A 288,358-nucleotide genomic window follows, 5' to 3' on the forward strand; every position below is an offset into this window, starting at 1 on the left:
GCATTTATACCGATATTCTTTTCAATTCTTCAGTAGCACAAGGTAAGTATATATATTACATTTTTATCTTCTTTGAAGATGGTGTTCATCTCCATCAAGTAATTCGCATGTGTAGCCTCTAATAGATGACTTCTATAAAGAGAAATTATACAACTAAAAATTAATCATTTATTGTTCATTATATTTTATATTACACTTGAAATGAAATGAAAATATGCCAACAAACTGTACCAAAGTCAAAAAATAGCAATATATACTCGTATCCTCTGTAAAGAAACACGAATCCTTTATCTTCAGAAAAAGATGGGGTGTACGACCAGGATCTGTTATAGTAGGACCGAGATCTTTCCTGTAACTGATTAACACTCCCACCCGTATACCATTTCACCTCTTGCGCGTTTGATTGCACTTTACGAGTTCAAGTGTTAATTTTGGCCATCGTATATATGAATCGTGCTGAGTCATATCTGCGCACATGAGTGAACATGTTGCTCCCCAACCTATTTCTTCGTGATAACTTTGTATTCGTGATTTTCGCTGAAGCGTTTGACTGTGGGTGGTTAGACTGTGAGCTGCTAATGGCTGCACGAGACCGCTAATGTTCAGTACTTGCTTCGATAGCCTGTCTGTGGTCGTGCTAGAAGAATCAAGCGAACCAAGGGGCTCCCTTTTTCTAGTAACAAAAGTATGCATCTAACAGGGAGTGACACCAAGGTCAAAAACTTGTAGTTTTATTGAAATGTAGAAGTAGTTCTATAAAACCTACAGTAAGATGTGCTGACATTCTAATTATGCTTATCTATCATAATGAGGTCCAGATGGTAAAAGAATAGATTATTTCGCGTAGGTTTCCCATGGTGTGTAATGATATGCTCGCTTGAGGTGGTTGACTTCGGATGCGGTCGAAAGCCTTCAGTGCATTTCGGCGTACAAAACCATCAGCTGTAGGAGAGTGTGAGTCTTGTTTGGCTACTTACCCTATAACTCAGCATCGCTTCCATAATTGTCGAGTCAGTCTTGCTATTTCTTTAGTTGTTCAAGAAGCCATGGTGGATTCAATAGAACCCCTCTATGAATACAGGTTCCGTCATTGGCGAATATCACCGATGATTAACTTTCTTTCAATTTTACTCAAAGTTTGAAAAGGAAAATCGTTGGAACTTTTGTTTTATTTCAATGAGTTTCGGGTTGTAGCTCCAGCATCAAACATGGAAGTGTTTATTTTTTATTACATTGATTGATTATGAAGCTCGATGCTCGAATCAGAGAATATAATAAATGTCTTGGATATTCAGGGCCACCACTTGTTTTACGGGAACGAATAAGTGATGATCGTCTTCGACCATATATTGTTTTCAACACAGGTGCCATAGGAGCCTGAAGTAACATGTTCGGGCTGTGTCTGCAGAAATACGAAAGAAATTATGAATTAATAAGCAACGAGGCAACGCGCGATTTTGTATTGCCACAATTCAAGAAAGATCCGGTTAATCTGTGCTCGCAAAGGCGTCTCCAACGGTTTCCTGTATTGCTCTTTGTGGTATTGGCAGTAGAACTAGAACTGCATGTTTAATTCAGTATTTCGCGATCAGAAGCATTTTTATATAGCGTCTTGTGCTAGCACGTAAAATCAGAATGTGAAGAAACCAGAAAGGAACGCTTTTCCCAACGATGGTTGAGTGTACGAATAAAAATTAACGAGGGACGTGAATAATACCACTGCTTTTACTTACAAAGCAAGCGCGTGTACTCTGGCTAAAGAACACTCCAGTATCAAAGCAAGCATTACATCTTTCTCGCCCCTTTTATAGACCGGTTGCTACCTGCTCGAAGCGGACTATTAGGTATAAAAGCCCACTCTACAGTGAGCCAAAGCAGAAGCATCTGCTCCTCCATCCCACTAGGACCACCACCATGGTAAGTCGCCGCACAACTTTTTAATGACATACGAAAACCTCGACCAACATCCCTGCATCAGGCAGGACGTCCGGCTACACAAAAGAGGTGCGCATACCATTCTAAAGCCCTGATGCTGTAAAAGTGCGCAGCGCAGAAAAAAAAATTTCTCGCTCACATATAGAAACCGCTAAGTCACTAATTCACTCATCTTATCACCAACAACAAAAGGTGTCATTTAAGTGTAAGTACAGCTGCGCGAACTTATTACCTAGTGCATTGTTACCAATGCATTGTCGTCAATGCACTGGTTACCAAGAGCATTTTTTTACTGAACGCCAAAAAAGAAGGACTAAGGAATAAATGTAGATTACTGGAAGGATCTCTAGCAATACAATACTCTCAGGCTCCGACTATTCAAATCCACATGCACATTGTAGTGTTTAGCTTCATTCAATTCTAAACAACAGAAACGATGTGTTTACTTTTTCATTCAGCTCCGTGCCTGCATTGTCCTCGCCTTGGCCACCTGTGCCTTTGGTCACCCACCCAGCAGCTACACCCTCGCCAGTAACCTCGGTTATGGACTTGGCTATGGCAACCTCGGCTATGCTGGCCTTGGCTACGGTGGCCTTGGGCTCTCCCATTATGGCCTTTCCCATGGAGTTGGTTACTCCGGCCTGACGGGCTATGGCGTTGGTTACGGATACGGATACGCCCCAGCCGCTAGCTACGCCGTCGCTGCTCCAGCTGTTACCCGCACCGTTTCCACCTACCACGCAGCTCCAACCGTGACCGCTGTCCACGCCGCCCCAGCTGTGACTGCTGTCCATGCTGCTCCAGCCGTCACCGCTGTCCACGCCGCCCCAGCTGTCGCCACCTATGCCGCTGCCCCAGCTGTCACCCGAGTGGTCCAGTCCACTCCTCTTGTCCAGACCTATGCTGCCGCCCCAGCTGTTACCAGGGTGGTCCAGTCCGCTCCTCTTGTCCAGACCTACGCTGCTGCCCCAGCTGTTACCAGGGTGGTCCAGTCCGCTCCTCTTGTCCAGACCTACGCTGCTGCCCCAGCTGTTACCAGGGTGGTCCAGTCCGCTCCTCTTGTCCAGACCTACGCTGCTGCCCCAGCCCTGACCGCTGTCCACGCTGCTCCAGCTGTTGCTACCGTTTCCCACGCTGCCCCAGCCGTTGCTTCTTACGGCGTTGCCCACTCTGCCCCAGCAGTCGCTACCTACAGCGTTGCTCACGCTGCCCCAGCGGTCGCTACCTACGGTGTGGCTCACGCCGCTCCAGCCTACTACGGCTACGGTGTTGGCTCTCTCGGCTATGGTGCCGGCAGCTACGGCTACGGCCACGGTCTCCTCGGCTATGGCCTGAACTACGGCTATGGTCTTGGCTCCCCTCTGAGCTACGCCACCCTCCTCCGCAAGAAGAAGTGTAAGTTGTACTTCCTACTAGGCAGTTGATTTTGTTATAGCATTGCCGGGTTATATGCATGTGCAGCACTAATGATACCCTTCCCTTTCTCTCTCACTGCAGAAATTTACGTCTTCCTGACCCTCGGATCGCATTGAATGCGACAGCCAACGGAGCAGTTTGTTTAGAGATTTCAATCAAGTCTATTGATTGTCGTCACAATAAACAGTTTCGTCAAAAATTGGTTGGCTATATATAAGACTCTCAAGCATCAACTTCTTCTTACCTGAAGCCAGAAAAGAAAATCAGCCTTCAAATGTGACTTATCATGAAGGCTTCACTGTACGTATAGATTATATTTCTAAAATGGGAGTATATGTATATGCGGCTTTTAAGAACGTACACGTGGCGTGTCATCACAACCACATGCTAAAGGATAGTATTTTGCTAAATATATTATACTATATTTATGGAAAACTTTTACTAGCACAACAGCAGCGTGAAGCTATGCTTACCTGCGTCGCCAAACGCAAGACAGTAGGAGTTTTTTTTAGAAGCTTAGGACGTACAATTCGCAGTTATGACTTGATAGTATACTTGCTTAAGTTGTCGTGCTGTGGAAAGTAGGTATAGCATTGCACTAATGTGCTCAAGGTCCTTGGTGCGAATATTGTCCCAGCCGCTACATTTGTGATGCTGTCAGTTAAGCCGGATTCAAGAAATAGATTTTGAATGCCCTTTGAGCTTCACTTGCTGAAGTGCAGCACATTTGAAAAGCCCACTGAGGATTAAAAAAACACAGCCTTATAAACGACCAGCTGACCTCCTTGGCGCAGTGTTTGCTTGTTTCGCGCTTGTTTACTCTAGTTACTAACTTCAACAGTCAGCCTGAGCGGCCATAGAGCTGTTCAACAATGCGACTTGCTGATCAGACCTCTTGAGTAGCAGAGTCCCACAAAGCTGACGATCCCTAGCTGACGCAATAGAAACTTCACCTAGCAACGTTCCACGCACTAACTCATTCGTGTAGAGCAAGCTTAGCTGTAAGTTTGGAGGAATTATAGGAGCCTGTGATGCCAAAGGAGATAAAAAGAACTGATACATATACTGTGTCATTCTAGTTGACAATATGGCGTCATGACGTTGTTGAAATACCCAAGATTTCGTCTTCTTCTTAAATTGACATCAGTTTGCTTCACCATCGTGCTTTTTCACTCGCATCGATATTGCAGCATACATAGCCGCTTGCTGATCTCATGAACACGAAAGGCTGAATGAGGGTAATCAACGCTTGTTATTTTTTTGTTGCTTACACCGTGAGGTACAGGCAATGGGTTGCTCTCACGCAAGATCAGATAATCAGATCCATCAATATACTCCTTATTGTTTCTTGAATAAATTCACTATGAGTATTCTTGTAGGACTCGCAGTATGAGAATTATTACCAAATTCATTTACCTAGATATCTTAAATTTGAGAGTTGAGAAAACTGATACTTGTTTGGGTGAAGAAAACATTTTTGAGAGGGCGTGGAGGTGTTCTTAATCTTCTGCTGTTGTTTTTTCAAGGGCATACGTTACTTACTGAAACATCTGGTATGACGTCCTCACTCGTTCAGATTTGTCCGCAATATTTATGAGTTAATGAGAGTAAGACATGATGAAAGAGAGCACATTTGCTGCATGCGTTTCCACTCGCATGTGTAGTACCTCCAGGAACAGGTGTAGAACAAGAAACAATCACCGTGGTATCTCAGTGATTATGATATTCCCCCGTTGACCTCCAAGTGGCGAGTTTGATCTCGGCTGCGGCAGTCGTGTTCACAGAAATAAGTTCAAATTAAAGTACCCCAGTTGGTGAAAACTAATCGTTAAGTCCTCCTCTACGGCATGCATCGTAATCAAATCGCGGTTTTAGCCTACAAAAAGCCAGAATTATTTTTTTTCAAGAAATTTCATAGGTGAAAAGTGACCGTGTACGCGTGCACTACCCGCCAACAAGTATTGATCCCGTAGTTATTAGAATAATTGACTAATGGTTGCGTGCACATGCCAAATTTAGTCCATAGATGTGAGTTGATAATAATAATAATAATAATAATAATAATAATAATAATAATAATAATAGTAACATTTATTTGCACAAACATATGAACCCCTCGGTGAAGTGCGTGGCTAGACAGGAGTTGCTGGAATAGGTGTTGCTGCCGCAGCACCTATTCGTTTGTTTTATAATTGGTTTCATGCCGTTATATCAATTGGTGGTGCAGGCTCCCCCCCCCCCCCCCCAATTATTTTTAGGTTTCTTTTTAGACATAAGGGAAACAGAAAGGCAGTTGTCAAAGTACTGTCCTGTTACAGTTATCCACGTGCGTGAAGGAAGGCAGCTATTTAGGGTCATTGTGCATAAACCATGCGGGGTTTGTCTGTTCTCCATATTGCCAGGAGACAGCGAATGGGCTGCTACTGTCGGTCGGACGAAGACGACGGCGACCAAGTGGCCAGAGGCGCGCGACAGCCTTGCATCCGTCACCGCTGCTTGTAGCTGTTGTAACCTTGCATAAAGTTATAATTTGTAAATAAACGTTATTCCCGTGACAATATTGTCCACCGTGCAGCCGTTCGGTCTTTATAATACAGCTTCAATGTAGACTAGCAGATACCGAACGCCCAAAAAAAGACACAAAGAATGATAGTATGAGTGCGACTATTAGATTGTAGTTATGAACCAATCATCTTCGATACACTTGTCTTAGCGAAGCCATCCGTCATAGGTAAATTCTCAAGGCAGTCGTGTAGGAACGTTCCGCTGCAATATCTGGGATGCCGCCAAACTTTTGCTTCGAGCAAAACACCGCCGATAGTGCTCGTAATAACTGAAGCAATAACGGCTTGAAAATTCTATAGGGGCTGATGGGCAGTATTTAGTAAACGCTTCAATGCGTCATGGTTGCTATGACTTGGATAATAGGCGTTATATTGAACACTAGAGAGAAAAATGGGCAGATTCCACTTACACGGTGACGCAGTGATGCACAATGCATAACATTTACAATTATTGACTCTATGTATTGTCGCGAAGAACGTACGCTGCGGCCGACCTTGAGGAATCCCGAAACGGGTTTGAACGAGTGTGTGCACGTGTATAGCGCGGTCGTTCCACGCGCGGCTGTATCGGAGGTGGAAAGGCTCATTAGGCGGGGCCAAATTTGTTGTTCACGGTCTATTGTCGCGACCATGTCTGCGTGGTCCCCAAAACTATGGCCCCTATTGGAGCACGACGGCTTGCCTGATTGGCTAGAATTGGCGATTGGTGCAGAGGCTTGCGTCTCCCACGGGTCCGCGGGCCCCGTGAATGCTGTAGAAACACATTTAAAGAAGGGGTTTTGGGTCATTTTGAGAGAGCAAGGACACAGCAGCCCACGGCGCCACTTCACCACGGGAGACCAGGCCGGTCAGGCAGGCCGTCGACGATCGGTATGACATCGTTTCATGTATAATATGTGTGTGTACAGTTTTAAGGTGCCAAGTTAAACGCCAAGTTAAATAAATCTACTTTCTTCAAATTTTACTCCGAGTTGTCGTCGTACCTGCCGATCTGCACCTGCCGCTGCCAGAGCTAATCCCCCTTCATCGTCGTCTCCCTGGTGAGTGATGCGTCCGAAAACTAACTGCTGCGTCACTTCGCTACAGTATGTTTGCGTATATGACTCTAACGGTAGAATATCCGGTTATGAGCTAAAAGATTATGGTTCTAATCTCACCTCTGTAAAAAGTTTATTTTTTGAAGGTTTCGCAGAGGTGCGAAGAATGTGCTGCATTAAAAGTTACATGCCTATACCTGCCCCATCACTGATTGGTGTTCGCGCAACCGACAAAAAATACGGTGTTAGCGTGCAGCGTGATACAGCGCGCGAGCGTTAGTGTAGCTACATCAGTACACCTCGTCATCTCCACGCTGGACGCTCACGGCCACACAATTTTTATAACAATTCCTTTCGCTCGATTCTGCCTTACTCTTGTCCTCCACCATTGAGGCTGGCTGGTCCAGTTGATAACGCGGGCGGAGCGTCAATTACACGCGAAAAGCGCTAAAACGGATGTCACCGGAACAGTCACCGCTACAACATTACGGCCCAGATACTCCCTCTGCTAATTCCTATGGGCGATAACCATTTTTAAGTAACACTACATTGTCCATGTCTTACTGTAACCCTCAAGTTTTGACTCTGTCTTCAGCTATAGCAAAACCGCCTGGTATCCACGGGAAGGATGATCTCTCGCAGACCTTTCCACGGCTACAATTCTAGTCAGCAGATCCCCTGGTCTAGGTTATACACCGGTGCCACGCAGCAGCTTAAATACATAGCAGCTGCGCACCGTCCTGAACTGCCGAGTAAAAGAAAACAATGTACCGCACGAGGGACACCATATGTTGATCTTCAATGTCGACGGTTAGCCAAACTATGCTTCTATATACATCGACCGGGGTACACGCAACATGGGACTTTATTCAAACGCGTTCTTTATCGCCACAGCTATACATTCGTGCCACGCGACTGTAGGCAACAATTTAACAGTTGCAATTAATACAGACGCTTTACCGGTTCGCCTAGTTGATGCATTTCTTATTTGGATGAACATTCGCCTCAGAAGAATTAAAGTGCGGGCCAGACATTCAAGCCAGGACTGCACGGCTCTCCAGTGTATGAGTAGTCGCCTGCTTCCTCTGTCCATGTCACTTTACTCTATCATATCTCCCCAAATATTTCATGAGTGAACGCGTACAGCGACCCAGCCTCGCAGATTTCTAGTTGCACATCCAGCATCATAGTGCACCCAGAGTAACCCAAGGGAAAGAAGAAAATCCTTTAAACGCTTCTTTGCTACTTTGTTCCGTCCATGTTAAAGGCACATGCGAAGTCGTCACTCGCGATCTTATTGTCAGCCTGCTGAGGTGGCCGATATTTTGTGATGTCAACAGCTGCGCGTACAGAGCATCCTGTTTACACGTTGAGGACAGCAAAAAGTCTAAGAAAACGCGCCGCCCAGAAGAATGCAATTAATAAGAATAGCCACTTTGTTCTCCTAGCCGACATACTAAGTTTTATACAGCTGATTGTCAGGCTCCTTAGTCGTGAGAGCAAGCACGAAACAGAGCCAAATGTTCAGTGCCCGCCAAAGGCGTCTAGGGGCCTGCGGAAAACATCCGCAAGTACGTGCGCGGCTCAAGACAGCTGTGGCTTCCACACCGTCCAGGGTGCTATGCAGGATGCGCCGAGTTTCTCGTTCGCCCGAGTTTTACCCTAGTTTGCTCGATGGTAGTCAGTGAATGGAGATAGCAAGGAACGTGCAATAACATCAGGCAAAAAGAAATGTCGAGATAAAGCCGCGTATGACAACATGAGCGCACCCTGCGCCGCACAGTGCTTCCGCGCTTCAAGCACAGAGGACTGCGCAACAAAACGTGCCAGCGCGGCGTATTGTTATCAACGTATTATCGCAATTTAGCAATACCGTCACTGTCCCGCTGTTTATCTGTACACTTGCCGTGAGCCGCTTGCCACGCCTTTCTCGGGCACGTCAAGGGCATGCTTCCTCTTTCGAGCATCATCTTTCTATCCTGCATCGAATGCGAACAGGGGCACATGCGGTGCGTTCTTGCAACTACACTTTCCCACAAGCGAATACATTGAAATACAGTAAATAAAATAACAAACATTTTATTTCTTAAAGTATCGGATTTTGGTTTTGAATGCTATAAATTTGTGATGACAAACGGACATCGAGTGAATTATTAAATTTTGCACTTTTTTGCCGCGAGTTGTGACAGTGAGGCGAAAGATTACAAGTCGACAACAGTTCTGCGTGTTGCCGATGCTGCTGCATGTCCAAGTTTATACGGCTGATAAAGCTAATATCATTACTCCGTATAGCTCTCTACAAGTTTGCTATCGCAATTGATGCTTCGCCTTTCAGGTGAAACTGCGACAACTTTTTTATCAAAACTTCTCTCTTACTAATTATTTTACAGGGAATACCCACTTTGATTAAATTTGATGATGACACATGTTTCGACGCATAAACTCCCGTAGCGTACAAATAAACATATTGTTAAAAATCAAATAGTGGGGCTTTACGTACAAAAACTATGATCTGCTTTGAGGCACGCCGTACTGTGGGACTCCAGATTTTTTGACCACCTTCGATTTTTCATGTGCACCCAATGCAGGCTACACGGTCGTTTTTGCATTTCGCCCCCAATCGAAGGTCAGCGGCCACGGCCGGCATTTGATCGCGCGACCTGGTGTTAGCAGGGAAACGCCAGAGCCACTAAGGAACCATGGCGGGTAAGCATGTTCTTGCTGTAGTTATTTTTATGCTTCAATGAACAAAGCAGTGTTTTGTTAAAACATAAGTGGAAAAACTCTGCGTTCTTACAGTAAATTTGACAGCCGTATCTCGAAACTAGTGTCATCTTAAAGTTTCGTTTCAAGTCGATATTCCATACACTTTCACCAGCTACACTTCGTAGATTGCAATATCCTAAACTATTTAATTAAATGCCTAATGAGTGAAATTCTGTAATGAATTGGTTACGCCTTTCTATTTCTGGTACAAATATTGTCCGGTTCGTTGCAAAATCAAGCTCAAAGATGAGAACTGTGCTACCTGCTCAAGCAATTTATTTTTCGAAATTTCCGTCCAAACCGAAAAAGCACCCGGTAAAAGCGGCTTTCATAGGTCTTTATATCTGTTCAATGAAATAGTTAATGGTACTCACAACGATCGTTTGTTTTACAAAAATACACGGAGCACACAGAACGACCATACAGAAAGTTCGGTTTATGCATTTCTGCCGATATGATTTTCACTTCTTCAGTGGCATTACGTAAGTGTATATAATTTTCATCTTCTTTGAAGATGGTGTTCTCTTCAAGTAATTCGCATGTGACTTTCATAAAGAGAAATTACACAACTAGAAACGAATCAGTTCTTGTTCATAATATGTACCATTATACCTAACATGAATTAAATTACGCCAGTGAAAACTACGAAAGGCCACAAATAGCACTATATATTCTAGGTAAGAAAACACGAACACTTTATCTTCAGAAAAAGGTAGGGGTGTACGGCCAGGATCTGTTATAGTAGGACCGAGAACTTTCCTGTAAGTGATTAAGAGCCACATCCATATTTAATTTCATTTCTGACGTGTTTTATTGTACTTTACGGATTGATATGCTACTTTTGGTCATCGTTTATGCGTACACGTACGAGTACATATGAATCCTATTTAGTGGTCTCTGTTGACATGAGCGAACGGGTCGTTCCCCAAACTGTTTTTACTCAACCACTGTCTATCCCTGATTTCCGCTGAATCGTTTGACTGTGGGCGGTATGGCTGTGAGCTGCTGATGGCTGCATGAGCCCGTAATATTCAGTACTTGATTTGATAGCCTGTTGTGGACGTGCTAGAAAAATCAAGCGAACCAATGGGCACCTTTTTTTAGTAACAACAGTATGAAGCTAACAAAGAGTGGTGCCAAGGTCAAATTACTTGCAGTTTTATTTAAATATCGAAGTATTTCTGTAAAACCTAAAGTAAAATGTGCTGACATTGGAATTTACCTACCTATAATGATGAGGTTCAGATGTTAAAAGAATAGATGATTTCGTGTGGGCTTTCCATAGTGTCATGACATTCTCGTTGGAGTGGTTGACTTCGGAAGCGGTCGAAAACATGCAGTTCATTTCAGCTTTAAAAGCACTTTAGCTGTAGAAGGGCGTCAGTGTTGTTCGGCTACTTACCCTATAACTCAACAACGCTTCCATAATAGTCTCGTCAGTCTTGCTATTTCATTGGTTGATCAAGAAGCCATGGTGGATTCAATAGCACCACTCTATGAATACAGGTTCTGTCATTGGCGAATAACACGGATATTCAACTTTCTTTCTATTTTCCTCAAAATCACAAAAGAGATGGGTGGAACTTTTGTTTTATTTCAATGAGTGTGAGGTTGTAGCTCCAGTATCACACATGGAAGTGTTTCTCTTTTCTTACTTTAATTGATTATTAATCTCGATGCTCGAATCAATACGCACGCAGCAAAGAATATAATAAATGTCTTGGATATTCAGGGCCACCACTTGTTTTTACGGGAACGAATAAGTGATGATCGTCTTCGACCATATATTGTTTTCGACATACCAGAGGCGCCTGAAGTAACATGCGCAATACTAGGTTCTCGCCGTGTCTGCAGAAATAAAAAAGGATAATAAAATAATAAGCAACGAAACAACGCACAATTTTGTACAGCCACAACTTAAGAGACATCCGGTTAATCTGTGCTCGCAAAGGCGTCTCCATCGTTCGTCTTGCTCTTTATGGTATTCGCAGTAGAACTAGAACTGCATGTTTAATTGAGTATTTCGCGATCAGAGGCATTTTTAGGCGGCGTCTTGTGCGAGCACGTAAAAGCAGCATGTGAAAAAAAAAGACAGGACAGCTTTTCCCACCGATGGTACATTATACGAATAAAAATTAAATAATACCACTGCTTTTACTTACAAAGCAAGCGCGTGTACTCTTGCAACAGATTACTCAAGTATCAAAGCAAGCATTACATCTTTCTCGCCCCTTGTATAGACCGGTTGCTACCTGCTCGAAGCCGACTATTAGGTATAAAAGCCCACTCGACAGTGAGCCAAAGCAGAAGCATCTGCTCCTCCATCCCACTAGGACCACCACCATGGTAAGTCGCCGCACAACTTTTCAATGACATACGAAAACCTCCACCAACTTCCCTGCATCAGGCAGGACCTCCGGCTACACAAAAGAGCTGAGCATACCAATCTAAAACCCTGATGCTGTAAAAGTGCGTAGCACAGAAAAACATTTTCTTGCTCACATAGAAACCACTAAGTTTCTAATTCACTCACCTTGCTATCGTATCACCAACAACAAAAATCATCATTTAAATGTAACTACAGATGCGCGAACTTAACAATAGTGTGTTCTCAATGCATTGGATACCAAGCGCTTTTTACTGAACGGCAAAGAAAGGACTAAGAAATAAAGGTAGAGTACTGGAAGGATTTCTAGCAATACAATTCTCTCAGCCTCCGATGATTCAAATTCACATGCACATTGTAGTATTTAGCTTCATTCAATTCTAAACAACAGAAACAATGTGTTTACTTTTTCATTCAGCTCCGTGCCTGCATTGTCCTCGCCTTGGCCACCTGTGCCTTTGGTCACCCACCCAGCAGCTACACCCTCGCCAGTAACCTCGGTTACGGACTCGGCTATGGCAACCTCGGCTATGCTGGCCTTGGCTACGGTGGCCTTGGGCTCTCCCATTATGGCCTTTCCCATGGAGTTGGCTACTCCGGCCTGACCGGCTATGGTGTTGGTTACGGATACGGATACGCCCCAGCCGCTAGCTACGCCGTCGCTGCCCCAGCTGTTAGCCGCACCGTTTCCACCTACCACGCTGCTCCAGCCGTGACCGCTGTCCATGCCGCCCCAGCTGTCGCCACCTACGCTGCCGCCCCAGCCGTGACCAGCGTTGTACGCTCTGCTCAAGTCGTTGCTGCTGCGCCAGCTGTCACCAGAGTGGTCCAGTCCGCTCCAGCTGTCACCTACGCTGCTGCTCCAGCTGTCACCAGGGTGGTCCAGTCCGCTCCAGCTGTCACCTACGCTGCCGCCCCAGCTGTCACCAGGGTGGTCCAGTCCGCTCCTCTTGTGCAGACCTACGCTGCTGCCCCAGCTGTTACCAGGGTGGTCCAGTCCGCTCCTCTTGTCCAGACCTACGCTGCTGCCCCAGCTGTCACCAGGGTGGTCCAGTCCGCTCCTCTCGTCCAGACCTACGCGGCTGCCCCAGCCGTGGCTGCTGTTCACGCTGCCCCAGCCGTGACCGCTGTCCACGCTGCCCCAGCTGTTGCCACCGTTACTCACGCTGCCCCAGCCGTTTCTACTTACAGCGTTGCCCACGCTGCTCCTGCCGTCGCTACCTATGGCGTTGCCCACGCTGCCCCAGCCGTCGCTACCTACAGCGTTGCCCATGCTGCCCCAGCCGTCGCTACCTACGGTGTTGCCCATGCTGCACCAGTTCACTACGGCTATGGCGTTGGTTCCCTGGGCTACGGTACCGGTCACTACGGCTACGGCCACGGTCTCCTCGGCTACGGCCTGAACTACGGCTACGGTCTAGGCTCTCCTCTGAGCTACGCTACCCTCCTCCGCAAGAAGAAGTGTAAGTTGTACTTTCTTCTCGGCAGGTAATTTTGTTGTAGCGTTCTCGTGGCAGATCCATGTGCAACACTAATGATGCCCTCTTCTTTCTTTCTCACTGCAGAAACTTACGTCTTCCTGCCCCTCGGATCACAGTAAATGCGTCAATCTACGGAGCAGTTTGTTTAGAGGTTTCAATCAAGTGTATTGATTGTTGTCAGAATAAACAGTTTCGTCCAAAATTGGTTGGCCATTTATAAGCCTCTGGAGCATCAATTTCTTTTACCTGAAGCCAGACAAGAAAATCAAGCGTAAAATGTTACTTATCATGAAGGCTTCACTGTATCTATAGATTATATTTTCATATGCGGCTATATGCGGCTTTTGAAATCGTACACGCGGCGTGTCATCACATCCAGACGCTAAAGAATGGTATTCTGCTTAATGCGAGATACCATTTATGGAAAACTTGTACTAACAGGAAAGCAGCTTAAAGCTACTTCCCTCCGTCGTCTAACGCAAGACAGCAGAAGCTTTCTTTTACAAGCTTGGGATGTACTCAAGATCCTAGTTGCGAATAGTTGTCCGAGCCGCTACCCTGTGTGTCATGCTGTCTCTTGAGCCTGATTCAACAAAATATTCAAGAAAATACTCAAATCCACTGCTGCTATTACAAGCCATATATTGTGCAGCATATTTTGTCAGCCACTTTCGGAAGGCAGGATGCCAGAGGACTGGAAAACAGCGAAGGTAACCCCACTATTCAAATCAGGTGAACGTTGTGTTCCATCAAATTACCATCCCGTTTCGCGTACATGCATTACCTGCAAAATTCTCGAGCACATTATTTACTCCAACATTGCCAATCACCTGGAAAGTAATCGTTTATTGTTTAAGAATCAACACGGCTGCCAACCAGGTTTGTCTTGCGATACTCAGCTTTTAGAATTTATCACCAACCTCCAATTAGACTCTTTGTTTCAAACTGACGTCATATACATAGATTTCTCTAAACCCTTCGACCGAGTTTCACGCAAACGCCTAATAAATCAACTCTGTTGTCTCAATCTCGATCCCTTAACCCTCTCATGCATTAAATCTTTTTTATCTGATCGTTTACAATTCACAGTGATCGTTGGTCATCACTCAGCTATGACTCCCGTAAATTCTGCAGTCCCTCAGGGATAAGTACTTCGCCCTCTAGTCTTTTTAATTTACGTAAATGACTTGACCTCGGGAGTTTCATCACTTGTTTGACTTCGCATGAGGACTGTTTCCTGTACCGCCACATAAATGCCACTAAAAACCACGTACTACTGCACAGCGATCTCTGTTTCATAGAAAAGTGGTGCTCGCGCAGGTTGATGCAGACTAAAGCTTCTAAATGTAAAGTCATGCGAGTATCCCGCAAGCAGTCTAACTCTGAATACCACTACTCGTTAAATTCAACGAACCTAATACATGTAGACAAATACAAGTACTTTGCATGGCATCCTAATCAGTAGCAACTTAACGAGGTCTGAACACGTTACGCAACTTATGACACAACTTGTGAACAATGTTATCTTTGTGCCCACCCTCAATCCGCCAAATACCATATGTAACTTTCGTTCGCACTAAACTTGAATATGCTGCATCCATTCGGAGTCTTCATCAAAGCTACCTTATTAGGTAACTGGAAACCGTGCAATATCGTGCTGCTCGCTTCATAACGTCCAACTACAACTACCATTTGAGCATCAAAATTATTAGGGAGTCGCTAGAACTGTGATCTCTAGACGTCAGACGCAAACTATCTCGACTCTGCTTATTTCATAAATTGTATTACTGCTTCCCGAACTTGCATAGCTCCTTACTAATTAATACCTCCCGTCCGCTATTCTCGCCGCCTATTCAACTCTATGAGCATCCAACGACCTTTTTGGTGGCACCACCGCATTTAACAAATCATTTCTTCGTGTAGCCATCGAGGAATGGAACAACTTTACCGAATTGATCGTTGCAGAGCGCGACCCACTAAAATTCAAATAACTAATACCAAACCACTTTAACAGCGAAGCTCTTCTAGCTAACCGTAAAAGTGGCGCCTGCTGTCGCAAAACCTCGCCGAGCTATGACGTCACTGCGTTGCCTGGCAGCATCCTCGCGAAACGGCGTGCGCCTCGCCTCCTCTCCGTGCCGTGCACATGTTGCCTTGACATGGGACGTTAAGGAGAGGGAAGGAGAGCAGGCGCGCCGTGCCTGCAATTCTCGGGAGACGGAAAGAAAACATGAGAGCGAGATATAGCGAGAAACAAATTGTAGCAGCACCAACGAGGGAAAGGGCAGAGCTGCTGCCGACGCCGCCCGCGTTGCCTAGCTGCGCATGCGCCAAAGCAGGAGCAATGACGTCACCTCGCGTTGCCAAGTAACCGCCGACGCAGGTGCGCGCTCGCTTCGCCCGACAGAGACACGGCTCCTGCTTGCCTGCCTGCGTTTGTGGCATACCAGGAACGCTGTCGCTCGTAGGCGCCGAGGCGTGCAGCGCTAGTCACGCGAAATGTCGCGAAAGGGAAGGTACCTCCGAAAATGATCGCTCGAGAATATCTTCTCTAGATGCGTAGTTAAGTTAAACAAACTTAAGACCTAGCAGCAACCAAGTTAATACCTAGCAGTAGCAGCCAGTAAGTCTTGAGGATTGACACTTTTGCTGTGCCTAAGCTTTGCACGACCGAGTGCAAAGCTCGCCCACTATGTTTTTGCTCATATTCTCTTTAATACTCCGCCCACGCATTTGCACCCCTTTCTATATGTGTATGTGACTTTTATGTATGTTTATAATTATTGTTTCTTGTTAAGCATTTAGGTAATAAGTAGGTTACTTTTCGAGCATTCTGCATACGTACATTTTCTGTCATATCACTCCCACGCGAATTGTAATTTCGCTTCACGCTCGTCATCCTTTTGTTGTTTGTTTTTTTTACTGCTGTACCCCCCCCCCTTTATTTAATGCCCCTCAAGGGCCCTTTCAGGGCCTAATACATGGTGTTGATGATAAAAAATTATTGCATGGGATGAAAGTTGGTGCTACTAGTATGATGCTCACACGAAGCGTCAAAGTGCTGAATGCCGGAGTCATGGATCACCAGCCTCGAAAAAAGTCAAACGACAACCTTCGAGAACAACGACAATGTCGATCCCATTCTTTGATAGCAAAGGATTGGTTCACCATAAATATGTTCCTCCAGGTCAAACAGTGAACCAAACTCTTTACATCGATGTCTTGAAAGGTTTGCGAGAAGCAAATCAACGTCGCTGCCGTGATATGTGGCATTCTCAAGACGGGTTCTTACTGCATGACAAGGCAAGACTCCATACTGATTTGTCTGTCAACGAGTAAATGGCCAGACATTCTCTTATTGCCATCCCACGTCCGCCATATTCGTCCGATCTCTCACCGTGTGTTTTTTTTCTTGTCTCCGCGACTGAAAAGACGACTGAAAGGAAAGCTTCATCAAGATATCGCAGACATCCAACGGGCTGTGGCAAATGAGCTTACAAGCATCGCAGTTACAGATTTCCCTCCTTGCTTCCAAGACCTCCAGAAACGTTGGTAATTGTGTACAGATAGCCAAGGGGACTACTTTGATAGGAGCTAGGATCAATACTTGGTATGTGCAATTTTATATTTTTACGACCTTTGTCCTGGAACTTTTCTGGCAAAGATAATATCCTTTCTCTATGATATTATGTGTGCATGCTGTAAAATTCGATCTACTTATCTGTCTTATCGTACTGTCATGTTCGACTTAGCAACCGCATAACTTTTATTTGTCTAGGGAAGTAATTCACGAGAAAAGTTTTTCATGATATATCATGCGGCTTGAGTAGAACAGCCAAAGGAGACTTTACTGAGCTTCGCATCTGATGCCGGTTGCTGTAACCATTTAAAAATGTCATTAGCACGAGATCTAACTTCTGCAGGAGAAGTGGCTCCTATTATGTGCAATAAATGCTGGTACCATTTTTATACAGCCTTTAAATTACACATTACACAACTTTTGCCTTTCCTTGGACGACATGAGCCAGATAGCCATCATTTTCAACGGGAAAAGGTTGCTGTGATTTATGCAACACTGGCTAATGCATTAACCTCCTCCGATATTCTGGGCTTGACGTGACCTGCACAATCAACTTACGCTTTCTGCCGGGATGTCACCCTTGAAATCCGACCTCCATGCATTTATGAAAGGCGCTGGAATGTGTTTTTCTACGCCTAGCTCGCACATCCTGATCAGTAATGGTTGCTGTTAAGAAGGTTGCTGTCCTATAAAGTATTCCAGGTTTCACAATTGCTACCAGCGCATGCAGTTAGCTAAAGTATGGCCTTCGAGAATACCTTATGTTTCCTAAAGAGAGAAATCGCTGGGGTGAAAATTGCGATGTGATTAGCCTACATAACTTCTTGCTTCGGAAACGTGCATCGGTCAGGTGTTTTTTTTTCTTTCTTTTGTGATTTTGCAACTGGAACATTCCGATCAAAAATGGGAAACACCTTTTCTATAGCAGACCAGCTTTAATTTCGCTGGGAGCGAAAAAAAGGCATGTAGGTGAAAAGAAAAGCACGGTGAAAATGTGCTTGGCAATGCGAAAAAGCAGCCGTCTAAATGATTAAAGCATTAAGATGTAAAATCGTAGGTCTTTGCTTTTTCCACAGGAGCCAAAAAAAAAGAGCTACTGGCCGCTAGAACAGCTGGTTCTACGTGCCTCGAATGTGCCCTCGCAGGCATCACGTAGTGCTTAGCCAGCGTTATTACAACTCTGACTGTCCGCAGCATAAAGTATCTTTGCGTGTGTAAAGTGAACGCCGTCAAAATTCGAATACATAAACATTCATTGCATCCAAATAAAGAAGCTCGTACTTGGACACAACTTCCTGGCACATATAGGTGACGTCCAGTTTTGCAAAATAACACTTAATTACAACCATGTCAACAACCGTGACACCAAAAAGAGTATTCGGCGTATCGCGTGAGCTCTCGAACTGTTGCAGCCACCGCACAAATCGGGGTCACTCGTGCGACCTACCCCCATGCGACGCATTCATCTAAGCTGTTGGCGAAACAACCAACTTCTGAATCATCCACCTGTAGCCACTGACACAATTGAAGTGATAGCAATATGAACTGTCTACTTCAACGTATAAATTTGCGTAGGCCCACGTACACCCGGTGCGCTCGGAGTTCCGATTAAGCCGACCAATCTTCCGAGTTCATCCAGATGTTGAGCCACTCTTACATACTGCGAAACAGAGGGTGAAGCTGCGAAAGCGAGAATAAGTGCGCATGTGAGAGTTCTGTGAATGGGAAATACGGCCCGTACCGAATGTAATGCTGGTAGCATGTAATACCATCAAAACAGGAGTACTGGTGAAATGAACGGAACGAAGAGCAGAGAAAGATACGAAGCCAGTGCATTGAGTTGCGGCTAGAAAATTGGCACTGGTGGCTGGGCAGCACAGAGCGCACTCCTCGCCTCCAAAAACCTAAGCGGGCGAGCAGTTACCACCAGGAGAACGGCAGGCAAGGAGAAAATCCACATTATCGCCGAGAGAAGCGCAATGACAATGGTGATTAGGGGGCCACAGGTCCCCGAGCAACACAAGTTGTACTGTTGACCAGTCCGTGCAAATTATATTGGATCTGTAAAATGGCGAGAAATACTTCGCCGGTGCAGAAAGTGATGAACGCATACAACAATTTGAATGTCGCTTTTGCGTATCTTATGTTATACCCCGTATGTTTGAAATTTGGCATTTTACTGTGGTTGTACGTACAAGGTCATACCAGGTTTGGTGCGTCTGTTCGTTCATCTATTGCATTACTCCGTCCTTGCGGCCACCTTTTCGCTTGGTATCACAAATAAAAATGTGGTGGAGTCTAATCAGGGTGTCACAGCTTGTACAGCGAAGCAAGATCAGCTCGTTGACAGAGGCGGAAATATCGCGTCATGCATGTATGTGTGCTTTCTGCCTAAAATGGGATAATTATTCAATCAATGAGGCTTTATTACTAAATAATATATACATGCACACATGGAAAATGAACATACAGAAAAAGTTCCTGCAGGGTCGAAGACCGATGTGGGATCTCCTCTACAACGCATGACAAGAACACTAAAAAATATATTGCTGTATTTAGAACATGTGCGACACTATAAATACAGTGTAATATTTAGGTAATTTGCGAAAAATGAGAGAGAGATGAACCTAAAAAAATGAAGAAGCGCAAAACACAACGAAGGAAAATTAAACAAATATTACAATGAAAGAGCAAATGAAAGTATGTCAGATTTCGGAATTTTCTGAGAGACATATTATGACTGCGTAGTAGTAACGAAGCATTGCATGAAAAGCTGCTGAACCTTATAGTTTTCGCCGTCTGATTTTCAACGCGCTGTAAACGAGTGTAATGGATTTGGTACGTATTGCCTCATGATCAAATACACCAACTGATACTTCTGTGAACGAATGCATATCCACGCGCTATGAGAATTGATTTAAGTGAAGCTTTTATTGGTGCTTGTGAGTAACTGTGTCGCGTATTAGCGACCATTTGCAGTTGATGCCAGACTACCTAAAATGGACGTTTCCACTGGGAACCACCTAGCTCAACATAAACATGTTACGTTCGATCATGCACGTGACTCGCCTGACGACGAAGGAATGAAAGCGATGGAACGGATGCGCTTGCAGGGTGATGACGGTGTGATGAATACGCAACGACGACGGTGAAATGATGTCGAAGGCATGAGGAGAACGCGTCATTACGCTAAAAATCACTACAATAAGATAATCACTATAGAACTGTCATGCTTTTACGACTATGACATTGCGACGATAGCGCGAGGACAATGGCGTGACGACCTTGAGATGACCACAGTAGAATGGCGACTATGGTGCGATCGCGATGGTGTGACGACGACTGCGTGAACACCGTGGCATGACGACACTCGAGTGACGGCGACGGTATAACGTCGGCTGCGCGCCTACTATAGGATGGCGACGCTATTGTGGCGATGGCGGTTTGACGACAATGGTGTGGCGCCGACTGGATGGTGACCATGACAACGAAAACGACGGCATGAAAACGACCGCATGTTGTTGGCGCTCTCGTCCGTGCTCATATACATCCCTTGCCGCCGCGAGCCGCCTCAATTCATGCTTGTATCCTGCGCGTGTTTGCACTATAGCGGTACCGGCCAAACGGGTGGATCTAATTTGAACTGGATCTAGGATTTGTTTGCACTACGTACGGTACTACGGGGGCAGCTTTAATCGTGCTTTATTCTTCATTTGTTAACACTACTTATGGCACCGGCAAATCAGCATGCCTTAATTTGCACTATATCTAATGTTTGTTTAGGCTATGCCTGTTACTGGCCAATCCTGCCACCTTATTTCGCACTATAACCGTCGTGCTTTTGCATCTCAGGTACACTGCGCTGCCTTAATTCGCATTTTATCCGGTGTTTCTCTGGACCAACTCCGGTAGCGGCCAATCGTGCAAACTGTAGCCAGCACCGAGCAGCGATGAGATTGGTACGACGACGAAGGCGTAATGACTGCATTACTTTCAGAATGACCCACGCATTCGGCAAGCGCGCCCTCGATTTACAATGTATCCGGTCTTCGTTTGCATTATGACCGTTCCCGGCCAATCGCCAAAGACTGTGGCCAGGAGCAAACAGGGTTGACCATGGTACGACGACGGCATGATGACCACGTTACTTTCAGTATGACACATGTATTTTGCTAGAGATAATCAGCGAGACAACAGCCAGCAGCAGCAGCAGCAGAGGTAAATCCGAAGGAAGTCGCAACAGAAGTTTCGCTTTAATAAATGGTCATCGGGGCATAAGTAGTAAAAAGGAGCCAGCCTTTATTCGAATCCGGATATCATAAGCCACTCTTCTATGAATAAGTTAATATCTTTGTCAAATCTGAAGCCCTTATCTAGTTCTACACCAATGAACTTAGTTTGATCAGAATTATTGGTAATTTCGATGCCTCGATTCATACCGATGGGCTATTGCAGAAAATGTTTGAGGCAAGGAAAAATTGTTTTAGCGACAATACTTCTACTAAAATTGCACTGTCCCCGGCTTACACCATTAGTAGTATCCTGTGTTAAATTTCAACGTAAATATTCCATGTCTTTGTCAGAACAATGAACAGTACTGTCATCAGAACACAGCACACATTGTGAATGTTGAAGGAACTGCAATTGGTTATTTATATATATAAAAAACAAAAGCGGATCAAGCATTGAATCTCGCGGGTCACCAGTATTAATAATTTACGGTCGGGAGGTAATTTCGAAAATACAAACAACCTGCTCTCGACTAAGCAAATAGGCGCTTATTAGTTGTAAATCTGAAATTCTGATACCAATAACATTCAGTTTTGAATATAAAATATTATTACGATAGCATCGAAAGATGTTGAAGAGATGTTGAAGATCTTAAATAATTCTTTCAAAATTACAAAGATCCATAAAAAATGACAACCCTTCCCCTATCGGAAAATGGTGGTAAGCGAAGCTTGTCGTGTGTTTCTTCGGTGTTCCTCGGAGCACATTGCACTGACGAGTACCCCGTTGTGCTCGAACTACAACCGATCACACGCACTGCAATTGGCTCCAAATTTCCGGTTGAGAAACTCACGTTGAAACCTGGCCGTCGCACAGGGGAAGTTGGAGCTAGCGTCGCCGAGGCGTGCACCATCGTTGTGGGGTTCCTGGAGGGCAAGACGACGCTGACGTTTGGCCTCAACATCGCGCTCCCGCAACTCGGGGTCCGCGGCTCTTGGCTGATGTTTCGCCTGGGCTTCGGAATTGAGCCCTCACGCTAGAATCGGCGCGTCCACGACGAGCCCTTTCCCGAGCAAGTTCGCAGCGCCGAAAGTGCAGCATGTTATTGCACGGTCTAGGCAACACCATTAATCAGCAAAATGGCTGCTACGGGACGTGTGCCTTAACGCAAGCACAAGGCCCCCATTTAGTAAGCCAGAGCTGTGCAGCAGTCGTGGCTTCAGGGAAGCGTGCTCCTCTCGCACCTCGAAGGCCCGGGATGCATTCTCATGCACCCAGAGCGACATGTACCAAATTCTGGTTTCAAAGACAGAAATTTAATTTTTGTTTACAGGAACCTCCCTAAGAAAGGTGATGACAATCTGACCGTTTTTTGCGGGGTCGGCCATTTTTCGTCATTGAGCAATTTCGCCAAGGTCACTGCCAGGGCACCGCCAACACAGACGAAAGGGTTGTGGCCTTAATTTTGGACCAATTCTGTAGTCAACTGCTGTTCGTATTTTATCTTTTAAGGTACTTAGAGCTAAATGAGTGGAAAATCCTCTCCTGAAAGCTTTCTCCTGAAAACGAAAGCCTCTTCTGAATCTTTGATAGCTAACTCAGCAACCTTATTGGTAATGCTTCCTCTATCTGCTGTGCTAAAAATGATAAAATGACGATGGGATGATAGGAAAATAGTTTGAGGGATCATATATATCACCTTTTTTGAAAACTTGTCAGACTCTGGCACCAGTTGGGCCACCGTTGTCATCTCGCATTGTCTGCATGGCATTAAAATATTCCGTTTCTATCATGAGCGACAAGAATACACGCAGTGAAATTTTCATTCTTGCACTGATGCATGAGCAGGGAATTTTGAGGGTAGACTCACCATTTCCTTGTAGGAAGTGTAGTGCATGTAAATATAAAGCCTCCAGGAAGGTAGATATCGGTGCATAGTCTAGATTAGGTTGCGTTATTATCATCCAAGTAATGTGTAAGTTCACAAAAAAAAGTTAAACGCCAAATCAACAGAAGCTCAGCGCGTCGAACACGTTAGTGGGATTGTTACACAAAAGCGCAGTACCAAAGATTTTTACAAAGTCTTATGTAGCACTAGTGAACATTCGAACAACAGAACAATGGAACATATGCTTGTAGGTTGTCAGTGCATTGTCATTGCTATGCCATCTTGACCATTTGTTCTGGTGAGAATGCTTGCAGGGCTATGATCTCCACTAATATACTTTTCTCGTGTGTGTGCTTCAAGGAACCGTATCAGCGGAAATGAAGCACAGACAGCAAGGCTTAGTTGGGAGAAGCAGTTTATTTCGCAGTAACAGTCCATACACTGAATTGATGTCTTGAAAACTGTTTCTCCATTGCTCTGTACATTGGGTCCAGCCAGATGGCCTAAAACAAGAGAATTTCTGGAAGAGAAAAACGTGAACGTTAGTTAGAAAGTTGAGTTCAAGAGTTGCGTTACCATTGAAAAGAATAGAAAAGGAAAGAAAAACTTACACTTCTTCTTGCGGAGGAGGGTGGAGTAGCTGAGAGGAGAGCCAAGGCCGTAGCCATAGTTCAGGCCGTAGCCAAGGAGACCGTGGCCGTAACCGTAGCTGCCGACACCGTAGCCGAGGGAACCAACACCGTAGCCGTAGTAGGCTGGGGCAGCGTGAGCAACACCGTAGGTAGCAACGGCTGGGGCAGCGTGGGCAACATGGGCAACACCGTAGGTGGCGACGGCTGGAGCAGCGTGGGCCACATGGGCAACACCGTAGGTGGCGACGGCTGGGGCAGCGTGGGCTACGGTGGCAACAGCTGGGGCAGCGTGGACAGTGGTCACGGCTGGGGCAGCGTGGACAGCGGTCACGGCTGGGGCAGCGGCGTAGCTGGCGACAACTGGAGCGGACTGGACAACCTTGGTGACAGCTGGTGCAGCGTAGGTAGCGACACGAGTGACAGCTGGGGCAGCAGCGTAGGTCTGGACAAGAGGAGCGGACTGGACAACCTTGGTCACGGCGGGGGCAGCATAGGTCTGGACCACTGGAGCGGCCTGGACCACCCTGGTGACAGCTGGGGCGGCATAGGTCTGGACCACTGGAGTGGACTGAACCACCCTGGTGACAGCTGGGGCAGCAGCAACGACCTGAGCAGAGCGGACAACGCTGGTCACGGCTGGGGCGGCAGCGTAGGTGGCAACAGCTGGAGCGGCGTGAACAGTGGTCACGGCTGGGGCAGCGTGAACAGCGGTCACAGCTGGAGCAGCGTGGTAGGTAGAAACGGTGCGGGTAACAGCTGGGGCAGCAACGGCGTAGCTAGCGGCTGGGGCGTATCCGTATCCGTAACCAACACCATAGCCAGTCAGGCCGGAGTAGCCGACTCCATGGGACAGGCCGTAATGGGAAAGACCAAGGCCACCATATCCGAGACCGGCATAGCCGAGGCTTCCGTAGCCAAGGCCGTAACCAAGGTTGCTGGCGAGGGTGTAACCTCCGGCAACGTGACCAGCAAAGGCGCTGGTGGCCAGGGCGAGGACGATGCAGGCACGCAGCTGAAAGACGAATAAATTTTTAATATATAAATTTTATATGTTCTGCATATAAAAAATGCTGCTAACTACACCACAGCAGTGCGCATAAGTGTTCTTCTTGATGTTGCCTCACTGATTATTGCATTTTTAATTGATTCTTCATTATTGGACTGCATGGTAGCTCCGTTTGTAGTCTTCAGTTTTAAAGAACTCATTGCAAACCATGCAGTCAGAAGATACTGAGTAGCGAGTTTCTACAGTGCAACTAAACGTTGTTACAGCCTTAGCCACTTTCGCTTTTTCTTGCAAAAAGCAAGAATAAGCTTGAGGCCATTTTTGCGTGATATATTATTGAACTGTTAGCAGTTCCTACACGAGAGCGGACAGTTAATTGGTCACTTACCATGGTGGTGGTCCTAGTCCGATGGAGGAGAAGAAGCTTCTAATTTGGGTCTGTGAGGAGCGGCCTTTTATACCCCATTGTTGGCTTCCAGAAGAAGTCAGAAGCCGGGCTTTACGAGTGGCGAGGGAATCTCATTTCAATTCATTATTAGCCTGTACCACCGAAACACCGCGCTCCTGCATTAAGTAAATGCTGTGCTATGCTTCATGTTCGTTATTCTTTTTTCGTACTATAGCACAAGAGAAAAAAATTATTCTTTTGTTTTTCTTGCATACCGGTTTTACATTCCAATGCAAGGCTTCAAAATTTTGGGTGTGTCTGTACTCAATTAAGCATTCAGTACAAATTCTACTTTGAATACAGTGAAGAGCGGTGAAGAGGAAAAGTAGGATGCTTTCATGAGCACAGCATAACCGGATGCCTCTTGAGCTGCAGCCGAACGAACAGGTGCGATGCTTATCTTTTATTATTTGACCTATTTCGACAGGTACGGCGAGAAAATTAGTATTGCGACCGTCACTTTTTTGCAACTCCTGCGTCTTTTCGCGAGAACAAGAAATGGGTGGAGGAACGTTAGCTCTTTTGCTGCTTAGCGAAAGAAAACAGCCACTGATACTGTGCGAAACATTCTCGGTATTTTCTGCTCAATGCGGCATGGTTCAATCGTCTCACTCCTGCAATGCGAGAGAGCGAAAAAAACAAGGCAATTGAATTTCAAGCAATATTTTAGTACGATAGCAATTATATGGACCCTCCAAGCGAATTCTCGCCAACGCCGGGGGGTTCTGCACACATTTAGGAATGTGTATGTGATATGCTTATGCATGCCACATATGCGGGCTATATTACTGCACCATTCAATCACTAAAGTTGCTAAAACCAGGTCTTACGTTCATGACTAACTTATTCCTCAATGTTTTGAGAATTGCAGCTCACAAGCAAATGTCATGAAATGTAACATTCACAACTCATGCATTTTGTCCGAAATCTTTTCAGACTATTAAATACTAAAAGCGCAAATTATATTACTGCTCATACCTGAACGTGATGCAATTATACTGGCGTGGCTCTGAAGATGCGCTTGTGCGATGTCATTACAGGCCCTAAATGGCGTGTTAAAGCTTTGAAGAGTGCCAGAAAGTTTGGCGTGCCCTCCTATGTAGCGTCCGCGTAAGTCGGACCCGCGTATAGTTAGAACCAAGCCCCTAGCCAGGAGGTGTCTAGCCCTCCCCCCCCCCTTCCCCCCCCCCGTATTTTTGATGGGACGGGGCTCCAGCAGCGCTCGCGACACCCACTGCGCAAAGCCACTTGTCAAGAACTGCTCACAATGTGCAAGACTAAGCAGATCTTTCCGGGCCCAGTCTTACGGCACTGAGTACATCGGCCGACCGTCTCTTCCTTCTTGGCTCCGAGTAAGTTTTTTTTTGTATTAATGAAATCTATTGAGACGAATCGTCCAATATATGATTAGGAAGATTCAGCTCAAAACGAAGAATGCAAAGCTATTATCAAAATAGTAGTTAAAAAGTCACATAATTTACATACTGCGATTTTTAACGAAAATAATTACTGAAACATAAGTGCTTTCCTCAATTAGTCAAAGATTTCAGCAAGTACCCCCCCCCCCCCTTCTGAAAAAACTTGCTGGCTATGGGCCTGGTTAGAACGCCGTCCTGGAAGTTTATGCGCAATGCTAAACCTATCTATCGCGCTCAGTGCATATGGCATGCATTCGCGGAATTAAGCCCAGGTTATATAGGAGTAAATTAAACCCTCTCATTGTTACTGGCTAACCTCCCTGTTTTTCCTCCTATTCCGCATTCCTCTGATTGTTTACTTTCCAGCATATAAACTCCGCTGCAAAGAGGCAATGGATTCAAGCGCGCAATAATAAATATTTTTCGAGACCTTGATGCCATGAATTCCCTCTTTTCTTCTCCTGGCGAAGCAATAGTGATATATTACCTAAACAGCTTGTCACGGTGGCTCATTCACCTACGGGCGGAGGTAGGTGCCAGTAAGTTAACTAAAAATAAAGAAATTGGGATCCCTGTGGAGGTGGGAATGGTAATTTGGCTGTAAGAAAATTTGCTATAATATTATCCCATGATTGAATTGCAGTAATTGAATTTCCAAGGCTCTCGCGAATTCGTGTAACGCCAGGAGGCGTTCATTATATGGCACCAGTGCTCCTGGGAGAAAGACAATGAAACCGGAAACAGGACATGTGCTGGTTTCTCAAGTAATCTCTTATTCGGGAACATGTCAGCATACCACAAATGAGAATGGGGTGAATAAATATATAGAAGTCTAACCGGTGTTTCATCGGGTGTCGTCGACAACAACTGTGTGAATGACACGAGCGTTTCGCGAAACCTTGAGAGCACATTTAAAGTGGCCGTAAACCACATTCTATCGAAGTGGAGAAGGGCATTGTAAGTTAAAATAGGCCATTTCGGAAATACTATCCCGCAAAAAAGTTCTTCAATGCGTTCACGGAAGCGGAGTTATTGGCAATCAAACACCCCCTTCGCGGTGCTTCCGCTCCTTCTTCAATGCCTTGCACGGCGAAGGCTGCGGCTGAGCGGGGCGTGCCCAGAACTGAACGTCGCCGTGGCGCGCACTTTAAATTTATTAGTGGCACGAGCACCCAGTGACACTCCCGTTTATTGCGCAGCAACTTCCGGTTTGCCACAGAGGTGGGACGAAATTAAAAAAGAATCATATAAAAATAAAAACAGGTAGGTATCGATGGTTCTACTTATGGTTGGTGATAGATATGACATCATAGCACATGTTTAGTGCAGTAAAGAGATAATTAAGTATCAGGTATAATTAGAAACAATTAAGGAAAATCTAATTGCCCTACACGGCAGCACGCAATCGTACACTTTAGATACCCACCGCATCAGTACAGGTTCCCGTGAAACTCCAAGACCAGAAGTGACGTCATCAGTGAGGTCACAATTAAAGCAGGGGTACCCGCTCATTACTTATTAAAATAAAAACATGCTAATTAGTGCTACACACCACCTGACACAGAGTGAACGCCTGCCTAACACAGCGGAGGGGTGACGTCACTCCCTCCTCTTTCGCTTCTCCTCTCCCTTCGCGCACCTGCGCCGTCACTAGTGGACGGCGTAAGCTGCGCTTCGTGCGCCGTCCACTAGAGGGCTACGCGTTGCGTCCTCTTCTCGACCTCATCCGCGCCTTCATGCAATCCGGCGCTATCACGTCTGTAGGTTGTGGCTAAGTCGTACTTTAAGACTGCTTTTTTTTTGTTTTCCGCCCTACACCAGGGTACACCAACATCAATGTCGAGCGCGACTAGCAGACATCTAAGTCAATTGACGCAAGACAAAAACCGTCATTAAATAACGCGCGTAGGTTCGAGCGCCCTCCAAGAGGACAACGGCGTATTAGTGAAAACAACAAAGACGAAGACATTATGGCACGTGCGTTCGCCGCACCCACTGGGATATATGTGACCTTTGTCAAAAGAAGAGGAAGTGAAGCGCCACTCCAGAAAAAGGCTTCTTGATGTCCTGCTTGGAACGCTACAGTTATTTAATTTATTTACTTGCCGGGCACAAGTTATCCCCCAATAAATAAGTATCTTATAAGTCCTTGAATCATTCATTACAATTCTGGTGGAGGTGCTGGGTATGATTCCCAGCCCAATTCGGAGTTGAAGAAAGCAGCCCGGAGCCACGCCAACTCGGACCCAACTGAGCTCACGCCTGTCCATCAGCGCACGAGCCGTCGCCTACGTGGTGAGTGACCCGAGTTTTCTCTTTTGCCGGAGCCAACTAGTCTAACAGCAGCAGCCAGTACCGAAATGACATCCCAGACCGCCTCAACCCGCGTCGTCGTTGATCAGCCGATGACGCCTAAGCCTTTCCACGGCGACACTTTTGAAGACGCCGAGGACTGGTTAGAAGTCTTTGAGCGTGTGGCGGACTACACTGGATGGAACGAAGACTGGAAGCGCCGCAACGTTTACTTCGCGTTGCAAGACTCTGCACGAATGTGGTTTGAAAACCATGAAGCTGCCCTCCGGTCGTGGGATGACTTCCCACGGGAGCTGCTGGCTACGTATTCGAGATCAGACCGAAGGGAAAGAGCTGAAGCCACTTTGCAAGCAAGAAGCCAACGAAATAACGAAAGCGTGGTAATGTATGTCGAAGATATGTCCCGCTTATTTCGCCGGGCCGATCCGAGCATGAGCGATGACAAGAAGCTTCGGCATCTGATGCGCGGTGTGAAACAGGAACTTTTTGCCGGTTTAGTTCGAAGCCCTATACGCACCGTTGCCGAATTCCGCGCCGAGGCGACAACTATGGAAAGAACACTCCAACAGCGAGCGAGGCTCTACAACCGCGATATGAATGTCGCATCTGTGCACGCCATATCAACGGTGTTCGGGAATGGCGTCGATGTATTACGAGAACTCGTAAGGTCTGTGGTTCGAGAAGAGCTCCAGAGGCAACAGCTGAACAATGGCCCTACAGCGGTCTCTTCATTGGCAGAAGTGGTTCGTGAAGAAGTGAGACAAGCAGTCCGCGAACAGCACACAGAAGCACAGCCACAAGCGTCACCAATGGTACGGCCGACAGTATCTTACGCCGAGGTACTCAGAGGAACGCCTGGACGTACTTTCGCCACGGCACCCACGCATGTACCCCTACCTCAGTTCACGCCGCCTCCGCCTGAGACGAGATTGCGGAAGGCTGACATATGGTGCACTCCTGACAGAATCCCACGGTGCTACCACTGCGGCGAAGCTGGTCATCTCTATCGGATGTGCGAGTACCGCAGAGCGGGACTTCGGGGTTTTTCCGTAAACGCTCCTTGCCCAAGAAACGGTGAACGCCCTTTTGAAATCCTGGAGTATTTGTCAACGCGCCAAAGACCTCATACTTCACAACAACATCAACCTCGGTCAACAGTACCACTGCGCTGTCGATCACCAAGCCCGCATCCATCCTGAAGCTCCCTGAGGCGAAGTTCCCAAAGCCCGAGTCGGGAAAACTAATACCGGCAACCTGTGGAGGTAAGGCCGCTGTCGACGCAAGAACAGAGCCTCCAGTGCTGACTCCGAAATGTAACGACAGACGCGAGAGCAGTTGCGGAAACAGTTACGTTACTTCCGATTTGTGTGTGGTTGTAGACGGCTACGAAATTACTGCTTTAATAGACACAGGTGCAGACCATTCAGTTATGAGTAAAGAACTTGCCAGAAGACTGAAGAAAGTGCTGACTCCTTGGAGAGGACCGCAAATTCGAACAGCGGGAGGACACCTTATCGACCCGGTGGGCAGGTGCACTTCTAGAATTGGAATACGTGGCTTCACATACGTCGCTACTTTCATTGTCATGTCAGAATGCTCGAGGAATTTAATTATTGGAATGAACTTTTTGCAGGCGAACGGTGCAGTAATAAACTTACACGAATCTTGTGTGCCGTTCTCAACCAAGCACGCCATCGCTACGTTCGAGTGTGAAGAACAATTTGATGCGCTCCAGATTATAGACGACGACGTCACGATACCCCCAAGATCCAGCATAGCTGTCGCCGTAAGAAGCAGCGTATTCAGCGACTATGAAGGAATAGCATGTTATTCGCATACTTCTCATACTTCTTCTGCTTCGCATACTACTCAGGGTTTCCTGACGGGAAGATGGTGTAATCTTTTTTTGGGCCGTGCTTAGCGTGTGCATTGCAAACGCGACGTCCATCACGTACACTTGCATTCCGAGTACGACACATGTTCAGGGCAAGGCGAAAACGAAAAGTGTCTGATCGGCGCACCCAGCGTACGCGGCTTATATGTGTTCTGTGTATGTGGTTCGTTTCCGCGACGTGGTAAACGCCAGTCCTTTACAACTTTCAGAAGTGATGACACGATCAGTAGCGATAAGCTTTAGTGCCTCGTTATCGTTGCCGTTCCTCGTGTGCTATGCTACGTGTGAGCCGTTTCACCGGCTGCGATGCGCCGTGATGACCGCAACGTTCAAGCTATGTTCTTGCTGTTACGAAGTGTGTTCGTAGCATACAAACCGTGATATACATGTGTGATGTGTCGCAGTGGTACTAGTCGTAAAAGTACTCATTTTATGCGATGTGCGTGCGCTCAGAAAAGAACTGTGCATAAGTGCTGCCGATAGTGTTTTCTTATGTATTACCCCGACAGACAAGCCCTATCACACCGACCTTTTCTGCTTCGCATAGTTATGGTTTGTTTCTGAAGTTGTTACTGTACTTTTGAAAATGCTTCTATCAGTGAGGGGAATTTAGGGAACATCTTAAAAGTTAGATAACTTCAAAACACAGCGTTGTCGGGAAAGTGGACACACGTGAGAGCAGTGACGTGAGGAAAGCTAATTTCGGGTAGCCTTGATTCTTATCATGTGGACATTGGTGTAAATAGCAGGAATTACTATATTTCACGAAGTAAATAGCTTCATATTTTGTGATGCAAGCAGCTTGCGCATACAAGAATCCTAACTTCTTGGTTTTTTGCTGGTGACCAAGCACAGAGTCTGTCTGTGCAGACACCAGTGACACGGTACATGGATATATTATAGGTAAGAACTGGACGCTTCCTTCCGAAAGCAATCTACATGTATATATAAACAAGTAAGACTGAACAACCGTATGGTGATATATGATATCCTGCTAGCAGCCAGCAGAATCACATGATAGAAATGTTGCCAGCAGTTCTTTCTCACTGGCTAGTCAAGGCCACATTCCTAATGCAGGCAGAGTAAGCTGAAAGAAAGTGTGCCGTTACTTTGTAGATCCATCCTAGTTCATTTTGTGGTCCGTGTCACCAGTTTTGGCACGAGCTTTCAGTTTATTGCTACCATTATTTATAACTAGTGCCAGCATAATCTGCGTGGCAAGTGCTTTCGGTTCTACCTTGTTGATTTCTGCCAACCGTCGATGCCGAATAGTGTGCTATAAAACTGACTTGTACTTGCACAGTATGCCCATTAAGTGTTTTTCCGGTGCTCTTTCATCTAACTCTAAGCGTATTGCTACCAACCATTCGTGGGTGTAGGATATCAGACGCTTCATGTGGCCATCTCATTGATTTTTAATTTGCACAGGCCGTGGTTCCACTCATTAACCAAACCGTCTTCAGCTGCGCTGCCAGATTATGGAAAGAGGCGCCACGTCACGTGTAATTTTTTAGCATGTTCATGGCCACGGTGCATTCTGCTTGAGAATTTAGCTGCTATCACAGTTTAAAGGATGCCTATTGGCCTTTATGATAATTTTCGGAATTCAAATTCTCACAAGTATACCAGCATTAGTTATGGGATCGAAGTTACGTGGACGAACTGCTGGCAAAGTTTTCAAGCGACTCTGCCGGCTGAATATCTTCTCATAATATTACAATATATCGTAATAGTTACATATGTCAGGACACACAGCGCTAGCCATCAAATGTGAACACACCTGAGAGCACTAATGTCATGAAATAAAATTTCGGGCAGCCTTAATTTTTATCATGTGGACATCGGTGCGAAGTGTTTACTGTGCCAATTTCTGGAACAAAGATTGGTCCAAGGGTACGTTACGCTATATACTGTGGCACAGGTGCGGTAGCAGATTTATGGCCTACCGAATAAAGGAGAATCCATATGGAGCATCCACTAGGAGGTTTGACATGCCACCTGCGTCAGCAGAGCGAATAATTTTGATTCAGTCAGCTGCAACGCGAAAGAAAATGAAAGCGCGTAATTCCTGAACTCCAAATGTCATTTGTTCTTTATCACTTGGATAGGTACAATGCTATATATAGTCCCATTCCAGAGGTACTACAATCGAACTGTTCTCATGGGGTCCAAAGGCACAAAGGGCAAACTCAGTCGTAGAGTGTAGTAATGACCAAAAAAGAGAAGTTCATTTGCGTGTGGATACAACACAGGCACAAAGGACCAATACTGTGCCTTTTGCAGGAATGAAGATTGCTTTTTGTATACGCTGGACCTCCCAAAATACGGCAGGCTTTCGTCGTCGTCATCATGTAACTAAGTTGCATCCACTGCAGGTAGAAGGCCTCTCCCAGCTATCTCGAATTATACCTGCCTTGCTTCAGGTGACTTCATTGCATGCCTGCCAATTTCCAAATTTCGTCATACCACTGAATCCTCTGACGTCCTTGACTCTGTCTCTTTTCTTGACGTCTATTATGTTGGTCTATAGACAACCAGCAATCTCCTTTGCGCTTGGCATGACCTGTTCACCTACAATGTGAAATGGAATATAACTACAACTGGTTTTTGTAGCGAGGTATAACAGGCTCCGAGATCGAAATGCAGCTTGCAAATTTTTAGGAGCAGAGGTCTATCGGGCTCATGGAGCCAGTAGTTACTATAAAAGCCCAAAGCAATATCAAATAGTGTATGAATTGAATTGAATTCTGGGCTTTGACATGCCAAACCACTATGGCCAAAATTAAACCTCCCGAATAATTTGGGCCACGAGCCCCCAACAAACGGGGCGCGGGCGTTTCTAAATTTCGCTCACACAGAAATCCGGCCACATCATTCTTAGCAGCGCCACACCACAGCCGCTAAGCCACCACGGTGGGTTAAATAGAACGTCAGACTTGTTTAACTGGGGAGATTTAGAAATAGTTCACCCAAACGTCATCGCATATGAAAAATCCTACGCCCTGTGTTCTTTTGTATGCCCGGTGGTTCGCGCCTTCTGACTTAGGGTGCGCAAAACCTAAAACTACCTATTCTGTTGGGTGATGTAGTTACGTACGATCAATTCGCTTTTGATTCCCGGTGACACCATGAGTACGGCTACGATGCCACACATCATAAAGCCTGCGAAACTGGCCCAGAACAGGGCACCCCGCTTTGCAATACGCGCAATGAACCAGTTTACAATGACAAAACTGTGAAGTGCATCTGCATATCTTCATTGGTTTTCATCAAGTGCCTCCCGATGGCTTTCTGTACTCAATAGAATATAACATCGAATTGCTTCAAACGCATTCAAGTGAAGTAACTTGGTGTACTTGACGTACACAAATGTGTACACTTTTGTGCTATTAAAATAGCGCTACAAAGTTGGCTCGTGTCATTTAGAATATACTCCAGAATGTTGACAAGTTGAAACAAAATTTTCACTTATCGTATGCTCATGGGATACGAAGGGTTGACCCTTTTTATTCTAGCTGTAACATATTTTGCCATAAGGAAGGGCTGTACCACAACTTCTGTACAGTACCTGAGGCAGCAGCATTTTATTTAGCCTTTGTCATCGCCTATTAGAGTGGTCTTGTTGCTTATACCATCTAAACAACTGAAAGTTTTGTGTTTAGTATACCATAATTGAAATAATGAAAACAGATACCCTAATTTGTACACTAGTGAGATGAATTCCACTGGTCATCATTCTGTCACGTGTTATTCTTCAGTCCTGCATGGTGACTGCATTTGGTCTCATGAATTCTAGGCTCTTGCTCACTTGAGCCTTTCGATCAAGTGAAATCTCCCTCTTCTACAGTCAATTTAGCGGAAAGCCACCACTGAACCGATGGAACTAGGAGCAATTCCAGCACGCTATTGGCCAATCACATTGTTTCCGGAAGCTGTGTGTGATAAACCACTTTAGCTACACCAATAATCGACAGCTCAACTCACATGTACTTAAGTCGCTGACAGAGGCAGGCGAAGATGCTGCACTTATGCAATCGTCACTCATCCCTTGAAATGGGAATGACCCAAACCTTCATGAGCATATCGGTTCACAAGCATGCGACAGCACAAGTGGGAACTACGCGTTAGGCTAGTGCCACAGTTTCAGCTGGTTTGTCATGATGCTCTTGTCTGCAGGGTGCTTGTTTATATTTATTGGGCTTTCTGCTTTGTGAATTCAAAACTTTAATAACGTTTACATCACTAATGAAGGCACAGCCCACATACCACAACTGAAGGAGATATCTGTACATGTAGAGCAAAGAGAACTTATAAGTAAAAAAATATGCAGGTAAAATTATGTCGAAAAAAGTTTTTTTTCAAATGAGGAGGCATACCACCGGCAATACATGCACATTCAGAACATGCAATAAGTACCATGTGTGGAAAATGGAGACATGTGACGCCGAAAACCTGGTTGCCTTTTGAATATTTACAAAGAAATATTCCAGTCCAGACTTTTGTCTTCTGTGTCGGGGTGTGCAATATCAAAGGATAGGTGCAAAACGGGTGTTGTATGTCGCAGTCCAATATGAATGTGCTACTCAAGTTGCACCAAACATATCTATCAATGTGCAAAGCATTCGACCAGTAACCATTAGACCAGTAACCATATGTACGGAGGGCACATGAGAAATAGTTTGCACTGATCATTCTGAGCTCTAAATAAGATATGCACGCTGTTTTTAGCTACAGGGAGCTCATATATATATATATATATATATATATATATATATTGAAAGACGGAAGACGACCAGGACAGGCAGCACTGGCAGACCCGTTTATTCCACCGGCACGGCCGAGGCTCAAACACGAAGAAGAAGAGAAACAGGGATGATGATGGCTATATACAAATGAGAACGATGAAGTACGTGAAATGTGCTTACACTAATTTCCCCCCCTCGTGGAAGCAGCCAGCCTGGCCGCAATCTAAAGATCGGCTGAACGGGGAATAAAGTGCTTCATGCGGGAGACGTGAACAATTTCTGCACTACGACGACGGCGGTCCTCGACGGAGTGAAGCGGAGTGACTAGATAGTTCACTGCGGAAGTTTGTTTTAGGACTGTGTAGGGCCCAATGTACCGGTGAAGGAATTTCTCGCAAGGTCCAGGGGTTCGAACCGGCATCCATAGGAGGACTTGGTCTCCAGGATGGAAGGCGATGTCGCGGCGTTTACTGTCGCAGCGACGTTTTCTTTCTTCTTGGGTAGCGGCGGTGTTGCGACGAGCAATTTCGCGGCAATGCGCGAGTCGAGCTGCAAACTCTTCTGGGAGGGAGGTGTTAGGCGAAGCAGGAGAGAAAGAGAATTCGGAGTCGAAGACGGAGGAGGCAGATCGTCCATACACCAGGAAGAAAGGGCTGTAACCGGTAGTTCGTTGTGTCGCAGTATTATAAGCGAATGTAACACAGGGAAGGATGTTGTCCCAGTTTGTGTGGTCAGGACGTAAGTACATAGAAATCATGTCAGAGAGCGTTCGGTGGAAGCGTTCAGTAAGGCCGTTGGTTTGCGGGTGATATGTAGAAGTGGTTTTATGCTTCGTATTAGTCTGCCGCAAGACTTCTTCGAGGACGTGGGACATGAAGGCTTTGCCATGATCGGACAAAAGAACGCGAGGAGCACCATGGCGCAAGACTGGATTGCAGGAAAAAGTCAGCAACCTCAGAAGCAGCACCAGATCGAAGAGGCGCAGTCTCGGCGTATCTTGTTAAGTGGTCTACCGCTGTGACGATCCAGCGGTGACCGGAGGGCGTCAACGGCAAGGGACCGTATAAGTCAATTCCAACGCACTCGAAAGGTTCGGTCGGACATGGCAGAGGCTGAAGAAAACCGGCAGGCGGGGATGTGGAGCGTTTGCGGTGCTGACACAACGCACATGAGGCAACGTATTTGGCTACCGTTGTGGACAATCCAGGCCAGAAGCAGCGGGTCTTGATACGGTCGTATGTCTTGAGGAAGCCTAAGTGGCCGGCGGCAACGTCATCATGAAATGCTTTTAAAACTCGAAGACGAAGGCAGCGAGGTATGACTGGGACCCACTTGTTACCCGTAGGATGATAAATATAACGATGAAGCACCCCATCTTGAAGGCGAAATTGCTGAAGCTGGCGTCGCAAGCGGCTGTTGGGTGGTTTAGTTAGGCCGCGAAGGCGATCAATGAGAGTTCGACAGTAGGAGTCTGCTTGCTGAAGGGAAGCTAAATCGGAGCGTGAAGAAAGCTGAGCTTGATCCAGTGACATTAGCGTGAGCTGGTGGGCGGCAGGCGTAGCGTCAGAGTAACGTGGTAGAGACGGGGAGTGCGCACGATCGATAGAAGGCGAAAGCGGGCATCGAGACAGTGCGTCTGCATCATGATGACAATTGCCAGATCGGTACGTTATCGTGAAATCATATTCTTGTAAGCGCAGTATCCAGCGTCCCAGGCGTCCTGACATGTTCTTCATAGATGACAGCCAACACAGAGCATGATGGTCGGTTACGATGGTGAAGTGGCGACCATAGAGATACGGGTGAAACTTCTGAATGGACCAAACAATAGCCAGGCATTCCTGCTCTGTGATCGTGTAGTTCCGTTCAGATGGCGAGAGGGTCCGGCTAGCATACGCCACAACCCGCTCTTTAGACGCGGGACCCCGTTGCAGGAGCACTGCTCCGATGCCTTGCGCACTTGCGTCAGTGTGGAGTATAGTGGGTGCCCTCTCATCAAAATGGCGAAGCACCGGTCCGGAAGTGAGATGTTTCTTAAGGGCTTGAAATGCCGACTCACAGTCTTCGGACCATGTGAAAGAGGCGCCGGTGACCAGGAGCTTATGTAGAGGAGCTGCTATTGTAGCAAAATTGCGTATAAAACGGCGAAAGTAAGACGCCAGGCCGAGAAAGCTGCGCAGTGTTTTTTTGATTTGATGGGCAAGGGAATTGAAGCACAGCAGCAATCTTCTCAGGGTCAGGTTGGACGCCGTCTTTTGAAACGACGTGACCCAGCACTTTGATGCTTCTGCTGGCGAATGTGCACTTTTTAGTATTAATCTGGAGACCAGCATCTGAAAGGCATTGGAGGACTTCGTCTAATCTCTGTAGGTGTTGGCTGAAGCTGGAAGAAAAAATAACGATGTCATCCAGATAACAGAGGCAGGTCTTCCACTTAAGGCCACGAAGAACAGTGTCGATCATACGCTCAAACGTGGCTGGAGCGTTGCACAGGCCAAATGGCATTACATTAAATTCATAAAGTCCGTCCGGCGTGGCGAAAGCAGTTTTCTCTTTGTCAGCCTCGTTCATGGGAATTTGCCAATATCCCGATCGCAGATCAAGGCTGGAAAAATATACCGCTCCTTGTAGTGTATCTAAGGCGTCGTCAATTCGAGGCATGGGATACACATCCTTGCGTGTAATCTTATTGAGCGCTCGATAATCAACGCAAAAGCGAACGGAACCATCCTTTTTCTTCACCAGAACGACAGGAGACGCCCAGGAACTGGATGAAGGTCGTATAATATGTCGTGCTAGCATGTCATCAACTTGTTCTTCAATGATCTTCCGTTCCGACTGCGAAACACGATATGGGCGACGGCGTATAATTGCAGAACCGTCGGTTTCGATGCGGTGTGCAGCTACGGAAGTCTGGCCCAATGCGGTGGCACAGCTATCAAAGCAGGATTTGTGGTTAGCCAAAAGGGCGAGTAACGCATCCGACTGGGCAGCGGTTAGGTCAGAACCAATTAGGGCTCGGAGAGAAGAAGAAGCCAAACCTGAGGTTGGTACTGGTGACGAAGAAGGGGAAAGCGCTGCGACAGAGATCAGTGGCGGGTCGGTGAAGGTTGCCACGGTCATCCCTTTGGGCAGCAATACAGGATCTGGGGTTGTGTTGCAGGCGTACAGTAGAGCTCGGCCACATGAAAACCGGACGAGACAAGGGGCGACTAGAATTCCTCGTGAAGTGCAGCGTGAAGAGGGGGTAACCGGTGCGTCTCCATCGGTTAGCTGGCCGGATGTGACAGCTACAATGTGTTCGTGACCAGGGTGCAGGACGTAATCTGCAGCGACAGCCAAGTTCAAGATGAAGGCTGACGACTCCAAAATAGGTGCATCCGTGGTATCTGTGATGTGGACGACTTTCTCCCTACATGATATAACAGCGGAGGCAGAATGCAGGAAGTCCCAACCGAGAATAAGTTCATGGATGCACGCGGGTAGCACAATCATCTCAATGTGGTGACGAATGCCGTCGATCAAAACACGAGCCGTACATTGTCCGTCGGGGTGAATGGGTACGTTATTAGCGCCGCGTAAAACGGGTCCAAGATAAGGCGTTCTGACTTTACGGAGCCGTGAGCACAAATCACTACGCAGAACGGAAACAGCGGCACCAGTATCGACGAGAGCTTGCACAGGAACACCTTCGAGAGTTACAGATAGCATATTGGCCGGGCGACAAGGAGGTATTTCCGAAGTTCGACAGGACGCAGTTTTCCCTCCAAAAACTGCAATCCTTAGTTTTCCGAGTGTTGGTCAGCAAGGCGGGAGATGGGGCGAAGCGGTGATGCAGAGCGGCGGTAGGGAGAAGGAGAACGTCGTCTAGCCGAACGGGAGCCCTGAGGCAGACGTGGAGACGCTGGAGGAGATGGAGAACGACGCTGCGTAAAAGCGGACGGGCCTGGGTAGTAAGCGTCGTGTCGTCGGTTCTCGTCTCGCTCGAAATCGGCATAGCCTCGGCTTACATCCAGCTGGCGGCGACGGCAGTAACGCGATATGTGGCCCCGTATACCGCAGTAAAAGCAGACCGGACGAGGTGGACGCCACGGAGTATACGAAGGTGCAGCAGGTGCTCGGGCGCCCATAGAGGTCAAATGGCCGCAGGTGAGGTCAGGAGGCCCAGAAGGGACAGTAGCAGGTGGCATTGCAGCGACTTCCGCGTATGTGGGCATCGGGAACGCTGCTGGGGCAACCGACGTCGTCGGTGTCGTGATGGCTGCCAACTCCTCCTTCACAAGGTTGCGCAAGTCGAACGTTGGCGATGGGGCGGGAACAACAGTGGATCGCCGCTGTTGCTGCTCCTGAAGTTCTTCGCGAATAATAGAGCGGATAAGAGCACGTAAATCAGAATGAGGTGGCATTGGAAGGTCGCTGTCACGGTGAAGACGGAGGGCCTGAAGCTCGTCCAAGCGCTGGCACGTCGATGTAATATCTTGAACCGAGGTAGGATTTTGGACAGCTAAGGCGTTGAATGCGATGGAACCAATGCCTTTAAGAATATGGCGAATGCGTTCGGCTTCCGTCATTCCAACGTTGGCGCGGCGGCGTAGAGCCAGGACATCTTCGATGTACGATGTATATGACTCTTGCGGAAGTTGAACACGCGCAGCGAGCTTCTGTTTGGCGACTTCTGAACGGCCAGATGAAGACGCGAAAATTTGCCGCAAGCTGGTAGTAAACGCTGACCAGTCGGTGAAGTCAGTTTCGTGGTTAAAATACCACGTCTTCGCAACGTGGGTCAGATAGAACGCGATGGTAGTCAACTTCTGTCTATCGGTCCACCCATTGGCCGAACTCACGCGGTTGTAGTTGTCGAGCCAGTCGTCGACGTCTTCCCCGCGGAGACCCGCAAAGACTGGTGGATCACGATGAGGGGTGGTAATGGTGCACGATGTCAGTGCAGCCGATGTCGTAGGAGCAGGAGCGTCAGGGGTAGCGATAGTGCCGGCGGCCGACGCAGGGGTGGTCATAGCTGTGGGGGTGGCCGGGCGCAGGCGGCGACCGGAACGTAGCTCCAGGTAGGGCAGGAACGCAGGAGGACGTCGGGATCTTGACGCACCTCCACCACTTTGAAAGACGGAAGACGACCAGGACAGGCAGCACTGGCAGACCCGTTTATTCCACCGGCACGGCCGAGGCTCAAACACGAAGAAGAAGAGAAACAGGGATGATGATGGCTATATACAAATGAGAACGATGAAGTACGTGAAATGTGCTTACAATATATATATATATATATATATATATATATATATATATATATATATATTATTTCAGCTGCAGCACGAAGAGCTGATTTGTATACAACTGGAGTGTTATGTTGCGTTTCGTGGTGTCTAAGCTGACTTAGAACAGTTTCGAATTTACATATTTACTCCAATGTTTATAGCTAAAGCCACAAAGAAAACCACAGAAAACTACATGCATTGTGACTGGGGGGTCATTTGTTTTCTCTCCTTCCTATCCATCGATAGTCTTGCCCTATAAATGTAAAATGTCACACTACCAACCAAAGCAGAGCATCCATCCTTACATTTCAAAGGCTTTTTAATGCTAGATAGTTTTGCTTACAAGCATATTCTGACAACAAATGTGCACCACCTTCATTTCAGAGTGATATAAAGGGTTGTTTCTGCATAGCCACGATGTTCTAGCACACCGGCAGGAATACAGCTGTGCCTGGTGGCACCGTATAGATCACGCGTAACAGTGAACAAGTAGTAAAGAAAGTTGCTGAAACAAGGTGACAAATATGTAGGAGGATTATATTATCTGAGCCACATGCAAAGTTGCTTTCTATATACTGAATTACCACAGCTTTGATTTGTCAGTTTATTTTACTCCTCACACACAGCGTTGCAATAATTAATGAAAGGTTATTTGTGATGTGATGTACGGATTTGAAAATAACTTGTGAATTCATACCCAATTTGCCACTATGCATGTTTTCTAGCGAAAACATTTTACGTTTAGCACGGAGGCTCAGCCACTGTAGCCTCTACTACAAATTTCTATAATCTATGTCCCAGTGCCCATGAGGGTAGCATTTATTTCGCTATTGGAGTAGTGACTAGATAATAGAGCACACAAATCTTGCGGTTTTACGCAGAACACATTGCGCACTAGTCACAATGCTGAAGCCGAGGAACTGTATGTTGGTTTGTTATGAAAATAAAGAATGGCAACAAATAGTTCGTCATTTTTTGTGTTGCCCTGTCTTGAGCCAGGTCAGCATTTATTTCATTTCATTGCCATACGCATGTTAAAGCAGTTACTACTTAAGAAAGACCAACACTACCACTAACTACATAAAACGTTTCACACAACGTGAGGTCACCGAACTCACTGCGCCGCTTCGTCACTTGATAATCTTAGTTTGCTTTCAGATAAAATACACGTACTGGCCAGCGGTTTATGTTATGCTATGCCGTTTTTTTAGTAAAATATGTGTGTGCATTAGCTAACTAGGTTGTTACTACCTAAACATCACGCCGCCCATGCCCACCTCACTCAAATAACCTGAGTAGAGTTTACAATAGTTCTCTGCTCATGTGCATCCTGTACGAGGTTATTTTTTATAGGAAAAAATAATCGAGATAGAACACTCATGTATGATGCTGACAACATCAAACAATGTCAAGTCGATCATGCTTGTTTGCTGCCATGGCTCAGAGAGCGAGCATGCTTGTCATCGCATGGCCTAATTTTTGTGCACATTGGTCATGTGTCGTATACTTTGCTTAAATGCTGAATTAGGTATGTCTAAGTAGTAAAGGGGCCACAGATTTGCCACCCAGGTCAGTAGAAAAGAATTTAACTATTTCACTCGAAATAAGTTCTCTGATCAGCAATATAAATTATTTGCTTTTATATAAATATTCTCCTTGAAAACATCTCATGAGCATATATCTGCATAAGGCGACTATCTTACACACATATTGCTTTTATGCCAGTCATGATCACACTACTTAACCTTCACTTCTCTGCTGCATCATTCTCTGCTGTCACTTCTCTGATGCACGTCATGTTTACACGCGGCAAGAACTTCATTCACGGCAGAGCGCATATTTTATTTTACTGGTTGAATTAAGGTTTTATTTTCTTTGGAAAGTTTACAAGGCAGGAAGCATTAAATTTCTAAAAGGCATGTTTCATACCGCACTTCGTCATTGGGGGTTTTATATATGTAAACAAAAAAGGAAAAGGCATTTCGTTCATCAAAGTGTTTTAAAATTGGCCGAGTAAAAAAAGCATGAACAAACAAATACAAGCAAATCAGGAAGTTGTACTCGAAGCCTCGCACGCATGCTCAGTGTAAAGAGGGGTGACTTGTCGACCTACGCAGCTGCATTCCGCGACAGTTGTGCGTGTGTTGCGCGCTCTCGCAAGCTGTCACTAGAACAACTACAGAAACTTTGCCATCGCGCCAAACACAACCGAACGGGGATGGGATGAACACAGCCGAGTGAAGTGGATATATGGGGATTCTCGGACGAATCACTTTCGGCGATACGATCAACTTCGCGTGAGTAGAACGCGGTGCGTCTGATGATTTGAGAGGTTTTGCTAAACCAACCAATGCAGCGCGCACTGAAATTTATCGTCCGAGAATATGTCCCAAGTTGCAATATGATGCGATGCAATGCATTTTTAAAAGATGGCGCCGATAAGACGACTGTGCAGTGTTTCGAACAAGAGTGATAACGCCAATGCAGCACATGCGGTTGCAGAAGAGAATATCACGTTTTCGTCGTGACGCGGGAACTTGAACTCACACCTACAAACATATGCGAGTGTTGTCTGCTTTTAAATATACTTGCCAACCCTTAACAACTCTGCTCCGCCGAATGCTTGCCAACTGTCAACAGACCGCGTCGTCCATACCGAATTTTACGACGCGATACGCCATGCGGGCGTCCATCCCGGTCCTCACCCGCGTGGACGCAGGTGGAGTGGGCAAGCGGATGACGCTAGTATAGCCCCTTAAGCTCTACGGCGGGTCTTGAGGCAAGAAATGGCTAGGCATACTTGAAGAGCCATCTCGATTGTAATGAGGCAAATAGTCGATGGAAAGGGTCTATACCCACAAAGGCAGAGCTCATGTACAACCATTAAAATAAATTGAACTCTTGGGTTTTACGTGCCATCATAACGATCTGATTCTGAGGCACACCGTAGCGGAATGACCAGAATAATTTTTACCACTTGGTGTTCTTTCGCGTGCACACATGAGCGTTCTTGCAGTTTTCCCCAACAAAATGCGTCCGCTCGACAAAGGTAGAACCAGTTGCCTCTAGATCAGCGGCGCAACGCGATAGGCACTGGGCTACCCCGGAAACATTACCAGTAACCAAGTGTGTGTTAACATAATTGCCATTATGAAAAGAGCGCCAGATATTTTCCAATGCGAGAAGGCGAAGATTTACAGAGCTCACTATGCGAAATGTGTAGTCATGGAAACATTTATTGAGGATGCTGACTTGAAAACCGTAGCACATTAAATGCTTCTTCCTTCGTGCTTTCTCCAGCGGTTTATATTAGGTTTACATCAGCTTTAGCTCGAACCAAAATAATACAAGACAGTCAATACATAGTAGCATTGCTGACAACCTTTCTTCATTTTTTCAACAAATCTTAATTCCATAGTAGTCACCACGCCGTGTGCACAGTACAAACTTCTCGTTTCTCTTCCTTCTAAGACATTTGCCTTGTCAACTCAAGACTATTCCAATATATAGAATTTCAGAACCACATAACGAAACAGAGGCGTTACAAACGCATGTCATCACCGCCTGTGTTGAATAAAACAAGCCTCCAGGAATTATCATCCTCCAGCGTCATTACTCAAGTTATCAAGCATCCTTACTCAAGCTTTGTCATTGCTAGCATCACCAAGCGCACACATGTGCAAGTCATAACGCGATAGCGTTAAAGGCCCCATGTCGCAGAAAATCCGGTGTCGGTGGTGGCGCCGGCGTCCGCGACCAAGAAAAGCATCCCGAACCACCCCGACCATGCAGGCCCTCCGCGTGGCGCAGACGCATTAGTGAATGGAATTTCTCCAAGTAAGATGCATCAGACAAATCGTAAAGTACGACATAACCACAACCTACCGACGTGATAGCATGGGATTGTAATTTGAATATGCGAGAAAGCATATATCTCTTAACCGGAAACTCAAACTCAAACCCTTTTCCAGCATTTCTACCATTTATACAGAATCGCGCCCGGTTGGTCCCTTGCAAGAACACCATTCAAGTGGCGCTCGCGTCCTCGGCAGCCGCGCGCGGAGGCGACATGGGAGAAAAAGAAAGCTGCATTTGCCAGGAAGCCCGACAAGCGGTCATGGATCTTTGAATGCTATCGCGTTCCAATCTTAAAGGCGGAGCTTAAGCGTCCTCCAATTTTTTACACCGTATTTATTAGCATGAATGCTGAGCATATGATATTCATAATAGATAATGCATTTAGGAAAGCGACGCATTGCAATCGCGGACACGATACCGTTTTGTGTGAACTCAAACTGTTTTATTGACTGGATCAAGGCTCTGTACGCGAATGTTTATATTCTTTTGAGTGCCTTATCATTCCGCCGTGTCAGTTCTGCCATCACATAGGTGGAATAAGTTTACTGAATGACCATGCCGACAACCCGGGTAACGAAGCAGCTCCCCTTGCCGCCCAAGCAGCAGATAACAGGGAGGTGGGATCGCTCGACCCCGATGCCCTCTTGAACACATCCTCACCTATCAGGAATTCACCCAATTCAACAAGGATTCGTGCAGAGCGTATACGTTCCCGAGCCCGATTTTCTCCAGGGAGCAGGCCCTGCTAAGGTCGATCCGTGCGAAGCCCCAAAACGTTGGCTGAAATTTCCAAGCAATAGTTCAAACCTAACTGCAGGCACTGCAAAGCACTTACTGCAGACCAAGATCAAATACTTTGGGGGTGCCCATCCAACCCCCCGCCAAGGACGATTCTTCGCCAAGCCCTTAGCTCGAGGCCTGGGAGCCCGCGACCAAGACAGATGACCCAAAATGCCAAGACATGCTGGCAGAGTGGGCTAACCACGTCGCAGCCACATGACCTCCACGCTAGCTCCTCTGCCAAGGTCTCACCTACTAATTTACGCCTCCAATAAATTTTACTTCTCTCTCTATTGAATGAATGCTTGTAGAAACTTTTTCATGCTAAACAATTCGTCCTGTTACTAGGTCATGGGCAGAACAGACTGTGCTGAGCTTCGCATCTGCGGCACTATAACGTAAACCTATTCCAAACTGTTTCTAATCAATTTCAGGAATCAGCCCTCCACGATAGGTCAAAGGTTTTCCGGGCTGTCATAGATTCGCTTGTCTGTCACGCGACATCACAAGAACCGCGAAAGCTCCCCATCTGATATGACGTGGTGCACTGGTTTTTCACGATTGGACCAAGCAGAAGAAAAATTATTATTTATGATTTGTCGCCTTTTTTTACCATTAGCCATCCACTATTACTTTTATGTCACGTGAAGTCAGATAAACGCTATAACTCACCGCGTCCAAGGGGCGTGCCCGCATTAAAGATGCTTCATTATGCCGAACAGAACATTTTCTTTTTTTTTCGATTAGCAAGACACTGCATAAGAATGGATAGTTGGGCGAGTTGGTAAGGTAACATATTCTTGGCTCCGTCCGTGTCTTCTTCGCGCTTATATCAAGAATAGCAAGACACTACCGCGTACCGCAACGAATAGGAGGCGTCAGCCCATTCATGCCTCTGGCACAGCCTACTCGGGCCTGCTGTGGAGAACAGCCTTATTTGCGCATAATAAAATTTTACGTGGCAATATAACGTTGTTCAGCCAGTTCGGCATTTATACAACATCGTTCTACCAACTCTTCTTCACTGACGATTCGGTTTAGCGCCGTTTTCAAGCTTTCGGTGCACGCCTCTGCGATTTTCGACCAGCCGCCGCAAGCTAAGCCAGGGAAAGCGGGCCAATTCCAAGCCGGCACCAGCGTCCACATCGGCTTGTCTACTTTCACTGCGCTAGGCCGGTCCCAAAGAGATCCTCTCCGTTAATGTCGGTGCCTCGTCTCTTGTCCGCCAATTAGAATAAAAGAACTTTCAATGTAGACAATGGTATTCGCTTTGAAATAAAGCAACAGTGACCTCCTATAAACGAGGACAGGAGTTTGATTAGATGGTTCAAACAACGCTACGGGTCACTGCCGGATGGTTACGTCGGTGGTTACGTAAATTTGAGGTTTAGAGAGTTGAATAAAAAGATATTGTAATAATTTTACGTTATAGGTCCCTCATCCATTTTTACTGTATCGACATAAGAATGTCGTTAGGATGAACCATAGCCTCCTATATACTTTCTGTGCCCGCGCAATCACTCCGGGAGCGCCGTTCAACCTGCTCTCCTGACCTCCTCGCAGGTCGCCCACTAGGGGCGCTGCTACCCCAGAATAGTTCGCTAGCCGCCGTGCATGGTTAAAGGCGGGAAAAATTGCGTGTGCGCGTCTCCATTAGTCTCAAATTGAGACAATATTAATTTGCCTCGCCTGCCGACGGTTCGCTGGTTTGCTGGGAGATCACCTTTCTGCAGCAGTCCACGGCTGGAAAAAAAAAAAAAAAACTTGCCTTCTGCCTTGGATTGACGCGGTGAGCTGCGGCAGGGTATTGAAGGACTGTGGCTGTGGTGACACTGTTGGTTCCGTATTGAGGATGTCTAGCAGCAGCGTAAATGAGAGCCTTCTGGCCGAAAAGAAGACATTGTGGTCACGAGTGAGTTGTGCTACTTTAAATGGCTTGATAGGGCGCTTTGCGAGTTGACACCCAGTAGTATGGCGTATTGTTGTGGACCTGGATGCACCTCGTACATTAAGAAAAGGTCCCGAGCATCTCATTTAATGAAATTCCAAGCGATGAAGAACTTCCATAGAAGTGGCTCCAAGTTGGAATGTGTCAAACGTGGAATGCGTCAGATACTTGCTGAGAGAGATGCACTTTCGATTTGTTCTGACTAGAAAGCTCTCCTCTGACGCCAATGAATCCTTTTTTGGGTGGTTGAGGAGGTCAGCTGGAAGTAACGATCAGACAGACTCAGGGGCAGTTTTGTTCGGAACAGAAAAGTCTCTGAAGACAGGCATTGCGTCAACATCGACAAACAGCAACGTGATGGACACGGAAGATAGCACATGCTCGTCGCTACGCCGGCAACTGAGCGTAAGTACTACGCCAGAACCATCCAGAAATTTCCCGAAGAGGCGACAGCAGCGCTGTTCAACCACATTACCCGGCGCAAGGAAGCGTTTCGTTCGCCAGAATGTGCAGCACTAGCGATGGTTGGCGGATACCTATCGAGAGCTGTTAAGCTGTCATTGAACGGGTGTCTTGCAAAGAATGCCTCAGTTTGTTGACAAAGCCCAAGCCCTCGGCGCCATCAGATTCTCTGATTAGGCTTCAAGACAGAAGCCGTCTACTGTATCGGTCAGACGAACTCGTAGTTGTGCTGAACTCTCTGCGCAAGTAGGTTGAAGTAGTGCTCGCTAAGCTAAGAAATTTTACGCAGCCGCTGAGGGAGACTGCCGTGAATGCTGCTCAAGTGCTGCGAGAGCGTGAACTATTGAATTGTTCAGTGCCTGAGCACCACGAGAAGCTGTTTGAGATCATGGTGACAAAGTTCTTCCGCCCTCTATTCACTAATTTTGCGCTGAAGATAACAGACAAGAACGAAATCGCAAAAGTTTTTCACAGAAGCCCCTTTCACGAAAGCTCCACAAACCTTAAATCCAAATGATGGCAATAAAAGCTTTTGTTGTGCAGTTATTAGAGCCGACATTATTTTTTTTTCGACACTGACATAGAAAACATATGTAATAATAAGCAGAAGGAAAATGAAGCTTCATACTAGTACAGATAAGAGCTGTGGTTTTCCTTTTATCGTTCTTTTCTTTTGGAAGAAGCAATGCGCGGCGGCCTGTACGCTTCTGTGTCGGCGTTAAACGCCCGGAGATGTTGTAAAACAATAGAATCGGCACCGGTAAAAAAAATTGCGTGATATATAGTTATGCTACAGCGCACGCCGCCGTAGACTGTCCTGTATTTCTATTCTGGGGTAGCACCGCCAACTGGTGGTGAGTGACGGAACTATGCGCGACGACCGGTTCCCTGCGTTCTCGGCGCCGATGGGCAGGCATGAAGTACATAGGAGGCTATGGATGAACATAACATGTCGAATGTACTTGCGTTAAATGTGCATCAAATGCTTCCACCCTTTGTAATGCGAAACCATTATTAGGCGACTCACCAACTAAATATGTCCGTCGGCCTGTCTGTTCGTCCGTATCGTGCAACGCGATGTGCTCCATAAAGAAGAAAAGAAAACAGGATAATTTTGAAGCGAAAAACGCTCGCGGTGGTGAGCTTGGAACCTACGACCTAATGCTCAGAAGCCGGTGTCGTGCGTACTGGCACAAACACCAACCTTTTTGATTTCGTTATGTTTATTACATTAACATGTAACCCAATAAAACATTCACCAACTGTGCATCGTAATACTATGGCGGGCCCAATGACATTCGCACACAGAAAAAGCACTGTTAAATTGATGGAAAGACAGGTTCCACTTTAGAAGGGCGGTAAGGATAAGCACCTCACCAAAATGTGGCGCCAGTTCGATTGAATATCAAGTCCATCATAAGCGCGTTTTAGGTGCACAGTCATCTGGTGAAACTCACCGTTTTCGGTACAACCTGTTCGGCGTTGCGGTACATCATTCGCGCTTTCCAGAAACTATGCATTCCCATGCAAAAAAAAAGCATGTCGTAAGCTACATTATCATCAAGGGTCGGCAGCAGGTATCGCACAATATGAGGGTTGATTTCAAAGTCTTTCGTTAGAGTGCTTTGGAGGACATCCCGAAATAGGATGGCGTCTTTGCAACCAATGAAACGATGTTGATTAGACTAAAATTACCAGAAGACACAGCGATACCCTTTTTCTGTAGCCTTGCTTTTGCCGGTAACGTTGCACTATGAAGTTTCTAAAATAATGTTTTGCAGCGATTGGATATATACATTTTACGAACTCGCTTTAGCACATCGTGGCTTGGCCATACGATCTATAGTAATCAGTAACATGGAGGCGGTAATAGCATTAGGTATTGCAAGTTATTCATTGTGCCAGGCTCTCCATCCAACGCTTTCATCGAAGTTGTGCAACTTTCGTATATGGTCTTCAACATTTCAGCCCATGTGGCGAGAAAATATTTTTAGGCCAATTAGTGAGCGTGGGATGGGCTATGACCGAATCCCATATTTCAGTCACTCACGCAAGTCGCACTTCTCAGTGCCTTATGGTTGCCTTATTTAGTTGTTTCTTCAATTTTTGCTTCAGGTTTATGCTTTTGGAGGTTCATGCAAGAGGTCTACTTGCCGGTTCATTTCCTGACAGTCGTATTTCCACCGAATACTTGTACTCTGTGTAACGTGAAACGTTACGCAAAGATTTACTGCCCATGCTAAACACCCACGCCTGCAGACGGTGAATATAACTGAATCATATTAATGTGTTGTGCCGGCGGCACAAAAGAAATTATCAAAAGAGAATAGTTTCTTTGAAGGCTTTGTTGAAAAATTTGGTGATGGTGTAATAACAGCAATCTCTAGGACCACATGTAGATCTCACTTAGACCCTTGTAGACATCAGCAAAATTCCGGTTTCGCCAAAATTTAATGCCAAACTCGTCTAATGCCCGATGCGTAATGGGCCTTCCGTGACCGACCGAAATGCCACCGATTTCTGAGCGCTCATGCGCTTCGCGTCGCGCAGCACCGACAGATAAGCAGCCAGTAAGTTTATAAGGATGATAAGGAAGGATGAGGGGTTATATTGGTCTCATCCCGGTTGACATTGGTTCGACACGGACGGATGAGGTGCTAAAGAGCTTTTATAATGGCCGAAGCTATTCTGATAATGAATGATAAGGGTTGATAAATGACTGGAAAACGGCACGAGTAACACCCATTAAAAAAAAAAACGTGATAAATTGGCTGTTTGCAATTACAGACTTGTTTGAAATACGTTCGCATGCTCAAAGTTGATAGAACATGTACGTGCAGACGAAATAAGATTGTTTTTAGGCAATAAAGGTACAGCTGCAGCGGAAAAGGGTTAGCACAAGTGGCCTATGACCGGAGCAGGGAAACTGCAGTACGCGGTGCGCTTCTCGTGCACACTGGTATCTAAGGCGCCAAATGATTCATTTTTCAAAAAGGTGGTGCTTGGCACTCTCATTTTCGGCGTACTAGGAAACAACAGAGTCGCGTGCCGCAATTTATCTGCTCGGGTGATCGCTCACTTGTGCTAATCTTTATCCGCTGCAGCTACATTATTTACTTGTCCTTTTCAGCTTGGATTTAGACAATGTAAATCCACCACTAATCAATTATTAACTACTATTCATATCTTTCCTTGCTGTTAACCACGCTGGGCACATATATGTATGATTTCTAGATTTCAGGAAAGCCTTTGACAAAGTGTCGCATGGGAAACTTCTCTTAAGCTTGAATCCATAAGTATTCCACAATATATCGTGAAATGGGTAGAGACATATCTAAGGAATAGGAAACAATTCGTAGGATTTGATTTGATTTGATTGGATTTGATTTAATTGTCTTTCCAAGAAAGAAAGGAACAGCCACAAAAAGCTACTGCAATTAGTAGCTTGACGGGGTGACAGCCCCGTTAGAATTACAGCAACGGACAGTGCGTAGGACAAAAAATATATAAGAAATGAATAAGATCGGAGAAAAAGGATACATACACACGAATAAATATACATGCTGGTAGAAGATTGTTAAGCATTAGGATTAACAGGAACCTGATGGAAACAGTTTTAGCTACATTAAACAAATTATGAAATGAGGAAACACAGAGAAACAGAGAGAACATTGGAAGGATTGGTGCAAATACACAGTCGAATGAAATCAAGTAATGTTATAGAATACTTACAAGAACAAGTCACGAAGCTCTTGCCATGTTATGTTTGCAATTTCAACACCATTCTTTTGTTGTTGTAACCGGTTCAACAGTGCGCTTCTGACACGCTTCCTGTTACCTCAGCTGCATAACAGGAGAGTGTTTTGGGGCTTTTCAAAACACAAATCGCTTCAAAAACGATTAGTCTTTTCGCATATGATTGTACTCTTTACAAAGAAGTAATGTGTGATGAAGGCCACAAGGCATTGCAGGATTCCCTGTTTTCAGTTGAACGGTGGTACCGAGAATGAGATATGGAAATAAATGTTAATAACAATGTGGTTTTAAGGATTACATGCAAAAAACAGTGGAGTGCTTTTACCTACAACTTTAATAGTTACGCAATTACCGAGGTAAGCAAATATAAGTATTTAGGTGCCATTCTTACCAGTAACCACTCCTGGTCAACAGACGTAAAAGAAGTTTGTTCTTCAGCTTTCACAAAGTGGTGCTTCTTAAGGAGAAAACTAAGCAAGGTATCTAGTAAATTTAAGTTGTTGGCGTACTACATTTACATCAGGACTAAGTTGGCATATGCGTCAGCAATTTAGCATCCCCACACTAAAGAAAGCACAGTACTTGGAACGATGCACCGACTGCCATACCAGGGTTTAGGGATGTGCTTGAGCTTCCAGGGCGGCGTTCTAAATATACGCGGGTCCGACTTACGCGGACGCGACATAGGCGGTTACGCCAAAATTTCTGGATTTAAGCTTTATCACGTCCTGTAGGACCTGTGTTGAGATCGCACAAGCGCCACTACACATCCTGCAATGAGCCAAACCAGTGGAATTGCATCAAATTCAGCTTTCAGCACTAATATTGTTTTGAACTTTTAATATTTACAAAATATTTACTATTTAGGATAAAATGAATGAGCTGTGAATGTTATCTTTCATGACATATGTTTGTGGGCTGCTATTCTCAATATATTGAGCAATAATTTAATCAAGAACGTGAGATCTGGTATGAGCAACTTTGGTGATTGAATAGTGTATAGCAGTATATATCCCGAATATACGGTATGCACGAGCATGTAACGTAATACAATTAAAGATTGGCGGAGCCCCACGGAGAAGGTGAAAATTCGGTTGGAGTGACCCAAGGAGGTTTAAAACCTCCTTGGAGTGACCATATAATTGCTAATGCAAGAAAATATGGTTCCAAATTTTATTCCATTATTCGCGATGTCTCGCAACAGCCCGATTATACCGCATGACACTTTTATTCTTTGTATTTCATTCAACTCATCAAAAAGAAACGCTTCAACTGTGCCACATTGAGCATAAAATAGAGAGAACGTCTCGCCCAATCTGAATGGCTGTTCGCTAAACAGCAAAAGAGCTAACGTTCCTCCACCCATTTCTTGTCCTCGCAACAAGCCCTAGACTTGCCTCTGAGCGATGGCTGCAATACTAATTTCTCGCCGTACCCGTCGAAATAGGTCTAACAATAAAAAAGATAAGCATCGCACGTCTTCGTTCAGGCGCAGTTTAGGAGGCCTCCAGTTATGCTGGGCTCATGAAAGCATCCTACTTTTCCTCTATGCTGCGGTTCATGGTATTCAGAGTAGAATTTGTACTGAATATCTTATTAGGTGCTTACCTACCCAAAAGAATTGTTTAAATCTATCCTAGCATGCCCGCGCAACACCAGTGTGGAAAAGAAACAAAAGAGTAGCTTTTACATGTGTACTATAGCACGAAAAAAAAAAGAATAACGCACGTGAGGAATAGCAGAGCGTCTACTTTATGCGAGGTGTTGTCTTGGTGCGTATTATTAAAGAATGAAAATCAGATTCCCTCGCCACTCGAAAAGCCCGGCTTCTCACTTCTTGTCGAAGCCAACAATCGGGTATAAAAGGCTGCTCCTCACAGACCCAAATCAGAAGCTTCTTCTCCTCCATCGGACTAGGGCCACCACCATGGTATGTCAGCGATGAACTATTCAATCTCGCGGGGAAACTGTTAACAGTTCAAGAATTTCTCATGCAAAAATGGTCTCCTTCTTATCCTTGCTTTTTTTTTGCAAGATTAAGTGAAAGTGGCTAAGGCTGTTACAACCATTTAGTTGAAATGTAGAGACTCACTAATCAGTATCTTCCGACAGCATTGCTTGTAAGGAGTTCTTTAAATGCAGGTCACAAACGAACCCACCAGTCCAATAAACAAGCATCAATTAAAAATGCAATAATACGTGAGGCAACGACCAGACCAACACTTATTCTCACTTTTGTGGTGTAGTTAGCAGCACTTTTTTTATATGCCGAAAATGTTTTTTTCTTCTCTCAGCTGCGTGCCTGCATCGTCCTCGCCCTGGCCACCAGTGCCTTTGCTGGTCACGTTGCCGGAGGTTACACCCTCGCCAGCAACCTCGGTTACGGCCTTGGCTACGGAAGCCTCGGCTATGCTGGTCTCGGTTATGGTGGCCTTGGTCTTTCCCACTACGGCCTGTCCCATGGAGTCGGCTACTCCGGCCTGACTGGCTATGGTGTTGGTTACGGATACGGATACGCCCCAGCCGCTAGCTACGCCGTTGCTGCCCCAGCGGTCACCCGCACTGTTTCCACCTACCACGCTGCTCCAGCTGTGACCGCTGTTCACGCTGCCCCAGCCGTGACCGCTGTCCACGCCGCTCCAGCTGTTGCCACCTACGCTGCCGCCCCAGCCGTGACCAGTGTTGTCCAATCTGCTCACGTCGTTGCTGCTGCCCCAGCTGTCGCCACCTACGCCGCTGCCCCAGCTGTCACCAAGGTGGTGCAGACCGCTCCAGCTGTCACCTACGCTGCCGCCCCAGCTGTCACCAGGGTGGTCCAGTCCGCTCCATTGGTCCACACCTATGCTGCCCCCGCAGTGACCAAGGTTGTCCAGTCCACTCCTCTTGTCCAGACCTACGCTGCCGCCCCAGCTGTCACTCGTGTCACTACCTACGCTGCCCCAGCTGTCACCAAGGTTGTCCAGTCCGCGCCAGTTGTCGCCAGCTACGCCGCTGCCCCAGCCGTGACCGCTGTACACGCTGCCCCAGCCGTGACCACTGTCCACGCTGCTCCAGCTGTTGCCACCTATGGCGTTGCCCATGTGGCCCACGCTGCCCCAGCCGTCGCCACCTACGGTGTTGCCCACGCTGCCCCAGCCGTTGCTACATACGGTGTTGCTCACGCTGCCCCAGCCTACTACGGCTACGGTGTTGGCTCCCTCGGCTACGGTGCCGGCAGCTACGGTTACGGCCACGGTCTCCTCGGCTACGGCCTGAACTACGGCTACGGTCTTGGCTCTCCTCTCAGCTACTCCACCCTCCTCCGCAAGAAGAAGTGTAAGTTGTGCTTTCTTTTCAATTCTCTTTAATTGCCACGCCACTCTTGAACTCTCTTTTCTCACTAACGTTCACTTTTTGTTCTTTTTGCAGAAATTCTCTTGTTCTAGACCATCTGACTGAATCCAATGTACAGAGCAATGGAGAAGCAGTTTTCAAGGCATCAATTCAGTGTACGAATTGTTATTGCGGAATAAACTGCTTGCGCCAACTAAGCCTCACGGTCTGCACTTCCGCTGATACGGCTTCTTGATGCACTCACGCAAGAAAAGAATATCATGGATATCACAGGCCTGCAAGCCATCTCAGCTGAGCAAGCGTTCACGATGGCATAGCAATGACAACGCACTGACAATTTCCAAGCATACGGTCCCCTTCTTCTGCTGTTCGAATATTTATTATTGGAACAGCGACTTCTTAAGATCCCCATGGTGCTGCGTTTTTGTATAACCAGCCCGCCAACGTAGTGCGCAACGCTCTGAGCTTCTCTTGATTTCGACTTCCATTTTTATTATATTTACTTGCAGAATGCTTGGATGATAATAGCGCAACCTAAATTAAACTGCGCCCAAAATCCTCATTGCTGGAGGCTTAATGTTTACATGCACTGCGCTTCCTAAAAGCAAATGGTTAGTCTACGCTCAAAATTCACTCTCATGCATACAGCGCATGTATGAAAATTTACTGCCGGTAACGTTGTCGTTCACGATAGAATCGGAAGTTTTTTTTTTTGTGCCACGAAGACAATACGGGAGGAGAACTAGTGCGCAACTGGTGCCGAAAGTCATGCAGCTTCCACGAAGTCGGCGGATTCAAAAATTTCTTCCGATGCTCGTGTAACCACAGCACACTTCGCTCCGTCTATTTCTGTCAGCCATCGCACGCATTGATGAGGCCTGAAAGGGTACCCCGCCTTACTGCCTTCGATGACTCTCTCTTTGGCTGTTGGGTAACTCTAGTAAAAACCACAAGAACGAGATAAATAAACCGTTTCTCACGCAGCTATCGCTTGGGCGTCGCGTCCTCGCTTCGAGCAAGCGTCACGGTTGCCGTGAAGAGATCCCACGCCACCCGCCTCAGACCAGCGAATGAGAGGCAAGCAGGCGCGCGGATGACAAAAATAAATGTCGCAGTTTCGCCCGAAAGGCGAAGCATCGATTGCGATAGCAAATTGGTACGCAACTACACGAACCAAAGATAACAGTTTTACCGGTCGTATGAACGTGTAAACATTCGCTTAGTAACTAAAGTTCCAAGCATGGTGCAGCGCCTGCACAGGTACACAAGAAAACATCTCGCTCGATGAGCACGGAAACTCGCTGGCAAAACGCTGGAGTTAGGAGGCGCGGCAGCAGCAGAGAGCGAATAGACCTTAGTGCCGTCTTTCGCTTCAACTAAACGTCGAAAGCACAGCGCATACCTTGCTACCGGCCCTAGTTGCACTTTGTCCACGTCGCAGATCACTTTCAATATACGGCGCCCGCGCGGCCGCCGCCGGAGTAAAACGTCCCCTCCCCTTATCCTCGGTAAACCCCCCACCCCCCCGCGCCTCGCGCGCAACAGCAGAAGGGCGGGCCCCGCACACTCTCGAGTTCACCAAACGGCCACAGAGGGCGAACAAATCGACCGCGCGACGCTGCTGATAAAACAAGCGTAGTACATCCACTCGAAAATGTGCTTACGTGAGTGCAATAGCTCCCTCGAGAGGCGGCGTAATAAGCCTAATTTTAACCTGCAAACGTTCTCCCACATTTATCAAAACGTTTTTATGTTATGACCAAGAGTACAAAATTATTGTTCCTAATTATGCATTGTACTCTTGAGTAGTAACTGTGTTGTTTTCTTGCCATTATAAACGCGAAATAACGTTCAGCCTCATCTACCTCCCACGTGACCTATATGGCCTGGATTTGAAATCATTACCGGTTCGTGTACATGGCAGACGCGGATTCGATGGTTCATTCACTTAAGCTGGTTGCTTATCTTGTGCTAAAACCCCTTTATTGCGCTTTGATACCTAGCAGTATTTAACTTGGGGTGAAGTGACGTGTTCGCGAGCGGAAATGCAAGAGCCATGCAGAACCCATCTCCATCGAAACCGGAGCCTGATTCCGCAAAGACTGTGGATGGCAATACCGGTGAGTCGTTTAACATCGCTGCCTGGATCGTTATGTAATATTCGTCTCCTTAACTCACTTGCGGAGACAAGTTAACAAAGTAGATCCTCTATTACATATGGGCAGTCAGGACCCTCCGTTGCTGTTTCCGAAATAAATCTTTAGTTGCGAGGCCGTCGTTATAAACACACAATCCGAAAGAAAGAGAGCGGTATCGGAATGCGCGTCACATTTTCATCTCGTTGTAGCCGTGGCCGTAGGCGACTGAGCGCCCTTACCAATCTATATACCTTTTTTTCGGGTCCGCCGGTAACTTCTTTCATCCACAAAACCGAATAAGCCTTTGGTAAATTGTAGTGAAAGTACTAAATTTAGTGTAGTAAACAGCTGCAGGCGTGATAATTTACCCATATTTCGTACTTGGATCCAAATATTCCTGTAGTTCAGTTTGATTTACCTTAGAGCATTTATTTTTCCAGTAATGAAGCCGTGCATCACGTTCGCTGAAAAAAAGTGCACCAGTTCTACTAGCTTCATATCTTTCATGCATTTGCTTGTGGAACCAGCAGTGATCTCTTCAAGTGTATAAATAAGCGCACAGATACTCTCATTTGTGTTCCTAATAATACTTAAGCTGTTGACACGCATTTAGTTAGGCAGACATAAATATTATGGACAGCAGCAATGCTTATTTATTAGGATGGTGTACATTTGCATATGTTCTGCAGCCAGAAATCATTAAAATATATATGTCACACCCTTTTGCATTTCATATTGCAAGATCGTGCTTTTTAAATTTCTGACGCAGTCAAAATTTCTATTCCAGACATGCAGTAAAGAGGACGGCACCAGTGTGAAGCAACGCATTCCACACACTAAAGAGAAGCCACTGCCTGCTACAACAAGGCTATTGTGTGGACTTAGGCTGCTACTACAAGGTAAACAACAACAGGTTCAGAAATAAATATGTTTGATATATGCTGTATTGGCTTGCTAGTCTTGAGATACAGGTCATTTGTTTGTAGCAGATAATATGAAGGTTTGTTCATATTTATGGTTCAGCATAATTGGTTAAAACATAAAAGAAAACACTACATGAGTTTGGCTAATATGTGTTGCATCTCATGTGTTACTGTTCTGCCCCAACAGAGTCTGCACCAAGCACATCTAAGTCTTCATCACAGGAGCCCCTATCTGCACCAACAGGAAAGGGCTGGAGCCGAATTTGCAAGGCTTTTACGCCACAAAGCAGCGGATGCAGAAGTATCTGGCTGAGATAGCAATTCTACGGAGGACTGTGTCAAGACTGAAAAGAGCCTCAGCCATCATTCGCCCAGCACGCATATTGGCCGAGTCATCCAGGTACCTCAAGACTCTCCAGAAATTCTTCGGGTTCAGATACAGCTGCAACCTTTGAACAAGCACGGACGACGCTGGTCAAAAGAGTACCATCAGTTTACCATTCCTTAATGAGCTTCCTGGTCCTGCTAAATTTCATTTGTGAAAAGCATACATTTTTTTTCTACAAATGCAAGTTTTTTCATTCCCCATTCTTCTTAGAGATTTTTCTTCTTCCTCATCCAAACATAAAAGTCAACCGACTTTTTGCGCATACTTAATACCATTCACTGTATAGTAGCATACCATAACTATAGCAGTATTTCCTAGTGTACATTGTCATACGCCATTCCTCTCCTGAAATGGCCGACGCGGCATCGGCATGTGTCTTGTATTAACCATTGCACCATGTGCTATGCAGCATTTGAGTTTTGGTAATGTTCTTGGCCTTCAGTGCTTGAAGAGCAGAATAACTTTTCTTGAATACAACCTTTCTCATACCGATATTTAATTCCTAATTAAGCATTGCTCTTCTTGCGGGATAGCCTGAGTTATTGCACAAGCTACACTGAAGTGATTGATTGCAGAGCCTGGTTTCGCTGCTGTCCCACTTGGTCGTGGTCGTCGTGTTACGTTTCTAGGATGTGGGGGCCTGGTCAATTGCATTGGGAAGCAGTCTCTCGAGGTAAGTACCTGCTCTTGCAGTCCACACAGCGACATGCACCCCCAATTTACACGCACCGAGATTGGTGCTCCCCCTTCCGTCCTTTCATGCTGTAGCCGTGGGCAAATTGTGCTCTTGTTCTTCTTCGGTCGCAATTTCGCGTCAATATAGACCAGCATACGTGCTTACACGGTCCAACGTGTATATAATTGATCGCCACTGGGGTGGAATGGCCCGCAAATGTGGCTGCCGAAAGTGATGCCCACGAAACCTTCTTGTCCATATTCATACAAATTGGGGCACCAAGTGTGAGCCACACATTATCGGCCCCCGAAAGAAAGGAAACATGCTGGCTGGAAAAGAGTTAACGCTAAAATTCTGGCTAGTCTATGTCGCTGTGTTGGCTGCGGCAGCAGATGCCTGCGTCAGCCGATTGCTTCGCAATGCAAGTTGCTTATATTCAACGGTGACTGTCAGTGCCAACAGGTGGGACACGTCGCATAATCTGTTTGCGCTGCGTGTTTTCGCTCGTTACCAGACCACCACGTGCGACGAGCAAGCACTATGCCCGTAGTCGGGCAGCTGAATGTGCCCTAAGCGACCCGTGCACATGAACGCTCACTGTTGCCATATGGATCTTAGCCAAAGTATAATGTATTGTCTGAACCCTATGCACTGATTTATTGTAAAGTCTCATTTCGCTGTTATCTCACTTGGTTAGGTCATCGTGTTACGTTTCTCTGATGTGACGGACTGGTCAGTTGCATTGGGAAGCAGTCTCAAGGTAAGCAATCATTCCTGCATTCCGCACAGTGACATGGACTCCCAATTTTCAAGCACCGTGACTGGTTCTCCCCGTTCCGTCCTTTCCTGCTGCAGTCGTGGGCAAATTGTGCACGTGGCCTTCATCGGCCGCGCTTTGGCGTGAACGTAGACTAGAATACGTGCTTACATGGTCCGACGTGTGGGAAGTTGATAGCCACTTTTGTGGAAACGCTCGCAAAAGTGGCTGTCGAAGGTGATGCCCACGAAATCAACCATGTTCATATTGAAGTATAGAGGGTCACCAAGTGTAAGCGACACATTAGCGGCCCCCGAGAGAACAAAAAAGAAACGTGCACATTGGAACGGAGGTAACGCTAAATTGCCGGGTAATCCATGTCGCTGTGTTGGCTGCGGCAGCAGATGCCTGCGTCACCCAATTGAATTTGCTCATCTTCAGTGGCGACTGCCAGTGTAAGCAAGTGCGACACTTTGTCCAATCTGCTTGCGCTGCTGGTTGTCGCTTGTTACAAGCAGGTGAGCCGTTTACGAGCTCGCGTTAATGATTCCAGAGTGTCTCGACATGCAGATTTTTATTTCTGCTCTTCAACGAGAAGATGCACTGCTTGTCTTCTGCCAATAAAGTCGCACGTTCTGTTCACTCACTTGTGGCTTGTTTTTAAAAGCCTCAGTAGTAGATATTTTGTCTCCCGGTAATTAGAACAAAACTACGCGGCAGCCAATGCCATGAGACATGCCGCAATCCCAGCCGAGCGAGCACGGCGCGTAACAGCGTACGCTACCGGTGGATAGCGGCCATATTAAATTTAGCAATTATTACTATAAAAACAGGAAACAACTCAAGAAAACGGATGCCCGCAAGGCTTTATTCATCGTTACTTCGTACTGCCGTCTTAAAATAAAGTGACAGGGCGAGTGCTGACGCAAGGAGTTCTACACACCCCCCAACACCCCCACCCCTCAAAGTAACATAATTATTATTCCAGACCAAAATTAGACCATTCCAGAAAGAATTACGCTGATCCCATGCACACTGGTGATCGCTTTAAGAAATAATTACTCTTTCCGGAGGTGGACGCTACGTGGTCCTAATTTTGAGGCCCAATTTTGATGTTCAGCGTGCAGACGACAGTGCTACACTGCGACCTGCAGGGAGCAGAGAAAGCTTTGGGTAACTGTAAGCGTAAGACACGTTCATGTGTTTTGCATATGCAACTGCCGGCGCTCAGAGTAAGAACATGACCTCGCCAAGCACCAATAAGGACGAACTCTCTTGCAACATGTTGTTTAATCTGCTTGCTTAAAAGCTTAATGAGTGTACTTTTGCTAATTAAGAGCTTTTTTGTCACCATTTATTGCAAAAACGTGTTCAGCATTAATTAAATAAAACAACCTGGTAAAAAGAGCACTAGCCCATTTAACACCCCCCCTCCCACCTTTCGCTCAAACAAAATACATATTTATATATATAACTAATTTCGTATTTGCCCCCCAAAAAATCGGAATTTTGGATAAACCCCTGTGCTGACACATTTATCCCCGAAAGCCGAAACGGTGTCGTCTTCGCTAACATCCATCAAGGTTATTGGACAAACATCACTTCAGCAATGACCGCGACACATTTGAGCACGGCAATGTTTTGCGCAGGTTGCGCGGTGATGCACCGCGTGAGTTCGAGGAAGATGCACTTGCCGTGCCGCACAACAGCGCCTGTCGTATCTTTCAAGTCAGTTATTAGGTAAACAGCGTTGAATGTTTATTATGTATTCATATCAAACAAGCTTTGTAAGGAGAGACCATTCATAATTTAAAGAAGCGAGAAATCGCGATTGGCAAAGCGTCCCGCTTATAGCCTTTCTCAAAGCCTGCCGCAACAAATCGACGCAAGCATATTCTTTATCGACATCAGCGACGCGCAACTGTGGGATGATATACTTGCTAAAGAAGTTTCTTCTTTATTCATAATCGCACAACCATAAACACAGCGAGCAGCGCACGTTTACCGCGGCCGCGTGTGCTAGAGCAGCGCCATCTTGCATCTAGCAATGTGGCCGCCGGCGGCTTCACTCTCTGCAGTAGGCGACAGCTTGCCGGGACTGCCATCACGAGCCGGACAAGTCGGAATAATAATAAAAAAGAAAAAAAAAAGCTGCATTGGAAAGGAGGTGCCACGCGGCTGCTGTTCCTGTTGCCATGATGACATTAACAACCATGTGCGCTGCCATCACAATAAAGTATCACCCGTCTGTAAGGGCCGTAACTAAAAGGCGCCTTGGCGCTAGCGTCGAAAAGAGCCGCTGCATTAACTCGACCAATGGGAGCCATACGAAGATTCACACGGCGGTCTGGAGCTCAAGACACGGTCTGGTCCAATCAGGAACGCAGCCGTAAGATCGAACCATAAATGGGCACAACACTCTCGTGCGCGCACCTGCAAGACCCCGGCATCAACTTGTCGCCTCGGCATACGGGGACAAGCGGTGAGTGTCCGAAGGAAGTGTAGGCGCCACTGGTGCACGCACGCACGCACGCACGCACGCACGCACGCACGCACGCACGCACACACACAGCTCGCGTGACTTCCAACGGTCATGCCTCGCCGATTCGTCGCCACCTCCCTAAAGCCGAGGAGCCTTACGATTACTGGCCTTTTGGCGCCGTCTGCAAAGGTCTTCTCATGCCTGATTTTGAATGTATCTGTTCTTTGCGCCCCCGCCAACGGTTGCCACATTAGCTACGGTTTCGTAACATTAGCTACGATGGAAATGAACGGACATGCCAAGCAGTTTCTGTGTACATTTTTTTTCAAAAACACGTATCTAGATTTTGGTTCAATAATCTAATCGCATCATCGCGCATCCTGTGATTGTATTTTTCGGGATTTGTATTTTTTGCTCAAACCAAGCTTATTGCTACTGATAATTTCATGTATTATTCTGCTAGTGTTTTAGCGTTTTCCATTGTATAAATTACGTGATTGTGCTTCTTTTGTATCTAGATGTATGGCCTCCCTGCCATAGAGTTAGTATACTGACTCGAGAGCAAAAGCTGGGCGAAAAAAGTGGGAACCACATAGGCACCATCATGTTGCTACGACTCATTTTTCTAACACTAAAATATTCAAAATATTATGCAAAAGTAAGCACTTAAAAGTAGCACGTAGGCACGGACAACGTTTAAAGTTAACTCCATATGCTTTTTAGAAAGATCGGATGGCTATTTAGAAAATTTTGATGTAATATTTACGGTGTCTAAAAGACTGTGTGTGCTGGCGCCCTAACTAGATGGCACTGGCGGAGGCTCGGAATCGCGTTGATTACGCGCCTTGTCTGAATCGCATCTTGTCGTCTTCGCCTGCGCGCCTGCACAGAGTAGCAACATGGCGGTGCCCTTGCGGTTCCCGATTTCTATACATGGGCGCTAGGGGGAGCTTTTCCTGTAGAGTAGGTTACATTAACTCTATGCTCCCTGCAACGATCTCTTGTGAGATCGGCAGTATTCCTAGAGATATAAAGAAATGCGAAAGCTTGCACTCAGGCGCGCAAGGCGTAAAACACAGCGAAGCTGGCCGATTTGATGGTGCCGTAATATGCTAAGAAAGCCCTAGCATTACCCAAGTTCAACCCAGTTACAGTCAAGCTCGAACCTTGCTACAACCAAGCTCAACCTAGTTACAACCAACTTCAGGCCTCGCTACAGCCAAGTTTAAACCTCGACACAACATCGTTCAACCTACCTACAGCCAAGTTCAACCTTGCTACAGCCAGCCAAGAAAACGCCATCAAATCGGCCAGCGTATTATGGATCTGCTCGTCGCTGCCGTTGCCGCTCACGTACCGCAGCAAACCTCGCTTCTCGGATCGCCGCTTCTTTTTCGGGAGTATGTACTATCTTTGTACGTCCCATGGCTGCATCTCATCCAGCGCCGCCGCGCACCGGCTTCCATAACCGTGGCTCGCTGTCGGCGCATGCGCAGTAAACAGGCGGTAGGTTGCGCCAGGTGTTCTAGCAGCTGCGGTGTCGTTGGTTGCCATGGCTACGGCGCGGCTGGCTTTTTGGGAAACACCATATTTTCTACGGCTAGCTTGATGAGCTTCACCATTAAAAAAATTGTCGCAATTATCACCCGAAAGGGGAAGCATCAATTGCGATAGCAAACTAGTACAGAGCTATACGGAGTAAGGATAGTAGTTTTATCAGCTGTATCCACTTGGAAATGCAGCAGCACCGGCAACGCGCGCGCAACTGTTGTCGACGCCGTCGGCGTTTTACCCGCGTTCGCACTGAACGCGCGCGGCATTTTATTGCGATAGCAATTATATGGACACTTCAACCGGATTTCTGCCATCGGCGTCGCCGTAGTCGTCGCCGTCGCCGTCGCCGTGAGGTTCCCTAAAGATAAAATATTCGCCGCGCGTCGTATGCCCGAGCGGAAGCGTGCGGGGACGCGCGCTATCACGGAGAGCGAACGCACTCAATCTCCCACGCGCAAGCAAGGAAGCGGGAAGCCAGCGCTGGAGGGAGCGGGGGGGGGGGGGGGGGGGCGCACTTCTACTCTGCCAACAACCGCGCTCGTCGCTCGCCCCGCACCGTCTCTTATCTCCCCACGGCTCTGACCTTGATGCGCCGTGCATTCGCCGCTCACTATCCGTTGAAGCGATAGACCGCACGTACCTTCGCCGCTGCGGCGTACGCGCTTGCTGCCAGCGTTTTGACAGTCGTTGTCTGCAGTCATTCAGTGTGATCTATTCATGTTTGTTTGTGCGCGCTCACACCACGCTTGTTCATTTAGTTAGTAATAGTCGGGCCACATTTTCCAACGCACGCTACACATGCAATGCTGCCCGGATCGGCAGTGTAGAGCTACAGGTGTGTCCCTTCGCACGCGCTGCCCACGGGAAGCGCTTCTCATCAACACCACCGTTTCACACGCGCCTTCTCGTGGTCATCGAGTCTCTCTTCATGTCGGTCTACTTACGCCGCAGCACACCTGCTTACTTAATCAGCTCATGTTTACCACAATTCATATTGCTACCAAAGCCGCTCACCTTACTTCGTATGACATTGCTGTGTTGCTATCGCATTCATTGCTTCGCCCGTAGGGCGAAACTGTGACATTTTTTATATAAATACGCATTTGGTGCCGCAGCTAAACGTCGCCTCCCCTCTCCCTCTCCCCCCCCCCCGTCCCCCCACAGCCTTTTGCGCGACGGAAAAAGTCACCTTTGCTCTCTATATATGGAAAGGAGGAAAGAGAGGCTTAATTTTGCAGCCCTTCAGGGAGCACGGCGCAGAACGCGCGTTTGCTCTTCGACGTGCGTTCGCTCCCTATGAAAGCGCGCGTCCCTCGCGCCCTTTCACTCGCACATACAGCGTCCCGCGCGCGGCGACGATTTCATCGCCGTTGACGTCATACGGAACCTCACGGCGACGGCGACGCCGACGGCAGAAATCCGCTTTGGAGTGTCCATATGATTGCTATCGCAATAAAATTAAATGGTGCGCGACTTTTGTTCGCCTGCTTGAGCGCCCACGCTCTTTTCGCTACAGGAAAGGAAAGATTTTAATAGCGGAGCTGTTTAAGCCGGACGTAATGTGTCTGCTGAATCCAAAAAAATCCTCGCCGAGCGAGAGAACTGCCTAGCAACCACCTCGCGGAGCGGCGTGTGCTTCGCCTCCTCTCCGTCCCTTGCACATGTTGCTTTGACATGGGACGTTAAGGAGAGGGAAGGAGAGCACTTATGCGGCGCGCGCTATGCTAGGGAGAGAGAAAGATAAAATGAGAGCGATATATATATATACATATATATATATATATATATATATATATTGTAGCAGCATGAACGAGGCAACGCGCACAGCTGCTGCCGACGCTGTTCGCGTTTCCCTGTTTTCCCGCGTTCGCGCCAAACGCACGCGGTGTCCGTGATAGGGAGCCTACATGCAAGCGCGGAAAACAGCTCTTGCATGTAGGTTTCCTAGTCCGTGACTACAGCAGGCGCCTCTGGCGGCGGCTGCAGACACTTGCAACGCTGTATATCTTTTCGAATGCACCATTTGCCGCTCCCAATACATCGGACAAGCGGAAACTCTTTTAGACTACGCTTTAATAATCACAAATCACATAAAATCTATACCGCAGCTCCCCCTCTCCAAACATGTGAACACACTAAGCCATCCTTTCCAAAAATTTGAGGCCACTATTCTGAAATCACGATAACCCACTCACTGCGACAGAGAAGCTAGCGAGTCATTTCTAATACAAAAGGTCAGCTCACTTACAAAGGGAATAAATGAAAGAATGGGTAGTCTGACACGCACGCCTCACGAATAAGAGGCATTTTTCAGCATGTTTGGTGCACCAATAAATATTTTTCCTAGTTGCTTTATGCATTTCATAACGGTTATATACGACATGTCTAATATGGCATAACTATGGAGCGATGTGTATAGTCCCACCTCATTTATTAGAAATTATCCTCACTCTTCTGTTGATGTTTATTACTTTACCTTGTAATATAATTTTCATTTATCTATTACTTTATTTTTCATACACGCCCCCCCCCCCCCCCTCCCTCCGTAGACTTTGTATAGAAAAAAAAGTTTACCTGCCAATACAAAGAATAGCACTTGCTTGGTGCTCCAATGAACATTTTTTCTTGTTGCCTATTGCATTTCCTAGAGATCATATATGCATATATTACATGGCACGCTTTTAAAGTGATATGTATATTTCTGCATCATTAATTACGAATTCATCTCGCCCTTCTGTTATGTTGATGTTTATTACTTCACCTTGCCATAGAATTCTTCATCTAACCTTTATTGTATTTTTGACACATAGATTTTGTATAAAAAACAGCTTGTCCGCAAATAAAAAGAATGCCACTTGTGCAAAGAATGCAATTGAACGCAGTTTGTGGAATTCAGAGGTCGGTGGAGGTCGAACTACAGGTGTCCCATAATCAGGTGGGGGTGCACTGACCGTCTGCGCGGTCATACAAAAGTTCGAGCAACCTCAAAAGATTTGGTTGTGGCTTAACTCAGTTATGACTGGGTTTGGGTAGCGAGAGGTATGGTTAATCTTATTGTTTAACTTGATACTCTCTTCGGTTACATCTTTATCATTTCGCTTCGTACGTCCCATCTAAATATCTAAATACTATAAAGTATTTAGGTTTGGTTGTTACCTCTCCTTAAGTTATGGTTACTATAAAGACTAGACATTTTTAAAGTGTAACGCATTCATTTTGACAGTCTTCATCTTGTCGTTTCTCAGTTGACACGATGACGGGCCGATGGTCAGTGAGGCGATAGGATAATGGGTTATCGTCCATTGACTTGAATACGTTTCGGGTGCTATCCTCATCTGAATCAACTCGCCTGGCCGCTTCGTACCTACGATGCCTCTCGAGGCGTGCGGATCGTTCTTCCTCCGTCTCCTCGGCTCGCTGCCTGCTCTCGGTTTCGTTCCGACGACGAAGCCTTGCTTATTTCAGTCTCTCCGACTCACTTTCCATATCTGCCGATAAATCCCACCGAGCCGCCCCTTCTATATATACGATGCAACGCCGGCTCCTCCTCTGTGTTGCAACGCGGTTTCACCGGCTCCTGCTCATACGTCATGCCAGATGGCGCGGCGAGCAGCGCTGCCAGCTGCGGCGGTTGCAAGGCAACGGCTCAGCTCACGGCGCGGCCACCGGCCACAGCGAAACGGCGAGAATATGGCCAGTGCAGTTGTTGCTACAAAACAAAAGAGACACTCTCCTGGCAGCTGCCGCCCCTTGCATACCCTTTGTCACCATGTGACCCCTCTCCCCTACATTCCATTCGCTGTGTCGAACCTTCCTTGTGGATATGACTGAATCTACCTGTTCACGTGTGGGTTACTCACAAATTACCTATCTATCTTCCTTTTTTTCCGCCACTGTATGCACGCGCAAGTTTGTAGTCACGTTGATTTCTCTCTCTCTCTCCTATTTCCTTTCAGTTTGACATGAGTCAATGTACGTGTTGGTACGCATGACGTCACTAAATGTGTACGTGTTTGAGGTCATAGGCCAGGTACCGTGTGTGGGAGGGTTTGCATTATTCCTATTTTTTTCTAATTCTGCGTTACAGAGAAACTGTATAAACAGATCCCTATGTGCTTGCAATCGCACTCTGGATGGAGATCGGACCCAGGCCGAAACGTCGAAATTATATGTTTTTGCTTTTCTAGGTGCGCCTGCGCTTTTTTGAATTTATGAAACACCGGATCCGAAGAAATACTTCCTTTACATACACACGCTCGCACGCACACACACACACACACACACACACACACACACACACACACACACACACACACACACACACACACAGACACACACACACACACATATATATATATATATATATATATATATATATATATATATATATATATTGCTGCGTCAGTGGAAGAGACGAGGAAATTCATGGGATCAAGGTCTTCAAAAATACTTATTGTGAGCATGCATCCATTGCATCCTTGCAGTGGAGTTTATTTACTAGAAAGTAAACAATCAGCGAAGAGCGATGGAACGAAAAATCTTAGGAGTAACTTTAAGAGACCGTAAGAGAGTGGTGTGGATCAGAGAACAAACGGGGAACCCGCCGGGGTGGCTCAGTCAGCTAAGGCGTTGCGCTGCTGAGCACGAGGTCGCGGGATCGAATCCCGGCCCCGGCGGCCGCATTTCGAAGGAGGCGAAATGCAAAAACGCCCGTGTGCTTGCGTTGTTGTGCACGCTAAAGAACCCCAGGTGGTCAAAATTAATCCGGAGCCCTCCACTACGGCGTGCCTCATAATCAGAACTGGTTTTGGCACGTAAAACCCCAGAAAGAAGAAGAACAAACGGGGATAGCCGATATTCTAGTTGACATTAAGCGGAAGAAATGGAGCTGGGCGGGCGATGTAATGCCTAGGATGGATAACCGGTAGACCATTAGGGTTACAGAATGGATACCAAGAGAAGGGAAGCGCAGTCGAGGTCAGCAGAAAACGAGATGGGATGATCAAGTTGGAATACGCTAGCGCAAGACAGGGGTATAATTGGAGATCGCAGGGAGAGGCCTTCGTCCTGCAGTGGACATAAAATATAGGCTGTTAATGATGAAACAATCAGAGGGCTTAATCTACTCTTATATCGTGGCCTTCATTCCCCGAATGCAAGCCACCTAAGCAGCCTGTAAAACGCCACACCAGTATAATTGCATCACGTTCAGGTATGAGCACTAATATATTTCGCGCATTTAATATTTAATAGCCGGCGAAGTTTTACGACAAAATGCATGAGTTGTGAATGTTATGTTTATTGACATTTGTTTGTGGACTGCTATTCTCAAAATATTGAGGAATAAGTTAGTAGTGAAGATCAGACCAGGTTTAGCAATTTTAGTGATTGAATGGTGTAGCAATAAAGACCGCATATATGGCATGCATAAGCATATAGCATACATATAACTAAATATACGTATGCGGAGTCCCACGGCGTAAGCGAAAGTTCGCTCAGAGTGTCCTATAAGTGATATAGCAATAAATATGCTTTGAAAATTTCTTCCCTTTAGTTTTCGCTGTCTCGCATTGCAGGACGAGTTCCACACATGATTCTTTTATTTCTACTTAATTCAACTCATTAGGAAGTTAAGACTAATGAACCGTGCCCATTGAGGAGAAGATACAGAGAATCTCTCGCACAATCTCAACGGCCGTTTTCTTTCCCTGAGCTTCAAAAAGAGCTAACGTTCCTCCACCCATTTCTTGTCCTCGCAACAAGACCTAGAGTTGCCTCTGAGCGATGGCTGCAATACTAATTTCTCGCCGTACCCGTCGAAATAGGTCTAACAATAAAAAAGATGAGCATCGCACGTGTTCGTTCAGCCTCAGTTTAAGAGGCATCCGGTTATGCTGTGCTCATGAAAGCATCCTGCTTTTCCTCTATACTGCTGCTCATAGTATTCAGAGTAGAAATTGTACTGAATATTTAATTGAGTAATGACCTACCCAAAAGAATTGATTAAATCATACCTTGCATGCGAATGCAACACCAGCATGGAAGAAACACAAAACAAAAGAGTAGCTTTTTCCCGTACGAAAAAAAAAAGAACGCGCGTGAAGAATAGCATAGCGTTTACTTAATGCGAGACCACGGTGTTGTCTTGGTACATATTACTAAAGAATGAAAATGAGATTCCCTCACCACTCGAAAAGCCCCGCTTCTGACTTCTTGTCGAAGCCAACAATCGGGTATAAAAGGCCGCTCCTCATAGACCCAAATCAGAAGCTTCTTCTCCTCCATAGGACTAGGACCACCACCATGGTAAGTCAACAAAGAACTGTTCACTCTCGTGTGGAAACTGTTAACTGTTCAAAAATCTCTCATGCGCAAATGGTCTCAAGCTATATATCCTCGCTTTTTTTTTTTTCAAGTATAAGCGAAAGTGGCTAAGGCTGTTAGAACAGTTTAGTTGCACTGTACAGACTCTTTACTCAGTATCTTCTGACTGCATTGTTTGTAATGAGTTCTTTAAATGAAGACCACAAACGGAGCTACCATGCAGCCCAATAACGAAGCATCAATTATAAATGCAATAATCAGTGAGGCAACGTCAAGAAGAACACTTATGCGCACTGCTGTGGTGTAGTTAGCTACGCTTTTTTTATATGCCAAAAACGTTTTTTTTTATCTCAGCTGCGTGCCTGCATCGTCCTCGCCCTGGCCACCAGCGCCTGTGCTGGTCACGTTGCCGGAGGTTACACCCTCGCCAGCAACCTCGGTTACGGCCTTGGCTACGGAAGCCTCGGCTATGCTGGTCTCGGTTATGGTGGCCTTGGTCTTTCCCATTACGGACTTTCCCATGGAGTCGGCTACTCCGGCCTGACTGGCTATGGTGTTGGTTACGGATACGGATATGCCCCAGCCGCTAGCTACGCCGTTGCTGCCCCAGCGGTTACCCGCACCGTTTCTACCTACCACGCCGCTCCAGCTGTGACCGCTGTTCACGCTGCCCCAGCCGTGACCGCTGTCCACGCCGCTCCAGCTGTTGCCACCTACGCTGCCGCCCCAGCCGTGACCAGCGTTGTCCGCTCTGCTCACGTCGTTGCTGCTGCCCCAGCTGTCGCCACCTATGCCGCTGCCCCAGCTGTCACCAAGGTTGTCCAGACCGCTCCAGCTGTCACCTACGCTGCCGCCCCAGCTGTCACCAGGGTGGTCCAGTCTGCTCCATTGGTCCAGACCTATGCTGCCCCCGCAGTGACCAAGGTTGTCCAGACCGCTCCTCTCGTCCAGACCTACGCTGCCGCCCCAGCTGTCACTCGTGTCGCTACCTACGCTGCCCCAGCTGTCACCAAGGTTGTCCAGTCCGCTCCAGTTGTCGCCAGCTACGCCGCTGCCCCAGCCGTGACCGCTGTCCACGCTGCCCCAGCCGTGACCACTGTCCACGCTGCCCCAGCAGTTGCCACCGTTGCCCACGCTGCCCCAGCCGTCGCCACCTACGGTGTTGCCCATGTGGCCCACGCTGCCCCAGCCGTCGCCACCTACGGTGTTGCCCACGCTGCCCCAGCCGTTGCTACCTTCGGTGTTGCTCACGCTGCCCCAGCCTACTACGGCTACGGTGTTGGCTCCCTCGGCTACGGTGTCGGCAGCTACGGTTACGGCCACGGTCTCCTCGGCTACGGCCTGAACTACGGCTACGGCCTTGGCTCTCCTCTCAGCTACTCCACCCTCCTCCGCAAGAAGAAGTGTAAGTTGTGCTTTCTTTTCAATTCTCTTCAATTGCAACGTCACTCTTGAACTCTCCTTTCTCACTAACGTTCACGTTTTGTTCTTCTTTCAGAAATTCTCTTGTTCTAGGCCATCTGACTGAATCCAACGTACTAAGCAATGGAGAAGCAGTTTTCAAGGCATCAATTCAGTGTACGGATTGTTACTGCAGAATAAACAGCTTCCGCCCACCAAGCCTCACCGTCAGTGCTTCCGCTTATACGGCTTCTTGAACCACTCACGCTAGAAAAGTATATTACTGGCTGTCGCAGCCCCGCAAGCCATTCCAGCAGAGCAATCGTTCATGATGGCATAGCAGTGACAATGCACTGACAATGATACGGTTCCCTTGTTCTGCTGTTCGAATGGTCATTACTGGAACAGCAGACTTTGTAAGACCTCCATGGTGGTGTGCTTTTGTATACCCAACCCGCTAACGTAGTGTGCAACGCTCTCAGCTTCTCTTCTGTTCACTCGGATATTGATTGGATGATAATAACGCGACCCAATTTAGACTGCGCTACAAAATCTGCGTTCCTAGAGGCTTTACATTTATGTGCACTGCTCTTCCTAAAGGCAAGTAGGTATAGTGGTTGCTCGAAATTCACTCCTCATGCACACAATGCATGTATGAAAGTTAATTCTTTGTAATATTGTCTTTCACGAAAGAATGTGAAGTAATGGTCATTTTTAGTAAATCAACTAGAATAAGCCTTAGCATTAGGATTATCGATTTAGTCATCAAAGTTCAATATTTTGTTGTTTTCTCTGGATGCGCCGGCGGACCAAGAAGAGAAGAAGAAGCGTCGACGAGCACGAGAGGCGAAAGCGGGGGCTCTCGCTGGTTAGCAGGGTCTTCACGGCCCGAATAAGTCCTATTAAAAGCCCTTCTAATTATAAGGACGGAATCGAGTTATCCGGCGGCTTCTGTCGACAAAATTCCACAATTTTATTGCCCAATCAATTCGCTTTGAGGAGAGGCTTTTCCACTCAATTAGCTTTAAGTTCCCTAAAAGATAAACGAGGAATGGTCATTGACTGCAGTAACCTAGTTCGCCCATTATTTATGGATGATTTCAAAGTTTCAAAGATTTATTCGTGTTCTTTTTTATGCAGAACTGAAAGTTATTGTTATTACTGCGTCCGCTTTACAACTAATACGTGTGGTGAAAGACGATGATGATGGCAGCTACATATGCGACAAACAAAACAAAGTACATCCTGTTTAGAGCTCGTAACAACATCGCTAACATTTTCGTAAGAACGTATACAGTGTGTGCATTCTGTTCAATTCCTATGTGTGTGTTTTTTTTCATGAGAGCCTGTCATAGAATACACATATTAATTACCTGAAAGTAGAAATATCCAGATAAATAGGAGGGTTATGAAAAATGAGAAATATAATTCCCAGTAAATTCAGATCAATTCATTACTTTTCAACGATTCATCTTTATATTTTTATTGTCTCCTGGTGTGGGGTACCACTGCTGCTTCTAATAGTGAAAACATTTTTATCGCAAAAAAGTCAATTAGAGCTCTAGAAGGCTTAAAGCACAGCGAAAGCACGCAGTCTTTCTAAGACTGCCACGGAATATTGAGGGCAGACCACCTTTACAAACACAAGCTTGCGACCTGCATGCATACAGATGTAAATAAAGAACATCTTGAGCTATAGCTCATGGAAATGAATTGAAATTTTGATCTGATAACAATAAAATTCAGCGTACCAAGACTGCGGACAAATTAAGGTGAACAAAGTCTAAAATATCGCATACCTGAAGTTTTCAACGAGAATAAGGATCGTGTCACAATAATCGAACAGTACTCGTCAGTAGCAGCTTTTAATTAAGGGTTCTTTGACCGAAGCAACTTTTCTGTAAGCTTACTGAGTGTTGTGTTTTAAACATACCCTTTTCTTTGCCTTTTTTGTGATAGGTTTATTTTGTGGCTTCATTTTACTTTGTTCCTCATGTGCAATTTTGCCTTGGTGTCGCGAGGTAAGGCGCGGATACCGTCAGTGTTATGAATTCTGTTTGCTCTTTGTTTGCTGCTACGTATGCACATTTTTTTTTCTCATTCTATGTGAGTAGATATTGAAATATGTACTTTATTCGTACAAAGCTGTTTCCTCTGTGTACAGTTTGTATGCGGCCCCGGACCCAGTCAGGTGCAAAGATGCACGTTTTGTCCGGGACCCTTTGGTTTCTTGTATACGGAAACTAGAACAAAAAAGTGTAATAAAGAAATCTGCTAAGGTGCATGGTTTACCACTAAAAGCGTCATGACTGAATACCACGTGTACCAGCTGAGACACCGTACATATGCAGTTCCACAGGCCAAATTCCTTCATGCCGCACGTGATAATTTCTCACGTACATTTCAGACGTCAGCCGTGAAGACAAATCGTTGGCACAATTACGCCTCTACCCATTTGTTTGTGCTTCCTCCTGAAACTGTTGTCGGCAGTAAAAGATAAAAACTAGAGCTTGACTGATCCTAAATTGCGTTTTTTTTCCTTATCACACAATTTATCATTAGACAATACAATACCATAATGACTGGCTGGAAGCGAAAAGGGGATAACTTGAAGAGGGGCCATAAAATCTTTATATTTGCGTTGCAATATTTAACGATTTTGCTCTTTAGAGCAACCAAAGGCACCGATATTTTCGATTTACCGAGGTCGTTATGCAATAGTTGTAATAGAGATATCGGTAACTCTCCTGTTTTTGCATCGTAATATCAATAATGTTTCGGAGATGTAGAAGAGGCAAGATCCACTTGTGATGGTCCCACACCTATGACCTTATGAATGCAATATTCTGGTGTCCTGTACTCGTCCTTGTTCCCGTTCCGTGATGATGCTCTCTAACATCGTGATGCTAACTACGACGGTCCCGAATTTCTGCGCGTTCTCCAACGGCCATTGTCCTCCACCAGCTTCACGATCGGCAAAAAAATTTGATACTTCGGTGTACCCCACATTTCCACGAAATTGTGACGAAGATGGGGTAGGCGACTATACGGCAAAATATTTTGACAACGTGAAGGGAGAAAGTACAGCAAAGGTGGCGCGTCGACAAGAACTATAACGCCTTTCCGACCATCGTCTTATAGTCACCTCGCTGAGGGCCTTCTCCGACGTATGTGGATGGTGAGTAACGATATTGCTACACACATACCGTTTGTGCTGCCAAAATGCTGCAGTAATTAAGATGACGCTTTGACGTCAAATAGCATGGCCGGGTAGTAGATGAACGTGAGAAGGAAAAGGAAGGCCGCTGGTGAAAACGGTGTTTTAACACGTATTTGATGGTTCGGTTTGCGCGCCGAAGCCTTTCCACTTGTCTACGCCAGGCATTTGGCTAGCGTTCAATACTCAAGCTTCGAAAACCAAGAAAAGGTTTGCATGTCGCTCCGTTAACACTTATTACCTGTAGCAGCTGTAAGACTGATGACACAAGCCAAACCTTATTTTAGCATTGCCTTTTAGCTTATTTTAGCTGAAAGCTTATTTTAGGAGTGAAATAAGATTTTTATCGCCTCCCATTTTTCAGAAAAGCACAAAATTGGACCTGTGTTCACGAAATGTACTTATGTTTCTCCAACATCCTTTTTTTTATTCATACCGCTATGACTATTAAGTAGCCGGTGTAAGTCACAATGGGGGCATAATTTTGTGCACGCTAGTGATGCCAAAGGAGCTGTACGTGTTTTTTAAGCGTTAACAGGATTTTTTAAAACACCCCTGTCATCTACGACAATTTGACTTATTGAGCTGCATTACTTTATAGCATTAGTTGCATGAAGTCGTAAAGAATATTTGACAAAAGACGAATATTCGCTAATTAGGATTTAATCTAATGACTTTATGACACAGATTTCTATCCACAAATGGTAGACGGTGAATTCTAAATTTGTATTTAGTTGGAACAAATTCTGATGAAGACACCAGTTTCAACTAATGCGTTCCTAAAATTTTGAGACGAAATGCATTGGTGTTCAAGAAATGTTTAGGCTTAAATGCATAAAAACCTAAAAGTCATTTTGGTAAAGTAAGCAGCACAACAGCAGATGTTATCTCAAAACTGGTATTAAATATCAAAATTTCTTATAAGTGAATGGGCCTTGTAAAATAAGGAGGTTCAATTTGTATAGTATTGCAATACGGGAGCTAAATTATTTAATTAAATAGATGAGTAGTAAAATTTGACTATTAAGGCAACCATGCATTCAGATTTACACTGTTATCCCGCTCAATGACTAGTGCTGCGCTATACGCCGCAGGAAATTTTTTTTAATTCTGTGAACACTAAAAAAAAAAGAAGATCCGGTATATTACGACCAGTGTACAACAATAGCGTTACCCAATTCGAACTCGAAGCCCATCACAAACAAGCACAGCGAAAAGCCACAAAGTAAGCAGGTAGTGGCGTTTTCCCAGTCTACAATGCCTTTCCTGAACTGCCAGCGTTATCTTCAAGTTGTATGCTGAGCTCGAGGCGGGCGCATCATCCGCGGTTGGCATTGGGCGCTTTAAGTTAGCGCGCTCCGAACTCCAAAGGAGCACCTCGGGGCTTAACGTCCTTTTTCCGGAAGCCGTAGCAGGCGCGCGCTCTCGCGCACCGTTTCCAGGGTGGAGCGCGTAGAGCGCGCTCCATAATCACGCACCGGAAGTCGCCTTTTAGCCGTTAAGTTTAAAAGAGCGCACTCTGCTGGCTAGAGCGCGCTCGAGCACCTTAACTTAACGAGCCCATTGTGTGGCAAAAAACAGGGCCGGAAACGCATACTTGAACAACCTTGCAGGATTAGAACAAAAATTTCAGTACAGCTGTTTTATTATAAGTTGTATTAGCCATTTTTAAATGCTGCAATAAACCACGCAAATTAAAGCTTTGTCCGCATATGACCGGAGCATGTCTGTTTTTTCGGGCATATTTCTGCCTGCTACCACATTCCGTTATAAAATAACAGTGGGAAAGCATGCGTACGACGCTTGTATAGTGCTTTGCAGCAGTAGGATAAGTAATTCACTGCAAACACTGCAATTCAAAGACACACTTAAAAAAAAAGAAAACGTCTGCGTACGTCTTACAACATGGCACCCATTTTAGAAAGCTTCAAACTTGCTGCTACATCTGGTTCTCCCAGAGCACGGCGAAATCATGCGTATAACGTTTTTAAGCGCTTGTACGAAGTACAGAACAATTCACCGCTGCTGGACCACCCTTCAACAGTTTATATTGCAAGCCTGAATGACGTGTTTTGTTTGCGTGCCGTAAGGCAAAATGTTTTCTTGTCCGCTTACGCGAAACGTTTGATTTCTTTTCCATACAAATAAATGTAGTGCTCTCAACCTTAATCATACCATTGTGATAAGCATTAGGTTAGCCTTCTTCGCTTTGCTCTGATAGAGCATTTAACTTACGCTACATGAAACCAGCTTCGGCCCTAATGGATTTCACACAAACAAATTGTCGTACTAGAAAATATTAACCGTCATTCACCGCAGTTACCTCCCCCCCCCCCCCCCCTCCAACCCACCGTCAATTATAACCTGGTGTCTTCGGAACGGTGCTATATGTGGCGGCGGAATTCAGAGGTAGGATAAAGTTGGGTAATTATAGCGTTACTAAACTAGAGTCACGTGCTTCTCTTTGTAATTAATGCGTCTTTCCGGAGAAATACGATGATGTTTTGGGAATGTTATAGAGGCGGGGTTTCTTCAACACCTGACTGCCTTAATTGAACTGCTCACTGTTTTGGTATGCGGTGGAACATGATCAATAACCAAAAAGGAACGCCAGTCTAAATAAGAGTTGCGAAAACAAGATCTGCGTCGAATAAGCTAGTAGTTCGAATAAACGCACGGAAGCGCAAACACGTAATGAAAATGCAAAGAGATTATGAGATTATGAGATTATGAGCGCGAATAATAAATTATACTTCAGGACCAATCATCTTCGGTTTATTCCTCTTAGCGAAGTCACCATTTATAGGTAAATTCTCGCGGCCCTCGCGTAGGAACGTTTCGCTGCATTGTCTGAGATGCCGCCAAGAACTCTTCTTACGAGCAAACACCACCGATAGTGCTCGTAATAGCTGAAACACTATTGGCTCGTGAATTGCATATGGGTAGACGCGCAGCGTTCACTCAGCCGTTCATTGTATTATAGCTACTACGAATTGAATAATAGGTGTTTTCATTTAAACGAGCGAGAAAATTGGGCAGATACCACTCACAGAAGGAATCAGTCCTGTAAATAGCATATTATTTGCAATTAATGCCTCTATATATGCCTGCGCATGTGACTCTATCGGTACTGCACCCGGCTATGATCTAAAACATGCTGGCTGTGTAAAAACTTCTGTAAAAATTTATTTATTAGTTACGAGGCCCCAAACAAGGTGAGACTGGACTTACATACTGCAGTGTTTTGCAAAGGGACAATGAATGCGTTGCATTAGAACTCACATGCCTATAACCACCCCACCACTGCTCGGTGTTCTCAAAAGCAACCAAAAATGTGGTCGTGTTCACATTCAGCGTAAGACTGCCCGCGAGCATTGGTGTAGTCGTACCCCTCGTGCTCCGTTAGTATCCCTCGTCAGCGGTACGCAGGACACTCAGCGCCGCACAATTTTGTATAGCAATGCCTTCCGCTCGATTTTATGCCACTCTTATACCCTTGTCACGCGGGCAGCCTTAACCGCAATCGTACCCAACCGCAGTAACCTGACGTAGCCACAGTTACTGTAAACCGGACTGTGGCGCTGCTACACGCTGTGTATCTTTCGTTGTTTCCAACGTGTTGCAGTGTTGTGAAGGCGGACGCCTAATAATACTGTTCCGCGCCATTTCTTACACCTCACACAAATTGCCGACATAATTCATCTTTTCGTTACCAGTAAAGACGAATACCACTCACCGGTATTGTTTATTATGATTCTCAAGCTTCTGACAAACTTGCTTGACATTATATGTGAACCTTCATCCGCCAGCTCGCCGGAGTCGAAAGTCTCCACCATGATGTTATATATGCGCAAGTTTGTGTGTTTTAACTCACAGCGATCAGTTTTTCCTCCCAAATGCGTGCCTCCGTGGTCGCGACAGTCGAGTTGACGGGCTTTTGGGAGGATGTTTCGCGGCGAGCCGAGTTGCTCACGTCGGAGCTGGAGGCCGCCATTTTGTAAGTAATTTTTCTTGCCCGGTATTTCGCAACATTTTTATAGATCTAATACCATTAGCACAGACTTGTCATCAGTTCAACTTGTGTTTTTCGGGAGCTGTGGCCACCTTTATAGTATTCGTAGTTATCTTGCCGCATCTGCCGGTGATAATTTGGCTGCTTTCCTTGCCTGGCGTTCCCTTGGTGATAACTGCTCACCCGCTTAGGTTTTTGAAGGCGAGGAGTCCGGTGTGTGCTTCCCAGCCACCAGCGCCAATTCTCTAGTCGGAACGCACTGCACTAGCTTCGTATTTTTCCCTGCTCTTGGTTCCGTTCATTTCACTTGTACTCTTGGTTGGATGTCGTTGAATGCTCCCTGCGCTACCTTCGGGACGGGGCGTATTTTCATTTCCCAGAACTTTCACGTACGCACTTCATCCGGCTTTGGGAGCTTCGCTCTTTGATTGTCTTCGATTGGCCTTTGAATGGCTCAACATAAGGATGAAGTCTAAATAGTGGTCGGCTTGATGAGAACGCCGTGCACACCGGGTGTACGTGGGTCTACGTAAATGTATACATTGAAAGACACAGTTGATATTGCAATCACTTAAATTGTGTCAGTAACTACAGTAGGATAATTCAGACGTTGGCTGTTTCGCTAACAGCTTGGTTGAATGTCTCGCATGGGGGCAAGTGTCAAGAGTGGCGCTGAGTTGTCCGGGGACTGCTACAGTTCGAAAGCTTGCGCGATACGCCGGAATGGTCTTTTTAGCGTCACATTTATTGACAGGGCAGTGATTAAAATTGATTGGTCAACACTGGCTGTCACCAATATACACCAGGAAGTTGTGTCTGTGTAGAAGATTCTTCATTGGACGCAATGAATTCTTAAGTATTTGCATTTGGATGGCGTTGGAATTACACACGCTGGTGTATTTTATGCAGTGGACGCATTCAGTGTTGTAATAACGCCGGCTAGGCATCGCGCGATGACTGCGAGGGCGCATTCGAGGCACGTAGAACAAGTCGTTCTACGATCAGTAGCACTTCTTTTTTTTTTCCCCGTCGAAAAAGCAGGGAGCAATGAGGATCACCTGTTTTTACATGCTCTTCGTGATTTACTCGTTTAGACGGCTACTTTCACGCATTGCTAAGCACGTTTTCACCGTCGTTTTTTTTTTTTTTTCACATACATGCCCTTTTTTCAGTCACAGCGAAATACAGGCAGCTCTGCCGCAGAAAATATTTTTCCCATTCTTGATCGCAATAGTCTGGTTGCAAAATCGTAAAAACACCCCACCAATGCAAGTTTCCAAACTAAGAAGTTATAAGAAGTTATCTAGGGTAAGCACATAGCGATGTCACCTAGCTCAATAGGTGGTATCTAAATTTCCATCCCACCGATGGCTCTTTTTAGGTAACGTAAGGTATTCTCGAAGGCCATGCTTTCGCTAACTGCATGGGCTGAAAGCGATTGTGAAATCTGAAACATTTCATAGACCCCCTGTTCTTGAGAGCAACCATCATTGAGCAGGATGCGCGAGCTTGGCGCCGAAAAACACATTCCACCGCCTTTCATGCACGCATGGAGGTCGGATTGCAAGGGTGACAACACGGCAGAACGCGTTAGTTGACTGCGCAGGTCACGTCAAGCCTGGAGTATCGGAGGAACTCGGCGCATTAGCGCTTCTTGCGTAAATTACAGAAACCTTGTTCAAAACTATAGGCAGCCGGCTCATACCGTCCAAGGCGAATATTTTGTAACGTAATTTTGAGGTCTCATAAAAATAGTACTAGCGCTTATTGCAACATTATCTGAAGCCACTTGTCCTGGACAGGTTAGACACTGTTGCTAAGGACACTTTTAGGTGGTTAAAGCAACAGGCGTCAGATGTATAGCTGAGTACGGCCTGCTTTGCCTATTCTACCCTCACGGCATGAAATATCATGAACACATTTTCTTGGGCAATATTGTCATACCCAACTCAAAGTTATCTGGTCGCAAAGTCAAACACAGCGGCACGATAAGAACCGTCAAAGAAAAAAAAATCCTTTCCACGGCCTGTATCTCTTCGTAAAAACATTTATTAACACACAACGAGCTACGGCGTACACTGTGGCAAGGCGCCGCATTGCAAACTCAATTCTCTCAATTGACTGCTATATACGTAGAACTGTTACTAATGAACATTTGCTCAGTGTAAAATATGAAGACGGCGCTAGTTTGAGCATCGACAGTGCTAATTTCACTACAATTTCTTTTATTAAGCAATAAAGAAATTGGGGAAATGCTTTTATAACGCCTGTTTTGGTATATAAAAAACATAAATTCTTTCTGTCCATTGAGCAAGTATAAAGTCAACTGATGTATTTAAAAGCCTACAGAGTTCCTTGTTCACAATGAATTAGGCATAAGGGCGTCATCAGTTTAGGTACGCAACACGTAACTAATGATTCGGTTCATACGGATATGGTATATCGGGTGTCGACTATTTTAGCAGACACGAGTATTAAACCCTCCATCAGGATTTTTTTTTCTTTGGAGACCACTGACGCGTTGTCCTAGTCGATTACCTGATTGCACTTGAGTTCTCACTCTCCCACTCCGTTGTACAGATGGCTGTTCTTATCAAGGTCGCATTTGTGATTTTGCGGCCGTTTCGAGAATTTGCAGCGCTCACTTAAATTGCTGTAGCCACAGTCGGCGCAGTGAACTCAGTAAAAAAAACTGGGAAACTTTTTTTGCTAAGCCGTCCTTTCACGTTGATAAGATTGCTGCAGAGTTTGTTTCAACGCATTGTGCAGCACCCAAATCACACCTTGGGGACAAGTGCGACAAAGCTTCACTGGTGCCAGACACGTATTCGATGCCGCCGCGCTTCCGATTCACCTGCCTAGTTTGTCGAGTGCAAATTGAGGACACTCTTTTCAATCGATCTTCGAAAGAAAAGCACCACGGTAACCATTCGCCGAAAATTCCTGCCGAATCGTTCGTAGCTTTTTCTGAAGTACGCCTTAGTCCTAACTTATGCGCTTTGCTCCTGTCGCTCGATATGATGTAACGGACGTCTTATGGTCGATTTGATGGCAAGACGCAAGGTCGATGTGATGGCCAGTGTGTGCATTTCACTCTTTCAGCAGTGGAGTGCTAGAAGCTCACTGAAGACGGCGCTATATTTTTATCATTTCCCTTTTATCACTTTTCCACAAACTCATCCACACCAGCATGATGCCATCTGTTCACCTTAATCTAGCTCATCGAACTTCACGCCGACTAAATAACAACTTTAGCTTATCACGCATGTACGGTGAAACCGACACTTTCAACCTTTCGGCCCTTCCACGAGCGATTCGTTTGTGGAATGACCTACCAGATGATCTCGCATCAGAGCGGGATCACGCAAAGTTCTTAAACAACCTAAAAAAATATTTATGCACCGAAATTTGATGTATGGCGTTTTCGCGTTCACCCGTGCCTACAATGCTGTTACCGGTATGCTTTTTGTTTTCTTTTTTATTTGCTTTTATAGTTTTGGCGATGCTTTTTTCACCTGTTTTTATTTTATCGTCTGTGTACAGTTATTTGCGTAATACTTTTTCGGCAGTTATCATATCTTGTTAAACTGTTGGTGTTTAAATAGTTGCTTTATATTATCTTTTGTGTAACGCCTTCAGACACTACACTTTGCTGTTTTAGTATATTTTGCGTTTCTCTGTTCGTGTGTTCACTTACATCTGTAATAATCAATATTTCACCTATGTGTATTTCTCTATTCTGTACATGCTGTATTGCCCCCCTTACACAATGTCCCACGAGGGCGCTGTAAGGTACTCATAAGTAAATAAATAAATAAGCACGGTTTACCTTGGCCATCCGTCTGTCGTACCATCGCCTACTTTTAGTTACACTGTCGAAAACAGTTGTCGTCATGGGCAACACAAACGATAACTTTTTCTTCTTCAGGCCACCTCGTCACGCAAAGTTTCGTCATTGCCTCTGCGTTAAGAAAAATAAACCGTCTCCACACCCGCGTCCACAGGAATTTGAAACTATTACGGTGAAGCTATGTGCATTTGGGAGTTGCGCACAATAATAATTTAGCTAGCTTTAAAAAACGGTACCATGCAACAGGGCAATGTATTGTTCTTCACACATACTCTCAGAGCAGTGACATATGTGCTATGTTTCATAGGTAAGAACGAGCAATACTTCTGTGCAGCAGGATTAGGTTCTTGCAGATAGCATATAGATATTGTTCTTTACAATGTGGCGGTGTGCCTTGGTGCAATTATTTGTTGTCACTCTCCTGAAGAGAGAGTCGGCAGCAAGAATGGGGCATGACTACAATGATGACAATTCTCCAACATCCGATGTAACCACAAAAGTGGATCCTCTCAGAATAATGTAGTAATTCGAAAAGAACGGTCGAAAGCGTCTACAACGTAAATGTCAAAAGCAGCGTAGCAGCGACAGCACCACGTAGTTTACACAGTAGCTCACAGTATTCAAAGGTGCCAAGTGTCCTAAATAGTTGCACTGCAAATATACAAAGAAAAATCAAATCGCTCCAATCTCGTCGGTGGCACTGCATCATTTCGCTCCTGACAACAGTTTCCAGTAGAAGGCTTGGCCCTTGTTGCAAGAAGGTTCAAGAGATGGCGCCACCATTCCACGCTGCCATCAGGTCAGGCAGGTAGGTGCTGAAACTCCATCCTACTGAACAATGGAAAGAATGAAATGTTACTGTTTTACACGAAAGAAACAAAAATAATTACGGTGCTCCAAGGTTATCCGAATCAAATATATTTAAACTTTAAGATGTTAAACCGCCTCAAACAGGAAAACGACATTCAGAAAAACCTTTGGCCAAACAACTGCGCATAAAGGTTCAATCATGCTCTGCATTTTCTCTTAATATAGCTTACTTAGACAGGTTGAACGTGAGGATGCTAAAGTCTGTCCATTTACTTAGATGGAATCCCACCGCATGCACAAATTATATCATACAGAAAGGAAGTTGCGTACATCAAAAAAGAAGAAGTCTGGCCATATCTAATCAAAACTAATTCCTGTACTGACAAGCAATTGTACATTTACGTTTCAAATGTCATATTTGTCTTGTTTTTTTAATTACTATGCATTGTATGCCTCTGTTACATGACCGCACTCTTCTCTAACTCATAACCACTGGGATATTGTTCGGCTCTCCATAGTGGTTAAGCGCAATTATTAGAGGAAGAAGCAGGCAACTAAAACCAATAAACAATAAAGATGTTGGTCTTCACTATAGAGGAGAATCCTGCTGTCTCAGTAAACGTGTACAGAGCCGATAGAATCGCTGAAGTCTGTCTTTTTACGCGATGTGGGTGTATGAAGCTGGGCAATAAAGTTGGCACAGCGCCAAGAACGAGCTCAACGGGGCAGCTGTCACAGCGGATGACGGATGATCTAGATAAGGATAGGCGAACGGCATTACGCATGGCGTCATCGGCACAGCTGGCGCGCTGCCAACTCGCACAGGTAGCGCGGCACGGAGCGGTTGGCATCAGCACCCGAGATAACTCGGCGATCGGAGAGGCACTTAATCAGTTATATGTACAGATGGGTCCACTGTTAGAGGGAACACCTGAGCTCGTGGCTCAAGCTCCTTTGTTCCTGCGTGAATCTTTGTTCCTTTCGCGTTCTGTTCCGTTGCTGCAATGTCATAAAGTGGCAGTATGCAAAATTTGCGACAACGGGAGGGAGAGAGCAGCCAATCGGCAAGCGGTGAACTGAGAGTTCATCGTTTTTGTTGACGTCAAAATGACGACATGCTATTGTCAATCATTTTGATTACGAGCACGTCGTCTGCTAGGTGGAGAACACGACGAGAAATCTGAAGTTCGAGCGACCATCCGCTCGCTACAAGACCGGCTTCGCATGGAACGTCTGGTGGATAGGGTTGAGTTGAAACGGCAGCTGCGGCTACGGAATGGTTCACCACTTGCCGATTGGCTGCTCTTTCCATTCTGTTCTCAAAAAAGCTTCCATACTGCTACTTTGTAACGTTGTAGGAACTGAACAGAACGCGAAACAAACAGATATCTCCGATCGGCGCGATCGGAGATGTTTGTTCAAAACGTCTTTCAGGTACAGACGCTTGCGCCCTTTAGCCGCCCATTTATTTCGATCGATGTTCCCGAGCCTTTCTTCAAAACTATTTTTACTCAGCGCTTCACCGACTTCAAAAAAGGCCCAGCCCATGTCATTCTGCACTGCTTCATTTAAGGTTTTACTGTGGGCTCCTAAAGCCAACCAGCCGACCGATCTTTGCTTAACTTCCAACCCCGACAAGATATCTGATTTTAAGCAAGGAATGGAATTTGCGTACGTTAGCATTGGCCCTATTACACCTTTCCAGAGTTCACGCACGACCTCGTACTTGTTGTGGCCCCACAGTGCTCTGCGTTTCATTATTGCTGCATTCCGCTTCCCCTTTATTTTCAGATTATCTTGGTGGGTGCTTGAGTAAGTCTTTCCTTCGTTTATGCATACGCCGAGGTACTTATATTGCTTTACTATGGGTATGACTTGCTCTTGAATTGACACCACGCAATTACTCGTCTATTCATTAAAGATCATAATTCCAGATTTCTTTATGCTAAACTTAAGGCCTAGATTTGTCGCTGCTTTGCCAAAGATATTCGCAAGTGTCCGTAAGTCTCTTGCATTGTCTGCTAGTAGCGCTTTGTCATCCGCATATCTTTGTCACACCATCTTACATCTTTTGTTACACCATTTGCTCATTATGCATGTAGGATAAATCAAACCCCAATTCACTATTTATCTAGTCGTCTTTCTATGCCCTTGAGATAGAGCGTCTACAGCAATGAAGACATAGGACACCCTTGTTTCAGTCCTTGGTTAAATTCCGCCACTCCATTACACTTTCGGCCTTCCCAGACAATATGTACTCGGCTGTCTCTATGTTTGTCCCTCAGCCGCTCCACGAAATCAATATGTTTGCTTTTGTCCATGAGAATAACCCATAACAATTTCCTGTCTACGTTGTCAGAGGCTCGCTTAATATCTAGAAATGCTATCCATAGAGGTCTATTATGAGCTCGTGAAATCTCTATCCAGTAAGTTAGTACAAGCATATATTCATCTAATTGTCTGCCTGGTTTGAACCCGTTCTGTAGTTCCCCCAGTACATCATTTTTTTTTCACCTACTTCGACAGTTCTAATTTTATGGCTTGCATTGTCATTCTGTATATCACCGACGTCTGCGTAACCGGCCTGCACGAGCTCGTCTTATTCTTGTCACCTTTGCCTAAGTAAACGAGGTTCACCTTGCATTCACGCCATCCAACCGAAATTTTTGTTTTAACCCTTTACTGCACAATTTTTTGTTTCCTCATAACATTAATCATGGAGTTGCAGGGAAGCATAACAGTAGCTGTACGCCCATGTAAACTAACTTTAGCGGATTTCTGTGGTTTTAATTTGCAGAAGAAGGGTACGTTGCGTATTTGCAACAACACGCAAAGAAAGAAGAAGTTGAAGGTGAAAGATACACTTAGTGTGATTCATACTCAGATGTTTATTTGCACGTGACAATCATTGGTACACTCATGTTTTAGTGTGGAACAAAAAGAAGCAATTGTTCTTGCTTGTGCAGCAAAGGTGGTTCCCACACTTCGAGCAGTACGTCATGCAGATTCCCGTGCAGCCAGGAATCTTGCAGCGCTGCCACTTCTGGCTCCAAAAAACCCAGTGACCAACCTGAAAAACAAAATGCAAATAATGAGCACTAAGACAAAACTCGATAACTCAAAAGTATTACCTCATCTAGCCTGACATCCTGAGTAGGAGTAGGTGCTGACGGTCCCTTTTTTTTTCTTCATTTCGATGCCCTGTTCCACAGACCCATTGCTAGGTCTTCCTCGCCTTTTGAGCTGCTTCTTGCCAGCCTTGCATAGTGACGTAGCGAGGTCCATCTTGAATTCTGCCAAGGGAAGGAGCTTTCCTGTGTGCTCATCAGGGTTGGTCATGGCATTCCTCTTGTACAGCAACCAAACATTGACGGCTGTCAAGTCAACAACATTGAGAAAAACACGAAAGTAATATCGCTTTGACCTCAGGTAGGGACGATACAGGGAGATGAGGGAGTCCAATAGATCGACGCCTCCCATGTGCTTGTTGTAGACTGTGATGACCGAAGGGCGTGGTATTTCACTCCACTCCTTTTTTTGTCGATCATATCGTGATGCATTTCCAGCAGGCTGTGTTCCAACAAAGGAGGAAAGCAAGGTCACAGCTCTGTTATCTTGCCACCTTGTACATGACAGTTCAATGCCATCTACAACCGCAACTCTCTCCTCAAAATGTCCTCTTCCTTTTTTCTTCATTTCCTGCTCAGAAGGCATGTTCACTCCGGGGACCCGGTTGATCCGCACCGTACCAATGCAGTGTACAGCATCTCGTTCTAGGTACACTTGCAAACTTGGGCAGTTGAAATAGTTGTCGAAGTACACTTTGTGGTGTACTCCTCTCGGAATCATCCTACACAACCGAACAACAATATTTCCACTTGCTCCACAGTCAGGCTCTCCTGGAAGTCTTGCCGCTGAGTTCTCTTTTCCAGTATACACCTCTAACTTGTAGGAGAAGCCGCTTACACCTGAGAGTACGAAAGCTTTGTAACCCCATTTCTTCGGCTTCATGGGACAGTATTGCTTCAGGGAGCTTCTACCTTGGAAAGGTATGATCTGTTCATCTATAGACAAGTGCTCTTCAATAGGTATCAGCGACAACCGCTCATTGATGGCGTCTATCAGAGGTCGTACCTTCGCAAGCCGATCTTTTGCCGGGTCGTCCTTTGGGCCGAGAGTACTGAGAAGAAGAAAAAGAAATCATGTACACGTTGTTGCATTTGCGCAACATAGCAACGTTCCGTCGCCAGGAACAAACTATTCCGAGATAACAATGTTTTTTTGAGTCTACACAGTCAGGAGGATGTGTAGCTGAGCGTCAGAAATTTTTTGGCGCTTCGTCTTGTCGAGAAATACATTTACAATTGGCAAAACTTACCTGTATCACTGCTCGCGGGCGCGCGCAGCCTCCGCCATGTTTGTTTTGGTAGTAGACTCGAAGGGCGATCACAGATAGCAGCACAAGGCGGCGCGTTCTTCAAAGCAATGTTGCGGAAATGCAACAACGTGTACAGGCAGCTCCAAATGGATTTTGCTTGTGTTTTTAACGCAGTTAATCGGAATGTTGCGTAAGTGCAACAAGGTGCAGTAAAGGTTAAAATCACTTCCTAATGACATTATTAAATAGTGCCTTGCTCTTTGCACTGAAGTTTTTGATTAGCTGTAGAGGGATTTGACAGTGTCCTGCGGCCGTGTTATTAAGGGCATTTTCCTCAGCTTTTTTGCAGAAAAAGATTTATATGCTATATTTTGATTTCTCATACTTCTTTGTTGTTGCTGCATCTGTTTCAGTCTCAACTACGCTTCATTTCATGCCGACGCTATCCCTAATAACACGAAAAACTTGAAGCACAGAATTTCGGCTACTCAAAGGGTGGCCCGTCTGCGAGGTTGACGTCGCGCTTCGGCACTTCATTGTATGTTGCTACAGACAAATCATTGGTAGGCTGGTGAACAATCAACGACGTCAACTGCCACGGTGGCTCACTCAGCTAAGGCATTGCGCTGCTGAGAACGAGGTCGCGGGGTCGAACGAGGCAGCGGCGGCCGCTTGTCGATGGAGGCGAAGTGCAAACACGCCCGTGTGCTTGCGTTGTAGTACACGTTAAAGAACCCCAGGTGATCGAAATTAATGCGGAGCCCTCCACTACGGCGTGCCTCATAATCAGAACTCGTTTTGGCACGTAAAACCAGAGAAAGGCAATCAACGGCGTCAAACGACACCACCCGGTTGTCAGCACTGAGACTGATGCTCCTCACTCTCTTTACGAACTCTGAAGAGTTCGCAAGGTATGGGCTCGTGTGGACGGCTAGCAGCCTCATTACTTGGTCCGGGCAACCACAAATCCTGTATTGCGGGGACTGAGTGATATCGACTAAAGCCGGCAGAGGTACACTAGGCTTTATCTATCTTCGGGAGGCCATAGATCGAAGGAACTAAACCATTGGTACGTACCAACCAGTAATGTAATTTCTTGTTTCGAGGGAGGGGCGTGAGGGCAAAACATATCACATGGGAGTGACCCAAGAGGCTTCCGTACATAGACAGCCCAATAGTACTGAAACATACACTCATGAGGAGTAGGCAGTGGGAGGCATGGCTTGCGGACGAGGGCCGGGAGAGCCAATGGGCTCTTCTGGACCAAGCCCAGCGAGCCGCTCGTGCCAGTGGAGCCCTGGAATAGGGGCCCCAACAAGCGTGCCTTCTTTTATTTATTTATTTTCAATAAATTTTTTACTCACTCACTCCTATACCCTCTTTGATGAATCTTTCCAGTTATTCAATGTGCCAGAAGAATCGGAAAAAGCACGGGACTTGATTTGCGGTAACAACCGTATGAGGCCAAACCTCTTCATCTGTGGTTGTCGAGGAAAACATTGAAAAAATACGTCTTCTTAATATAAGGTGGATTACAATATAAAAGACTTCCACATATATTTCGTGCAGTATGAATGTATTCGTAATTAATAGATATCTTGTTTTGGATTCATGGTGCGTTGGCTCGCTATTGTTAATATTAGACGTGACTTATTCCTTCAGTGCACCTTTCCCTACAAACCATTTCCCTATAGGACCACTGCAATTATGTTTCCTTGTTTTCTCTATTACTCTACCAGATCGCCTAAATATTCTTTGTGAGAAATCGGGCTGGTTTGTCAGACGTACGCAAACAGGTCGCTATCGAATGCGTCCGTAAATGGACACATGTTCAGAGAATAAAAATGTTCGCGACTAAAACCGACAGTCACATTTCATGAGATTTTTTCACAATGCGAATTTTGAAAACGAAGGTGGTGTGAAATTTTCTTCTTATTAATCGCTGTTTCGCGTTGCAAAATGATCATCACGCATAAAACTGCCCAAGTTTTTTTTTTAGTTTACCTTATTAGAAAGTTCTACTTTTGCGCCGTGCCACAGGGAATAGACCATATAGTAAGTGTTTTACATAATCCGGGCTACCGCTTTTCTTAGTGCGAAAAGCAAGCACGCTAACGTTCCACGACCCAATTCCTTGTTCTCGCAACATGCCCTATAGCTACCCTCAAAGTGATGGTTGCAATACTAATATCCCCCGCTGCCTGTGGCAATACGCGGACTAATAAAAAGATAAACGACCCACGCGTCCGTTTGGGCCGCAATGACCGCTAAATCTGGTTATGCAGGGCTCGGGAACGTGTCCCCACCTTTCGTCTTCACCGCTCTTCATGGTATCCCAGGTAGACATTGAACTGAATGTTTAATTGAGTACTGCCCAAGGAAAAGCCTTCTTTAAATCAAGTTTTGCACGCGAAGGAAAGAGCAAAATTTAATAGAAACAAAAGAACAAATCTTCCCTTATAAAAAAGAATAACGAACACGAACAATACCACAGTCTTTACTTAATTCCGCAGCACGTGTACTCTTGGTTCTGGTTAATCAAGAATCAAAGAGAGCGTTAAAATTTCCCTCGCCACCCGTAAAGGCCGGTTTCTGACTTCTTCTTGAAGCCAACAAACAGGTATAAAAGCCCACTCGCCGCAGACCCCAATCAGAAGCTTCTGCTCCTCCATCGAACTAGGACCACCACCATGGTAAGTCGCCCATGAACTTTTCGCTATTATGTAGAAACCTCAACCAAGTGCTAAGGCATTCCCCGCACCTTGAGATCCACAGAAGCTGCTGCACGTAAAATAACGAAAATTTGTTGTTGCAACAAGCCGCTGAGAAGTGCCTCCTCTTGTACTAGCTACGCGTTCATTTTCATTCAGCGCCGAATTCACCAATTAGATATCGAAAAATTGGGCGAAAATAGCGCCTCAACCAAAGGCCCTTACAAAATTCACTTACGCTCTCGATGCTCACTAGTAAGTGTGTTCCAAATGCATTGTATGCAAGGACTTTTTTAATTGAAGTCTATAACGGCACATAGAAGACATAATTATGAAGCATCAATAATAATACCATTCTAGGTCAGGCACACAACAACGAAAACAGTTATACGCAGTGCTGGGCTAGTTCGCTGCACTCCTTTTTTTGTGATGTCGAAACTATTTTACTGCCTCACAGCTGCGTGCCTGCATCGTCCTCGCCTTGGCTGCCAGTGCCTTCGCTGGTCACGTTGGTCACGCTGTCGGTGGCTACACCCTCGCCAGCAACCTCGGCTATGGCCTTGGCTACGGAAGCCTCGGCTATTCCGGTCTCGGCTACGGTGGCCTTGGTCTCTCCCATTACGGCCTCTCCCACGGAGTTGGCTACTCCGGCCTGACCGGCTACGGTGCTGGCTACGGATACGGATACGCCCCAGCCGCTAGCTACGCCGTGTCTGCTCCAGCTGTTGCCCACTCTGTCTCCACCTACCACGCTGCTCCAGCCGTGACCGCTGTCCACGCTGCTCCAGCTGTCGCCACCTACGCTGCTGCCCCAGCTGTCACCAGGGTTGTCCAGTCCGCTCCAGCTGTCACTTACGCTGCCGCTCCAGCTGTCACCAGGGTCGTCCAGTCTGCTCCAGCAGTCACCAGGGTGGTCCAGTCCGCTCCTCTTGTCCAGACCTACGCTGCTGCCCCAGCTGTCACCAGGGTGGTCCAGTCCGCTCCAGCTGTCACTTACGCTGCCGCTCCAGCTGTCACCAGGGTAGTCCAGTCTGCTCCAGCTGTCACCAGGGTGGTCCAGTCCGCTCCTCTTGTCCAGACCTACGCTGCTGCCCCAGCTGTCACCAGGGTGGTCCAGTCCACTCCAGTTGTCCAGACCTATGCTGCCCCCGCAGTGACCAAGGTTGTCCAGTCCGCTCCTCTTGTTCAGACCTACGCTGCTGCTCCAGCTGTCCATACTGTCCACGCTGCTCCAGCTGTTGCCACCGTTGCCCATGCTGCCCCAGCCGTCGCTACCTACAGCGTCGCCCACGCTGCCCCAGCCGTCGCCACCTACGGTGTTGCTCACGCTGCCCCAGCCGTCGCCACCTACGGTGTTTCTCACGCCGTCCCAGCCTACTACGGCTACGGCGTTGGCTCCCTCGGCTATGGTGCCGGCAGCTACGGTTACGGCCACGGTCTCCTGGGCTATGGCCTGAACTACGGCTACGGCCTTGGCTCTCCTCTGAGCTACGGCAACCTCCTCCGCAAGAAGAAGTGTAAGTATTGCTTTCTTTTCCATTCTTTTCCATTTTAACGCCACTCTTGACCTCTCATTTCTCACTAATGTTCTCGTTTTTTTTTTTGTTCTTGCAGAAATTCTCTTCTACTAGGACACCGGATTGAATCCAATGTACAGAGCAAGGGAGAAGCAGTGTTCAAGGCTTCAATCAAATGTATTGATTGTTACTGTAGAATAAACTGCTTGCCCCAACTCACCCACGCCATTTGTAGCCCTTCATTGAAACATCTGCCGGCAATCCTTGAATATTACTGGAGAGCTCGAGTTAAATTTGCCCCAACGCATCGGAAACTAAGCCAAAAGGAACAAGTCACTTAGAGGAAGTTACAATCTAGAACTTAACATCTCCTACATAAAATATATAAAGAGAGATATCCAGATGAGTGCCCGTGGTGTGGGGCCAAGCCCACGTTGGCCCACATCACGTGGTAATGCACTAAGGCTCCTCAAGGCAACATTCATGAAACCCCCACCTGAGAGGGATGGGACGCCCTGCTCTTCGGCTCGGAGGAGGCTGCCCAGAGGGCTGCCATGCCAGCCGCCGAGCTCACGTCAGCGGAGCCCTAGCATAGTGGCTTCGACCAGCCTGAAGACCGCTCGTCCCATGAATGCGAAGCAATTCTTGGCAAACATTTGCCATTTTGAGAGTGTCTATCAAGCCGCCTGCGCCTTGGCGCTCTCATGGTCGTTTCGTTAACTCGGTAGGCACCAAAATTGTCATAGTATGACAAGATTGTATGACGAACATAAATGATAGGTCATGACATGAATATCATAATATGTCTGTCATGTGAGTCATGAAACAGCCGCCTACATCTTGGTGCTCTCATGGTTGTTTCGTTATCTTGGTATGTAAGTAGAATGGTTTTGGACATGGGTACCGAGTGAAGAAAGCACTAAAGGATGATGGGAGAAGGCATAGTCATGAGCACGACTCCGCAAAAAATGATTAACACTGAAAAACCACTGGAATGGGTTCGGGCGTGGGCACTAAGTGAAGTAAACACTAAAGGATGATGGTAAAGTCATTGTTATGAGCACGACACAGCAAAAACGGCAATGACTCAGCGAAAAACGATTATCACTCAAAAACCACTGCAATGAGTTCGGACATAAATGATAGGTCATGATGACATGCTTGTCATGTAGGTCGTGAAACAGCTGCCTAAGCCTCGGTGCTCCCATGGTCGTTGCGTTAACTTGCTAGGCTCCCCGCACAATGCTCCGCATAACATCGATTCCCACAGAGCGTGGGATCTGCCGGCTTTTTTTCTACAGTAAATGTGTTCTGCTACTACTCCTCATCATTACTCCTCAGTCCTCCAATTTTCTCCTCTTCTCTTTCCAGCTGAGCAGAGTAGCACGCTGGACGACCCTGTGTTTGCTCAATATTGTCACGGGCGAAACAACAGAGCTAGCAAGAAGTCCCCGTCTTTACTGGAACCAGACCAAAAAGAAGAACGTTCTCTTCTTCTTCCAATCCCCAAGCGAGTACGTGCCACAGCAGATGGCTCATTTGTGACGGCATGTGGCATTACCCCCTCTCCTAAAGAAGCATCGTCTCGATGCTGTAAATGAGGGTAAAAAAATATATAAAAAAATGAGGGTGACAATATAAATGAAAGAAATGTGTCGTAACGCGAGAGAACAATCTGGTTCTGGGAAAGAAGGAAGAAAAGGAAAAAAAAAACACAGAACACAATGAAAACGAACAAAACAAAACAAAAAGAACGGCGTAAGTCGTCAATATAGTATAGTCACTCGACGGTCGAGTCACGGCGTGAAAAATATGGTTTCAGTCTGGAAACATGAACCACTTCAGTTTGAGGAAGCCGACGGGAGTTTCTTGGGGTGCCTTCTGGGAGAACCTCGTAGGTAACGTCACTGAGTCGCCGTACAATCTTGTAGGGGCCGAAGTAGCGACGCAGCAACTTTTCTGACCGGCCCCGCTGTCGGATGGGGTCCACACCCACACTTCATCGCCAGGATTGTAGGCAACCTCGCGGTGGCGAAGGTTGTAGCGCCGTGCGTCTGTGGTTTGGCGACACTGAATACGGCATCGCGCGAGTTGACGGGCCTCCTCGGCGCGCTGAGCGAACATGGCCGCGTCCGTGTGAAACATCCCTAAGTTGTCGGGAAGGAGCATGGCGTCGAGCATCGTGGTGACCTCTCGACCGTGCACTAAGCGGAAAGGTGTGAAGCCTGTACTTTCTTGAATTGCGGTATTGTACGCAAAAGTGACGTAAGGAAGGATATCGTCCCAGTTCTTGTGGTCAATTGCCACATACATTGACAGCATATCCGCGATTGTCTTGTTCAGGCGTTGAGTCAGTCCATTTGTTTGGGGGTGATAAGCCGTCGTTTTGCGATGTGCAGTGCCACTTAGCCTCAAGACTTCCTGTAACATCTCGGCGGTGAAAGCTGTCCCACGATCGGTAATGACGACCGCTGGCGCTCCGTGACGGAGGACAATGCTGTGCACGAAAAAATGGGCGATGTCTGCTGCGGTAGCTTTTGGGAGTGCCTTTGTTTCGCAGTACCGTGTTAGGTAATCGGTAGCAACCACAATCCACCGATTGCCGGACGAATACGTGGGGAATGATCCCAGCAAGTCCATACCGATCTGATGAAATGGCCTCTGCGGTATTGATACTGGTTGTAGCAGCCCTGCTGGCCGCACAGGTGGAGTCTTACGTCGTTGGCAGTCGCGACATGTGCGAACGTAATGCTTCACAGTCTTTGCGAGACGTGGCCAGTAGTAAGAGCGGCGAATTCGTTCCAACGTGCGTGTGTACCCCAGGTGTCCGGACGATGGTTCGTCGTGACAGGCACGTAAAATATCGTCACGAAGCAAGGTCGGCGCGACTAGCAGGTATGTAGCTTGCGTATGGCCAAAGTTCTTTTTATAAAGCACGCCATCCCGGAAACAAAAGGAGGCTAGCGCGCGTGGGAAACTTCGAGGAAGACTTGACGTACGCCCTTCCAGGTAGTCAATGAGAGGACTGAGCTCCAAGTCGTCGCGCTGTTGTTGAGCCATGTCTGTTACTGATACGGCAGAAAGAAAACTGTCGTCCTCTTCAAGGTCAGCGGGGGTACTTCCGACTGGTGCACGTGAGAGACAGTCAGCGTCGGTGTGTTTGCGTCCTGACTTGTGAACGATGGTGACGTCAAATTCTTGCAGTCGAAGGCTCCAACGTGCCAGGCGACCTGAGGGATCTTTGAGATTCGCGAGCCAGCAAAGCGAATGGTGGTCGCTGACTACTCTGAATGGGCGACCGTACAAGTATGGCCGAAACTTTGTTATGGCCCAGACAACGGCTAAGCATTCTTTTTCTGTGGCAGAGTAGTTTTTCTCGGCAGCGGATAACGTTCGGCTCGCATAGGCAATCACACGCTCTATGTGATTTTGCCACTGAATCAAGACAGCTCCAAGGCCGACGTTGCTGGCGTCTGTGTGCAACTCCGTGTCAGCGGTCTCGTCAAAGTGACCGAGTACAGGTGGGGCCTGGAGAAGGTTTCGGAGGGTATCGAATGCGAGGCACTGATCCTGACCCCAAACAAACGGCATGCCTTCCTTCGTCAGGTGGTTGAGGGGTTCAGCGATTTTAGAGAAATTTTTGACAAAGCGTCGGTAGTACGCACAGAGCCCCAGAAATCGGCGTAGATCACGCTTATTTGTTGGCACGGGAAATGCGGCGACGGCGCTCGTTTTCTCTGGGTCTGGGCGGATGCCGGCATTGCTCAAAATGTGACCTAAAAACTTCAGTTCTTCGTATCCAAAATGACACTTTTCGGGTTTTAGAGAAAGTCCAGCTGTTCGAATTGCCTCAAGAACTGTCTGGAGGCGCTGGACGTGCTGCGCAAAGGTGTCCGAAAAGACCACCACGTCGTCGAGGTAAACGAGACACGATTGCCATTTGAGCCCAGAGAGAACCGTGTCCATTATTCTTTGAAAAGTAGCCGGCGCTGAGCATAACCCAAAAGGAAGCACCTTGAACTCGTAGAGGCCGTCGGGAGTAATAAAAGCGGTCTTTTCACGATCACGCGCGTCAACGGAGATTTGCCAGTAGCCACTGCGTAAATCCATGGAAGAAAAGTAGCGAGCGTTGCGTATACGATCCAAGGAGTCATCTATTCGGGGCAGGGGGTAAACGTCTTTCTTCGTGATCTTATTTAATTTTCGATAATCCACGCAAAAGCGCAAGGTACCATCTTTCTTCTTTACTAACACAACTGGCGAAGCCCAGGGACTGGTCGATGGCTGGATGACGTCATCTTTAAGCATCTGTTGAACTTGATGACGTATAGCGTCTTGTTCCTTTTGCGATACCCTATAGGCACGTTGTCGAACGGGCCTTTCGGTAGGTGCGGTAATGATACGATGCTGGGCAAGCGGCGTCTGGTTAACCTTCGTCGTTGTAGCGAAACAATCTCGAAAAGAATCGAGTACGTCCAGAAGCCTTTCTCGTTGTTCTGATGGTAGGCTCGGGTTCACATCTAGAGAGCTCGCAAACGCCTTGGCAGAATGGTCACATGGCGAAAGAGCAGCTAATACTGGCGGACCGTTGACGTCGGCAATTTCCGCAAAGTATGCAATCGCGGTGCGTCTGGCAAGATGACGATATTCCTCACTGAAGTTCGTGACCAGCAAGTGAGCCTGTCTGTTTCGAGGCTGAACAACTCCTCTGGCAACGCATATTTGTTGTGCAAGGAGGAAAGACAAATTTGCCTCCGCTATTACAGCGTGGGGAACGTCCTGCTCACATTCCACACCGACAAAGAGGCTGCTGCGCGGTGGCAGAGTCACGGATTCATCGGACACACGTAGCACGGTCTTCGGTACTTGGGCGATGCTGTCAGCTTCAGAAGGAAAAGGGTCCTCGAACGACACCAGCAACTCACGTAAGTCAATGATTGCGCCGTATTCACAAAGAAAGTCCATTCCAAGGATTATTGGGCGCGAGCACACAGGCAATACGAGGAAAGACCCCGTGAACGTCGACGCACGGATCCGAATACGTGCCGTGCACATTCCAGTTGGCATCACCAGATGGCCACCTGCCGTGCGTAACTGGGGCCCTTGCCATGACGTGGTGACTTTCCTCAATTTAGATGCCAGTGCGCCGCTCATAACTGAATAATCGGCACCGGTGTCGACGAGGGCAGTGACAGCATGGTTATCAACAAATACGGCGATGTCGGCAGAAATAATCTTAGTACTGTCGGAAAATAAAGAAAAATCGGAACGGTCGTCGTCGGGTCGTTGCGTCGAGGGAGGTTCTTTGAATGTTCGTTGAAAAGCGACTTCACCCCCAGAAGTCGCGGTTCCTAGTTTCCCCTGTGGGGACTCGGTGAGCGGTTCCTTAGGGGAGCGTAAGACGACGAGGGCAAGCTAGGTGACACGGACCGGCGAGGGGATGGTGATCGCGATTGGCGGCGCTGAAAAGTCGATGAAATTCGCTGGCCCGTCAGATACGCTTCGATTTCGCGGGGACGCTCACCGTAACGTGGGCACCGCGCGCCGGGATGAAAGCCGCGGAGACCTAGCTGGCGGTACTGGCAGTCGCGGTACACGTGACCCGCTTCGCCACAGTGGTAGCATAGCGGACGGTTATCCGACGAGCGTCATACACTTGCCTTAGTAGCGCTCTGTCTTGAGTGATCTGGTGGTCGATACGTAGGTACGCTCGGATACCTTGAGCCGGATAGCGGATGCGAAGAGGTGTCCGGTAGCAGATGTGTAGCCTGGTCCACTGTACGCATGATGGGATCTGTAGATGGTGGTGCAGGAGCCCTCAATGCCGCTGCATAGGTTAGCACAGGGACCTCAGGTCTAGGTGGTGCGAGTGGTTGCACCGCCTGCCTAATTTCACTCCGGATGACGTCCGAAAGTGCTGTCACGGGTGGTTGGGGTCCCACTGGTGACACTGCTTGGAGTTGCCGCAGTTCGTCACGCACAACGCTTCGTATGAAGTCTGCGAGGGCCTGCTTCTCGCTGTCGAACCCAAGAGAGCACGCAGTAGCCGTGATGTCGTGGCGTTCGTACTGTGACGACCGCTGCTGGAGAGTGCGCTCCATCGTGGTTGCCTCACTCACGAACTCGGCCACAGTTGTTGGTGGATTGCGTACGAGTCCGGCGAAAAGCTGTTCCTTGACTCCACGCATTAAATGTCGCACCTTCTTTTCCTCGGGCATTGCAGGGTCTGCGCGTCTGAAAAGACGAAGCATGTCCTCGACAAACATCGAGACTCTCTCGTTGGGCCGCTGGTTCCTAGAAGAGATGGCTTGTTCAGCTCTCTCCTTTCTTTCGGCGTTGCGGTACGCATCGCGGAGCTGTCGGCTAAACTCGTGCCATGTCGCAAAAGAACCCTCATGGTTCTCATACCATGTCTTCGCAGAGTCTTCTAGCGCGAAGTAAACTCTCCGCAGCTTGCGAACATCATCCCACTCGTTGATGCTGGCAACCCGATCGAAGTGGTCCAGTCAGTCTTCAACATCTTCAAAAGTGTCTCCGTGGAACGGTCTGGGCGTCTGTGGCGCATGAAAAACATGCGGGAGAGAATACTGGGCATCATGGGTTTGGCTCGCCTGGTTTGTAGTGGTCGTTGACATTGTTGTTTCTAGTCTCGACGACAAGGAAACGAATTCGGGTGGTAGTCCTTGCAGGCGGCGGCTGCTTCTTGCTGTGGGGGCTGTGGCTGTCTGGGAGGTGCTAGCAGTAACGGCGAAAACTTGGGAGCGAAGGTGCATTTACCCAGCACTTCCACCAGTAATGTCACGGGCGAAACAACAGAGCTAGCAAGAAGTCCCCGTCTTTACTGGAACCAGACCAAAAAGAAGAACGTTCTCTTCTTCTTCCAATCCCCAAGCGAGTACGTGCCACAGCAGATGGCTCATATGTGACGGCATGTGGCAATATATTCTCGTCTCTCTCTCTCAATAAAGTTTCGTTCACATATAATTTAGCATTGGTGTTGAATCTACGTCATAGATTTGTAACTGCATGGAGCCTCAATAACCGTCCACAGGCGTATTCTTTCATCGCAGTTTTGCAGCAGCGTCGAGATCTTGTACGAACTGAATTTGTGCTGTTTTCCTGTAAGTATTTTTTGAATATGGCAATTGAGCCTGAACCGTTTGCAAACTGGTTTGATCCATTATTTTTTCGAACCGAAGTCAAACCGGAACTGAATCGTGGTGAGTTAATGGAAACCAAAACCGTAAATAACAACGCTTGGGTTCGCTACTCTATATTCTTGAAGTCTTGAAATTTCCACGCGCTGCACTTCCTACAAACAAATGCCTCGTCCATATCCTTCTATTCGCAACTCCAGAATCCGTTACTCGTGCTCGTAACACTGTCCAAATAAATAAAGACGGCTACGACATCCAGGTTCACGGCGGATCTTTCGCTTGGTGCTGTGCATTGAAGTTTCTCGTTTGTGGCGTAGAGTCGAGGTGTTTCATCGAAGCGTAAAATACCCTTGATGCCGAGGATTTTATCGACGAAATAGTATCGACAAAATAGTTGCCCTGTGCGTGCAAACGTCCAACCTGCACAGCGAGTTGTATATACTTTTTAAAGACAAAGAGCCTTTCAAGCAACCCGGAGATTAAAAAAGGGAAGTGCTTGTGCGTAGCGGGCCTCCGACAGGTTCAATCACTTGATCACAGCGTTGCTGCACTGTGACAGATACAGTACTAAACTGTTTTCGACCTTCATATAAGCTACTCCGTTTTGCGACTCATGTTGCAGTTTATCACATAGCATCCCACAATTTATAGGCGTAACGTCTGTCGTCCCTTCAGTAGCTATATACGGATATTGGGCGCTGGTCAAACGTGGCTAAAAGTGTTAAATTAGCTGGACAGGGCGTCAGGACATAAAAACAAATGAGACTTCCGTATGTGAGTCTGCGTGCACCTTTCTCTTAATAGTTACCTGATGCGTGTGATAAGGTAGCCTGCCTCTGTTCACTGGCGCTTGTTCATGCTCGCAGTACGCAGTGTTCGAGGTAGGATCGAGGCTTGGGAACACAGCAGACAGCCGCCGCCCATAGGAATTCTCAAATACTAGTGAAACGTGAGAAGTAAAAACAACCAATCAAACCAAGTTGCGCTTCTTCCAACAGGCTTCTGAAATTTAGCGAGGGTTTTGTTTCGAGATATGCCACTTGTATTCGTGTAAATTCATGACTTGGAAATGAATCGAACCAGTTGTAATGGAATTTAGCTCCATGCACAGAGTCGGAGAGCAAACTAGAAGCGTTGTGGCAATGTCGATTGCTCCAAATCTGGGATGAGCGATGTAAACAGTTGCTTCTAAATTTCTTGTGAGCGAATAAACTGACGAACTATACGCGCGCTGAATTGAGAAAACCACCTCTACTGCTTGCACCCCTAAACTAAAGCAAGTTATCAAGACGATATGTCACCTCACGGCATAACATGTGTCATGACCAATCTTCCGAGCTAGCTATCGTTCCAGCATACCGGCGCCTGCGGACAAAAGTACATTAGCGAAGGTATTCCTTCGGCCTGAGGCATTACTAAAACTAATGCGGGCGCAGAAAACTAATCTATCCAAAACAAATGAACCTTAACCGTACATCACTAATTTATTAATGCGTCCACCAGAAAAAAGTGCACTTCGCGATTTGAAACACCAGCAACATATTTAAAATATATAAAACGAAAGTAATGGTCTAGTCTCCGGGAATAAAGAAGTCGTCCCGAGTTAAGTGTTTCACACAAACCAGCCTAGTATCAGTAACCTTTTCTCATTGCGTAAGATACTTATCCATGTCGGTCTCCGATGCATGTCGTCTGCTTCTTTAGCGAAACGACGAAATCATACATCGGTGTGGTTTAACCGCAACGACATGCATAATGTAACAGAACAAGTCTTTCGATATTCGTTTTTTTTTCTTTCACAGTGAAGCTGTTTTTGGTTAGGCCTCCATGTATTTTTCGTGTGCGTCTGCAAAAATGTGGGCTGATCCTGGTGATAGTGAAGAAAGGGTGCAAGCGCTATGGCACATGCCCCTATGAACTCCGGGTGGTGGGCTCCAGGACCTTTAACGCGCTCTTGAACTACCCTTGTGACACCTGGGACCCGACCAGCTCACAGGAACAAGGGTAACAACAGATTTTTTTTTATTAATGCTGTTGACAAAACATCATAACGAAGGAGTTGCAAAACCAAAAGAACCGGATAAAAGTGCATACAATAAAATTCCAAAAAAACGAAATGACTAATAACTCAAGTTAGTGGTGTTAGTAATATAAAAGGCTAAAACTGTAAAGGTGTAAATAGCGCTTATGTAAAAACAGTAAATACATTACGATGAGCCAATCTTAATATCTGCACGGAGAAGCCGGATCATGTTACTTATACACAGTCTTTTCATGATCCGCAGATACTGCTTGCTGCAGATCCTGCGGAGGACACGATCATTCCCTGGGTGCGCGTGCCGTGATAGGAGACCCTCTTTCGCTTCAAGCCTGAACCCGGATCGGTTGTTTCTTAGCGCAGCCGCAAGGTAGAAAGATTACTTTTAGTCGCGAATACGCACTCCCAATGCATACACTGCATGTGTAAAAACTTACTGCTTGTAGCATTGCCTTTCTGTCATGTGTGCCCATTACATTGGTGTACGTGAACCAGCTCATTTCGCTTGAAGGTGCAAAGTATCATACCTTGATTACATACTTCAAAAGTTTTATGCATCATATTCAACTAAATCAGAGAGAATCGATCAAGCAGGGCTTTCCAGCCGAGAGTTTTCCTTAATCTCTAGTTGAATAAACATGCGTTCAGCCGCATTTGCGAGCAGGACGCAAGCATATATGGAAAGGTAGGGCGGCTTGACCATTCTCCGCATTTCTGCTCGAAACAAAATCGCTTTGACGACAAATGAGACAATATCGTAAAATATATATTTGATCATTCAAGGGCCCCTAAACCACCTCAGATATTTTTTGAACATTTCAAGTTAACACGCGCCTCGAGTTTAGAATGCCGTCACGATCAACGATGCCAAACGCTGCAGCGCTACGCACCACGCCCCCCCCCCCCCCCCCCCGGAAAAAAAAAAAATGTCGTCCTCCTCTTCTGCCTTTCCGGTGCCCCCAACGGTCGTCACGATGTCACCAGGGTGCATCTTGTGATGCCAATCGGGTCGACGATGTCAATTGGTCGAGCAAGAACCTACGACTTCCGGTCAGTCGGCTAGCAGGTACACGCGCTCCCTGCTCTTCCTCGCCGTGTTGCTCGCTTGTGCGCGCTAGCGAATCGGTAATTACGGCCCGCAACGCAAGCGCCAAATCGTTCGCTTTCCAACACAGTCGTGCTTAGCAATCTGATTAGCTGCGCGAACAGAGTGCGACAGTGTTGGCCTTTCTAGACGTGCGCGCAACACAGGGCCAAAGCGGCACGATTCGCATGAGCACGGGCCGGCGCGGAAGCAACAGCGGGAGCCGAGAAGCGCCGAGTCGCGGCTAAGGCCCGTTCACGTTGCCGGCACGGTAACTCGCCGCACGCCGTTTGCCATTTGCCGGCCGCCATTCGAGAGCGGTTTTGCTCGCGAACGGCGAGATTTGCGGGCCGCACGTAGAGAGGATGAGACCGGGACTCGTTTGTGCAGCAGCATCACCACCGCTGATCGCTCGACTGCGCCGATATCGTCGCTAGGCCTTTTCCGGTTCCCTTCAAAGCTAAAGCAGAAGGCGCTTCGAAATTAATCACCGACGCTCACGAGCCGCAATATTCTCTTGTCGTTGTTGTAGATCTTCGCAATAATTGTAAACAAAGAAGAAAAATACGCTCATATTAGGAGCGCCGTCCGCTGCGATGCGAGCACAGCCGAGCCGGTCGTCTCCCGTCGGTAGCCGTGCGCTGCAGCTGAGCTCGACAAGTATCGGAGCTCTCGTTCATGTTAAACGTTTGACAGCGGATATTGGTTTTCATAAAATGTACAATTTATGCATCGCTTTATCTAGAAGAAATTTTGCTTTGAACAGAAGCTGCAGCCGATGTTTTCGTCGCCGGCGGCGGAGGCGCGCAGCTTCGCTCTTCGTCGATTGGCCCGTCGTATACTGCCGTCGTAGCTGCCGTATACTTTGGACACCTCTCGCGCGGCAGACGTTCTACGGTCCTGGAGGTCAGTTCGCCATCGGTATATTTGCCGCTAGCGCAGACGTGCCTTAACCGGAAGTGAACAGTGTTTTGAGAAGCGCGTTGGCAACGAGGAATGTCACGTGACATTTTAAGGGGCACTTGGCGAGGAGGAGAGGCCAGCTGACCAGGAGAGTAGCGAAGGAAAGAGCGAAATGAGCGAGGGCCGTCTTTCGATCATCAAACGCGTGTAACTCCGCTATTACGGCACCATTTCGAAAAATTCTCGCGACTACATGTTCGTTGTAGACTCGTGCACAACTGCAACACCTCAACTAAATTTCGACCTCTGGAAGGTTTAGGGGCCCTTTAACATTCTAACCACACTGTTGACATAAAGCTGAGCAACATGGCACTGAGCAACGCACTGGGATTTTTACTTTTACCCGGTAAATTCTCCCGCATTAATCAGAAAGATTGCTGACAATCCTAGCTTTGTGGACAGGGATAGGTGCATCTCAGAAGACGTTGTCTGCCTCATCATGAAGTAACAACATAACTCGCCAGTTAGGGACATGATTGAATACCTCATAGGCAATAAGCTCGCATTGCTAATGACTGATATGGAAGAAGGTTTTTTTACTGATGCAGAAAGCAGTGTGTCGAAATATGGTTCAGAGGGGTGCGGAAAGAAATTTTGCTCTCGCTTATGTGCGAATATATATCGTTTGTGGTGCGTGCGCCTTGTCTTTCTGTACGGTTTATATTTCGCTGGTAACATAAATCTAGAATCTCGAAACCAACAAACCATGTTACCAGCATCCCCAACATAAACTAGATTTTGTTAATTTAATCTAGTATCAAGTTGAAGCAATTATTCATCAGAAAAATGGGACTCCGCGGTAGAGGGCACGGAGAAAGTTTCTTGACCTATGGCTTCAATCATCCTTGAACTTTTTTTTTATTACTGCGGCAGCAGGTAAATTCTCGAAACTGGGTTGGCCGTCCGTCCGTCTGTCTGCCCGTCTGTCCATTTCATCACGCTGACGAGGTCCCCAATGTCGTCAACCACGTTAACGTTTCGTCGTCAGGCCACCTCGCCATATCACGAAGAAAAGGAAGACTTTCTCTACGGCAGCTACAACAGGACGTTCAGCCCATGTCCCTGCAGCAATGTGCACTTCATAGTCGGGCGCACTACCGATTTCGCCATTGCCCAATTTCCTTTATTTGCTTGGTATTTATTAAAATGAATAAAATTGTGTATGTATGTACAAGAACTCTGTACAATACTGTGTGCACCACGTGGTCAAAACCAACGGCAGGACAAATAGCAGCACATGCAAAAACCTTGAAGTGTGGAATAAGAATAGTTTCGCTTCGTCTATTCACCGTCGCCTTTATAACGTGCCTCAAACTATTGAACACTGCTTCATTTCCTGTAAGGTTACCATTTTTTAACAGCGGAGCTGTTTAAGCCTGCCTTAAGCCTTAAGCCTGCCTTAAGTTAAGCATTTTAAGCCTTAACAGCGGAGCTGTTTAAGCCGTCGGAAAAAATGTGGGCCGATCCTGGCGGTAGTGTAGAAATGGTCCAAGCGCAATGGCACATACCCCTGTGAACTAGCGAATCTGAGCCTGGCTAAGTGTAGCTAAGCATGGTTGGGACTACGTAAGCCTAGTCAGCCAACGATAGCCAATCGATAGCTCATTGATAATCGATCAATAATTATTAAGTTCCGGAAAATGCTGTGGATGACTTGGTAGTGCATAGCCTAGCTCAAATACGGGGCCAATACGTTGCGATAGCCAATCGATAGTCGATCAATAGCTAATGTATAATCGAAAAATAATCAATAAATTCCGGGAAATGCTGGGGATGATTTGGTAGTACTTAGCCTAGCCCAAAAGCCTGGACTCGCTAGGTGCTCATCAGCTCCGCTGTCGCTTTAGCATTGCGCATCCAGTGCAAGCTACGCTAATTTTTTTGAAGTTGTTCTCCTTAGAATTTTCCAGAAAGAGTTGTATCTAATTCTTCATAGTACCGGGTATCTCGTAGCGTGAGACGACATACCACTTTAAATGCAAGACCGTAATGCCGAAAGAATAGTTTCCTCAAGAGTACATTTTGGCCAGATGATTATGCAACTGAGGGATATTTACGATCGACATGAATGTCAGCCGCATTGGTATAGACTGTCGATTTGGTGTTTAGCTTCTCCTTTTAGCTTTTATTATGATGGAGAGTGTTCCTTTGTATGCGCTATCGCGTAATGGCAGTGCTGCGCAATTACTGCAAGTTTTCGCACTCCAGACACACTCGGATCGGTGACTTCCTTGCACATATTTGGTAGGTCGAGAACTGTAGAGGACGAGGACGACAACAAAGAAAGAAAAGTTAATTCTGGCGTTTTACATCCCAGAATCACAATGTGATTATGACGCACGCCGTAGTCGGGTACTGATTACTGTTTAATGCTTACCACCTGAGGTTCCATTACGTGCACCCAATGCACGGTACACGGGCGTTTTCGTCCCCATTGAAATGCGGGAGGACGACAATGTGTGCATCTTATAATTGTCCTTGACAGGAAGGCTGAATGTTCGCGTGTTCCTTCTCATTTGTGAAAAAAAAAAATATTGGCTGTGGCTTAACTCAGTTATGCCTGGGTGTGCGTAGCGAGAGGTACGGTTATGTTATTGTTTAGTTTTGGTGTTTCATTCTGTCGTTGATCCGTGGCCCCGGCACGAGATGCCTAACTAGACGATGAACCGTCCTCATCTGAATGCACTCGCCTGGCCGCTTCGTACTTACGACGCTTCTCGAGGCGTACGGCTCGTTCTTCCTCCGTCTCCTCGGCTCGCCGCCTCATCTTGGATTCGTTCCGACGACGAAGTCTGGCTTCCTTCAGTATCTCCAACTCACTTTCCATATGTGCCGACGAATCCCACCCAGCCGCCCCTTCTATATATACGATGCAACGCCGGCTCCTTCGGCGATGCAACGCCGGCGGTTGCTAGGCAATGGCTCAGCTCGCGGTTTCACCGGCTCCTCCTCTGACGTCATGCCAGATGGTGCTGCGAGCAGCGCTGCTAGCTGCGGCGCTTGCTAGGCAACGGCTCAGCTCCCGGTGCGGCCACCGACCACAGCGAAACTGTGAGAATGCGGCCAATGTTGCTCTCGCTACAAAAGGCGTCTGCGACACAAACGATGCACATATGACAATAATGGTGATCAGCATAAAATATGGCACTTACACCCCCCCCCCCTCACCCACGCACACACAATAAAGCATACGCCGACAATCAGCAGGGTTGGGGGAAAACAACGTCGAAATAATTGGCGGCGCTAATTACAAGAACGTCACGGCGATAACATTACATATTTTTCTACGCAGTAGTTCACAGTATTCATAGCCCTCAAGGACCGGATATAGCACCAGCGAGTTTCGGCCTAAGGAATAATTCATGCGCAAACGGGACATTCAAAACGACCGACGGCTCCTGAATCGCGAGAAGCCTTTAATAGAGCAACTGGTTCATTACCGGCAGCTTAAGGAATGATTGACACATATGCTAAATCCCAGTAATGTCAGGAAAGTTTCAAAGTAATCTCCAATTACAGGCTGCCGACACGTTGGGAAGGTAGCTCCTTTGACATTTTCCTACTGAATGATGGAAATAGAAAATATTATTCTCTTACAAGAGTTTTCAAAGCATATTACGTTGGCCACAAGCAACCTCATTATGATAACACACAAAAAGACAATAATTTGATGCATCGAGATTGTCTTAATCAAACATACGTAAACAGTAAGCTGTTCAACCGTCCCTAAAGAAACAGCATTATTACGAAGCACCTGCGAACAGAACGTTTCACAAAGCTGTATGTATTTAGACACAGGGAATTCAAGAGTGCTCAAGTTTGTCTATGCCTTATTCACAGAAAATGCATTACTATGCTACAGAGAACGGAAGTTTGGTACATCACAAAGAGGACAAAACTCACAACTTTTTTATCTAAACAACAGTTTTCGTTCATTCATATCTCATAGTTTATTGTTACCATTTAATTGCTATAATATGTATGTCCTGTTTTTATTCTTATTTTATTACAATATATTACGACAGCCCCCTCCCCCACGAACAGCCCTAGAAGCGCTAGCTTCCTGTCCATTGCAACGTAGTGGGTGAGCACAATTAATTATTCATGCATCGCATGAAAACCCAGAGGCATTCGTCGGTATCATTGTGGTGTGGGAGAAAAGAAAAGGGGGAGAGGAGCGTAGTGCACGACGTCACAAGTTTTGAAGAGGAACGAAAAATGGAAAGGATGAGAGGGAGCGGGGGTAAAATAGAGATGATGTGGCGTCTCGTCACACCTTAGGAACCAATGGGAGAACTAGGGGCTTCTAACATTGCGCGTCGGCGCTCACAGCTGGCAGACCGCCAGGGGAGAGGAGGGAATCGTTTGAGTGGCGCTGCGGCGGACTTCCCAGATTGCCTGTGGCGTTTGACATGTTCAGACATGTGTGAATGCTCGTGTCTGAGTATAGCATGAAGTGACGTGCGTTAGGCCTCACTGAGGAGCCCCCCTTCCGGCTTTCTCCAGGTGTCTTCTTGATTACTTAACGTTCGCAAATAGTTATTGCTAATGGGTGGTGCTAATTCATCAACCATTACATTTTTTTAAGTACAAAAGCAAAATTAAGACGGTGGTCCTCCCTGTGCAAGGATGCTGCTGTTGCAGCCAATGATCTCAAAAAATCACTGAACTGTGCTGTATATGTTTTTATAGAAAACAGTTTAGCCGAAAAACTCACTAACAGCACTGAATTCTTAAACTATTGTCCAGTACTAAGAATAAAAACACACAATGCACTTTTACAGCTGGAAATACTGCGCAAATTTCCAATGAAGCTGTTACACTTGTGTAGTTGTATAAGTAAATTTTATGCCTGCAAGGAAGGGCGCATACTAAACATACCCTGCCTATGACCCGCAACATGTTCCTCATTTCTTAAAAATTTTAACTCTGCGTCTGATTTTAATTTTCGAGGACGTCGCGAAAACCTTCGGTCTTGATCACTGCAGTAAATAATTTATTGTAAACGTTCGAATTAATCCGTATAACTTACACGACGCATGAACTTCAACCATAATACGCCCCGTATTTATCCACTAGGCTGGCAGTCATGTTAATGGCTATATTGTATTCGACGTCATCCAACCTATTCTATCCTGCAAGGTATCACGATGACGTTTCAAACGTGTATTGAGCCAACATAATACGGTTTAAATCACAAAGTGCTCTTAATTAAAACAATATGAAAAATTACTTTGCTACCCAATTGAGGGTACCTAATGTCAAACTGCGACCATTACGATATATAAAAAGCTTATTTCCTAATTCTAAATTTGCGGTTATTGGCAGGAGAAGTGCAATTATAATTTATTACAGCCAGCAATGATGAAAACACCGATTGTATGCACCATGTAAAAAAATTACTATTACGGCTAGCATGGCACCAAAAGCGTTTATGTATTACGCTAGTATTTTCGAATCGTGGGTAAAGAAGTTGAATTATCGTTTTACTGAAGTAATCAAAGTTGATACGACACACTGTAACCCCAATGCGAAAGGTATCATGCGCTTATGGATTTCATCGCTTCATGTTTGCGCTGATTTTTCGGTCCTTTGTATTAGTATATTAATTTCGACAGTATTTTGCCCCTGTATTATATGTCATGGCACTAATCTTCGTTCTTTTCTTCTCGCGCCCACATGCCCTGCACAGTCGTGAAAACAAGCGCGAAATGGCGCTTACGGCCACTCACTCCTGCAACATGTTGAGTGATATAAAAGAAGGGCACTATTGTTGTCATTATATTATTTATATTATTACCACAATTGTCGTAGCTGTTATGATCTACATGAAATATTATTTCAGCTAGATTCCTCCGAGGACTGTGTCCACGATATGCTCGGTTACAATTGAAAAGGACGAATTATTGGAAGCTATCGAGGAGTGAATATGCGTGCTGCGTGTTTGTGTCATTCAGGTCCCCGCGATGGATAGAAGTACAGCGCACGTAAAGCTCTTGGTCGACTCCGTGTTCTGACAGCCTTGTACATATTGTAAAAGTTACACTGTTATACGATCTACATACATGTGATTCCTGTGACACATTGGTGGAGAAGTGGCAAGCTATCGTGGCATATCCTCAGACTGAATACCGAGATTACCTTTCTCGTTGTAATTCAAAGAAAATTCCACGGTCTGGCCTGCTGGAAACCGCATGGGGATGAACGTCAATATTTTAGTTCTTGCGAGTCTTGTCCTCGGTAATGCAAGGCTGCACAATCTTGGTAGAAAGATGCCATAAATTACGCCATGCTTTTCACTGTTGCGATGCGCTATGCTCAGACGACACGTGTTCTTCTCTTCGCTACGTGGAGGTATCCAGGGTCCACTTACATAAGTTAAGTACAGTTTCTCGTACTTAGTTTTACTTGTACATGCTCCCCACTGCTGTCAACTTCCCAACCTAGTTTTCTCCTTCGCGGACAAAAAAAATTCTCCTGATTTTCCTAGATTTCGTAACATTTCGCTCAGTTTGCCAATATGGTTTCTGTGAAGATGCAAGGGTGTGTTTATGCAAAGAGCGCAAATTTATAGCTTAACGTATTTTGTAAGCTCGTGGTAAGGCATTTAAATAATGAAGTCACTGCACTAAAGTTGCAATGATGTTCAAGTGCTCGCTGTGCTAACCAGATCGAATTCTTCATGCTAACAGCACAGCCTTATGGCTTGAAACCCCTTGTTAACAGGGGACGACGTCAGCCCATTTATACTCCGCCCTACTTGCAAAAGAACTTTCAACACGAGCAAAATTACCAGTTTGACACGAAATCTTATGCGAATCGTAGAAATACGAGCAGCGGACAACTCTTACAGAATGTGGCTGTGTTAAAACAGTGTGCCACTTCACGATGCTAAGAAAAAGTATGCGCAATACATTTTTCAGGTATGCCGTGACCTATTCACGTAATATCCCCACGCTTGCGCCCTTAGAAGCCATTTGCAGTGAAGCACGCAGATGCACGGTCAACCTTTTTTCCCTCCGCGGTCACGCGTTCGGGTTGTCACACAAACACCCGACCGGCGAGACTCGGCGGCGTGACTCCGTGGCTTACCATGGAGCTCAGATATGATTTCATTAAAAGGAAAACAAATCAATGGTCTCCAAAAAATGAAAACTTCCAATTAAATATCTTATTGTCCACTCGACTTTTAAGGTCAATGTTTTGCACAATGCAATGTCATGTTGAGCCAGTGATAAAGTGGGCCATAATATTGCATTAAGTGTTAAAGCAAAAGTAAAAGAATGAACAAGAGATAGCGGAGAGATATCATCTTGTTCATTTCACAGTTCTTATGCCTACATTCTCATGAGATATTCTATGCCAATTTTAGTAAAAGCAGTAACAACCGTCTAGTTACAACGAACCCATCAATAATTTCTACACTGTCCTCTGTAGCAAGTCACGCTAGGGTCAAGCACTGAGGTGATGATAATGATTATTTATTTACGTCTTCTTTGATACTGGACGGCGACAAACAGTCAACTAGCCCGCTTGAGCTAATCAAGCTAGTAGGGTCATCGCCAAACAGGGCCTCTAGCGGCCGCATCAATAAACATGCGCGTTTTCTATGGGCAGGCAGTTTTTCACGAATATCTAAGCACACAGGTCATCTTTAAAAAATAATGTCTGGAGTAAAAAAATTCTTCGTTCCTAGCCAGACAATTCATATGACCGGTACTATTATTTACGACCGAAAACTTCTTGAATAATGCGTGCGAAGATTGAAGCATGCGAGACTAGGAAACACACACATTTTTGAGTAAAAGCGATTAACTTCTTCATGGATCTATTTATGCCGTGGATCTATCGACTTCAATAACTTTGCATTGGTTGCAGCAGCATCCCTTGAAATGGCAAAATATTGTTCCATATATTGACAGTTTTTATGACAAGGTCGCGGAATTCAACGTGATAGATATACAGGGTGTCCCAACTATCGTGCACCAAGATTTAAAAATATGCAAATGCCACGTAGCTGGATAGAACCAAGATAATGTTGTTTCTCCTCGCTTGGTTATGCACAGATTATTTCTTACATTCCGGTTAATTACATAGTTAGTCCTAATTAGTTGTTGAACTTCTCAAATATTTTAATAAGACGAAAAGTGTCAAGCAGAAAATGGTAGAGCGACATGAAAAACTCCCGATACACCTATCTGTTGCTTAATACATGCTACAGAAAAGTGTTGTTCCGGGGCGTGAAAGAAGCCCGCGAGTACATGCAAAGTACCTCGATCGGCCAGTCGTGCAGCAATGACGACAGCACGAGAGTCGGACGACGAGGTTGATTAAAATACCGACCATGCAATGATAACGATGGCGCACTAGCGGTATTAAGACAATGGGTTGACGATGAGGGTATGATGGCGAAGGCCTGATGACCACAATACACGGAGGAAAGAAACAAAACAGGAGAGGCCCTGACGTCACGTTTTTGAAGCCGGAAGTGCAGCCATGTTGGTGTGCCATCTCCCTTTGCGCCTCCAATCAGGGTTTCTGCAGCTCGCCGGAGCAGATGGGCGCGAACTTTGAACTTGCATTGTTACGAGCTGCCGGAAGTGCGTGCTGTTGGCGCGCGTCAAAACAATGCCTACGAAACTTATGTAGCAGTTTTAGTGAAGCAAACGCGCTCCTGTGTTTTTCCGTGGCACGTTGAAGACGACGACGAAGACCCGCGCAGTGATTGCTTGAGTGTATCTATTGGTGGCGGACACTCATACTCACAGACCTCAAACACAACTTTCAAGCTTAAACACCACACTGCTAAGTCACCTTTTCTCACGAACAAAAGGTGCTGCGAAAAAGACACCGGTGGGAAAATCTTATCCCACTTTTCAGAGACCGAGAGCAGCAGCGAAAGCTTCAGGAGCGTGGTGGCTATGGCAACGTTGACATTTGGGGTACCCGTCCCAGTGCTCCTTTGCGAATACCAGCGCGTGACTTCCGCCACACCTTCTCCAATACGTCCGTGCTGGCCGGGGCCTCTCCTGGGTTTGCTTCCTCCATGCCACAATATGACGACGATCGCATTAGGAGAATGATCTGACGAAGCTGCAGTGAGACGGTGGAACTACAACGACGTTATCACGACGACGGTTTAATATAGTGAGCGCATATGGGGACTGTATGACGTCGATGGCGTCACGGCGACGGCATGACGACAGTCCGATGACGAAGCTATAAAGACGGAAATGCAGTGACCACGACGGCATCCCAGCCACGACAAGACAACACTTAATCCAAGCTACGCATATTAGACAAGTTGGTTCACTGAGTCGACGCTAGGGCGGGACGATGACGGCATGATGAAAGTAAGATGACGCAGGTCGAATGACGGCAATAGAAGAACCGCGGTGGTATCACGGCGGTGGCACAGCGATGATAGTGTGACCGTGAATGCATGACGACTGTAGGCCAGCGATCCCGTGACGAAGACTTCATGACGAAAGCCGGATGAGGAAGATATATAGTGACGTCGATACATGTACTACGACGGCATCACGACCGCGAGCACGTACCCAGTGGACCAACTTGGGTCACTGGGTCGGCGTTAAAAGGATATATATATATATATATATATATATATATATATATATAGATAGATAGATATATAGATAGATATGCTCGAAACAACTGATTAGGCAAGGAATGCTAGTCACATCAAGAGATGTCGTTCTAACTCGAAGAAGCTTTAGTTCAGAGGCGCTTATCTGAATACATTGGGAATCAGCAGTCGTTCTTCCCAGCTACTGGTACTACGGCTACTTATCAGCTAATGAATGTGAAAGAAAAAGTTTAATACGGCAATTTCTGCCAGCGAATTTTGTATTTAGGCTGCGAAATTTTTTTACAAATCAATAAACATTGCAGAATTCCCGAAACAAAACTTGAAGTTTACAGCGCTGTATCTCAATAATAGAAAACGATACAATAATTCTGTACACTAGACCTCATAACACTTCTAATCGCATAAAAATAACGTATTGTACGTCACCTTGAAATATATAATGTTAGATTAGGACCTTTGAAAGCAGTGTAGCATATTCATATAAGTTTTAAACTCGTACATCCAATTTGTATGCTTTAGATGCTCTGATGCAGTTTAGACAAACCTCATTTCTGTTTCTGATGCTGAGTTACGGATTTAAAATTTCCGTGCTTCTATTTTTTAAAACTTACCCACTTCCGTCTATACTTGCCAAATTTCACGCCCTAATTAAATATAATGCTTCATGCCCTCACAAAAATTTATCCTTCTGTCCTATCATTCAAATCAGGCCAGCGTTTTTCTCATAAAAGTGTTTTTGCGTTTTACATGTACTTGAATAGACAGCATCAAAGTTGCGTCCGAGCTGAAAGCTTCGTCTAAAATAGTGCCACACACCTGTTGTATAAGCTGCACAAAAAATAATTAAACCGATCGTTAGCGTATACGCAAGCCCGCGGCTACTGAGGTGCAAATAAATAATTGGCTGAGGTTTAACTCTTGTAAGCCTATTTATCACGAGCGAAAGGTCTGTTTGTCTTGGTTTTGCAAAGACTACGCACACAGTGTTTCATAAATGCATGATTCCGCACTTGGTAAGCTCCTCTGTAACGTGATAATCTGGCCTCCCTTTGCTCCGGTGTTTCAGCAGTCACTTTGCTTTTGCTTGAGAATTCGCAGCCTGCCGTCTAGCTATATCTACTGGATGATTGGATTGAGCCTGTCGCTTGCGCTGAAGCTCACGCACAGACGGCCCAGCCGGCGCGCCATCCATGGCGAGACTGAGCGACTGAGCGCGGGCGAACAAGCCGTTAAACCCTCGCCTAGTCACGTGGTACCGAAGCGGTGAGGATCCGAGCGAGCGCAGCTGCGACGCCTTAGAGCAGTGGGTCGCGTGGCGTGATGTCACACCTGCCACACTTACGCTCCGGCGGCTCAAGGTCATTGCGACGCGATGAAGGACCTTGTGAGACATGGTGTAGTAGAGCTTTCGCTCTAATGAAGTTACAGAAGCACCTAACTCTCCTTGCGTGTGTTGAATGCGAAAGGATTCTGACTCTTCCGCGCGATACGTTTCACTTGGTCATGTTCTCGAATTCGGCAAAATCAGTTTTGAGGGTGGGTCACCCAAATTTTGGGTGGTGGGCCAAATCAATTTTGGGAGAGGGCCAGGTTGGTTTTGAACCTGGGTCAACTGACTTTTCGAACTGGGCAAAGTCAACTTTGGTGGTGCGACAACGAAATTTTGGAGGTGGGCGAAGTCAGTTTCGGGAGTGGGCCAGGTAGGTTTTCAGCGAGGGTCAACTCAATTTTCGAATTGCGCAATTTCTTGGGGTGTGGGCCACGGCGTCAGTCCAACGCCCTGGCTGTTCACCGTGGGAGTTCTTTCTGGAGTTTTACGTGCCAAAACGAGTTCTGATTATGAGGCATGCCGTAGTGGAGGGCTACAGATTAATTTTGACCAGCTGGTGTTCTTTAACGTGCACTACAACGCAAGCACACGGGCGTTTTTACATTTCTCCTCCATCGAAATGCGGCAGTCGCGGTCTGCATTCGATCCCGCGATCCCGTGCTCAGCAGCGCAACGCCTTACACCGTGGGAGTTCGCAGTGGTTGCCGCAGCAGGACGAGAGCCGGGAACGCGACGTCATCCCTTGGTCACGAGGGTTTACTTGCCATCAGATATTACCGCAGGACGCTCGCCGGATTTTCCGCTTCATGGTGCATCTAAGGCGTTCCCCCAAAAAGAAAAGAGCTCCAGAAAAAAAAAAGGGAAAAAAAACTATATTGATCGGAAGCCTCGCGGTAGCAGTTATCTCGGCCAGGCATCTCATCCTGATGCCGATGAGCAGTCTGGCTATACATCTAGCAATATTATTCATTCAGTGCCTGTCGCGCGAGTATAGCTGGCTGTCTTCCAGCTAACGCTGATACATAAGAGCACTCGTTTCTGAGCGCCGACGTGAAACGACAGTATGAGGGTGTGCTTCTTTTTTTGCCTATTTTCTTTAGGTGGCATCAAGGCACACATCATGGAGGGAATTCCGCGTTGATTATGATTTATTGGCATCCCCTTTAATACGGGGTGGTGACAAATAGTCTGCAAGCCTGCTTCAGTGAATCATGTATGCTATACGTGCTTTGCATTGTAACATTTTTGTACACTTCTCCTAAATCTTTTTTTTTTCTCTTGCTATAGGTAGCGGTACCATCTGCCTTGTACCGCTACCTATGCGTGTAACGAATCCGGTCGTAGCAATCTCTTCCCTGCTTTTTCCACCAATACTCCAACCTTCACCTGCTTATCTCGACAGCTGACCGGTTGATAATTCCGTTCACTTTAAATCCAAGCGCTTCGGGGAAGTGTGCGTTACCTGCGGGTCTCACTGGGTGATTGCCTTCGCATTCCATTAGGATGTGCTGAGTGGTCTTCCGACACTTGCTCTTCTTGTTGCGAATATTTGCTACGGTACGTTTTTGTCATTGGGGAACCAACTCGTGCCTCAAATAGCAAGGCAATGCCAATTTGTTTATGGCGCTAGCACCTAGCAACATTATGTTTCTCGAGGAGCACACCAGAAGTGTGCCTCAGGCAACAAGAAGTGGAGGTGTCTCCGAAACTGTGAGAATTATAAAAAAAAAATCATCTAAAAGGAGGTAATGGTTCAAGCTGAGAGTTGTATAGGATAGATATGATATACGAGCGTAAGTTTAGTTAAGGAAAGTGCCGATTAATCATCACGTCTTTCTCGTAATTATGATAATTACCTATTATAATCTAAAATAGCTCGAGCATCATCGTCTTCTACAGATGGCTCGTTGGCGCCCCTCGGCGCCACCGCGCGTACGGGCTCGTGCCACTCCTCCCGCGTTCGTCGTCGTCTGCTTCTACAGCTGGCTCCATTGCCGGTCATCATTCCAGCGTAGAATTTCATTTCTCTTCTGTCGCCGTAATTAGGAGGCCACGTTTACGGGCGCTTGAGTCATTGCATAAGGGGGTATGAGTCATTAATTGTTCGTGTCCTAACGCGCGCTCCGCCGGCGCGTTAAGACACATCGTCAGTTGCTCTTCTGCGTAAAGTAGGAGAATGACGTGCGTTAATCTAAGGTCTAGGGGCTAGCGCCTATAAATAGACTTAAAGGGAACATTAGGAGTACCTAAAGTTTTGAATGCGTAAGCATTTCTATGGTTACCCAACGAGAAAACTGTCTGAGAGTCCATCCATCCTTCGCGTAAGACGATCGCTTACAAGATAGCTGTGGAAGACGATGACGACGAACGCGTGAGCAGTGGCACGAACGTGAGGGGCATTATGGGAACGCTGGCATAATCAGCGGCGCCGGAGCCAGCTGTGGAAGAAGACAACGGTGAATCCGTGAACAGTAGTGGTACGAGCGAGTGTCTCTGACCACGTGACGTGTGCAATCAGGCACGCACAAGGCACACCATTAGTAAGCCAAAACTGTGGAGCAGCCGTCATTGGATCGGATCGTCATCAGCGCACCTGGCGCAGCCACCTGTAGTAGTTTGCTTGCGTCATCAGTTCACGTTGCACCGTTTCCGCAGCAGTTCGTGTCGCCGAAGCGCTGTCCCATTTACCGCATTGGCGCCAAGGCGACTGAAGCTGCTGAGCAGTGCTAGGATTACTTGCAGTGTTAAGCGCGAGCACTCAACAACACGTCGTTACTAGAAAATGCTCACGCGTCATTCAGATAACTCCCTGTGGAGATTCTACATAATTTTTACAGCTAAGCTGTTAAGAGCTAGGTTCCAGGAGATCGCGACCGTAGGCCAACCGGCGTGTACAACAATTCCGGCTCCATGTGCGTGGAAGTTGGCTCCATGTGCATGGTGGTTTCCCGCCAGTTCTGCCTTTGCACAATTGTCGAAATGGATGATCGATGCCCATTGTTATACCCCTCGCCACCGTCGATGCTTCTTGCCCAAGGGTCGCGATACTCGGCGGCGGCACGTCCCACCAATCGTTGTGCCCCTTTGTTTCGTGACGTAGAGATCGCGCTGTTATCAGCAGTTGCCATTTGGTCTTGCTATGGGACGGACGCTCGTTTAACCACATCTGCCAGAATCCTGGCGATGCCGTGCATTGTGCCGCAGCTGTGAAAGCTGTGGCTGATACGCTAGTCTATGACGATCGGGCGTAGATGGCGCAGCACACGTACCACTAGGCCATCGTGCCGGGCGAAAACCAGACGCTTGTGTCCTTGCTCATTTTGATGAACATGCCGAAGACGCTCTATACAGTCAATAATGAAAACATATCACTTCACATTAGCCATATTGACTATAGCCGAACCATAGTCACAGCTTTGCTGGCTTCCATCTTCACAGTAGTGGAAGGGCTCTGAATTTTTTCTACAGATTTTACCTTTTCATTTCTTTCTTCCCATTCTTGCAAATATCCATGTTTCATTAATCTTTATTTATTATTTAAAGTCGATACGCCACGTAGTGGCAGGAAATAAAATTCTATATGCAGACGAAGGTGAGCGTCGAGCAGCCAAGTCTCACAACGCACCAATACATTGCACCTCGTTTATATTTCTGATCTAGAGAAACTTATAATCACGCAATGTGAGCAACTTCATCTGAGCACTTTCTGAATATTCTTGGCAATGACGCCTCTTTGTAGGGGCACATAATATGCGCGTCTTACGGCCTAATAGCATTTACCGTTGCGCGTATAAAGCACTTTTGTGGTGTAATAAACCTCACGTTGCACCTACAAAGAGCTCTTACTGGCAGCTACTCCACCTTCGCAGTTTGTGTCATGCTTGTCATCATCATATATTTATTTGGTAGAAAAACGTCTCTCAAGGGAAAAAAAGTAAACGACTATAAGTGTTAACGCAGAGCGCTATCCAGCATCCGAGACATATAAGCCGCCTTGCCATCATCGGCGTTATTCTTGGCGACAAGCCATCAACGCCAATGCCATTGGCGTTGGCATGAAAATCGGGTTATATTGTTCTTAGCACTGCCATAGTCATCGTTGCCTCCGGCCTTGCTACCGCCTCCTTTTTACATACGTGTTTCACACAATTATGCTTCGCTCATGTCTTTAAAACGCTTTCAACACGCCTGGCAGTATACAGCCAGACGGGTTGAAATGAAACGAAGCGGGACTGTTTGCATTCAGGGGTGGTGTGGCCTCTCGCAATGCGATCTGTCCAGGCAGACACAAAAAGGTCGTCCCGCAAGGCTGTTTTTAGGCAAACCAACCCAGCCTCGTGGCGACTAACGGTATTCCCAGGACTAAATGAACATGAACATAAAGTTAACTCTTGTGAGGATCACACGATGCTGCGCGAGCGGCTCATGTCGGTAGGGCGATAAGACTAGAAACGATAAATTTTAAATGCAGCAGATCAAGTGTCACTTGTGCTGCGGCTCAATCTTAGCGCCAATGCCTGCAAGCACACTCTGTTCCCTGTCAGAAATAGCGTCACAAGATCGCGAATTCCGCCTATGAGTTAAAAATGTGGGGTCAAACTCTGCTGCACCCGCCGTGGTTCCTATTGGCTATGGTGTTGGGCGGCTAAGCAAGAGGTCGCGGGAGCGAATCCCTGCCCACGGCGGCCCTATTTCGATGGGGCGAAATGCAAAAAAACACCCGTGTACTTAGACTTAAGTGCACGTTATAGAACCCCAGGTGGTATAACTTATTCCGCAGTCCCTCACTACGGCGTGCCTCATAATCGCATCGTGGTTTTGGCACGTGAAACCCCACAATTAAATTTAAAAAAAACAAACTCTGCTGCAAAATTCTGCTGCCCGTCTTCAAGGAAAATAACAATTTCTGCGTTTAATGGTGCAACAAAGCGAATAGTGTGTGTTATTTGCTGACAGACTCAAATTCTTCACCGTGTAACTCTAAAGTCCTAGACTTGCCGTGGCGGCGTAGAGGCTATGGCGTAACGCATCGAAGTGCGAAGGTGCGGGATCAACTCCCGGCCGCGGCGACCCGTTTCGAAGGGGGCGAAATGCAAGAGCGCCCGAGTTCCGTGCAATGAATGCATCCTAAAGAACCATACGTATTCAAAATTGTATCGGAGTCCCCCACTACGGCATTCCTCACATTCCTATCACGCTTCTGCCCAAAAAAGCCTCGAATTTGATGAAATTTTAGAATCCCAGATGCGCTATGGAAACGGCACAGTTCCTCTCGTGTCAGGAGCCTTGTGCAACATTTAACGTTGCGATACTTACAAATACGGTGGTAACATGAAAAAAAAAAAAACTAGTTTTCGGTAGTTGGGCAAAGAGTCACACGTAATAGATATTTTGAAACAAATTTTATTTTCCACAAGAAATTTACTATGATTTCTTCTATGCAGTTTTAAGACTGATCTGGTCTGACAACGTCAACAAATTATTAACTTGCTTGTAGCATCAAGATTTGAATGAAAGTCCTCTTCCAAGCTGTGTAATAAACTACATGTTTCCAACCCCAGACCTGTCTTGAGTTGCACTAGTTGTATGCAGGGTAAATGCTGAAGTCTGACCAGTTGGTCGGCATCAGTTTCGTAAACAGCGACAATTTCACGTGAAAAATGATGGTTCACTTAAGTGACATGATTTTTTTTCAAGGACGCTCTGCCAACTTGTCAAAAACACTAGCACGAAATGGTAGGTTTGAGCAGCAATTAAAGATGAATATTACCAAAAATGTCGATGGCTGCTCCAAACACATATGTGATCACTTCCTGTCGGCACAAGCATAGAAAACGCTGGAGTTGGAACTTTAATATATTGTCGCCGATGTTGGAGCTGCATGACAATGGCCGAAGCAGTGACAATAATCAATTTAGCTGAATAAAACTCAGACTCAGCATTGCATAGACTATATTGGTGCCTTTAATTATTGTAGTAAGTAATAAGTTCCACGTAATCTTTTATGCTTCGTCTAAATATATATACACTGATATTTTCAACAACACACTGACACCAAGAACAAAAAATAGGGGATATTACTTGTACTTACTATTTGAATTAAAGAAATGATAAATTAATGGAAGTGAAAGTGGATGAAAAAAACGCGGTAGCTCAATTGGTAAGAGCATCGCACACGTAATGCGAAGACATAGGATCGTTCCCCATCTGCGGCAAGTTGTTTTTTCATCAACTGTCACTTCCATTAATTTATCATTTCTAAATTCAGTTAGTAAGTACAAGTCATTTCCCCTATGTTGTCATTGGCGTCTGCGTGTTGTTGGCTTCTTATGAAATGATTACTAAAAATCGGGCCCCTCGCTTCCATAACCTCTCGTTCTTTACATAACGAGGGTCTCGAATCCGCCAACATTGATGCCTTCGGTAGCATTTGTATGTCTATTCACCAGTTGCCTTCACTCCCAATAAAAACGTACTCGTGACGCCCTGCGGAGGAAAGGATGTTCCACATCCGCCGCCAAGGCTTGTGAGGGGTGGCGCTGGCTAACACTTTCAGGGTTAGTTATAGTAGTAAAACATAAATAGCCCAGACAAGTGGGTGGGAAAACCGCCCCGCAATAGCTCATTTGGTAAGAGCATATCATGCGTAATGCGTTGACGTAGGATCGTTCCCCACCTGTGGCAAGTTGTTTTCTCACCCACTTACACTTCCGTTAATTTTTCATTTCTTTAATTCAATTGGTAAGCACAAGTATTTTCCCCTATGTTGTCCTTGATGTCTGTGTGCTGTTGACTTCTTGTGATATTATTACTAAAATGGGGCACCTCGGTACTCTTTCTTATCACTCATACTTTCAGTCACATTCATTTGATAATGACATAATACCACTCTCAATGTGACAGATGACTTCCGCACAAATCAGGCAAGTTCTAGAGATTTTCAAGAAAGGAGAAATTTTCATTCACTCGAGTGTAGCACGAAGCTAAAAGGGTTTACTTCTATTCGTCAGAAGGGTTTCCTTCCTAGCTTCGTTCCACCATCGTGGATGGCATTCTTCCTGTTCATGCTGTCTTTTCATACTGCATCTCACAATAGCCAAATCAATCCAGAATTAAATTCGTGGCGACAACTCCGCCGTTCCTCACAAGTGTGGCACAGACGGTGCCGCGAATGCGACAAGAAGACGTCCCTCAAATGAAAACCTCTGAAAGACACAAGCCTACAAACTCTGCCTTCATTTCCTTCTTTCGATAGGACTTCTCTCTCTCTCCCTGGCTCATAAAAGAAAGAGTTTGGTGTAGCATTACAACTTGCTCACTGTCCGCTAGAATTGCAACACGAGAAGCACACACACACCAGTCTTCTTTTTTTCTTTTGTCGCTGAAGGGCGTGGCCTCTAAACCATAGTGCACGCCACCACGATTAACATAAACGTAATGCCTCTTGCAGGCCAAACCGTACTTTCGTGAGAACAAAAGAGGAACTAAATGTTAATTCACCTGCCTCCTATGGCCACGTTATGCTGTTGAAATACCTGAAAGCCCCGATTGACATACTAATTTTTCATCGTGTCTGAGCACAAAGGGTGGCGATAATGAAAACCTCAAACTGGTCCACGAGTTTGTTCGGCGGAAAAGCCTAGCGACATCCGGTTAATACGCGGCACTCGTGCACGTATCCCAACAGTTGGGCCTGATTGTGGCTGACGGTGTTCCGTATTGGAACTGGCACTGAATATGTAATTGAGCACTCCTAGATCACCTACCGGCTTTATTCAATCACGTATCGCACGCCGGAGCAAAGAGAGGATGAAAGCTGGAGTAAAAAAAGATATGTTAATCGAACAATCACTACAAAAAGAAAAGGTAAAATCAGTAAGGTGAAGAATATGGATACTTCATAGGATTACTTGTTGCGAAAGACAGCTCGTTTTAGCGACGGTAGAGGGGGTATTGATGAATCTCAAAATGGGCGTTATATCTCCCTCGCCTTCCGTTAAGGCCGGTTTAAACTTGCTCTTCAAGCGAACTACCAGGTATAAAAGCAGGCTCGTCAGCGAGTCGAATCAGAAGCTTCTGCTCCTCCGACGGATTAGGAACACCACCATGGTAAGCCACCGGCGAACTTTTCATTACCCACGAGGCCATGTTACGACATTTCTGAATGCGTTGCTTAAGAACGCACTGGCTGGCTGAGAGGTAGAACTAGTATAAATTCATAGGTTTGCTACATAACCAATACTTTAACAATCAAATCATGCCCGCTGTTAATAATCGGACAGTTTTCCAGAAGCATACAATTATGTTCAGAACTGTATTGTTGCTGAAAGCGAAAGTATTACTCACCTAAATTATGTTTAATCTCTATGCCAAGTAGATACCGTTTCGCTCTTCAGTAGCTCTCATGTGAGCGACGTGTGAAAAGTAGATCTGATAGCTTTCTCTGCTATATTTTTGTTGTGAATGTACACACGACTTGAAGTAATGACCCAAAATTATACCTCTCGATAGAAGAAATAAATCAGAAACGTACTAAAAAAGAACGCAGACTACATTCATATCAATACTGTTTCTAGAGGCGTCATCTCCTTTACTTCTGCAGCTGCGTGCCTGCATCGTCCTCGCCTTGGCCGCCAGCGCCTTCGCTGGTCACGTTGGTCACGCTGTCGGTGGCTACACCCTCGCCAGCAACCTCGGCTACGGCCTTGGCTACGGAAGCCTCGGCTATTCCGGTCTCGGCTACGGTGGCCTTGGTCTCTCCCATTACGGCCTGTCCCACGGAGTTGGCTACTCCGGCCTGACCGGCTATGGTGCTGGCTTTGGATACGGATACGCCCCAGCCGCCAGCTACGCCGTCGCTGCTCCAGCTGTTACCCGCACCGTCTCCACCTACCACGCTGCTCCAGCTGTGACCGCTGTCCACGCCGCTCCAGCCGTGACTGCTGTCCACGCCGCCCCAGCCGTCGCCACCTACGCTGCCGCCCCAGCCGTCACTCGCGTAGCCACCTACGCTGCCCCAGCTGTCACCAGGGTGGTTCAGTCCGCTCCAGCTGTCACCTACGCTGCCGCCCCAGCTGTCACCAGGGTGGTCCAGTCCGCTCCAGCTGTCACCTACGCTGCTGCCCCCGCTGTCACCCGGGTGGTCCAGTCCGCTCCAGCTGTCACCTACGCTGCTGCCCCAGCTGTCACCAGGGTGGTCCAGTCCGCTCCAGTTGTCCAGACCTATGCTGCCCCCGCCGTGACCAAGGTTGTCCAGTCCACTCCAGTTGTCCAGACCTACGCTGCCCCCGCAGTGACCAAGGTTGTCCAGTCCACTCCAGTTGTCCAGACCTACGCTGCCCCCGCAGTGACCAAGGTTGTCCAGTCCGCTCCTCTTGTCCAGACCTACGCTGCCCCAGCTGTCCACACCGTCCACGCTGCCCCAGCTGTTGCCACCGTTTCCCACGCTGCCCCAGCCGTCGCCACCTACGGTGTTGCCCATGTGGCCCACGCTGCCCCAGCCGTCGCTACCTATGGCGTTGCCCACGCTGTCCCAGCCGTCGCCAGCTACGGTGTTGCTCACGCTGCCCCAGCCTACTACGGCTACGGTGTTGGCTCCCTCGGCTATGGTGCCGGCAGCTACGGCTACGGCCACGGTCTTCTCGGCTATGGCCTGAACTACGGCTACGGCCTTGGCTCTCCTCTCAGCTACTCCACCCTCCTCCGCAAGAAGAAGTGTAAGTTCCGCTATATTGCCTGTGGTAACCAATCATTTATTATATCGATCTGTTCTGAAATTGCGCAGTGCTAACGTGTATGTTTTGTTCCCGTTCCAGAAATCCTCTTTCTCCTGAAACTTGTACCGGACACAAACCACACAGCCATGGACAACCAGATTTTCTGGTTTCAATGATGTATAATCATTGTTATCACGAAATAAACTGTTTGTCTGAAGTTTTTCTCTCTTGGCTGATGTACTGCACAAGAAGAAATTATCGTATCGTTAAAGAAATTACGCAGATCCACCGCACTGTCGGAATGTGCGTAAGCTAAGCTTTCGCATAACTTTCCTGTGCCGCGCTCGAGCCCGCGCCGCTAAATCAGGTGAAGGCGGCGCGGGTGCACACTCTATTACGCCGTCGTGAAGCAACGAAGTCATATCTTGCTGCAATCAATCAGCTCTTCTCCCGCATTTTTTTAAATGTGAAGCATTTCATCGCAAACATTTGCCACTTTGACAGTATCTGTCTATATACCTATAGCCACCTACGTCTTGGTGCACTCGTGGTCGTTTTGTTAACTTTGTCGGTACCATGCAAAATTGGCATAGTATGACAATAGCGTATGGCGAACATAAATTATAGGTTATGACATGAATGTCATGACATGCGTGCCATGTAGGTCATGAAACCGCCACCTAACATGACAGTGACCCAGCGAAAAAACATTAGCGCTCAAAAACCACTGAAATGGGTACGAACGTGGGCACTAAGGGAAGGTAACACTAAAGGATGATGGTAGAAGGCATAGTCATGAGCATGACTCTTCAAAACAGACTACGACTCAGCAAAAAAGAGTTACACTCAAAAACCACTGAAGTGAGTTCGGACATGGGTACTAAGTGAAGAAACACTAAAAGATGGCGGTAGGAGACGTAGTCATCACCATGACTCAGCAAAAATAACACTGAATCAGCGAGAAAATAATTACACTTAGAAAACACTGAATTGGTTCTGCCGTGGGCACTAAGTGAAGTAAACACTATATGATGGTGGTAGAAGCCATAGTCATGACCATGACTCAGCAAAAATGAAAATGACTCAACGAAAGAAGATTAACAATAAAAAACCAATGGAATGGGTTCGGATGTGTTACTGTGTGAAGGAAAAGGCTAAAGGTTGAAGGTCGAAGTCATAGTGATGAGCATGACGAAGGCCTTAGCATTACCGATTAAGGCCGGCGATACATTGCGTCAAGTTGGGCCTTCAGTCTTGTTGGACATTCCCGCTGCTGTCTCACATGAGCTTTGTGACGTTCCATGCTTTAGATGCTGTAGTGCAGCGCTCCGAAAGGACAGCCTTTCTCCTCTCCCGTCACCCTGTATCCCTGTTACGGCTGCGGGAAAAGGCTCCAGCGGCAGCGAAAGATTGCAGTCTCATTCCACGGCGGCGCTCACTCCGCTGGATACAGCAGACGTATGACGAAGCGGCCTATATTTAAACCCACCTAAGCTTCCGCTAAAGATATTCTGGTTAACGACGACTCTCTTCATTAAGGAATTACACAATGAACAACAAGCGTTACCTGAATATATTCTCTGTATCGCTGTGAAGCGCATCATTTATTTTATAAAGCGAATAGCGTTCGGCTATTTGCTTGCATTGACAATCATCGTCGACGGTTTCTTCACATTTCTTTATTGTGTTAGCATTATTAGTAGACAGTTTTAGTTTAACGTTAGCGTAATATCGGGGTTAAGGGAAATAGCGTCACCGTTCCGCAAACGAACTTTGCAGAAAGAGAGTTTTAATATAGCGTGATATCGTAGTCTACGTGCTGGACACTATTCCATAGCGCTTTGAATTTCGCATGCATAGTGCACCTGAGTGATTCTATCTCTGTGCGTCCGGAAAGTGCGGGAGTCAGCGCAATGGAAGCCAGCAGCGCGCTGTATTTGTATGTTCTATGTCAGCAGATCTTCGGCGAAAATGTACGAGCAGTACAAGCTGTCTACCATACCCTCCGTAATCTTTCGATCTGAGAGGCCATAAGCCAATGTCGCGCCTGTTTCCTTACTTCACCGATATGTGTCGCTGGCATCTGGAAGTTTGCTGGAGATTTGGAGATTTATAAAAATGAGAAGAAAGAAATTAGAAGGGAAAATCTTTACGATAACACAAAGGGCAGTGCCATGCTATTTGAGGCTCGAGCTGGTTGCCTAAGGTCCGAAACATACCGGAGCAAATATTCGGAACTAGATGAGGCATGTGCATGCTGCAGAAAAGATCCAGAGACCACTGAGCACATCTTAATGGAATGCGACGGCATCCACCCAGCGCCATGTTTTACATGACCGCCGCCATGTTTTACGTAAACTACGTAAACCACGCAAAGGCGGTAATGTTAAACCTGAGTAAAATCATGCGTACTGCGAACGGTATGGGTCGTTACGCGTTCTGCGCATGCGCATTTCGATCCCGCTATTCCACTAAGCCCGCTAAACTAAAGCTGTCTAGTGTCAAAACAGAAAGAAAGTGCATGCATGTGAAGTATGGGAAGCCGGTCACGTAGAAGTAGAAAGGAATTGGATAGCTTAGAAGAGCTTTTATGTGTGTATGTGTATATATGCATGTATTTGTATGTGGATATATTTTTTTTATTTTTTTTATTTCACAAAACTGCCAGCTTATATTTGGAAGCCCAGGCAGGAGTGGTACAAACATCACGTGATTTCAAACTCTTTTTCCTCAAGGGAACAAAAAATAATAATAAAAAGACAGCCCAATAGGCAAGGCAAACATATTCTAATACACAGTACAAAGAAATACGATGACGCCATCACATTTGCTGCCAATAGGAAAGGCGTAATAAAAGACACATCAGAATATCCAGCACAAGCAAAAAAGAAACAATGAACGCATGACATTACAAGTACGTCTGTACTGCAGATGAGAAGGAAGCGGTAGTGGTTGAATTGACCAAACTTTGCGGAAGGGCATTCCATTCGCGAATTGTTTTGGGCACGAAGGAAGAAAGATATGCGTTTGTTCTAGCATGCGGCACTAAAATTGTTTGATTGTGGTTACCTCTGGTCAGTCGCGATTTATTAAATTGCATGTAGTTGTCAAATCTAATTTTAGTGTGGTTGTTAACTATGTTATACATTGTCTGTAGACGCAGAATTTTGCGACGAGTCTACTGTCTGGAGCCCAGATCGCAATCTTAAGTCGGTGACTGAAATACGCCAATCATAAGCATTGTAGATAAATCTAAGAGCTTTTTTTAACGCTTTCGATAATGTCTATATCAGTCTTTGTGTGTGTGTGAGAGAGAGAGAGAGAGAAATAGAAGAGAGGAAAGGCAGGGAGGTTAACCAGAAGCACGTCCTGTTTGCTACCCTGCACTGGGGAACGGGGGTATAGGGATGAAAATAGAGAGAAAGAAAATCTTTGTGTGAGGGTCCCAGACAATATCTGCATACTCGAGTATCGGCCTAATAACTGTCTTATATGCGGTGAATTTGGTAGCATTGGTGCAGTTTTTTAAACGGTGCTTTAATAACCATAACTTTTTCGTTGCTGCCGAGGATACCGAACATGAGCGTTATAGCTCATCTTAGAATCAATTGTAATTCCAAGATATGTGAATTCCTCTACTTGTTTAATTATTATCCATATGATTTATCTTGTAGGCGCAAATTAGCGGATTTTCTTACGTGTAATAACCATGTACGCGCATTTCGAGATGTTTAAAGTCATATGCCACTGGATACACCAGTCGTGTATTGATATTACATAGTCGGGTAAGCTTGATTGGTCATCCACAGATTGGATGCTCGAGTAAACAATACAGTCGTCTGCGAAATGTGGCACCGCACGGCAAATTTGCAAGCAAGGTCATTTAGGTAAATAAGAAAAAGAAGTGGTCCTAAAACCGAGCCCTGTGGTGTGGAACCCCCGAAAGTACAGAAGCAAGCGATGAATTCGAAGCACCTATGCTGACAAATTGTCCTCAATGCGTCAAGTACGAATTAAGCCAACGCAAAGCTTGTTCACTGCGTATGATGCTGTTTAGCTGTATGATCATTTTTTTTTGTGTGTGTGTGTGAAACCCCATCGGAGGCTTTCTCGAAATATAAAAAAAAATAATGTCTACCTGCCCACCTCGGTCCAAGATTGCCAGTATTTCGTTAGTCATATGAAATAACTGCGTAGTGGTCGAAATGCCACGCCTGAATCCGTGCTGACTCTCACTAAAGAAATCGTTATTTTCTAAAAAGGAACTTAAATGCTTAGAAATAAAGTGTTCCATTACCTTAGTAGAGGTGCAGAGTAGAGAGATAGGTCTGTAATTTTCTACATTAAGCTTGTGTCCCTTTCTGTGCACTGGGACTATTTTGGCAACTTTCCAGTCATTGGGTAGATCCCCTTCCTTTAAGCTTGCGTTAAATATTATGAACAGGTATTTCGTTGACCATTCGGCGAACCGATTAAGAAAGGCATTAGGTATGTCGTGAGGACCTGCAGATTTTTTGGATCTAAGTTTAGGAGTGACGAAAATATGCCTTCCTCAATATGACAAAATCTTGAAGCTCGAGACCATCGCAATGAGCATCATTTTCCTGTGTGGGTTCACGTAAAAATAACGAAGAAAAAAACGTGTGAAAAGCTTCCGCAATGCGCTGGGTGTCGTTAACTTCGACATCATTCAATTTTATCTTGTCTACAAGGCTGTTCCGCTTCGATATATGCATCAAAAACTTCCTTGGGTTGTTTTTTAGAAAGCTTTGCATTCTGACATTAAACAAATTGTATTTACTTAATTTTAACTCGCTTATAAGGTTTGCTCTGAGTGACGCCAGGACAGAATGGCTTGACCGATATCATGATAATCGTTTTAATTGACGCTTTAAGTGCAAGATTTTACATGTAATCCAAGGGCTTTTTCGGTTGATCTTTTTTTTTTTTGCTTTTTAGGAATGTATTTTTTTATGCATTCGGTCACGGCACTCTTAAAGTGCAGCCACAGCTCATTGACTTTGTTTTTGCTCATTCATCTTTGTTTTTGGCAAAAAATGTCATAATCTTGTTCTAAGGATAGTCGAGAATGCTTTCGTCTTCGGCGTTATTGAAATCTAAGAATTATTTCATAGGTTCGCGCGATCTTGTATCGTAAAGTTGCATTTGAAGAGAATTATCTTGTCATCGGATATTCCCGGTAAAACATCCACAGAAGGGCTCTTTTCATGAATTGCTTGCGAATCAAGAGCAAGGTCAAGTGTGGCGCTGGAACTGGAAGTGACACGTGCTGGTATCTGCACAAGCAGTGTGAGATTAAAGCAGTACGCAATTTCAAGCAACATTTCAGACTGCGCGCAGGGCGGTAGTGAGCACAGTTGTTCCCAGTTTATTGTGGGCAGATTTATGTCGCCGCACATGACAATCTTGTCGTGGCGTTTGGTGTTTATTTGAAGAAATTCATGCAGTGACTGAAGCATCGAAACGTCAGCGCTGGGAGGCCTGTAGACTACACCGACTAGTAGGCTGCATTCACACAAATGAACAAGAATGCAGACCATTTGAACACTCGTGTCATGGGGAATAATAGCGAAGTCAATTCCCTTTTTTTAAGATAATTGCTACGCCACCCCCTCTTGAGCCGCGATCCCTCCTGACCGATGATGTGAGCGCTTGGTACTATGCATGCATCCGAGATGTTTTTGCTTAGCCATGTTTCAGTTAGGAGTGTTACATCCGGACGAAAGGCCAAGAGTAAACTTTCTAGTTCTACAGTTTTATTCGTTATACTGCTAGCATTAGCACATAGCATAGTGAGCTCTCGTGGAACGATTTCTTGTTCGACATTTCCATTGCTGCTGCTGTCGCTTTATTGCATGCCGCATCGGGAGGCTGGTTGAGAACGTGTTAATGTACATGGTTGGGACGCGGGAGATGCGTCTGTGAGCCCTTTCGAGTGCGAACTTTATAGGCATCGCCACGATGCTCTGTGGAACTCTGTGGTCGTTGTCACAATGCCCTCTGGACGCCTGTTTTTACGCGGTTGCCCCCCCCCCCTCCCCCCCGGCAAGATCATTGCAGAAGTGGCGGCGCGCACTTTTGTACTCACGTGCGCAACAGCCCAGAAGGGAGATAGTTCGGCATTTGGGAAAGTGACAGCACTCGTAGCACGTCTCGAAAACTATTGTAGCAGCACAAGCACACAAATTCGTTTGCATCGAATGCAGCTGCTACATTTGTGGCGTTACGGCAGCGTAGGCAAGCGACCCTCGCTGTGACGCCCGACGCCGAACCACGAAACTGAACCAGAATTCCAACAATACCTGCCAAAAATTTTCCAATCCGGGATGAGCCAGCGAGCTATATTTCTAGCGATGTATTGGACGGCGTTGGTTTTATGTGACGCGAAGTTCCATATAGGCGCAGCATGCATACTCTAAAGTACGCTTTGCCAATTTTATAATGCAATCACACGCCGTTAGAATGAAACGATATATAACAAAATAACCCATATAACGAAGTAAGTGCTATTTTCGTAAATGTTCCTTGAAACCTCTTTTTTTTCAGAGAACGTATATAATTGCCCTGCCAATGAATATAAAGAACTAGAGTTGTTTCCGCAACCAAAAAATACCCGGCCCTTCGCGCTAAATATATCGCTTTCGGCGGTTTTCCGCACACATTCGGTGCAGCAGTTCGGACCACCCGCGTCCTGGCGTCTAAAACGCCTTCGAGCAACACTGGTGTTCGTCACCAATGCGCGTAGCTCTGCGTAAGCAGCAAGTCATTATTGAGGTCGCACTTGTGTCTTTCACGGCGGCTCCGCGCCAGCATGCGCCACAAGGCGTGGCTTCCAAGATTACACCGACTTAATCTCTCGAAGGCAACGACTGGCTAAGGGACCGTGCCGGTTCAACTCCGAAGCGAAAAAATAAGCGTTCGAACCGGTTGGAAGGGGTATAAATTCATTTGCATACCAGAAGAATAATTCCAGGAAAGCACCACAAATTTCTTTTGTACAAAAACTCGACCATGCTGCTCAGCTTACCTGAAAGATTACACCTGCTGTTTGTTCTTCAGCCGCCGTATCGCGTTCTCCTTCGTGACAAATGCAGCATGCGATTGCTGCTGACAGCGTTTCTGGCGCTGTGTCAGAAACGCTTTCGTTCGCCTATTCTACAAAGCTTTCGATGTAGAGGCGCGTGAAATATCTCGAAAATGACGCACCACCGGAACTGATCACTCGAATAATATCGCTCTTGATTACAAATTACCTTTGCTTTCCGTGCGCCATCATTCCTTATGGTACTTATCGTCAACCAGACAAAGTATTTGGCAAGTAGATCTTCCACGGTTATGTGACTGTGTTCATCAAATGTTGCCTGTGCAGCTGGTGCCGCTTCGTCAGGAGCAGTTTACATGCTTTTGCGGGTTGGCTGAACCGCGTCGCACTTGCCTGCTGCGGGGCAGTGCACGGTTGCGCCCTGCAAGCTAGGACAGGAAAGTTGTATTCTGCGTTCCTCTGCGCAGTGTTATGTATTGCACAGTGCTCAGCGATTGAAACCCGATACTAGGACAACATGGCGGCCGGCAATTTCTTGCGCCACCGGTAGGGCGCTGGTGACACTGAGATGACGCATTTTTGTGTCACATCATAGCGACAATCTTTCTGATGCATCTTAACTGCATTCGGCCCCCTCAGCTATCAGCCAGCCATTACCGGTGGCCAAAAAGCGCCGGCCGCCATGCTGTCTCAGTATAGGCTCTTTCACATGCTGCGACTGAAGCGACGAATATCGGTGCAATCGCACGCGTCGCAATGAGATATTTAGAGGGCTTATTTCACACGATTGCTATTTCAAGAATACGGCTGGCGCAACGCCCAGGGTTGCTTGCTGCCAAATTTTGTGGCATACCTCGCCATTTTTTTTCAAATGTAATGAAAAAACCTGTGCGTTACAAAATTATTGACCAATCTTTAATAGGAGCAAATAATACGCGTGTTTTGTGATTTAAAAACGCTTCAAAGTTTAATTTGTTTTGTAGTGCACAACGGCGGCTTACGAAGTTCAATGCGAGGAGACATGGCGGATGTAACAGCTGTTCGCAGCTGATCGTTCAATGCTGCGTGCTGTCTCATGTGTCTTTTATGTCCGTATCGTTCTTCCTCGATACAACAAATTACAAGAGGACCTATCAACAAGCCCATATAGCTGTTGCCATCCATATGCAGTATTAGGAATTCGGCTGCAGCGAAGTTGTCATGTCAACGCAGAGAGAACCTCGCGCTACCCGTGCTTAACGTCAGCTTCTGAAGAAAGGATGTGTGTATATTGCTCGTAATTGCGCATAAACGGTTCCTGCTCCTAGCAATATGCTTGCACGAAACTTAGCAGCAAGCACCAACCCAAAAGCTCACGTCTGCCCCTGAGGGAAGCCGCAAATGGTCTGTGTGTAATTACTGAACGTGCAATAGAATTTCCATTGTGAACTTTAATCTTAGCTTCAGCCTGGTTCTTCCATCGCGGCGCGTTTGCTGTAATTATGCATACTGAATATTTCAAAAGGCGTGAAAGCCGACACCACACTTTTTTTAGGAGCTGACGGCGCTTGTTTACGAAGTACCATAGCATTCTAACAGACATAGGCGTCGTCTACTTTCTCATCCTGTGTCGAGCGCTGTTAGTATGCTGTGAATCTGTATCAAGAAGCTTAAGTCAATATGCTGCAGCACGTAGCGCAGCAGCGTAGCCCCACGGCAAACATTAAATACCTTTTTAGCAGTACATTTGTTTGTTTAATAACAAAATATAACGCTAAATAGTTGTATTCGTAGTGGCAAGCGTAAAGTAAGAAGCTATCGAAACTATCCGTCAATGGCATGCGTGTGCTTCTACCTGCTCGAGCAATATGATGCTCAAGCAGAAATGGAAAAATATGATGCAGATCCAATGCACTTGCTCGAATCGACATGAGGCGAAGCATTTACGTAACAGTCAATTAAAATCTATAAAACTAACTGCAATGCGTAGAGTTGTCCTTATTTCATCCGACGCGACACGTACTCATATGCAATGTTTGCCTATGCACCACACAGGTCACATAATGCGATGTATACATAGCTCGGTGAACTCACTCAAACGTCGGCTCACTAAGACTTGGACCTAACCATTAGGCTGAGTTTGTGTGAGCCTAGCTGAGTACAATTTTGGTGAATATGAGTTAAAGCAAGCAAGGCTGAGCAAAGTTTTGGTGAATATTGTCATGTAGTAGTCAAGGCAAGCTCAGCTGAGCTGAATTTCGATGAATATAAGTCAGAGCAAGCTCAGCTGAGTATAATTTTGGTGAATATGAGACAGAGCAAGCTCGGCTGAGTAGAATTATGGTGAATATGAGTCGGAGCAAGCTCGGCTGAGTAGAACTTTGGTTAATATGAGTGAGAGCAAGCTTGGCTGAGTAGAATTTTGGTGAATATGACTCGGAGCAAGGTCGGCTGGGTAGAATTTTGATGAATATGAGTCAGAGCAAGCTTTGCTCAGTAATGATGGGAATGGTTATACGAGTTTATGCAGTAATACATGTTATTGCAAACTCATTAGCAAAATTGCCTCCGTCTTGGTGGGGACGGCCCATGCCTCATGATGTGTCTGCACCCTTATGATCTGTGGACATGCCATGGAGAACCAGCCGCACTTGAAAAGATGCTATCATTCACAGGAAGAGTTGCAACTGGCTGACTTCACTGTAAAATTTTCACATGCTTTTTAATGTGTTATCTACTGCTTATAAAAACAAGGTGTTTGCCTGCTTTTCACATTGTTGCATATGTTTTGCAGGAAGTAGAGAGAGGGAAGCAAGGAAAGGCAAGGATGTTTTGGGCGACGTAGTTTCTTAGAATACTGCGATATGTTACGACCAGCATAAACAAAAGTAATTCGATGCACTGAAGCAAGTGCAAAATGCAATTACCTTTCAATGTGAGGGTTAACACAGGTGCAGTAAAGATACAACGTGTGCTACACATTGAAGGTTTATTGAATTTTGTGTAGGAGAAAAATACATCAGAAAAACGAGATGAAACTGCTTAAATAATGCTTCGAAAACTAATTGATGATGCTGGTAATTCCCCTTCAAAGCGTTATATGCTATTGTAGAACATTCATTACGATATATAGTTTCCACGTTCGCTTTGTGAGCTTGATAAGCAGGCGCGTCTCCCAGCGGAAGTAACAGAACCTTCAAACCAAATAATTAATTGTGGAAAATGCGCATGAAATCTTAAACCAACCCACTGCAACTAAATGGTATAGCCGGACCATTTGAACGCAGCACTTGTCCGTCATTTCATATTCTTTAAATTGTTCCGTCTGTAAAAGCATACCGCGCTACGACTGTGGCGTTTTAGCATACCGCGAGTAGCTTGCACAACCAGAAAATTGGGACGACAACCGAAGGCCATGTCTTCCCGTGAGGGGCACCTCGTAGAATTTATCAACTCGCAGCGCGTGTGAACAACGGAAAAGCACGCAAAAGGACGTACTATCAGCACTTGAAGCCAACGTAAAAAAAGCGTCGCGTGATTAGCAAAGTAGCGTGTCAACAGACGCATAGAAATCACAGAACCGAATCTGACATGTGACCTACGAGTTTTTATTTGCCTTGTTCGCGTGTCGGTGCTAATGGTACGTACCGCTTGCGAAATTCACGGCTCCACTCAATTAGTTGCACTGTTCGAGGCTTGCTGAGCCAACATTTGTAGACAAAAAAGTATCTATAAACGTTGTGTAGAGCTACCGACGCTATTTCTCTGCGCAATTTCGATGGAAAATCTCAGCGATCGCTGCGACGTGGCGACTCTGCGACGAACCGGTTGCTCGCAGCTGAAAATCGCGGGGTCGGCACTGGGACTGCGATTTTCGTCGCATGCGACGGAAATTGCACTTCCGGTGCGATGAAAAACGCCTCTGTGAAACAGCCTTATCGCGTTTCAATCGCTGAGCGACGTTCGTGTTCAAGTACGTGTTTGAGCACCTGACGGCCCCGCAAGCGCGTCGGCATTCTTGCAACTGCCCAAATAACATGCGCAACGCATAAGTTGCGTGCAGCAACGAGTACGAGAACGCCCGTGGACTTCGTCGGACACTTTGAAGATTATTATCTCGAAAGTGGTTCAGTCCTGAGAATTCGTTCCACGTGGATACGCCTTGTGAACTCAGCAGCTATAGTTCGTACATTGAAAGATGTGCCGAATATACTTAATGAAAACGTTAATTAGCGTAATTAGGTTAATTATTCAATTAGGCGTCTTGATTTCTCGTGGAAGTAATGGCCGCCTCATCGAGTAGTTTAGGTCAAGGATTATAATTGTGCTATCTGTCACAGGCAGTCTTCAAAAATTTGGTGTAGCTAAAATGAACCACCCTTTAGACTTGGGGGCGTTGTATGCAAGAATAAAGTTCAGTTGTTAGTCCAGCCACCATCCTGTCGCTTTGCCTATGTCTACTTCTCGTTTTTTTTCTCCATTTTTTTTTCAATTATGCTGGCATTCTCCCAGTATAACAATGTACCAACTATCCAAACAAGCCATTCTCATGAGACCAATAGTATACGCTATGCATTTATAGCCAATTTAGCCGAGGACAAAGTTCGTTCCAGTCAGCCATGAATGGGTCCGTAACCACTTTTTATTGAAGTCGAAAAATGCCGTGTGACGTTAAAATACACTATTTCAGAAATGATTCGCACCAAATAGAACTCCAATGCACTCAGAAAAAGCAGAGCTTTAGGCAATCAAAGGAACAGGATCAAAGATCGCCTTGGATCCCCTTCGCGGTGATCCCAGTCTTTCTTGAATGTCTTGCAGTACGAAGGCTACGGCGGAGCCAGGTTTCAACTAGCAATAGTCGCCCCTCAGTTCACCCTTCATGGGGTACGACATCCAGCGTCCTTCAGCTTACGGTTGAGATAATGGTGTCTCATCCATTTGATGTGGTGCAGTGTACCAGATAGCTACGCGTGGGCTATTCTCACACCGAGTGGCACGAGCAGAACATATACTTTCGCACTTATTTCTATGCAAATCACACAGTTTCCGAGGGCCGAACAAACTTCATCTTCATTTTCGCTCGTGCGAGTTCGTCGGCATACTGAATAAGTAATTGAGCCCTCCTAGATCACGTACTGGTTTTGCTCCATCACATAAGGCACGACGGAACAGTGTCGAAAAAAAATGTGCATTTAAAAAAATATTTTATTCGGACGCTCACTTCAAAAAGAAAAGTAAGAACGAGGCAGGTGGTAAATATGTATGATCTTTAGGATTGTTGCGCAAGATGGCTCCTTTTAGCGAAGGTAGAGACAGTATTGATAAATCTCAAAATGGGCGTTATGTCTCCCTCGCCTTCTGTTAAGGCCGGTTTATAACTTGTTCTCGGAGCCAAATGCCAGGTATAAAAGCAGACTCGTCAGAGAGTCGAATCAGAAGCTTCTGCTCCTCTGACGGATTAGGAACACCACCATGGTAAGCGACCGGTGAACTTTTCCTTCTCACAAAGCGATGTTACGACGACATTTCCGAATGCGTTGCATTAGAAATCACGGCTAGCTTAGAGGCAGGATTACTAAAAACTCGCAGGTTTACTTAATATGCTATCCTTTTGATAGTAAAATCATAGCTGCTGTTATTAATTAGATCGTAATCAAGAAGCATACAATTATGTTTAGCAATCTGTTGTTGTGGAAAGTGAAAGTATTATTCAGCTAAATGATGTTTAGGCTCTATGGCAAGCCGATACCGTTTCGCTGCTCATTAGCTCGCATCTGAGTGACGTGTAACGCATATTTGATTGCTGTCACTAATATGCTTTTGCAATGAATCTACACACATCACTTTAAGTTAGGGGCACAACATTATTCCTCTCTATACAAGAAGTAAATTTGAAACACACTCAAAAAACACGCAGACTACATTTGTATCAATACTCTTCCTAGAGGCGTCATCTCCTTTACTTCTGCAGCTGCGTGCCTGCATCGTCCTCGCCTTGGCCACCAGCGCCTTCGCTGGTCACGTTGGTCACGTTGCCGGTGGATACACCCTCGCCAGCAACCTCGGCTACGGCCTTGGCTACGGCAGCCTAGGCTATTCCGGTCTCGGCTACGGTGGCCTTGGTCTCTCCCATTACGGCCTGTCCCACGGAGTTGGATACTCCGGCCTGACCGGCTATGGTGCTGGCTACGGATACGGATACGCCCCCGCCGCCAGTTACGCCGTCGCTGCTCCAGCTGTTGCCCACTCTGTTTCCACCTACCACGCTGCTCCAGCCGTGACCACTGTCCACGCTGCTCCAGCTGTCGCCACCTACGCCGCTGCCCCAGCTGTGACCAGGGTGGTCCAGTCCGCTCCAGCTGTCACTTACGCTGCCGCTCCAGCTGTCACCAGGGTGGTCCAGTCCGCTCCAGCTGTCACCTACGCTGCTGCCCCAGCTGTCACCAGGGTGGTCCAGTCCGCTCCAGCTGTCACCTACGCTGCTGCCCCAGCTGTCACCCGGGTGGTCCAGTCTGCTCCAGTTGTCCAGACCTATGCTGCCCCCGCAGTGACCAAGGTTGTCCAGTCCACTCCCGTTGTCCAGACCTATGCTGCCCCCGCAGTGACCAAGGTTGTCCAGTCCGCTCCTCTTGTCCAGACCTACGCTGCTGCTCCAGCTGTCCATACCGTCCACGCTGCCCCAGCCGTGACCGCTGTTCACGCTGCTCCAGCCTTCGCTACCGTCCACGCTGCCCCAGCTGTGACCACCGTCGCCCACGCTGCCCCAGCCGTCGCTACCTACAGCGTTGCTCACGCTGCCCCAGCCGTCGCCACCTACGGTGTTGCTCACGCCGCCCCAGCCTACTACGGCTACGGCGTTGGCTCCCTCGGCTACGGTGCCGGCAGCTATGGTTACGGCCACGGTCTCCTCGGCTACGGCCTGAACTACGGCTACGGCCTTGGCTCTCCTCTCAGCTACTCCACCCTCCTCCGCAAGAAGAAGTGTAAGTTCCGCTATATTGCCTGTGGTGACCAATTATTTATTATATCGATCTGTTCTGAAAGTGCGCAGTGCTAACGTGTATTTTTTGTTCCCGTTCCAGAAATCCTCTTTCTCCTGAAACTTGGACCGGACACAAACCACACAGCCATGGACAACCAGATTTTCTGGTTTCAATGATGTATAATCATTGTTATCGCGAAATAAACTGTTTGTCTGAAGTTTTTCTCTCTTGGCTGATGTACTGCACAAGAAGAAATTATCGTATCGTTAAAGAAATTACGCAGATCCACCGCACTGTCGGAATGTGCGTAAGCTAAGCTTGCGGGGAACTTTCCTCCGCCGCGGTCGAGCCAGTTCCGCTATATCAAGCTAACTGCGGCCCAAGTGCAGACTCCACTACGCCGTCCTGAACTCTCAGCTCGCTCTTTTCATCTCGCTCTTTTCCCATGTTTTTTTTTCTTTTATCTAAGCACCGCCCCTGCACCTATTCCTACCACATGCACAGCAAAACCAACCACCGCATCAAAATACGTTATACGCCTCGAAGATACGATTTAGAAGTATCCTGAGTTGCCCAGCTCAGGCAGAGACCACCTAGAAGCTCCCCTGACTCCACAAACAAAGCATCGCTTTTCAAATGCAAGAAAAAAATTTGCGTCTTGCAACACTACACGCTCGAGCGCCAGGTGTACCCTCCACCGCCCCCAAAACTCTGCAGAGAAGAAAGCGTGATCCTAAGGTGCCTACAAAGCAACACGTACACTCACGGAACGATAATTCACCGCCTCTACGCGACGATCCACGGCTACCTCTGCCCACTCTGCAACGTTCCCGACTCCCTGGCACACTTGCTCTTCGAATGCCCGTGGCATGAAGACACCGAAATGGCGGAAACGGACGCGAACCGAGCACCACAAGGAAACGAAGACGACCTAGTCGAAAGGTGGGAGGCCAAGCTCGCCCTCTAAAACCTGGAGGACAAACGACAGCTCGTCGCCAGGCCCAAGAGGGCAGTCAAAGCCAGAAGGTTCCTGGACTAAGGAACCTTCCCACCTCAGGGTAATACCAGGCCTCGCTCGGGACAATGCTTCATGAATAAACGTTTCTTTCTCTCTCTCTCTCTCTCGCATAACTAGGCTAGCGTGTTGTAGTTTGTATCACTACCGCGTTCTATCAAAGTGGTGAATTTATTTGCCACTTTCCCCGTTTTCAACGGGGTTCGCACTTTCATCTCCAATATAAAGTAGCCGATGCAAATCGCGCCATCTGCCGCGTGCTTTGCATCGGTGACATTAAAAAATTTAGCAGAATTTGCAGCCTGAATGTCCAACGAGCCTAAATATGCAACGAGCCGTAATGCCCTTTTGTGGACATTCAGAGTCGTTGGACATTTTGTCTGTGGACAGCAATAGCGTTCGGCAATTCACTTGCATTGACAACATCGTCGACGGTTTCTGCGTAATTCTTTATTGCGTTAGCATTGATAGTGGTAGTGTTAGCAAAAAGTGTATGCGTGCGAAGTATCGGAAGCCGGTCACATCGAACAAGTAGGGAGAAATGGGTCAGCTTAGAAGAGCTTTTATGTGTGTCTGTGTATAAGTGACGGTGGGTTGCTCAGGACCACCGTCGGGGTCACTTCGCACCCTCAAAGAGGCGGATGTGTGGGCGTGCGCTCCTTAACACTTTGCAATGCGGTAAACGCGGTTTAAATTATGGATCAGGGAACACGAAGGAGGCTGTTCTCTCGCATACGCCACTAAATTGCCAGATTCTTTAAAGCGCAACTTTCTTTGCCTCTTCCCTCAACTTTTCCAATGCTGTTGCTGCTGCTGCTGTCGCTGTATTGCACACCGCATCGGGAGGATGATTGAGAACGTGTATAATGTACATACATGGTAGGGACGCGGGAGATCCGTCTGTTGGCCCTTTCAAGCGAGAACTTCATTGGCATCACCACAATGCTCTGGGGAGCTCTTTGGTCGCTGTCACAACGCCCTCTGGAGCTCCCTTTCCCTCCTGTACACAATGCCCTCTGAACGGCTGTAATTACGCGTTAGCCTCCCCCCCCCCCCCCCCCTCCCAGCAAGAGCATTGCAGAAGCTTTTGCATTGAAGTGCAACAGGCCAGAGGAGCGGAGATAGTATAGTAGAAAGAGGAGACAGAGAATGCGTAAAGCCAAAGCCCTGACGAAACGGCCGAATAATTGCCACTCTTCTCTCGTGCTGCTTGCGTACATGGGATGATCGCGGAATAAGGGAAAGGCGCCGTTAGTAAGCGTGCTTTGTTTGGGGCCTCTTAAATAAGTAAAACGCAAATAGTAGGTATGGCAGCAGTTGAGGACAAACTGTAAGAAAATTTATTCGAGGTTTTATACGGCTCATTCCTACTATTCTGAAAAATAAACACCGTGAAAGTTTGTACATCCTCACAACTGAAACAGGGCATGCACACGCAAAGCCGCACTAAAGCACCGCCTCTTCAAGTTGACAACACGCAAGCGGCTTTCCAGCAAATGAACACTTCAGCCACGTTGCGATTCGCTCGTGTGAAGAAATGACAGTACTAACTTTCTCGCAGGCTACGGACAACGGCGCACAACACCTCGAGTATAGTGAACTGGGTTACTGGATCATCGTGAAACATTCAACAACGACTAAACGGACGACTAAACAAGCCAGTGAACAAGCAGGCGACCGCACGTTCTTTTTTTTTTTTTTTGCGAGTGCTCCACCACCGCATCTTAACCTTCACACACTTTAGAGCTCACGCAAATTAGCACGTACGTCTCAAAGGCCTATGATGCTGTCGTTAGGCAACGAACGCCTCGAACTCGGTTTCGGGTGAGCACGCAAGCTTTTCATCGGTGCCTGTGTATCGCAAATCCATCGGCCGGACACCAACGACGAACACGAAAAAAAGAGGCAAACAAAGCTATTCACTCTAAAGAAGTCTAGTAAGTAACCACAATATAGGCATAGAGTTGCTTTCCTCAGATGAATTTTCACGCTCGAGCCTCACATTTTGTCAAAAGGATTGTGCTGAATCTTAAAAGTTTCGTAATCACGTTTTGGCACGCAGCCTCGCGTGCCCGCGAATTCAAACCTGTTGGTGCACAAAACAAGTAAGCGCACCAAATACGACCGTGTAGTACTTATATAAACAAAATACACGTCGCATAGGAATCGTGTTAAAGCGTGCAAATAAATGGCAACATGCTCAGTGAACTGTGCAATATCTACTACGTTATGGCCCCCAACAAATTACGCAAGTCTGACACATACTATAAGAGGCTCGCAACTTAGCTTGCGCAGTCGTGTGGGGATGTTGGTACGAAGTTCTCCCTCAATTCTATGAAGTGCATGCCTTGCTTAACCCGCCGGGCTCAGCGGATGGTATCGAGAAGAGCTTCTTGCTTTTGCTGAAATCATTTTGGCATCCAAGGCACAGCACATCATGGTGATGGAAAATGTGAAGTGATGTCGCACTTGCCACAAAACTTAGTTCAAGGTGTTCGCAAACTAAAACAAGACGGAAGAGCAACAGCGCCAACATGCGCTCCTCGACAGTGGGTAGACGCTTAATTCTCAAGCGAAAATGGCGCTGGACCACGACTGTAAACAAACGAAGCCGGCGCGTGGGCCCACGCGATCACAGTCACGGGATACAATTTGGCCAATAGCAACGGGGCGTCCGCCTCGGCCACGGCGTGCGAGGAGGAGGCGGCATTCTTCAAAGCGTGTCGCTACTTTGCGAAGGTTGAGGGGCTTTACTTCTCGGGGCCAAGAAAGAGCTTTAATGTCTTGATCAGTGTGGCCGTGTGTAGATAAGGTGTTCACCGTGTTTTTTATATGTTGTGCCTTGCGCGTGTTCAATATAGACTTGGGGGCATTGTATTGACGAATAAGGTTCAATTGTTAGTCCAGCCACCTTCCTGTCGCTTTGTCTATGCCTGCCTCTCGATTTTATTTTTATTTTTCCTTTTTAAGAGCGGAGCTGTTTAAACCGGCCGTTAGTCCGTGGCGCGTCGGAAAAAATGTGGGCCAATCTTGGCGGTATTGCAGAAAGGCACCAAGCGCAATGGCACAAACCCCTATGAACTAGCGAAGCTGAGCCTGGCTAAATCTAGTAAAGCATGCTCGGGACTACCTCAGCTTAGTCAATCATCGGCAACCAGTCAATGCCTAACCATTGATCTATCAATTATCAATAAATTTCGGAAAATGCTAACGATGTATTTGTAGTGCTTAGCCTAGATACGTGGTCAATACCTTGCGATAGCCAATCGATAGCCAATCAATAGCTAATCGATAATCGATCAATAGTCAATAAATTCCGGAAAACGCTGGGATGACTTGGTAGAGCTTAGCCTAGCCCAAATACGTGGCCAATACTTTGCGATAGCCAATCAATATGCAATCAGTAGCTAATCGATAATCGAAAATATTCAATAAATTCCGGGAAATGCTGGGAATGACTTGGTAGTGCTTAGCCTAGCCCAAATACGTGATCAATGCCTTGCGATAGGCAATCGATAGCCAATCAATAGCAAATCGATAATCGATCAATAATCAATAAATTCCGCAAAATGCTGGGGATGACTTGGTAGTGCTTCATCATCATCATCAGCCTATATTTATGTCCACTGCAGGACGAAGGCCTCTCCCTGCGATCTCCAATTACCCTTGTCTTGCGCTAGCTGATTCCAACTTAGCGCCTGTAAATTTACAAACTTCATCACCCCACCTAGCTTTTCTGCCATCCTCGACTGCACTTCCCTTCTCTTGGTATCCATTCTATAAGTATAATGGTCCACGGTTATCCATCGTACGCATTACATGGCCTGCCCAGCTCCATTTTTTCCCTCTTATTGTCAACTAGAATATCGATTATCCCTGTTCGCTCTATGATCCACACAACTCTCTTCCTGTCTCTTAACGTTAGGCCTAACATTTTTCGTTCCATCGCTCTTTGTGCGGTCCTTAACTTGTTATGGAGCTTGTTTGTTAACCTCCAAGTTCCTGCCCAATGTGTTAACAGCGGTAGAATGCAATGATTGTACACTTTTCTTTTCAACAACAGTGGTAAGTTCCCAGTCAGGATATGGTAATGCCTGCCGTATGCACTCCAACTCAATTTTACTTTTCTGTAAATCTCTTGCTCATGATCAGGGTCCCCTGTGAGTAACTCACTTAGATAAACGTACACCTTTACAGACTCTAGAGGCTGACTGGCGATACCGAATAATTGTTCCCTTGCCCGGCTATTGAACATTATCTTTGTCTTCTGTATATTGATCTTCAACCCCGCTCTTGCAATTTCTCGGTTAAGGACCTCAACCATTTGTAGTAATTTGTCCTCATTGTTGCTGAATAGGACAATGTCATCTACAAAGCAAAGGCTGCTGAGATATTCGCCGTTGATTCTCATTCCTAAGCATTCCCAGTTTAAGAGCTTGAATACTTCTAAGAATGGAGTAACTAGCATTGGAGAAATTGTGCCTCCTTGCCTGACCCCTTTTTTGATAGCTAACTTTCTACTTTTCTTGTGGAGAGCCAAGGCAGCTGTGGAATCCTTGTAGCTATTTGCCAAGATAGTCAAATATGCCTCCTGTACTCCTTGATTATGCAATGCCACTATGACTGCTGGTATCTCTACTGAATCAAATGCCTTTTCATAATCTATGAAAGCCATATAGAGAGGTTGATTGTACTCCGTAAATTTATGAATTACCGAATGGATGACATGGATATATATGATCCATCGTAGAATATCCCTTCCTGAAGCCAGCCTGTTCTCTTCGTTGGCTGAAGTCAACTGTTGCCCTGATTCTATTGGAAATTATCTTGGTGAATATTTTATACAATACTGAAAGCAAGCGGCCGATAATTCTTCAATTCTTTAACGTCTCCCTTCTGATGGATTAGTATAATGTTGGCGTTCTTCCTCTGGTACACTTGAAATCGTGAGGCATTACGTATAAAGGAGCGCAAGCTTTTCAAGTATGATATCTCCTCCATCATTGATTAAATCGACGGTTATTCCATCTTCTCCAGCAGCTTTTCCGCTGGTCATGTCTGGCAAGGCCCTTCTAACTTCATCGCTAGTTATAGAAGGAGCCTCTGTATCCTGTTCACCACTACTTCGAAGGAAAGTAGCTTGGCTGCTCTGGGTACTGTAGAATTGTCAGTATAGAATTCTTCCACTGCTTTTATTATGTCATCGAAATTGCTGATATTACCCTGCTTATCTTTCAGTGCATACATCTTGCCTTGTCCAATGCCAAGTTTTCTTCTCACTGATTTCATGCTGCATCCATATTTTACTGCTTCCTAAATTTTTTCCACGTTATAAATTCGGATATCCCTAACTTTCTTCTTGTTGATCAGTTTTGACAGTTAGCGAATTCTATCTGGTCTCCAGAATTTGACACTTTCATGTTTTGTCGTTTCTTTATTAGGTCCTCTTTTACTTGGCAGAACTTACCTACTGGTTGCCTTGGTGCCTTACCTCCCACTTCATTTGCTGCTTCTGAGACCAGCCTAGTTACGATTTCATTTATTACCTCTATGTTGTCTTCATCTTTCTGTTCTAAAGCTGCATATTTGTTTGCGAGTACCAGCTTAAATTGGTCTGCTCTTACCCTTACTGCGTCTAGGTTGGCCTGTTTCTTCTTGACTAATTTTATTCTTTCTCTCTTCAAATTAAGAGAAATCCTAGACCTCACTAACCTATGGTCACTGCACTTTACCCTACCTAACACTTCTACATCCTGCACTATACTGGGCTCGGCAGATAGTATGAAATCTATTTCATTCCTTGTTTCTCCATTAGGGCTTTTCCAGGTCCACTTCCTGTTACTGCGCTTCCTGAAGAATGTATCATAATTTTTATTTGCCTAATCCGTTCCGCGAATTCTACCAAAATCTCTCCTCTAGCGTTTCTAGAATTGATGCCGTACGGTTGCAATTGCTTGCTCACCAGCCTGCTTTTTCCCCACTTTTGCATTGAAAACGTCCATGATGACAGTATACTGAGTTTGTACCTTTCGCATTTCTAATTCAACATCTTCATAAAACTGTTCTATCTCTTCATCATGGTGAGTGGAGGTTGGGGCGTAGGCCTGTACTGCCTTCATTCTATACGTCCTATTCAGCTTTATTACGACGACTACTACACTCTCATTAATGCTGCAGAATTCATCAATGTTGCCCGCTATGTACTTGTGGACTTGAAATCCTACCCCGAATTCTCTCTTATCTGGAAGACCTCTGTAGCAGAGGACATCGCCGTTAGTCAGCACTGCATAAGCCTCACCAGTTCTTATAACGTCGCTAAGGTCAATAATATCCCAGGCAAGGCCTGATACTTCCTCAAATTGCCCTCCTTAGCTAGCCTCACTCTATAGGGTGCGCGTGTTGAACGTTGCCAGGTTCAGTTTCCAGCGGCGGCCTGTGCGGACCCAGAGATTCTTAGCACCCTCTGCCGCGTCGCACGTCTGACTGCCGCCTGGGTCAGGTGCTCCGCAGTCGCTGGGGACTGAGGGCCATGGGTTAATTGTAGGAGTCATGAGGGAGGTAGTGGCAGAATACTGCACCAGGGAAGCTAATTCTTGTTCTGGTGAGTTTGTTGAAGCATATTGGGCCTTCCTAATTTGGTTGCACCTAGACTAGTATAGCCTCGGCGTATAGTATAGACTAGTATAGACTAGCTCTCGGCGATATAATTTTTTGCCTGTGTCAGGCGCCACTCCATGCCTGAAAATGCAGTGCACTGGAAGAGGATTCGAACTTACGACCTTCAGATGTGAAGCCGGGTGTTCTACCTATATGCTCCACGCCACCACGTTATTTAGTAGTAATTGCGAGTATTTAATGTGAAATGAATGAAATAAGGTGAACTAGAGTGAACTAAACTGAATTAAAGTTAGAACAAGTTATCGTAATGTGGATTAAAGTGAATTAAGGTGGATTAAGGCTGATACAAATTAGAACAAGTTAGATTAAAGTAGATGAGTTCGGTAAAAATTAGAGCAAGGTGGGACAAGGCGGATTAAGGTTGGTATAAATTAACGCAAGGTGCAATAATAGTGCTTAGCCTAGCACTAAAGCCAGGACTAGCTAGGTGCCCATCAGCTCCGCTGTCTCTTTAGCATTGCGCCTCCAGTGCAAGCTACGCTAATTTTTATTCAAGTTTGCTGGCATTCTCCTAGTATAACCATGTAAAACTAGCCCAAGAAGCCACTCTCATGAACTTAATAATATACGCTATGCATTTATAGCCAGTTTAGCCCAAGGGAAATTTCGTTGCAGTTCGCCTTGAACTGGTCCTTAACCACTTTTTATTGAAATCGAAAAATGCTGTGTGACGTTAAAATACACTATTTCAGAAATCATTTGCAGCAAAACGAACTTCAATGCGCTCAGGAAAAGCTGCCTTCTAGGCAATAAATGATCGCCTTTGATCCCCTTTGCGGTTATCCCAGTCCTTCTTGAATGCGTTGCAGTGCGAAGGCTTCGGCTGAGCCAGGTAGGGCCCGCAGCGCTCCTCCTATTGGACGACACCATGGCGTACAGTTCAACTTTCACTCTGGGACCCGGATTCACAAACGGAAATTAAGCAGGGCGTCAATGAGTGCGGGAAAAGTACAAGGGTTAGGAAAGCTTTAGGAGAGCACTTCAAAAACGACACTTCGTCAAAAACGACGCATTAATTAAAATAATAAAATTATTTAAAGTATCACTTTCAAAAGTAACACTTTTCGGGTCAAGTATGTCATCTGGTGTCGAAGGTACGTAAAAAATTTACGTGTACGATTGGTTCAATCGTAAAAAAAAAATTTGCAGCATATTACTGCGAATATAAATGTTGCAGTGCTTGCACGCGCATTCTGCTGAGCAAAATGCACAGAACTATTTGGTTTTAGCGCTTTACTCAAACTCGTCTGGCCACAAGTTCACATCGGTTCTCGCAACCACTCCGGTTTGTGTCGCCGTCCCGATTTTTTTATTGATGAAAACGTGCGGTGTTTGTGCGTAGAGAGTGTGCGTGTATTGCGTGTTTTCAACACGCGCGGACGATGAAAAAAGAAAGAAAAACTTTTCCGAAGAACGCGCCATGCCCCTGGAGCTCGTTTCACGCATTAATTAAAATAATAAAATTATTTAAACATTCATTGATTGATTGATTGATTCATCATTGTGGTTTATTGGCGCAAAGACCAGATGTGACCAACGAGTTCCAAGGTGAATTAATAATTATTTAATTAAACATAAACGAGCTCCCCGGTGACAACCTGAAAGGTTCCGGCGCCGTAGAATCGCAGCGCGATCAGAAGCTGGAGCAGCGGCGGCACAGGATGACCGCGTTCGTTGTCTTTTCGGGCCAGTGGCAGCATTTCCAGCAGCTGTAGCACCGCTTGCTTGGAAAAGCGGTACCACCCCGAGAATTCCGCGTCGTTGTATACTTCCATGGGATTCTGTCGATCCCTAAACCGTGGCCGTATGGCGGCGCGTAATGGTATGCCTCATCATCCGTAATGTCCTGCACAAGTCCGGCGAAATCGGCAAAGTCGGTGAGGCTGCCATAGCAGTCGGCAATCTTGCTTGCTAGGCGAGAGTAGCGAAAGTCGCACTTAAGGTTGCCAATGGCTGTACTTTACTTTCCGGGACTCAATTGTCGATTAAAGTTTACCTTAAGTACAAGATTTGTATATGAAACGCGTCCGGCTACTTAAGTCATAAGTTAAGGGTAAGTTCCGTTTGTGAATACGGGCCTGGATGTTCGCACAGACACCACTACTTCCAATTTTGAAGCCCATGAAGTGCCAAAGTGAGAGGTTATCCTTTAGATTACGGTTGAGATCATGGTGTCTCATACATTTGATGTGGTACAGTGTACCAGATAGCTACGCATGGCTGTTCTCGCACTGAGTGGAACGAGTAGAACATTTACTTTCACACTTATTTCTATGCAAATCACACAGTTTCCGAGCGTCGAACAAACTTCATCTCTATGTTCGCTCGTGCGAGTTCGTCGGCATACTGAATATGTAATTGAGCCCTCCTAGATCACGTACCGGTTTTGCTCCATCACGTACCGCACGGCGGAACAGAGTGGAAAAAAGGTGCATTAAAACTATATATATTTTATTCAGACGCTCACTACAAAAACAAAAGTAAGAACGAGGCAGGTGAAAAATGTGGATGATCCTTAGGATTACTTGTTGCGCAAGATGGCTCCTTTTAGTGAAGGTAGAGAGAGTATTGATGAATCTCCAAATGGGCGTTATGCCTCCGTCGCCTTATGTTAAGGCCGGTTTATAACTTGTTCTCGAAGCCAACTGCCAGGTATAAAAGCAGACTCAGTCAGAGAGTCGAATCAGAAGCTTCTGCTCCTCCGACGGATTAGGAACATCACCATGGTAAGCCAGCGGTGAAGTTTTCATTCTCACGAGGTCATGTTAAGACGACATTTCCGAATGCTTTGCATTAGAAATCACGGCTAGCTGAGAGATAGGATTAGTACATGCTCGTAGGTTTACTAAATGTGCTATCCTTTTGACCGTCAAATCCCAGGCGCTGTTTTAATTAGACGGTTATCAAAAAGCATGTAAATATGTTTAGCAATATATTGTTACGTGTGAAAGGACACAGACGAAAGAGGCTATTTACAGGCTATTTACACAGAAGCCAGAGAGCCAGGCCCACAATCGCTCGCACCAAGAGCACAGACACACTTCGTCGTCTTTCGCGCGGCGGCTCGTCTCTTCAACATCTTTCGATGTTATCGTAATACTACCCCCCCCGGCGGCAAAAGCGCCGTCACGGTGCTGTTAAATATCCAAGGTGCTTGGAGAGGTGTAGGGTTTGAGCCGGGCGACGTGGACAATATCACTGGTGGTCACAGCGGAGGACGTAGTGGGCGTGGCTAGAACGATTTCGTAGGTGACATCGGTCACTTGGCGGAGCACGCGATATGGGCCTGCGTAACAGGAGAGCAGTTTTTCACAAAGGCCAACTTTACGCGATGGTGACCAAAGCAACACGAGGGTGCCGGGCGCAAAATGCACATCACGGTGACGGAAGTCGTAGCGTTGTTTCTGTTTTTCTTGAGACACTTGCAGACGAGCACGCGCAAGTTGGCGAGCATGGTCAGCACGGGCGATTGCATCACAGGCATAATCGCTAGTTGAAGCTGTGGGGAACGGGAGCACAGTGTCTAGTGGTAGCGTCGGTTCTCGGCCATACAATAGGTAAAACGGGGAAAAGCCAGCAGTTTCGAGACGGGAAGAGTTGTATGCAAAGGTAATGTAAGGTAGAGCGAGGGCCCAGTCACGGTGGTCGGCGGAAACGTACTTCGATAGCATGTCTGTAAGCGTGCGGTTCAAACGCTCAGTGAGGCCGTTCGTTTGTGGGTGGTAGGAGGTGGCTTGCGTAAGCAATAACGCGATCCTGGCCACGCTGACGCTGGGCTAAGACGGCACCTACACCATGACCGCTGGCATCTGTACGCAATTCTGTAGGGGCATCAGGGTCGAAGTGGGCGAGAATGGGCGGTGAGGTGAGAAGAGTGACGAGACGAGAGAAGGCGGTGGCTTCTGAAGTACCCCACAAAAATTGTACGCCTTTCTTCAAAAGATTAGTGAGGGGTCTAGCAATTGCCGCGAAATCCTGAACAAAACGACGAAAGTACGAGCATAGCCCAACAAAACTGCGAACGTCTGCGGCTGTCTTCGGAACCGGAAAGTCTCGGACGGCGCGAGTTTTGTCGGGATCAGGCTGCACTCCGGAAGCGTCGACGAGATGGCCCAGAACAGTAATTTGGCGGCGGCCAAAACGACATTTGGACGAGTTGAGTTGCAGATTCGCCTTTCGAAATACATCAAGTATAGCTGTTAGACGCTCAAGGGGAGAGTCGAACGTTGGCGAGAAGACGATGACGTCGTCGAGGTAACAGAGACACGTGGACCATTTAAAACCTTGGAGCAAGGAGTCCATCATACGCTCAAAGGTGGCCGGGGCATTGCATAATCGAAACGGCATTACTTTAAATTGGTATAGGCCATCAGGTGTTACGAACGCGGTTTTTTCTCTGTCCATGTCGTCGACAGCAATCTGCCAGTATCCAGAGCGAAGATCAATAGAAGAGAAATAGCTGGAACCGTGAAGGCAGTCAAGGGCGTCGTCGATTCGTGGGAGCGGGTAGACGTCCTTCTTAGTAATTTTGTTCAAATGGCGGTAGTCTACACAGAAGCGCCACGTGCCGTCCTTCGTCTTAACCAACACCACAGGTGACGCCCAGGGACTCGAAGAAGGCTCAATGATGTCTTTATCTAGCATTTTGGTCACGTCATTTTGAATTACTCGGCGTTCCGACGCAGAAACGCGATATGGTCGTCGGTGAATAGGCGTAGCATCGCCAGTAGGAATCCGATGCTTGACCGCGAGCGTCTGGCCTAAAGGGCGATCGTCGAAGTCGAAAATATCTCTGTAGGCCGATAACACTTTGGAAAGGTCTTCAGCCTGAGTAGAGGACAGGTCCGCCGCAACCATTTTCTTTATGTTGGGATCGGCGCCCGAGGCTGGCGCGAGGGGCATGCCAAGCTCGGAAGAACCATCGGCTGATAAAGCTGCCACTTGATGGTCGCCGAGGCAGTCAACGTTGGCAAGGCAAATACCTTGCGGGAGAATTTGTTTTGCCAATCCAAAGGTGAAGATAGGCATGCGAGTGCAGTTATTAGTAATGGTAAGAATACTGTGAGGCACGGTGACGTCATACTGTAGTGGAATGTCGGGCAGAGGAGTGACGAGGTACTCGCCATCAGGAACAGGTGGGGAAGACAACAGTTCAATATAGGCTATTGACTTTGGTGGTAGGCGAATAAAGCCTTTGGGGCGTAAGCGGCACTGGGGTTCATCAGGAGGTTCTGCGAGAATCGGCAACTCAAGGCGAAGGGTGCTGGCAGAGCAGTCAATAAGAGCAGAATGTGCACAAAGAAAATCGAGTCCGAGTTGAAAGTGTCCCAACTGGTGAACTCGTCGTCATGCGTTTGGTGCCACACGCGTGGGGTGCCGCCGAGATAAAAGATGACATTGGCGAGCATAATGGTTGGGTCCCACCTGTTATTAGCACCGGCGTGTTCATAGAGCTTGATCCACTCGTCAACATCCTGTCCCTCCAGGCCAGAGAACACACCAGGGTCGCGATGTTGGGCAACCGTGACGATAGGCGTAGTCGGGCGAGCCGAAGCCGTTGCAGAGGCGGTCTCGTCACCGGGGGGCATGGTGACAAGCTCGATGTACCGACCACTTCGGAGTTCCGTGGTGAGGACGGGGATCGCTAACCTCCACCAGAATGTTACGTGTGAAAGGACACAGACGAAAGAGGCTATTTACAGGCTATTTACACAGAAGCCAGAGAGCCAGGCCCACAATCGCTCGCACCAAGAGCACAGACACACTTCGTCGTCTTTCGCGGGGCGGCTCGTCTCTTCAACATCTTTCGATGTTATCGTAATAAATATTGTTGCCGAAAGTTAAAATATTACTCAGATAATGGATGTTTAGGCTCTATGGGAAGGCGATGACGTTTGGCTGCTCATTAGCTCGCATCTAAGCGACGTGTAAAGAATAGATTTGATAGCTCTCACTACTATGCTTTTGCAATTAATCTACACATAATACTTGAAGTTAGCGGCACATCACTCCTCTCTATGCAAGAAAGAATTTCGATACATACTAAAAAATGTCACAGTTTGGCCCTAAGGGCGAAGCAATGAATGTGATAGCAACACAGCAATGTCATACGAAGTAAGGTGAGCGGCTTTGGTAGCAACATGAATTGTAGTTAACATGAGCTGATTAAGTAAGCAGGTGTGCTGCGGCGTAAGTAGACCGACATGAAGAGAGACTCGATGACCACGAGAAGGTGCGTGTGAAACGGTGGTGTTGATGAGAAGCGCTTCCCGTTGCAGCGCGTGCGAAGGGGCACAGCTGTAGCTCTGCACTGCCGATCCGGGCAGCATTGCATGTGTAGCGTGCGTTGGAAAATGTGGCCCGACTATTACTAACTGAATGAACAAGCGTGGTGTGAGCGCGCACAAACAAACATGAATAGATCACACTGAATGACTGCAGACAACGACTGTCAAAACGCTGGCAGCAAGCGCATACGCCGCAGCGGGCGAAGGTACGTGCGGTCTATCGCTTCAACGGAAACTGAGCGGCGAATGCACAGCGCATACAAAGGCCAGAGCCGTGTGCAGATAAGAGTCGGTGCGGGCGAGCGACGAGCGCGGTTGTTGGCAGAGTAGAAGTGCGCTCCCCCCCCCCCCCCCCCCCCCGCTCCCTCCGGCGCTGGCTTCCCGCTTCCTTGCTTGCGCGTGGGAGATTGAGTGCGTTCGCTCTCCGTGATAGCGCGCGTCCCCGCACCCTTCCGCTCGGGCATACGGTGCGCGGCGAAGATTTTATCTATACGGAACCTCATGGCGACGGCGACGCCGACGGCAGAAATCCGGTTGAAGTGTCCATATAAATGCTATCGCAATAAAAACACGCTGACTACATTCATATCAATACTGTTCCTAGAGGCATCATCTCCTTTACTTCTGCAGCTGCGTGCCTGCATTGTCCTCGCCTTGGCCACCAGTGCCTTCGCTGGTCACGTTGGTCACGTTGCCGGTGGATACACCCTCGCCAGCAACCTCGGCTATGGCCTTGGCTACGGAAGCCTCGGCTATTCCGGTCTCGGCTACGGTGGCCTTGGTCTCTCCCATTACGGCCTGTCCCACGGAGTTGGCTACTCCGGCCTCACCGGCTACGGTGCTGGCTTTGGATACGGATACGCCCCAGCCACCAGCTACGCCGTCGCTGCTCCAGCTGTTACCCGCACCGTCTCCACCTACCACGCTGCTCCAGCTGTGACCGCTGTCACGCCGCTCCAGCCGTGACTGCTGTCCACGCCGCCCCAGCTGTCGCCACCTACGCTGCCCCAGCTGTCACCAGGGTGGTACAGTCCGCTCCAGCTGTCACCTACGCTGCCGCCCCAGCGGTCACCAGGGTGGTCCAGTCCGCTCCAGCTGTCACCTACGCTGCTGCCCCAGCAGTCACCAGGGTGGTCCAGTCCGCTCCAGCTGTCACCTATGCTGCTGCCCCAGCTGTCACCAGGGTGGTCCAGTCTGCTCCAGTTGTCCAGACCTATGCTGCCCCCGCAGTGACCAAGGTTGTCCAGTCAGCACCTCTTGTCCAGACCTACGCTGCTGCTCCAGCTGTGCATACCGTCCACGCTGCCCCAGCCGTGACCGCTGTTCACGCTGCTCCAGCCTTCGCTACCGTCCACGCTGCCCCAGCTGTTGCCACCGTCGCCCACGCTGCCCCAGCCGTCGCCACCTACAGCGTTGCCCACGCTGCCCCAGCCGTCGCCACCTACGGTGTTGCTCACGCCGCCCCAGCCTACTACGGCTACGGCGTTGGCTCCCTCGGCTATGGTGCCGGCAGCTACGGTTACGGCCACGGTCTCCTCGGCTACGGCCTGAACTACGGCTACGGACTTGGCTCTCCTCTCAGCTACTCCACCCTTCTCCGCAAGAAGAAGTGTAAGCTCCGCTATATTGTCTATAGTGAACAATTCTTTTTGGTATTGATCTGTTCTGGAATTGCGCATCGCTAACATGTATTTTTTGTTCTCATTCCAGAAATCCTCTTTTTCTTGGAACTTGGACCCCACACAAACCACACAGTCATGGACAACCAAATTTTCTGGTTTCAATGACGCGCAATCATTGTTATCGCAAAATAAACTGTTTGTCTGAAGTTTTTTCTGTTTTGACTGATGTACCACATGCGAAGACATTATCGTATGGTTAAAGAAATTATGCAGATTGACTGTGCTGTCGGAAGGGGCGTTCGCAAAGCTTGCGCGTAACTTCCCTCCGCCGTGGTCGAGCCAGTGCCGCTATATCTAACCAACCCCGGCGCTAGTGCAGACTCCACTCGTCGAGAACTGACGAGGTCATGTCTTTCTCCAACCAATCAGCTCGCTCTTTTCCCGTGTATTTTTTTGTCTAAGCACCGCCCCTACACCTCTTCCTTCCTCACGCACAGCACCACGAACAATCGCATCTAAATACATTATACACCACGAAGCTACGCTTTGAAAGTAACCTGAGTGGCCCAGCTCACCCAGAGACCACCTAAAAGCTCTCCAGACTCCACAAACAAAGCATCGCTTTTAAAATACAAGGAAATATTTGCGTCTTCACTAGGCTAGCGTGTTGATTGTATCGCTACCGTGTACCATTAAAGCGGTGAATTTCTTTGCCTTTCTCCCCGTTTTCATCGGGGATCGGACTTTCATCTCCAATAAAACGTCGCCGATGTAAAGGGCTCGTTCTGCCGTGTCCTTTGCATCGGCGACATTAGAAATTTTTTGCAGCATTTGCAGCCTAATTGTCCAACGAGCCTAAATAAGCACCGAGCCGTAATGCCCTATTGTGGATATTCAGCCTCGTCGGAGATGTTGTCTGGCGGCAGGACATTTTGTCTGCCCGCAGTACATTCCGTCTCGTTGGGCCTTCAGTCTCATTGGACATTCGCGCTATGAATTTTTGAGACGCACCATCCGTCTCGCGTGAGTTTTGTGATGTCTCATAGTTTAGATGCCGTTGTTCTGTGCACGGTGTCCGAACACCGTGCTTCTGTCCTCTGAATGGACTACCCTCCTCTTCTCCCGTCATCCTGTACCCCTGTTACGGCTGCAGCAAAAGGCTCCCGCGGGAGCGAAAGATAGCGGTCGTATTACACGGCTGCGCTCGCGCCACTGGATAGAGCGCACATATGACGAAGCGGCCTACATTTAAAGCGAACAACGCTACCGCTATAGATATTCTGGTTCACGACTCCCTTTAATAAGGAATTACACAATTAAACACATGTATCACTTCCACACACTGTTTGAAGCGATACAGTGATTGGATTCACAGCGATTAAACGTACGCAATGAAGCGTATCATTTTTGTAAAGCGAAAAGCGTTCGGCTATTGACTTGCATTGACAACATCGTCGACGATTTCTGGGCATTTTTTATTGCGTTACCATTGATAGTGTCAAAGCGCAAAAACGTGCATGCTAATTTCTTGTGAAGTATGGGAAGCCGGTCACATCGAAGGAATAGAGAAACGGGATAGCTTAGAAGAGTTTTTATGTGTATATGTGTATACAGGGTGTCCCAGCTGCCACGCAGCACGATTTGAAAAAAGAGCAACGGCGTTACGCGAAGCAAACATTGCGCGTGTTGTTTCCAGTACAGTGGAGTAGCCGGTAATAATTTTTTAGTTGCTACAGATTTAATTAGCTTATTGTAATTAACTATATAACTCGAAAAGTACTGTCCTAATTATTAAAGTATCATAGAGAAAATTGTAGAGCAACATGAAAAACTCCTCATGCAGCTTTCTGTTGCTCGATACGTGCTACAGGAGGAAACCACTTTATTAAGAAAATTTTCAGGGCGTTGCAGGTGGCCGCTTGTCTGCTGCGACCTCTTCCGCCCACAATACGTGCTACATAAATGTGATTTTCCGAGTGTGAAAGGAGCCCACAAAAATTTGGAGGATTCTAAGCTTCACCTTCAAGAGTTGAACGCGATAGCATTCAGAGATCTTTGACTGCTTTTCACACTTCCCGGCAACTGCAGCTTATGTATCCATGATGTTTGCCGGGAAAGGCTGGCGGTGAACGCTATGCACGAAGGCGCGCTTTCTGGTAGAAACGCGGCCTCTTTCGTGGGCTGGCGTTCTTTTATTGTTTGCACCTTTAATATTTCAGCCTGAGAAGATTTAGCTTAAAAGGCATGTGCTGTCGGTGTTTTCTTTCATGACAATTGTTAGTGGGTTGTCACTCTCAAAATTCCGAGGAATAACTTAGTAAAGAATGGAAGACAAAGGGTGAGCAACTTTAGTGGTAAAATATATTTGGAGGACCTGCGTGGTTGGGGATGATTTGTTCGGCCGCAGGCGCATCAATTCCTGTACCTCTCTCTCTGTGTTTATATATATTGTCACGTAGTAGTGGCGGTGAAGAAAACAGTCGCAAAACTGTGAATGCAGAAACGTACTTTTTATTGGGCGAACCTGCGCCCACAAAAGCAAGTTGCACTCGATGCACAACGATAGCGGAAAACACAGTCCGCGATTGTCGAAATCTGATTAGCGGCGAAACGTGTCGGCTTTTATACATGAGTTATCGATGGTTCTGGAGTAATCCCTGGTGCCCGCGTGTCTTCCAGAAAGTACTAGACAATTCGCGTCGCTCATACAATCAGATTACATAAGCGTCGGTGACAACAGACAACGGATAGAAGCATCGATAACGTTCCAGAAGCTTCCGATAGATGCAGGTGCGTCCTCCGGTGAGCAATAACGTTTAACATTTGTTAGCCGGTGAGAAGCGGTCATCGGTAAAAGATAAACAAGTACACGTGTCAATACCTCCCCTTAATAAACATCGTCCCGATGCTACAAACAAACACGAAAGCCAAAACAAAACCACGCCCAATAAAGAAAAAACAACGTAACAAAGTACATAAGTTCGTCAGCGGGCGTAGAAAGGCTTAAGACGCATCACGTGGATGACCCCAGGTCGTGCGCGGCGCAGCTGTGATTGCGAAATGCAGTCTGGCACGACATCATAGTCCAGTGCGCCAATACGTCGGATGATCTTATAAGCTAAGAAATAGCGTTGTAACAATTTGTCGCTAAATCCTTGTGGGCGTATCGGAGTCCTGACCCAAACACGGTCGTCGGGCTGGTACTCGACGTAGCGTCGTCGAAGATTGTAGTGTCGGCTATCGGTCCTCTGCTGGTTCTTGATGAGCAGGCGGGCGAGCTGTCGACCTTCTTCGGCACGCAGCAAGTAGGTGGCGACGTCGAGATTGTCTTCGTAGGTGACGTCCGGTAGCATGGCGCCAAGCGTCATTGCCGGTTTCCTTCCGTAGACCAGGTTTAACGGCGCCATGTGCGTCGTTTCTTGCGCGGCCGTGTTGTATGCGAAGGTCACGTACGGAAGAATAGCATCCCAGGTCTTGTGTTCGACGTCGACGTACATTGCCATCATGTCGGCGATGGTCTTATTTAGGAGCTCAGTGAGGCCATTCGTGTGCGGGTGGTAGGCGGTGGTTCGGCGATGGCTTGTCTGGCTGTATCGCAGGATAGCTTGAGTTAGATTTGCCGTAAAGGCCGTACCTCTGTCGGTGACGAGGACTTCTGGGGCCCCGTGGCACAGGAGAATGTTCTCAACGAAGAATTTGGCTACCTCGGCGGCACTGCCTTTGCGCAAGGCTTTTGTTTCGGCGTAGCGGGTGAGGTAGTCCGTAGCTACGACAATCCATTTATTCCAGGACGTCAACGTCGGGAAAAGTCCATCTCGATCTGCTGGAACGGTCGGCGAGGTGGTTCGATCGGCTGTCGAAGTCCGGCTGGATTTGTCGGCGGTGTTTTGCGTCGCTGACAGCCTCGGCATGAATTTACGTAATGGGCGATGTCGACAGTGAGGTGAGGCCAGTAGTATTTCTCTTGTATCGTCGCAAGCGTGCGTGAAATACCGAGTTGTCCAGCCAATGGGTCGTCATGGAGAGCTTGCAGAACCTCTGGACGCAATGCTAAGGGTACCACGAGGAGGTAGTTGGCTTGGAGTGGCGAGAAATTCTCCTTAAGGAGAATGCTGTTTTGCAAGAAAAGCAATGCCAATCCTCGCCTGAAAACCTTCGGCACAACGACGGTCTTGCCTTCCAGGTAATCTATAAGGCTCCTTAGTTCCGGGTCGGCTCGTTGTTGTTCGGAGAATTCGTCGGCACTGATGGGTTCCAAGAAAGTGTCGTCTTCATGGTGCTCTGTGGCGGCGATTCGACGGGGGCGTGAGAGAAGAAGTCGGTGTCAGAGTGCTTTCGCCCAGACTTATAAACGACAGTGATGTCGAATGCCTGAAGTCTCAGACTCCATCGTGCTAGGCAACCTGAAGGGTCCTTCAAGTTAGCTAGCCAACACAAGGCATGGTGGTCGCTCACAACTTTGAAGGGCCTGCCATAGATGTATGGGCGAAACTTTGATATAGCCGAGATGGTGGCGAGGCACTCCTTTTCTGTTGCGGAATAATTTGCTTCGGCCTTCGACAGTGACCGGCTAGCGTAAATTACAAACCTTTCTACTACGTCGGTCCTCTGCACAAGCACGGTGCCGAGTCCTACGCTGCTTGCCTCGGTGTGGACTTCGGTATCGGCGTTTTCGTCGAAATGCGCAAGTATTGGCGGCGATTGCAGGCGTCGCTTTAGCTCTTCGATTGCTTCGACTTGAATTCGACCCACGTAACCAGGGTGGTCTCTCTGCTCTCAAACCAGGTCCAAGCAGCGTAATCCAACGAAAAATAGACATGGCGCAGCTTGTCGTCGTCGCTCCATTTGTTGAACGTCGCGGTCCTCTCGTATGCACGAGAGGTTTCATGGTCTTCAGCCGATGATCCACGAAAGGTCGTTGGCTCCCGAGGTTGTTGCAGCAGGATGGGGGACGCAAGGGCTCCCAGTGGGGTCATTGACTTGGAGTTGATAGTTGTGGTCTTCTCGGTAAGATGTCCGTACTCCGGCAGAAGTCCTTGCTGCCTACGGCTAGCTCTCTGGCCCTTGCCGACGTTTGTGTTGTCCTCTGGTTTCGGTCTTGGATCGCGGATTTGCGGGAGCGTTCGGTGCATGAACGCACTAGCACCTTCACCAAATGTCACGTAGTAGTGACGGTGAAGAAAACAGTCGCAAAACTGTGAATGACGAAATTGAATTTTTATTGGGCGAACCTGTGCCCACAAAAGCAAGTTACACTCGAAGCGGATTCAGGGATCTTTGAATGCTATCACGTTCCACTCTTAAAGGCGAAGCTTAATCGGCCTCCAAATTGTTTCATTCTGCTTTGATTCCGGCCCAGCGTTCCTCCTGCGTGCTAGATGCATCCTCTCACATTAATATACCCCGTAATCAATAGATACGTACTGCCGGTATTTCATTGAACACGAAAGCGTTTTATGCCCGGGTTTCACGACTGATTTCCGGCAACGGATGTAACGGTCGTGGTCGGCTCCGGCGCCGCCATCTAGGAGCGGTGAAGCGAAGCACTGCATCATGACACTAACGAGTGCGGACAGGGATCGCTTCGGTGGTCACAGCGCAGCGGAGGCTCCAACTCGGTGTAGCAGTGGAATAAAGAACCAAGTGTAGCCTCGTGCAGAGAGTTTCATACAATAATTATACAATAAATAACCTAACAATAAAAAGCACTCTTAAATTGTCCGACGGCAGGATTCGAACACAGGACCTCTAGCAAGAAATCCGATATTGAAACCATTACGCCGCGGACGCATGCATTGACATTCGACATAAAACGCCCTTATGAATTTATCGCAGGCTAGCCAGCGCATTGAGACGATTGGCGCATTTCGATTTGGCCACCTCGACAAGCTGAAGCGTTGTAATTAGCAGCGATGGTGCGCGTTCGCAGCGTCTTCTGCACTTCGAAAAGTATGGATTGCTCTGAAATTTATGGCGATGAAGGCATATAAAGCGCAATAAACAAATCAACAAGAACGTCTAAATCTACAAGCAAGAAGATCACACATATCCATGTACTATACTTCTGTGGCCTCGTGATAGGCATGCAGTTAGCGTCGGGTTAGCCTGTGGTGCCTCGTCGCCTACGGATTGAGGCTTCAGTGTTCATCACCAGTGCATCGCCAATTGCTTCGTTTGCGACTGGCACCACCTAAGAATGGCACCGCCGTTGCCTTTCTGCGCTAGAAGGTGCAGAAAGGCAACGACGTCGCCGGGCGAATCTCGCTTATCTCCGGCGAGAGACACGCCAGCGTGAAGCAGGATGCCTTCGCGCATTCGCGGCGCACGGCGCGAACTCTGCCACTGGCATTCCTGTCCCCTAGCCACTGCGGAGCCGTATCAGAATTCTCGCAACTTCGCTGAAGCCACCCGCCAGCAGGGCGGCGCTCGCCAACAGGTCGCCGCGCGCCAAGGAAACCTGCAACACTGTCACCGGCCCGCAAATCGTGCGCCTTTCGCTGCAGCGGACCGTGAGTTCACGAAGCCAACATGCAACAGCTTCTGTGAAGACACGTTTCACTTTCGGGTTCTACCGATTCCTTTGAAACAGAGGTCAACGATATTTTCTTTTTTTTTCAGACTGTGGCTACGAGTTCCACAAAAGCAAGTGCCAGAAATTGCCCTGCGACTTCGGGCACAAAAGATACAGGGCTGCCAGAAGCATCATTGAAGAAGAAGCCTGTAGTGGAGTAGGTGACAATAGCTTTTTGTCCCAGCGGCACGGAGTGCAGCTACCGACCAACAGGCCGATCTCTCCCCAAATACCCTCTGGCATACTTCAGCTGGTATTTTCCGCAGTGAGTTTTTCAAGACTTTGCGACGTTTACAAACGTGTACGCACTTCAGAAAGATGGCATTGAGCTCGGAACGAGTAAGCAAGAAATCAAGATTTTTTGAAAATCCTTATGGTGATGGGGTATTTATGTTATCCGAGGATTCGTATGCATTGACAAGCATCAACTAGGATCCCCGCTATAGCCGACTCCATGACAGCTAAGAGGTTTCTTAATATTAGGGCTGCGCGGCACATAGTAGAGTCGAACGCTCCGCGTGATCCGGCGAACCAGGACAAGTTCTAGAAAGTGCGCCCTGTCATAGAAGCCGGCAGGACACGGTGCTTGCAACTCTCGCCTTTGGAGCCTAACAGTATAGATGAGCAGATGATATCATTTACAGGCCGTGTCCCGGCAAAGTAATTTGTGAAAAGAAATCCGAATAAAGAAGGAGTGAAGGTGTTCCTCTGATGTAGCTCCGACGGCTTGGCTTATGACATGGAGCTGTATCAAGGCAAGGGAATGAGGGTTAGTGCACAACATTCGGACGTGGCAGATCATTTGTTATGCGGCTGATCGAGGCAATGCACCCAAGAAAAAAACCTAAAATGCTTCATGGATAATTACTTTACTTCAGTGCCAGTATTCCTGGAGCTGAAACAAAGAGGGATTATTGCCAGTGGTACAATTCGAGCTAACAGACTGCTTAAGTGTCGATTAAAAAAAATAGGAAAATGAAAAAGGAGCGTGAAGAAGCATGGAAGAAAAGGTTTCAGCAAAAGGTGACCTTGGTAGTGTAAGATTGCAAGATAATTTAATAGAGAACGTGACTACCACGCAAGTTGGAATTGGAAATGCTAGAAATGTAAAACGATGGAGTGGGGCGGCAAAGGAGCCTATTGAAAGTGACTGCCCAGAAGTGATCGTACAATACAACTCGTACGTGGGAGGAGTCGATTAAGTTGACTTCGTAATGTCTCTAAGCTCTCAAGGCAAGAACTAGAAAGTGGCCGTGGGGGTGATCTCTCATTTTCTGTGTTTTGCGCTGAGCAACAGCTGGTTAGAGTACCTCAGGGACGCAAGCGCTGAGAAGCTCCTACAGAGAAACACCATGGGCATGATGGCGCTCCAAAGAGACATTACGAACAGCCTGATCACTTGCAACAGAAATGCTCCAAAAAAGCGCGGTAGGGCAAGCAATGACAGCTCTAGCCCATTGTCAAGAAGGCCACACCACATTCCCTTCCGACCGCTGCCATTAAGTATGGCAGGTACGATCACTGGCCGGAGCACGTGTGCACACCAAATGCACGTCGTTGCCGCCGTAAGGGATGCGCAGCGAAGAGCCGAATTCGCTGCCGAAAATGCCACTTCTTTTTCTGCCTGTGGGCTCAGAATGATTGCTTTCATCTTTACTGCACAAAGTAGATTAGTAATGTTTAGATTACCAAGGAACAATCACAGGAAATATGTTTTGCCCCACTTACCTAGCTAAGCGAACTAGAAAGTACAGTGAAACATTTTTTTCCGGGTTAGGGCGTGCTGTCCACAAATGTGGGCACCACGGAAAACTAGGAAGAAAAACGGGTAGCTTGCACTAGCCGCGCAAGGCTAAAGACACACCGGAGCCGATCGGTTTCTAGCTGGTCCTGGCTATACGGAATGATGCTAAGGTATACGAAGTAATGCCAAGTGATGCTAAGTTATGCGAAGTGTATAGGCATTTCCTCGTGGTCCGTGGCATCGGGGAACGCCTCGCGAAGCACTTGCCGTCCGAGCACACGTAGGGGAAGTGGGGCGAAAGCTATGCACAGTGTACGGGCGGTGCACAGCAGACGACACACCAGGATGACGTCACGGCGCATGCCCAGTAGCGCACAGCTGGTGGGAGCTCGGCCGAGCCGCCGCCAGAGGGGCCTGCTGCAGTCACGGACACCGCAAGCGTTCGGCGCTAATGTGGGGAAATGGAGAAGCGCGGATGGCGTAGGCAGCACCTCTGAGCGTTGCCTCGTTGGTGCTGCTACAATTTGTTTCTCTCACTCTCGCTCTCATTTTCTTTTTCTGGGCTTCTTCGATTTTCCACTTCTGGCTACCCGCGGGCTGCCAGAGCCAACCAGAGCACCTTCGTTTTTCTCGGGTTGCTCCATCCCCCGCGTGAGGCACTTCCGCCGCACCTTCGTTTTACTCGGGCTGGAAGCTTCTGGCTACCCGCTGGGCTGCCAGAACCAGCCAGGACGATTTTGGTCTGGCAGCTCTCTGGAAGTTCTGTGGCTAGCAGACGAAAAAAAGAGGCGATGAGCGCTCGCCGCCATCTTTGTGGGGACTTGATGGATTGCAACGCGGGCGCTAGCGCGCGCCGCCCCTAGCTGGCGTGCTTTTGGACTCGCTTACTTCTCGGAGTGATTCGCCATGTCGGCACGGTGCGTGGATCGCTGATTGCATTACTTCTAGCATTATCTTACTAGGATTCTAACGCACCGTTCCGCCTTGCAAGGCGGTGCCGTATGAGCGGCGGCGAACTATTTGAAGCTTTCTTTTGTTTGTGTTCCGTGAATGCTCCTTCTCGGACGTGAACAGCGCGCTGCGCACTCGATCATGCTTGCAAGGTATCTTCATCGTGTTTCGCGCAAGTTGTTGAAGTTGTAGACGCTCATTCCCGCACATTGCGGTGCCTTTTCGGTTCATGTAATTTTCAGGTGGTATCCCTTTTCACATCGCTCGCGTATATGCGGCGATATGTCTTTTTTCTGCAGTTAGCGTAGGCATCGCAGATAACCCGTGTTCGCTCGATCCGTCTCACCATCGTATCTTGGGTGGCAGCTCGAAACCGATGCGTTCTAACTATATATGTAGGCCGTTGATGTTAAAGGAATGCGCTGGTTGAGATGAGTAATGACCACACATACATTAGCTTTATTATTGCTCTCATTATCTACCAATACTACTTTTCGTGTGAAGCTTTTTGCAGGTTACAGGCGGCGTGCATTTTCACGCGCCAGCCGCAGCTGCAGCTCCTTCAGCACAGGAGCAGAATTAAGAGGAGCACCATCAGGCGAAACAAACTTTCTCAACTCGAATTCAAGCATGTCAGAATTTTATGCATATAAGATGTACCCGATATCCTGCTTTTTTATGTCTTGTCAAATGATGTCAAATGTTGCCGGTGGCCGACGTGAGCGCCGACAATCGCCACGAGCAGGCATCATCGAGCGAGCGATCACTTAGGTGCAATTTCGCGGCTTGGAATCGGACGCGTCGCACACCATTTATTACGCTGTGCTAAGTGAGCTGCACAGTGCGCGTCCTGTGCCGAGTCGCGCGAAATCTCGCAAAAGTGATCGTATTCCTGAATGCAACTATGTATTTCCAAGGTGGCAACGCAGAAATGGGCCGACTACGCCACGCGCGCGCCGCCCACGTTGGTCGCTGCCATGCTCGTAGCATGTTTACATTTCTCCCGCGGCCAGCACTGTCCCGGCGTTCGATTTTGTAAACTTCGGGCAGCTCCGGGTTGTCTTGGTTTCCAAGCCCACGTGACTTCCTATCAGAACCGGAACTAGCTAGCTGCCAGCGGGCTGCCAGAACTCCGAAAATCGAAGAAGCCCTCTATCTCCCGAGCATAGCGCGCGACGCTCCGGGAGGTGGTCGCTTCTCTCTCCCGACCATAGCGCGCGACGCGCGCACTCTCTCTCACGTTCATTTTCTCTCTCCCGAGCATAGCGCGCGATGCTCCGCGAGGTGGTTGCTATAGGCAACACAGCGGCAGGCGGCACACATTACGGCCGGCTTAAACAGCTCCGCTGTTAAAATAAAATGTATGTTTCTATCTTTAAATCACTATTTTATTGCAGCATGAAGAGCCGAAAATTATGTTGGTATAATTGTTTTCCTTGCCAGATTTAATTCGCGCCTGAAGGGGATAATGAAGCAGAATGGCCTCTAAGCTGAACATAGATGTGGGTAAAGAAAAGTTGGGCGATTGTAGCCTAGGCAACGTACAGAGTTGAACTTTTGCATAGCGTTTCCATTAACTTTGTTGTTATCGGTAACGACACATATTACTTTGTAGCCTATCTTCTCCAGCCCACATACGACGTCATTCAGCAACCCGTGCAAGAAGTTCGCGTCGGCGCCAAGTACGGGCACTATGTGGGCCACTTTGAACTTGCATATAAACGAGTGCACCGTTAGTAGCTTCAGTTGAATTAATGGCCACGCTAGTGATACCGCACCTTTGTAATCAAAGAAGGCTTTAATGTGGATTTCATCCCCTATCAGTGTGACAGTGCGCTGGTAGTCATCGAAGTCGGAAATCCTTGTAGCCATGTATTTCAGGAACCCCGAATTTTCATGCTCTAGCTTAGGGTTTATGCCGTATGATGAGCACATAGATTTAATCATCATGGAGTGTGGCAAGGTGACCTAACCGTAGCTGCGCACGTATTTGTAGGCATGGGGCGTAATTGTGAAGAAAAGGCAACATAACACCATTAATTCAGCTGAATAACGCCTCCGAATCTTGTTCATTGGCAGCACCTTATACTGCTTACGAATGAATTTGAGGGTGCCAAATCTTTCCTCTGTTGTGTCGCTCAGCTTATCGAGCAGGAAAGAAATGGCTTGGAGGATTTCTTCCGATTTCTCAAAAGTTTATTCAAGGTGGCTGTCCCATTTTTGGACGCCATCTAAAAATTCGTCTAGTCGCCACTTGCTCTTTGCGGTAGGCGGAACCCGTACGATAGACCCAAGCTTCTTGGTCAAGCACTTCATGAAGTGAAACGTAACAACCAAGTCCGCTTTTATGGTCACAGAATACTTAATCGGCGGAGCCTCGTCTTCAACGATCTGCTCATTGCTCTGAATTGAGTGCCAGAAGGTGAATTTCTTTAGTTTTTTGCGAGCAACTATCTCTTCAGCTCACACAATTTTATCAGTGTCTTCCTCTTGACGAAATGTCTCGGAGGATTCCGCAAGAGCTCTTTGCATAGCTAAATCGTCTAGACGGATCCACTGTGGGGCTCTCGGTCGACAAATATGTCAGACAGTCTGGAAATCTCGATGGCACTACGTTTTTTAGAAGGCGAAGATAGGGCAAAGGAGCCATGACTGTTTGCCATGAAGCATCCTCCAAGTACGACGTTTCGCCCGGATCTCTTGTGAGGTGAAATGTGCTTCGCACACCTGAGGAAAAATATCACCCACGCATGAGTAAATTCCCTCTCTCTAATGCACCACAAACGCGAATTCACCAAGTCAAGTATCGTCTAAAACCAGACTTTTCTTAACTCTTTCCTCATCGCGGGCAAGAAGTTGGTTTGGGGCCGTAAGGTAAATACAATACAGCGATATAGTTATAAAACGTAAAGATGAATGAACCTAAAATTTTTGTTATTCCCGGCATGCAAGAATGCCGCCCCTTCATCTGTGTACAAAGGAATTATATCAGAACGTCGCTTAATGGCTATAGTTCCGATACCTATCGCAATCACTGTCATTAAAGACATCTGTCTACGAACACGAATTACGATATCAGCGCCTTTTTAAAGTGTAGCCGCCGCGGAACGAAGACCCCATGCTAAGCACGATTACACCAGGATGAGATTTTGCGGAGACATACAACTAAAAGCCTGCCCCACACGCACAGAAATTGATCTATTTCAATTAGCACGGCAATGAAATAGCTTTTTACTCATTATTCCCAAATTGAAATGGTAATCAGGAATATAGAGATTACTCACTCTGGAGTTCCGCGTAGCGCAGAAGTACTGTCGTGGTATCGCACGAATCCATTTCGTGAGTATATAGTTCCTCATCTCGCGGGAACCTAAACACGTGGGATTGCACTCTGCCGTGTAGTTTCAGAACACTTGTTAGGCATCGTGCTGTCACAATACCATCGCTGCACCTACCCGTCCTAGGAACTCAAAGTCACTTTAGGCACAGAAAATCCAGTAACATACAAAAAATAGCACAACCACACGGAGCCCTACGGAGCGAGGCCTACGACGTCCTGGCACAACGAGAAACATCCAAAGACTGACAAAAAAAAAAAAAAAACGTTCGGCGAATGCAGCTTCACAACCGTCATCCGTATCAGAAAGTAGTGCCCTGAAGTGGTTAATGCAAAAAGGTTTTGCTTTGTAACCGAGTTTTCATTTAGCAAACATAATGTTTTCTTCAGTTATCCTGGTATTTATCGAACGTTACTTTCTAAATAAGAACTCCATATCACCGTGTGGCTCGCGCGCGTAAGGCGTTGCTCCGCCTGCCAATACCTGCCTCCCATGCTACTTCCCCTACTTTTGCACGGTCGCCTCCGTATTGACACGCATCACGTGACAAGAGGCAGCGCTTCGGCCTTCAAGTCTAGGGGGTGTTGCGGTGAGCTGGCGATCGCGGCTCAATCTGGCGCACGCAATGGAGGAAAGCGGGAAGGAAACGCGCCTTCTTCCGTTGCGCGCAAGGATCCGGGCGGAGAGGGCGTATTCTACTCCGAGCGGCCCGGGCGGCTGAGCACACCCGCCCCCACTGTATCTTTAAAGTCATATGTGAAGCGACTAAGTCCGCCGCGCGCTGTGTTTTTGCGGCTTAGTTCGCGTTCACGCGAGACGCAGCACGAAGGTCAATTCGCTCGCTGCTGCTACGCGCTTCTTCACCCCAGCGTTTTGACAGCGAATTTCAGCTTTCATGGAGAAAGATGTGCTCAAGTTTTTTTGTGCGCGCGTGGCAAGATGCTTGTTAATTTAGTTATAGTATGCCCATAATTAAAACTTTATACGGGCGATAAAACTACTATCATTACTTCGTAAAGCTGTCCACTAATTTGCTATAGCAATCGATGCTTCGCCTTTCGGGCGAAACTGCGACTTTTTTTTGTTGCTGTAGCAATTATATGCATATTTCAGACGCCATTCTGCCGTGGCCGTGAGGTTCCGTGTCAAGTCTGTGGACGATAAAATCGTCGCCGCGCGCCGTATGCTGTATAAGCGTGAATCCGTATAACTTCTTTTTTCTTGTAGAAGATTTCGTGTGGCATAGCACGAGGTTTCCTTTGCCAATAGAAGCTCCTAAAGTTCCCTACCATAAGGTGAAATTTGTAGCTCAGTTTGGACTCTGATTTTTCTAGCGCGCTCAGTGCTGAGTGGGAAGCACTTGTTATTGTACTCTGTACTGGCTGATAAACGGTGCAGCTTGTGGACACGCTAGCATAAAACATCTTGTTGATATCGTTGCTCTGCTCTTCTGCAATACATCTTATGTCTATAGTAGAATGCCAAAGCGCTATAAACAGTCGTGTGACCCGAATAAACAAGCAGCGCGTGCATTTCACAGGGCTAAGAGGACGATCTTAAGCGAGATAATTTTATTTCCTAGGCATAAATTTCTCTAAAGCGCCTACATAAGTTATGCAACGTACGGTGCACTAAAACACTCTATTTTGCATACAGTGTTGGTTTAACGATAAGTTGGCAGTGTGGGATAGTACTCACTCACACTCACTCACCATAATTTTTTCCAGGCCCCGCACTCACTGACGTTCACACTCACCTCCACTTACACTCACTCGCACTCACGCCTTTCAAATGAGTGTGAATGTGAGTGAGTGCACTCATGAGTGAGTGTGCCGACCTATGCCACTCACAATTCGTGTATATGCATAATGAAGCTTCCAATTTAGCAACTGTTACTCGGTAGTGCGTCAAGGCAGTGTTTTGGGTCCAGTATTATTTTTAACATACATTAACGATTTGCCTTCCCGATTACATGGTAACAGACCTCTATTCGCAACGATTGTATTTCGTACCGAGAAATTAATCGCAGTGATGTTCACCATCTACAAAATTCTCCCTTTTCTTGCTTTCAGGAGTGGCAGATGACTCTAAATGCCCAAAAATATGTAACCCTAACAGTAAGTAGAAAGAAACAAATATCTGATTTTACTGGAATTATTGACACACCTCTCACTTCTGTATTTCAGCGTAAATATTTAGGTGTCACTTTAACACACTCTCCGATGGAAAACACATGTTAACAAGATAACCTCAGTGGAAAGCAATGTACATGCTGAGCACTAACGCGACTGTTCTTTCTGAGAAGACGCCTTCGTCTTGCGCCCCCAGATACAAATCTGCTGGCCACAAAATGCTTGTTCGACCTTGTGCTGGAGTACGCCAATATTGTTTGGTTTCCGTACACAAAAGAACACATAGCAAAAATGGAAGGGGTGCAGACGAAGGGAATTAGGTTCTTTTATATTAAATACAAGTTCACTGATTCATCTACTGGATTATTAAAGAGAGCTAGTTTATTAACACTGCAAAGTAAGGCAAAACTAGCACAACGAAAGTTTTTATTTCAATTTATTCATGTTGACATAAACATAGACACATCCGCACTAAGTTCTTCGAATCGTTCTAGGTCAACACGCCACAAACACTCTCGAACATCTAATGAATACATCTTTAGCTCAAAGTGCTTTAAATAATCACATTTCCTTAAAACAATTAAAGAACGGAATGAACTTAGTCTTTCCGTTACTAACGCTTTATCTTTAAATAACTTCAGAACTTCGAGCGGCCGCCAACTTCAGTAGCGTTCACTCGGAGCTTGCCCCTCGTTGATCATCCAGGAGCGGCAGGCGGACGAGACGACGTAAAACAAACTGATTTAATCACGGTGTAAGAACATTTAGGTGTTGACACTGCGCGCGCGACAGCGTCCAGAATTTGTTCGGCAGTGCGCGGGCGCACCGAGAAGCTCTGCTGCGAGCCGATAGATGGCGCCGCGGTCAGCGGTCCCAGCTTAGCGGCGCCGGCGGCTTGACATTGCTCTGCCTCCCCTAAATTTTCGCTCATAGTGGAGTCCGTAAAACTCAATGCGCGAAGGAAATTCGTTATTTCAGACTAACGTGATAAGTGTACCAGGCTTAATGCTTCGATAACATGAAGGTTCCTTGTGCAGGGCGTGAATGACGTGAACACAGGTCGATCGGGCAGCACTCAAAGCCCACTCAAGTTACGCTCGCGCGCACAATTTGTTTTCTCCGGTCTAGCCGTTCATCCAAGCATAAAAAAAATAAAAGCGGTAGCCCGCGTGCTACCCCTCGGTCAACATAAAATAGTGACTGCACCAGAAAATGTCGTTTTTCATGCTTATCGCTGCTTCCATTCACACTCAGAAAACCGTTCAAGCATTGTTGAACGAATTCACTGTGGCCGCGATATAAATTAAGAAATGAAACGGCACAAGATTGCGATATGCAACGCACTAGAGCAAAGTTAGCTGTTTATGGCTAGAACTTATGATGAGAATGCACATCAACTATGTAAAAAAGTCTTTCAAATGGGAATTTATTAGGCGGGACGAAGGGCAGGCGTCCTATCTTGGGTTACAGCTACACTAATACAGTTTACTGGTGAAAACCTGAGCAAATGCATCTTTATTTCAATTCTACTTAACAAAGACCGTGTATATTATTCATTTGGCTTTCGTCCATTGCGGTCGGAGTGTCTCTTGCAGGCTCTAAAAAAAAGAGGGGACTTTCTTTTTGTAGCGTTAGCTACACTGGCCTAGCCAAGCCCGTTTCGCGCGGCACATCAAGAGCAGTGCTGCGCATGCGCAAGGATCAGTGATGTCACACGGTTGCGCACCGGAGCCACCGGAGCCGGCACCTCTCGCGCACTCCGCCGCCGCCGCGGGCGACTCACCGCCGCCGGTCTGCGCATTCCAGAGGAGTGACGGCGTAGCCGTGGTAGACGCACTGGCGCCGGCGCGCGCTCACTGTGCAGTCGCCGTCTGACACTGCGCTGGAGCCGCTGCGCTTCTGACTGGCGTTTGCCAGTGTGGTATAGCCATGGAGAAGGAGAGCGCAAATGGTGCTCAACAGCGCAGAAGAACGGAGAAGCTTGACTCATAAGACTAATCTTAAGAATAATCTTAAGAATAAGCTAAGAATAATCAGCTGAACCTTTGCTAACGCTACGTATATCCTGGCATAGCCGAGCTAAGCCACTGCAACTTTTCTTAAATAGTGTATGAGAATATGCCAATGGAAGCGTATTTGACAATGCATGCTACAGCCTGTCCACAAATACACTTACACCCATCACACAATAATCTCATAGACTTTTCATTTTGCAAAGACGCAATACGGGAAAAATTGGGCATGACGCAGCTCAATACTTTTAATAGGGGATAACCATCCCAGAAGCTTACGCTCTCATACACTCCCACAATACAAAAATGTTGAATAAAAACATGCTAGCGTGCCATATACACCACACGCGCATTGTGAAAAAAATTCAGTAGTCAAGACAGAACAAATTTCAAAAAAGGCACAAATCTGCAAAGAAAACAGCAGTATTATACAGGGTTAACAGAGATTTAAAAATAGGCAAATGTCACGTAGCTGGAGAGAACCAAGGTGATGTTGTTTGCCGTCCCTTGGAGATACTCAGTTTATTTCTTTCATTCTGCCTAATTACATAATTAGTCTTACTTATTTAATCAGCTTCTCAAATATTATAATTACTTTAAAAGTGTCAATGAGAAAATTGTAGAGCAACAAGAATGACTCCCGATGCAGTTTTCTATTGCTGAATACGCGCTATGTAGAAGTGTTTTTCTGAGCGTGAAAGAAGCCTACGAATACACGCAAAGTGCCTCGAGTGGTCATTCGCGCGGCAATTTCGCGTGTATTCGCGGGTTTCTTTCACGCTCGGAAAATACTTTCGTGTATCACGTATTGAGCAATAAAAAGCTATATGAGGCACGACGACGAAGTGCTTCATTTGTGGAACACAACCGGCCCGTCTCTCTGCCTTTTCTGGACTTTTCACTGGTATTGTGGGGCCTGCCGCCTCACATCTCACGGTGATGGCTGTGCAACCTCCCGAGGCCCCGTCCGGTTCCGGTTCATCAACGGGAATCGCTTCGCGGAAGCGCGGAAATACATCTAGCGACAGCGAGGACACTGAACTGTACTCCGCATCTGCTGACGAGTCATCGCAAGACGGCTTTGAACCTGTCTTGCACCGTAAAGCCAAGCGAAGGATCGTCAATGCATCTTCGGTGTCAAGTTCGTTCACCGTAAAAACTGCACCTCAACGATGGCCTCATACCGTCCTGTTTGTACCAGAGAACTCGACAGACAATCTGCGCGTCCTCAACAGGCAAGCGCTGTCCTTGTTTCTTGAAAACACTGTACCAAACGAGATCAAGGATGTGAGGATAAACGCACGGAAAAACATCTTAGCCGTCGACGTGATGACCACGAGTGCGCTGAGCCCTCTGCAGCGTATAACGCAGCTGGGCAACATAAGGGTTCGATCCATTGTCCCTGCGGATGGTACCATCATTGCAGGAGTCATTTATGACATTGACATTGAGATCCCTGACACAGACCTTCCAGTGCTCATAAAACCAGCAAGTGAGAGCAACGTTATTGTGCACGTTGGCCGTCTTGGTAAGACACGTCGTGTGAAATTAACGTTCAAGAGTGATTGCCTTCCTTCCTACGTGAAGGTTGGCCACTTCCGCCACCCGGTTCGACCATTTCTTCCGAAACCGCTGCAATGTTACAACTGCCAGAGGATTGGCCATGTGAAGGGCGTTTGCACGAATTCAGCCACATGTCTCCGATGCGCCGAGCCACACTCAGAACAAAACTGTAATGCCACTGTTTTGAAGTGCCCTAACTGTCAAGGCGCTCACAGTGCTTCTTCCAACGACTGCCCCAAGATTAGGAAGGAATGTTCTGTGCTCAAACAAATGGTTAGGGACAGTTCCACCCACAAGGAGGCCGCTGAAACAGTGCAACGTAGACGCCGCCGCCGACGGTCCTCACGTAGGACTGCGCCAGCTTCGAAAAATGCGTTACCTCTTCAAGTAACAAAGTCACCTGCAGTTCCCAGCGCAGCAAACGCTGACACGGGACGGCAGAAAACTACGAGACATCTCTCTACAGATGAATGGACCCCGCTTCCAAGTGCACGACCTATTGATAAACAGCAGCAAGTGCCTCAACCAGTACAGCAAGCTACTCCATCGGATGAGGTGCGACATACAGATCCGCAAGTGGTATCGCTACTGCGATCCTTAATGAATGCCATTCGCGTGTTGCTGAACAACATGCACACACCGTCAGCCAAAAGTGCACTGCAAGTACTGGACACACTAAGTCCGGTGCTGGCAGCCCTTGAGTAAATCATGGCTCAACAGCAACTGTCTTTTCGGGAGGAGGTCCGAAAAGCAGCAATCTTCCAGTGGAATGCCCGGGGACTCCGATCGCGCATCGCCGATTTCCGACGGTTCGTGTACACCAACAGGTTTCCCATCATCATCCGTGACCCGAACTTATCGAAATCAATCAGGATATCCGGCTATGAATCATTTATGTCATCAACTAGTGGTGAAAAAAGCAAGGTTATGGTGTTTATTAGCCGTGACCTCACTTACATTCTCCAGCCTGTGCCACCTCATGACGATAACCAATACGTATGCCTAACAGTAAAGAAGAAAAGACTTACCGTCACTGTTGTCGGTGCGCACCTATCACCAACAAGTAGATTTGACTCCAAAAGATTACGAGATATCCTGTCAACTGCTCCTGATCCATGGATTATCATCGGGGACTTCAACGCACATCATACAATCTGGGGAAGTACGAAAATCAACGCGAAAGGCAGAGCCTTCGCATCATTCGCTTCCGACAGCGAGCTCTTGATTTTAAATGACGGCAGTCCTACTTTTTTACGCGGCTCCACATACAGCAGCTGTCTTGACTTGGCCTTCGTATCACGAAGTCTCGTCAGGCGTACAGGATGGTTTACGGACATTGAAACGCACGGGAGTGACCATATTCCCACATATGTCAAGATCAGAGGACTGTCGTCGTCGAAGTCAAGTGATACCATCCTAAGAGTGGACTGGCCCAAATTCCAGGCTATTATTGAAGACCAATGTCAAGGTAATTTATTACATAATTTGGAAGACATAATCAAAACCACAGTGCAAGACAGTACACGTACTCTAATGTGCTCTTCGAAATTCACTGAACTTGACGTAGAATTAGGGCGACTTCGAGCTATACGGCGACGTGCCGAACGTAGATACCGACGCACGAAGTCAATGAACGATCTACGGACCGCTAGACGCCTACAAAAGAAGATCCAGCGCCGGTTAGATAAGCTAGAGTTACAACGCTGGACTGCTTTCTGTGAATCGTTAGACCCTCGCAAGCCCCTATCGCACTTATGGAGGACGGTGAGAGGGCTCAGGACGCCACCCGTACAGCGGTCTCCATTCAAGGCTCTGGCCCTCTTCCAACAACGACCAGATATTGATGTCGCAGAAAACTTCTGTGCCAGATTATCCGGGCAACGCACTGCTTCCAACAGCTTATCACGTTTCATCAGCTTCCCGCCACCACGTGACCCCCGCACGGATCTTCCATTTTCAATCCATGAACTCAAGGCGGCGCTAGCTTTGTGCCGACACACGTCGTCACCCAGACCTGACGGAATTTCTTACAGAGCTCTGTGTCATCTGGGTGAGCGGGCGAGGAGTGTTCTTCTTGAAATCTATAATGAATCCTGGCGAGCTGGCACACTTCCCACAAGCTGGAAGACTAGTCGCATAGTTCCGCTACTGAAGGCTGGAAAGTCTCCGTTGGAGCTTTCATCGTATCGCCCGATTGCATTGGCGAGCTGCGTGGGAAAAGTGATGGAAGCGGATGATCCTCGGACGCCTGGAGTGGTACTTGGAATACCACAACGTCTACCCAGATGCCATGGCAGGATTCCGAAGCGGCCGCTCGTCGATTGATAATGTCGTCGACCTGGTTACCTATGTTCAGCACCAAAAAGGATGTAAACGTCTGTGCGCTTCTTTGTTCCTCGACGTCAAAGGGGCGTACGACAACGTTACACATGAATCCATCCTCGCCGCTCTCGAAGAGGTGGGCCTCGGTGGTCGGATGTTCCGATGGATTCATAGCTATCTCTTTATGCGATCTTTCTTTGTGAGCACCGAGGAAGGCCGCACTTCTTTGCATTACACCTAATGTGGTGTCCCCCAAGGTGGCGTACTGAGCCCTACGTTGTTTAACCTTACGCATATTGGTCTCCTTCATCACCTTCCAAACACAGTTTTAAATTATAAATGTACGCGGACGACATATGTGTTTGCGCGTCCCAAGTGACACGCCTACAGGTGCACGCCAGGCTCCAAAAAGCTGCCACTCAGACGGCGCACTATCTCCGAAATCAAGGCCTGGAGATTTCATCCGACAAATGTGCACTTGTGGCATTTACGCGTAAGCCTAAGCCGCACTACAGTGTGTGAATCAATGGGCAGATGATACCATTTGTACGGTCATATAAATTCCTGGGTGTCATAATTGAAAGAGACGTCTTATGGAGCTTCATGTATTGTACATGCTAAAACGGTTGACAGGCATCGGTCACCTTTTGAAATTCTTCGCTGGAAAGACCTGAGGAATGTCGACAAGTGCTATGCTTCGGCTATATAGAGTACTTTTTCTCGGCTTCTTGCGGTACAGCTTGCCAGCATTGACTAACGCAAATACAACAAGCCTACGTACTATACAAAGTGTGCAGGCCCAGGCACTCCGCATTTGTCTAGGTCTTCCTCGAAGTGCGTCAACGGCGGCAACTATTTCAATCATCAGAGTGGAAACACCCACATCATAAACACCCACATCACAGTTGAAGCAATAAGAATGCACGTAAGGCACCTTGCACGGACTCCTTGCCACCATCTAGCCTCTCTAATTGCGGAGAGACCACGCGCCTCGTTCTGCCGAATGGTAGCCGCACATCGTGAGGCTATACTATCTTGCTTCATACCTGCCAAGAGACCTTCCACTCCTCCTTGGTGCATCATTCAGCCAACGATCAACCTGACAGTACCTCACGTCCGGAAAAAAGTAGATATGTCATCGCCAGCTCTTAAACAGCTTACCTTACTCCTATTATATGAAAAGTACCGAAATTAAACCCACATATACACCGATGGTTCCGTCTTGCAGAACAGCTCTACCGCTGCTGTCGTTATTCCAGAAAAAGCCACCACAATCAAGATGAAAACATATCACTTGACGACGTCGACGGCAGCAGAACTCGCAGCGCTTCGAGTCACACTACTTTTTATTAATGAAGAACCAGCACACAAATGGTCCGTTTTCTGTGACTCGAAGGCGGCACTGCAGAGTTTACTGTCAGCCTTACGGCACGATCCACAGGAACAACTGGTTTTCGAAATCACAGAGGCCATACACCACCTGACTGAGAAAGGACACGAAATAATCTTTCAGTGGCTGCCAAGTCACTGTGGAATTATTGGCAATGAACGTGCCGATCAAGCTGCTTGTTCAGCTCATGAACAAAACAACCGCCTATCGATCCTGCTGTCTAGGACAGATGCTGCAAGGATGCTCCGCCTACTTGCATGCCAATGCACTTCATAAGACTGGAATAAACCTAATTTTATGCACGCCCGATTATGCACCTTGGATCCAACCTTACGCCTTCGACTTCCAACAAGACTTCCCCGAAGAGATGCGACCCTTCTGTGTAGGCTATGGTTGGGCGTCGCGTTCACCAATGCCTACGCGTTCCGCATAGGGATGGCCGACAGTGCAGCATGTGACAATTGCGGAGACGCGGAAACGATTCGTCATGTTCTTTGTCAGTGCCCACAATACAGTGTGCAGAGACAATCGCTCTCCGTCGTGCTGAACCAGCTGGACGACCAGCCGTTATCGGAAGAAAGAATTCTGCAACATCGACGCGACTCAACATCGCATCAGAAGGCCGTGCAAGCGCTCCTGCCGTTTCTGAAGTTCACTGGTCTGTGTGAACGTCTGTGATTGGAACACCTCCTTTGTTACCTATGCCTGTGTCTTTTTTTTAGTGTGTTTTTTTTAGCTCTCTCTCTCTCTCTCTCTTTGCACTCTCTCCAACCTCTTTATCCCCCAACCCAGTGTAGAGTAGCAAACCGGAAACTGACTTCTGGTTAACCTCCCTGCCTTTCCTCTCTCGCTTGCTCTCTCTGTATCGGGAGTTTTCATGATGCTGTGCAATTCTCTAGTTCACACTTTATATAATTATAGCATTAGAAAAGTTTATTATTCAATTATGAAAACAATGATGTAATTAGGCGGAGTGCAAAAAATAATCTGAGTATCTCCAAGCGACGTCCGACATTACCTTGGTTCTCTCGAGCAACGTGACAATTGCATATGTTTAAATCTTGGTGCATGATAGTTAAGACACCCAGTATATATCATATACATGCAGCAAAATTTGCACAAAGTGCTGTGGCACAGAACAGTTCTTGTGGCACACAGGATGGTCTCTCTTACAGCGGCTTTTGAGGTTTATTTGACCGTGTGAGATTGTTTGGACAGTTCGGAATTAAGGTGGGAACTGTATTTGCAGACAGAACAGGGCTCTTTGGTGCATCAAGTAGCGCCATTTTATCGAACTCCGCGTAATGTGCCGTCGATATCATATCCTCTGAAAAATGCTTTGCGCAGACATGGTCGGTATAGGCATTAGAGTTCGGTCTGCCCTCAGATTTTGACAGCGCCACTGCTCTAGACGACCGCTGTCGGACGGCGCTTTGAGTAAAGGCACACGCTCCGCACAAGTGCGGTATCCAGAATTGCAGTTCGGAACGAAGCCCTTTCTACCCATTTCAAACTTCCCTCAGAAGGCCGCTGCCACCTTTGTCGAGGGCCCGTGGCGACAATACCCACGCACAAGCTCATGAAACACACGCGAACAAAAAAGCGAGCCTTCAAAACAGCGCAACAGCGCGGCCGCACATGCAAGCAGGAAGACGCAGCTGCGGTGGCGGGCGCCTTGCCACCGAGGCTGGGACCGCATTCCGCGCGCCCTCTACGACGGCGCCGACCGAGCTGTAGCCGAGCCCACGGCCGGGCTCGACTGGCACGCGCGAGCGCGCGCGCCAGTGGAGCCCGGCCGTGCCGAGCCGAACATAATCTGGACGCGAGCGGGCGGCGCTTTCGCGCGCGTTGTGGGGAGAATGTCAGCACCTCTCTATTTTTCTTACACCCTGGGTCTAATACATCGCTACGGGCGAGAGAACATCGAGCAACAAAGCAATGTAGTGCATTACAGAAAGTAAAAAAATTAGAACCTGAGTTCTTATCTACAGAGCAGTGCGCTCGCTTTTTATATATGCCGTCTTCTCCTTTCCGGGCTTCACAGCACTGAAGTATTCAATGCGTCTTTATGCTTTTAAAGACGCATAGGCATTATTTGTGCACTCGCGCGTGGCGCGCCGTGCATTCTTTGCGTATTTGAAAAAAGAAAAAAAAAACGTTATTGCGCGGCATAGCGCACGCGCATAAGAAAGAGAGAGAGAGAGATAAAATGAATAATGAAAGGCAGGGAAGGTTAACCAGGACTGAGCCCGGTTAGCTACAAAACGCACCGAGCATGCGCAAATGCGAAAAAAAAAATTACCATGTTCCCGTAGGGGAACCCTGAGTAGTATGCGAAGCAGCCATGGGGTCGACTCAAGGTAGTTTTATCAGCTGTATAAACTTGGACATGCAGCAGCACCAGCAACGCGCAGAACTGTTGTTGACGCCGTCGGCGTTTTGCCCGCGTTCGCACCGAACGCGCGCGGCGTTGGTGACTTGCCGGTGCCTCTGGGGCGCCTACCGTCGCGCCTCTAACCTAAGCTGCTTCGCATTATCGCGCGCGGAGCCGCAGGTGTTGCCATTCGTTGCGCAATCCGGAGAAGAGAGATGAGACAAGGAGAGGGGAGGAGGGAGAGGAGAATACGCATGAATGCCGATAGGAGAGGAGATGAGACAAGGAGAGTTGTGGAGGGGGAGGGGGATGCGAATGCGCAGTAGGGGTGTGGACGCCGCACGGCGGATGGATGGATGGATGGATCGAAGGAGGGAGGGAGCGAGGGAGGGACATAGACACGACCATAAGATGCTTCGCATCTAAAAAAGACGGGAACAAGAAAGAAAGTAAAACCCTGATCGTGCGAAATGAGGGGGAGCGGGTAACGAGCCGGCCAAGTCGGTATAACGATAAAAACAAACAGAAAAAAAAGCCCCTGTGGAGAGGATGTGCCTCGCCGCTGCTGCTCCTGTTGCCATGAAGAGGTTCACGGGACTCGACTGTCGAAGAGAGAGGTTGTGTTGCGTCTCGCTCCGACCTCGCCTCGCCAGTCGCGCCTAGCTCTTTCTCCCGTGCGGTCGTGCCTGCACTTCGCCCCGGCGTGTGCTGCACGAGCCGCGTGGCTCACCATCGTCGGCGACGTCACCTGCAGCCGCGCACGATTTGCGCGTCCCAACGCGCAACCTCGTGTGTTCCCTGCGGGCTTGCATCGTGCGACGAGTGGATTTGCTTCAGTGTTGTGCTCCGTGAGTGGCGGGCCCAATCCGACATCTGTGCCGCGTCCCCGGCTGTGCCGCCTCGTGCGCGCATCGCGTGGTCGGTGCTGTGCGCGCGACGTGCGTGTAGTGTGTTTGCCCCCTGTGACGCGCGGTTCGCGTGTTGACTGCGGAGCCGAGCGGCATGGAGGGCTTCCGCAGGCCAGGAGAGCGCCCGCCGCGCGCGGGCCATCGTCGAAGTGCGAGCGCGTCTCTCGCGACCCTTGTGACCGTGACGCTACAAGCGCTACAAGCGTCGCGTGAGCGAGGCGAACTAGAGGTGCGCGCCGCCGAGATCGTGGACGCATGGATAAAGAAACAGGCCACCACCACCCAAGCAGCTGCCGCCGCGGCCGCGCCCGCCGTCACCGAGACACACGTGGCGCCGGCTATACCTTCCCCGCAGGCGAGCCTTCCCCCCTCGGAGCAGGACGCCGCCATTGCTGCCATGGCGAGCACCCGATAAGTGGTTCTTGAGGGAAAGGGAAAGGTTGGCGCTATCTTCTGCAGCCCTTGAGGGAGCACGGCTCAGCGCCAATGCACCCCGCTGCCCCCATCCGACGACGAGGAGGCCATGGACTCCTCCTCCTCGCGCAAACGCACGCGCGAAGCAGAGAGCGAGGAGGAGGAGCAAACCGGTCGCCGCAAGCTGCCGCCGCCGACCGCCCCACCTCGCCCGGAGTACTGTACCCGGAGAGCAGGGACGACGGCGACGCCATCTCCCGGCGCCCGGGGGACTCAGCCGCCTCCTCGTCACCGCCCGCTGCACGAGATGGCGCCCCCGCCGATCCGCCGGCTGCGCCGGCTCTCCTGCTCCCCTCGAGCACCAGCGCCGCCCCTCGGACGCCCGGCGAGTCGTCCGCTGCCTCCTTCGCGCTCTCCCCGAGGGAGGGCGCGCGCATCAACACGGTCGCTCCTCCGGCTGCCGGTGAGGCTGGCGCGAGCCCTGCTGCGTCGTCTGCTACGGCGGATGCTCGTGACGCGCCCGAGTCTGTGCCGTTGGGGCTCGCGCACGATCCCCGAGCAGACACAGCCCCAGCCGGTCCGACGCAGCACGGCCTCGCCCACCCAGCGGCGAGGTTCCTGAAGGATCCCCCCCACCCCACTCTACCGAGGCAGGAGGGGAAAAACAAGAAGAAGCAGAAGAAGGCAGGGAAAAGCTCTGCACCCAAACAGGCTTCCCCCCCTGCTGCCCCTCCGGCCCCAAGGCCCACTCTGGCGGGCTCCGGCACACCCACAGCAAAGGCTGCTGCACAGGAGGCCCCATCCACCCATGCACCACCAGCTGAGGGCTTCCAGCTGGTGCTGTCCAAGGCCGATCGCCGCCGCGCAAGGGCACCAGTGAGTGCTGCCATCCCGGTGGACCCCGCGGTCATTGGCACGGCCCTCTTCCGCCCATCTGTGGTGGGTGGCACTTTCAGAGGAGCACCACGCCTCTCTCTTGCGGCGGTGCTCTCAGCGCGGCCAGGTGTTGCCGCTGTGAGAGTCAATCACAGGCGCAACATCGTGGCCGCCGACGCCACCACCCAGAGGTGCTTGGAGGAGCTGCTGGCCACCACGGAGCTCCGGGGAATACCGGTGACTGCCCGGCAGCCTGCCGAGCGAGGCAGGAGCACTGGTTTTGTCCACGGCGCCGACGGCATCCCCGCAGACGCGGACCTGCTGGGGGCCATCGAGTCGGGAGTCCCAGTGCTGGCTGCTACCAGGGAGGCCGACACCATCACCATCCGGTTCGCGGGGCAGTCCCCCCTGAGCATGTGAGCCTCTACAAGCTCCGGTTCAGGGTGCGGCCGTCCAGACCGCGTCCACTGCAGTGCCAGCAGTGTGGCCGCTTTGGGCACGTGGCTGCCTCCTGCGACTCGCCATCCAGCTGCCGTCATTGTGGGAGGTCTCACGAGCAGGGTGACAGCTGCCCCAACGCGGCGCACTGCCGCAACTGCGGCGGCCACCACCCCGCAAATACTCCTGCCTGCCCCAGGTGGCAGGAGGAACGCAGGGTGGCCACCATCTTGGCAACTGCCCCTGCTCCCCTCTCCCGCCGGGCAGTCCGCGCTGGTGTCCGGGAGGAGAACCTGCAGGCCAAGGCCACCTCAACGCCTGTGCAGGGCCTGTCTTATGCACAGGCACTGGCCGGCCTCCCACAGGCGCCCCAGCAGAAGGCAGCCCCCCCCCGGACGGCCCCCCACACCGGCCCCACGGAAGCAGCGACGCCAGCCGCCTGCCACCCCTGGGAGCGAGCCCACCACAGCCCCAGCATCACTGGCAATGCCTGGCCCGGACCCTCGGGACCAGATCATTGCCAGTCTGCAGCTCGCCCTGAAGGCCATCGGGGAGATGCTGCCTGCCGAGAGCCCCCTCCGAGCCATCTGCCTGCAGGCAGTGGCAGTCCCGACCACAGTCAACCAGCATGGCTGATCCCTCACCAGCCACAGCTGGGAAATGCCGTCGCCGCCCGAGTGTTCTCCAATGGAACACCAACTCACTGCGGCGGCGGCATGCAGAGCTGTGCGCGCACCTCCTGCGGTGTGATTTCGACGTCCTCGCACTGCAGGAGGTGTACACTGTGGCCGAGGACCTGCGGCTGCCGGGATACACGGGCTACTCTGGCGCCACCACCTGCTCGACGCAGAGCTGCACGGACACTCCCTGCCTGGAGGGTGCCCACAAGAAGGGGAAGCCGAGGACTGCCATCTACGTCCGCAGCAGCCTGGCCCACTCGGTGACCCCAGTCTCGGACGTCGTAGGCGGCGCCATGGAGTGCTGTGCTGTCACGGTACGCCTTGACAGACAGGACACGACCGTGGCGAGCGTCTACGTTCGTCCTGGACAACAGTGGGACCCCTCCAGCCTGGTGCGTCTTGCAGCACGCCTCGGCGGACATGCAGTTCTGTGCGGTGACTTCAACGCCCACCACACCGACTGGGGCAGCCGCAGGTGCACCCGCCGAGGCAGGGACCTCTGCAACGCCATCAGCCGAGCAGGCCTGGTGGTACTCAACAAAGGAGAACCCACGTACGTCCGCCGTGGGGTGAGCACAGCCATCGACCTCTCCCTTACCACCGAGCAGCGCTCCTATGACTGGGCTACAACTCCCGACACTTGGGGATCTGATCACTTCCCCATCTTGATCACCCCCGGGTGTGGGAGAAGGCCGAGGTCACGAACATACCACGTCACAGACTGGTCCCTGTTCAGGAAGCACTGCAGTGAGTTGGAAGATGGCTGTGACCTCCTGAGTGCCATCATGGAGTGCGCCCAGGCAGCCACAGTCCAGTGCTCTGCTCTGCCCGATACTCCTGCCCCGGATCTGCTCCTGCTCAACCTCCGTGCGTCCAGGCGACGCGTGGAGCGCCGAGCAATCCGGACGGGCAATGCAGAGCACTGGACCGAATACAGGAGAGCGGATGCCCGCTGCAGACGACAGGCCAGGCGCAGAAGGAGCCAGAGCTGGGGGAGCCTCTGCGCCACCATCGAGAACCGCTCCAAGGGCCCCCTGGCCTGGCGCCTCCTAAAGTCCCTGACCGGCAGGAAGGTCAACCGCCACCCCGTCCTTGCGGTGGCTATCTCGCTGGGCATCAGCGAGGCGGCCCTGGCGGAGTTGCTAGCGGACCACTTCGCCCCCCCCCGGCTGCCCTCGCTGCGGCCATCCTGCCGGTCGGACTTCCCCCTGCCAACCCGCCTACCTGCCTGCTGGAGCTGCATCCGGAGTGGGCGACCAGCCAGATCGCGGCCATCTGCCAGGACCCACTGACTCTCCACGAGCTGCAGACGGCCCTGAGGAGGGGCAAGCGTCGCAGTGCACCGGGAGCAGACGGAGTGACACTCCAGATGCTCCGCAACCTGGCCACCAGTGAGCAACGACGCCTGCTCGACTGCTACAACAACATCTGGTGGTCAGGACAGGTGCCGGAGGCCTGGCGCACAGCCATCGTGGCCCCCATTCTGAAGAGCAATAAGCCGGCCAACGAGCTGTCCTCATACCGACCGGTCTCTCTCACCTCCGCTGCCTGCAAGGTGATGAGGCCATTGCTCTGGCACGGCTCGAATGGGTGGCCCGCGCCTGCGGGTTCCTCGCGGACCAGCAGACAGGCTTCCGGCGCCGAAGGTGCACTGCGGACTCCATCGCAGACGTCGTCTCCACCCTGGAGGACGCCAGGGCCAGCGGAGACCTCGCCATGCTCCTCCTCATCGACGTCAAGGGGGCGTTCGATGGCCTCCCACATGCGGTCGTCCAGCAGCCTCTGGACCTCCTGGGCATTGGCGGCAACCTGTGGCGGTTCCTGTCATCGTTCCTGAACGACCGCACCCTCAGGGTCCGCGTGGGCCATGCAAGGAGCACTCCCCGTCCGGTCGCAGCAGGCGTACCACAAGGGTCAGTGGTGAGCCCGTTTCTCTTTAACCTCGCCCTGGCCCGGTTGCCTGCTGCACTGCCGACCGACCCTCACTACAAGGTGGAGTGCTCCATCTACGCGGATGACATCGCCCTGTGGGTGCGGGGACCGCCACAGTCAAGCCGCCACGTGTGCCTGGCCCTCCAGAGAGCCCTGGACACCACGGCCGCCTACCTGGGAAGCATCGGACTCTCGGTTTCGACGGGGAAGACGGTGGCCCTCCTCGTCCACCCGAGAGCAGCGGCACGGCGCTCAGCTCCCCGGCTGCAGCTGGAAGGCGTGCGCATCCCATGGAGTACGACTGAGTCGTACCTTGGGCTGCGCATCGACCACCGGCTAACCTGGCTACCGGAAGTCGGGGCCATGCAGACCCAGACCATCAGGGTCCGCAAGGCCGTGTCGCAGCTCCTTGCCCGTGGAGAGGGCTGCTCGGTGAAGTGGGCCCTGCGGCTCTACGAGGCGGCGGCCACATCACGCCTGCGGTACGCCCTCCCGCTGGTGGCGCTGCCGCCACGCCGCCTCGAAAAGTTGGAGCTGCAGCACCGGGCGGCCATCCGACTCTGCCTGGGCGTCCCCCGGAGCTCCCAGATTGCCGCTACCCTTGCGGAGGCTGGAGCATGGCCCCTGTCGCTCCTCTTCCTGCAGCAGGGGCTGAGGCACGTCGACCGCCTCCACCATGCTCCTGATGGCAGAGGCCTGCTGCGTCGCCTCCAGTCCCGGCCTTCCTCAAGGATGGGTCAGCTGTGCCGCCTCTACGAGGAGGTGGTTGGCAACCCACCGCCGAATGCGGTACAGCTGCCCCCACCGCAGAGGCCTCCTGTCCCCATCGCCACGGAGCTGCCCGGGATTTCGAAGAGGCGCTCGCCCGCTTGCGCCCTGCAGCAGACGGCCGCCTGCCTCCTGGACGAGACCCTCGGAGACCACCTCCTGGTGTACGTCGACGGTTCGGTGGTACCGGACACCGGCTCTGCCACGGCGGCCTGCACGGCACCCGCCCTGCAGAAGAGCAGGCAGTGTCGACTGCCTAGACACGCCAGCTCGACTGCAGCGGAGGTGGCAGGCCTCCACCTGGCCGTCGACCTACTCTCCGAGGAGCTTCCTGGGGTACCAGCGGCCATCCTCTGCGACTCCAAGGCAGCCCTCCTCGGCCTGCAGAGGCTAGAAAGCGCCAGCCTTGGAGTCGCACTGCTGTCTACCCGGCTGACAGCGCTGCAGGACGCAGGCCACCCGGTGTCCCTGCACTGGATCCCCGCCCACGTAGGGATCCCGGGCAACGAGGCAGCCGACACCCTGGCGAAGGACGCCCACCACACCACTGTGCCCCTCAGTCGGGCAGTGACGGAGGGCGACTTCACAGGACTGAGGCTGCGGCGACACCTGGCGACCCACCACCCAGACAAATGGGTGGCACTGGGATGCCCCCCACGACCACTCCCCCAGCGAGGCCTGGCTCGCAGGGAGACCTCACTCCTTCTCCGGCTCCGCATCGGCTGCAGCTGGACGGCAGCACGCAGCTACCGACTGGGGCGAGCGACGTCCCCGGCCTCAGCTCCTGCGGGGAGCCGGAGACGATCGAACATCTCCTGCTAGCCTGCCCGGCGTACCTCCAGCAGCGGGGCCCACTCCTGCAGGAGTTCCGCCGCCTGGGCCTCCCCTCTGGCAAGGAGGAAGATCTCCTCTTCCCCGGCCGATACCACCTTTCTGCACTTCGAGGCGTCGTGGAGTTCCTTGACTCGTCAGGGCTCTCCGCACGCCTCTAAGGACATTTCTACAAGCGGGAAGGCCTCACGGCCTCCCACCCCACCCCGGGCCTGACCGGCCTGGCACAACAACCCTGCAGACTCTGCAGCACACCAAGGCCTTCCATCTCGGCCTGATACGTGCCGCCTATGCCTGCCGGTTTTGCTTCGCCCAGCCATGGCGACTCCACTCTATCCCTTCTTTCGCTCCCACTTACCCCTCCCCGTTGGCGCTGAGCCGTGCTCCCTCAAGGGCTGCAGAAGATAGCGTCAACCTTTCCCTTTCCCTCAAGAACCACTTATCTTATCATCCATGAAGACGTAAACAACCATGTGCGCCGCCATTTTGATAATGTATCGCCCACCTGTAATGGCCGTAACTAGAGTCTACTAGACAATGATCGAGCGGGTCGAACCATAGAGTTTCACACAATGGTGTTATAGTGAGAAACTCTATGGGTCGAACGGCGCTCTCCCGCTGAGGCTTCGCGTGTGGAAAAATAGTGCGAGGGCGCTGCAAGCGAACTGGATTGGGGCGGAGACGCGCTCCGTGGGATATTTAACGTACTTTCGCTGCGGGCGCCGAGGCCGATTTCGCATATTACGCTCTTAAAATAGTGCTTTATTTCAACTGAAAATTTATGCTTTCACCATTTTGCCAATCATATATATTTGAGGCATGGATTATACAACGCGACGTCTTCAATTTTGCTGCTGTTGTCAAGCGTGTCATCTGCTAGCGAGCGCGTGTTCGCTACGCGGACGCAGGCGGACGCCCATTTTTTGTCGCAGAACGTCTGTGCAGTACAGTTTGTTTTATGTTTTAGTTGCTTTGGTGCGCCCATGACTCTTGACGGCCGGTACCAAATGTAGTTTTAGCCAGGTGAGCTGCTGTTTTGTAGCGTTAGCTACACTGGCCTAGCCAAGCCCGTTTCGCGCGGCACATCAAGAGCCGTGCTGCGCATGCGCAAGGATCAGTGATGTCACACAGCTTGCGCACCGGAGCCACCGGAGCCGGCACCTCTCGCGCACTCCGCCGCCGCCGCGCGCGGCTCACCGGCGCCGGTCTGCGCATTCCAGAGGAGTGACGTCGAGCCGTGGTAGACGCACTGGCGCCGGCGCGCGCTCGCTGTCCAGTCGCCGTCTGACACTGCGCTGGAGCCTCTGCGCTTCTGACTGGCGTTTGCCAGTGTGGTATAGCCATGAAGAAGGAGAGCGCAAATGCTGCTCAACAGCGCAGAAGAACGGAGAAGCTTGACTCGTCGGATCCCGAAGGAGTTGCCTGGCAATTAGCGGTTGAGCGTAGGAGGAATGAACAGAAGAAGGCTATATACATGTGCCACATAATACGTACACCGCGTGTGTGTCATTGGAGCAGCAGTAAGCATGACAATCAAGCTAATCCTTGACAATCTAGACAACCAGGAAAGCTAAGAATAATCAGCTGAACCTTTGCTAACGCTACGTATATCCTGGCATAGCTGAGCTAAGCCACTGCAACTTTTTTTTTTTACCACTGTCTTCTAAATGTAACTGGTATATCTACAAGATGAAGCTACGTAAGAAAATTTTATTATTGATATCGTGTCATTTTACGCGCGCTTATTGCTGGATATTTATCAGGGACAATGATCGAAGAAAACAATGTTAGAGTAAAATAAACCAGGTTTATTAACTGCGTGGCGCGAAGAATGACCAATGTATTTCTAGGTAATTAAATAAAAAGGTACATAGACATATATATTCACGATATATATGTAAGCGAAGAAATAAGAAATAGTCTAAATGCACTAATTAAAAAAGTGAGAACTCCCGAACGGATTAAGCGCAAGTGTTTGCAGTAACCAGCACACTTATTAGTAAATACTGCGCAGAAAACTCTCATTCGCTGAAATAATATGCACAGCAGGCAAAACCAATATATATATATATATTGGTTTTGCCTGCTATGCATATATATATATATATATATATATATATATATATATATATATATATGGAAGTGTTATTGCTATACTGTACCACGCCGAATAGTCGTTTCCGTTCGAGTGTAACACATAACAGCACTCTTGAAGTCTCAAAGGTGAGTGAACGATGCAAGTGAGGACTGTCATTCCGAATGATTGTGCTGCCGGAGAGTCGTGGCTGTTGCGCAGAGGCGCAGTTCCTGACAGAATGAAAGCACGGGTGTTAATAAGTAAAGCTTAACAAGTTCCTAGCTGTCATTCAATATAAACGGCCCGTTTTGGGCAGCTTGCAAATCTGCTAACTTGATTCAGACAAGGGAAACTTTGTTTGACAGTCTCACCATGTTTCCAACCCATTATTACTGGGTGCCCCATGTGGTGAGTGAGTGAGTAAAATAACTTTATTGTAGGTCCGGTGAGGACGCGAACTCGTCGCGCACCCGGCTAGTCCCACGTCGGGACCGGCAGGTCTAGCCCACCGGCCCGGTCACGGCATGCCGGACAGCCAGGACTTGCTTGTCTAGAGCGGTTCTACGCACACTTATCTTCTTCAACGAACGCAACAGATCTGCAAATATCTCTACGTGTATGTGAGACATGGCGTTCTTTTAATTGTTTCATTATGGTCGTTATTTGTGCGGCGGATAACTGAGAGCAGCTGTTTATAATATACAAGCTGCTGAGTTGAGCGGTCATACATTTGGGAACGCAGTACATTTATGTATGAAATATAGGATAAGCGTAACATGCTTTTCTCGGAAATCAGACTCGTGAATAATTTATTTTGTTTACACCCCTAGAAGAAAGCCGAACAACGCCGCCATCTGTGTTTTTTTTTTATTTAAACAAGTTTTTCGGTTTTACGTGGAAAAACCACGATATGATTATGAGGCACCCGGTTTAGTTTTCAGCACCTGGGGTTTTTAACGTGCACTTAAATACAAGTATACGAGTCTTTTTCCATTTCGTTCCCATCGAATTCTGCGACCTGGATTGAACCGGCGAGCAACGCCGTATTCACTATATAGCCACTAATTAGGCTGCCGCGTAGGCTTTCTTTCTTTCCTTTTTTGAAGTATTGACTGGAAAAAATTTCCACGTACGGCTTACGGCCAAAGATTAGCAAAAAGAATGACAAACTAAAATCGTTTTCGGCGCTCGTCCGACCGCAATGAATCACCCTGTACCAATTACTTCGCATTCTGTTACGCGAGGAAGGCAGAAACATGAATGTAATGTTGCGCTGCAGTTTACTCTCTTTTTTTTTTCATCTATAACAAGGCTTCCCGTAAATCTGAGTAGAAGACGCCGGATGGGGCAGATATGCTTTACTCGTTTGAAGCGGCAAGCAGGAAGGTTCCATAAGTTTCTTCGCCTGCGTTTCGCAAGAAATACTGATGGAAAACTATATGCGCAAGAATACACACGAGAGATACATGCTGCTTGCAGAACAAGAAAAATATTTGTTCTTGAAAGGGAACCGTGCAATAACATAGCAGAATGAAAGCCGACATTGCGCCCGCAATGCACGCGCAATCACCGAGTGGCATTCAAAAATAAAATAAAGAAGCGAAAGGAATTTATTCTTAAGGCATAAATACATGTCATATGCAATTGTGAACACCATTTGAGCGGTCTGAACGCAAACACCAGCGCGTGAAGTAGTACGAATGACCCTCTAGAGTAGTAAAGCCAGCAGTTTCCAACGGCGCGACCTTCATGCGGCCCAATCCACCTAAAACCCCTATATATAAAAAGTAGCGCCAACCATTTCCCTCCTCACCCATTCCACTTTCGCGCTCGGAGCGGCTAGCGCGATCGAGGCGCGATAACGACAGTGGTGCCGCCTACGTCGGGCCTGCCGTGGCAGACGACAGCTAACGCGCTACCAGAGGAAATGCGCGGAAAACTTCGATCGCGCCCTGCGGAGAAGTTTTTGAGGTGCGATTTCGCTTCGCCAGTCAGTAACTGGCCTTAATGATGCCGTTTTGGAAGCAGCAACGCGACGATGCGAGACGGCGCAAATACCAAGTGTGCAGCAAGCGTTTGCGCTCGCCGGATGGTAAAGAAAAAAAAAAAAGCCTTTTGCGCTCGTCTTATCGGTGGTGGCAACTGAAGGCGCGGCAGCATGCCATCACAACAAACTCCCTGTCCTTAACACGTTTGATCCGTTTGTGCGTACAGCACTTTCGTCGCACAGGCCCGAGAATGGCGGTCGGAGCGCGCTGGAAAGACAAAATATACAAAAGCGCAACGCGTGTTTCCACGTGACATGGATTAGCCAATGGGGGAGCGGAGGAGGCGGCGAGGAGGAAACGCCGGGGTCGGCGCGGTGGCGGCAAGATCTAAGAATGGTGCTACTTTTTATATATATAGGGGCTTTAAATCCACTTAGATCGCAGTGCCGCCACAGTATTTTTCCACGTCGGGCGACTGCAAAGCATGCGCCGCCCCAGCCGCTCGTCCCACTCGGCCATTGTCTAGTAGACTCTAGCCGTAATTTAAGGGCGCCTTGGCGCTAGCGTGGAAAAGAGCGGCTGCATTAACTCGACCAATGGGAGCCATGCGGAGATTCACACGGCGGTATGAAACAGGAACGCAGGCGCAAGATCGGACCATAAATGGGCCAACCGTCTCATGCGTGCACCTGGAGGCACCCGGCGCCAACTTGTCGCGTCGGAAGACGGGGAGAAGCATCCGAAGGAAGAGTAGGTGCCGCTGGTACACACACGCACGCACACACACAGCTCGCGTGACTTCCAACGATCATGTCTCGCCGATTCTTCGGCGCCTCCCAAAAGCCGAGGAGCCTTGCGCCTCACGGCTTTTTGGCGCCGTCTACAAATGTCTTCGCGTGCCTGATTTTGAATGTATCTGTGCTTTGCGCTCGCGCTAGCGGTTGCCACACGAGCGCAGCGTAACCAATGGTGGAAATTATTGAACATGCTGAGCAGTTTGTGGGAATAATTTTAACGCGACAGGGTTAAGGACCCCGTGTCGCAGAAAATACGGCGCCGGTGTCAACGTAAGTGCCGGCGTCCGTGGCGGAGAAAAGCGGAATCAAGCGAAGAAAAGCGAGAAGAGACGACAAGTTGTTCCAAAGCGAGCGATAATCTTGCCATATGGCCTACAACTTTAGCGGCCAGCTGATACTTTTTAGGTTTCATATAATTGTGCATCCAATAGTAAGTTCTCAAAATTAAACAAAACATGTTTTTGTGTAGTAATAAGGCTGAAGCAGTATTTTACGTGATGTTTTAGCAGAAAAGGAATCTTTGAATCTTCTTTTAGCAGAAAATGAATGAGAAAGCAACCTGGCTTCAACACACTACCGACTGGCAGCAGGCAGCCAACACGACACGACAAAAAAAAAAAAGACAGACGACTAGCTAAGGAACCTGCTAACGCAATCTGCGCCAGCCTACACAACGCGCCACATTGAGAAAGAGAATAAGTGGGATGGCATTGGGAAACAGAGTTTCGAACCGATGCCATTTTCGTTCCTGTTTTCTTTTCGGTTCGGTACAAACGACACTCAGAGGCGAAAAAATGACCTTTTATCCGGTTGGAAGCGGTACATATTCATTTGCATACCAGAAAAATAATTGCAGGAAAACCCACAAACTTATTTTCTACAGAAGCTTGAAGATGCCGCTAAGCATACCTGAAAGATTTGGCCTCTTGCTTCTTCTTTAGCGACCGTGCCGCGTTCTTCTTCGTGACAAATGCAGCATGCGGTTCCTGGTGACAGCGTTTCTTGCACTGTGTCAGAAAGGCTTTCGTTCACCTATACTATAAAGCGTCCCATGTAGAGACGCACAAAATACCTCGAAAATGATGCACCACCGGCACTAATCGCTCGACTAATATCTCCCTAGATTACAAAATACGTTTGCCTTCCGTGCACCATCATTGCTTATAGTACTTAATGTCATCCCGACAAAGTGTGTGGCAAGTAGATCTTCCACGGTTAAGCGACTGTGTTCGCGAAATGCCGGTGCAGCTTCGTCAGAAGCAGTTTACATGCTTTTGCAGATTGGCTGGTCCGCGTCGCACTTGCCTGCTGCGGGACAGTGCACGCTTGCGCCCTGAGAGCGAGGACAGGAATGATAATGCTACGAAGTTACCACAACCCGAGAGAGACATCCTGCCTGGAGCAGACGACAAAGACGGGGGCTTTCCACCATCTTACCTACTGTGTATCTCAGTGTAAATACAGTGTAAATAGCCCCGCCTTGTGTCGTCTTACGTAATACCTTTGTGGTGGAGGCGGTGGTTGTTCCCTGTACCCATCACGCAGCTCCACAACGGTCGCCTCATCACGGTTCCGACCATGTCAGTCGGTGCAGGCACATCGTCTTTAGCACCTGCCCCTACCGTGGCTCCCACCTACATCGTTCTGCCTCCTGGTCGTGATCCTGGCGTGTTTTCCGGCCCGGATGGGGTTGACGTCGACACATGGCTGAACCTTTAGGAATGGTTCAGCGCCAGCTACAGGTGGGACCCGACCCTTAGGCTCGCCAACGTGCTTTTTACCTCGATGGCCCACCACGGGTGTGGTTCGAGACGCACGAGGCTGACATTACAAGCTTGGGCTATTTCAAAGAGAAGATCCGCGACCTTTTCGGTGACGTACAGCACTAGTCGGCAGCTTGCTGCGCGCAATGACCTTGCGATGCGTGCACAGACATCGTCCGAGTCATACGTCTCTTACATTCCGGACGTTATCGCTCTTTGCCGCCGCGTTGACGAGCACATGCCCGAGTCCGAGAGGGGTTCTCATGGGCTAAAAGGTATCGCCGACGATACTTTTAACCTGCTCGTGTATACAAACGTTGATACTGTCGACACAATCATCAAAGAGTACCGGCGGTTTGAACACGCCAAGCGCCGCCGTATAACCCAGAGATTCACCCGGCTGCCCAATACGGCTGGAATTTTATCGTGTGATGCCGTTCGCCAGCCGCCCACCTATGACCATGTTACGCGCATTGTTCGTGGCGAGATTGAAGCTGCCTGTCCTACATCTACTCAACCCTCCGTATTCACAACCGACGCCAGTGACCCATCGCAGCCATCGGTGTCCCTCATTCAAGCTGTAGTCAGGCAGGAGTTTGCCAGTTTCGGCCTTCCATCAGCATGTCCACTGACTCGTCCCGATGCTCGGACTTATTCATCTGGACCCATTCGACCATCCTACACCTCCCCTTTGTCCTTCCGCAGTCCTATGGGAAGGAGAACGCCCGACGATCAGCCCATCTGCTTCTCCTGTCATCAGACTGGGCACATTGCTAGTTATTCCCGTCGCCGTTGGAACTACGCATCTCGCCAGACCTTCTCAACCTTCATGCACCCTCGTCGTCCTCCCGTGAGCCTCTTCCATCTGCCGCCACTTCTCCTGTTCGCCGCTTCTCTCGCTCCCCGTCGCCGCAACGCCGCCAATCCCGCTCTTCGCAGCCTCGCCGCTTTCCTCGCCGTCCTTCTCTGGACGCTCGCCGCCGGAGAACTAGATAGTGCAGCTTATGGAGGTGAAACTGCAATACCATCGTCCCCTGCAATTCCTCTACTGACGCTCCCCACTCACCATAGCCTCCTAGAAGTAAAAGTCGACAATGTTCCTGTGACCACCCTCATCGACACTGGCGCACACTTGTCTATTATGAGCGCCCCTTTACGCCGCCGCCTGCAGAAGATTATGACGCCGTCTACGACATAGACAATACGTGTTGCCGATGGTGGTGCTGTTCAAGTGATATGAATGTGCATCGCCCGTGTCAGTATTTCAGGTCGTCACACTGCTGTCCTTTTTGCCGTCCTTGCGTCCTTGCTCGCTAGCTGCCCCCATAACCTTATACTTGGCCTTTACTTTCGACACACTCGGCCTTAATTGATTGTTATTCTGACGCACTCTGCCTCGATCTTCCTCTTTTATCAAATGTCTGTGAAAAGCACGTCATCCGCTTAATCCCCACCGCTTTTGTTTGCCTACCACCTCGAGCCGTCCCGTACGTGTTTGTCATCCACCCCTCCCGTTCCTGACTGCGACTATATCGCCACTCCGATTACTGACGTACGCCTGACGCGCAATGTTACTGTGCCATATGTCATCACCCCATTACCTGATAACTGTGTCTTCCTTCCGCTATTAAAGTTTGATATGACCCCCCAAGTGTTGCTTCACAAGATGTCGCTTACCCAACTCACCGCTGTAACAGACCATGACGTCAAGGTTGTCGCCATAACTGCTCCTGAAAAAGCTCAAGTTTCCCCGTCACCAAGTCCTGACGGCACCAATTTTCGAAAAATGATTCGATCAGACCTTTCGCCTGACCAGGCTGACGCTCTCTGCCGGGTTTTCGCCTCATGCAGCGATATTTTAGACATCCGTGATCGACCCCTGGGCCATACAAATATTCTTACTCACCGAATGAACACTGCTGACTCTTTGCCCATTCACCGTCGACCTTACCGTGTGTCGGCATCAGACCGCGAAGTGATTCAAAAAGAAGTGGCCAACATGCTTGCGAAGGACATTATGGAACCATCATTTAGTCCTTGGGCCTCCCCCATCATATTAGTAAAGAACAAAGACGGCTCCTGGCGTTTCCGCATTGATTATCGGCACCTCAACAACATCACCAAGAAGGACATACATGTACCCTCTTCCACGTATTGACGACGCCCTCGACTGCCTCCATGATGCCACCTTCTTTTCATCCCCGGACCTCTACTGGCAAATCGCTGTAGACGACATGGATCGCGAGAAGACCGCCTTCGTGACCCCTGACGGCCTTTACCAATTCAAGGTTGTGCCTCTCGGTCTCTGCAACGCACCAGCCACCTTTGAGAGAATAATGGACACACTGCTTCAAGATTTAAATGCTCGACGTGTTTATGTTAACTGGACGACGTGATAATTTCCTCCCCAACTTTCGTAACACACCTTGAGTGGCTTTCGACCATTGGAGCAATTTTCCGATGAGCGGGCCTCTAGCTAAATTCCTCAAAGTGCCACTTCACCATTCGTCAAATTACTGTGCCGGGTCACCTTGTTGACGCTTCCGGTGTCCGAACAGACTCAGCGAAAGTACGCGCTCTCTCGAATTGCCCGTTCCACGCTCTGTCCATGATGTTCATAGTTTCATGGGGCTGTGCTCCTACTTTCGCCGCTTCGTGAAAAAAATTGCGGAACTCCTACGTCCACTCACTGACCTTCTTAAGCAAGACGTTCCGTTTTGTTGGGGGTCCTCTACAAGCTGGCGCCTTCACTGAGCTCATCGCCGCCCTAACGACTCCACCTATTCTTGCCCATTTTGACCCAGCTGCTCCCACAGAAGTGCGCAAAGATGCTAGTGGTCACGGCATCGGTGCAGTTTAGCCTAAAACCAACGAGGCATTGATCGTGTTATTGCGTACGCAAGTCGTCTCATTTCGAAACCTGAACGCAGTTACTCTATTACGGAACGGGAATGTCTTGCTCTTGTCTGGGTGGCTTCGAAATTCCTTCCTAAATTGTATGGCCGCCCTTTCCGTATTGTCACTGATCATCACGCTCTCTGTTGGCTTTCTTTACTGAAGGACCCTACTGGACGACATGGTCGTTGGGCGTTGCGCCTTCAGGAGTACTCTTACTCATTACCTACAAGTCTGGCCGCCCCCATCTGGACGCGGACTGCTTGTTCTGCTACCCTGTTGACCAATCAGACAGATGAGACATCGAACCAAGACGCTGCGTTATGTCTATGTCTCAGTTTCTCCAGATTGGTGACGAACAACGTCGTGATGCTTCTTTGCGATTACTCATTGACCGTCTAGAATCCGCACGTAACAACGCCTCACTGCGCATGTTCGTCCCCGTTAATGGCACACTTTACCGTCATAACATCCATTCAGATGGCCCTGAGCTGCTTCTCGTTGTGCCTAAACATCTGCGTTGAACGGTCCTGTGTGAGATTCACGACGAACCAACAGCTGGTCACCTTGGCGTATCTCACACGTACGACCATGTCCGGCGCCGCTTCTTTTGGCGCGGTCTCGCACGGTCTGTTCGACGTTACGTGACCTCCTGCGGTAAATGCCAACGTCAGAAACGACGTGTTGCACCCCCTCCTGGACTGCTTCTACCGCTCTCCATCGCGACCAACCCATTCTTCCGTGTCGGTTTAGACCTTCTTGGTCCTTTTCCTGAGTCAAGATCCGGCAACAAGTGGGTCGCCGTTGCTATCGATTATGCGACCAGGTATGCAATCACTCGAGCATTCCCCACCAGCGCAGCTACTGACGTTGCCGATTTTTTGCTATACACGATGTTATTCTACATCATGGCGCCCGTCGCCAATTGCTCACACATCGAGGCTGCACATTTTGTCCCGACTTTAGCGCTCCTCCTCAACGCAGCACAAGTTGACTACTGCCTACCATCTCCAAACAAATGGCTTCACCGAGCGCCTAAATCGCACCCTCGCGGACATGCTCTCAATGTATGTATCTTCTGACCACCCTGGGACCTAGCGCTACCTTATGTGATCTTTGCCTACCATTCATCGCGTCACAATAGCGCCGGTTATTCACCCTTTTATATACTCTTTGGCCGCGAACCGACGTTACCACTGGACACCCTATTTCCAGCTGCGGCCGCGCCGCCTAGCGAATATGCATGTGATGCCATCGCTTGTGCCGATCAAGTGTGTCAGACCGCCCGCTCTAGACTGTCGGCCTCGCAAGCGTCCCAGAAGCGCCTTTATGACAGCCGGCATCACGACGTTTGCTTCTCACCCGGTGCCTTAGTTCTCCTGTGGTGTCCATTCCGTCGTCTTGGCTTGTCCGAGGTGTTGTGATCTCGGTACACGGGTCCTTATCGGATCGTCCGCCCCAGGTAATGTACGTCAGCTACGAAATTGCTCCCGTCTCTCCGATTCGCCTACGATCGCTCCTTCTAACGACAATGTTTGAAGTGCACCGAGACGGCTCTTCTACTGCCGGGGGTAATGCTACGAAGTTACCACAACCCGAGCAAGACATTCTGCCTGGAGCAGATGACAAAGAAGACGGGTCTGTCTGGTACTAGGGGCTGTCCACCATATTAGCTACTGTGTATCTCAGTGTAAATACAGTGTAAGTAGCCCGCCTTGTGTCGTTTTACGTAACAATATAGTCTGCCTTCTTCTGCACAGTGTTAGGTAATGTGCAGTCATTGTTGGTGTTCAAGTACGCGTTCGAGCATCCGATGGCCACGCAACTCGTCGGCATTCTTGCAACTGCTCAAGTTACGTGCGCAACGCGCACGAGATGAGACACCCACCAACTTGCAAATGTTAAGCGACCGATGCACCTGGGCCATATTTATTTGTATTCTGCGCCTGGGTGCCTAGGCGCCATTGAGGTATCATGTATTGTTCTGAGACTTTCCCCATATCCGCATCACTACCGCTCACCGCTAGGTGCTCGCGTCGTCTGCTTAGGAGCTGTTTAAAGGCTACTAATAAGAAAAGTAGACAATTAGAAGCAGTGCGGCCAGTCAAACTTTCTTTAATAGTATACGCTATGCATTATAGCCAATTTAGTCCAAGTGAAATTCAGTTGCAGTTGGCCTTCAACGGGTCCTTAACCATGTTTTATCGAAGTCGAAAAATACCGTGTGACGTTAAAATACGTTATTTCACTAATGCTTTGCAGCAAAACAACTTTCAGAGCGTTCAGCAAAAACAGTTTGAAGCAATCAAAGGTCGCCTTTCATGCCATTCGCGGTGAGCCAAGTCCTTCTTGAATGCCTTGCAGTGCGAAGGCTACGGCAGAGCCAGATGATGATGATGATGATATTGATTTAATGGCATCCCCTTTGAAACAGGGCGGCGGCAAAGTCACCTATCCTGCTTGATTTCTTCAGGTATACTATCATCATCATCATCATCATCATCATCAGCCTATATTTTATGTCCACTGCAGGACGAAGGCCTCTCCCTGCGATCTCCAATTACCCCTGTCTTGCGCTAGCGTATTCCAACTTGCGCCTGCAAATTTCCTAACTTCATCATCCCATCTGGTTTTCTGCCGACCTCGACTGCGCTTCCCTTCTCTTGGTATCCATTCTGTAACTCTAATGGTCCACCGGTTACCCATCCTACGCATTACATGGCCTGCCCAGCTCCATTTCTTCCGCTTAATGTCAACTAGAATATCGGCTATCCCCGTTTGTTCTCTGATCCACACCGCTCTCTTCCTGTCTCTTAACGTTAGTCCTAAGATTTTTCGTTCCATCGCTCTTTGTGTGGTCCTTAACTTGTTCTCGAGCTTCTTTGTTAACCTCCAAGTTTCTGCCCCATATGTTAGCACCGGTAGAATGCAATGATTGTACACTTTTCTTTTCAACGACAGTGGTAAGCTCCCAGTCAGGATTTGGTAATGCCTGCCGTATGCACTCCAACCCAATTTTATTCTTCTGTAAATTTCTTTCTCGTGATCAGGGTCCCCTGTGAGTAATTGACCTAGATAAACGTACTCCTTTACAGACTCTAGAGGCTGACTGGCGATCCTGAATTCTTGTTCCCTTGCCAGGCTATTGAACATTATCTTTGTCTTCTGCATGTTCATCTTCAACCCAATTCTTACACTTTCTCGATTAAGGTCCTCAATCATTTGTTGTAATTCATCTCCATTGTTGCTGAATAGGACAGTGTCATCTGCAAACCGAAGGTTGCTGAGATATTCGCCGTTGATCCTCACTCCTAAGCCTTCCAAGTCTAAGAGATTGAATACTTCTTCTAAGCATGCAGTGAATAGCATTGGAGAGATTGTGTCTCCTTGCCTGACCCCTTTCTTGATAGGTAACTTTCTACTTTTCTTGTGGAGAACCAAGGTAGCTGTGGAATCCTTGTAGATGTTTGCTAAGATATTCACGTATGCCTCCTGTACTCCTTGATTACGCAATGCCTCTATGACTGCTGGTATCTCTACTGAATCAAATGCCTTTTCATAATCTATGAAAGCCATGTAGAGAGGTTGATTGTACTCCACAGATTTCTCGATTATCTGATTTATGACATGGATATGATCCATCGTAGAATATCCCTTCCTGAAGCCAGCCTGTTCTCTTGGTTGGCTGAAGTCAAGTGTTGCCCTGATTCTATTGGAAATTATCTTGGTGAATATTTTATACAATACTGAAAGCAAGCTAATGGGTCTATAATTCTTCAGTTCTTTAACTATATGTTCTATACTATACATGTTCTTTATCCAGCATTTTTGTATACCTCTCATTAATCTTTTTCTTCCCCCCCCCAAAAAAAAATGCCTTGTACCGCTACCTATGATTTTAAAAGATCAGGTTATATCAATCTTTTCCCTGCTTTTTTCCACCAGTACTCTAATCGTCTCTTTCTTATCTCTACGGTTGATCTGTTGATGTTTCCTTCCACTTTACACACAAGCGCTTCTGGAAGTTGTACGTTATATACCTACGGTTCTCGCTCGGTGAATCCCGTCGCATTCCATTAGGATGTGCTTGAGTGGTCTCTGGATATTTACTGCAGCATACACATACCTCATCTAGTTCCGAATATTTGCTCCGGTATATTTTGGTCCTTAGGCAACCGGGCGGAGCCTCAAATAGCAAGGCACTGCCCTTTGTGTTATACAGATTTTCACTTCAAATTTCTTTCTTCTCATTCTTGTACATCTCCATGGACCTTTTTGTTTCCATTTTTTGCATCCAATTCACTGTCTCTATTTATCTCACTTTCTTTCTGATGACTCCTGGTTGTCTATTTACAGTTTCGATTACCCTGTACTTGGTTGCCAACTTCCCTGACCTTTTCCTCCATTCTGTGTCCACGCTTATTATGTACAGGTACTCGTGCGCTTTAGCCGCCATTTATTTTCAGCCACGGTCCTCAACCTTCATTCAAAGCTAATTTTGCTCTCTGCTTCTCTGACTTCAAAAGAGGCCCAACCCATGTCGCCATGCACTGCCTCATTCGTGGTTTTACTGTGGGTTCCCAAAGCCAACCGGCCTACTGATCTTTGGTTAACTTCCAACCGCGACAAGATATTCGATTTTAAACACAGAATGGCACTTGCGAACGTTAGCGCTGGGACCATTACTCCTTTCCACATTCCACGCACCACCTCATATTATTGTGACCCCACAGGGCCATTGTGTCCAATGGGGCACGCAGCGCTCCCCCTATTGGACATCACCGTGGCGTACAGTTCAACTTTGATTCTGGATGTTCGCACAGACGCCATTACTTCCAATTTTGAAGCCTATGGCCCGCCAAACTCATAGGCTACCCTTCAGCTTACGGTTGAGATCACGGAGTGTCATCGATTTGATGTGGTACAGTGTACCAGAAAGCTAAGCGTGGCTATTCTTGCACCTAGTGGCACGACTAGACCATTTACTCTCGCACTTATTTCTATGCACATCACACCGTTTCCGAGCGTCGAACAAACTTCATCTTCATGTTCCCTCGTGCGAGTTCGTCGGCATACTGAATAAGTAATTGAGCCCTCCTAGATCCCGTACCGGTTTCCCTCCATCACATATCGCACGGCGGACCACTGTGAAAAAAGGTGCATTAAAAATATATTTTATTCGGACGCTTACTACAAGAACAAAAGTAAGAATGAGGCAGGTGAAAAATGTGCATGATCCTTAGGATTACTTGTTGCGTAAGATGGCTCCTTTTAGCGACTGTAGAGAGAGTATTGATGAATAGCAAAATGGGCGTTATGTCTCCCTCGCCTTCCGATAAGGCCGGTTTGAACTTGTTCTTGAAGCCAACTGCCAGGTATAAAAGCAGGCGCGTCAGCAAGTCGAATCAGAAGCTTCTGCTCCTCCGACGGATTAGGAACGCCACCATGGTAAGCCACGGGTGAACTTTTCATTCTCACGATGCCATGTTACGATATTTTTGAATGCGTTGCTTAAGAACGCACGGCTGGCTTAGAGGTAGGATTACTATAAATCCATAGGTTTCCTAAAAATCCTATCCCTTAACAATCAAATCATGCCCGCTGGTATTAATTGGACGGTTTTCCTGAAGCATACAATTATGTTAGACACTCTATTGTTGCTGAAACCGAAATTATTACTAACACTTAAATGATGCTAAGGCTCAAGGCCAAGCAGATGCTGTTTAGCTCCACAGTAGCTCGCATCTGAGCGACATGTAAAGAGTAGATCTGATAGCTTTTCCTATCATATTTTGCAGCAAATGTACACACAAGATTTGAAGTAACGGCCCGAAATTATACCTCTCGATAGAAGAAATAAATCAGAAACGTACTAAAAAAGAACGCAGACTACTTTCATATCAATACTGTTTCTAGAGGCGTCGTCTCCTTTACTTCTGCAGCTGCGTGCTTGCATCGTCCTCGCCTTGGCCGCCAGCGCCTTCGCTGGTCACGTTGGTCACGCTGTCGGTGGCTACACCCTCGCCAGCAACCTCGGCTACGGCCTTGGCTACGGAAGCCTCGGCTATTCCGGTCTCGGCTACGGCGGCCTTGGTCTCTCCCATTACGGCCTGTCCCACGGAGTTGGCTACTCCGGCCTGACCGGCTACGGTGCTGGCTTTGGATACGGATACGCCCCAGCCGCTAGCTACGCCGTCGCTGCTCCAGCTGTTGCCCACTCTGTCTCCACCTACCACGCTGCTCCAGCTGTGACTGCTGTCCACGCCGCTCCAGCCGTGACTGCTGTCCACGCCGCCCCAGCCGTCGCCACCTACGCTGCCGCCCCAGCCGTCACTCGCGTCGCCACCTACACTGCCCCAGCTGTCACCAGGGTGGTGCAGTCCGCTCCAGCTGTCACCTACGCTGCCGCCCCAGCTGTCACCAGGGTGGTCCAGTCCGCTCCAGCTGTCACCTACGCTGCTGCCCCCGCTGTCACCCGGGTGGTCCAGTCCGCTCCAGCTGTCACCTACGCTGCTGCCCCAGCTGTCACCAGGGTGGTCCAGTCCACTCCAGTCGTCCAGACCTATGCTGCCCCCGCCGTGACCAAGGTTGTCCAGTCCACTCCAGTTGTCCAGACCTATGCTGCCCCCGCAGTGACCAAGGTTGTCCAGTCCGCTCCTCTTGTCCAGACCTACGCTGCCCCAGCTGTCCACGCCGTCCACGCTGCCCCAGCTGTTGCCACCGTCGCCCACGCTGCCCCAGCCGTCGCTACCTACAGCGTTGCCCACGCTGCCCCAGCCGTCGCCACCTACGGTGTTGCCCACGCTGTCCCAGCTGTTGCCAGCTACGGTGTTGCTCACGCCGCCCCAGCCTACTACGGCTACGGCGTTGGCTCCCTCGGCTATGGTGCCGGCAGCTACGGTTACGGCCACGGTCTCCTCGGCTACGGCCTGAACTACGGCTACGGACTTGGCTCTCCTCTGAGCTACGGCAACCTCCTCCGCAAGAAGAAGTGTAAGCTCCGTTGTATTGTCCATAGTGAACAGTTCTTTCTGGGATCGTTCTGTTCTGGATTTGCGCAGCGCTAACATATATTTCTTCTTCTCGTTCCAGAAATCCCCTTTCTCTTGGAACTTGGACCGCATACAAACTACACAGCCATGGACAACCAGATTTTGTTGTTTCAATGATGTATAATCATTGTTATCGCAGAATAAACTGTTTGTCTGAAGTTTTGCACTTTTTACTGATGTACCTCAAACGAAGATATCATGTTGTCGTTAAAAAATTACGCAGATTCAACCTACTGTGGATTTAAGCTTTCGCGTTACCAAGCTAAGCTTTCGCGTAACTTTACTTGGCCATGGCAGATTCAGCGCCGCTATATCAGGCTCCACTTCGCAGTCGGGCAACTGACGAGGTCATGTCTTGCGCCAACAAATCAGCTCACTCTACTCTTGTGTTTTTACCTAAGCACCACCCCAGTACCTATTCCGACCACCAGCACAACAGCACCAACCACTGCATCTAAATAGATTATATCCCACGAACCTAAGCTTTAGAATTAACCGCCTGAATGACCTAGTTCAGCCAGAGATAACAAAAACTCTCCCGACTCCACAACGAAGGCATCGCTTTCAAAATTAGGAGAAAAAAATGTGCGTCTTAAAGACGCTAGTTTGTAGCACTGCCATGTTCTAATAAAGTGAATGGTCTCATTTGCTTCTTTCCCCGTTTTTTGGTCGCCGATCTGTGGTCGGACTTTCATCGCCTATACAAAGCCGCCAACGCAAATGCCGAGTTCTGCCGGGCCACTTGCACCGCACTCGTTAGGCGCGTTTGGCGCCGAACTACGGCACTGAGACGCTCATGCAGCGTGAATGTCCTACAACCCTGATTGCGCAACGAGACGTATTTTTCCATTTTGGACATTCGGACTCGTGGGACATTCAGTATCGTAGGACATTCTGTTTACCGGCTGGAGATTTCGTCTCGTTGGGCCTTCAGTTTCGTTGGATATTCACGCTCTGAATCTATGAGACACGCCGGCTCTTGCAGGTAAGCTTTGTGACGTTTGATAGTTTAGATGCTGTAGTGCAGTGATCGAAAAAGACAGGCCTCCTCTTCTGCCGCCACGCTCTATCCTTGTTACGGCTGCAGGACAAGGCTCCGGGGGGGTACAAAAATAGCAATCGCCTTCCACAGCGGCGCTCGCGCCGCCTGTTTCAGCAGACAAATCACGAAGCGGCCTATATTTAGAGCCACCTATGCTACCGCTCTACATCTGCTGGTTAACGAGTCCCTTCTTAACGGTAACACGCATTAAAACGACAAACGCCAACTAAACATACTCACTGTAACGCTATGCAGTGCGTCCTTTTCTTAATAAAGCGAATATCCTTCTAGAAGCGTTCGGCTATTAGCTGACATCGGAAATCATCGTCGAAGATACGTGTGCATATTTTAGTGGGTTAGGAGTGTCCAACTGAAAAGAAATGTGCGTTTGTGAAGTCTGGGAAGCCGGTCAAGCGGTAACATAGATAGGGCAAAGGAGAGCTCAGAAGATGTCTCCTGGTCTGTACATATATTCGGTGTCATTTTTTTCTACCTGAACCAAATTTTCCCAAATTTCCTGTGGCAGTTAGCACAATTCTAACTTTTGATCTAGTTTAATCAAAGAGGAGACCATTACTTCTACGAGAAATCAAAATGCTTAATTGCATAATTAACACATTTACGGTAAACTAGTTTATGTGTCACTTGACGGCATATACTTCTATATGCTAATTGTAACTATAGTCGGGTACAATTTTAGAAGGTGACGGCATTTGCCCCTCAAAGGCGGATGATCACGAGCCTCCACCAATGGGTGCGTACTCTAGACTGACGTCGTGAGCCGGACGGCCGATGACCCCGCCGACAGAGAACATGGCAGCCTGCGCTTCGAGCTGGGCCGAGTCGCGTCCTCGGGTCTATTTCTTTAGTCGCGGAGGCAATCGGCTGTTGCGCTTCGGTCATCTGGGCGGGGCTTCTCCTGTCTTCTAATGTTAGCCGACTATAGCAAGTCTGCCTTGCATACTTACTCCGCATCGCCGCCGGTGCAGTCTCGGAGACCAGGAGTGAAGCAAGCCAAGCTTGCGCGTACAAGTTCGTTGGCTGACTCCTTTGCGGAGTGGAGCGGCGGATTAGCGGCGGATTAGCGTGGATCAGCTGCGTATTCGACGCATCGCGTGGTGTGACACGTGGTGCTGGACTACGGCTACGTTCACACTTGGTCTCGAAGCAGGCGGAAGCGGCAAAAACTTCGAAAAATCCGCCCGCCTATAGGTGGCAAAATAGGCGGAAAACCAGTCGGCTAGCCAGATCAGTCTCGGACCGATTTTGTCGCCATGGCGAAGCCGAGCCGAACATAATCTGGACGCGAGCGGGCGGCGCTTTTGCGCGCGTTGTGGGGAGAGTGTCAGGACCTCTCTATTTTTCTTACACCCTGGGTTTAATACATCGCTACGGGCGAGAGAACATCGAGCAACAAAGCAACGTAGTGCATTACAGAAAGTACAAAAATTAGAAGCTGAGTTCTTATCTACAGAGCAGTGCGCTCTCTTTTTATATATGCCATCTTCTCCTTTCCGGGCTTCACAGCACTGAAGTATGGAACAAACAATTCAATGCGTCTTTATGCTTTTAAAGACGCATAGGCATTATTTGTGCACTCGCGCGTGGCGCGCCGTGCATTCTTTGCGTATTTCAAAAAAAATAAAAATAAAGAAAACGTTATTGCGTGGCATAGCGCACGCGCATAAGAAAGAGAGAGAGAGAAAATGAATAATGAAAGGCAGGGAAGGTTAACCAGGTTCTGAGCCCGGTTGGCTACAAAACGCAACGAGCATGCGCAAATGCGAAAAAAAAATTACACCATGTTCCCGTAGGGGATCCCTGAGTAGTATGCGAAGCAGCCATGAGGTCGACTCAAGGTAGTTTTATCAGCTGTATAAACTTGGACATGCAGCAGCACCAGCAACGCGCAGAACTGTAACCGGCTACTGTTGGGTTGAGCGCTGGCTGACGGTTCCATCCCACCGCTGTCGACCAACAGTCGTTGCGACTCGTGTCCGAGCGGTCATTACGAGTTTACGTGGCTGGTGATGTGACAGATGCCGGGCGTTCAAGAGGTGCGGGGTGACGTCCAAGAGATGCAAACAAAGGGTTTATATACAACATTTACATTTTGAGAGTTTTCATGTACGAGCACGAACGAGCCCACCTTCACAGCACTGAAGGTCCACTTTTTAAACACATAATTTCCCCCCTTTCTTTCGTCAGGGGAATTCGCGGTTGTTGTCCTCGGCCAATCACACCCGCGAAACTGTTCGCAAAACCCGGCGCTAAAGCTGTACCGTTCCGCCGGCCTTTGGCTCCAAGGTTGCGCGACCGCCCCCGCATACGGGGCAAACGCGTGGCGACTTCACAACCTCAGCTTGGTGCGGTTCCCACGAAAATTCTTGACGTTGGCCCCTTGCCAGAATTAGGGGACTTTCCATGACGATCAGCCTGACAGGGCCAGGAGATCGGGCATTCGTGCTAAATATCTTTACACGAAGGGCGACTTTGTCATCGTCTCGAAGTGAGCTCCTTTGTTTGACTGTCACAGTCCATAGCGTGACAGAAAAGAACGACGTTGCCGTTTAACGACGCACGAGACCGATAACTCGCAATTCGTCTCGCCCATCAGCTCTGAGTGGTCGAACAGCCGAAGATACGAAACATAGTTGCTTGTCCATTAGTCTCAGGTGACGCTGATCTAGTCGCCAGCTCCGTGGATTTGCAAAGACGAAGGTGTATGAATGGCATTTCATCGCTGGTTTGCCGGTGCAACATCCTTTGTCGAGAACAGCCGCCGGGCACAGCTGTGCTAAATGCCAATCGTAACACTACTGTAGCCCCCTCGTGCTCTATTCCTCACGATGGTGGCCAAATACCAACGTCGCCTGACTTGAGAATAGGGTGGTCGGAATCATGCAAGTCCCCTATAAACAAAAATAAACTGTGAGAGCCTGGCACAATTTTCTTATGAACAGTGACTTCACTATTTAGAAATAGCGCTATTTGTGTCATGTAATCACACGGTAACCCATGACGACGTTCTCGTCATGGACATTTTGTGTGAGTTGGTGTGGCGTTTAGTTGTTTTTTAATGCCAGTCTAAATTATTAACTTCACTGCGCAAGAAACACTGTACAGGGTGTTTCACTAAACATGAGCCAAACGCTAAAAAAAAAGTTGTCGCAGTTTCACCCGAAAGGCGAAGCATCAATTGCGATAGCAAATTTGTAGAAAGCTATACGGAGTAAGGATAGTAGTTTTATCAGCTGTACAAACTCGGACATGCAGCAGCACCGGAAACACACAGAACTGTTGTCGACGCCGTCGGCGTTTTGCCCGCGTTCGCACAAAACGCGCACGGCGTTGGTGACTGTTGCCGGAGCGTCGGGGGGGGGGGGGGGGGGGGGCAGCTCGGAGGTTTTCGACGAGATCAGAACGGGACACTCGTCGAGCAGCGTCGGAAGTCTTTGCCACCTTCTCGCCTCACAACGTTTTTATATAAATAGGCATTTTGTGCCGCAGCTAAACGTCGCCTCCCCCCTCCCACGGGCTTTCGCGTGTCTGAAGAAGTCGCGTTTGCTCTACATATATGGTGATTGTAAAGGAGGAAAGAGACGCTTAATTCTGCAGCCCTTAAGGCAGCACGGCGTAGAACGCGCGTTTGTTCTCCGCCGTGCGTTCACTCCCCGTGAAAGCACGCGTCCCTCGTGCCCTTTCACTCGCACATACAGCGTTCGGCGCTCGGCGACAATTTCATCGCCTTTGACGTCATACGGAACCTCACGGCGACGGCGACGGCAACGGCGACGCCGACGGCAGAAATCTGCTTTGGAGTGTCCATATAATTGCTATCGCAATAAAATTGCCGATCCAGCTGTCTATTGCTGAATATGTGCTGCATAAAAGTTCTTTTCCAAGCCCGAAAGATTGTCAGCAACAGTTTTGATGGCGTGACCCCAGTAATGAGTTCTTGATGGCGTGACTGGTATTAAAAACATCCGCCTCAGCCACACATTCGACAAGAAACGTCGCGACGACGTTCTGGAAAATCACCCGCTCAGTCGAACGGTCTTAACAATCGTTCTTGTACCGAAATAAGAGTGCTTGGACCATGTAATGAACTACAAGCGCAAACTCTGAAAGAACTAATAGGTTTCTGAACGGGCAGCGACATCGCTTCGGAGTGTTGATACCTATTTCATTTTTTCTTTTTTTTTCTATATATATTCAAGTTCACCAACTTCTCTATTCGCTTGACAGTGGCTGGAACTCCTTATATATTTACAAACGTAGCTGGTTTATTTTCACAGTTGTTGGATGAGCACAAAAAAGTTGTCGCAGTTTCACCTGAAAGGCGAAGCATCAATTGCGATAGCAAATTTGTAGAGAGCTATACGGAGTAATGATAGTAGCTTTATCAGCTGTATAAACTTGGACATGCAGCAGCACCGGCAGCACGCAGAAGCTGTTGTCGACGCCGTCGGCGTTTTGCCCGCGTTCGCACAAAATGCGTGCGGCGTTGGTGAGTGTTACCGGAGCCTCTGATATAAATAGGCACTTGGTGCCGCAGCTAAACGTCGCCTCCCCCCCACGGCATTTCGTGCGCCAGAAGAAGGCGCGTTTGCTCTACATATATGGTGATTGTAAAGGAGGAAAGAGACGCTTAATTCTGCAGCCCTTAAGGGAGCACGGCACAGAACGCGCGTTTGTTCTCCGCCGTGCGTTCACTCCCCGTGAAAGCGCGTGTCCCTCGCGCCCTTTCACTCACACATACAGCGTTCGGCGGCGCGCGGCGACGATTTCATCTCCATTGACGTCATACGGAACCTCACGGCGACGGCGACGGTGACGGCAGAAATCTGCTTTGGAGTGTCCATATAATTGCTATGGCGATAATATGCAAATGCCACCTAGCTGGACAGAAACAAGGTAATGCTGTCTGCCGTGACTTGGAGATACTCAAGTATTGTTTGGCATTCCACCTAATGAAATAATTAATATAATTATTCATCAACTTCTCAATCACTATAGTTAAATGAAAAGTGTCAGTGAGAAAATTGTAGAGCCACACGAAAAAATCCCGATACAGCTTTCTGTTGCTCAATAGGTGCTACATAAAATTGTTTTTCCGAGCGTGAAAGAAGCCCGTCAATGAACGCAATATTGCCGTGCGACTGGCCGCTCAAGGCACTTTGCGTGTATTCGCGGGCTTCTTTCACGCTCGGAAAAACACTTTTATATAGCACTTATACTGAGCCACAGAAAGCTGTATCGGGAGCTTTCCATGTTGCTCCACAATTTACTGATTGCCATTTTTCATCTAATTATAATAAACGAGGGGTTCATCAATTAAGACTAATTATCTATGCAGACAGAATGCAAAAAATAATCTGAGTATCTCCAAGCGACGGCAAAGAATATTACCTTGGTTCGGTTCCGCTACGTGGCATTTGCATATTTTTGAAGTTTGGCTCAAATTACGTGAAAGACTCTGTATAAGCTTCAATACAAACTGAACTATTTCAGCGCCTGCAGAGACGTGATCGTCACCGCCAAGCGCTCGCTGTGCAGTACGCATTCGATCTATACACTTGCTACTGAGCAAATTACGCACGGCAGTAGAGGGTAGCTAGGCCTTGCTGCTGAGATTGGTGAGTGAAACATGGGCCAAGGGTTCCAAACAAGAACGAGCTTTAATTGGGCTCAACCGCCACCAGGGTCTCAGTCGAAGCCTGGGGGGGTGTTGGTTCCTGCACATTGCAGCGCCTAGCATAGCAACAACTTACTAATAAAAAGGCAGCACGCACATCTTATAGATTACGACGAAGAAACAGGTTGCGTGGTGCGTTTGTACCCGAAATTCCCTGCATGTCTGTCATGGTAGGGTGGCGCTGTGGCCCGTCGAGCACATCGTGCCTTGTTATCCAACGCATTTTATTGTTGAATAAAGCTTTAGCTTGCTCTGCAAGGTCTCCTATGGTGGCGGATGGAATTCGTGGCGCATCTCTCATCCTACTGTGCTGCCAGGTCACCACAGTACTGTTCTCTGTAAATAAAGAGACCAGCAGATTGTATATGCCACGTGTGTGTATATATGTGTTGAGTTCCGATTTGCCGTTCTCCAAAGCAAGGAAGTTTCGCCTGCATGGACAGACATCAGGGATGCGCGCACCCTAATTTTACAGCGATGCTGCTAAGGGCTAGGCTCCGGGCGATCGCGTCCGCGTGTAGAAACAAAATATCGTAATCAGCATTTCGGCTTCATGTTCGTTCGGCTTCAAATTCGCGCCTTTCGCATCACCTTAGTTTTCTGGCCCATTGAATAGATAGGGCTTCGAATTTAACAGCTTTGACTCCTTGAGCCAGTATGAAAGGGTGCATTGAATAGTAGCCTGCTTCTAAATTTGTGTATGTATGACGGCTGCGGCTAAAAAGACGTTATTCGCAGCTGTAGCTGTGAGTTGCACCCTTGAACATTCCTCCCTGCCACCCCCACCCACAAAGGATGCTATTTTATGCGAATACCCAATAAATTGTACAGGAAAATGGCTGCTGCGGTACCTTAGTTGTTGGTAAAGCACCGCACGTGTCATGCGGAAAATGTGTATTTGGCCCCCACCTGCAGCCAGTTATACTTATGTGTACTTTCACTTAGCTTTACTTTCTTTCCCGGCAGCATTCATTCCCTCACTTTAACACGCCACCAACGCTAGACAGGACTGTCAAGGTTAAGGCGACATCAACGTGCGCATTGCTGTGCGAACACACCACGTAAGCACATTTGGGAGTTGTGCCCTTGATTCTTTCACAGATGTGTGAGACATGTCTTTTGAGACATATGGAACATTCAGCTATACCGCCCCGGTCGCCCACCTTCAATGCGATACAGCAGTGGTCGGGTCAACAACAGAAACTCCGCCGCATAACTGAGGTTGCTGCAACGACTGCGCGCAATACGCTATAGCAACAGCACGGAGCTTGGGTGGCAACGGTGTGCCCATTTTCACAGGCATCCCTGGCCCACAGAGCAGATGCCGCAGGCTAGGTGAATTTCCCCCAACGCCGCCAGCGTGTCGACGACCGCAGATCATCTTGATGCCCCCGTGAACGTGGCGTACCGGAACGCCGTCTCTTTTCCGCGATGTCAATGGCTCGCGCAGTTCGTATACCTCCCATAAGTGGCGGTGTTCAGGGGAGCAGCTTCTGTCAAACTCTAGACCTACCCAGTACATTGGCGAATGGACCAATGCTAACCCTGGGCAATATTTTGCTATGATCACGGGACACACGACAACAAGTACGACAAAACAGGTCCTTCAATTCACATGCAACACATCATTAACAAACACGCATACAAAATATGTTTGCCATTTGGCAAGCATTCTCCTGAAAAACAAAATATAAAGAACACCAAGAAGCCATATACTGGTGCCGCTGTCAGTGTCAGAAGTGAGTAGCGTAAAAACTGGGTCCCAATATGTAAGCACTAGCCAATTATCCCCTGATAGTCCAATCTAACTTCCTAAGAACTATTAGGAGTTGAGGCAGTCATCGTCTTTGTTATCCTATCAAACTGGCAGGTGAGCTCACGAAGACGAATGGTGAAAATAAATAATGAAATTCAAGGGGAGCTATTAGCCTATTAGCCTCACGTAGCCGTTAGCCTATTCTACAGGCTAGCCAGCTACGTGAACGTTTGTCGAGAATGGCGACAAAAGCCTCCGCTTGATAGAAACCCCGATAGGCAAATTCTGATCTCGCGAGTGCCGAAACAACCGCCCGCGACAAAACGTAAAACGCCGCAGCGCCTATCAACGTAAGCGCCAAAGAGATGCTTACGCCCGCTTAAACCCGCCAGGCAAGGCTCGCGCAAACCGAAAACATCCGTTTCTCGGTGGGAGGATCGCTCGCGAGACGGCGTCTGAGGTTCTCATGGCTAAATTGCAAATTCGTCTTGAGAGCTGCCGAACAGGCGGATCCTTGCCTATAAAGAAAACTGCGGGCAATTAATTCACCATCAAGTGGGCCATCGCAGTGAACTGCTCCGTACTACGTGAATGCTGTGTGGGAGTGCAGGCGACCCTGATGAATAGGTGACAGATAGCAGTGCGGAAAGAAACGCAAACAAAAGTGTGATTCGAGTAAGGGCGTACAGGGGAATCTGGAGACGATCTTCGATGCACTTTTATTTTCCCTCCGTGCCCCGCTCGATTTACACAATCCGACGCTCGTTCCTCTTTCTTCGCAGCGCCGGAAGACGGGTTTGCGGCATGGTGACAAAGGCCGGTGCCTGCACCACGCCCAAATGCCCCTCGGCCTGCTTTCCACACAAAATTTCGTATATAAGGAGGCGCTCTGCATTTGAAGTCTCAGAAGCTCCTTCTCCTCGAAGAAACTGACATCATGGTAAGCGTGCTGCAGTTTCTCCCGCGTTTCGCGCCGTTGCATCTTGAGCCCAAGTTGCATGCAACGCCGAAATCTAAACGCTTACAGCAGCGTGAATCAGAATTTGCAGCGTTGGGGCGCCGCTGGAGGATCGAAGCTTTCCAGCGGCTTTTGTGCAGATTATACTACTACGCTCTTTTACAGAATGCCACCCTCAATCTTCCGCATATCCCGTTATATTTTGTTGAGGTAGGCACGTAATACGGCATGCAGCATGGTGCAAAGGCGCCTAAAGCACACACACGGAAACTATGCCCAGATCGACAACGAAAAGAGCAAAGAAGGTTAACGTTTAACGGTTTCCCTGCATGCTTCGTCACTTATACCAGCAACCGTGTTACCTGCACATTACATAAAGGGGGGGGGGGGGGGGCGAGTCAACCTGTTTTCCTTAGTATTCAACAGACAAATCTCCGTAAAGTAAACAACTCTATATAGTACGTGAGAAAAAGCGCATACCTGTGTGTTATTTGACGTTATTAGTCACCACACTTTGTTTACGAGATTTCAGGCTTTACTCCATGTTACAAGTACTTAAGTTGTTTCCCGCCCACTTCTCGATGCCGCCATAAGCTGCCCGAACTAAAGGATTGCTCTGCACAGAATTTAACCTTTCACCTTGGTCTAAAGAAAACTGGAATCATCAATATTCTGTGGTGACCAGAAGTGGGTTGGACTGTGTCATTTAAGGATGCTTTGCCCACACGCAGCAGTTAGAATGTTAAATACAATGCAAATAAACTAGAAAGGATACACGTGAGTAGCTTTTTTTTACGTTTTTGAACAATCATGATACGGACACGTCAGACTAAAACTCCCACTGAGGAATGACTCCATTCGAGAAGAGAACTATTCAACATTAGGGCTGCGGCATCCCCCAATAAGCAAAGTCTAAACGACTTTATATCATTGAACGATAAAGCAATCACAAGTTCAGCAGCAAAATCACGCCATCGCGACATCTATGTGGATTTGTGTTTGCACACATCACAATAATACACTATGCTTAGCAACCTGCCTTCAAGCTGACATCCAAGACCTCATTCAGGTAGATGCTCTAACGTTTAGGCAAATATGTCTCCTTGCTTATCTCGTAGTTCAAGATATAGAGATATAGAAAGCAGTCTTTTCCAAGCAATTTGCCTTGTGGCACATTTTCTCAGCGATAACATAGGCACCACAGTGCTTATCAGAGGCGAACACGAAAAAGATGCTACAAATCAAGCTCAAGTTACCAAAGGAATAGATATCCGTGAACGCCTCAAGACCCTAAATTTGAAACTTTCATTTAACGAGAAAAACTATACGCAATTTTCATCACTGCTTAAAAAATTTTGAGAATATAAAGCTATCGTCATCATCTTGCTATTTGTCTTCGAACAAGGGCGAAGGCCTCGCCAAGCGATCACCGCTTACCGCTATAAGAATAGGAAATGTGTCAGTCAAATACACGCCCTTGTAAATCGCCTAGACCCCAGATTCGAACTGTCTACTTCCATGCAGATTCGCGCCGCCATCATCCTCGCCCTGACCACCAGCGCCTTCGCTGGTTACGTCGGAGGCGGATACGCCCTCGGCCATGGTGTCGGCTACTCTGGCCTAGGGGGATACGGTCTTGGATACGGTCTTGGCGGCTACGGTCTCGGAGGCTACGGCCTTGGCGGATACGGTCTAGGCTATGGATACGGATACGCTCCAGGAGCCGTCCGCACCGTCGCTACTGCTGTTCACGCTGCACCAGCCGTGGCTGCTGTCCATGCTGCCCCAGCTGTGACCGCAGTGCACGCCGCTCCGGCAGTGGCCACCTACGCCGCTGCTCCAGCCGTCGCCAGGGTTGCCTATGCTGCCCCAGCCGTTGCTAGGGTCGCCTACGCTGCTCCCGCTGTGCACGCTGTCCACGCTGCTCCAGCCGTCGCCAGGGTTGCCTACGCCGCTCCCACTTACGCTGCTTACGCTGCTCCCGCTGTGCACGCTGTTCACGCTGCACCAGCCGTCGCCAGGGTTGCCTACGCTGCACCGGCATACGCCGCCGTCCACGCTGCCCCGGCCGTTGCCAGGGTTGCCTACGCCGCCCCCGCTGTGACTGCTGTCCACGCTGCCCCAGCTGTAGCTAGGGTTGCCTACGCTGCCCCAGCCCTTGCCACCGCGGCCGTCCACCACGCCGTGCCCGCAGTAGCCTCCTACGGTGTGGCCCACGCTGCTCCAGCTGTAGCCTCCTATGGAGTCGCTCATGCTGCCCCAGTCTACGGATACGGTGTAGGCTCTCTCGGTTACGGTGCTGGCCACTACGGATACGGTCACGGCCTCCTCGGCTATGGTCTCAACTACGGATATGGCCTCGGCTCCCCCTACCACTATGGCGCTCTCCTCCACAAGAAGAAGTGTAAGCAACATGTTCTGTTTCTTTTCCGAAATTATTCTAGAAACATGCAGAAACGAGGAGCTAGATACGATGGTATAAACTACTATCATTTTCATGACACTCGGGCCAAAGTTATCACGTGTAAGAACTTCGAAAGCTGCTACATAAAAATTTAAGTACCTTTATTTTATGGAAGCCGTGCGCGCTGTCTACCTCGAGAAGTCTAGTTTATTAAGATAACGTGGCTTTTTGATTTCTATAGCGCGGTTAACCTCACACCATCGTACACGTCTCAATCAATTTGATAATGCAATTCGCATTCAGATTATTCTCGAAGTTTGTGTCGCATCTATGGGTAGCAAAATCAAATATCCTGAAAACAATTTAGAGTACTGATCTATCGCTTTGTCGATCACAATCATAAAATTCACTTCGCAATACTAATAGAAGATTCGCTTAAGTCGATGTTGTAATCCTGAAAACCTTTACATTCGAAGAAATTTGATTCAAGAAACATGTGAACACAACTAAAATACTTAGAAAATATTCCAAATATGTGTAAGAGGACAAGAAACCCAACCTATTCCAAGTTGTATAGTTCACTATTCTTGTGGAACCCAAATCATATATGCTCTGTTTGCAGCATTAGTACGTTTTACGACCCATGCCCATTCGTTTTAAAATTCATAAAAAGTCTGTTCCTCCTTCTGGGTGCGACGATGTACGCTTTAGCAAACAGAGAAAGAAAAGCTAAATTTCAATAAGGCTTTTTTTACATTGTTGTGCTTTTGTTCTTTATAAACTTTCAGAAACACATCCTTTGACCTAAGCGGATGGTCTCAACGACGCAAGTCATCGCATGGACGTTTCTCTTGGAGTTGTGATGCTTCGAAGGAAATAAACATATGTTTGTTACGTATTAAATAGCCTTTCCATGCTTCTAACTTAGTTGGACTTGAACATGTCTGTGTTCCAACGAGAGTAACACATCCTGATAGAGCACATGCGTCAGTACCACTTGCAGCCAACAACGAAGGTTTCTCTATTTTCCATCTCTGCGTATATAAAAAAAACAATAGGATATATGTAAAGCAACAAAACTTGTCGCATTAACGAATCACACCGACAAATGAAATAATGAATTTGCACCACATTGAGCAAGCTCAGCGAACAAAAAGAAAAAAAAGCTTTGTACTACATTACAGCATTTTTGGTAAATACCTGACCGTATAGGTCCAGGCAATCAGTCTAATTGTTCAGAATAATTCCCGCAGTAAGGGTATTCTTAATTTTTTTTCCGAGTACAAAACTTACAATCTGCACCCTCGACTTATCTGTATAACCAAGAGTGTTGTGCAAACAGGAGTAAAATTTCCCCAGCACGTGTTATTCCGATACAACTAGTGAAATTTCCAGGGTGATTCAGAAGTTAAATAGAGCCTACGAACGTGTGAAGATCCAATAATTCCAGTGAATCCAAATACGTTATAAATTTAGAACCTTAACGCACACAAAACAAGTATAGCAATACCTGATACTACCAAGAGCCTCATTAACATGTTAAGTCAGCAATAAATATTAAACCACTGGCAATGAATAGCATGAAGGTTTTGGGTATAAGTTATTTATACATTTTCAGTCACCATCACTCACACGCTCATGTTAATGTCTCGCTAGTTTTCTTTATTTTGTTCTCTTCAGTTGTCGTACATTGACCGCGGTAGACTTTAGTATCCACGTCCTAGATGTCTTTTCAGGTTCCATGAGGTATTCTATAAAAAAATTATTTGTTCTATCGGTTTTTCTTGTATATGAATAGACCTATCACACTTCGTTCTCCCTTCCTGGGGGTCACTGAAAAAAAACGTTATTTGTTAAAGAATCTTAGACTGAGTCATCGCTGTCGGTGTCCAGCTGGGTCTCTGGTTTTGGTACTCAGTCAATTTGTCTACAACTGTTAACGGTTTTTTAATGTAGGCCACCAGCCATGGCCACAGTGTAGGGCGCAGCTCTTGCGGGAAAGCGGTTCAGCTCTTCCGGGTGTATAGGGAAGGAAAGATGGAGTGTTTGAACGAGTCATTGGGTGTAGAAGAAAGTGTCCTGGGGCATTCCCAGTAGGTATAGAGGGCATTGGCTTATTTAACGCAAGCTAAGCACGTCGGTTTGCCAGTTCCATTGGCAATGTAGTGTTAGATATCATTTGTTGGATAAAGCGTAAGTGTTTATGCCTATATAGCTGATTATTACAGAGTCCTTTGGCGACGGTAAGTTGAGTCTGTTGCTTTAGGTGAAATGTTGGTTTGAGCTAGTTGATATTGATTCATAATTAAAGCAAACTTTAAAATTATAAACTTTCAAATATAAAGTTTAAATATTTCTCGAGTTGATTACGGCGTTGTTTTCGGTGTTCGGCTGTGGCACCTGCGGCGGAATAGGTGTCAGGCCACTTCGTGGGGTTGTTTGGTGTTATGGGATCGCGAGAAACATGATCTTTGCATTGCCCTCTACCGCCTGGTCACGTAGGACCCACTTCAGGATGACCTGTAGCACAGGGTGTAGGAGCACATATTTGGTGAGTGTAGTGCAGGTATTATCCGGGAGCGTATGATATTGTTAAAGCAGGTAATGTTCTCTGACTATCCGAGTGTATTCTGAAAATGTCAGTATTGTGCGTGAGCAGGCAAATGGCTTCTGTAATGGCCTGAATCTTTGCGCCTGTAGGAGCCATGGCTACTTCTTTATCTGACTTCTTTTGTAGTTTTTTTACGAGCTACGAGCAGCATCGGCACCGCACGTGTCAGGTTCAGATGCGGCAGAATGATCAGCGTGAGCTTGTCGTTTGTCTTGGGGAATGTATACATTCATATTTTGGGGATAGATAGGATCTCGATGTTCAGCGTAATGTCCCATGGTGGTGGAGTTGACTCGATATGAAGCAGATGCCGAGACCCATACCCCAGGCTTCGCAGGGTATATAGCAACCTTGGCAAGATGTACTTAGTCGATAGGGTTGAGCTTCCTTGTGCGCATTATGGTTTGTTCTATCGTGTTTTGTCTTGCGGGCACTTGGTAATTCAGAATTTTTGGCATAAGGTGGAACTCCAAGCTCTAATCTTTGCTACCTGGGTACCATGCCTTGTAGTTGTTTTGGGGGGATTTCGTTAGATGCAGGTAAGTATACGCTTATATGCTGTAGTAAAAAGTTGCCTCCATTATTATAGATTTGTTGGCGTTGCTTAGGGTCAGTTTTCTTAAGTAATTCTGTTCATAATGTGTAGGACCTGACATATTTGATGTGTAATGTGCTTGAGCGACTCTGCACTACGACCATCTTGTTGCCAAGAGAAAGCAAGAATTTTTTGACACGTATTTCTGAGATGACAGGGCCGTGTAAACGCTATGATGCGGAAGATATCACTTTCTGGTATACCAATGGCAACGCCTTGGCAGCAACAGACGGCTCTAAAAATGATCCGCCACATAATTATTGCACATGCACAGAAAGTAAGCCTATGCTGCTTTCCGGAAAAGTCAAGGGTGTTGCCGGCCTCAGCTTCAACCACAAACCCGAATACCGCAGCGGAGTTTCGATAAAGCTCCCTGGGGGTGATTCAGAGATAGGACATGTAATTTTTGACATGTCTCGATGATTTCCGCCTTTTATTGCTCGGCATAACAAGGCCAATTTTCAAATATCGCACTTTGTTTTAAGATTTTCTCATATACACGAAAATGTCAATTGTACTAATTTATATTAAACCCGTTAGGGCACTTGAGGTGCAGTTCAGAATCTTAGCATTCAATAGCATTACCAGCTGTGACGTCGAAGCCTGTGAAGTTTGCCATTGTTGTGCTAGCACCAGTCCTAACACATATATTTAATGTATGCTTCAGCTCGGGAACATTTTTTATAAAAGTACAGATTTTAAATGTCACAGGCATTACATAACAAAAGGCAATCAAAATTATGTTCGGGATTACTGTCCGGTTTCTATCAGTCAGTGTTTTCAAAGGGACTAGAAAAAATAACTTCGATGGAAGTTTCAGATATACTTAACTAAGTATCCACTATTTCCGAAGCGCAGAACGGTTTCCGCCCACATAGGGCAACACAAATTGTGTTACTAAATTAAGGAGTATATTGTAAACAATGGAGACAATAGAAAATTGGTAACAAGAATGTTTGTAGATTTTACAAAAGCAGTTCATTACCTCAACCAAAAACGATTAATTAACAAACTGAAGATTTCTGGAACACGAGGCAAACCATAGCCACTAATATAATCTTTTCTCTCATACCTGTTTTCAGTACGTATACATGAATAGCTACTCTGATTTCGCTCCCAATTTGCACAGGTATACACCAGGGCAGCATTCTCGGACCCTTTTTTTATTTATTGTAGAATTAAACTATTGTTAATGTTGTTGAAGCGCTCAAGTTCGTAATCAATGTGGACGATGTCAGTATCTTCTAAGCTTCTGAAGCTACCGCAAACGCTTTGATTGGGAAAACATGGCGCTAACAAATATTAATACTTCGGCAACTCAACATGGTGTGCTGAATAGCATTAGCAAAACAAGAGCGATACTTTTGCATGCAGAAAGAATTATAATTGCACCATGACAGAAGCTTACGCTTTGCGACATCGAGAGAGCACAGGTAAACAAGTTTGAGGCTTTCGACGGGGTATTGACGGAAAGAGATCCTAGGCCAGATATATATAGATGTCCACAAAATTGCCTAAATAACGGGACTGCTTTACACGCACAGTGATCACCTCCCCAATGATATGTTATTGGGCACTACGCAATCATTTTTAGCCACCATAGCCGTACATACCATAGCCATTGCTGATCTCCAACTTGGAGAAGGTGAAATGCGACGTAAGAAAAAAAAAAAAAGAACGAGTTACTGGCTAATGGAAACTAGAGTCTAAGTTGTCCATTCGAATGAGGTATGCGAAAGACACGTTTTGTTTTATGGTGATTGATAATTACATTTCAAAACCAAAATTCGTGTTCGTGACCGTTCTTTGATTAACATTTCGTACCAACGACAGCACCGAAATAAAACAGCTGTGGAACTACCCTCACCAGCTTCGGTGCAGAATAGCGCGATAAACTCAGTTAAATACATTACCCGACTCTCCGATGTACGTGGCTTTCTGGCAGTAGTGAGGACGCACTGCTTGATGTCATCTTGCGTTTGTCAGACGTAAGGAGCCATAACGGTTTTCGTTATGTCAGGAAAACTGGAGCAGAGATAATAAGATATAATAAAAAACACAAAGTATCTACACTGACCTGCTTCGAACCCGGGTAGGCGAGCGTAGTAATCGGAGATTGTACACTTCAAAGAATAAATGTGAATAAACAAAGAAATAAACGCATTTTTAAGATTTTTGCTACAGTAAGTTATTGTCAATGAAAAAAAAAACACACAAATTATTTCTCTAAAGTGTCTGATTTTTGTAAATCTTTGCATTTTGGTGAAGTCACAGCATGATAGTATTGGTCTCACAGCAATAATAGGTCACTCGCCAATCATTGCTGTGAGCGAAATGAGATTTGAGCGTCTCTTTACTATCCTCAGTTAACACTTGTGTGCAGCTTCAGCCGCCACGCAAGGAAAGTATAGGCGAGCCCAGGGGTCTTGGTTTCTGAATAAAATACTGCTGCTGTCAGGGCGAGTAACGCCGCTCAGACTATGGCTGTATAAACTAGTACTGTGGCTACGTGCCTGTGGCGCGCAGTGGCGGCTGTCTTCGCAACAGATATCTTGTCCGTGGCAACATATTGTTTATTCTACTATATTTATATGTATACGTAGTGTTCTTATCTATCCATGTGTGATCTGTTATAACCACCATACCAGCATTCGACGCTTTCATACTACATAAAAGCTGCAGTTATGAGGAGAGTAGAAGTCACTCCTTTAATGAAATAGAAGATCAAGAAAATATTTCAATGAAATTACAGAGAAATAATCTTTCAGAAAGGAGACGAGGAAAAAAAAGGCGAAAGCTTGCACTGGGCCGCTCAAAGCTCAAGACACAGCGAAGCTGGTTGATTGATTGCGTCTCTTAGTTGTAGCTAGGTTGAACTTGGCTATGTCGAGGTTTAAACTTGGTTGTAGCTAGGCCTATACTCGATTACGTCATCTGTGCTAGTACTGGAAAGGTGAGGTGCGCCGCGCCATCACGCCACCGCCGCGCTATCGCCGCCGCCACAGCTGGTATAACGTCATGCTCCCCGCATCGTCGCGCTACCGCCGCGCGCCTTTCCAGTACTAGCGCAGATGACGTACTCGAGTATAGGCCTAGCTACAACCAAGTTTAAACTTCCACATAGCCAAGTTCAACCTAGCTACTACCAAGAGATAGTATAGAGAGGCGGGGGTCGGGAAGGGAGGCAGCTGGCGAGGAGGAGACCGCGTGCGCATGCGCCGAGCAGCCCTCCTGGTTGCTATGGCTACGGCGCGGCAGTTTCTTGATATGAACCACACACTACGGCTGGCTTAAACAACTTCGCTGTTAAAAAAAAGAATATGATAGAAAAACTTTACGTACCTTTTGTTTTTCTCACAAAAATGTTTTAACAGCGTACCGCAACCCTATACTCGTATGAACGAGCAATTTGCAGCCATTTCTGTAATAAATCATCAACCACCGACTACGAAGAGGTGGTGTTTATGCCGCACGGTGTTTGGGGATTTCGCCGTTTCTGAAGGCCAATTCTTGTGCGCTTTACACTCATTCTACTATAACCTCTTATCTCTGGCGTAATAAACGCCTGCAGCCACGTCTCCGTTTCTTTAGAAAATCGAGTCCTCAGCCGTGCTGGTGCAGGTTGCCTTGGAAGTGAGTTACTGCACGTAGATTGTCTCTCTTGATTGGGCAGAGCACCACTTACAGCATTCACTATTTAAAGTAGACGAAGCAGCGTCAAACACCAAGTGTGCACGCATGAGGCCAAGTATGCTTTTACCGTATGCAGGAGCACGACATCTCATAGGACGCCATATGCACGAGCTAAGAATTTACAAACCTTTATTAGTGGTCTGCATAGCGATATGATTAAAGCACAGTTTCCTTAAGAAGTGTCTAGAAGCAACTGGCGATGAGCGACAAAAGCAAATGGTCGAGAAGGATGAATGAAAACTGTAGGCGACTTGCAGTTTCGTCAGCTGCGCTAACTGTCGGTAAAGAGTGCTGCTTCGCTACTTCGGTTTACTTAACGTTTCATTTAATTTATGGAACACAATTTGAACTTCGACAAATCCACAAGTGTCAAATGTAGGATTAACTGTTGCAACACGGACGCATTTCCATCAATACCTTATGCGGATTGGTGACGGAGCGTAATTGCATCATTATTCAATTTGCGAGAAGCACACGTTTCATTGTATCCAGTCGAGACTCACCGAATGGAAGGCGGAAAGCCCGCAGCTTGACAGTGGAAGAAGATGCGTCCGCTGTTGCAGCAGCGATGAGCGCGCCGATGTGCGCTGGCTGCGTTCACTCAGGCGCGCTCCACCGTAGCACACATACAGCAGGATCATTGACGTGAGAGAAGTGCGAATTCAGCTGTTTCGCATGGTATACGCCCAACTTATTGTAGCATGTAAAGCGCCAAAGCCAAGGAGATACGTTGGATGTACTTCCATAAAAAAATTGCCGGCTCCGTCTAAATTATGTCTGAAGAAGCTGAAGAGATACCTCGGATGTATCCACAGCCTCCCTTTTACTGGAATGCCCATCTATACTTTACACTGTTTTTTGGCGGTACTGTTTTTATTGCGATAGCAATTATATGGACACTCAAAAGCAGATTTCTGCCGTTGGCGTCGCCGTCGCCGTCGCCGTCGCCGTGAGGTTCCGTATGGCGTCAATGGAGATGAAATCGTCGCCGGTGGTAAGTGGTTCTTGAGGGAAAGGGAAAGGTTGGCGCTCGCCGAACGCTGTATGTGCGAGTGAAAGGGCGCGAGGGGCGCGCGCTTTCACGGGGAGTGAACGCACGGCGGAGAACAAACGCGCGTTCTGCGCCGTGCTCGCTTAAGGGCTGCAGAAGTAGGCGTCTCTTTCCTCCTTTACAATCACCATATATGTAGAGCAAACGCGCCTTCTTCTGATGCACGAAAGGCCGTGGGGGGGGGGGGGGGCAGGGAAGGGAGGCGACGTTTAGCTCCGGCACCAAGTGCCTATTTATATCAGAGGCTCCGGCAACAGTCACCAACGCCGCACGCATTTTGAGCGAACGCGGGCAAAACGCCGACGGCGTCGACAACAGTTCTGCGTGTTGCCGGTGCTGCTGCATGTCCAAGTTTATACAGCTGATAGAGCTAATATCATTACTCCGTATAGCTCTCTACAAATTTGCTATCGCAATTGATGCTTCGCCTTTCAGGTGAAACTGCGGCAACTTTTATTGCGATAGCAATTATATGGACACTCAAAAGCAGATTTCTGCCGTCGGCGTCACCGTCGCCGTCGCCGTCGCCGTGAGGTTCCGTATGACGTCAATGGAGATGAAATCGTCGCCGTGCGCCGAACGCTGTATGTGTGAGTGAAAGGGCGCGAGGGGCGCGCGCTTTCACGGGGAGTGAATGCACGGCGGAGAACAAACGCGCGTTCTGCGCCGTGCTCGCTTAAGGGCTGCAGAAGTAGGCGTCTCTTTCCTCCTTTACAATCACCATATATGTAGAGCAAACGCGCCTTCTTCTGATGCACGAAAGGCCGTGGGGAGGAGGGGGGGGCAGGGAAGGGAGGCGACGTTTAGCTGCCGGCACCAAGTGCCTATTTATATCAGAGGCTCCGGCAACAGTCACCAACGCCTGCACGCATTTTGAGCGAACGCGGGCAAAACGCCGACTGGCGTCGACAACAGTTCTTCGTGTTGCCGGTGCTGCTGCATGTCCAAGTTTATACAGCTGATAAAGCTAATATCATTACTCCGTATAGCTCTCTACAAATTTGCTATCGCAATTGATGCTTCGCCTTTCAGGTGAAACTGCGGCAACTTTTTTTATAACCTTTCTCGTGTGCCCCCTGCTGTGTCCAGGACGGAGAAGCTGGTTAGTGAAACTGTTTTAACAGCCTCTTGCACAGGCGCATCTCCATTAATATAGGTAATAACGTGTTTTGTATTTTGTAGTCCTGTATTTTTCTTTGCCTCAACTCATTCAGATAGAGGAGCAATTTCTCAGGCCTCTATGTTTCCCTCTTGTGGTTACAAAATTTGGCGCAAACTTCACTGTCTCCTGCATCAGACCAATGCCAAATAAACAATACCTCTCAATGGAGCTTGAATGAATTGCCTATACTGCAACTTGTAACGCAAATATAATGAACTTGGCCATTTTGTCTAAATGAGCGCTGACTGCAAATAAAGATGGAATAAGTTTGTTACGCAATGATGTGTTTCGACATAATAAATTTGGAAGCACAATTAAGTATATGTTCATGCGCGGTATGAGCAAGCAGCATATTACAGTGCTCAAAACGAACATTGATTGAACGCCAGTTTAGGCATATGTTTATTGCACAAATACGATAATTCAGTATTTCATAGAATCCGTACAGCATTGCCGGATGGGCGCTCACAACCCCATGGGATTGTGACTGCTGTACACATACGAAAGCCCTAGGGACATTCAATTATATTAATTCGTTTTTACAGTGAAGCTGTATATGGCTACCCTGGCAAATTTTCTGCGTCCGTGCGTGTACATCGTCGGGTCGACAAAGAAAAATTTTCGTCTCCCGAGGTATAGTGTAATCTTGAGTTTCCGCGTAACACAATTATGTTTTCTCGTATGTTCAAATTACAATCCGATGATACCTTGTTAGCAGGTTACGTGTAAGTCGCACTTTAGAAATTACGCACTTCACTGTGAGAAATTTAACTAGATCAATAACACACTTGCGCCAGGCGGAGGGTCTACTAGAATGAGGATATATGCTGCACTCCGGCAAATCTGCGTGCGCGCGTGACGAAAGTGTGCACACGATGTATCTATCCTTGATTAGCGGGAGACCTGTTCGTTGCATCGGTCGCGCTGAGTGCTGCGACCATAATCGACATAAGGGCGAGACTGTTAAAAATTAGTGATGTTCACCTCGTGAACGCGGGTTACGCGCAAGCGTATACGGAGGCCGCGAACGGTGCACCGCGGCGTCGGAGCACCAACGGAAAGGGCGCGAACGAGGTCGTGGACGCTACATCGATCTCGACGGTGCGAGGCCTCGTGGTGGTGGCGCTTGTGGGGCGTTGACAACAGCTTCGCTGTACATCGACTTTCACAGGGCGGAATGGTGGCGAATTTTTTCCCCTTCCCCCCCCCCCCCTTTTTTTTTTCTTTCAAGAACGCCACTGATGAGATATGGCGAGGTCAGTTGAATGCCAAAGCGAACTCATTAAATATTATAAAAGCGATGTTCTTTCACTCTTCTTTTGGCGTGACACACATGTTGTGACGCTGTATTCTAGGAAACTGTGCAAACGATGCGCTACATTCTTTCGATATCAGGTCTAGGAAGCACTCTCAACCGTTTCCTCGTTTCGCAAAACAGTACAGCTGCGCATTGCCTCTATTGTGCAGCAAATGTTCCCGTATCTTCCCCTTATTTCGTGTGGCCTGTGCGAGGCGAAATTATTTTCTCAAATGACATTTCACTTAGCGCTGCATGTGTCTACCCTTTTGCACAGCCCTATCATTCCAGGGGGAAAATACAAAGCGACCGTGTACCGTATATTCAGCGCAGGTGAAAGAACCCCAGGTGGTCAAAATTATTTGAGAGCTCCTCCCCCCCCCCCCCCCCCCCCCCGCACGGCGTGCCTCATAATCATATTGTGGTTTTGGCACGTTAAACTCCCCGTATTTTTATCAATAATACGAAATATTTATCCGTTGTCAGCCTGTTCCACTTGACGACATAATAAATACAGAAAGGGGAGCTTCAGGGGAGCGATGGTCGTGGATGGCTAAAGAAAACGTTTTTCAACGTCGCAATATTTCTGGGAGGAAAAGTTACCATTGTAAAGCTGTCGAAAAAGAAGTTGTGCAGGAATCGCAGCACGATGATCAAGCGGTAGCTTCTCAGTACATCTGCTGAGCAATTCCGCTTGGGCCCTTATTGGTGTAGCTCTATTGTTTGATCCTATACGAAGCTTGCGTGCTCACTGGCGTAGGGGCGTGTCCAAGTCACGCTCGCCAGGCAGATTTTCAGGCTTGCCATGCGACAAGATGAGAGACACGCCTATGTATTCATCTTCCCTAAACATGCGGTTATGCCATCGCCTGGGAGATATCGGGGGCCACGGTTATATCTGAATGTTTCTTTAAATAAATGGCTATACGTACGGTGGTTAAACAAGCAAGAGAATTACGGAAAGCAAGATATCATGGTCATGAATCTTCCTCAACATAGCGTTTCTGTAGCGTCTACATCACTTTGCAAAAATTGGCCATGTTCTACAATCATACCGGATAAAATATTGCGTTATGAATGCAACAATTCGAACAGATTATGTAGGCGCGTATGGTCTTATTTTTAGTGCCTTCCTGCGTGTAGAAAAATGTCTGGATTGAAATTTTACGCAAGTAAGTACAGATAAACAGCAATAAATAAATGCACAAAGACTTGGAGGACGTACGCGTAAGCTTCGCCTTTAAGGGAGGAACGCGGTAACATTCAAAAGATTCCTGACTGCTTCTCACGCTTCCCGGAAACTGCAGCTTATGTAACCGTAATAGTCTTAATTTAGTTGAGCGTTTACACTCCGCTCCGCTCAGACCGGCATAGGGTGTGTTCCAATACTCGCCTTAGACGGCTAAATAGACAGATAAGCGGATGGCGGCCATCTTAAGTCTCGTTCCAATTCTCACGAAGAGGTCAAAGTAGACAGCACAGCGAAGACAGCATCGAATTCAAGAACGATGCAGGCTACTTTCCTGTCTAAACAAGATGGCGACTGAGCAGGACGTAGAAACTCGACGGGAAGGTTGTTTGCGCACACAAAAACGTAGGCACGCTTTTCTATTCCCTAAATGTAAGTCACCTCATGTTTTTCATAGGTTCGCAGGGAAAAATACTTAAAATACAGAACTAATGTTTGCTTTTCTCAACTTTCCTCTTGTCGCCGCGAGGTGGCGTAGTGTCGCAGAAGCGTCTTCCAGAGGGCTCGAAACGCGTTCCATTACTTGGCCTCGAAGCTGTCTTGGCTGTCTTCGTAGACGTCAAAGTAGACTGTCTACGATGATCGAAAGAATTGGAACACAGCCATAGTCTATCAATTTCCACGCAACCACCTAGCGGGAACGCTAGTGCGCTTGCGCAAAACGCTCACGCCGGCAGAGGAACGAAGATCGCTTCACACGCTCCGCTTGGCGATTGAGCGGAGCGTGAGAGCGCGTCTACTAGGCTTCTCGGTCGTCTAGCAGCCAAACTGATAGCGCGTCGCTCAAATCTCGGCAAGACGCGCAAATCAAATGCCAAATCTACTTAATTCTCTGCGGTGTCACAGCGCGTGAAATTGTAGCGGAGCGGAGCGTAAGCGCCGCCCAACTAAAGCTGCTTAATGTTTACCTGGAAACGCCGGCAGTGAACGCTATGCACGACGGTGAACTTCTTGGTTCACATTGTTTTCTTTCCCGTGCACGGCGGGCGTCGCCGCTGCCACGGTTGCGTGGAGGCAAGCGCCATCTGTATGGTGTTGGATGGAACCGAAAATCGCGGCCTCTTGCCTAGTCCCATCCTGGAGATAGTGAAAGCTTCACCCGAAAAATTGGTGCCAACGAGGAGCCAGGAGAAGGTGAGCAGAGAAATTAACTTCTTTTGAGCCACCTAACATCGGCAGCATGCCTTCTTGTGGTTATATATGGCCGTGTGACTGGGGTATTAGAAATCAGAAATCGTAAATGAAACAGTGAGACTTTTAGAGCTCCCACGGGATTGGGTGCGGTCACCGTCGTTTCGTTTAGGAGTCGAGAAATATGTGCGAAAGCGTTCTCACACGCATCCGAGTTTTTGATCATGAATCAGCATTACGAGTGTCTAAACACGCGATATTTCGCAAGCAAAAAAGAAAAAAAAAGCGAAATGGTCATGATTCGATCGTGCACTACATGACTGCATCATTAGGCGTTTTGCAGACATTATAAGGCTTCCGTTCGTTACATAAATATCTGTAGCACACAGAACGACTGGCATATGTCTCTATGTCTTCGCTTACTTGCATATTTACCTCTATGAAAATTAGGCCCTGTAAAGCGTCAGCGCGCGTTCCTGAACGTCAATGAGTGCTTCAATCGTTTCGAGGCGCGTGCTAATACAAACGAAGCCTTCATGTTACTAGAAGTCATACTATGCCAAGCCAGAGACATAGCGAGAGGACTGTGTGATGTCATAAGATACGCCTTCAAGCGGACAAATCGACAAACACTCTCAAAAATACTGCCAACACAACAGCTGAACATTCCTTACGATGTGAGATGAAGGGCGGCGATAGCCTAAAGCACATTTGTTTTCTCGTGAAGGAGACACATGGTTCAGAAATACCTCCCCGCTTGTCCTAAAGCGGGTATGCTTGGCCCCGACATGTCCGACCGATTACGTAGTCTCCATGGAATACAAGTGTATGGCAGATCTAAAAACCTCTTCTCCAGTAACAATGTCAACTTCGTGCTAATATCAGTTTTATGCAAGAAAGGCGTGTACTACAATCCCTTACTTTGAATGAATCCTCTCCACCCATACAAGCGAGGATGCCATAGTGGTCTTCACCGACTCTCAAACAGCGGCACGCAACTACATGAAGGGCAGGATCTCCATCAAAGCGATGAACATATTGAAACGTGGCGACACTCCTCCCCCCTACACCTGCATCACGTGGGTTCCGGGACACGAGGGACTCGAGGGGAATGAAGCGGCACACACCGCGGCCCGCGCAAGCGTCAACCGGGCCTCCCCGCATGTGATTCTCGACATGTCCCACCCACCCAAATCAGCGGAGGAAAAGGAAATAATACCGCTAACTTATACACCAAGCATTACTGCAGTACTATCGGCTTGGATGCAGGGTATACCCTCCACCACTTTCAAAACCAACGAGAAACGAATGCACCGACTACAGGTGACTCGAGAGCAATACCTTCACCCACGGAAGCTTACTGCATCATTTCCACCCAACGCTATACAGCTACGCCTGTCCACACTGCAACGTGCCAGAGACCCTCGCGCACGTCCTACTGCAATCCAAGCACACCCAGCAAGCATCACAACCAGACAACCAATAGCAGCAGACGCCGACCCAACCCTCCTCGCTGAAACGTGGGAGGCTGAGATCTCCAAGCCAGACCTGGTCGACCAGCGCGAGCTCATTGCCTGGGCCCGGAGGGCGATCCAAACCAGAGGGTTCCTGGAATAAGGGACCCTCCCACCTCGACTGCCAAGTCACTGCTTCAAATAAAGGTTCATTCATTCAATCATTCATTCATTCATTCATTCATTCATTCATTCATTCATTCATTCATTCACTCATTCATTCATTCATTCATTCATTCATTCATTCATTCATTCATTCGCCAAAACCTTGCACGCTGTGGAGGGCCTGTGCGGTCGATGTCTGTGGATGATTTTCTCCGCCACCCTCGATCACATGCCGGTTGCCGTGGCCGGATTTTCTGCGACACGGGACCCTAAACGCTATCGCGTTAAAATGCAGTTTTATTGTGATAATAATTTAATGAACACTTCAGGTGATTTTTCAGCGTTGGCATCGCCGTTATGTTCCATATATATTTATTTGTATGTACGCTATACATTTATCTAGACCGCATATGCAAAGTAGATGCTATACTATTCAGCGACCAGTGTTGCCAAGACTATTCTAATGTTGCGGACTGAATTATACCTCTACATTTTTCATTATTGCAGTGCGCAAATAAAAGGCATGAAACATTTTATTCAACGCACATGCCTTTTATCCCAAACCTTCTCAAACTGTTAAAAAGTGCGACACAATTCTAGTGCTTACATTCTGCAAAGGTAGTTTTTTTCACTGTCGACGCTCTTTCGCGACAGTGCGGTGCTATATATAACTAGTGAGAACAATAAATACAATAAATTGAAGGTCTCACGTTCCGAGCCGCGTTCGAAGAAGAAGCCACCCGAACGGGCTCCTCCGCGGCGTTGTGGGAATGAAACGATCGGCTCACTACGTTCTGTGACATTATTCAACATTATCGAATGCAAAGGCGGGAGTTTCCACCGCTTCACCCCAAGCTCAGTCGGGCCCAGTCCGTTCAATGGCGCCAGCTACAAAAACGAACATACACGTACCCCGTCATCATGATCCATTTATACCCCGACTTATATACAACCAATCTACGCCAGTATTATAACACCAGAGCAACACTAGATCACATCATATGGGCACGTCCAGAATTAGTCAGCAATACTGGGGTCGCGGCCTCCAATGACGGCCTTCGGGCGCATTGGCGGACGGCGCTGCTCAGTTCAGGCCTGGACCAGCAACTCTGGGCGATCCAGCAGGCCGAGGAAGCTGCCGGGAGAAACGGTCTCTCCGCTGGCTCCAGCCAGCAATCGGCCGGCAATCAATTGAGTTCTTATCTCTCTGAAGCACAGAGTGTGTGTAAAAAACACCCCCGCCACCTCCCCAGCGCTAATATAGGCAATGAGCTTCTCATTAAGCTTCTCGGCTATGCATGCATCAGCACAGCTACACTAGCAACAAGTGCACTGTGGAGACGCCGCTAAAACGGCATCAAATGTTTCTGTGACTATAAATAGCTTATAATGTCATGCGATAATGCCGAAATCGACTAGGCGAAGCTGCACATCGCCGCTATCGGCAAACATGCCGTGGCTGCATAGCCGCTTCCGGAGCCGTACAAGGTGGGCCGCGCGATAGTTGTACAATTTCAGTCTATACGTCAAAGTGGACAACACTTCTGCCGGCGCGCCGCACGACCGCAGTGCAAATGGGCGGCCGTAAGTGAGCTCCTCGCAGGACCAGGTAGCACATTGCGTCACCACTACCAGTGGTACAAATGTCAACCATAGCGCCTTTCTAAAAAAAGAAACCTGTTAGCACGTCCATGGTCAATCTTCTGTGACTCCAAGGCAGCCCTCCAGAGTTTACTCTCAGTACTGCGCCATGGATCGCATGAGCAGCTCGTCGCAGAGATAAGACAAGTACACCATCACATAGTTGATGAAGGGCACAATATAATATATCAATGGTTGCCTAGTCACTGTGGCATACATGGCAATGATCGAGCGGACGCAGCGCCCAGATCTGCCCATGACGGTGTCAACTGCGTTGCCATTCCTCTTTCGAGAGCCGACACAGCGAAAAAACTTTCCGTGCTTGCGCGTGAGCTAACATTGATGCAATGGAATTCCTCCGATTTCACAAGTGCACGCCTTCATGCCCTGGACCCTAATTTACAGCTTCGTATTCCATTCGACCTTCCACGACGGGACTGCACACTTCTAATCCGTCTATGGCTTGGAGTAGCATTTTCAAATGCGTACTCCTTTCGTATCGGAATGGCCAATAGCCCACTTTGTGAATCCTGCGGGTGCAACGAAACAATCGCACACCTTCTTTGTGAGTGCCCTCGTTTCAACCCGCAGAGAGCAGCTCTCTCAGCGACAATATATCAACTGGACAAACGCCCAATAACAGAAAGGAGCATCCTTGGAAACTGGCCTACACAAACAACGGCGCGAGCCGCCCTGAAGGCACTGCTGCGTTACTTGAAAGACACCGGACTCAGTGACAAATTGTGACTCTGCATTGTGTTACTTAGGACGGAACGTTCAGACTATGCAACACGAGAACGCCTTCGCGGACTTCATGACAGTGCCCACAGAAACAGTTCTGTTTTGTGTGCGTGTGTGATTTTCTTGTTTCCTTCCTTTTTGTTTATTCTTTATTTTCACTTATTTTTCTCTCTCTCTCCTATCGCATCCCTTTACCCCTCCCCCGGTACAGGGTAGCCAACCGGAGATAACCTCTGGTTAACCTCCCTGTCTTTCCTTTACCTTTTTCTCTTCTCTCTCTGTTAGCACTTCCACTCGGGTGGAGATGGAAGACCAGCGAAGCTGTACTATGGTGGGAATTATGTATTTCCAATTATGACTAATAAGATGTGATGGTGAAATTGGTCATTTAAGCTATTCAAGAATCAGAAATATATATGATCCTGTGGTTTTCATTTATTTAGTGACCACAGGGACCATGGCCTTACGGTCGCTACGGCATACCGCCATAGGGTATACGGGAAAGGTTGGCACGTTCTTCATAAGCACGTCCCCAACGCCGCGCGCGTTTGTGCGAACGCGGGCAAAACGCCGCCGTCGTCGACAACCGTTCTGCGCGTTGCTGGTGCTGTTACATGTCCAAGTTTATACAGCTCCTCAGAATTTTGAGAATGACAGCCCATAAATCAATGCCGTGAATCAAAACACCGGCCGCGCATGCCTTTTATGTTAAATCTTCTCAGACTGAAATATTAAAAGTGCGCAAAATAAGACGCAGTTTCGCCCGAAAGGCGAAGCATCAATTGCGATAGCAAATTACTAACGAGCGTACGGAGTCAGGATAGTAGTTTTGTCGGCTGTATAAACTTGGACACATTCGCTTACTAACTGAATTAACAAGGGTGGTGTCAGCGCAAACACGCAAACATGAATAGATCAGACTCGATGACCGCGCACAACCACTGCCAAAACGCTGGCGTGAGAAAGGGCACCAGCAGCAGCGAGCGAAGGTTCATGCGGCCTATCTAAAACCCCTATATGATGATGATGAAAATGTATTTATTGGAGGATGGCTCGAAGGCCTATAAAAACCCCTATATAAAAAAGTAGCGACACTCTCCTCCTCCACCTTCCCTCCTCCTCGATTCTCCTCTGTTTCGCGCTCGCTCCTCGACCGTGGCGCCGCCTACACCGCTCGAGCGTAGCAGACGACCTTTCGCAGAGTGAATGCGCGCTTAGCTAGGCGGTGCGTTTGAGCGTTTGCGTTTGCTTTCTAGCTTCGAGTAACTTCGTGTACAGCATATAATTTCTGTAAGGAGGGTTATATAAATTCAGTGACGGCAGGTTTTCGTTTATTCCTGTTTTGAAAACTTCTTTTAAGTACCTAAACGATGACGACTCCGAATGTATCGCGTGCGCTACAATCAGGTACGTAACATTTGTCAAGCGCGTGTCGCAATATCTTGTTGCGAATTGGTGTAAATAATAAGTTTGTGATCGAATGTCAACATCTTGGCCTCCAGCAAGCCCTCGGTAACCTAAATAATCCGCACCGTCCATACCATGTGAATTCGCGACGCGTATCAGCTATGACGCAAAAAGGCTGGCAGAGGGCACAAACAACCGTTGCTTTGAAGGTTCGATAGGGCATTACAAGATACAAAGCCGTCAACATGCGCGCTTGCCAATCTTCTAAGCACGCGCGAAGGCTCGCGTGCCCGCGCATGCAAGCCTGTAGGCGTACAAAACGATTAAGCGCGCCGAATACACGTCCAAATACACCAAAGTACACGTACTCGCAACTTACCTCGCATAGTCGTGCGGAGGGTGTTGGTCTGAAGTTCTTCCTGCCAATTCGATGAATCCACGTCTTTCTTCTTAACCCGTCGCCCTTACCGGACGGTATCGAGAAGAGTCGCTTGCCTTTGCTAGAAGTATTTTGGCATCCAAAGGCGCAGCAAGCCATGGTTATGGAAAATGTGTTGAAGCGACGTCGCACTTACCACAAAACTTAGTTTAACGCATTCTCAAACTTAAACAACAAGGAAGAGCAACGGTACCAACGTGCGCTCCTCGCCAGTCGGTAGACGCTTACCAAGCGAAAATGGCGACGGAGCGTGATCGTAAACAAACGCAGCCAGCGTGCGGCGGCTCGGTGGTCCACGTGATGCCATTAGGCCAATACCAACGCGGCGTCGGCCTCGGACAGGGTGTGCGAGGAGGCGGCGGCATTCTTCAAAGCGTGACGCTACTTTTTTATATAGGGGCTTTAGGCCTATCGCTTCAACGGAATCTGAGCGGCGAAAGCACAGCGTATGCAAAGGTAGGAGCCGTGTTGCAGATCACTTTCAAGATACGGTACGCGCGACCGCCCGTGGCCGCGCAAAGTACAAGTACGCCGTTAATTCCTCGCAGAGCAAAAGCCTCGCTCCCTCCCTCCCGCGCTGCATTCCCGCTTTCATCCCTTCGCGTGGGTGATTGAGTCACCAGTTACCCTTGCGCCCGGTCGCAAGATACGCATTTGGTGCCGCAGCTAAACGTCGCCTCCCCTTCCTCCCTCTCGTCCCCCCAGGGCCTTTCGCGCGACGGAAGATCGCGTTTGCTCTCCGCCGTGCGTTCGCTCTCCGCCGTGCGTTCGCTCTCCGTGAAAGTGCGCGTCCCTCGCGCGCTTTCACTCGCAACAATGCATGTACGGCATGTACGGTACCATGATTCTTTTAAGGCGAAAGCCTTAGGTGTCCATGTTGGCGGTACCCTTGGCGAATCTTGGCCATGATGAAAAATGACCGACGCACCAAAAAAATGCTCGGAATGACGTCACAATTCTCAGGGAAGTTCCTGTAAACAATGTAAATTATGTGGCTTTGAAAAGAAAGTGTGGTCCGTTTTGGTCTGTGTGGGAACCGAACCCAGGCCTCCGGTTTGCGAGATGAGCACCCTTCCCTGCAGCCACGGCTGGTCTACACTCCTTCAATGCTTAATTCTTACTGCTTTGAAAAGCGCAATGCAACGTTTTTATGGAGGTTATTTTATTGCGACAGCAATAAAATATCCTGCGCTGTGCTCAGACGGGTGTAGCTGGGCAGCACCTCAACCCCCTTCTGAGCAATGGGGCCGCTTGGCAACCATGCAGAGCTCAAGGGGGTGCAGCTTGGCAGTGCAAAGGTAGGGAGGGGAGGGGGGGTGTTGAAATTGCAAAGAATGATTCGTCAATGCATAACTTGGATAACTTCATGTTATACCAAATGTTCAGCAGGCTTTCGCCTTCTTGCGTTACAAGAGTCTAACATCTTCCGAACTTTTATTTTTTTAGAGTGTGGAACTCATGCACAGTCAGTGCTTGATGAACAGGCGCATTTTCGTCTGGCGAATGCACAACATCAGCGCACTCCTTTTGGTGGCAGCCATGTTACCAGCCAACGCGCGGTGCACTCTGGTCGAGCAGCTGAACCAGCGCTAGCCAGAAGCTGCTATGGTGATATAAGTGTGCAGCTAAGACATGCTGCCGCCGGCCGGTAGAGAGACGATAATTATCACGCGACTTCTTGAGCGATAACAAACGCCCCGATAAATAATCGCTTTCTTTACCCCAATACGCCAAATTCATGCGTGTTGCTACGGCGGGTATATTACCACATGATACAAAAAACTGTTTCCTCCGTACGCTAGGCTGTGTATCACGCAGCTCTTATTGGCATGCGAAGTTTCAGCGCTGGTTCCCCATTGAAAACGTTCATTACCCGCGCCAACTGCGTCAAAGCACGCCGTACACCGCTGGTTTTCCTGACTGCTCCGGGACGCTAGACTATAGAACATTAACTTTTCAGTTGTTTGTCAGTTGCCTTCAGAAGTACGACTACGCCAGCGCTTGGATCGTGTGTTTATGAAGGTTCCCTAGCCGTCGTAGCATCTCTGAGCCAAGTGTGGCACCTTACGCCAAACTATAATCGCTGTGTTTAGGAGAGCCTAAGCTAAAACAATCCATCTTTATGAGGCCGAAACATTAACAGTCCTGTTAATGCCGCGCATTTATTTAGTATCACAACTACGCTTACACGTCATTAGCAGCGAAGCATGCTAAGGCGCGGCCCTCTTTTTTTGTACGCGTTCTTAGCGACTGCGTAAGGCAACTAAAATGCTTTAATACTGATAGTGCTTGAATGCAATAAAGCAAAAAAAAATAGTGCATGGACTTCAAAACGGCAAAGCGATGCTTACTACTAACAGTTTCGTTGGAATTTTGTGGGCTACAACTTTTGCCCACAGTAAGAAGAAACTTTCGAAGCATTGTGCGTCTTATTCGCATATCGAAACATATTTAACACCTCTTGAAAACACTTTGCGGGTAACTAATTTCTGCTCCTGAAGATATAAGCACGGTTCTCGGTCTTTTCATTGGAACCAAGGTGCAGTGCGCTGAACGAAACCACCATATCTTTTACAATATTTGAGCCACCACATTGTATACCTTTTGATGGTGTTGAGAAAACCAGTTATTACACCTAATCACTTTTGTGCAATGTATCACCGCAATCTTCAGCATACACACCTTAATCGTATATGTGATTATTGTTTATTTTGTACTGACGCAAAAAGTTGCGCATGAAAATAGCCGTTTCCCCTTCTGCAGCTTTCAATGTCGCCCCCTTCACTTAAGTATTGTTTGACAAGTTACTGTTTGTTTAGGACCTACAAAGAGCGATAAAATATATATGGAGTACGCACTATTACCGCAACAGACAGCCCTTAGATGTGGAAAAGCAAATGACCGTCAAAGTGCTTTGCGACTTCAATCCGAAATTTGACATCGCCGACATCCTGAACGTCTTAAACCTTAAGCCTTAACTACCTTAAGTCTTACGGTATGTTAGAGAAAAGACAAGTTTGATTTTTTTTCTTTTCGTGAGGTACATAATTCGTCCTTATAAGTTCATTTGCCAAGCACAGAAAATCACGGTGGCGCTCCCCCCTTCTCCCCCCCCCCCCTTTTTGGGAACACAATCTCTAACGGAAAGCTTTGCTTTAATGGGTCATTTTGCGCATCGGAGAATAAAATATTCTCTCAGCCAGTTGGGACTTGATAAAATCGAACAGAAGAACTCTCAGCATAGCGATTCTCAGAAATGCAGTAATTACCTGCCGTCTACTGGCACGTGTGGCCATTTGGCATGCTGAAGAGCGTCCACGTTCATATGCATTCTAAAGCACCACCGCAAGAGGCAGGAAGCCGTTTTCATATGATAACATTCAAAACCCACTCGGAAGCACTGCACGTAAAGGTCATCTCGGACGAAGTGACCTAGACCGGCCCTCACCGGACGAGGAAGAAAGTAACGAGACGTCGCCACATGTTACGCGTGAGGAGGGAGGAAACACGCGTGTTTCTCAAGAAGGTCCCGTTTCCGCGCGAAAGTTCTTCAACCGGTTAGTTCTAGATATAGTCACGAGGAACGCCCATATCATAGCAGGCTTGGATTTCAGGTGCCATAGCGTATAAAAGATAGATCCGTGTCTATCACAATCTAGAAGCTTCTGCTGCTTCGTGATCACCGCACCGGAGTCATGGTAAGAGCTACTACTATAGGCTGTGGGTTTTTGCAGCAATTTTGTAGCATGCCTGTACGGATATACCGACAGTAGCTGCTTACATGGCTTCGTGGAGCCCTTCTTTGCACAAAATATGTACAGGGTCAAAATATTGTGGCAGTGAAGTGAAAGCTGCAGATGGAGTCTGCCAAACGGGAGCGAATTCCTGTGCAACGCACGTGTCCCTGTCCAATGTTTTTCTCCACGTGACCGTTTTATCAGCTCATCCTACAGGAATCATTCCAAATGCATTTCAAGTCTATTAATACTCGAGAATCCTTCCATGTCAATGAAATGATTGGTTGTGTACGTTACATTGACATGGAATACTTCCATGTCAAAGCAAAGTAATATTGAAACAGCTTGATAGGTCCACTTATCGATACTTTCACTGTAGTATTAGCCGCGATAATTTCTCAGTTAGCAGAAATTAAAGGATTATGCCGGAATGCAAAGCATGATTGACGAGAAATAATCATTTTAAAACAGCTGCCGACTCTCGCACAAATTAAGAGAGCACAATTGATCGTGGCGTTCTTAGCCTAACCGTTCGCTTCATCATGCTACCTCTGTGCGTTCAGTAAGCTCGGTCGCTTCCGCCTTTCCCACAGAATATATAACGGCGTCGTAATATTTGGTTGCGCGTTTATTTGACGGAACATGATAAATGTTGACAAGCTGAAACACATGAAAATTACGAGCACTATTTTTGATACGACACGATAAGCTTATATTAATGTTGTGGGGTTATGGCTTTTTTCTACCGAGGCTGGTTTGGAAATCTCAATAAGGCGTACATGCTAATCCTCACTTGGCTTAAACGACGTTTTCTCGATGGAGACAAATGTCGCGATGTGATTTGATCAAAAGCTTATGCCCCCGCCGCCTATCCTTCGTCTTGAATAAGAGTAGAAACCCCTCCTGAGCTAGTAAATACATTGTAGCAGCAGAATTAAGCTTAGTGCAAGGCTTAGTGAGGCGACACAACCATGCTCTCGAAGGTGCACACCTATTCTTATTCGCTTCGTGTGCTTCTGTAGAACATTGCAACCGTGATTAGTGTCTTGAAAAATAATGAAAAATTAGTCTATTTTGTGAGCTGGAGCACCTCATTGTGATGAGTGCCACAACAACGATTGAATCAGCTCTGTATTTTTTTTTCACGTACTCTCGTAAAATGGCCTGTTCAATCTCCTAGCTTTATTGTGAGCTAGCTGGAGCAGATGATGGTAGCGAAGGGAGCATGCGCGTTGCAAACAAAACTCAATTCGCAAACATTTGCATATGTTATTTTACTTATTTGTTTCTATTTGCTTCCCTATACCAGGAGGGGCAATAAACGTACGTACTCCGTAATATTAGCTAATAATTTCCGTAAGCGCGTCATAAAAAAGTACAGTAACAATTCTTGTTTTTTGCTCTCCTGATAATATAAGAACTTAGATTATAGGCATTTACACTTAAACGGTTAGAGACAGGTCCTGACGGAGCAATTTCTTCTAGAGAGAATAAGTCTATCAGCTTGCTATATTCCCCCACCTAGAATTTTGTTAATATTGAGTTGCATGCGCCTGAGTGTAAACAATAGCTTAGACTTTTCAAATATGCTGTTATGCAACGAAGTGCTAGAAATAAGAACTTTAAAAGCTACAGAGGGAAATGCGCGTCGCTTGGTGAACTGTTACACTGTTCTGCGAAAAGGTTTAAAACTCAGAATTTGGCGACAAAATATAAGCTAGATTTATATATAGCCTCGCCAACTCACTCTCATCTCCTACAACTACAATCGAGAGCATATTAGCTAAAAAATACCACAAAGTGCAAACGAGGATGGCAAATGGATATTTTCTGCAGAGCTTCGTTCGTAGCACGTGATTAGTCGTTATTAAAGCGGTTCTGTCGTTCGCTATAGCTGTCATCACGCACCTGCGTGTCAGCATACCTGTATATCATACGATATCGGTTTCAGCGCATTATTGCAATATACTGCGCAATAATGCCAACTAGACTGCACACCGATAAAAAAAGTAAAACAACCAAATTCTGTTCATTAGAACACATTTAATCGTTTCATGCATAACGCTCTTGCGGTTACTATAGTCGACGAGCAGTATTGCAATGACAGTAGGGTAAACACTACTGTGATCATCAACGCACGGGAATTGTACTCTTGTTTAGTAGTTATGCGCCCGCGGACATCAACGCTATGCCCTATGCCCGCCACTACCATGGTAATGCACACTTGCCTTGTTAGTTCGTTTTCTGCACCGCGTCAGCTATCACGCGCCTGTAGCAGCGTTTAAGCTTTAAGTCAGTGCCAGCACTAACGCAGTTAACAAAGACACTTACTTACCTGTTAGGAATAATTTACTGTTTTAAACGCTCTAGGGCACTTTCGAAGGGGCCATCGCATTAGTTTTGCGGCTTGACTATGAGACACTTGTACTACCTGAAGACGTCAAACTACATGAACCGTCAGCAGTTTCTTCGCAGAGGACTGAAACATTGTTTATTTTGCCCCTTAGTAGTTCCTTTTATTCGGTTTAAGCATATAATGCCCGTGCTGTGTCAGCATGGTGTGAGCCAGTGGTTACGAATGCAGCACTCACGTGCTTGTGTAAAAAATGCAAAGCTAGAAAATTTTATGATTTGCGCACTAGCGCAGAACAGAACGCCTTTGGTGGAATTGACGCGGCGCTCCGCCACGCCTCCTCTGTGCGCTGACGCTCAGTATTATTAGTACGTCCACCTTCGTGGACAGGTATAGAGCCCGCGATGTAGCCTTGTATTAACATTTTTGTGTTGATAGTGGGAACGCATGTATGGGTAATGATAGCGAAGAAATCGTTTCTTTTTAGGGAGTTACTTACTTTTGTGAAGTATTTCACAAATCGATGCTTTCCAATGTGTTCGTATCCGGAACCAAAATGGTATCACTGGTTATTAAACGTTTTACTGTAATAAGTATGCAAAATCTAGCTTGTTGTCGCACATTAATGAACTTCCACTGATATCATCCTTGAACCTCTCGGTGCAGTTCCGTGCCTACGTCCTCTTTGCCCTTGCCACCAGTGCCTTTGCTGGCTACGTGGGTGGCGGCCACGGGGTCAGCCAAGGGCTCGGCCATGGCCTTGGCTACGGCCTTGGTTACGGTCTGTCTAGTTACGGCCTATCCCATGGCATTGGCTACTCTGACCTGACTGGCTACGGCCTTGGTTACGGTTATGGCTACGCCCCATCGGTGGCCCGCACTCTGTCCACCTACCAAGCCGCCCCAGCGGTTGCCACATACGCTGCTGCCCCATCTGTGACTAAGGTCGCCACCGCATACCAAGCCGCCCCAGCAGTCGCTACCTACGCCGCTGCTCCAGTTGCCACCTATTCTGCTGCCCCATCAGTCGCCAAGGTTCAAACCTATGCTGCTGCCCCAGTCGCCACCTATGCCGCTTCCCCAGCTGTTACCAGGGTAGCCACCTATGCTCGTGCCCCAGTGGCCACATACGCTGCTGCTCCGGCCATCAGCAAAGTTGCCACCTATTCCACTGCCCCTGCTGTGACCAGGGTTGCCACTTATGCTCGTGCCCCAGTCGCCACTTACGCTGCTGCCCCAGCTGTCTCCAAGGTTGCGACTTATTCTGCTGCTCCGGTTGCCACCTACGCTGCTGCCCCTGTCGCCACGTACGCTGCTGCTCCAGCTGTCTCCAAGGTTGCGACTTATTCTGCTGCTCCGGTTGCCACCTACGCTGCTGCCCCTGTCGCCACGTACGCTGCTGCTCCAGCTGTCTCCAAGGTTGCGACTTATTCTGCTGCTCCGGTCGCCACCTACGCTGCTGCCCCTGTCGCCACGTACGCTGCTGCTCCAGCTGTCTCCAAGGTTGCGACTTATTCTGCTGCTCCAGTTGCCACCTACGCTGCCGCCCCAGCTGTGGCCACTGTTTCCCACGGAACTCCAGCTTTCGCCACCTACGCTGCTGCCCCAGCAGTCGCCACTGTTGCTCACGCTGCTCCAGCAGTTGCCACTTACGCTGCCCCAGCTCTCGCTGCCTACCATGCGGTTCCAGCCTATTACAGCTATGGCGTCGGCAATCTCGGATACGGTGCCGGGCACTACGGCTACGGCCATGGTCTCCTTGGCTACGGCCTGAACTATGGGTACGGTCTTGGCACCCCCTACCATTATGGTGTCCTTCTCCGCAGGAAGTGTAAGCATTTCTTTTTTTTATACTTTTCGCGATCAGAATCAATACTTTTCTGTGTGTTGTTCTCTATTGTGCGTATTGTATCCAGCTGTCACATCACTATTCCTGCGTTCACCAAACGATAGCCGATAACAATAACGTGATGGTATATCAGTAAAGCAGCGTTTTGACTTTCTTTCCTTGATATGGCGCAGCTAGGACTCTTTGGCACCATAAAAGGTACTTATTTTGCTTAGTTGCCTACATGACATAATCCCTCTTTTTTATTTTATCCAGGAGACCATTATTTCACGCATCAAGAACACCTCGCATTACATTCAACTCATCAGGGCGTCCAGGACAGACGGCTTCATCTTGTTGCATCGAGGACTGGAAGTCGAATAAATTATTGTTGATACATTTCTCAACCGAGTTTGCTGCCTCTGTCAACTCGGATCAAATAAAAAGTTAACTGATTCTTTTAACGTTACCAATCTGCGAACTTGTTATGACACGCCGTATTGGGGGGCTTAGATAGGCCTTCATTCCCAAGGGACGCGCATCTAAAGCATGCTACAAAAGCGATTGCCAGAGCGTGGTGCAGGAGCACCAGCGCGCCTCATGGCCCTTGCAAATCGAGAAGCGCTGAAACAAATGCGCATGCAGCAAAAGGGAGTGTATTTTTTCTCCCTTATGGAATCATTTCTTTCATCGTAGTACTACGTCTTGGCAGTAGAATGGAGGCCTTCGATGCTATTCCCGTCGCTAGAAAATACGCTTCAGAAAACTGACGTGTACGATCGAAAGCAATTTAGCGCATTACAAGCCTTTACCACGTGCCCTGACAACCATTCAAGCATCGAACATGTATCTCGGCTCCTTATGTCAACTAGAGAAAGGGCTCTAACCAAAATAGGAGACAGTAATTAGGTGTGGGTGCAAGGAATCAACTAACGCTTCGCCAACTAGCGCTCGCTTCGCCAACTAGCGCTTCGCCAACTAGGGCTTCGACAATCGGGCGCTTGGCCGGCGCTTGCACTTCCAAAACACAGACAACGGTAGCACGTCGTCTTCCCTAACTGGCCTTGCAGGAAATCAGACCGAAGAGAGTGGTGCAAATAGCGCATGCTTCATTGTCAAATCGATGGCAAAAGTGCTGAACTCCTCTTAAATAGTGCAGAAAGTGCAGCTAAATCGAAGATGCGTTAAACATCTGCCCAGTCTAAAATATTGTTGTGCATCGAATATGTTTATTGATGAAAACATTTTCCAAATTTACAATAATTTTAAACAGTTACAATGAATTAATGTTCATCAGCTCGAAATAACAATAATGCAATATAAAGCGCAGGAGAAATTACCTGCTATGATTAACGGAAATGTAGAACGAATAAGTTAGAGAGAAATGAAAGTCGACAATGAGATAACGTAACAGCCGAACCTACATCTTTCGCTAAAAGTCGCTAACAGATAATCAATGTTTTTTCCTATGTTAAAAAGGTTTTTCATGGCTGCTTTAAAACAACATAAAACGGCCTGGCTAATGCGTTGATGGTTCCTATAAAGGAAAGCTACGTATTAGGAACACGAGGCAGTCAATTCTTCGCCATGCACAGGAACTCATCTTTTCTCAGACTTCAACTTGGCGAATTTTGAGTCGGGACTTGGACATACAACCGTACAAAATCCAACTGACCCAGGAGTTCAAAGTTAATGACCATAGACAACAGCCGTTTGTTCACTGACTGGGCTTCGGAGCGTTCGGAAGAGGACCCCGATTTAGGCCGAAAAATCACCTTTAGCGACGACGCGCATTTTTGGATGAATGGCTATGTTAACAAGCACAATTTCCGTATATCGGACGACGCCAACCCACACGAGGTTCACCAGGTGGCAATGCATCCACAAAACGTTACTGTTTGGTGCGTATTTTCGGTCCGGTGGTGTCATTGGTCCGTACTTTTTAGAAAACGACGTTGGTGAGGCCTTCACCGTCAACGGCGAGTGCTACAGAACGATGATGACCGATTTCTTTTGGCCCAAATTGAACGATATGAACGTAGACGACATGTGGTTCCAGCATCAGGCGCTTCGTATCACACAGCGGACGCCACGATGAACATTCTGGATGAACGATTTGAGGGTATTGTTATCTCTCGCAGAGGTGACGTGAGTTTGCCACCAAGATCGTGCGATTTGATCCCGCAAGACTTTTTCTTGTGGTGTCTCCTGAAGTCGGAGGTCTATGCCAATAAGCCGCAATCGACCGATGCCCTTAAGGTCAACATAACCCAGGCCCATTCAAATTCAGCCGGATCTATGTGGCAGAGTCATTGAAAATTGGACCACTCGGATCCGTGCCACCACGAGAAGCCACGGAGGACATTTGAACGATGTTATATTCCATACATAATGGCATACATGAGCCTTTCAAATAACAAAAACAAAGAATTTCGTAAATACCTCACACGCAGCTTGTTCTATTTCATTTCAACATCGACCCGCCCTTGCATTAATTTAAAAGCAGTATACTCTATTCTAAATGGGCGTAAAGGCTCGTTGCTAAAGTTGCCGCTAGTGTCCCTGAATAATGTTAGGGCAGAAGCCGTATCGCTTCAGTAACACAGGCTAACACTCCCAGGGCTACACACACATAAATACCCTACAGGGAAATAATTTCATACACTGTAGTGTAGTGCATTGGAACAGCCGCCGCAATAGCACAATTAATAGTGCGTCAAAAGCGTAATGCGATGGATGGAGGCTGGGCTCATACCGGCCGCAATTGTTCTTTTGTGCACTAAGACTTCCCTTTAATTTATAATTTCTGTGAACGTCAATTTGAAAGACAACTACAAATTTCTTACCTTATGCTTCCTTTGGCTTAATTATCTGTTGGTTTGTTATGGTTCTGGGCGACGCATGGAAGACGCCTGTATGTCGTGACGCCACCTCGCAGCGACAAGAAAAAGCCAAGAAATACACAAATTGCCTCTGTATTTGGATTCCTTGCGTCTGCTAAGCTATGCAAAACGCAACGTAACTTATACATTAAGGGCATACGAAAGCGGGACTATGTGTGTGTGTGTGCGTGTGCGCGCAGGTTATCTACCCATGGAGTTTCCAAGCGTCCTGTTCAGCCGCCGTCTGGTTTGGAGAGCAAAGAAGCCTGGATGTTTTTTGACTTGTACGCTGTCTTCGCAAAGCTGTCTTTTTTACAGCTTTGTCAGAAATGTCACAAGACTTAAGAAAGCCGCCGTCCGCTTAGCCGTGTACTTTGCCGTCAACGGCGAGCATTCGAACGCAGCCTCTGTTACCATTTTTTTTTAAGATACAAAAGTTCAGAGGGAAATGCAGATGTCCGTGTTGCGTATTTGTTCACTTTTTATGCGAAGCATTCTTTGCCTGATTCCAGGAACTTTGTGGTAAGTAGGTGAAGACAAGTTTCACTTCTGTAAACTAGAAACGTATGACGTCGTTAGCGCACAGGCACATGGGCCTGTGTGCCTGTGCGCTAACGACGAAAAAAAAAAGAAACTATTTGCTGTTTCTCGTCGAACCACTTTAATTCATGGCCACCATATTATGTAGCGGCCGGTACGACAATAAAATGCTCAGGACCCATAAAATCACGTGCACCTACCGGAATCATGTTCGCGGTATCTGTATGGCGTCATGACCTGGACGAAGTCGTACGTTACACGAACATTTTTTTTTTTATGGCAGCGCAGCGGGACCTACGCAGACGGAGCTTCTGAACTTGTGTTACTACGTCAAGTATAGTGCCAACTTGTTGCTGGTTGCCTCGGTTTCAGTTTTACCAGCACATTCAGCATGTAATAAGAGTGTCCTTTTTAAGTGTTTCCATGTGAGTCCATTTGGTGCATCAATACTATCCGTGAAAGAGTAGTGAGGCAAATCGGAAACATATATATAATTTGTGAAAAGCGACCAGAAATATTGATATTGTTTATGAATGGCGCATATAAGGAATGAATAATTGAGGTCTCCTCCTAAACACATTACTTTGAGGTCGCCTCTGCGTCTACGCTAAGCCGTACTCTATTGAACTAAACGTGCAAACACGCGACACACACTGCAATAATGTTATAGGGAAGCGATGCATTGTTTGATTTTTGTGTTGCGAAGGAGCATAGAAGCGCATTTATTGAAGCCACGATATTCTGCGTGAAAAAAAAATTGCCCCAGTAGTTGACGTCTATGTAATTCAAAGCTTTCTTTATTTGCAGAGAACTGTTGTATTAATAACGTCAGTGTAACGTAGTGAACGGTTATGGAGAGAATATGCGCTGTAGTGTTTATATTTGTAATAAGCAAGAAATAGCGTTTCTAATGGCAAGATATAGGATTGAAAGCAAACTAAAATCCAGTTGCAGATGTCACGTGGCCCAGTGCACATGCTATGTGCTCCCAGTGCAGCTACGCAGTGCACATAGCCAGCGGTACATACCCAGTCATCCCAGTGGCACCTACTCAATGCACATAACCAGTCGTCCCTGTGGTACATAATTTTAGACTTCACTCTCACGGGGTCCGCCAAAGAAAACGGCAAGGTAGGCTGCATTATCACCGGAATCCGCCCACCGAAACTGCTTAGTTTTATTCCCCAGGACTAAAAAGAATACAAAAAGAAATATGTGGGTAAGCCCGCACCACCCGAAGGTATAACGGGAATAAACAGCCACCCGACCCGAGATAAAGTGGCTAAACTCGGAGAAAAACGCTTAGCATTAAAACCACGCACCACTCAGGAACAGCGCTATCAAAAGTCCTACGTAAAGGAAACAACCCATTTTATCAATTCCCTGGCATACGTAATCAGGGTGCTCAGTTGTTCACTTTCGGAGATTTAATGCCTTTCGCGTTATTTCGCGCGGCTGGTATACAGGGTGTGCGTAAGTGTCTACGGGTAGCAGCATTCCTAGCGCAGACGAATCATGTTCTTTTATGGGCGAAGCTCCTTACGCCGTGGGTCAGTCTCTCCTTCGTCGTAGCCACCTCATCTAGTTCGTGAAGTGATCACTAGATGGATCACTAGATAGCCTTCATCCTTCATCCCATAAGGATGAAGGATGAAGGCTATAAGGATGAAGGCTATAAGGGATGAAGACGGTAACATCTATGAAGGCGATGATGCGCTGCGGTACATCACAGACGTTATCAGGCATAACTTCGGTACGAGAAAAAGCGTAGTTCAGACAACAGATCCAGCAACAACAGAGAGGCTTGAGAGATCAAAGTTCAGCATAGAAAGCTTTTATTGGAAAAAGGCAGCAGAAAATGTCCCTAACAACACGGCAGCAGGACCCGATGAAATCCCAATACAGCTAATCAAAAACCTCGGTCCAAAAAGCAAGGCACTGCTGACTAATGCCATAGAGCAAGTGATTAGAACAAAGAATATTCCCGTTGGATGGCGTGAAAGCAAGATGAATCTCATCTACAAAGGCAAAGGAGATAAGGGTAAGACGAGCTCGTACAGGCCAGTTACAGTAACGTCGGTGATATATAGAATGGCAATGAAAGCCATAAAATTAGAACTGTCGAACTGGGTGGAGGAAAACGGTGTATTGGGGGAACTACAGAATGGGTTCAGGCCAGGCAGACGCTTAGAAGACAATATGTTTGTACTAACTCAGTGCATAGAGATTTCAGTAGCTCAGAAAAGACCTTTATGGGTAGCATTTCTAGATATTAAAGGAGCTTATGACCACGTAGACAGGGAATTGTTGTGGGATATTCTTCAATACCAAGGCATAGATGACGATTTCGTGGAGCTGCTGAGAGAGATATATCGAGACAACCAAGTACAAGTGGCATGGGAAGGCCGAAAAGGAAATGAAATGGTGGGAATTCACCAAGGATTGAAGCAAGGATACCCTCTGTCACCATTGTTGTTCACGCTTTACGTCAAGGGCATAGAAAGACGACTGGAAAACAGCGAATTAGGTTTTGATTTATCCTACATGCGTAATGGACAAATGGTGCAACAGAAGGTCCCTGGATTGATGTACGCAGACGACATTGTGCTACTAGCGGACAATAAAAAAGATTTACAGATACTTGCGAATATCTGTGGGAACGCAGCGACAAATCTAGGCCTTAAGTTTAGCACAGAGAAATCAGGGATTATGATCTTTAATGAACACACGAGTAACTTCGTGGTGTCAATTCAACAGCAAGTAATACCCATAGTGAAGCAATATAAGTACCTCGGCGTACACATAAACGAAGGAAAGAGTTACTCAAGCAACCACCAAGATAATCTGAAAATAAAAGGGAAGCGGAATGCAGCATTAATGAAACACAGAGCACTGTGGGGCCACAATAAGTATGAGGTGGTGCGTGGAATCTGGAAAGGAGTAATGGTGCCAGCGCTAACATTCGCAAATGCCATTATATGCTTAAAATCGGATATATTGGCGGGTTTGGAAGTTAACCAAAGATCAGTAGGCCGGGTGGCTTTGGGAGCACACGGTGATACGACAAATGAGGCAGTGCATGGAGACATGGGTTGGGCCTCTTTTGAAGTCAGAGAAGCACAAAGCAAAATTAGTTTTGAAGAAAGGCTCAGGAACATGGATGAAAATAAATGGGCGGCTGAAGTGCACAAGTATCTCTACATGAAAAGCGTGGACACAGAATGGAGGAAGAGGTCAAGGAAGTTGGCAACCAAGTACAGGATAATCGAAACTGTAAATAGACAACCAGGGGTCATCAGAAAGAAAGTGAGAGAAATAGAGACCGTGAATTGGATGCAAAGAATGGAAACGAAAAGGACAATGGAGATTTACAAGAATGAGAAGAAAGAAATTAGAAGAGAAAATCTGTACGATAACACAAAGGGCAGTGCCTTGCTATTTGAGGCTCGAGCCGGTTGCCTAAGGACGAAAACATATCGGAACAAATATTCGGAACTAGATGAGACATGTGTATGCTGCAGTAAAGATCCAGAGACCACTCAGCACATCCTAATGGAATGCGACGGGATCCACCCAGCGAGAACCGTCGGTAACGTGCAACTCCCAGAAGCGCTTGGGTTTAAAGTGGAAGGAAACATAAACAGATCAGCCGTAGAGATCAGCAAGAGACGATTAGAGTACTGGTGGAAAAAAAGCATGGAAAAGATGGATACGACCTGATCTCTTAAAATCATAGGCAGCGGTACAAGCTAAATTTTTGAAAAAGAAAGATAATGAGAGGGTATACAAAAATGCTAGATAAAGAACATGTGTAGTATACCTGATTAAATCAAGCAGGCTAGGTGACTATTTGTCGCCACCCCGTTTCAAAGGGGATGCCAATAAATCATCATAATCATCATCCATAGAGATACATGGTAAAGGCTAGTGTGACGGGATATCACTAGATGGCGCTAGCGCAGCAAAGTTGACGCATTAAAATACGAGATGGCGCTGCGGCGCTCGCTCCATTCAGATGTATTGGAGCGCATAGTGTGATGAGCGATCACTATATCATTGGACGGAGGCGATCATTCGAGATGTTTCGATGCAGTGCGATGGGAGACCGCTAGGGGTGAGAGCTATAAAATGTGCTCGCAATTGGCGCGCTTCCTCTTTCGCTCGGAGTCGCTGCGCCGTATGGAAGGCAAGGCGGTGGAGCGGAGGGCACGGAAAGCGGCTGCAGCGCGCGCTCGCAAACACAACCCGGAGGTGAGAGCCCGCGAAGCAAAAAAAAAAATAATAAATAAAAGTACAAGAATGCACCGTTCATACTCGTTGGTGATTTTAACGTGGATATCGCAGACAGGAACAATAATTGGCTTATACACGTGGCTTGCAGATATACTCTCACGTGCACATCCTTTGACTACTTGAAACCCACGACCACCCGAGGGACGTGCATAGACATTGCATTTACGAACGTCCAACTGCAACCCATAGAAGAACCGCACTCCTTGCATTTCACGGACCATAAAGCCGTCATTTGGAAGGGACAACGGAAGCCAATTAAACCTCATCTAAGAAAATGAATTAAAGTTCTTATATAGCCTCACACACTGGTTCTGACGTCTTTCATGATGATGGAATGGGCGAATTTTCACCGAAGAGTCATGAACCTCCGGAGCTTCGCCCACTCATCATCACTCACCCCGTGGATATGCTGTGAAATTTTTTGAACTGTGGAAGGAACGCTTTCACCTGCATAGTATAGACAGCAACGCGTCTGTTGCTCCATGCGGGTCTTCGAGAGGGTGAGTGAATTCCCGCAGTTGAAGCAACCCCCGGAAGGTGTCCGCCAGTTTCGGTTTGAAAAAAGCATGCGCGCCCTAGCGGTTTCCGGGCATCCTAAGATTTAGTAGGATGAAGCAAAGTAGATGTGATTGTTTGCCATTTTTCGTACTCACTAGTTTTTAGAAATAAATAGAGTTCAAGGGACGGACAAGAACACTTCCTTCTGTTTACCCAGTTATTTACTGCTGTTTTCGTGAATGTTAGACCGGGCAGAGCGCGGGATGGCGGTTGGCGGCATGCGTTCATTGCCCTGGCCACCGCTCACCCTTGCCGCATGCTCGCCGATATGCGCAGGTCGGCTTGCGTCCGGCGACTGCTTCGATTGTGCTAAGTATAAAGGTGGGGTTCATAAGACAAAGAAGGTTGATAGGGCATCAAGAAACGGAAGACGCAGCAAAGCAAGCCAACCAAGAGTTAGACGAACATGCCTGAACAGAGGCATCAAGTGTGCGGCTCTCTGGTGTTCGAACACCAGGACCAGGATTTCTAGTTGTGCGAGATCTTTTAGACTTCCAGCACAAGTCTTGCAAGTATGTTCTCAGCAGGTATTCGTTTTCCTTGAGTACAACAGCGTTCTAGGAACATTACGTTTCGGCGCAAGCCTGAGTGACATAAGAGCAGTGTCTCTCGGTCCATTCCACATGAGTTTGTGCAGCCAGTGAAATACTTGTAATGATGGGCTTCAGTTCGTGTTAGTGTGGCCACAGCTTCTGTTCACAATTGCTTTGCCCGACGTATACTGCATGGACTATATTGCCGATACTAAATCACAACTGAGCTATTTCAATTAGTTCTAAGAGTATAGCGATGATGAAATTGGGCGCCCACGTAATTATTAGCTCAGTTTTCATGTGTCCGCTACAGTGACATTGATGCAACTATATGTAACCCCTTTTTACCAAGTTTTCTAATGCCGGTGGTTGCAGGGGCCCTCAGAAAAGAGACAGGCTGAGCAACTTTAAGTGGTCGTCACTGAATGTTATGAAGCTACTTCTTTCAGAGCCTAGAAAATGGATAAAACATTTAGTTGGGACATTATGGCACCTATGCTCGCTTCGTATCCACGCATTACAGTTTGGAATAATATTTGTTAATGTATTTTGACCTTTTCACTTTACTTCGAGTCATTTCACAGTTCAAAAACGAGTGATTAAAATTAGAACATTCAACTGTCAATCATATGCGCACTTCACTTACTCAGAAATCAATCGTTAATTGCTCCACTTAAAAACGTCTGTGGCTACACGGATGAAGGCGCTTCGAAGTGTTTCTCATGTTAACACGAGCGGACTTCCAGTGCTTTATGACAGCCGAGAGCAATTAGGCATACGAAAGCAGGGATGCAAACGGAAATAAGAAATCCACAAGACACGGCGTATTGTTCATGCATTCATGCTGGCATGTTGTGCGAAAGAGTACTTTGCAAGCATTCCCTTCTCACCCTCCTACTTTACACGTAAGTAGTGACGTCATGAATGTGTCATTTTTTTGTAATTTATTTTGGGTACGACGCCTGGCAACCCCTATAGTGGCGGAAGCGGGGCTGGCGCGTTGCGTTGGCCTGCGACCGTGGGCAATTTCAATGTCCCATTGGAGATTAGGAAGTTTACGCACCCTGGTTGAACGCTTTCATCGCAAAGTACCTGGAATGCTCGCAGCTGTAGACGATGTCTCATCCGGAGCTACACGGTGCCTCATGCTATCACGTGTCGTGACAGCATTATGTCGGTGCCGTCAACGGTGATGGCGTCAACGCGTCTTGGCCGCTCCACACCTTTCTTGAGGCAACATACGGCTTCAGGATTGTTACGCCGATTGTTTCAGCGTGCCATCGCGCGCACTGTTTCAACGGCTGCAACTCAGCGAAGTACGTGCTAAATTAGAGCGACACAAGCGTTTGAAGCTGGGAAGGGAATCATGGTACTAAAAGCGTGCGTACAACATAGGCTGTTTCCGTTGTCCTTTTTGTACCTACTCTGCCTACGGTTTGTAGACCTGCCTTTTCGCACCATGTTATCATGTGCAAAGTGTTGCATTTTTTCGCATCTGCTCTTGTAATGAAGCACATACAGTTACGACGCTTGTGGCGCCAGGCTCTAGGACTACACAAATCAGGCAAAGGGGGGCATATAGTTTTCTTTCGCCATGCGTACTTACATCATGTTGCATGACATGCTTGCACCGTTCAGTCACTTCAAATGTATTGCCGTAGCGCACTGGTTGTAAAACGTATTCGCTAATGAAAATGCCGTTCGGAGAGTGGGCCCCACCATAGGCAAATGTCAACAAGACACCTAACTCACTATGAAGCTTCTCGTGTGAAGTTTTCAAGTGAACCGCACATAATTCCACTCTTTTTACCCACTTCAGCAAGTAGGCATCAATTCATCATTTAAATGTTATCGATCCATCAATCCGTCCGTCTGTCTGTATGTCCACTATTTTCTCATGCTGTGGACTACGCCGGTGAATAGTTTTACCAGGTGGCGAATACGTAGGTGAGTTAACTAATAAGGTCAGGATACTTACTCTAAACTAATTTTCTAGCTGCCCATTAGTCCGACATAAAAAATTCTCAGAGACCCGCCGCAGTGGATTAGCGGCTATGGTGTTGCGTTGTTAAGCACGAGATCACGGAATCAAATCTCAGCCGCTGCGGCCACACTTCGATGGGGGCGAAATGCAAAAACGACCGTGTCCCGTAAATTGGGCACGCTTTAAAAATCACCTGGCGATCCAAATTAATCCGGAATCCAGCACTACGGCATGACTTATAATCAAATCATGGTTTGGGCGCGTACACAGAATTCACTTAAATTCACAGATTCTCAGAAGATTCTTAGACATTGATGTACGAAAAGTACACATAAGTACGAATCCCGCTTGCAGGCAAAAATTAGAACGAAGTTTTCTGTTTTCTTTTGTTTCGTGACAAATACGAAATATCAGTGAATACAGAGTTTACAGTTGCAGAAGTGAATATAGCTAATAAAAAGCCTTACAGGTACGTTCAGTGAATTTAGCTACTATAGGCTAAACATACTAACGACACAATATGGCGAAATGTCCTCGCTTATAGAAGCGCGGGTATTGGTATTCAATGCAGAAGCCTATCCTATACGATAAAGACAGCCACAAGCATGCAGAACAACGCAGGCATTTCAATGATTACTTCATTATGAAAGCCAGGGAAAACTGTATCGTTCATTCGAAGAGCACGTACCACTTACGTGGTCTGCGATACAACACATACAAAACAGATAATCAACCAAGGAGCATATATAGAATAACACGTGCCTCCTCATCGAGGCAGAATGATGCAAGTGCATGTAGGAATACGTTATTTGTGATTCTCTTCTAGCAAGGCCATGTGATGTTCCGATAAGCCTGCGGTCACGTTCCGGGGAATCGTTGAGAATTGCTCTCGAATGTTCCGCATTGCCAACGTTTAGTGATTCCGCACATGAACGTGACTTAGATAGAGCTTAGTGAGAGCAGCATTCCGGGTAAGTTGGTAGTCCATTACTAAAGTATTATTGCGCAACAAAAGGAAATGGACGGCAGAGAAGAACACACACACCAAGCGCAAACTTTCAACTAAATTTATTGTGCCACTGAATCAGTTTATATGTGTGAATCAGAATAGACTGCGCATGCGCTTACATGAACTAAAAAGGATTGCGTAATCGTGCAACATAGTTACGAGTCAAATGATGCCGCCTCCAAGAAACTTAGTTCTTTTTTCTGTGAGAGCCAGTGAAGGGAAACTAACGCACTTACCACCCAATTTTGCAATCATCTGCGCTTCAGTTATTTCACGGGTAAGCTGCTTCCTACCACGGGACACAATCGTGCACTCGTCCTCGATAGGTTTGCAGCCGTGATCGCGACAATGAATTGCGAAGAACCCACCAGTGCCATTTTTTTACATTATTGCGGTTTTCGCGGAGCCGATCATTGAGCCAACGCCCAGTTTGCCCGATATATTGCTTCCCACATGAAAGCGGGAGATTCTACACCACGCGGTGAGCACATTCGACGAACGTTTTTCGGTGACGTTTAGTGCACTTATCGGAGGGGACGGCACTTGGATCCGTCAATTCTTGCAAAGCTTGCCGAGCTTGTTGGGAGCAGAAAAAACCACTCTTACATTTGCCCTTTGGGCCATCTTTTTCGAGTTATGGGATATCCCGTGCATGTAGGGAACAACACTTACTTTGGGTCGTTTGCCTGGAGAGACATCGGCAACAGGTTTCGGCGTGCTGGGTCACGCTTCTCGTAAAATGCGTTCCGCGACAGACACCTGCATCAGCTTGGGATATCCACCCAAGGACAAACGTCGAGTTTGCTTCTCAAAACTTGCGTCCACTACATGGCAGCAAGATTTGCTAAGGGCATTCTTGAAGCACAAACTGATAATAGCCTGCTTAACAAGCTTAGAATGTGCGGACGTAAATGGCAGAAGTGGCTTGTTTGCTCGCGGCTCATACGACCAACACGTGTGGCTATCCTGAAAGCTCAGGCGAAGATCAAGAAAGCGAATAGACCTCTCCACGGGCAACTCATGAGTAGTTTGAAGGGGAACTAAGCACTTTTGAAACGTTTCTAACGCTTTCTTTGTTTCGAGAATGAAGGCATCAGAAGAGCAGTCAATAAAAATTAGAAAGTCGTCAACATATCTAAATATCTTAAAAACTGCAGTGCCTTGTACTTGTAATGAAATGTCACGCTCTAAATAGGATAAAAACAGGTCACTATAAATGCGAACAATACAGGAGCTGATACAAACTCCGCTCTTCTGCAAGAAACACTGGTTATCCCAAATGATGAAAGTGGAATCAGGATAAAGCTGCAAAAGTTCTAAAAAGTGACTACAAGAAATACCGGTCTCGTTCTGTAAGGACACAACACCATACTCATCAATACATTGCTGAACACAGGACAGTACGCTACTATGCGACAAAGAATATAGAGGTCCTTAACATCGATAGAGAACGCCTGAAGGCCGCGGTCAGGATGTAACTTCAAAAAATCAATCACAGCGTCTGAGCTCTTAACAAGGAAAGGGTCGCTGACAGGCAGTAGGCCCAATTTATCTTGCAAAAACACGGCTAAAGGCTTTTGCGAAGTATCAATTTCTGATACAATCACCCGTAACGGGACATCGGGTTTATTCGTTTTGGCACTGAAGAAAACTTGTAGATGATTACGCTTGCTCTTTTCAACGGCCTTGGTCAATTTTTGTAGATTAAGTCTGTTGCACATGCGCTTTGCTTCCGCCTTTACCTTAGCCAGCGACACCTCCCTATGACAGTTAAACGTGGCACTGATGGCTTCTAGGGCCTTGGCGTTGAAATCCTCAACAGGGAACACAGCAAAACCGCCTTCTTTATCAGCTGGAATCACACACAGCGAATTGTCAATGAGTGAAGAGGCCACCCGATTCACCTGATTTCTTCGGCTTCGGTTACTTGCACCTTTGTAGTACATCGACACCTTCCGATGCGATGCGGCCTATCTCGTGTTCTGGGACAAGCCTTGAGACATCTCGAACGTAGGACAGAAGTTCTCTGGGGGGCCTTTTGGTTTGAATGCAATGTGCGAGGCACATGTGCAAAGTTTGGAACACAAGTCCTCAAACTTTCTAATGCGATCCGCTTCAAGAATTTCGTGCTGTTAGCTGCGAGCCGTGCTTACTTAAGACCTCGCAACGCTCAAAGAAAGGTGCACAGCCGCAGTCACGGCAGCGAATTCCTAGGTGGCCTTGAACAGCCATGCATTACCTGATTCCGCTGTCCTGTGGGAAGAAAAAATGTAGGACAAACAGGCAAGTACCGGAATGATCGTTTAAGGGAGCATCACAGCAATTTGCACAACACGGTTGAATGCCACCTTGGAATTCCCCTTGTACGATAGGTTATGGCCATCTTTTATTGAAGCGCTGCTTAATAATAATAATAACAATAATCAATCATTTATTTATCGTGCCCAGGAACAACCATGAGGTCTAAGTGCTGGCGCACGTATGCATATAAAAAGAAATACAGCAGGGGAATATCAGCAAGAAAAGCAATGAATAAAAAAAAATAACAATCTTGAAAAGAAAAGTGCACATACAACAAGGCGCAAAATCCATACGTAAGAAAAAGGAGGAGAAGGGAAGTTGAACAATATCTGAAGCTAAGAGACAACAACGCAAAGCTCAGAATAAAATAAGGACAGCGAGTTGTGAAAAATATCAAGGTCATGAAAGTGGGCGTTATAAACACTGGATTCGATGGACGGTTGACGGTTGGTGGTGACAGGCAGCAACATGGAATGGTCTGTGTTCTCTGCTGATCTTGCGTGGAATACGAAACATGATACAACTGTGGAGTTCGGGGCACATGAGGATACCGTGAAGGAGTTTGAGAAGAAACAGAAGGTCAGCGCGATTACGTCGGCAGCGAAGTAAGGGGAATGACAGTAACCCAACAGTGCTAGAGCAAGGTCCAGCGTCTATGTTAGCAAAGCGGGGATGATATAGGCTTAGAAACTTTTTCTGGACGCTATCTATAATGTCACTGTTGGATCTAGAGATGCTGTTCCAGACGACCTACGCGTATTCGAGTTGAGGAAGACAAATTGTTGTGTACAAGTTGCGGAACGGTGTAAGAGAATTGAATTCTCTCGATAGTCTTCAAACAGAGCCAAGAGTGCGCATACCCCGCATTGCAACGCGTTTAGTGTGAGCTGAATAAATGTGTAAGGTTGTATCAAAAAGTACACCGAGATCATTGATCTCACGGATCTTACACAATGGTACAGAATCTACCAAATAAGAAAAAAGAAATGCTTGCTGTTTTGCGGCGTGAAAGTCCGGACTTTGGTCTTAACAGCATTCAAGGTTAGGTTATCTGTGCACCATTTAAAAAAAGAAAGCCGGTCAGACTGCAGGATGCGACAGTCATCAACAGATCAACAGTTTGAATTGCCTTAAAAATGTTGATGTCATCGGCTTATAGAAGTAATGAAGAATACCTGAAGGCGGAAAGAACGTCATTAATAAAATAAAAAAAAAGGAGTGGTGCCAATACTGATCCCTGAGGGACGCCGCTAGTTGCCACGCAAGAAGAAGACATTTGGGCATTGACATTAAAATTACATGATCTATAAACAACATAACTCTGCAAGAAATTTCCAATTGCCGATTTGACACCAAAGTGTGTAAGCTTGATCAGAAGCAGTGAGTTGCTGACCACATCAAAAGTTTTGCTGAGGTCACAATAAATGATGTCCCCCTTTGGAGTACCGGCGAGGAGATCTATGTCATGAAAATTGTGAGATTTTTTATAGTGGAGCGGCCCGTGAGGAATCCATGCTGTTTCGGGATCAATACGTTCTTCACAGTAAAATACAATATGTTATGAAGAGCAAGCTCAAAGTCTTAGACGTGGCACAGAGAAGAGAAATCGGGCGTTAATTTGAGACATTGGTTTTACAGCCAGACTTAAATACAGGAAAATCACAATCAGTTTTCCACACGCGAGGGAAAGGGGAAGTATTCAGAGCGTTAATAAATATAGATGTCAATACTTGGGCAAATATACTGCCGTAAGCCTTTAAAATTCCGTAGGGGATGCCATCAGGGCCACAGGATCGGGAAGGCTTCAATCTATTACGGCATTCGATGATCAGCTATTTATCAAAAAACACAGGACTATATGTAGGAGTCATTGTGTGCTGCTGACTGACACCAGCGTTGAAACCTGAAGGTTTGCATAAGGAAGAGAAATGGTCAGCAAAACAATCTGCGACTACTTGACTTCTACTCCTCTAGAGTCGAGCAGGGGAAAACACTCTCCGCGATTACTAGAGCGCTTGCGGATATACTTCCAAATTCAGTCGGCCGGTCGGAGGCGCTCTTCTCCAAGAATGCGATATATGAGTGATGATCCTGCTTATGGAGGAGTATGCAGAGAGTTCGAAAAAAGCGGAATTCTTCTCTACACTTATTATGCACAGGATTTTTGTTTTACGGTGCGCGCGATCTCTATTCTTGGGCAGTGATAAGTTTAGATGAGAACCAGTGGGGATATTTAGAGTGTTTAGGACTCACTATACTGAGGAATGTATTTGCCCGTGCTGCTCAGAACAAGCTTCGTAAACCGATCTATTTGGTCATTCGACTGTTGGTTTTATCTGTGACCATAGACCAATCGGTGGCGGACAAGAAATCGTACAAGCCAGTGTAATCATCATCATTATCATCATCACCATCATCAGCCTTTATTTATGTCCACTGCAGGACGAAGGCCTCTCCCTGCGATCTCCAATTACCCCTGTCTTGCGCATAATAACCCCGCTTGAAAGCAAAGCGAGAAGATTCATAGATGCCAGTGCAGGAAGCTCGGCCTCAAGGCAGACACAGAGGCACTTATCTTAAGTGAGGGGTGAAACTTGTCGGCACGGACAAGGGAAATGTCAGAACGGGAGACATGTATAACTTGAAGCATTCCAGAGGCAAAGGTCTAAAACGTTGCCACAGGAATTGACGATCAAGTTGTGCTGCTTAAAATACTACTGCTTCTACTAGTACTACTACAACAACAACTACTACTACTACTACTACTACTACTACTACTGCTGCTGCTGCTAATAATAATAATAATAATAATAATAATAATAATAATAATAATAATAATAATAATAATAATATTTATTGCATCAGATACTGGGTGCACTGGGGGCAAGCGAACACTCCCGGATTTCACTAACCATGGCTGTTGCTGTTTTTTCGAATAGCTCAACACAAAAGACAGCCACTGTGAACTTGCACAATCACAATCAAATAACGAGCGAATCTGCTTCATTCGAGCCTTGGCAATGAAAATTACAGCTGCCAGTACTTAAACCACATGCTGTAAACGTTTCCTGCCCATGACACACGACAGTTTGAAACCTTGACCCAACATTGGAGCAGCTTATCCCAGCTTATCCCAGCTGGAGAAGCCTTCCCAGCTTTGGAGCACTTGTTAAGAACTTTTTGCAAAGGCAGTAATTATTGCACATACATTTTACTCATCGAAAACGCATTAAACAAAATGCAACCCCCTCCACCCCCCCCCCCCCCACACACACACACACTTCAGTGAATTTGATTTTGATGGCATTATAGTTACCCACTGGCAGTGCGTTAAATTTTGTACCGGCAATAAAACACCCCTATCAGGCTCCGGAGGGCTTTCCTACGTAATTTATTGCTATGACTGCAACACGCCGCCCCCACACTTTGAACTTTACTTAGGCATAGCATATAAAGCACCCCTTAGTTCAAGCACATACAATGAACCTGGCTCCTCCAGTTCAGCGATCACGCTGAGGAAACCTACTAACGAGCCTCGTATATTGCTTGGAATTAGGGAAAATAACATAGTTCGGTAATTATTTTCTCCGCTTTTACATAAGCCAGAAATTTAAAAGTAAGTTTGCCACTCTTTAGAATTAAGGTGACCCACATTTTCACCAATTATAAGCTCCGTGTAAGGTAGAATTTCATCGACACCTTGTAAACACTGCGTAAAATAGCCATATAACGCTTTTGAGATCTTGCATTTCTTACAACAGCCGTTTCTGAAGCACACGCATATTTTTTCGCAATAACATTCGATGTAATTTTCTCTCCATTGCTGATATAGTTGTTGTAGGTGGCGTTCATCTATTCTCCTAGGGCAGATTAAATCTGATCCGGGTTGCTCCCGAAGAGAGAGAGAGAGAGCGAAGAATATTAATTGACAGTAGTTTGGGCGCGTTTGCTACTTTGATTTCTCGTCGAGCAAAGTGGGCCGTTCCTGGAGACAATGTGATAGCCGAGAGGGACCGATCGTGGCGATAGCTTAAACAAACTGGGCCGATTTCTGCTGTAGTTAAGCCGCGGTATCGTGGGTCACGCAGTTTGCAAGGTGGAAGGTCTCCGTGCCAGGTCGGCACGTATACGCTGTGCTGCAAATTGCAGTGGGGAGCTGGAATGATTACACGCAGATTACCATGAAGTCAAATGACACGTAGGTTTTGCGGTGGGAGAAGCATGCGAAGTGTTCCTGGTGCGTACGTAAAAAAATTAAACTCTACGCATCTTTGCAATCTTTTGCACATGTTTAATGAACCGCTTCAGGAGATCTTCGCCTAACATTAACTCCAAGAAGTAGGTTGGACCTGCATATATATCTTATATCGCCACCATAGAGCGCCACCATAGAGACCACCACGCCAAGGTTTGTGGCTAACACTCCCAGGGTTAGATAGGAAGGAAGGAAGGAAGGAAAATAAGAGGTGAAAAGCACGGAGGTTAACCAGGTGAAGTGGCCGGTTGGCTACTCTGCACAGGGGGATGGGGTAATAGCAGAAAAGATTAGAAAACAAGAGAAGATTAAAAAGAAACGAAAAAGAAACGCATCAGTCGGCACATTCTATAGTTTTTCACTAAGTCCCGTTTCTTTTGAAAAGCGTACTGGTGCTTTTAAAGCAGTTCGTTCCGACGTCGGCTGGGACCAGGGACCAAGAATTTAGGCTTCCGTAAGAGAACAGCTGTCTATCTTGTTGAGCGTGGTGCTGAGGACTTTCCTTTGTGCACTGTAAAAACATAAAAATATAAATACCCCAGAAAGTGGATGGGGAAACGGCGCCACGGTAGCTCAATTGGAAAGATCATCGTGCGCGCAATGCGAAGACGTGGGATCGTTCCCCGCCTGCGGCAGGGTGTTTTTTTTTTCACCCATTTTCATTACCATTAATTTATTATTTCTTTACTCCCTTATTAAGTACAAGTAATTTCCCCTTTGTTGTCCTTGGTGTCATTGTAGGCGATTTGATATATATATATATATATATATATATATATATATATATAGTAGTAACTGGATTTTTCAATGGGCCAAGCGTATTTAGGAAAGTCAGAAGCACAACTTCGCGGTTATCTTAGGTTTAATATGTTCCCAACAGTTTCGGTCGGTGGACCGACCTTTTTCAAGGGATACAGGAAAATCTTGCAACAGTCTTTTTATATCTTCAGGCAGAGAAAGAAGGCGCCAAAAAAAGGTGAGAAAGGAGAGATAGAGAGATAGATGACAAAGTTGAACATGCAAAAAAAAAAAAAAAGAAAAAAAAAGAATGGAGAGTTAAAGGAAAGACCCCAAGACCTGGTCGTGCCAGACAAAGCAGAGGGCAAGGTCGCTGTTAAGCGTGTTTCACATGCACAATTGACGGACACGCCTGTCAAGTTAAGTTGAACATGCAAAAAAAAAAAAAAAAAAAAAGGGAGGGAGGGAGGGAGGGAGGGAGGGAGGGAGGGAGAGTTAAAGGTAAGACACCAAGACCTGGTCCTGCCTGACAAAGCAAAAGGCAAGGTCGCTGTTAAGCGTGTTTCACATGCACAATTGATGGACACGCCTGTCATGTTAAAAAAAGGAGAGAGAGAGAGAGAATAAAGGAAAGACACCAAGACCTGGTCGTGCCAGACGAAGCTTAGGGCAAGGTCGCTGGTAAGCGTCTTACACATGCACAATTGGCAGACACGCCTGTCATGTTAAGTTGAGCATGAAAAAAAAAAAAAAAGAGGGAGAGTTAAAGGAAAGAGAGTTAAAGGAAAGACACCAAGACCTGGTCGTGCCAGACAAAGTAAGGGCGAAAGACGAGAAACACGAAAGAAGAAGAAATAAATTTCTTCTTCTTTCGTGTTTCTCGTCTTTCGCCCTTTACTTTGTCTGGCACGACCAGGTCTTGGTGTCTTTCCTTTAACTCTCTTTCCTTTAACTCTCCCTCTTTTTTTTTTTTCATGCTCAACTTAACATGACAGGCGTGTCTGCCAATTGTGCATGTGTAAGACGCTTACCAGCGACCTTGCCCTAAGCTTCGTCTGGCACGACCAGGTCTTGGTGTCTTTCCTTTATTCTCTCTCTCTCTCTCCTTTTTTTAACATGACAGGCGTGTCCATCAATTGTGCATGTGAAACACGCTTAACAGCGACCTTGCCTTTTGCTTTGTCAGGCAGGACCAGGTCTTGGTGTCTTACCTTTAACTCTCCCTCCCTCCCTCCCTCCCTCCCTCCCTTTTTTTTTTTTTTTTTTTTTTTTTTGCAGGTTCAACTTAACTTGACAGGCGTGTCCGTCAATTGTGCATGTGAAACACGCTTAACAGCGACCTTGCCCTCTGCTTTGTCTGGCACGACCAGGTCTTGGGGTCTTTCCTTTAACTCTCCATTCTTTTTTTTTTCTTTTTTTTTTTTTTTTTTGCATGTTCAACTTTGTCATCTATCTCTCTATCTCTCCTTTCTCACCTTTTTTTGGCGCCTTCTTTCTCTGCCTGAAGATATAAAAAGACTGTTGCAAGATTTTCCTGTATCCCTTGAAAAAGGTCGGTCCACCGACCGAAACTGTTGGGAACATATTAAACCTAAGATAACCGCGAAGTTGTGCTTCTGACTTTCCTATATATATATATATATATATATATATATATATATATGAAGAAAACAAGGCACACGTCAAAATTATGTTGTCAAAGCAAGCCACAAATCTTGAGTCTGGCTTTCCGACTCACCATGAAAGGGAAGTTCGCGAATCGTTTTTCATCTTTGAATCCAATACAGTCGCATGTGGTTTAAATGAAAGCGCGGGAATAATCAGCATCTTGCATGAGTGACTGTAGCCAATCATACTGCTTGTCTGCCTGTAATCCTAACACGTGTCGTACTTCTCAATAGATGGTATGGAAGTAGATAGAATGTAATACGGGGCCCCTAAGATATTTTGTAGTTGTAGCTTGATGGTTTCCCTTGATTGTCATGATTACTGTGCCCACGTGGTCTGTAGAATCGCAACGTACGCGTTTCTATGCTGTATTACAACTAGCACTCCTGTTATTCAGAGGAAGGCCGCGGTCCCTCGGCCGAAGCGTTAAAAAACCATTCCTTTTTCAACGCCTGTCTTATTTTCTGCATATCATTTGCCGGCGTTCAAGAAGTATTTTCTTGCAATATATATATATATATATATATATATATATATATATATGATATGGTATAGTGAATGTTGCAAAATGGGTTCCTGCCTTTTACTGACTTCTTTCGTGTGACGTAATTCGAATTGACTTATCGCAAACATTCTTACAGTGCCGCTGCTTTAATAACGAGATAAACCGCCTCGTATCCTAAAGGGAGAGATAGGGCAAGACCTCCCCCTCCCCTTCCTCGAAATGAAACTCTTCGCACATTTACACAAGTAAAAGAGGAGTAGAAGTAGAAGCAGTGATGCACACATTTCTTTCCCGCAAAAGATGCCCACCTACTCGCTTTCAATGACACTAATTTCCCTACCATACTGTCATAGACAGGCAATCAAACAATATTATCGCTAAGGTATTCGTCCGACTTTAGCACGAGAGTATAGTGTCCGTTTCGCGTTTCCTTCTTGCCCTCGAGACAAGTAGGGGAATTTTCTTTTCGATCAGCTCAGTGCGACTGAGTTCGGGGTGAACTATTAAGTACCACGGTTGGCACACTAAAATATCGATTGCATTATGCTTCTAATGCTGTAAAGGAGTGGTACAGGTAAGCCACGTGAAATCCCTGTATTAGCAATCAGAGATACTCTCTAGAGCGCCGCCTTAAAAGCCACCGGAGAATACTGCGGAGCATTTGTAATCTGTCCTACCAAGGCATGCCATCAATGACAAATTTTAATCTGTGTGGCACGCCTATGGACTTTACGCAAAGTATATGAGAACAACAGATGCTCCTAGGCTATAAAACAGGAGTGGGAGACCTAAAAGACAAAATAACAGGTCGTGTAAGAAGAGGTACCTCACTATGCGACAGGTGCTCTAGTTGGTTGTGACAGTTCGACGTTCACGAAGGTTCAGACATTCCATAAAATACTGGCGTAGCTCCTAGTGAAGAAAGCTGCTGCGGAACGCAGTTTCTCGACACTAAAGGGAGTAAACATATTTGCGAAAGCGGAAGGCTGAAGAGCATCCTAATCGACTGGCTCGCGTTTCTATAGACATGTGCCAGTGAGCACCAATGAATTCATCGCCACGTTTTTGAAGAAGCCAAGGCGTGTGATAATCACGGTGTGAGGCAAATACAATCCGAGCCACATGCACATCTTGTCAGAGGGAAAAAAAACTGTTTTAAAGGCAGTTTCCTTATGAATGTATACTCTCAAAAGTACGAAGGCAGTAGACTGTTTGGCGTAATTTAGAGAATCGTCATGCCCTCTTGTCATTGAATAATCTTGTTTCTCCTAATTCCGCAAGTGCAGCCATTGCCACATCGCTCAATAAAATATCAATTCAGCCTTAACGTTCCTCGTCTCTGGCTGTCGAATATTCGTGTTAATTATATGTGTTAATTGCATAATTCACAAACCAGTTGGACCTGCCACGTTTGTGTGGTGAGGTAAAAACGAAGCTATTATTTGACAGATGGACCGCAGGACCACATATTTGTTTTATCCGTGTTTGATTCTCCTTCACTAATTCACTTGCCTATCTGACTAGCTAGAAGCTATTTAAGTTATTATATATTGTCTTCGGGAGTGTCAGTTACACCCGGTCACAAGGGAGGCATCACAAGACAGCCTTCCCTGCAGGATGCCTCTTGCCAGAAGCCCCACCACTGCATCAGGGGAGCAGTTGCAGCACTTTGGTATCTTCTAGTATTCAGCAGCAACCAGCCCTAGTACATCGTTGTTCCAGCAGCACTGGCGGTGGGAATCCATCAGTTGCGATTCCTGCTACCAGTGATCATGGTTTGACGTTCAAGCAAGCGTCAGCGGCCATTGACCAGAGCCATCCATTACCACGGTCACCTATTTCCGAGAACTCCTCTGCTGCAACTGTCGGTGCTGTCGCTGTTAAGCGTAGCATCCACGCAGGCGTCAAGGTGCTCCCTTCTGAGTCAGTGCGGCGCCCGAGACACACTGGCCACCGCAACGAAGCGCCGCTTCAGAACGGCTCCGGCTGTGCCCTCCAGTCATTCAGAGCATCAATATCCGTGGACAGCCTCTCAAACTCTTCATGTGATAGTACTCGAAAACCTGAGAAGAAGCGGGGAAGACTAGTAACAGTCCCACCACTCAGTTTTCAACGGAGCACCCTTTAACTTAACATCGGCTGAAATGGACCACGCTGAGCGGCGGGATAATCGTCAGCGAGACCTGCGACCAGCGCGCAACAGCCAGTGCTGCCCGCCAGAGAAGCTGGTTACGCGCTGGGCGGTTCACAAATGACGACCTCAATACTTGGACAAGTTGCGTGGTTCCAAGCGCGCCGGAAACTTGCAGCGTGGCCGAGTTAAAAATGATGTGCATTTGGCCGCGGGCGCTCGCAAGGTGGGCGCTGGTAGGGACGACGACGAGAAAGATAATAGCAGAGCTGGCCCAGGAACGGGTGCTGTCTCTGTGTCTCCGTTATTCCGTTGCAATATATATACTTATATATATATATACATGTATGTATGTGAAGTTTTTTTCGGCCCAATAAATTTCGTGCTGGCCTCGTCACTCCGAATGGACCGCATCCGCGTCTCGTCGAACAAGATGGCCTGGGGGAGTGCTACGCTTTCACTGGCATGGCGTCCCGGGCCGACTGTGCTTGTGCGTCAGCGCTACGTCGGACGCACAAGCACAAGTGATGCTCTGAATAACTTGGCCTGTAGAAGACTGCGCGCCGACCCCGAGTATCGTCCCGATACTCGTGGTCGGCTAAATTTGGCTGCGAACTAGCCACGCCAAACCAAGTTAAGCAAAGGAAAGCAAGGACAAAGCTAAGAACCAGTCAAGTCAAACCAAGTTAAGCAAAGTACATGCTAGGGAAGGGCCACGAGCTTCCCTGTTTGCCCAGTCTTCACTCCACTTGGTGCGAAGCTGCCCCTAATTTTTTTTAATTTCCTTTTGAAAGCCCACAATAACTGATTCTCCCTAAACTTTGCCCGCAGTTCATTCATAAGATGCCCTGTATTCCACCGAGATCTGAACTTTTCGCCAAGTCGTGTTCTTTCACGACAATCATCAAACTGCTTACACGGTCCGCGTAACGCTTCTGAGAATCTGAAACGTATACGTAGTTTCCCCAACGCCTGTAATTGACTTACGCTCTAGATTTGGAACCTTCATTGTACATCACCTTATATAAGAGCGCCATATTTTACCAATTATAAATAAAATGTAGTCGGTGAATTTAGCCGACGAGAGATGGGAAATGTAGGACGCCCCTTTAAACCATATGTAAATATGGTGAAAATGAGCATTCTCTAATTATTTTCAAACCCCATAATTAAATTTTACACTTGAATGTTTAGGTACCTTTCCCACAGAAAATGACAAATATTCTCTCTAAAAAACACATTGTGTCACCTTTGGCTTTTTCAGGGCATCGAGGGAACTGCTAGTTCTTGTTGTTGCTTATTAACGGACGCAATATCGGGAAATAAGCGTTTTGTACAATGCCTCCAAGCATGCATGAAACTATTTGGACAATAATTAGGCACAAACGTCAAAATTTGTCTCCACAGTGTTTTAAAATGCCACCGTTACCAAAAATATAAACTCGTTTGATGGTCTAGTTCTTCAAGGTCAGCATGTTCAAGGACAGAAGAGCTACGTGTTTACGTGCCTCTTCTAGTCGCACTAATAGATTCACTGTAAAATGTTATCGGAGATCTTGAATATTGTCATTAAAACATACAATATTTAAAATCTTACGGCACTGTGAAAGCAGCATCAGGAAGCATTTAAAAAATGAATAAAAAAGGTGCCCTTGCTGCAGTTATGAATATTCAATATGATCTCGAGCTCTCATACTGATTCAGAAAATGGGACATAATTTACAGACACTCACAGCAGCCTAACGCTTTCAAGAATTCCAGATTGGGTAATCTACATACCAGCATCCGTTCCTGTTGCGCAAATGCTAATGCAATGCACCTTTAGCAAGAGCCCAATTCATATTTAGGAAGTGTATAAAATTGAGCAGCCACCATCTTTGCGGCGCTGGCAAAATGCCCCGTTATGTCTCGGTCACGTGTTTTCTTTTTATATTTAGTTCTTTTCACTTCATATTGGAATGGCGCTCGGTCACTGAGTGTGCCAACACATGTCAACGCTTAAAGGTGTTCGTCCGTGTTCTTTGTATCGATTCTTCGTCGCCTGGTTTTGGCGAAACCAAAGGTGTAATCGATGAAAACAGAGCCCAGAAAAGGGCAGCTCCTTTGACGGTTCTGGCACTTCGCCATAAAGGTGCAAAGACTAATTCCGCGTATTCGGTGGACATGCGAGGCGTCCACTACACGCCCACAACGTAAATTTATACAAAGGTCTGTCTGTCTGTCTGTCTGTCCGTCCGTCCGTCCGTCCGTCTGTCTGTCTGTCTGTCTGTCTGTCTGTCTGTCTGTCTGTCTGTCTGTCTGTCTGTCTGTCTGTCTGTCTGTCTGTCTGTCTGTCTGTCTGTCTGTCTGTCTGTCTGTCTGTCTGTCTGTCTGTCTGTCTGTCTGTCTGTCTGTCTGTCTGTCTGTCTGTCTGTCTGTCCGTCCGTCCGTCCGTCCGTCCGTCCGTCCGTCCGTCCGTCCGTCCGTCCGTCCGTCCGTCCGTCCGTCCGTCCGTCCGTCCGTCCGTCCGTCCGTCCGTGCGTTTGTCTGTCTGTCTGTCTGTCTGTCTGTCTGTCTGTCTGTCTGTCTGTCTGTCTGTCTGTCTGTCTGTCTGTCTGTCTGTCTGTCTGTCTGTCTGTCTGTCTGTCTGTCTGTCTGTCTGTCTGTCTGTCTGTCTGTCTGTCTGTCTGTCTGTCTGTCTGTCTGTCTGTCTGTCTGTCTGTCTGTCTGTCTGTCTGTCTGTCTGTCTGTCTGTCCGTCCGTCCGTCCGTCCGTCCGTCCGTCCGTCCGTCCGTCCGTCCGTCCGTCTGTCTGTCTGTCTGTCTGTCTGTCTGTCTGTCTGTCTGTCTGTCTGTCTGTCTGTCTGTCTGTCTGTCTGTCTGTCTGTCTGTCTGTCTGTCTGTCTGTCTGTCTGTCTGTCTGTCTGTCTGTCTGTCCGTCCGTCCGTCCGTCCGTCCGTCCGTCCGTCCGTCCGTCCGTCCGTCCGTCCGTCCGTCCGTCCGTCCGTCCGTCCGTCCGTCCGTCCGTCCGTCCGTCTGTCCGTGCGTCCGTCCGTCTGTCTGTCTGTCTGTCGTCTGTCTGTCTGTCTGTCTGTCTGTCTGTCTGTCTGTCTGTCTGTCTGTCTGTCTGTCTGTCTGTCTGTCTGTCTGTCTGTCTGTCTGTCTGTCTGTCTGTCTGTCTGTCTGTCTGTCTGTCTGTCTGTCTGTCTGTCTGTCTGTCTGTCTGTCTGTCTGTCTGTCTGTCTGTCTGTCTGTCTGTCTGTCTGTCTGTCTGTCTGTCTGTCTGTCTGTCTGTCTGTCTGTCTGTCTGTCTGTCGACGCCATCATGCAGTCTTCACGCCAGCGTCGTCATGAAGTTGTCATGAATTCGTTCTCACACAGCCATCAGGATTCCGTAGAGGTCGTTCCATCGTCGTCATCCAGCTTCGTCATCCGATACGCGCAATGCCGTCGCCACCACGCTATCGTATAGTCATACAGGCTTCGTTATGCGGTCATATTCACGCCATTTTCTTCACACACTCATCTTCATCGCATTGTCCTCATACCGTTGTCATGCCACCGTCATAATTGTGTCGTCTTCGTGCATTCCTTGTCACAGTGTCGTCGTGATGCCGTCGCAGTCGTTCCATGGTTTGTATTACTAAGTTTGACATCCGATTCTCGTCATTTCATCGCCACGCCATCATCGTCATACAGTTGTCATCACGCGATTGTCGTCGTGCGGTCATCGCCCCGCTGTCGCTTGACCATCACCATTTCTTCAGTAATGTCATTCCGTCTTCATCCTACCTCCTTCATCGATCCATCAACGTCATTCCTTCTTTGTCATTCTCTCGAAATCATGTTTTCGTCATTCAATTGTTGTTATGTCATCGTGGTCGTGCCATCGTCGTACGACCCGCTTCGTCATGCGGCGGTCGTCAGACCGTCATCAGACCCTCGTTGTCATCCCATTGCCCTCACGCCGTCGTTCTCACGATGTCGTTGTTATACCGTCGTCATCATTTAGGAATCATCATGTCATTGTCGTGTCGTTGTCGCCATACCGTTTTTTTTTCATCGACGTCATTCCTTTCTTTGTCACTCCGTTGTCGTAAAGTAGACAGAAGCATCAACCGGTCGGCAGTCGACATAAGCAAGAGACGCTTAGAACATTGGCGGGAAAAAAAAAAGCAGGGAAGGTATTGATATGACTGGATCCGTTACAGTCATAGGTAGCGGTACAAGGAAGATGATAAGTTTTGAGGAAGAGAAAAAAAAGAATAAAGAGATGTACACAAAAATGCTAGAATGAAAACATGTATAGCATAACTAAGTAACTCAAGCAGGTTAGGTGACTATTTGTCCACGACCCGCTTCAAAGGAGAGACCAATTCATCATCAGCAGTCGTGATCATGCCTACCCATGGGTCCACGCACAGTCGCAAAGAAAAAAAGAGGTTTGTCAACCACCCGCGAGAGATCCGTTACAGAAGATTGATCTACGTCCGTTAGTTTAGATTGGGCTGGTTACGGTTTGCACGCGCCGCTATTTCTTTTTATTTGAGTGTTGACCGTTTCCTGAATGCAATGTTGTAGCTGGACACAATATTGGTTTCTGAACACGAAGTTGTAGATTTTTAACTCTCCTTTGAAAGTTTTTGATTCTTCATTCGCAATGCAACGCGACAATATTATGTTAGCATGACAAAGTATGCATCCATAAATAAGGACGGGCTTGCCCCACCTGAAGACTGGTTTACAAAGTAGTAAAGGAAGTTTGGAATGGGTGTCCCTCGGAGACTAGTACTCGTAATAGACTTCTGGATGACTGATGGCGGGAAGCTAGAGAAATCAGAAAGAAAACGGTATTACCTTTACACCGCGGTAGCACAACGAGATCCCTCTCTCAACCGGGATGCTAATAATATTCCGCCAATCCATCTGTTCATCTATTCATCTAATACTGAAGAGGGATTTATCGCGATAGCACCAGTAACAATTATATATGGGATGTAATAAACTTGATGGCAACGTGCTCGTTCTCACAGTCAAACGTAACTATGGCCTGATGCCACGCAGATCACTGTTATAGATTCCCGCAACCAATATACAAAATGACTTCACCAGGAGATGCTTTTATATCTTCACGCTGGCAAATGGAATTTTTTTCTACGTTTGCAGTTTACCTAAGTCCGGCAGTCTTACGCCACTGTTACCCTAGCTTCTATCCTACTGAGGCGTGTAAAGCGTGCGGACTCAGAGCAACGCTGCGACACATGCTCTGGGAATGGGCCGGCAACAACGGTACTGAAACCGCCGCCGTTCGCGACGCGCCCATAACGGCAGGCGTTACTAGATTAAAGGAAGCCTCGAGCTCGCTCGTTCCCGCCGTTGCCCCGGCTGCTGGGGCCGCCGGGGACCTTCTCCGTTGGCGTCGCCGCCGCTGGGAGGCGGCCCTGAAAAGTTCTTCCAGCTCCGGGCCGTCCGGCAAGCCGAACATTTTTTACGCTCGTCTTTGTTCAGCGGGTTTCCGCGAATACCCTTTTCGGCACAACCGAAAACATACAGCGCTGCTCGAAAAAAGTATTCCCGCTAATGGGCGGCTTCAAGTGCTCTTTTCATATAATTTCCGGCCAGTGCAGCAGCGCATGTCCTTAGCTTGTACGTCCTGATCTTTCTAGACAAGAGCATGAAAATTGCATAGAGCAGTAAAAAACAATACGCTCCATTAAATTTATATTAAAGCTGCTTGGATCGTTTTGCAGCTGTCTTAAAATATTAATCAAGTAATTTTACTTCACTGAAGATTCACACATACCGTGCTGAAATTTCGTGTATGTGTGGCTAGTGAGACTAAGAGATAAAATAAATACTTTTGTTGCTAAAATCTCTACAAGAACTGCAGATTACTAGCCTTCGATAAAAAAAAGCGAGCTGATTTCTGCCTCTTCTTGTGGAGCAGTGACCTGGCGGGCATTCAGTCAACGAATTTTTTCCCTCCAGTTTATTTCACCCTGTCACGGCAATTTTCAAGCCTGCGAAATCGGATAAATAGTGTTGTCTTCCTACAAAATATCAGGCCATTTAGCAGTACGAAAATAGGGAATGATTAATTCAAAATGATGCGTTTTGCACCGTGTGTCATTTTTCACGGTCAGATAATATATTAGCGTTGGTATACGAAGACACCAATACCTTGTTCTCCATTGCCATGAAACCAAATTTTGTAGCGTGAGCACAAGCAGGAAGTCACATGGAATTCCCGTATTATGCGCAAGGTTTCAGTGCGTGGTATGTTGAAACCATGAGTGAGACACAATGCGCCTGTTGTGACAGCAGTGAAAACTGCACTAGACTGACTGTGGCGTAGCTCATATTTTTAGTTAACCGTGTGAATAACACATACAAGGTTTGGGCAGTAGTACCAAATATATTTTCCGACTTGATGAAGTGGGGCTTCTTGTCAGGGTTCTGTACACATGTCCATCCTGTAGCTCAGGAGAACCATTTCTAAAAAAAAGAAAAGAAAACGACACTCATTAAAAAGAAACACAACGAAGCCATCCACTTGACACTTGTAAAAATGGTTATAAAAATTAATTTACAAAGATGGAAAGTAGTAACACAATTTGCAAACTCAGATCTACGCCCTGAATATGTAATATAACACACAAGTGCTAATGAGTGGTGATTTGACCTACGTCATTAAGTTCACGCGTAATGGCCGAGGCTCACTGACAATTAAGGGACACGCTGAATAATTTACTTATCACCATATGTTCACAGATGTTCTTTTTTTCTGAACATTCATAGTTTTCTGCGCAGCATTTTTAGTGCTATATAATTATAACAGAATATGTACTCACACTTCTTCCTGCGGAGGAGGGTGGTGTAGTCGAAGGGAGTGCCAAGACCATAGCCGTAGTTGAGGCCATAGACACCAAATCCGTGACCCAGGGCGTAGCTGCCAGCACCGTAGCCGAGGCTTCCAACACCGTAGCCGTAGACTGGGGTGGCCTGGTAAGTAGCGAAAGCTGGGGCAGCGTGGGCGACGGTGGCGACAGCTGGGGCGTGGTGGACGGTGGTGGTGGCAACAGCCGGGGCGGCGTGGACGGTAGCGACAGCTGGAGCAGCCGCGTAGGTGGCGACAGCTGGAGCAGCGTGGTGGAAAGTGGTCACGCCAGACACAGCTGGAGCAGCGGCGACAGTGGCGACTGGGGCAGCGGCGTAGGTGGTAGCAACAGCTGGAGCAGCAGCGACGACTGGAGCAGCCTGAGTGTAGGTGGTCACGCGGGACACAGCTGGGGCGGCAGCCACCACAGGAGCAGACTGGTACACCCTGGTGACAGCTGGAGCAGCAGCGACGACTGGAGCAGCCTGAGTGTAGGTGGTCACGCGGGACACAGCTGGAGCGGCGGCAACAGTGGCGACAGCTGGGGCGGCAGCCACCACAGGAGCAGACTGGTACACCCTGGTGACAGCTGGAGCAGCAGCGACGACTGGAGCAGCCTGAGTGTAGGTGGTCACGCGGGACACAGCTGGGGCGGCGGCAACAGTGGCGACAGCTGGGGCGGCAGCCACCACAGGAGCAGACTGGTACACCCTGGTGACAGCTGGAGCAGCAGCGACGACTGGAGCAGCCTGAGTGTAGGTGGTCACGCGGGACACAGCTGGGGCGGCAGCCACCACAGGAGCAGACTGGTACACCCTGGTGACAGCTGGAGCAGCAGCGACGACTGGAGCAGCCTGAGTGTAGGTGGTCACGCGGGACACAGCTGGAGCGGCGGCAACAGTGGCGACAGCTGGGGCGGCAGCCACCACAGGAGCAGACTGGTACACCCTGGTGACAGCTGGGGCGGCAGCGTAAGTGGCAACAGCTGGAGCGGCAGCCACGACTGGAGCAGCTTGGTAGGAAGTGGAGACAGTGCGGGTGACGGCTGGAGCTGAAACGGCGTAGCTGGCAACTGGAGCAACGCCATAGCTGAGGCCAGTAACGGCGTGGCCGACACCGTAGGTTGGGAGGTAGCCAGCGAAAGCGCTGGTGGCGAGAGCCAGAAGGACGTAAGCACGAATCTGCATAAAATCAAAGCAAAAACGCAGAATGCAGAATGCAGATTTCGTCATCGTTCATGTGAAGTAGAGGTGTCGTTTTCTGACGGAGAACATTGTATGACTCAATCTCTGGTCTGCTATTTACTTTACATGCCAGAACAATTACTAGGTGGTACCGTTCAACTTCCTTGCCTGTATTCATCGCTTTTCCACTCTGGACTAACAAAGCTCCTACATGACAATTCTGCTATATTTTCCATTCTGACTGACAATGCTCCACGGCTCGCAGGTACTTTGATATCACCCCTGTCCGATGTGCTTTATCCAAGCAAACAGCTTTTGTTTGCCCAAAAAACAGCTCTTTGATATCACCCAGGGGCGATATCAAAGTGTCTGCCAGCCTTGGCAGGCCTGCGAGAAAGGCGCAAATGTTGCGTCGGCACGTGTGGAACTCTACTTAAGTGTGACAAAACCTGTTTACGTAAAGAAAAAATACGCTTTCCTCTGCGAAGTTCACTACGGGCAGATCTAGTAGAAAAACTACAGACAAGCCGGTCCTTTCAAGTTCATCGCTGCGCTTTATAGTAAATAGACTGTTAGTTGGCTTTAGAAATTCGGTAACTTTTTTATACAAAAAATTATAGGGTTTTACGTACCAAACCACTATCTGATTATGAGGCACGCCGTAGTTGGGTACTCCGGAATAATTTGTACCAGCTGGGGTTCTTTAACATGCACCTAAATATAAGTACAGGAGAATTTTCGCAATTCGCCCCAATCAAAATGCGACCACTGTGGCCGGTTTTTGATCCTGAGAGCTCGTGCTTAGCAGGCTAACACCATAACCACTAAGCAAACACGGCGGGCCCGTATTTATACAAAAAAACTGCACTAGTCGAAAGTTTGCACCATTGTGCCCCTCGTGATAAAAGAAATTGTATCGGTGGGCTTTCTCGTTCTGTGCTTTATTATCGACTGTCAGAAGGTTAATAAAATTAAATAAATTATATTATGGTGAGTTAAGTGCCAAACAACGATGTGATTATGAAGCACGCCGCAGATTTATTTGAAACACTGCGGATTGATTTGAACCACCTGGGGTTCTTTTACGTGCACCTAAATCCAAGTACACGGGTGTGCTCGCATTTCGCCCCCATCGAAATGCGGCTGCCGTGGCCGGGATCCGACTTGCGACAAGGTGCTTAGCAGCTCAAGGCCATAGCCACTAAGCAACCACGGTGGGTTTGTGGCAAGCTGAATATGGCCGCGTTTCTACGTTTAGTGGAAACACGTCTACTGTACACTGCATCTTCAATGCTTAGACTGATTGCCATTCTTGGCGTTCAATCATTGTCATTTGACAATAAACGCGACATCGAAACCGTGGTGGTAGGTGACCTCGGCAAAAAGGGTGCCCAGTGTGTGGACAGCCTGAAGCCTTCAAGTATTCAGGCCCCAGTCATTACAAGAAGTTGCGCGAGACGATCTGCACTAAATTTTGCGCCCTCTGGTAACTGACCTCGCTCTAAAGGTAACGGAGGAGAACGGCATCGCCAAATGTTACCACAGATGCCGCTCTCCGGGACTGTCTGTCGGTGCAAATGACGGCAATATTTCTGTTTATTTTAAACTTTTAAAAGTCGTATAGCTTTCTTGCTCAGCGCGTCATGTATAGCTTCAGTATGTTAAAGTACAAGGAAGCATGTTAGGACAAATGAGAGCGATCTCTTATGCAGATTCGCTTCTTGTACACATACTTTTTTTTTGGCAGACGCAATTGGCCGCAAACTGTTTGCCCGTGGCAGTGTAGGTGCTGCTGACACTTAGATTCAGTTAAGGTAGGAAAATTGCACAGAAAGAAGATGAGCTCTATAGTGTCGTTTGCGTTATAGCATCGTACAGCTCTTTTCTGGGTTGGCACCACCGATTGGCCGGCGGCGAGTGCCAGAACTATGGGCGATGGCCGGTGACCTACGATTTTCGCGCCGATGGGCGGGTGGATGCCCATGGGTAGGCTATGCCTAACGGCATGTTATGCTCAATCATACAAGTAACACAAATAGAAAAGATCACAGTGGCTGAAGTTGCAGCTCTAAATTCTCATTTAGGAGTTCAGAGTAAAGACATTCACCAGATAAAGCATATCCAAACCTTCACACGCATCTTGTATTGATAGCCTAAGCATTGAAGGTCGCAATGATTAGGCTCAAACTGCTCTTGCCTCTCCCCCCCCCCCCCCTTTCATACAAGAAACCTAGTTATTTTTGTTCCGCTTGTGCAAAACTGTCAGAAGCTTCAAAGGTATTTATATTTCCTTCTCAATATCACTGGCTCGTGAAAGGTGCTCCAGGTTTGTCACAGATCATCGTTTTGTGACGGGCAATTTATTATAGATATTATGCTGTCGCACAACATTAGGTCTTTTCTGGCTGTTCTGTGTTTTCACACACGGGAAAGGTATTTAACCACTTAACCTTTTTTTCGGGTTATGTAGCCTACTTTGAGGATCTTATTTCAACGAAATACCAGGTTCATAAAGGCGGATAGCTGAGGCACACCACAGTTTCGATTTTGCTGCAATGCCTCATTGTGTCTCAACTCAAGCAGGAAAGCAAACCTCTAGGGTTAGGCGTAACAAAGTGAAGCAGGGAATCTCTGCCGCATAAAACAAGCGGCACAGACTACATCACTTAAAGCAGGTTTGGCGATAGTGGGTACCTTCTACTCCTTATTCGCATTTTTTTTAAACTACGGCCTGAAGAGAACAGTTGTGTTCAGGAAACATCATCGTTCACCACTTAATGCATCCATTCCGTGTATATGGAAGTCGAAAATGATCAATAGCTAAGAATCGCTTCTATGATAGCTATTTTTTCAGATTTCAATTAAAAGAAACTGACGTAATTGGCGACGACTGATAGCGCAGAAATGTTACAGTCATACCATAAGTCCACGGACTATCTTATCACTTCAAAAAAACAAAACCAAACTGTTTTAACGTCGGTGTGTTTTTTTCTGACAACTTAAAGGTTGTAAAGGCTTTCGCCGCGATTACGAGAAAGGTACGTTGGTTAATTACTGCTGGTTGCTCGATAAAGCATAGAGACCCTTTTGTCTCTTGCGCTGTTGGCATCATTTACAAGATTTCACTGTCTTGCGGACAAGCCTATACATTGGGCAGACTGGCAAATACGTGAACGAGCACGTGCGTCAGCACAATGATAATTTGAAGAGAACGCTTATCTCCATATTTCAGCAGACAGTAAAGTATGTGGTCGGAGGCCTTTTTTCGATAGAATTAAGATCGTCGTCACGCATAAAGACAAGTAAGCTCCTGAAAATGCAAAAGCCTTTCACATGCAAAAGATGCACGATGATTGCATTTCGGAGCCGTCTATTTCTCTGTTAGGCTGTAAGACGCAAATGCCTCGCGAATTATTCCATGTGACCTAATTACATGCGCACGCAGATGGTGTCTTCCTTTTTTGCGCTTTTTCTTAATAAACTTGTGTAGTATCACAGCACTCGTCCTGTGTCCTTCGTTATTTTTACTTTTTTCGTTGTTTCGCGCGCTGATTCAAAGAAAACAATATTTTTTTCTACCTTTTGAGATTCGACTCTGGAACGTTCTGCTGTATTGAATATCTAATGAAGAAAATAATGTCCTTCAAAGATACTGAAGTCCCTGCGAATGCACTGAAATTTGAACAATCATCAGGAAAATCATATGACGCTCTCAATAAAGGCTCAATTACCTACGTATTATAATGCTCTATATTTTGTAGCGTTCAAGCATGTTTTCGCAAGGCTTGGATCTAAACTTTATAAAGGAATCACCCTTAATTAAAAATCCGCAGGCAGTCGGTCACACCACCTAAATTGCGACGCCCTACAAAGATGCAAGAGAGACCTGAAAGCTTGAACAAAATGGAAGGTTTACCATGGTTGTAGAGGAGAGCTGTCGGGGTACCAGTAGCTGCTAACTTTCCGCGGCTACGACTCCTCCTTTTATACTCGAGAAATCCTATTTTGTAACAAGAACAATAGCCGAAGGTGTAAGAAAGAGCGTGTCCGGCTCGACCTCCCCCCTCCGCGTGTCCGGTTTCGTACCTGACTGGACGGAATAACAAGGGGAGCATTATCAAAGGAAAGGATTCGCGAATAATGCATTCACGAAATTCAAGGTACTGAGGAAAGTCTCGCCACAGGCGCTAGGCCGTCCTGAAGGCGGCCTTCTGACTTGTTGGATTTTTTGACAACGATCCATCTGAGCTTGTATCTGTATGAGACACTGTACATTCCCAACACCCCTTTCACTTCGGCGGTCATTTGTATTCACTCTTAAGCTCGTTGTATCAGAGATAACGGTAAATGACGCAGGAAATGTCAAAAAATCACGCTATTTACCTTGCTCAGGATTATGACATTATTTCATTAGGATAATCTGAAGTGGAGAAGCGTTTCCAGCATGGAATACCTGCTATGCCTATAAATGCCCTGAAATATGTATCAGCTCCTCATTTTCGGAAGCGCACGCGCACTGAATACAGCAGGCACTGGGTGCGCCATGATGAATGCATTCACAGTCGCTAGTTTACCGCACTTTCCTCGTTTTCGCACGCCCTACGCATAACGTTGAAGTGATGATTCGGTTGATAAAGTGTCGCCGACGTCATGTGTGCGTGGGCTTTCTTTGCTTTATGGAAATTAAAATGAACTTATTGCTGCCTTGGCGAAATACCATGCGTTATTTTGTATACGTCCGTGCTGCTTTCATTTATCTGCGAATGCGTTCCTATTCTTTATATTTCCTATTTCCACGGTTGCTACCACTAAATCATATACGTGGCGAATACGACACAAGGTATCTTTATTATTCCATTGATGAACGGCCACGCAGCTGTGGCGAGCCTCGGCGCGGTTGGCGCAGCAGGGGTGAAGCGTTGCTAGGCGACGCGTGGTGACGTTATCGCCAGTCGGATGTTTTGCGGTGTACGCTCGATGGACCATTCTAGAGCTTAAAGAGCTTCGCTAGTTAACAGGGGTATCTGCCATTGCACTTGGACCCTTTCTGCACTACATCCGGAATCGGCCCACATTTTGGCGTTACACCTGACGGCAAACGTCCAGGTTATACAGCTTCGCTGTTTGAAAAAAAAATGATGACGTTGCCGTCGCCGCGTCAAGGTCGTAACAAAAAGGAAAAGAAAAACATAAGCAAAATAGTTCCCGAAAATCGGTGGATAGACTTGCATAACCTAGCTAAATAAGTAAGGAAAAGCGATGTAGCAGCCGAGCCGAAAATGCTTACCGATTAGTAGACAATTCTAAGAATATTGTGTAGCATTTTCCTACGTCTTATGGAGGAACGCTGAATAAATACTATAGCCATTAACAGACGCTTTACGCTTGCCTCTTGTATGTTTATGCGCTTTGCAATATTGCCACCTAAATGGCACCTAGCTTGTTAGATAGAAAAAATAAATATGGGAAGAAGCATGAAACATGGACATAATAATTTTGTGCAGTTGTGTTCTGTTCCTGTGTTAATAGGTTAGCTTGTAACGCACCAGAAAACTCGAAAGGTTTACGAAGTTAGTGATTGATGCATTTCACACCAAGACAAGGAACAGGACGCAACGACGGGGGCACAGACGAGGATTCACGCTGAACTTCACAGCTTTTATGCCAATCATTTTTCTCCGAGAGCAACCTTTTCTTTCTTTTTTCTTTTTTTCTGGCGGGCGGGCTGGTGTGTTATCGCGCTGTTTTGTTGGGCCAACCCCCGTGATAGTGCAGCCAAACTCGCCGTTTTCGTCTGCCGATCTTGATGCTAGTGCAGTATAAAACGATGCGCCAAGCCTCGACCACCAAATCTGGGTGACCCAGCATGCCCGTGAGGCGGCTGCGAGGCAAGCCCTCGACGTCTCCTCATGGGAGGCTTAGGCCTGGCCATCCTAAAGTGCTGGCTTGATAATAACAGTTTATTCTTCCTCCTGGGTCAACTGGGTTTGGGCACTGGCCTTGCACACTGGGTATGGGCCATTTGGTATATGGGCACTGGGTGTGTGCCACTGGGTTTAATTTCCCTTCAATAATTCTTTTGCCATTAGAAACAGGCCGTTTTACTTCTTATAAATATTAACCCTACAGCATCTACTACATATAATCTCAACGTAGCCGTTTGCCACACATCACCTACATTATTCATACCATTATTCTCTGCAAATCATGAATGCTTCGCATTAATCCGACGTCAACTACAGTTGCACGTACTGGGTGTCGAGATGTTGCCTCAAGCCAAACACGGTGTCCGCTATTTGCTAGGTTTCGTCCATGTGTATTTGCTCTTTCCATGACCTTGCCTGTGCAAAATGTGAGGGATATCGGCCTACAGTTGTCAACGTGCTGGTACTTGCCCGTTTGGGGATAAAGCGCATTTCAGCAATTCTCTATGGCTGATATAGCTTGCTTGATTCAATTGGAGGAGTAGATCCTTGTCACTGCTACACGCCACTCTCCCCGAGCCATTCCGGCGCTCGACTTGAAGGGTGCCTTTCACAACGCGCCACACGAGGCGATCCTTCCAGATCTCAATAAAACAGCATGCGAGAAGAGAACTTATAATTAAATCGTGGAATTTCCATCTGACCAAGAAAGCCATACTCAAGATCGGGGTATAGCATCTGACCCTATAACACTCGGATGCAGAGGCACTCCCCGAGGCTCGGTCCTCTACCCGTTCCTCTTTAACACCGCGCTGCAGGTTTCCCTTGGCAGTTGAAAATTATACCCAACCTACGTCTTGCACTATGCGCAGCCATTGTGACCCTCTGGACGGTCGCGGACTCGCTCGACGGCCTGCAAGACACCCTGTCACTGGCAGCGGACACAGTAAACCACACTGCAAAAGAGAGCGGAATTGCCTGCTCACCTCAGAAATTAGAGTTCCTTATGTCATTCCATCATGGACATTCTAGTTTCTTCCTGCTCGTCATGCTGTCGTTGTCACGCCTTCTAAGCCGACCCAATGACCCAAGCTAGCTGATTTGGGCCCTATGTAGTGCTTGTGGTCTGGATGCCTGCGTGCTCGTTGCATCGTCGTCATTCGTGACGACTCTCATCACGAAGTCGTCGTCAAGCCATCGTAGTCATACAATCATCATGCATTCGTCGCCATGGTGTCGTAGTGACGCCGTGGTGGTCGTTCCATGATCGTCACTTTAGCTTCGTCATCCGACTCTAGTCACGTCTTAGTCGTCATGCCATCGTCATCATACACTCGTCATCCCATTTTACATATACTGTTGTCATGTAATCCTCATTATTGTGTTGTTGCCATACAGTCGTCGTCATAGATTCGCTGTCTTTCCATCATCGTGATGCCTCAGTGATCATTTCATCCTCGTCAGTCTAACTTCGTCATCTGACTCCTGTCATGCCATAGAAGTCATACCGTTGTCGTAATGTCCTCGTAGTCACGCTCGTCGTTTTACCATAGTCATCCCTTAAGAAACTTCAATCTATTGTCGTCATGTTATCGTAATCATGCCGTTTTCCATCGACATCATTTCTCCTCCGTCACTATATCGTAATCATTCTGTCGTTATTCAATCCTGACCATGTTGCCAATGCCATGCCATCGTCATCTTTGCGTCGTCGTCAGATAGTCAGTGTCATATATCCATTCTCATACTATCGTCGTCAATCGTGCTTCGTCAGCTAGTTGCCGTCCATCACGTCGACATTACGCCATCATCGTCATACACTTGTCGTCATCGCATTGTCTTCATGCCGTCGTCGTTACGCAGACGTCATTATAGCGCCGTCATCATATCAGAATGGTCATCTGTTATTGCGTCATCATCATCATACCACCTTTGTTCATTCCATCGACGTCATTCCTCCTTCGTCATTCCATTGCCGTCACTGTGTCGTCGGATAGAGTCGTCGTCATACCGTAATGCTCATGGGCGATCATAGCAAGCGACTGCCATCCCAAAGCTGGCCGACACCGGAGACTGTGTATGCCGCATCCAGCTGAAGTAACGGAATGACCACTACAGGTTTTAAAGAAAAGTTACTTCATCAATAGGGAGGGTCGATACAATGCTAGAATGTTCATCGCATTACCGTGAAGAGCCATTGTGAGATGCGCTCTGCCATAATGTTAATGAGTCAGCATTCTTAGGGTAATTCAAGCACTTTCCGGAAGCCAAGTATCTACCTAATTATATCTACATGTTTTTATCCATGTAGGTTCTATCTAACCGTTTTCCTGCATATCTGCGTCACTGGGTAGTTCGTGGTCGAATGGGTAGCTCATCGGGCTGCTGTGCTGAGGTAACAGGGTTCGAATGCACCCATCGGATCAACTTGGGTCACTGAGTCACTTGGGGCACAAACCTCTTTCATGCCGACGTGGATCACAGTAGATGCGGGACTGGGTAGGTACCGCTGTTTGTAGAAAATCTCTGACGCCGACATGGAGTGCTGGATATGTGGCATTCAGTCTGTGCTGGTCTTATATGAGCCTCTTTGATGCCAGTTTGGATTATGGAGTATGTCCTAGTAGGAGTGCCGATATTCAATGAGCGTCTTTGACGCCATCTTGGGTAACTAGGTATGTGCCACTGAGAATGTGGTGCTTCAGTGGTTTTCAGTGAACGTCTTTAACGCCAACGCTAGCTAGCTGCGCCATAGATACACTGCTTATGGTGGCTTGATGGGCAGGTATGCCGACCGGCGCGTCTGGAGTGTAGTTCACCGCTTCTTCGCGTCATGAAGGAAATTTGGCGCTGCGGTCAGTACAACGGTTCCGCAGCGCGCGTCGTATGCTACAGGTGGCAGGCGGCGAGCAAAAAAAAAAAAATCAAGAAAATAAAGCCCGTATTAGAATAGTTGTATGTCGTCTGTTCGTGTCAGTTTCAATGGTGAAGAGCTCTGGGTCTCTCGTACTGTTTGCAAGTTCCTAAGCGATGTGAAAGGTTCAAGGTTGGAAAAATGACCGACGAGATTAGCGGCAGCATTGCTCCACCAAAGAAGACCACCAAGGAGACTTACTGCTTCGCTCCGAACTGCAAGTACCGAACTTTCTCTTGCTCCGAACTGCAAGAGAGAGACAGCGGAAATGTTCACCCTGGGCTGCTCAGTACCTTGATCAGTGTTGGCGACGTAAATGAGCAAGCGGTACACCGAAAAGCGTATGTCAATGAGCTCCTCAACATTGGAAATTTGCAAGCCGCATCTGAGGTGCTCAGGGCCTGTTACATCGAGCATCGCTGCGCTGCTACAGGGAAAAGAAAAGTGACTCTAGGCCTATATTCTATATAGCAGGCTATGTAGCAAGGAAGTTCCCGCAAAGGACCAAGTGCTCCGATTACGCAGGGATATTACTGAATTCAACAGAATGAGAAGGTCAGGGCTGTTGCTCCGTTCTGCACATGGGTAGGTCAGTGCTGTTGCTCCTTTCTGAAGCACTAAAAAAACTGATAGCATCGCTCGAAGACGCTTTCACGCTGTGCTTCAGTTTAAATTAGTTACGAAGGAACAGTATCGCCAACTTTGCATCGTTTCTGCAGCTGAATCGTTCGAATTTGATCGGCTGTGAGCGGCACAAGAAAGAGCTCACAAACGATGCTGTGAAGTTCTATTCAATTACACGCCTTTACTTTCTTGTCAAGGGCAAGAACATGGCGCGCGAAAGCAACAGGGAGAAAAGGAAGCACCTGAAGCGGAGGCGTGTGCTGTGAATAACGTTATGATGTGGTGGACCAACGTTGCGACTTTGCTGGCGCTAGGCTACTTATGATGGTGCGTCTGCTGACTCAAGTTACGAGAGCTTTTCTTGTATTTTAAATATATTCATGAATCTAGTCCAAGACGTATTGCTTTATTTTATTGCAACCAAACAGTTAAACATATGCACTTACCAACACAATTCCTCTCGTAACAACTTAAATGCCGTAACGGAGGCAACAATAAATACAATAGCTGGATTTCTCGAAATTAAAACATTAGAACTGACTAAATATTGCGTAAACACATTTCCATATACCGTATAAAACCATTGCAGTATTGTTTTATGCAGGGAGAAAATGCATCTGCATCTTCATTGTAATGGGCTGGAGCGCCGCGTTTATACCAATAAACTGACCAATCGCCAAGCTATAGAACTGACTTCAGCATATCTTGTCTTCTGACTAGACGACAGTAAGAAATTCCCCATTCTGGCTTTATCTACACTTGTCAAAACGGCATTACATAACGCGTACTTCAGAGCTACAACAGAGGCAGCGATACTATCAAACACGCTGCTCGTCTACACAGCGCAGCCGACGTTGCGCGCAGCTGAACCGTTACACTGTTCGCAGCGCCACTTCTGCGTCATGATGCGGAGAAGTGGTGAACTACGTTCTGTCGGTCAGCACACCTACCCATCGAGCCACCGTAAACTGGTTATGGCAATGAATCTCTCGCCAACTTGGGTCGCTGAGTATTTGCCACGGGGTGTGCAGCAACCGAGGGGACAATTACCAGCGTTCGAACGCACCGGCGCGCCACTCTTTATATTTCCGAGGCCACGTGATGACATCTCGACCGCTCCATTAGATGAGGCCCCGTGTTTGGAGCGAAGCACAATTGAGGAGCGCGGCTGCCGCATGACGCGTTCTTCAGCGTTCGCTCTCACCGGCGCGCCATGTATTTCCGAGGTCATGCACAGGCTTTGCGGTGTCGCTAAAGGATGGTGCCGGGCGTTCTTAGCGAAACGCGAGAAAAACGAGTTTTCGTTTCGATGGTCGAAATATGTTGTGTCGATATATTGATTCAATGCTAAACACATTATTGTCGACAGTCATATTTTTGGCAGACAAGTTTAGATCAGCGTTTTTGATAGGTGATCATGTACTACATTACTGATGGTGAGCCAGTGCAGAAACACGAAAGGACAGTGACGGTAGCCTATCTTTGTTCCTTTGTGTTGCAGTACCAACCAACATTCCTGAATCATCACCTGGTCGTGTACAGTTATGTATAAAGCTGCCGTAAGACAACCGTGTGGTGGTCTTACGCATTGTATGCCCAAGAATATTTACCTTAAATCTACGATAAGATCATTTAGAGAAAGTTCTTGGGGTATATTTGGGGAAGCAGAGATGCAGAATTTTTTAGTACATTTATCAGAACAACGGCCCGGTAAGAAGTGTAAACGAGAAGCACAATTTTCTCGCTTACACGTTTCATCTAATTATAATTTTTAAGAAGCTGATTATTTATTAGGACTAATTATTTAATTACGCGGAATGCAAAAAATGTTCTGAGTATATCCAAGCGACGGCAAACAACATTACCTTGGTTTTGCATATTTTGAAATCTTGGTGCATGATAGTTGGGACATCCTGAATTTGACACGGCTTTGGTGATAAGAAAAGCCACGCATCTGTGGTCTTGTGACATCACGGGGCCAGCATTGCCCTCATACGAAATATTTTTTCTCTGCTCCATTTTATACCTTAGCGTGCGTGGCTTAGCTAACAAAGAAAGGAATTTTAATTCTTTGGGTTTATTGCTCTTTCAAGAAAGAATTACTGGTATGTAATCGCAGTCGCGAAAACGTAGAACGAAGTGAGCAATCCTTCATCAAAACAGTGTGCTTTTAGACACGAGAACGCTGGCAGAATTTATATTTGGTACTTCTCCTTCTCTCGAGACGATGGCGCTGAGCTCCGTTGCGTATCCGCTCTTTTTGTCGAGACAAGGTCACTTACATAAACGCCGCCACAAGACGCGGTACTTTCAACTAGAGAGTTTCATTTGAAGATTCAGCGGAGTACGTTCGCAGGCTCATCAAAATTGCCAACATCGCACGTACTGCAAAGGGCACAAACAGGAAGGGAACCAAAGGCTTTTGCAATTACAAAAGAAGTTGGATAGCGCACATAAGGCAAATAAATCGCCACACTTATTTGCAGCGCCAAAGGCTGTCAGGAACGAGAAAACAAGAAAAATTCCTGTTTATTCTGTCGGTCGGTGTTGACATTTTTCTCTGTGACCAAACGCGATAACTTAACTCGTCGAGCTTTCCACCTTGCTACAAATTGCCACGCTCTCAACGGTGGATGCCGGGTCACTTTAACGTGATACCATGGAAAATCTCGTACAGCATTGCTTCTTCAGCAGCCCTCGTTCCACAATATTTGCAAAAGAAAAGGTCCAAGACGCATGTCCTACATAGCGACGCCCACCTAAAATCTTTACAAATCAATTCTGCGGTAGCCGGTAAGGTGAAGGAACGTTCAAGAAAAGAATAATTGTCATTCTTTAATTTAAGGTAAGTAAGATATTCAATATTTACGATCAGTCGCATTGACAGGGTTAGCTGGACATTTTGAATATAGCCTTACTCGCTCTATACGTTGCGGATACATGAGAAACCTGAAGACCCCTGCCGCCTAAAGACTTCTTCTTACCGCTTCTTCTTTAACATTGTGCCACACTCTCACAGAACCTGGTACAGTTATAGACAGTCTCCGCTCTGCCCCTCTTCTTTTATTTAGATGCAAATGCTCTCCGTGCTTTCTGTTGCGTTCGAAGTGATCACTTCTGAAAAAGTGTTCATTAATTCAGTTGGACAGGCGCGCACCATCTTAATACACGTCGGTTCCTTGCTCCGCCTTCATCGCTCTTGTTGCGCAGCTGAGGAACCTTTGAGCCGCCCTACCTCCGCCTCGGACTTCTCATGGGATGTTCGCCAAAACGCACAGCCTGAGACTACGGTTTCCGACTGAAAATCCTCATGAGTAACATTCAACGCACGTGTTACATTTATGATGTGACTATAGTTCTGATTGCTCCGAAGGCAGTCTAAATCACTCATACGAGATTAAACTAACCGTTGTAAAGCAGCAGTTTACTTGGAACACTCGCGAGACGCCACCCTAAGCTTAAAACAAGGAAACTTTCCAAGTGTGAGGCGCAAGAGAGCTTATCACTTACGCAACATAAAAAAAAAAGCTGTCTTGCTTCCCGTCTAAAAAACGCGTGTGTTTACCGCCACTGACATCGTTAAGTTTGAGGTGTTGAGAATAGTTTATCATAAGTATATTTTCAAGTTATTAAACATCATTAAACCAAACAAACAACGGAAAAAAGATGAAGGGGGGACGAAACAAAGCGTCTTCGTCTTCCTTTCGTTTTGTTGCGTCGTTCGTCTGGTTTCACGCTGTTTAGTAAAATGGAGCATTAGCCCCGTCCCGAACCTTACTGTATTATATTTTCGAGAGCGGTCGTTCAAACAGTTCCAGCCTTCACCTAAATATTGAGCTGGAAACAAAAAAAAAATTATCAGCCGCTGCAGAGAATGACGCACCAGTGAAACACGCCAAGAATTGATTTGTGCATTCAGGGTTCCGGTGCTTGATGGTATGGAACAATTCAAACTGGCACTATCTTCTGGTGTCATCCTTACTTGCTCAGATGGTAGAGTGACTGCCTCAAAAAGTCGTCTTTTGTTTCAAACACTGTAAGCTAAAACACCAAGGGATGGTGACGATGCCAAAAACTCTAGAAGTGATCTTTTTATGAGTTCATAGCTCTCTACATTGCCATAACTACTCTTATTATTTAGGGTCCACATATTTTTTCTGTGAACACTTTGAAACTTCACTTGTGAGCACTGAAGCAAAAGATCATACAAGAGCAATGAAGGTACGCAATCATATGGCGACTGAAGCCATTCAACAAACATATTGAAAGTTGAGAGCTACACAGATCCGCTAGTCGGACATCGTCTTGAAGAAAATGCAGGTAATATGTTTGTAAGTATAAAACCGTACATTTTCTACATAAAAGCAACGATTTATCCAATCCTAATGTATACTTACATAGTAAAATAAACTTAACATTTAGCTCACTGCGCTCTTTAACGAATGGTTAAATGTTTGTGCTTATTTTCTAGTAGTGTTGCCATTTTGTCACTTTGAACGTTGCCATTTTTTTTCACGCAAAGCCAACGTCGCGCTTTCGTAATTTGTGCGCAGGAAAAGCACGTATACAAGATCCATAATTCATAGCTTTATGGCTTAAACCTGAAACATAGTGCTAATAAGGCGCCTTATTCACAGAAGGGTGCTTTTAGTAAAAACTGTTCGGAAGTGCATGCGCCAGCCATTGATGATATTGAATATGTTAGCGCAGGGACCCGATACGTTAGCTCGGTGGTTTTGCTGTTGGTCTACTAGGTTCAATCCCCATAAGGGCGACCGGATTCCGATAAAGGCCGAGTGAAAGAATGGTCGCGAACGGTGCCTAGCACACACTTTAAAGAACTCCAGTTTGTCAAAATTATACCTGGGCCCTCCATTCCAGAATTACTCATAACTAGCTGTACACTTTCGAGTCGTTAAACCCCACAATTTAATTTTATTATAAGCTAAGGTGGCCCGCCAGTCCAAAACAGAACTTATGAACTGAATGCTTTGTAACTTCGGCCCCAGGCATCTTGCGGAGTGAGAAAAGCCAAGGTACCTTCTCTTATTCCATTCCACCCATAAATTAGTCAGAGTCCTGACAGGAAAATGAATGCTTTGAAGTGATCGATAGTCGAACAAGAGAAACATCAGCCTGCTGCGAAAATTTAGGCAAGGAGACCTTTCATGGTCCGATGAGGACTGGTATTTATCTCGGAACGTTGGAGTTGTTCGCCTACTGATCATCCGCGTCCGACCTATACATTGTGGCAGCCCCAAGTAGAATAACTACATAACTTGTGACGGAACGTTGTTCTTACAGTCTCGTTCTCCACGAATTTTTCTCTTTCATTTTTTTCCCACTTCTTGCTCTTCTTTGATGTGACATATGCAGTCTGCTTCATTATACAACATCAAAGCTACACGGAAACGTTTCAATTATTCGCCGTGCAGCATAGAAAATGCGCAGAATCACAACTCCGGAAGAAAAGGTATTGTAAATATTTCTGCTAGCAGTTATACAGTGCGTTTTGAGCATTCACATTCCCACGAGGTCATCAGCTTACAACCGATATGCTATGCAAGTACCCTAATTTGAACATGTTTACTCTGTGTGAATTCTTTCATCATGCGAAATGCTCATTCAACACGTTTTGAAGCAAAACTTTATATGTCCAGGCGAAATCATATATGGCTATCCGAAATCGCCTGTGTACAGAACTCTATCATCATAAACATCGGTTCGGGCATCGTCGTCTTCTTCCGCAGCTGGGTCGTTGGCGCCCCTCGGGTTGCGCTCGTGCTTGTGCTCGGCACGCGCTCGTGCCACTGCACCGGCGTTCGTCGTCGTCATCTTCCACAGCTGGCTGCCTTGCCGCTCATCATTCCAGCGTAGAATTTCACTTCTCTTCAGTCGTCGTAATGGGTAGGCCACGTTTATGGGGGTATGCGCCATTGCTTAAGGGGGTATGAGTCATTCATTGTCTTATGTAACGGACAGATTTAATTTTCAAGCAATTTAATTTTGTAGAGTCGCAAGCGGCAATGGTGGGCGGATGCTTATGCTAACCACGCCGCCGAGCAAACTCGACACATCGAACGCAAGCGACAACGGCGGAATGCGGGCATACAGTCAGTGACGTCGTTCTCTCCGTCACAGCCAAACGTGTGTGGAACCTTATTATTGAAAAATACTTTAGTGAACCATCGGGATTAACCCAGTGATAAACACCGGGGCCACACGTTTCAGCTTCGCTGGTTAACCATCTCCACGGAGTGGACGGGCAGACGACTTATTTTTCTGTTACAAAGCGAAAACATGTAATTTGCTGGGATTCCTACAATCGTGATATTTGTTGAGGCCACTGCAGATTCAGCAACCATGCAATCGCTAGTCAGCACCGAGCGAGCAAATACCCAAGCAAACTTCGATGACAATCAGTAAAACTGGGTGGATTATTTTTACAGCGAAGCTGTATATGGCTAGCTGATTCGTCCGTTTGTCGCCTGTACACAGGAACTATTGTCGGAAACCGAGGGGTTGCAGCGGAGCGCCAGAACAAGGTGACCAGCTTAGCAGCCTTTAAAATGGACTCCTTGCCATCCGCAGCCGGCCCTAAAGCGCCGGCCGAGAGCGCCGACCTATAGCGTCCCCGCATAGCAACGTCGGTTGGCGCTACAGTGCCCCCCGCCCAGACGGGACGGCAAAATGCACTTGTCGGCGAAGCGAAGATGAGGCTGTCTTGTTGTCAAGGAGATGCAGGAGGCGTCTCGACGCAGGCCGGTTTGAGGTGGTCTAACGAAACGACTTCTTCGCGACCACTGAATAGGATGGTGGCGGACCTCTGCGTCTTGTGGAGGACACGATATGGTCCGTCGTAGGATGGTGTAAGAGGAGCCTTTACAGAATCTCGTCGGAGGAACACGTGTGACGAAGACGCAAGGTCCGGATGCACAAAGGTGCTGTGGTCCGATGATTGAGGTGGTACGGCACGCAGTTGCTGAATGCAATCCTGTAGGGGTTGGAGGTACTGTAGCGGCTGGGGCGAGGTGGCCGAAGGAACGAACAAGTCTCCAGGAAGCCGCAGGGGTGCACCGTAGACGAGTTCGGCCACTGAACAGTCAAGGTCGCGACGAAGGACGGCGCGGAGGCCGAGAACCACCATAGGAAGGTGGTCGACCCAGTGCTCTCAATCCAAGCGCGCAGTGAGGGCAGCCTTGAGCTGGCGATGGAACCGCGCAATCATGCCGTTGGCACAGGGATGATATGCAGAGGTACGGCAGTGCTTAGTGCCAAGCAGGCGGTTGAGGGATGTGAGGAGTGTACAGTCATATTGCCGGCTGCGATCAGTTGTCAGGATGCTGGGGCAGCCGAAGCGGGAAACCCATGCTGAAACGAATGCTTTGGCGACTGTTTCCGCAGTGATGTCCAGAAT

At 47.3% G+C, this 288,358-nt stretch overlaps 8 protein-coding genes and 3 long non-coding RNA genes across 17 annotated transcripts; 6 read left to right on the top strand and 5 right to left on the bottom strand.

Annotated features, from left to right (window-relative positions):
* Positions 1-1,796: 1,796 nt before the first annotated feature.
* LOC119444858 (uncharacterized) lies at positions 1,797-13,392 on the top strand (the record flags this gene model as incomplete). The annotated part of the gene is made up of 5 exons (XM_049664777.1): positions 1,797-1,917; positions 2,394-3,330; positions 11,871-12,064; positions 12,523-13,140; positions 13,225-13,392. Coding segments are annotated over exons 1-5 (1,920 nt in total), but the record flags the coding sequence as incomplete, so codon positions are not given.
* A 10,289-nt stretch (positions 13,393-23,681) lies between these two features.
* LOC119444859 (cuticle protein 16.5-like) lies at positions 23,682-25,418 on the bottom strand. Of its 2 annotated transcripts, none has more exons than XM_049663707.1 (4): positions 25,310-25,418; positions 24,622-24,927; positions 23,895-24,465; positions 23,682-23,803 (listed from the first exon to the last, which is right to left on the bottom strand). In XM_049663707.1, coding segments are annotated over exons 1-4 (882 nt in total). In that variant the 5' UTR covers positions 25,313-25,418; the 3' UTR covers positions 23,682-23,801. The 2 variants fall into 2 exon arrangements, with proteins under 2 accessions (XP_049519664.1, XP_049519665.1); XM_049663708.1 differs by having other exon boundaries at positions 23,895-24,473; positions 24,543-24,927.
* Positions 25,419-43,691: 18,273 nt separating this feature from the next.
* LOC119444860 (cuticle protein 16.5-like) lies at positions 43,692-54,849 on the top strand. Its single transcript, XM_049664778.1, has 3 exons — positions 43,692-43,757; positions 54,111-54,770; positions 54,844-54,849. The coding sequence occupies exons 1-3, from the start codon at positions 43,692-43,694 to the stop codon at positions 54,847-54,849; spliced, it is 732 nt and encodes a 243-aa protein (XP_049520735.1).
* A 31-nt stretch (positions 54,850-54,880) lies between these two features.
* Positions 54,881-71,754, bottom strand: LOC125944011 (uncharacterized). The gene is made up of 3 exons (XR_007466060.1): positions 71,627-71,754; positions 71,546-71,590; positions 54,881-54,925 (listed from the first exon to the last, which is right to left on the bottom strand). It is a non-coding gene; the product is annotated as an uncharacterized LOC125944011 (long non-coding RNA).
* Positions 70,224-154,021, top strand: LOC119445879 (nuclear pore complex protein Nup58-like). 3 transcript variants are annotated; one of them, XM_049663699.1, is made up of 5 exons: positions 70,224-70,373; positions 91,228-91,932; positions 123,717-123,824; positions 137,841-138,213; positions 153,904-154,021. In XM_049663699.1, coding segments are annotated over exons 1-5 (1,329 nt in total). In that variant the 5' UTR covers positions 70,224-70,232; the 3' UTR covers positions 153,906-154,021. The 3 variants fall into 3 exon arrangements, with proteins under 3 accessions (XP_049519656.1, XP_049519655.1, XP_049519657.1); XM_049663698.1 differs by lacking the exon at positions 153,904-154,021 and adding an exon at positions 138,313-138,430; XM_049663700.1 differs by lacking the exons at positions 70,224-70,373; positions 91,228-91,932; positions 153,904-154,021 and adding exons at positions 122,423-122,578; positions 138,313-138,430 and having other exon boundaries at positions 123,072-123,770.
* On the bottom strand, positions 123,050-201,007 carry LOC125944007 (uncharacterized). The gene is made up of 4 exons (XR_007466052.1): positions 200,926-201,007; positions 200,809-200,889; positions 137,292-137,488; positions 123,050-123,161 (listed from the first exon to the last, which is right to left on the bottom strand). It is a non-coding gene; the product is annotated as an uncharacterized LOC125944007 (long non-coding RNA).
* On the top strand, positions 136,675-201,854 carry LOC119444861 (cuticle protein 16.5-like). 3 transcript variants are annotated; one of them, XM_049663703.1, is made up of 4 exons: positions 136,675-136,705; positions 200,522-201,112; positions 201,167-201,572; positions 201,672-201,853. In XM_049663703.1, coding segments are annotated over exons 1-4 (1,002 nt in total). In that variant the 5' UTR covers positions 136,675-136,702; the 3' UTR covers positions 201,674-201,853. The 3 variants fall into 3 exon arrangements, with proteins under 3 accessions (XP_049519660.1, XP_049519662.1, XP_049519661.1); XM_049663705.1 differs by having other exon boundaries at positions 200,522-201,058; positions 201,672-201,852; XM_049663704.1 differs by lacking the exon at positions 136,675-136,705 and adding an exon at positions 199,983-200,027 and having other exon boundaries at positions 201,672-201,854.
* Positions 137,486-153,753, bottom strand: LOC125944010 (uncharacterized). The gene is made up of 3 exons (XR_007466059.1): positions 153,635-153,753; positions 138,008-138,043; positions 137,486-137,542 (listed from the first exon to the last, which is right to left on the bottom strand). It is a non-coding gene; the product is annotated as an uncharacterized LOC125944010 (long non-coding RNA).
* A 9,172-nt stretch (positions 201,855-211,026) lies between the features above and the next one.
* LOC119445874 (cuticle protein 64-like) lies at positions 211,027-214,395 on the top strand. 2 transcript variants are annotated; one of them, XM_049663706.1, is made up of 4 exons: positions 211,027-211,067; positions 212,610-213,198; positions 213,229-213,489; positions 214,278-214,395. In XM_049663706.1, coding segments are annotated over exons 1-4 (855 nt in total). In that variant the 5' UTR covers positions 211,027-211,064; the 3' UTR covers positions 214,280-214,395. The 2 variants fall into 2 exon arrangements, with proteins under 2 accessions (XP_049519663.1, XP_037566107.1); XM_037710179.2 differs by having other exon boundaries at positions 212,610-213,489.
* An 18,971-nt stretch (positions 214,396-233,366) lies between these two features.
* Positions 233,367-249,250, top strand: LOC119444862 (cuticle protein LPCP-23-like). The gene is made up of 3 exons (XM_049664779.1): positions 233,367-233,423; positions 238,882-240,046; positions 249,225-249,250. Exons 1-3 carry the CDS (start codon positions 233,367-233,369, stop codon positions 249,248-249,250), a joined length of 1,248 nt encoding a protein of 415 aa, XP_049520736.1.
* A 20,563-nt stretch (positions 249,251-269,813) lies between these two features.
* Positions 269,814-275,426, bottom strand: LOC119444863 (ice-structuring glycoprotein-like). Its single transcript, XM_049663702.1, has 3 exons — positions 275,396-275,426; positions 270,270-271,476; positions 269,814-269,913 (listed from the first exon to the last, which is right to left on the bottom strand). Coding segments are annotated over exons 1-3 (1,212 nt in total). The 5' UTR covers positions 275,399-275,426; the 3' UTR covers positions 269,814-269,911.
* Between the last annotated feature and the right edge of the window lie 12,932 nt (positions 275,427-288,358).

This window comes from Dermacentor silvarum, chromosome 3, assembly GCF_013339745.2.
Source record: "Dermacentor silvarum isolate Dsil-2018 chromosome 3, BIME_Dsil_1.4, whole genome shotgun sequence".
In the NCBI taxonomy this organism is placed as follows: Eukaryota; Metazoa; Arthropoda; class Arachnida; order Ixodida; family Ixodidae; genus Dermacentor; species Dermacentor silvarum.

What these genes read in the sequence shown, in the direction of transcription:
- LOC119444860 (XM_049664778.1), top strand. Translation starts at nt 43,692, where the DNA reads ATGCGGGCGTCCATCCCGGTCCTCACCCGCGTGGACGCAGGTGGAGTG. An exon ending in TGGGCAAGCGGATGACGCTA is followed by an intron (nt 43,758 to 54,110) that starts GTATAGCCCCTT and finishes TTCTTCTCTCAG; the next exon opens with CTGCGTGCCTGCATCGTCCT.
- LOC119444862 (XM_049664779.1), top strand. Translation starts at nt 233,367, where the DNA reads ATGGGGCCGCTTGGCAACCATGCAGAGCTCAAGGGGGTGCAGCTTGGC. An exon ending in TGCAGCTTGGCAGTGCAAAG is followed by an intron (nt 233,424 to 238,881) that starts GTAGGGAGGGGA and finishes CTCTCGGTGCAG; the next exon opens with TTCCGTGCCTACGTCCTCTT. An exon ending in TGTCCTTCTCCGCAGGAAGT is followed by an intron (nt 240,047 to 249,224) that starts GTAAGCATTTCT and finishes CGGTGGTTGCAG; the next exon opens with GGGCCCTCAGAAAAGAGACA.
- LOC119444861 (XM_049663703.1), top strand. An exon ending in CTGCCCCAGCTGTCACCAGG is followed by an intron (nt 201,113 to 201,166) that starts GTGGTCCAGTCC and finishes GCCGTGACCAAG; the next exon opens with GTTGTCCAGTCCACTCCAGT.
- LOC119444859 (XM_049663708.1), bottom strand. An exon ending in TGCCGCCCCAGCCGTGACCA is followed by an intron (nt 24,474 to 24,542) that starts GCGTTGTCCGCT and finishes AGTCCACTCCAG; the next exon opens with TGGTCCAGACCTATGCCGCC.
- LOC119445879 (XM_049663699.1), top strand. Translation starts at nt 70,233, where the DNA reads ATGAAAATGAGATTCCCTCACCACTCGAAAAGCCCCGCTTCTGACTTC. An exon ending in CTGCCCCCGCAGTGACCAAG is followed by an intron (nt 91,933 to 123,716) that starts GTTGTCCAGTCC and finishes GCCGTGACCAAG; the next exon opens with GTTGTCCAGTCCACTCCAGT. An exon ending in CTGCCCCCGCAGTGACCAAG is followed by an intron (nt 123,825 to 137,840) that starts GTTGTCCAGTCC and finishes GCAGTGACCAAG; the next exon opens with GTTGTCCAGTCCGCTCCTCT.